Source organism: Prionailurus viverrinus, chromosome D1 (assembly GCF_022837055.1).
Source record: "Prionailurus viverrinus isolate Anna chromosome D1, UM_Priviv_1.0, whole genome shotgun sequence".
Classification (NCBI taxonomy): Eukaryota; Metazoa; Chordata; class Mammalia; order Carnivora; family Felidae; genus Prionailurus; species Prionailurus viverrinus.
This window is the reverse complement of record NC_062570.1, coordinates 96,032,772-96,321,129: the sequence shown is the minus strand read 5'-3', so window position 1 is coordinate 96,321,129 and position 288,358 is coordinate 96,032,772. Positions and strand designations below refer to the sequence as shown.

Genomic DNA, 288,358 nt, shown 5'->3' with positions numbered 1-288,358 from the left:
CTTTCACCCCATTTCATTTTTCTTCCTCCCAAACCATTGCTTTTTAAGCAAAGAAATGCATCTCATTTCCTAGTTAGAACCTGCCAACCAGTAAGAACCAAGAGGGGAAAATGTGGCGGAGGGGACCAAACAGTGGGGAGAGTCTATGAAAAAGGCCACCAGAATGATTTATTTGTGGTGGCGCAAATAACATGGCTATGATTCCCATGTGATAAGGACATGATTACTACTATGGCATCGAAGTCGCTGTCATTGATGGAAATACGTAAAGCCGAAATAGTGGAGTCAGATCTGGAGGCTGGCAGTAAATCTTAAGCTTAAAACTGACCAGGCCAAGCAGCTGTCCTACAAGCAGGTGATCTGCAGCGTTCTAAAAGATGTCTGAAGGACAGGGATCAAATGATCCCCCGCTTGGTTTGAAAGCTCCTTTGGGGGTTGGGGGGGCAGTCTTCCTCACTTGTTAAGTGATTAGGAGATCCTGGGAAAATTCAAGTCAGGCCTTACTATCCTCCTAACAACTCAAAATCAAGCCCAGCAGGCAAGAAGGAAGAGATTCAAACTGCCACCCAGAGAGGAGAAATAAGGGAGAGGGGCCTAAGCCACACGGAGCTGCTTCATGCTGGAAGAATTTGTGAAAGAGACCAATACTTGAATTCTATGACACAGCAAATTTCTCGTGTTGACGACTTCCTCAGCAGACTGAGGCCAACATGGAGGCTCTGAAGTCCAGGCCATAACAGAAGAGAGAGAGGAGAGCCGTGCCTAACCGAGGGATACGTCCAGAATGCTAATCACCAGAAGAAGGAACTTTCAGTAAACTCTTCTTTGAACCCTGGCATCCTAAATGCAAGTCATTTTGGAGGGGAATCTGTTACAATGCCTTAGATTGTGTTTATTGATTATCTTATTATTTGGTAATGGTAGGAAATATTTAGTAAAAAGAAAGAACCCAGCTTAGACAATAAACAATCCGAGTTTGAGTTCCAGATGTGTGACCTTGGTAAAATCACTTAACCTCTCTGAACCTCAGTTTCTTGATTTATAAAATGAAGGTATCAGTCTATATATCCTCGACAGCTCTTTCTAACTTTGACATGCTATTTATTATATCTAAATTTGTGGTTTAACCTGTTGGCAGATTTCTTTCAAACATGATTAGAAGAGGTTAACCTTTCAGGCAAGACAATCCCTCCCCCCGTTATTTTCTTAGATTTCTCTACAATGCAACTGAAATACGAATTAAATGCCAACTAAAGGGGGGAAGAGGGAGACATTAACCTCTTGGAATGAACAACAATCCTATTGCTATAAACTTCAGATTCTTATACTAAAAACGGGAATTTAAGGAAGTTGGGTTCAGTGAATGATTTGAAGACCTTGCCCTCACTGTACAGGGTGGGATTATAGAGGAGTCCAGTCAGTCTATTTATTATTTGAGTTCCACTTTCAAAATATAAACATTTCAAAATGTTCAAATGTTAGCAGTCACTTAATTAATACAGAAAATAGGTCTGTCCTATAATGATCTGAAGGTCTTCTGTGTCATGTGCTTCTGTTCTGCCATGAGCCCCAAGTTTCCCTCTAAGATTTCTGCCAGTTTCCTACATTTTGCTCACATAACATCCAAGGATTAGCCAGGTAGCTCACTTTGTCCCTTCCTTACAAATCTAACAGCTCTGGGCTTTCAAAATTCTCTGCGGAGCTCCGAATTGAATTTCCCAATAAGAAGGCACAGTAGGACTGTGAAGGTCAGAAAGGCAGCTAAACAAAAGCTCTGTAGCAAAGGATTTTGCTGGTTAATAGAATACGTAAATGTATTTAGAGTTGAATGCCTCACCCCTCAAAAAAATCAATAACCTAAAACTTTCCCTACCTATCCTACGCTGAACTTTAGTTAAGGAGAAATAACTCAACATTTCGGTTGCCTCAGAGAAACTGAGCTCAGCAAATAACCTTTCCACTCGACACCTCCCCTGGGCCCCTGAGAGACCTTAAACAGCCCAGGAAGTGAGGGGTGGAGAGGGAACCACGTGCCCCACTGAGGAAGTCCTGCACTCCTCAGTACTGGGCGCCTCCAAATACCCAGGCCCAAGTCCAGCTAGTGGATAAAACAGGAAGGGGGCCTGTCTCAGAGGACAACGTGTCCTTCCTGACGACCTCCATGATGGGTGCCTCTCTTCGCCAAAGGCTAAGCCATTGAGGACAGTGCCCCAAGCACTGGATCCCTGATTTCGCTGTGTTGCATCACCAAGGGAAGAGCCTGTGTGGAGTCTGCTTGGTTTTACCCAGGCCAAGCGGCCATGGGCTGAGGTATCTTTGCACTCACCTGGGACTCCAGAGCTCATTGGTTCAGACTCTTCAGTTCCCGTGGCCTGTGAGATACCCTCCTTCAGTGGCCACCCCTTGTGCAGACCTCCAGTAGTCCAGACAGGTTCAACTACCTGAAAGGGTGAAAAAGATGGGTAGGGTTACTATGCTGGCTCAGGAGGAGAATGAGAGAGATTGGGGGTGGGGATATTTCATAGGAAATCAAGGAGTGGATTGGCCGAAGGACAGAAAAAGGGCAGAGGGGCACATCTGGGCTAAGAGCTACACGGCAGGGATGCTGATGTCACAGGAGAGCTCTTCAGAGATACCCACAAAGCTTCCCTCCTGCTGCGTCCCAGTATGGGAAGTCTCTGGGACAGAGAAGAGGGTCTTGGTCTGAGATTGAAGCAAGTGTGCCCAGTACCTTTGACTCAATCTCAATCCCTTCCTTTGCCTCCAAACTAAGGCAAATAAGGCAGAAGGACTCAAGACCTGAGGTCTTGAAAAGAGATAGCTGGGGCAAAGGATCCAAAGGGAGGAAGCCTGGTTCTCGCCATGGGTAAGGAAGTAGGGCAGGTGCACAGTAACCAAAAGGGGGCCTGAGGGTGACAGCTGGCAGAACCCTTTAGCCTGGCCCAGCCACTAGGGGGCAGATGGCTTGGGGGTGGGGAGGGGACTCTCCAGTGCCTTCACCCCTTCCTTAGCTCCAGAGACAACCTCTGGTCTTGATTTTCTAACACGGAGACTAAGCTACTTGTCTGGGCAGAGGAGCCAAGTTTCCCCAGGGACCTCTTGGGCACTTCCCACTCCCTAGGGAGAAACAGACTGGGGTGAGGAAGGGTCTCCAGCTGCTACCCCTTACCCCCTTCTCTATAGGTACTCCAGAGGTTGGCATCAGATGCAAGTGCCTGGAAGTGTCCATCAGGCCCCTGGCTTACTAGGTGACGTGGCATTTTTCAAGAGGGGTGTGCATTGGCAGTTTGAAGGTTGTAAGAGATTACCCCCCGCCCTTTGCCCTCCTTCCTCAGCAAAGGCAAAGTGGGGACAAAGGGGGAGATCAGCTCCAACCCGCCCCAGGCTGACGCAACTGCTTTGAGGAGGAAGGAAAGATGCACAAAGAGCCACAGATTTTCACTTATTGTGAAGGGAAAGGGGAAGGGGTCCTTTCCTCTGCTCCCGCCCGGACTGATAGCCCTCTCCGCAAGGACCGCCTCTCCCCGGCCCCATCCGAAGTGAGAGGCCCCCGGCCCCGGCCCGGGCGTGCAGCCGCCCCAGTAGCTGGGCTGCAGCAGCTTCCTCAAGGCAGCAACAGTTGTCTGGCTGAGGCGAGGCGAGGCGAGGACTCGCTCTGGCGCGCACGACGCCGGCTTCGGCTGGTGCTCCTGGGCTCTGGAGCCCCTGCCCCAAACCCAGCCTCCGGGGGAGAGGTGTGGGGACCAGGGACGCGGTAACCCTGAGCAGCCTGCGCTCTGGTCGCTCAACGTCTTCGGTGCAAGTTCACTTCTCTTAGGTCACTTTTCTCCCAATCTGGTGGAGGAGCAGGCTTTTGGGGGAGAGGAGGGCTTTCGGGCTGGGGAGATGGGGGGGATGTAGGAAGCAAAAGACAAAAGAGAAGCCCAAGGGACACAGGGGGAAGCTATTTTGAGTCTAACGTGGCTCTTACGCCTCTCCTTCCGCCGGAGCTATCGCTCCACAGACGGCCCCAGGTGAGAGGCAGGGAGGAAACCCCCCCAGGGGTTTTGCTTTTGCTCCATCTCCTTTGCAGATCTTCGAGACCCTTTTACTCTCTCAGAAAACGCCACCAGGGAGGGAAAATCTCCTTTATCTGGGGAGAGGGGCTCTCATTTAGCCCTAGAGGTTTGAGTCCTCGCCTTCCGTGCCTTCTCGGTGCCTTCTTGAAGGCTGAGCCATAAAAGACTGACTCTGTCCAGCTCTCTGGGGCTCCGTAGCCCTTTTCTTACTCGGCAGAGGGTAGAGTCTGGGTGCTCGGCTAACGGGGAGGGGAATGATGGTGGGCATTTAGTTTGCTGGAAGAACGGTGGCTGGGGTGCGGGGAGAATTCAGGCCCTCCCCGAAAACAGGAAGCTTCCTGGAGCTCGGGTCCTGGGCTTTCGTATTCCCAGACTCATCCTCTATCTGTGTCCATCGCTGTGGACGCCTGTGTATGTCTGTGTGTCCTTCTAGTCCTGTCCCTGAGGGCGTCTAGCACTGTTTCTAGCTGGCGAAGGGCACGGGGCGCCAAGCATGGTGAAGGCCTGATTTGTGCCACTTGTAACCGAAGCGGTAACGACTGCAAGGGGAGGAGGGGGACCCACAGACGATCCTCAGTCCTGCAGCTTTGCCTCCCTCCCCAGGACGGGGCGCCTGGAGAGGCCAGGACTGGGCTTCTGCTGCTACTGCTGAGCTCCTGAGTCGGGCACAACCACATCTCTCAAAAGCTCCTTCTCCGCGGGGGTTTCCCCAGCTTTCGCCTGTTTTACCCCCTTCCTTGCTACTTAGTTTTGAAAAAGATAAGATGGGGGAGACCCGAGGCTGCAAAACGCCTCAAATTAGGTTGGAAGTAGGTGCGGGGGGGAAGGTACTCCGGGGAGCGGGCGGTGCCTGCGTGTTTCCCTCTTTTTCGGAGCTCCCCAATTCACCACGTCTCGCCTCACCTCCAGGTCCCCCACGCTAGGACAGAGAATGCTGAGGGCCTCTCGCCCCTCCCTCCAGGGCTTCCCCACCCCTAGACTGCAGAGTTGGATCATTAGGGTCAAAAATGACCAGAACATGTCCTAAACTGATTCATATTCCAAGTACTGGCTTGGCCTTAAGATCGGATCCCTTTTTTTGCAGTGGGTGAATGGGGTTACTCGGGGTGTGGGGCGGGGGGGTGGGGGAGACACAACTTCTGTAAACTTTTATTGTATTTTAGCTTCTTTCCACTTGGAAAACACACGCACACCGCCTGCTTCAATTCCCCCTGTGATACAAAGTCGATTTAAAAGTTGGGGGCGGGGGAGCCGCTCGGAGGACAGGCGGGTGACCAAAGCCTCAGGGAGCGCGGGAAGGACGAGAGGGAAAGGGTTGCTTCTTCCGTGGAAAACGGGGAAAGGGTTGGGAAAGGCTCGGACCGAGCCGCTTCGGGAAGGTGCGGGCTTCGGCTATCGCTGCTGGCTGCGGTCTTCTCGACGAGCGCGCCCTCCGCGAATGCTTTTTGGGGTAAGGGCTTCCGGCTATTGAGTTATGTACAGCAAGCCCAGACCGCAAAAAGATTCGCGAAGGGCAGAGTCTGCCGGCTTCTTCAGTCCGCCGCCGCCGCCGCCTTCAGCCCAGGATGTCTCCGAACCCCGGAGCCGAGCCCGCTGGGTCTCCCCAGCGCGCTCCATCGCGGCTCAGCCTTCCCACCCCGCGCACCGCCCGCCCCTCTGCCGCCCCTCCCCGCACCCCCCGACTCATCCTTGCATTTCTCCACACCGTCCGCGATCCCCCAACTCAGCCCGCACAGACGCGAGCGAGGTGTGTGGAGGACGAGAAGAGGAGCGTGGAGGGGAACCAGAGATCCCGGCGCCCTGCCTCCACCCCTCTTCCGTAGCCCCAGCACCCTGAGCCTCCCCTCCTATCTGGCCTATCACCCCCATTCCCCTCTCAGGGTTCCGCCAGCCCTGGCTGCAAGGTCGCGGATCTCTGAACAGGTACAGTTCGGATTTCCCCTGAACCCGCTCTTGTCCCTTCTAGTCCCCCAGCCGAGGTTCCAGCCGTGACTACAGGCGCTGCGTAAAGAGAAAAACTCCCCCAGAGCACTAAATAAATACAGACGAGGCCGCCAGCTCATTGGTGCGGACTAAAATCGTCACCCACCAATCAGGAAAGAGCTCACATTTTCCTTTTTTTTTTTTTTTTTTTTTTTTTCAGAAGGGGGAGGGAGGAAAAAAAATATTTCCATTTCTAATTATTCAACAAAATCCAGACTGGAACACGTTAAAATCTTGTTGTTGCAAAAAAAGCTGCCAGGACCCCTACCTCCATTCCAGTCCAAGTGAGGGGAAGCGTGCAAGATATTGAGCAAGGGAGGGTTCAAGACAGAGACCTCTCCCAATGGGACCCAAGCCAGAAGATTCAGACAGAAAACGACAGGCAGAGATGAACATAAAATAAACCCAAACTCCACGCTAGTCAACCTATTTCTAGAAAAATGAGAATGTCTCAATCCCCCCCCCCTCCAAAGTTCTGAATGCTTAAGAGAAATGGTGAAGCTCCTCCCTCTGCACCCTCGCCCAAACCCGTCTAGATATTGGGTGTCTGATGGCCCACTCGTCTCAGGTGCCCTCTCATTGCTGCAGCCCCCCTTCCTCCCCATTCTGCAGATTGTTGAGGGTAACAACAAGGAGCGAGCCCCTCACTGATCGCCGGCTCCCACAACGACGGGAGATTCCAGCATCTTCAGGAGAAAAGAGAGGGGAGGGGAGAGGAAGGGAGGGGAGACTAGGGTGAAAGGAGGAGGGTGATCTTTCTTTCGCTCTCCCTCCTTCCCTCTCCCCTCTCTTCCTCTAGGCCCGCTCGGCCATCCCATCCATCCAAACTTTGAGGGTTGCCCTAATTCTTCCCAGTGCAGCGCCACCCTTCCCATATCCGCTCTTGCCCCCCCTCACCAACCACCCCATCAGTATCCAAGAAGGGTGTGGGCAAAAGAATGTTCTGACCACCTCCCTCTCCAACAGTAGTCCCCCAGTGGGGAAAAACTCAGTCAAGGTGGGATGCTGCAAACATTGCAAGAAAGTTGCCATATTTGTTCTCTGCCACCCTGAAATCGACGTGCGGGCGGGCGCGGGCGCACACACACTCCAGCTCAGCAAGCCAGAAGAAAACGTATCTAGACCAAGTAGTCACTGTCTCCGAGTGCCTGTCGGCCCACCCCCTCCACCCATCCATCACCCTCCGCAGAGCTGCGACCCTCCCACCCTCCCACGGCATCCCCTCGGCTAGGCTACCGACAGACGCACGCACACTCCCCCCGAGCGTCGGCGCGCCTGCCGCGCCAGAGGGGGCTCCACAGTCTGCGCCTGCCGCCGCTGCAGCGCGGGGCAACTGGGAAAAAAAAGTTCTGCTCAGCAGACCAGTGAGCCTACAGACCACCGGCCGACCAGTGTACCAACCCCCTCCTCCTTACCTCGGTCCGCAGGCCCCGAGAGCGCGCTGGTCCCGTCCGCACTGCAGCCAGCTTGAAGGAGTCCCTTTCCAACCGGCCCGCTCCCCTCCCGCCCCTCCCTGCCCCCAACGGGTGTTTGCCCAGCGGCAAAGCAGGCTGTTCCAGGTAAGTATATAAGTTACTGTACTGTGTGGGAGGGTCACGATCTTGGTAATTGCTGCTTTCCGAGCTTAACCCCTGCGTTCCTGCCTTCCTCCAACTTGTTGAGGACTCGTCGGGTAGCGGGAGAGCGAGCGAGCGCGCCGGAGAGCGCGCCGGCCGGGAGGGGGGGAGAGAGGTGCACCCGGCAGAGAGGGGAGAGCGAGACAGCGAGCGGCGGAGTTCAAATGCCCCCCTGGCAGCGGTTTTCATTGGATAGGTCTTCCCCCCACCCCACCCCCGTCTCCCCTGGCTTGGTCCCCCCCGCCTGCACCCCCCCCCCCCCGTCTCCCATGTAGGGGACGTCTCCAGGCAAAGTCACGATTCCTTCTCAGTTCGGAATGAACTGTGACTAGAGCCATGACGCAGCCAGCGCGCATTACTCACTTTTTGCAGTCACGACTTGGGAATCCGTGCTGGTTCCAACCAAAATTACACCGCTACCATTGAATTATTTAATAGGATCCAGTTCGGGGGTAAACTTATGCATTGTGCCAAGGGATGGAGGACGAGAGGTGGGGGGGGGAATGAGGACAGGGGCATCTTCCTTCCCCCTTCTCGACTCTTGGACCACCCTTCCCCACCACCACTCCACGTGCTGCAAGTGTTTTATTGCGCTACTACCCCTCCCAGCCCGGCTGCTCCCCACCCCCCCCCCACCCCGTCCCAACCATTTCCTTTGCAAATGTGGCAGAATTTGTAAACACAACCACGCAACTTTCGGGGCTGAGAGGGGCGAGGCTTGGGAAGGGAAACGAGTAGGTCTGGGTGAATGACGAGGAGGCCTAGGGGTGGGCCGAGAGGCTGCGAGCAGCTTTGGTTTGAGCTGAATTGTCAAGACAAAGTGTGGGATGCAGCGTTATTTGTGTTATTCTCCACAACATCAGTAACAGCCCTTGTTACTATTATGAGTTGACGAATACTCAGTCTCAGCCAGGGAATCTTTCCAGAGAGGGACTGCTTCTGAACTAAAAATAACTCGACCCACCCTCTTCCCCCCTCCCCAACCAGGGCTGCGCGTTGGGTGCCCTGCGTGGGGGTCAGGTCACTAAAGCCAGAGGCTCCTGCTGGATTAGAACGGGGTAGAGGGAGCAGAGAATACCTGGGCTCTCTTTATCTCTGTCCTGAAGACTGTCCCCCTCAGATACTTACCTCACCATCCTGAGTTTGTTTTTTTTAATTATATAGAAAATATCTCTGTATGCACACAAGCTTATTGCAGATCTGCAAGATTCATTTCTCCTGCCGTCCACAGCCCACCTTTGTGGGCCAGTTTGAGGATCCATTTTTATTATTCCTCGCGGAGGAGTTAATCAGTATGAATGGCTTTGTGTGCGCGTGATATTCATCCCCCTTCTGGCCTCTAATAACCTTCCTCCCTCCTCACCTGTCTGGCTACAGGTTTGGCCAAAGTGTCTGGGGCTGATTGCAATGAATCTCACTCCGGTTCGAGTCCATAACCCCAGGAAGTTGACGGTCTCTCCAGTAACATTTGGCAACTTGGAGAAGAATCGCCCCCTCCCAGTTTCCCTCGGAGCCGGTTTTCAGAAACCCTTTGGCTTTTGACTTTAAAGCGCCTCGCGTTGTTCCCAAGCCTGGATTCTCTGCGTATCGCACCAGCAACTCCTGTGCTTTGGTTTCTAATTCATTCATTCCACAACTCATTTGGGGCTCCTATGACTAGGACGCGAAGGAAGGGGGAATAGTAAGAAAAATGCCATAATGCACAGACACATCCTTACACACCTCACGGGAATTGCAGAATGTGGGAGCGTGGGGGCATGAAGTGGGAGGCGATGAGGGTCTGAATAAAGCAACCTATAGCCTCTTATTTTGAGAGTCACCATCACCGGAGAGAAATCTTTCAAACCCACTGGCGGGAAGGTGCCGGAGCCTGGGAATGGAGACCCAGATAGAGACTGGCCTCTGCGGAGAAAGCCGGCGAGCCACCGGCTTTCGGTTCCTGGAGCGCTGGGCCTTGGCTCATCCTGGAATCTAACACTTTGCTCCCCCCTCCTTTAAATTTTTTTTCCCTTTCCTTCCCACTCACCCCTCCTTTTCCCCAAAGCTCTCACCGAAGTCACGACTCTCCCCTTTGAACATCCTTAACCCCCTCCTCTCCGCCTCCCTCTCTGCATCCAGGGCGGGTCTATCTGCAGCTGGCGCCAACCCCGCCCCCTGGCGCTCGGAGCTGAACTCGCGGAGGACCAAGGAATTTTCAGCACCTGCCTTCTATGGACAGCTACCGCGCCCTGAGCCAGCCCGGGCCAGGGTCTCAGTCCTCGGGCTCTAGGAGGGCTCCAGGAACCGAACGAGTAAAGTTTGTCAAAGGAAGACAGATTTTCCCCTTTCTTTACCTCCCGACCCCATCCATGCAATTTTAATCTATATCGCATTGCCTCCATTAATCTCGCAGAGAGATGGTCCATTAAGTGGTATCTGGGCACCCTTTAAGACAGAGAAAACGGGGAGGGGAGGGGGGCAGTGGAGAGAAAGGGGCTCAACAGCGCCGACCCATAAAGAGAAAGAGAGTTGCAGCAGCTATTGATTCAGAGATTCGTCAGGGTGATTCCCGGCTCTGCAAGAATTCCCCCTTTCAGTTCCTTTGCATGCAGCCCCAAATTCATTATGCACACTCACAGCTGTACCCCTCACCCTCCACTCAGTCCCACCCTCTTCTTCAGAAAGGGGTAGAAAGGCAGCCAGAAAAAGAACCCCAGAGCATGCACAAAGTAAGCCTGGGCTCATACTCACAGTCTGCGGCATGCACATGACATAATATTACTTACCCAAACGGGAACTCCTTAAGAGAAAAAGAGAAACATAGGGGGAGGGAAGAGAAAGTGGAGAGAGGGAGACAGGAGAGGAGAGGAAAAATCCAACAATTAATTTCCAGACATAGTTGGGGGGGGGGGCAATGCGGTGATGTCCAGGTTTTCTTCCACCCGCGCTGGCTTTTTATCCAGTACAGCCCTCGGTCTATTTCTGGAACACGATCAAACCCTGATGCTATTTTTAGCAAGTACTGAAAAAACCTCCACACACAAAGGCATTTTGCTGGAACCTTAAGTCCGAAACATTAAATGTGCATTAAGCGCCCCCTCCCCACTTTTTTCTGCACCACCAGGCTCATTTGCGTTAGTGCAGGTGATGTTTTGTACAGCAGAAAAATACCCAAATATTATATTTTCCCTCCTTCCCATTAACTCCCGTCTGCCTCTGCCTGTTGCAAGCTCCTCGCAGTCTCCCCGGCAGAAGGCTTTGGAGTGGTTGTATTTTTTAGAGCTGCATGTCTCCATTGACCAGCTTCCCTGCATGCTGGGGGTTGGGGTGGGGGAGAGGGGGCACTTAGGCCCCCTCCCCAGAAGACCTTCTCAAGAAAGCTCTAGAGTCTAACGCTATTCACGATGGAGATTCCCAAATGAGGGGCGAAAAATCTTCCGTACCCTTCCCACGTTTCCCACCCATGCTTTGCAAAATCGCGCTGTGTTTGCAATACAACGCCTTTGGAAATGTATATTTGTGTGTGTGTGTGTGTGTGTGTGTGTGTGTGTGTGTGTGTGTTTTGCGTTCTAGTAAATTCACTACGAGAGGGTTGGAGAAAATAGACTCATGAAGGCAGCGCGGAGCAGCCGCCTTGAGTCTCCTTTGCCAGCCTGCGTCAGTCATGAGCTACTGACGTCACGTGCAGATTCTCCTCTTTGGTGGGTCTGGTTCAGCCGAGAAGAGGCTTCTGCTCGGAGACAGCGCTTTGTGTTCGGTACAGCCACTGAGCAGACGAGGCAGCTGAGGCGGGCGCCACCCCAGGCTTGGGCTGGGCAGCTGCAGAGGACGCTGCGGCCGCCGCGTCTGCTCTAGGCGTGCGGGGCCCCGCGGGCGTGCCGTTCAGGACAGCCCCCTCCCCAAATGCCCTCCGCCGCCCAGTGCAAAGTCGGATCAGCACTGACTCGGGCGAGCGTCCTTTCCCCGCCCTTTCGCAACTGGCCACTGTAGCAAAGACAGCTATGGCTATGACTCGGATTAATTCTGTGTGTGTGTCGGGCAGATAGCCCCGGCTCCTCGAGTGACGCAAGTAACAGATTCAACGGCTCCCGCTGTCTCCCCTGCTCCCCTCTTCTCCCTCCCTCCTTTCCCCTCTTCTGTTTCCTCTGCCCACGCATCCTGCTTGGTCTCCCACGGAATCAGTCAGCTACAGCTTCCCAGAGAGCAATAATCCGAGTTACAGACAGACAGACTCCCAGAGCAGGAACAAATAAGCCTGCAGTTTAACGCGCGCACGCGCGCGCGCGCGCGCACACACACACACACACACACACACACACTCCTTTGTAATTGGCCAGCAGCGTTTAGGGGCTCCCCTGAATGGGGGGAGGGAGAAGCTGATTCACAAATCCACAGGCCGCGGAGGAGTCACTGCTGGGGGAGAGGGGATCCCGAGAGGCAAGGGACAGGGCTCACTGCTCCGGCTTTTCCCTCTCCTCACCACGCAGAAAGGAAACCCACCTCTATAAATATAATGATGGCAGGGTGTTAGCGAATAAACTACTTTTGTTGAATGGTAGAGGAAGGAGAAAGTTCAACAGACTGCAAATGCTTAGTATCTAGCGACATTACCAGAACTTTTTAAGACTAGGTGAGGGTTTACCCTTTCTCCCTCTCAAAAACCTAGAGATCTCTTATTTTTTCTTCTTGAAGTAATATCCCTGAAAAATAGGCCCAGTGAATTAGTGCTATTTTTAAACCAATTTGAATGGATCTTGCTTCATGAGGGTGACTGTGTGTGTGTGGGCACGTACATGCCTCAGTGTGTTGTATCTGAATCTGAGTGTTTCAGCAGAAGACATTCCACACCTCAGGATGACAAAGGGTTTATTGATTTGCTGGACTGATGGATGTGGGAAGAATTGCCACAAATTGGAAGATCTGAACAAGATCGCACACACAGAGACCATCCTTCCCAAATCCACACAGCATCACAGTTGCACCTCACATAACCTCTGCCCAGAAAGGGTGGGGGACTGGAAACTGAGGCCTGGCTTGACGCACGGTTCATCTCTTTTATTAACCCTCATCCTCAACATTCCCTGACAATGGTTTTCCTTGATGCCAGTAAACAGTTTTCCAGAGGTTACCACTAAGATTTGGGGTGCAAGGCCTGGGAGTGATCTTTAATCAGTGTGATCTTTAATACCCTCTCATCTCCCTCTTCAGGCCCTCCTAGGCTTCACAGCTTGCCTCAGAGATTTTGATTTAAGCTTATGTCCTTCTTGTACCTTCAATTCCTGCCTGTGGCTTAAGTTTTGCCTACTAAGAGACAGAGGACGACAGCTCAGCATGGAGGACACCCTCTGGTAGCCCATCGGTAGCTGCTTATTTTTAGGCCCGTGAATGCATGTATGGATGTGTGTGAGAATGGGACTGCAGTGGGGAGGTGTGCAGTCAGAAGAAATACCAATGGGAGATAGGCGGCCCTGGGTTTTGCACCAAAGATGGCTTATCGCAGGGTATCACCAGATGTGGCCTAATGGACAGGAAGCTTCCCCATCATGTGGCAGCAGCATTTCAATGCAGTATTCTTGGATTAATGAAAATGTCAGGCTAAGGATGTTTCTGAAGGCACAGAGTAAGTATGTTTCTAATGATATGTGACTAGGTGTGTATAAGCATAAATTCAGGTATAGGGGCACATTCACAGAAACCATATAGTTCCTATATATACTACATAAACTATATAGAGAAGAGACCATTTAGAGTAATGTGGCCTGCCTTCTGTGCTGGTTAGATGCTATTGTGTCTATGCTGAGATCAAGGCAGGTTCATTTGAGGTCACTGTGGGGGTCCCTTAACATATTCCAGCAAACCCTGTATCTAGCTCTAACAAATGAGGTAGAGCTGGAAATAGAATAAATGTGCTCTGCACTTCAAAACTCTGAGGGTCGCAGCCAAAATTACATTCATCTAACTCTAGTGGACTGATAGACTCAATGTCTCTGCTTCTCCCCCTGCCAGAAGAGGACATACTTCTGCCATGTCCCTGTTTTGCTACTGTAATCAAGCTGACTGGTCAGATTGCTGTTGCGGGGCTGGGGAGGGGGGTGGGGGGGCTGCCTAGGAAGCTCAGGAGAAACATTTGCAGAAAGTTAGTCCTTGGTAGCCAGCATCTCCATCTCTCCTACATGTCAGGTCTTTTGGTACATGATTGGCCTGGAGGTGGTGTCCTTGGCTTTCTGAGCTGTCTCACCATTCTTTGTTAAGTGCCATGGTGGCCAATTCCTGTCTGAGCATTCAAGCTAAGCACCTAGGGAATTAATAGACTGACATGGAACCTGTCCAAGATGAAAACCGCCTTCTGCACTGCCAATCCATCCCTGGGCCATCCCAAGCATGAAGAGGACTCGTTTCCCCTAATGCTCCCCCCGAGGGCCTGTGGGGGTAAGCTACTGTCACCAAGCCCTTGAGAAGAACTGAATCTCCTTTCTTTCAGGGTCACTGAAACCCAGGATGTCCGCCTGTGTCTCCTGTCTCCTCTCCAAGCACCAAGAAAAATGCCAGTAGGTAAAGTACTAGGTTTGGAGAAGGGAATAAAAAATGCAGCTCCCAGGAAGTCAACCAAAAGGGAGTGTATCAGGGAGTCCAGGAGAGAGATTCCTCTTTGCCTAAAGCCATCTCCTTTAGGGAGCAGAACTATTTTGGCTTAAATAAAGGATGGGATGGGAAAGAAACCAATAGTTTTTCAACACCTACCATGTGACAGACACTGTGCTGGGCACTTTTACATAAACAATCTCACATAATACTTAACGCAATTTTATGGGTGTCATAATAACAATGTTCCCTACCCCATTGGATTATTTGTGCAGAAATCACTCCAGGAATATTAGTTATTATGTTTCCTATTTTAAGGCTAAGGAAATGGATACCAGATAGCTTAAGTGACTTGTCCAAAAGTCTTAAAGTTTGAAGTTGGTAAAATTTGGGATCCAATCAAATTCATATCTGTGTAGCTTCAAGCCTCATGCCTATACCACTCCATCATGTTGCCTCTATTCAAATATCTGGTCTTTTATATTCCAGTTTTAGGGACCATCATGTAGAATTGCAGACATCTGGAACTTTCTCAGCAGTGGCCTGAATAATGAAACGGATTTATTCCTTCTAAGGAGCCCTTTGGCCAGTAGAACCACCCTCCTAACAGGCCATCTGCTTGCGAGAAGAACCCCCCTCCATCTTCTACCAAGGAAAGCACCAGGGGCAACTGGGTGGCTCAGTTGGTTAAGTGTCCGACCTCGGCTCAGGTCATGATCTCACAGTTTGTGAGTTCGAGCCCCGCGTCAGGCTCTGTGCTGACAGCTCAGAGCCTGGAGCCTGCTTCCGATTCTGTGTCTCCCTCTCTCTCTGCCCCTCCCCTGCTCATGCTTTCTCTGTGTCTCAAAAATAAATAAAACATTAAAAAAAAAACAAACAAAAAGAAAGCACCAGCTGACTCAGCCTCATCCCGAACTCAGGAGAACTATCCAAAGCCAGCCAGTGTGGAGTGGAGATACAGCGAACTTTACGTCCATTCAGGCTGCTATGCCTAGCCCTAGCCACGTTTACATTGGGTGGCACTAGGGAGGGGTTGAAAACCTCTTGTAAAAGTCTTCTAAAAATCTGTCTTAAGGTGGAAACAGCAGCAAATCTCCATTTGGGTTGGCTAGTCATCCAAGTCTTCTTTCACCCATTTAGAAACTGGCATCCCTGATCATATTCCAGATTCTGAAAACTTTAGAAACTAAGGCATTAGCACTATGGAGGGGATGAGCCACAACATACACAATACAAGCTATTCCATGATCCCATTCCCCTGTTAAATACATGTTTTCAACACTTACCCTGATCAAGAGGTACATTCGGTCTTGGGAAACACTTCTTAGAAGCCAACATATTTGGAGGTTTGAGGGTATATTTTTAAGGACCACTTGCATGCTGGAAGAAAGTGACTAGAATTCCACCCCATCTTTTTTTCTTGTTGTTGCCACCAGCATTCAAGTCTCAACTACCTCCAAGTATTTGCAGTGTTCAGCTTCAGAACAATTAAGACAGTATCTGCTATTCGCATACCTTCACTATCAAGGAGCAAGCTCTTTTAAATGCCCTTCTCCCTCCCTATGCCACTCTGCTTGACACCTTGGAGAACCAGATGATAGGTTTCCCCATGCCTTGTCAGATGAAAGGCACATTTGGGAGAACAGGGACTTAGAGGGTCACTCAGGAATATCTAGAGTGGGTTTCATGGTGAGGATCTAAGCAAAGACAAGGAAGCCAGAGCAAGCACATGATAGGGGGCTGAAGCTAAAGGGGTAGGGTGGGTTGGGGCTTGGGATGCCAGCATGCTTTAGTTTAGCAGAGGCTATACAGAAAAGGATCAGAGCTTGAAAAACAAGGACCACAGGGAGAAAAGAACTATCTCAGGGTGCTTCAAGATGGCTGCATGAGTGTGGTCTTAATCTCATGCTTGGTAGACAGTTGTCTACCCTACCTGAACTCAGTGGGCAAGGAGAGCTCAATCACGAGTTCATGTGGAAGGTCTGAATTGGCTAAACTTTTTATCTTTTCACCATTAAAAATGCCTTGAAACTAGCTGCTTGGATCACTATTAGGCCAACGGCAAAAAATGGGCCTCACATTCTTTAATTGGTAGTCCAATAAATATAGGCTATGGAACAGAGGAAGAATGGACTAACATATCTGCTGGATTGGCCAGTTTCTTGTACTTATTGACAAGGCTAGGAGTTGAATAACAAATTGGGTCTGGGTCTTGCCATGAGAAGAGAGATTTTCAGCTCACATGTGACAAATTTCCATTAGTTCTAGCTTACCACTCAAAAGTGGAAATAAAATGGCAGGGTAGGGGTGGGTGGGTAGAAAATACAATTTCTAGGGATAGTGGGTTTTCCAAGAACCACACTTTTTGTAGTGATTGTTTTTGAGAAGGAGAGCATTCACTGTGACTTCAACAAATTCTGATATGGTCAAACCTGGGATCTGTTTTATTTTGTAGAGGCGGAGATTAACATTGTGAGGCTGGACTAACATCTATGGCTGGACTGGGATCCCTGAAGGGCATTTGGGTCAATAGGAACTGATAGAAGATGAACCTTAGAGCCTAACAGGGTGACTCTGGCTCATGAATACTGGGCTTCTGAGATCACTACAAATCACCCTAGACAGTGCTGGTAAATGTCACTTACCTCACCATCCAGGAACCTGTGGTTCAGAACCCATGAAGAAAAGCCTTGGGTTTCAAATGAAAATGTCTAGAGTGAAGCCATCACAATGTGGTAGAATGAAATGCAAATTTAATTGGAGGAAAAAAGTCTGGATGATTCCATCCTGTATTCAGGGGCAGTCCAATTCTGAGGATCCTTCTCTTTCTCTTCTTCCTACCTCCACATTCTTAATCAGTCCAAACAGTCATGAGTAAGCGCTTTCAATATCTGACTGGGACTAAGGGATTTCTGGTCTTTCCATCTAGTTTTAATTACATCACACTCAGATACCTCGAGTATCTTCATTGAGTGTGACTGCTCTGGCAGAGTCTTGCAACTTTTCATTTTGGAAGAGGTAGGATGTACTGTGGTTTTCCTCACCTAGGGACTGAATGCTGGGCTGTTGGACATGAGGCAGGGGCTGTTGGGCATGAGGAAAGAGGGAAACCAATGTTAGCCATCTGGACATAACTCAGAGGGGAACTTGCCAAACAGAGAACAAAGCCACTGCCCATAAGACGGGCACCTTGGAGAAAGAGCTGAGTAGGTAGTGAATGGAGGAAGAATGGTGATCAGGAAGGGGTAATTATGGCAAGCGTTAATAGGAAGATGAATGTGAGCAGCAACATTGCAGAAAGCATGAGGCAAAGGATGAGGTGTGTCCTGGGTGTTTGAGGACTGCTCTGAAAACTCATCTGGTCTCCTCTTGATCGTTGGCGCTCCTACAACAAGCAAGAATGAAAGGGATATGGTGTCAGCAACCTATATTCCATCACTCACCGTTCTCTGTGAGCATGCAGTTCCAGACTCTCCCGTCCCTCCCTCAGTTATATCATTTTGGCTTCCTTGAGGGTGGTAGGGACACAATGTTGGTGGTAGGGCAGATGTTCAAGGCTACAGTTAGATAAAGGGATCCTCAGCCTTACCAGCAGACTGCCAAATATGAGTTCACTTCAAATTGGCAGGTCTGGACCAACTTATTCATCAAGAAGTCACATTTCTGGCAAAGTAGAGTCTGTGGTATTAACAGGTCGAACCAGAGAGACCTGCTTCCACTGGTAGCTGAGGGCCAGGAAGTTATGTCATGGACAAATACTTTTTTTTTTTTTAATTTTTTTTCAACGTTTATTTATTTTTGGGACAGAGAGAGACAGAGCATGAATGGGGGAGGGGCAGAGAGAGAGGGAGACACAGAATCGGAAACAGGCTCCAGGCTCCGAGCCATCAGCCCAGAGCCCGACGCGGGGCTCGAACTCACGGACCGCAAGATCGTGACCTGGCTGAAGCCGGACGCTCAACCAACTGCGCCACCCAGGCGCCCCATGGACAAATACTTTTAACCCAGCTACTCCGTTTAGGACAGTGACAGCCCAATTGCTCAGAAGGTGCTGCAGAAAGCCTTGTATCTGTTGCGTTATTATCAGCAGATACCATTCTGATCCCATTATGACATCACTTTGCCTATAGGAGAAGGGGCAGCTCACAGGAAATCTTGAGGAGGGGTGGAGGAACTAGGTGACACCTGGTGTGGCTGATGTCCCATTATGGAGATTTAGAGACACAACAGAGAAGTTGGAGATTAGCACCCAACCCAAAGAGGAATGGGAGTCCTGTGATGTACCCATGTCTCAAATCCCCACAAAGAACCCATTTGGAAATGCTTTGAAATTCTTCTGCATTAAGTGAAAAAGTTTACATCTTTGCATGGTATAGGAGAGTTGAAATAATATTTCAGATTCTCTCAGGGACCTAGATAACCTTTGAAATGTGAGTTGGTTAGAGATCAACCTTGAAAAGATACGTGGCTGTGTAATTCCTAATTCCCAAATGACTCGATATCAAGAGTACTCGATTATGAACCAACCTGAAAAAGGGGAAAGGAATGACTCAGGCCAGAGTCTATATCTAAGGACCAAGGAGGTGGTTTCACAGTCTTTATTTGCTACAGTTAAAAAGCCCAATCTAGACCTCAGTTTCAACCGATGCCAACCAGAAAGTCAGAATTTAAGCTGTGAGTGAAGATTCTGGTCTTTGCTATTTGCTCCTAACCAAAATCTGGAACACATCACTCAATATCTTGAATTCCCAACTTATAAAATGAGTGTACTGCTATGTGCCCTATCCACCTCACAAGATTTTATTTTTAAAAACGTAGGTGTGAACATGTTCCACAAATTAAAAAAGGCCTCACCTCTGTAATGGAAATTCTTCTTAGTCACTGTGGTAGTTACTCTGCGTTCTTCAGTCTGAGCATCACAGTGAGAGCACAGATTGGGCAAGCATTGTCATGTAATCAGTTGTCTCATGGGCTGAATTTTTTACAAAGCAAGGTTGAAATGCTCTAGAACCCAGGAGGTTTATGGAGCAATCCCAGAGCCAGGTATAACCTACATATGTTTGGTGGTGAGAACAAGTTCCACACCCAATTTCACATCATCCCTTGGTGTTTCTTCTCTTGAGTTCTCACTCACGAGAATCCTAAAACAATGAGGGTCACTGAGGAAGTCTGCTAGGCTTTGGTGATGCCAGGAACTTAGTTAATGTTCCAGGTCATGGCTGTCTTGTTTGTAAAATCCTGCCACATGCAGTTGTGTATTAAATGAGATCATACAAGTAGGATGCCTAGCACTGTGTTGGCATCCAATAAATGTTAGATGAAATTATTAAGGAGGCAGAAGAGGCCAACCTCTGGAGCTTCATCTTCCTTGGTGCCTCAGGATACCTTATTTTCTCCCTGGTTTAAGGCACCAAGAAGCTCAGATGCCTCAAACTGATACCCACAGGGCAGGGCAAAATGACTGCTAAGGAATTTCTACCAAAGAGCCAGTAGAGGGAGCTCCCAGGTAAAACTGCTCTTCTCTAGTCCACTTTTGCTTCATTTCTCTGTAAAACAAATCTATGCTCAGAGGCCACAAACTTTTATTCTACCAGAGACCTTTTTACTTAGAGAAAAACAGATCACTCAGAAAAAGACCTAGATCCAATCCTGCTTTCAGAGAACCCAGGTGTTCTTGAACTTTAGAGACAGGTTGAGTCCCATGGCAAGGTTCAACTCTTGGGCTCCATTTGCAACTTGTAATAGAAAGGACAGTTCCTCTATGGGGGATGATCTGAGGCGATATGGGACTAAGACTTTGAAGCTAACCCTTCTTTGACCCTTGAAATTTTGAATGTGCTCTAGCTTTCCAGTCACCCTCTCCCGACAAATATCTGGATTCATAGTCACTGAAGGACCTTTTTTACAAACTTGTTATAAGGCAGTCATGGAGCCTGGCCACTGTTAAGCAGAACAGTGAAGGAAAGAGTCCTTGCCTGCTGTTAGGAGAAACAAAATGATGGACACGGCATGTGTTTAGGATAAAAGACCTAAAATGGCTGCCAAAGGGTAGCAAGATGGATTTTAGTGAGGATCTGAGTGGAGCTTTTTCCACAGTTCCTTTTCTGTTCAGATTGCTCAGGTCAACCAGGTGGCCTGCCATCAGGGCACAGACCTTTTCCTCACGCTTATTTTCTGGCTCACAGTTAATCAATGCAATAGTAGGAGCCCCAAGAGATAGTGGGAGATATTTCCAGTCTTTCTTACAATTAACATTTGCTCACAGCCTGATTTTGATTAGCAGTGGCCTCATTTCTTTTAGGGTACCCAAGGGGCTCTGTGCTTCACCTACTTACAGGATGATACATAGCTCAGGAGGAACCCAGAATAAGGTGAACACTTGCCATCCAGGAAGGTTAAAAATATATGAGAGCTCCTCTCCCTCCTGTTGGCATCACTATCGTTAATTTTGATAGTGTATCAAATTTGTTAAATTTGACAGTGTAATTTATTGAGTATTTAGTAATCTCAAGTACTGTGCTAATAGGTATGTACCATCCCATTCAATCCTTACAGCAACTAAGTGAAAAGGTTCCTATTACAATTTCCATTTTTAAGCTGAAAAGCTGGGACTCTGAGAGGCTAAATAACCTGCCCTAAGTCAAACAGCTGTTAAGTGTAGTAGCTGGTATACTGAGATACAGAGCAGCCCCTCTTTGAGCCCTAGCTGGGTTTTCCAGAACAGACATTAGTAGAGTTCCCTTCAGCATTATAAGTTTCCACAGGTAAGGGAAGCCTAGGCACACCTTAAGTCACAGGACTGATGGAAATACCTGGTGTTCCTTCTTATTCCATTATTTCATTACTATAGGGCAAGTGTGACCTATCTCAAGAGGAAAAACTACCACCAGGGTGAAGCAGTTCACCTCCTTCTCCCTCTCTAAGATAAACCCTTAGACACTGGACCTAACCATAGAGGAAAAAAAAAGGAGCTCATTACTCCTTGGCAAATGCATTGGACTTTTATATTTGGGATGAACTAAATGACTGAAAGCTGGGGACCTAGTCCAAGGATAGAATCCTTTAGGGCTCATGTCTATAAAGAAAAGACTCTTTGGGAACTGCCATTAAGAATAATCTACGGGAGAGGGATAGGATATGGATTTTATCAGCAGCTCTCAAACCACGACTCCATCTAGATCTGTAACTTTCCTGGGCTCTGTTTACCCAATTCTGGTTAAGGCTCATTGCTGGTTCCTTTGACATGGGGTCTTGAACTAGGTAGGGAAAGTACACGCTGTAGAGCTAATATCACAGGAAGTACTTTTCCTTAATCATAGATGACAAAGACTCTGCCTTCAGTCACCCCATAAGCTTAGCTGCTACTTCTCATCCTCCTCTTGAAGTCATCAGAGGGATGCTGTCCAGTGAGAAGGTAGGCTTCTGATGACAAGGAGGAGAAAAAATGAAGGAGCTACTGCCTTGAAGAGCCTGAGAACCACTGGCCACAGGAAGAAGAGAGGGTTCAGGCCCAGTCCTGTCTTGTCTTTTCCTTTAATCCCCTCATCTTCAGGGCTGACACCAAATGTTTTGACTCATGGAATAACTTGCTGCTGTGGGCCACCAGTATTAGTGAATATAGGTTCTAATTAGTTTAAAAGGATATGTTCAGTTGCAAATCAAAACACAACTTTGGTCTGTATTGTAACTCAGTAGAATTATTAATGTTTTGATTGGATCTCAGACTCATGCATATGAAGGTCTCATTATGATTAGGGATTTATGGTCTGGTTAAGTTCCAGGCCCCTAAAGGGATGCATCAAGCCCTCAGCAAGGACCATCTGCAACCTGCTTCATGTGCATCCTGCTTAGAGCCCTCCAGAGCCAAAGTAGTTATAGAGCATTTATGTTTTACTTGAAATCCCCTTCATATGCATAGCAGTCTTCCAAGAGGGACCTGAAAGGGTGGCATATTAAGGACAGAGATGCCTTAAGAATGGGGGAAACGCTAATAACAACAGCAAGCATTTAACTGAGCACTTTTTATATACCATGCAATGTCCTAAGCACTTCTTATGTATTGATTGACTCATCATAACTCTGGGAGGGGGGTACTATTATTATTCCCATCTTATAGATGAAGAAACCTAGAGATTACTGAACTTTTCTGAGGCCTTTGAGGTATTTAAGTTGGAAAGATTTTTATCCTAATTTCTTCTCTGAGCCCCATGTTAGATTCTCACCTCTTAATGGAAAGATCTCCAAAGTGTTGGCAGGAGCTGGACATGAATGGGTCCCAGGTGAAAAGGAATCCAAAGTCAGTCTTGTGTTGTATTTGTTGTGAATAGTCTATGGAATGCCAGACACCATGGGGACTAATGGGCCCAGAGAAACCTGTTGCCTAAGGCCTGAGCAACCATTGAACCCTCCATACCAGGACCATAGAAGACTGGTAACAGTGACAACTACATTCAACTCATACATGCTCACTCTTCCAAACACCTTAGGGGCTCCTTAAGGACAAGAATTCAATTTGCTCTGAGCAACAGTCAGGATATTGCATAAAGTATGGAGCTGGTTGACTCTGACCCTTGCTTTAGAGATGAGGTCAAGAGGGGCCAAGTGAATCACCTAAGTTCACTATGTTAGGTCAGCAGAGCCTGGGCTAGAACCCACTTGACACCTGGTTCAACCCATCTATCTAATCACAGCGTCTCTGAATACTGGGGGGACAGGTAAGAGAATATAGTGGTTGCTGATGAGGGAGGCTACTAGTACTAGGAAAGAAAAGGAAGGTATTCCTTTAATCTGTGTGAGGGAAATAAAGCCTGGAGAAAGAGTCAGCCTGCCTCAGGTCACAGGCCAAGTTTGGAAATGAGCTCATCAATTTCTGTACCCAAATATTCAGCTCACCAGATTCCTTGAACATAATATAGATGGTAAAGCTTTTCAAATCTGAGAGTTTATAAATAGTAGCTTAATGTAGAGTAGGAGAAATCCTTTTGCCTTGATGGAAATGACTAACAAAGGAGTGAAAGGGAGGGATAAAAGCTATTTTGCTATTCCTTTTTTTAAACATCACCTCCCCAAATGATTTGTTTTCTAAGTCTGTGTGAATATAGAAAAGTAAGTAGAAGCAAATAACCCTTGTAGTGAATTGGGATCCTAACTCCTGCCCAAGACTGAGGCTAGGTGGAGGCCACTCCTTGGAAATCAGATCTTCCCAAGATCAGTGGTTTTTAACACCCAAGATATGGGTATTAAGGGTAAATCCTATAGGTCTGATACCCTTGAACCCTAATGTAATCATCCCACAAGCTTCCAGTAGGATGAACTGCCACAAAAGCCTGGCCTCCTCACTAAATATTACCAAGTCTTTAGAACTAAAAATCTGGACTTTAATTGATGGAACTTCTTTTCCAACTGATATATCCACACCAATTAACATGCTCACATAAACTCATGGGTGAAAGGATTCCTGATAGAATGGGACACAGGACAGATAATTTTGGAACAGGGAAAGGAAACTTGTGGTGGATTATTGGTCAAGCAAGGGCTTTATAAGTTCCTAAGAACTTAGGGTTGGCAAGGGTCTTACCAAAGGAAGAATGTGAGTTGCTAAAGGCCTCTTTCACCTTCTGAACTATGAGTGCCATGATGGCTCTCAGGATCCATCTCTTCATTATCTCTGGATCTTCAGAGCCTACTATATGGCCTGCTAATCTAGTGGACTCTCCATAAATTTTTGTTGCGTTCCCAATTTGTCATGAGGCCAGAAGGACTGGGTAAGGGATTACTTTCTTCTGTTCTCCACTAGGGAATGAAGTCATTGAAACTCTAGATCTAGATGAGGAGTAGACAGTCGTACTTGCCTCCAAGGAATCCCTGAGAGACTCTTACAATGTCCAAGGAGGACTTGGAACATTTGCCCCAGTGGAAAGGAGGAGACTCAAGCCTAGCCTCCGGGCTCCAGTGAGTCAAACACAGATTATCTTCTCACATTTATACTCATGAGATCCAGACTTGTGCAAAGTACAGACTGAGTCCATTTCTCCCTACTTGGATGCCTCTCTCTCAGGACTGGGAGCTACTGGGAAAAAAGAGTTTATGGGCCCTGAGCTGGAGTGAAAGGTCCAGGAAAGTTTCCCAGGCCTGTTCCTGGCTTGGCAGGGTCAATGGAGAACATCCTTTGGCTATCAGAGTGTAAGGTAGCGGGGAGATAGAAGAGGAGTCCCAGTGTATATGGAAAGGTCTCAGAACAGCCCTGCTATCTTCAGAAAATAAAGAATCTACCCAGGAAAGGCAGGCATATGGTAGAAATGCCACCCCACAACATACCATAAGAAGATTCTCCCACTACTTCTCTGATGTTTCCTTGGCTCCATCAGTGGTCAGAAGTATGTTAATAAAAATAATAGTATCGGGGTGCCTGGGTGGCGCAGTTGGTTAAGCGTCCGACTTCAGCCAGGTCATGATCTCGCGGTCCGCGAGTTCGAGCCCCGCGTCGGGCTCTGGGCTGATGGCTCAGAGCCTGGAGCCTGTTTCCGATTCTGTGTCTCCCTCTCTCTCTGCCCCTCCCCCGTTCATGCTCTGTCTCTCTCTGTCCCAAAAATAAATAAACGTTGAAAAAAAATTTTTAAATAATAGTATCAAATACTTGGTATATTCCAAGCACTGTGCCAAGTCCTTTACAAATAACTCAATACATCATCATCATTAGTCTTTGAGGTAGGTACTATTATTACTCTAATTTTAAGTGTCAAGAAACCAAGGCTTAGAGAGTTTAAATAACTTGTCATAACTCACATAACCAACCAAATACAGCAGCCAAGATTTGAACCCGGGTCTGTTTGGCTGCAAACCCTGAATTATCCACCATTATACTGTATTCAGGAAACTGTTTTGAGTCCAGCCAATCAGAGACCTATGTCGACCTCTATTGCTAATTGAGATGGGAAAGAGGAAAGCATGATTTAAAAATTTTTAAACATCTGCCTATGTGCACACACACACACAGGTGCAACACATGTGTCACATATGTAGAATATTCTAAAGTGCTTTTGGATAAGCCATCTAATTTCTCATTTCATTCTTAATGGGGTAGGTATTATAATGTGAATACTCCTACTGTTCAGGTGAGGAAAGCAGGTCACAAAGAAGCTAAGTAATTTGTCTAAGATCATATATCTCCTTGGCTCCTTGAATCTATGTGGTTTGAGGCCAAATCCATGGCTCTTTTTTTTTTTAATTTTTAATGTTTATTTTAGAGAGGGAGAGAATACAAAACGGAGGGGCAGAGAGAGAGGGGGATAGAGGATCTGAAGCAGGCTCTGTGCTGACAGCAGAGAGCCCCATGTGGGGCTTGAACTCATGAACTGTGAGATCATGACCTGAGCAGAAGTCAGATGCTTAACTGACTGAACCACCCAGGCGCCCCCCAAATCCATGGCTCTTTCAACTATAGCATATTGCCACAATAATAAGCCCTACCAGAGTCAGCTAGCATTTATTAAACATCCACCACAGGTCAAGCACTGTGCTAACCTCATTCACAAGCAGTAAGTAATTATTTATCAATTGGTCTTCCAGTCTACTAACTGGGCTGTTGCAGCAGCAGCCTCCAAGTCCAGTAAAGGTTATATAAAAGAATAAGAGTAATTCCTTTCCCTCTTTTCTCTTGGTACTCTTAGTAGCTTAGTCTAAGTTAAATGTTTCACAAAAGGGTGTTCTGTCACCTAAAGAATCAGGCAAGGAAGAAAAACTAGATTAAAGCTGAAAACACAATTCTCAAAGTCCCTGAACCAATGATGGAGGGTCAATAGTGTCTTAATTCTGTAGGTTGGATGCATTTTTAATGCCATCTGATTTCCACCCTAGTCCACCTCACATTTCTGAGGTCCCCTCTAGCTTTGCTCCTTAGAGGGTAAGGAGTAAGGAGGCAACGGATGAAGGAAAGGAAAATTCCCTTCCCGTTGGGGTCCATCAGAATATAGGACTGTCTTTCTCTTGACTTTTTGAGCCTTAAGTCCGACTTCTTCTATATCAACATCAATTGAACTTACTGCCAAAGTCATTTTTGAGAACCTGTCATTAATTAAATAATTAGCACAATTATTCATGAAGCAAGCTAAGTTTTATTTTATTCATTTGTAGGTGGCGAAACCTAAGTATATATGAGGCAGAAGTTCTGCTTGATGGAGCCAAGCTTGGAAGTGGTGGGTAGGGACTGGATGGATACTTCCTTTCCAGGCCTAGGCTCTAACCCAAGGCTTCAGCAGACCCAGAAGTGACCAGCAGATGACTTTTAACACCGTCATCAGGAAGTGGTGGACTTTTCACAGAGTGGGACTTGGCTAGAAGAAAACCCCAATGGATAAAAAATGGAGGCCGCTGAATTTTTGTGCTGCAGTAGGATTATTGGCTTGATGAGAGAAGATGAGCAACAGTGTTCTCAGTCTGGGATCTGGGTTACTTCTAGCCTCCTCCTGCTGTGCAACTTCATGGGTGTGCAACTTGTGTAGTCACACATAGCCCTGTGCTCAGAAGGGCCTCATGCTTGGTTTAATACTCTGATGTTACTGTCTTGAAATTCATACTAATTTTGCCTTTGGACTTGTGTAAGTAAAGTCTGTTGGACAGTGGAGAATGTGTCAGAAGAGAAGATCTGTGCCACGGATGTGCTCACCATTCCTTGCTGCCCCATGGGTTGGTACTCCCCCAAGAGTACAAAATTCCAGTGGGAGCTCAACGAGACTCAAAGCAAGTGAAAGGTAAGTCTGTGAGTAAATGGGGGATTGACAGTACCAAGAGGTAGTGCTATTTGAACCAGAACTTGCTTCAAATGCAGAAAGAAGGCAGTGGGGTTCTTTGAAATACTAATGAACAAGGAACCCTATTGTACAGTTTCTTATTCTCATTCCTTCCCTGTATTTGCCAACCATCTATGCTGAAAATGATGATATAGGAGGAAAGGGAAGCATAGGACAGCTAATAGTTCTTTTTCCTTTCAGTCCTTCCTTATCATTAAGCTGAAGCCAGAGAGAGCTGGGAGAATGTTTGCATATAAAAAGTGAAACAAAACTAGTTGAGTACATTTTGTTCCATGTTTCCCTTGCTCAGGTAAGAACAAAATACCTATGCACGTATGACCCATGAAATGTGAATTGTGTAATTTTGGTGATTCTGCAAATGAATGAAATGCTCTTCTACAGCATTGAACAATATAAAGATGGGTGGTAAAATTCATGCTAATAATTTGAAATTTTTATTTTTATTTAGCACATGAAACATCAAATAAAAAACATCATGACAAGTTGAGAGAAACACTCAAGGAAAAAAGTTTTACATTTTAGTATCTCTAACAGCACTTTTTTCCTACTTTTTGAACAAGGAGCCCCTCCATTTTTGTTTCATGCTGGGCCTTACAAATTATGTAGTTGGTCCTGTTCCTACCCTTATTTTTCTTTTGAGAAACAAAGGTGAAGCACCCAGGCTCAGATGAAGGGGAAAGGTGGACTTCCTTCTTCTCCTAAGTGGATAGACATCTGCTTGTGGTAATGCTCTCCAGCGTCGCGTGAAGGGGGAACTGACACTCCTGAATGAGTATGAGGAAACCCAAGACAAATTCAGGTTCACCACATTCACTCAGGGATGTCAGATCCACCCCTAAACCAGGTGGGACAGAAGATGAAGAAGGTCCGCTCTTTTGTGGGTTGCCTGTGAGCTCAAATGTGGAGAGAGCTCTGCATAAGTGCACATACCTATGCATCATTGTGGTCTTGGCGCGCATATGTGCATGTACTTTGCGCATATATACTTGCATGTGATGTGTGCTTGAGCACCTGGGAGAACTTGAGAGAAGTGGTCTTTACACGGATCTTGGGGGAGTGGCTGACAGACATGAAACACCGTTAAGGCTAGGGTGAAAACGGTGTCCTTCTGGAACTTGGTCCTCAGGAGATCACAGCAGAGTAGAGAGTGATACTGATGAGTCTGGGGGGGCTATGGAGGACATGTGGCTATATTCCTAGGACCAGACTTTTCTTTTTACAAAAATTTTTTAATGTTTATTTATTTTTGAGAGAGAGAGAGAGAGAGCGAGCAGGGGAGAGGCAGAAAGAGAGGGAGACACAGAATCCAAAGCAGGCTCCAGGCTCTGAGCTGTCAGCACAGAGACCAACATGGGGCTCGAACCCATGAACTGTGAGATCATGACTTGAGCTGAAGTCAGACGCTTAACTGACTGAGCCACCCAGACCAGATTTTTCTTATAACCACTCTCCTCTCCCTCTATATTGAGGGGACAAACACCTGTTGACTTAGGTATAGAACAGAAACAGTTTCCTTCTGAGAGGAGTGACAGTTTCCCTTCCAAGGCTAGGAAAGCCTACCCCTCCTCCACCCCTGGACAAAAACTGAGGGGGCAGTTCCCTGACCTGGGACTTCAAGTGATGCGGACACTGGATGTCGGGCATGCTGGCCTGGTTTTACTCCACACCAGCAAATCCATAAGGATGGACAACGCTTCACACTAAGAGCAGGCTTAGTCCGGACTGTGCCCACATCTCACTTCCAGTTCTGTTTCTATGTCTGTACTCATTGCCTTCGGGTTATTCTAGCTTGGAGAGCTAGAATATTCTCTGCCTTGCTGTGACAACAGATGTTGCTGATTCTAACTTCCAAGCACCCCCCTCAAATCTCCCAACCCCCAAACCTGCTGAAAGAGATTCACTTCTCATGTGAATTTGGTAACCCAGCACCCGCTCCCCCCCACCCCCCCGCCATCCCCTCCCAAGTCAAAAAGATACTAACTCACTGCTTCAGAATCACATCCTCATCCTGGTGGTCTTCACTACTACTAGCCCAGCCCCGTCCAGAGAACCATGGCCTGTTACCTTCCCCATATTTCCAAGTGCATTTTAACTTCACGTTCAAATGGTGCCCCCACGTCTATATTTAAAGGCCGTGTGTGGGGGGTATTCCCTCCTCTAGAGACTTGTATTCCACCTCCTGGAGTGGCTGCTCTTCAGAGTGGAGGTGATTCAGCTTTCCTAGAAGATCATTTGCAGGGAAAAAAAAATACAGTACTACTGCTGAGAGTGCTGCATGCTTCCCTAGATTGAAAAAAAACAAACCCTGCTCTCAGACACATGGACTTCCCACTGACGAGGTCCGGCCAGCACCAGGCACTGAATTTTCACATTAAACATAAAGCTCAGTATCAACGGTATGGGGGCAGCAAAAGGGGTAACCTTCTTTCCAGCCTTTTCAACTCTCTGGAGGATTTGAACTCTGGCCCCCAAGGTCAAATGGCTGATGTTCAAAAGTACCCCCTCTCTGGCGCTCCACCTCTCTTCCCCAAGCTCCTTCCTAACAAAGAATGACTCTCTTTGCTACACACAATAAAGCCCTGGTGGATTTACCCAGATTAGAGAACCCCTTGAAGTCTCTGTCAAAACTAATCTTCTCAGGAGAAACACTTGTTGATAACCACCTTGCTTTGCGTGGCAGCAGGGAAACCAGGGCCCCGCTGGAAAAGCTGGCCTCTGCCCTCGCCATCTCCACCAGGCACCAGGCACCACACAGCCCCTGACCTCACGGAACACTGCCTCCCCCCGCCGTCACATATGCCCTGCAAGCCCCTGTCCCCTTGCAGCTTTTCCACTCCAAACTGGACCCCTCTTCGGATCAGGTTCCCAAAGCAAGGAGGCCAACTCTGCAGCTTCCCAGGCTGTGAGAGACCCTGGCCGGGCGCCAGCCTTTCCCTCCTCTGCCGCCCCCGCGATATAACCCTCCACCCTGCTGAGTTCAGCCTCCCTTGTCTTCTTGCTGCAAAGTTTGCCAGGCGCCTTTTCAGGCGGTTTTCCTCTACACAACCAGCCCTAAGAAATCATGCATAAAGATTTCCCTCTACAGGTGGTTGTGAGCTGTAGCAGTTTTTGCTTTTGCAATGGAAGTGTGTGTGTGTGTGTGTGTGCGTGTGTGTGTGTGTGTCTGTGTGTTTAATTTCATTTTACCCACTAATAGGGTTTTTTAAAAATTATTTTGATTGTACCCACAAAGGGTTAGCATTTCCTCCAAATCCCAAGAAGAGAGAAGATTAAATTCTCTGTGCAAGAAATGTTACCACTACCATCACCACCACCATGCTCTGACTCTTTATCTCCCCACACTCCCCACTTTGCTCTGACTTCATGAAGCCTTTTTGCAACTAAATTTTCATGTGCAAAATAATAACAAGAATGAAGACACTTAGTGAATGAGAACCAATCCAAAATATGACAGAGTGGAGGAAGCACTTGCCCACTACAGAATCCCCCCTCCAAAAAAACATCAGGGTGGGGGGAGGCGAGGCAGCATCCTCCCCCCAGCTTAACACCACAGGATCATCTTCCAACTGGCATGACTCCTGCACAAATCACACACACACCACCACGGAAAGCCTGCTTAAGAAGTCTAGGCAATTTGTACAAATATAATTGTTCAGTGAAAAAGACAGTAATCATGGCCAGTCACACAGATCTACTCCTCCAAACATCCACCAACTGACATCATAAACTTTGCAAAAGCCAAACACAAGACAGTGCACGGTATAACCTACCTTGGCGAGCTCCTTCACTTTTTGTGCAAATGTTTCCCCTCCACACGCTTTACATAGATTTCTAGGGAAATTTGGAAGGACTGGTGAGGGGGTGGGAGAGGTGAGGGAATGAGGGTAATATAAATAAGGAAGCATTTTAAATGCACCACGCAAAAAGCTCGGGATTTCACGTTATGTGTCTGCACTCTTCCCGGAGCAAAGCAAAACAGTTCGCGTTCAGTGCCAGACTTGGAGGGAGAGGGAGAAGAGAGAGGGAGGGGGAGACAGGGAGGGGGAGAGAAGGAGAGAAGAGAGGGAGGTGGAGAGAAAGAAGGAGAGGGGGAAGGCTGAAGGAGAGAGAAGAAGAGAAAGAGGAAATGAGAGAGGGATAGAGGGAGATGCGAGGGGAGGTGAGCGAGGAGGGAGGGGGAGAGAGAAAAAGAGAAGAAAGGAGGGGGAGAGCCAGAGGAAAGGAGAGAGAGGAGGCAGCCCCCCTCCCACGTTCCCACCCCCACACATTCAGGCACCTCCTGAGTAACTGATCAGAGCAAAGAACTCATCACCCACGTTCAAAAAGCCCGTTTGAGGACTAAGTCCCCATGCATACACTCTCGGGATCTATTTATAGACAGACCCTAATAATATGCATTGCATTCTGAACGTAAATGTGTGTGCACGGATTACATACAGTTCCTTTGACAGGTATGATTTTTTTTTTTTTTTTTTTTGGCACTGCAGTGCGGTCTGATTGTATCTCTTTGGATTTTCTTCTTTCCTTTTTTGCATCAGGAAAACATGCATCAATTTTGAAGGTGTTGGGGGGGAGTGGTGGGGGTCTCAATGCTAATAAAACCCTGTCTTTTTTCCCCCTGCAAAGCTGGGATATTTGCAGAGTTGGGGCTGTTTGAAAAGGCTCCAGCTCTGGCTCGGTGTAGCACGCCCAGTTCCAGCAGTGTGTGCTATTGACCTGCATTGACGTCAGTGCGTCATTAGGTCTCCCTTAGAAACACTGACTTTCAAAAATAGTATCAAATTAATTCAGTTGGAGCCTGGTGAAGAAAGGCTACTAGCTGGAATCAGCCATAAAACTCCAGAATTTTCAGCCCTAGATCTATCTCTTCTTCTTTTTCTAGGAGCCAAACAGAAATCAGATTGTATGGAAAATGCCATTGATGGGATTTTTTTTCCCTTAAGAAAAGGGACCAAATTAGATTGCAAAACCCAGAACTGCTTTTTTTTTTCCTTTCCCTTATTTTTTCTGATCTAAAAATAACCCTTTGCTTGAGCTGACTGCGGTATCTTTTGTGTTGCAGCTCTCTGTTTTTAGCAGTGTGGTCCCAGTGAAGGGTAGAACTCAAGTACAGATATTGATCTATTGTTATTTGCAAAGCCAGGAATTAATTTTAATAAAACAGGTGTGCCTTTTGGTGGCAGTGGGTAATAGAGAAGAAGGGGCACCATGGGAGAGATTTATGCCATTCACACTTTTCCGTTTCATTTTTTCAATTCATCTTTTTAAGATATAATTCCCACCCCACGTGTCTCACGTGGCCTCTGACCAGCACATGCAACCCCCATTCATACAAACACAAAGCACCAGCGCATTCACACTTAGCAGAGACAGTACATTCATAAGCAAAGGCTGTGCGATGTTCCTTCCTCTCATGGCTGCTTGGCAGAAGAGGCATAGTAACCCACCAAAATAGGATTAGGTTTAATCTGGGGGATTTAAGTATGCAATCTGATAATTATCTTGTATTGTTAAAATCTGCATTTATTAGACTTTTATGGGGAGCCCCTTCACATAGCTAACAGTAGTTTTCATCCATCTATTTTACAAGCATACATTTTTATACATACCTATGAATTATATACATGAATATAAAGGGTGCCCTCCAATGGAAGCAAGATAGATGCTATATAGTGACTCTCAAAGCTTTGGCGGGGCGGTGGGGGGGGTGGATATTAGATTATTCTATTTCCAGAGGAGGCAGTTCTGTAGAGTTTTCATTCCCCATACTTCTTGCTCCCCGACCTTCTCTCTCTGACCCACTCTCCCCAAATGTGCTGCACTTGTGTCTCTCTGTGATAAAAGAATTTGGTTTCTCTGACCCATTCAGTCTTTGGCCTCTGCAGAGACTGTTAATGAGGGGACTAATTAGGGCCATTGTGTACAAGGGCCCTCTCAGGAGGCCACTTGGATGACAAGGGATGTGGGGGGCCTTGGGTGGAGGAGAAGGAGTGCCCAAGATATATTTAAATCATCTGACTTAAAATTAAGTGGGCCTTAAAATCTTTTTTGATACATCTACGATGTCAAGTTTCCATTTCACAATTACCCGATCATCTATGTTTATCACGATTTCCTAATAGAATGCGGACCTTCCTTTCAATCCCTGAAGTCTAGCTGAGAGAGCGAGAAGAGGGTAACATGTTTTCGACCTCAAGGTTTTCAGACAAGGACAGAATATGCATAATTCTACCATGCTGGGCTAGTAGGTCAGGGAAGTGGAGGTCAGAGAAGAATCACACCCCCAGCTATTACTCATCTGCCCCTTGCTCAGCCCCAAGGAGGAGCACTGTGGGCAAGTCAGGAGGCTGTGGGGCTAGAGTTGATCTAAGGACAATTTCTGGTGTTTGGAGGAAACTTCAACTGGTAACAGACTGACCACATGGTTTCCCTTGTCTTTCCCTGCCTTTCTTTCCTGAGGATTAAGGGAAGACAAGGCAATTGTCAATGGTTTATGCTGCCACAGCAGCAGCAGCAAAAGGGAGGTGCTCTGAGCAAATTGAGTGTTCCCCCTCTCCCCTAACCCAGCACTTACAGACTGAGGTATAGACACTGATTGGTGGATGCTTCCAGACTGCCAAGCACCTGCAAACCACTATCCCAGCTTGCAAGGGCTCCCATACACACTTCATCTCAAATGCATTCATTCACAGAAACATACAGTCATTCATGCACCTGCACACAACCATATTCATTCATATTTTAGCCACAACTGCAGCCACACATTTGCCTGCAAAGGCTGGGCAAGTGTACACAGAAAGAACATCCCTTTATAAGAGTGCATTCTACTCCTCCCCTCTTACACACACACACACACACACACACACACACACACACACACACACCAGTTTACTTGCTGGTTCCTTCTCCCAGAGATGGGATTCAACTCTGAAGTGTGCAAAATCCTGGCAGGAATAAATTTCCACCACTCAGATAGTGGCATCTCTAGCCTGTATAAAGACCTACTGACCTCGTCCATGATTAAGTCATGGATGAGATGCCCAAGTGCTGGCAGAGCTGCAAATGCCTAGGTGGATGAGGGGGGCCAGTCCTTTTCCTGGCCTGGTTTTTCTCCCTTGGCAGCCCAATGAATACAATGAGGGCCAAGGGAGGGGCTTGCAACATGTCCCAAGACTGCACAGTGCCCCAGTTGGCTGGGTCAGTTCTTGTCCTTTGGGAAGAGGTAAGCATTATGGAGAGCTGTCAAGCACTGCTGGAGCCAAGACTCGGCGTTTCGAGGCACTGGAGATTCTCGTTGGTCCAAGAACAGGGAGCTGGGGATGCTCATTTGCCTTCCCCCCAGAACCACTCTGCACTCTCTCCACTCTGTTCTGTGCCCTGCTACGAGGTTGACCTCTATGGACTACATTAACAGACTCTTGATCTCTGGCTCAGCCAATGGGGGTCCCTGGCATGGAAACTGAGGACAGGAAGGGAACACAGCAGGGTATTTAGTCCCTTATCTCCCTCTTATGGGTTCTCTGTGGCTATGTCCTACTACTAAAAGCCACAGCTCCTGTCAGCTACAGTTATACAGTTACAGCTCTAAGTTGCGTGCGTGTGTGTGTGTGTGTGTGTGTGTGTGTGTGTATGCATGGATGCATCTAGACCAGAGATTCTTAGACTAAGGGTATAGAACTCTTCAGCAGCACAAAAGTTCCAAATACATATACCTCATTGGCTCCTACTTGGTCATCTACCAGAATTCTCAGTAAGTAGTGTTTGTTGTATATGCATAAAACAAGGTGAGCTTTTTCAGTGAAATATACAAAATTAAAAGACTAGATGCTGCTGGAGATACTGCAGGGGAGTCCTTAAGGAGAGCCCTGAAAGTGGACCACCTGGTTAACTGTGTACCAGCTCTGTGATCATGGCCAAGTTACTTAATTTCTCTAAGCCTCAGTTTACCCTCTGTAAAATGGGAATCATAATAATAGCACCCCACTCTTGGAGTTGTTACAAAGAGTGTATGAAATAATCTATGTGAAAATGTGTAATATAGTACCTGGTTTAATGCACAGTAAATACAGCTATTTAACTACTAAGAGTATAATCATGCATTCTACAAGTGGCCATCAATGGGGTATCTAGAACTTACAAAGTTTTCGAATCAGGGCCAGCAATAAGATATTCATTTTATACCATGACACAAAGACATACAGACAGACACATACACACACATACACCCACACATGCACATGCACAAACTGAAAGATATTTGGCCTTACAGCTTGTAGTGCACTTTGATATTTCATTTGCTCTATTTCATCAAAAAAAAAAAAGTGCAGGTCACAACCAATTAAGGGGAAACAGTAATCTAGTGGACCTTCCAGGGATCTATGTAATGAGGACATCCTTGAAGGTGACAGAATAAATAAAGACCATTTCCTGCTATCTTCTAAACGGGTGTAGCCACATGAATGGGAAAACATCAGTTGGAGAAACTGTACAGAATGTGAAATTCACTCAAAGAGTATTTGAGTGATCTTATGTGTAAGAAACTAGGAGACAGGGAAGGGGATCCAAATGTACAAAACATGATGCTTGTACTCAAGGACCTTCTGGTTGAGTAACAATGATTAATTCATTTAACAAACTGAGCACCTACTGTGTGTGAGAAAGCTTTGTTCTGCATCAGTGAACAAGACAGAAATTCCTGACCCCCTGAAGCTTATCTTCTTATGATAGTGACAATAAACAAATAAATAACCAAATAAACATAATAAGGCTCAGATAGTGGTAATGAATCTTAAGTAAAAAGCAAGGAAATGCAAGAGTGACTGGTAGGAAAGCCTATTCTAGATAAAATGGTCAGGGAACACTTCCCTAAGGAGAAAGTATTTGACCAGAGACATGAAGCGAGGGAGTGAGCCGTGTAAATTCTAAGAGAAATACACTCCATCAAAATGGCCAACAAAAATAAAGGCTCTGAGGCAGAAATTCCAGAAACAGGAAGAAAGCCAGGGTGGCTAGACCTTAGTGAGCATGTGAGATAGATGGGGCCAGATGACACAGGGTCCTAAAATGTCAAGCTAAATCTTGACTTACATCTGAATGTGCTGGTAAACCATTGCAGGGGTTTGAGCAGGAAAGTCACACGATCTGATTTATGTTGTAAAAGGATCGCTCTTGCTGCTGTGTGGAGAACTGACTGGAAAGGCCAAAAGGGAAGCAATGGGACTAGTCAGGAGGCTAACTCAGCTGTCCAGACAAGAGCTGACAGCAGCCAGGACAAGGCCAACAGGGATGGAGGTGGTGAGAAGTGGCTGGATTAGCAGTACCCCCTTTGAAAGTTGATGCCTCTACATAACTGTAATACAACGTAGAACGTGAGGTGCCAAGATAGAGTACACGATGTTGTGGGAACTCAGATGAAAATTACATCTGGCTGTGGGATGAGCTGGCACTTGAGCTGTGTCTTCAAGGATGAGTGGGCAGAAATGGTGAGGGAGGAGAGGACATTCCAAAGAAAGGGAAAGCTTACGAGTGAAAGCACCACAGAGGGAAAACAGAAGGCAGAATTACCAGGAGTAATTCTCTGGATTATGGTGGGCACGAAAGGGTGGATAGGAGGCAGGGCTGAACAGACAGGTTTGGGAGAAATCATAAAGGGCCCAGGTTGCCATGATAGAGTTTGGCAATGGAAAGCCAATGCATATTCTTAAGGAGGGTTTTATATGATCAGGGCTGAGATTTAGAGAATACTGCACAACCAGAGGGCTTCAGGGCAACCTGGAAGCTTCTGCTTTGGGTCTTGGTAGATTCATTTATTCAGGAGATCTCTGACCTTCTCTGATCCTTTTATTCCAGCCAAATGAGCCTTCTCCATAACCAGTGGGCTGGCCACAACCAACCCTTCCCCCTTGTCTTTGTTCGTGTTGTTCTCAGCACCTAGGGTGTCTTCCCTGGCTCCTGTTCATTTATTCAAATCCTCCCCATTCTTCTCTGGCTCCTTGGCCTCTATTGCTCTCTCCCTTCTACCCAAGCACTTGTCTACACCACTCATGTGGGCTCTTAACCTCATATACCCACTTGCATTTCCTTAAGTATGTATTTCAAGAATGTAGGACTTCCCTATGAGATAGGAATTCCTTTTGGTCACAGAACTTACCTGGCACTCCCTTTGTTTTCTCCAGTGTCTGGCACTCAATAGCTATTTAAATATACTGACCACCCTCATAGCTAATAAAGTGAGTGTTGAGAGCCAAGTAGCCTCCCAAAGAGCCAAGGGTAGAAAGGCAGTTGTCCATATACATGGCTATCAAGACATACAAACCAAGGGGACCCATCCCCCAGCTCACCACACTGGAAATGACCACACTAAGAACTGGACACTTAGGGTTCGCCTTCCACAGAACAACTGTCCCGGGGGAAGTACCCTTGCTCTAGGGAATATGAGACACGTTCTAGAGAATACCCATGCCCGTGATTTCCCACAGGAAGACGGGGAAGTGGGCCTGAGTCAGGTTCAGTGTCCTCCCCTCGCCACACCCCTGCCCCTTCCACCAGCACTTAGTATTTGGTGGGCAGGTGGCTTTTCTGGCTCCTGGCTCCCAGGCTCCATGCCACACCATGCATGGCTTTTCATGGAGCCGGTTTACTTACCTTAGGGGCTTCTACTCCGGAGTGTTTTCCCCCTTGGTAGTGGCCTTCCCCACTTCACCAGCCATTGGAAATAGCAACCAGTGAGACACAAGTTTCAGGACAGCAACAGGGCCGTGTGAACTCTCTCAGCACCTGACACCTTGCAGGAACACGGGTCACTTAAGGACACACTGCAAAGGCACAGATGATGGGTTTCCTTCTCTGTTGCTGTGGACACTCAAATTGGTGTTTGGCCTGTCCTTGGCCTCCATTGCTCACTGGCTCTTCCCAGATGCTCCATCTGTCATTTCCCGGAGAGGGGTTGGGGGCCCTGGGGAATCAGCGAGGTCATCAACCACGTAAGAATGGAGAGGTCAGATTCTTTTTCATGGCTTGAACTTGGTGTTGGCCCAGGCTCCAATAAGTCCGGGAACCTGACCCAACGGGGCACAGTCTGGTGGTCTTGACCCACCCAAGCGGATTTGCCAGGTTGTTGGCGCACTACTGGACATTAAAGAGGTCTGTGGGAATCCCCCTCATTTCAAAACCTTTTCTGTCTCCCCTCCCCCCCCCCCCCCCCCCCCAGCAAGCCAAACTTAGGCTTAAGTTGAGAACCGGCTTTTCACTTGGGGAAGAGTCCCACCTGAAACTCAGGGGCAGATGACAGGGGTGGGTAGGGAAGGGGTTTCAGAGAGTTCAAGCTTCCTTCCCACACCCAGGCCACTACTGGGCTTAGCACTCCCAGCCCCCAACTCCCAGGCAGTGAGGGGGGGTTGCCAAGGTCGTGGCGGGGGTGGCTATCGCGCGCAGACTTTCCTTGCGGCCTCCCCTGGGCCGCCCGCCTCCGCCGCCGCCACCTCGGCCTCCCTCCCACGCGTGGAAGCCGAGCGGCGGCGGAGGTGGCTGCCGGGCTGGGCCTGCCGGTCACGCGGGCGGCACGCGGCCCTGCGCCGCGGGCACGTGAGGGGGCGGGGCCTGCGCCCAGGATCCCCTCTCGCGGCTGCTTGCGTAGGAGCCGGGCGCCCGCCCGCCCGCGCGCGCGCGCGCGCGCTCCCTCCCCGCGCCGCCCCGCCCGGCGTCGCCGTCGCCACCGCCCCCGCGCCGCTGCGCGCGCCGCCTCCGCCCGGAGATCTCCCGCGCGGGGGCGGGCTGCGGAGTCCGGGGAGTGGGAGCCGGCGAGGAGAAGGAAGGGGGGAGGCGCGCGGGCTGGAGGGGCGGGTGCCCGCGGCTGTGCGACGCCCTCCGCCCCAGGAAGCCCCCTCCCCCAACCCTCTGAAGACTTTCCCGGACAATCCAGGGATTTTGTAGATTTGGGGCGAGGAGAAGCCGGGCTTCTGGATAGACTTGTGGGCTGGAGGAGGCGAGGGGTGCAGTGAGATGCGAGAACCCCTCCTTTTCCCCCCTTCCACCCACGCGCCCTCCCGGCGCTGATGATGTCCTGGCCGCTCTGCTGCTCTGGCTTGGCTCGTGACTCTGCTTCGTGCTGGCAGAAGTCCACGGCGTGCACTTGGGGGTGGGGGCGGGGGCGGGAGGGGGTGTCTCCTAGCGTTCCCTTTTAAGGGCCCACCCTGCGGCCTGCCAAACATCCCACTTACCTGCCCCCGCCCCCAAAGACCGTGGCCTCACACACCAGGTCATTCCCAAGCCCAGCCCCTGTGTCCCCATCCACTCCACAGGACCGTCTTTTGTCTCTATATTGCACCTCGTTGCCCCTCCTCAAGGGCAGAGAAGGCAGCCATCTCTTCTGGGCCCTCAACCCCCCACTTCCGGTATCCACCTGGGTGCAGGCCGCGGAGGGGAGTGGGGCGACACACAAGACTCTCCATGCAGCCCCTTCGAGGTACACCCTTTTGGAACAGAGCAGTGGAAAAACAAACAGGAACTCTGCAGGGGGAGAGGGAGCCAAAACCTCCACCTTTCCCACCCTCCACGTCTTGGTTCCTGAGCACGTGTGTCCACCCCCAGGGTAAATATTGTGGTTTGGTTCCGCTCAGCACCCAGAAGATGCACTCGCTGCCCCTGGTAACTGGGCAGCAAGGCCTTGCTCAGGGCACTCTTCTGGTGCAGTGCTTCTGACGCAGGGTCCAAGATAAGGCGGTGTGTGTTGGACACAGAGAGGGAGAGTGGGAGGAAATAAATACCATGAAAAGCAAGAGGTACTCAGAAATCAGAGTTGCTGCCCTCTGGTTGGCAACATCCTGCACTGGAGAGTGTGGGCCCCTCTTCCGAGGAAGGGACTGTGTGAAAACTGTGTTGCCCTCTCCTAGTCCGAGGTTGACTCTGGATGCAGCCCTGAGAGACAGGGCTTCCAAGTGGCAGTTGCCCGGGTTGAAGTTTCACAAGAGGCAACAGGGCTGGGCTGATCTGGGCCTTGAGAATTCCAGGTTCCAGGGATAGCCACTATCTTAACAGCTTGACCTGGATAAGCTCTTTAAAAATGCCTTGCAGACAAGCTTTATCAGCCCCTAAAGAAGTCTGAGCAGATGGCTCAGTTTTCCCTGGGCCTCCTGTGCCATAGCCTACTAGATGTTTGAATATGGTTGCCTGTAACATTGGAAACTTGAGGACATCCTTCAGAAAGCCTGACACACTCCAGGCTGCATTCCTCAGATTTCCTGTTAATTCTGGTTAGTATAGCAATTTATTCTTTGATTTGAGTTCATTTTGTCACCTGATATCTATCTGCTGTAAGGTGGGGATTTATGTGCAAAGCGCCTCAGGAGAGGGCCACACTGTTTGGGGAGGAAAGTACAGCATAGGTCTTTAGGATCCTTTGGCCATTTATTTATTCATTCATATTTTTTGAGGGCTCACTGTGTTCTATGTGTAGGGGAGGAAAATTTTTTCCTTACTCTTTAAGGTTCTTCTTCCTAGTCTAAGAATCAAATTGACCTGAGACAGATGAACAGGAGAAAATCAAATTTTCTTTTGTACAGACAGGGAATCCACACATACACGAGATTCCAAAGACAGATGAAATGGGGTATATGTGTCATCTTGAGCTAAGAAGGGGGTTGGGGTCTGGAACTTCAAAGGAAGGAATGCAATTCACAAGGAGGTAAAAAAAGAGTAAATGTTTGGTAAGCAAATGATTGCTGGACCCTTCAGAAACAATGGTACATAGACAGTACTTTGGTCAAAGAGACATTGCTGGATTCTTCCCTGTCTGATACACCTAGTTCATATTATAATATAGTTATCTACGGCAATACCTGTATTCTTAGAGCAGGGTCTTTGCCTATATTCTTTTAGGCAGTTTGGGGAAGGTCAAAGTTTCTTCCTGAGTCTTTTGAGCCTTAATTATTTGCAGCTTGAAATAATCTGCATGCCAAAGTGGCACATTTTGGAGCAGCCTACCTTTCACCCCTACACATGCCTTGTGCAAAACACTGGGGAAACCTAGTTTAAATGACGGGAGCTCTGATGGTGGGGAGTTTTAGGTCCACTGGAAAGACAGTGAATGATTATGCCACAGTGAGGTCATTAATACAACTGGATTGCTCATGAGGTGCAATAAAGGAAGAAATTGCTAAAATCTGCTCTGGGGAATGTATCAGTCAGCTTGAGCTACATTATCCTGTAGTAACCAGTTACTGCAACATTTTAAGTAGCTAAAACAGTCAAGGTCCACCAGAGATCTGTTAGATCTGCTTCATGCTCTCTCCATGTGGAACCAAAGGTAAAGGTGTGGTCCCTATGTGGGACTGGTTGATCTCAATGGCAGAGGGAAAATAAATATGGCTCCTGCTCCAAAGTGTCATATCTTCACTCACGCTTCATTGGCCAGAGCAAGTCATGTGACTAAGTTGGCAATAAATGGAGCAAGAAATATAATCTTTCCACACAGGCCATTGGGGAGGGGCAGTGAATATATTGACCAATTATACAATGTACCATAGCCTCTCAGAGTTGGTGATACTTTGGCTGATTGCAAAAGCAAATTAGAACTGGAGCAGGTGGGCAGACAAGGCAGGGGACAATATTCTGCAACTTCATGGGCCACAGTCATAGAGTTATAAAACTTCCTGGTACATTCAGGACAAGCCAGTCACCTCCCCTTCAGCAACTTTTCCTCCCACATCTGCAGAATGTAGGGCAGTATTCTTCATCTATCCTCCCTTCCCATGTATGAATCTCTTTTTAGGGGCTTGCCCCCAGCTCTGTTTCAAGGATTGTCATCGGAGAAGGATGCTGATTGCTGTACACCTTCCCAGGAGAAAATAAACCCAAATTACCCCAAAAGACTCTTGTTTTCCATAAATACTGGAAAACAGACAAAATGTTCAGCACGTTGCCGTGTGGTTCCTGAGACCTTAGAGACTGGACAGTGGTGGGTCTGGACATTTATGTATGGGGGCTGGGGGCTACCAGAATGGCCACTGTAGATGTCAAGTCTTCTAAGATTTCAGTCTTTGTTTATGGAATACAGTTTCAGGAGATGTCTCTAGATGGTTCTGATGGCCACCTGGATCTCAGCAACCTAGCCTTTCTTTCCTGGTGAGCTTGGTCAATAAAGGTCTCATTCCCACCCTCTTCTATTACTTCCTATTCTGTTTTAGGTGTTAAAAGAGGACACCTTTTGGCTAAGATGCCTAGGTGTCAAACATCCCCTCAAATGCTGTTATGCAAGAGTAAATATGTGTTATTGATTCTTGAACTATTAATGAAGCCTTGTGTAGTGGTTAGACCTTGGCTTAGAACTGGCATGCTATTAGCTCCACCTATATTCCTTTGGCCACAATAGGTTTTGAGGCCAAGTCCAACATCAGTGGGGCAAAGAAATACACTGAAAAAAAATCCAGCGTTTCACAGTGTTGCAAAAAGTGAGATCAGCAATAGGATTAAGGCTACTCCAAATTTCCAAAATTCCACCTGTATGGCCCATGTTCATATGAACGTGCATGAAAAGGTTCTGCTGAGAAAATCACATACCAAGTGTTTTCCTTCTTTCTAACTTCCCTTTCCCTTGGCCCCAGCCTTCAGGCTTTCTCCAGATCTTTCTACAACTATCTGTGATTCATTTCATCTCTTTTTGAGACTGTGAGGGCTGACCCAAGAGCTATGGCTGGTGGGTATCCACATGTGCCCACATGTCTGTAATGTTGCAGAAGGCATTTTTGCTGTGTGCAGAAGATTGGATAAGAGGAGATTACTTCTTGAACCCTTTCCCATTCTAAAATACTCTGATTTTGGGTATCCTATGTTAATTTCTGACCTATGTAGTTGATTTTGGGACACAGGATTTGATCTGTGAATCTTAGGTTTCTTTGTTTCCAGTGTCCAGTAGGCTGATACACTGAGAGAACCACTGTTCTGTCTGCATTGTGGGAAACCATGAGGAATAGAAATTGGAAGAATGTAAGTTTCTCAGCATCCACAATTTGTTTATAATGTCTCCCTTTGCCTATGGACAGCTTCAGGTGGAAGAATGATTCCAGAAACATTAGTCTCCCCATCCTTTCTTTAAAAATATAGGGGTGCCTGGGTGTCAGCTGAGTGTCTGACTTCAGCTTAGGTCATGATCTTGAGGCTCATGGATTTGAGCCCTGCGTTGGGCTCCGTTCTGACAGCTCAGAGCCTGGAGCCTGCTTCGGATTCTGTGTCTCCTCTCTCTCTGCCCCTCCCCTGCTCACTCTCTCTCTCTCTCTCTTTCAAAAAAAAGAAATAAACATTAAAAATTTTTGTTTAAATAAATTTAAAATATATATTTATCTAAGAAAGAAAGCACGACTTTATATTCTCTATTCCAGGAGCTCGAAGCCCTCAACACCCAGGAAGTTCTATTTAGTATATAACTTTTTTTCTCCATGGTTAAGGCCATCCTTTCTCCTTTCTCATCTTTTGCATCTTTGCATATGGTGGAATCCATCTCTAATGTTGGTTTTATGGAGACTTGTTCATTTTGTGGTTCTGGTAGAAAGAACTGGCATTGTTTTCTCTTATTTCATATCAACAAAGTATCACTGAGTGAGTGTGATCATCCCCATAAGCACTTGTAGTATCCTGAACATTTCCTTTGGAACCAGACTGTCTGTTCCAGTTCTGGTTCTGCTACTTACTAGGTATGTGACCTAGGACAACTTATTCAGCCCCTGTTGTCCATAGTCTCCTTGTATGTAAAATGTGACTATAATACTAACTCTCTCACAGAGTACTCCAAAGGGATAAATGAGTTCATACGTGCAAGGAGCTTAAAATAGTATCTGGCACATACATGCTCAATAAGTGTTGTCTATTATTATCCTTACTTAGAGATGTAAGACTTAGCCATTGTCCTCGAAGAACCCAGACTCCACTGAGGAAAATGGCACTGACCACACTGGGGTATAGCTGTTCTCTAGGCTAAGATGGTGAGGGGATACAAACGGCTTAGGAATACAGGGAGAAAAAGTTACAAGGAGGTAGATTTTTATTTAAGACAAGGTATTCCTAACAATTAGAATTTATCAAAAAATTAGTTAAATAATGAGCTCCTCTGTCATAAGAAGCATTCAGGCAAATCCTGAATACCCATCCAGATGGATGGATAGTATATGAGATTCTCGTAGAATTTGAAGAACAGGCTTTGCAAATGGTTAATCCATGGGCTGGATCTCACCTGCAAAGGTGTTCTGTTTGGGCTGCAATGAATTATTTTAAAAGCTAAGTGAGTTGCCAACAGATTAGGAGATTTCTGTTAATCTAGATTTTTGACCTTTTTGGGTTTTTGCAGAGTTGGAAGATCTGGCAACACTGAGTCTACAATCCTGCATGTCAGTAATGGAGCTAAGCTGTGGCTGCTCCCTTAAAATAGAGCCCATTTTACAAATAGGTATGTCTTATACATTTTTCTAGGACATCTTCTCTCATTTATGGGACTCACTTGGCTCCTGTGTATTTTTTTTTTTTTTTGAGAGAGAGAGAGTACAAGTGGGAGAGGGACAGAGGGAGAGAGAAAAGTCTTAAGAGCCCAACTCAGGGCTTGATCTCATGACCATGAGATCATGAGCTGCACTGAAATCAAGAGTTGGATGAATGCTTAACCACTGAGCCACCCAGGAGCCCCAGGTCCTGTGTATGTTTGAATTTACAACATCTATGGCAGAAGGTTTACACAGTGGGTGGGAGGCTAGATCAAGTGATACCACCTTTAGGATGGCCTGATCCCACATGAACTCCTTCCTAATTCTAAGAGCTTGTACTTGTATTCTAGGACACAGATCTGACCCTTAGCACAGCACCATTCATTAAGCAGGCTCTGCACACCTACTCCTTGCTAAGCCCTGTGATTCATACTAGGAGCTCTAAAATACTAAACTATACTTCAAGGGGTCCTATATTAAATACTGAAAGGAAAACATTTGTTTCCTTTATTCACTATTCACTGAATACTTCCTACACCAAATGTGTGTGTGTGTGTGTGTGTGTGTGTGTGTGTGTGTGTGGCGGGGGTTCCCCAGCAAGCAATTCTTCAACTTTCCAGACACCAGCTGGGTATCCCACAATACACCTCGGTTCTGACACTGACTCTTGTAGTTAGCACTGATCCCACAGGTGAAGGGCTGAGTCCCATAAGACCACCCCACCCCCCATTTTCAAAGGGCAATTGCATGTCCAGGTTGTCACGTGTGTTATGATCTTCCAGCTATAAATCAGAAGTTCCCACATCCCTTTCCTTATGTTTGATAACTTGCTAGAATGGCTCACAAAGCTCAGGAAAACAGTATACTTACTAGATAATTGGTTTGTTATAGAAGGATAGATGATGTAGAAGAGCCGGGTGAAGGAGCTGCACAAGGCAAGATATGTAGCCGTGCTGCCCTTCAGCACCTCCATGTGGTCAGCAACCCGGAAGCTCCTGGACCCCATACTTTGGGGATTTTTATGGCGGCTTCATTACAGGGGCATGGTGGATTAAATCGTTGACCACAGGTGATTAACTCCAACTCCAGTCTCTCCAAACTCTCTTGAAGTCAGGTCAGGGGCTGGAAGTCCCAACCTTTGGAATATAAGGTTGGTCCCCCTGGCAACCAGTCCTCCACCAGAGGGACTTTCCCAAAGTCATCTCATTAACAAGCTCAGGTGTGGTTAAAGGGGCCTATTGTGAATAAAGACATTCCTTTTACATTTGTTCTTTTATCACTTAGGAAATTCCAGGGGTTTTAGGAGCTCTGTGCCAAAACTTCAAATCTATATCTCTTAACATAAATCACACTATCACACATATATTTGAATTTTTGTAAAATACACATAGCAAAATTTATCATTTTAACCACTTTTAAGTGTACAATTCAGTTACATTAAGAACATTTACAATGTTGTGCAACCATTACCACTATCCATTTCCAAAACTTTTTCATCCCAAACTCTTCACCCATTAATTTTTAACGTTTATTTATTTGTGTGTGTGTGTGTGTGTGTGTGTGAGAGAGAGAGAGAGAGAGAGAGAGAAAGAGAGAGAGAGAGAGAGAGAGAGAGAGAGAGATTGCAAGCTGGGGAGGGGCACAGGGAGAGGGAGACACAGAATCTGAAGCAGGCTCCAGGCTCTGAGCTGTCAGCACAGAGCCCGATGTGGGGCTCAGACCCACGAACTGCGAGATCATGACTTGAGCCGGAGTCAGAGTGAGCCACCCAGGCGGCCCAACTCTTTACTCATTAAACAATAACTCTGCATTCCTCCCTCCCCCTCAGCCCCTGATGCCCTCCGTGCTACTTTCTGTTTCTATGAATTTTTTATTCCAGGAACTTCACATAAGACAAACCATATACGCTGTCCTTTTGTGTTGGACTTGCTTCATTTAGCATAATGTCTTCAGGGTTCATCCATGTTGTGGCATTTAGCAAGATTGTATTCCTTTCTATAGCTAAATAATATGTAATTGTACCGGTATACATTTTGTTTATCCATTCATGTGTTGATGGACACTTGGGTTACTCCCAGCTTTTGGCTACCATGGATGACGCCACTATGAACATTGGTGCAGCAGTGTCTGTTGGAATCCCTGCTTTCAATTCTTTGGGGGTGTCTACGATCCTGTTATATTTTAATTCCAATTAAACAGTAAACGTCCAGCTCTTTCTTCTCATTGTTCCATAAGGCAATGAAGAAATAGGTACTTCCGTTTTACAGATGCAGAAACTGAGCAGGAGCTCAGGACTGGGAACTAGAACAGAAGCTCCCTCCCTGGTGTGTAGCCTTTCACACTAGACTAACATCCCCCAGGACAAGGGCTGTGTCTGTTAATCACTGATGTATCCCCAGGACAAGGGACTAGGATGCAGCCAATGTGTTTTGAAAGAATAAATGAATCTTTTTTGTGCTTTTCCCACTAACAAAGTCTCTAGAAGTTCCCCGTGTCTAGGACGTGTACTCTTCTCCTTTCCCTGATCTCCCTATGAAGACACTCCCCCATCCCAGGGACTTGGACAAAAAAGCTTGTCCCCATCCATGTCTCAAATGATGACAACTTCAGCTTCAGTGCAGCCGGAGAAAGGTGGCTTTCCAGAGTGCTCTGTCCACAGTTCCAGGAGTGCAACTTTGCCTCCATCCCGCCTGTGGCTTCATTTGAGCCCCACCCCTGAGTCCGCTGCAATGCTGGGCTCAACTGGGTCCTGGCTGGTGTAGGAAACCCACTGGGGGTGCCTCTGGCATGGGCGGGGTGGGGGTGGGGGTTGGACGCCTTAGAGCCCGGTTTTGTCAGAGGTTTTCCAGGCTGCTGCATGATTGCGGGTCCTCCTATCCCACAGTGCGCTCTTGGGATTCGGGACCGTCAGCCTAAATTCCCTTTTGTTTAAAAATGGAGACAAATGCCATCTTAATGGGGTGATAAGCAAGCTGCTCTCGGTAAACGGCTTGGGCGGCTTGGCATTTGCTTTATAAAATGGGGGCTCCAAAAGGATTCCCCGCTCCCTCCACCTTGGAGGAGCCTGGCCCCTGGCTCCCGAGGGGGAGGTAAGGGGTGTGGCTTACATCATCTGGGGTCCTTTGTCCACTGCTTCATGCCTACAGCACAACAAAAGCTGTCCTTAACCGCACAAAGACGGGAGGCACGGGGCGCCCCTGACTGTCTCTCGTTAAAGGAGGAGGCTGTGTAAGAAAGGAGGCAGGTGTTGGTGAGAAGCACGCGCAAGGCATCCATTTCAGGCCCCCAGAGCAGTCTGGCCTGGGGTTTAGTGTCACCAGGGATATTTCTTGGACTCTTTAGTGTAGGAGGGAGGCGCCGAGACAAAAGGTTTGGTGGGGACCGGGGTGCGGGTGGGGGATGGGGTGGAGATGAGCTTGTGCAGGTTTGGCAAAATGTAGAGAACTGAATGCATCTATGTATAGCCAGACTGGAGCGCCCCCCCTCCCCCGCCCCTCCGCCCCTCCGCCCCTCCGCCCCTCCGCCCCTCCGCCCCTCCGCCCCTCCGCCCCTCCGCCCCTCCGCCCCTCCCCTTCAGCTGGAAGGGGGCGGAGCGGCCCCCTACCCACCCCCACCCCCGCCCCGTCCCCGCGCAGCAGAGGGTTAACCCCTCCCGGCTCCCGAGGACCTCGGACCGGCTCGGGTCCGCGTTTGGGATAGAGAGCTGTTATACCCTTGTTATTTTTCCTCACGTTTTTGCTTTTCATTGTGTTTGGATTTCGGGATTTGGCTTTTTCTTTTGAACGTTTAAAATATTTAGAGGGAGAAAAAAAATTCATCGCAGTGAAAGGATGGGAAGCGCCGCAGGACGGGGTTGAGGGGGGTTAGGGATTGGGGAGGAGCCATCGGGAGTCCTGGGTCAGAGGAAGGGCACGCCACTGAGCCCCAAAGACCGACACTTGGGCAGAGGGGCTTCCAGCTTTGAAGACCCATCTTCCACTCGTCTGCTATGACAGCTGTGATTAATAGGGTCCCTCATCCCGTCCCATGGGCGCTCCTCCCACCTCCCAGACACATCCTCGGTACAGCAGTCCGAGCCTCTGCTGGGCTGGGAGGCAAGGTGATCCCTCGGTTGAGTCCGGCATCCTTATCTTTCCTCGTCTGCTGACCCAGTGGGGAAGGGCATGAGGGAGAAGGACACAATCTCCCTGAAAGGGAAGGAAAAGAAAATGGAGATCAGGTTCCAGAAGTGAGGGAAGAAGTGGCATGGGTTACTCAATGACACTTTAGAGCTTCTTAGATGACATTTATAAGATATTTATAAAAGGAAATGTTAAAACTTGGGTAGGGAGGGCATATTCAGCCTACGGCTTTTTGGACCAGAACTTTCTGAAGTCAGCAGGCTTCATGTCAGAGCTATTAGTCTGAGGCAAAAGGTGCTGAGCACTAAGGTCAGGTGAGAGGAAGATAAGGTGGCCTGGGTGTGGCACCATGGAGCCGGAAATTGAGACAGAAATGAGGAGGCAGAGCTATTAAGCTCCAGGATCCCAGGGATGAAAAGAATGCATGAAGGTATTATCTCCCCAGAGCAAGAATTGTGTTGGCCCACATGCTTGAGATGGAGGCATCCGGTCAGTTTGTACACTTCTAGAGAGATGACTAGGGAATGGAAAATAGCTACTTCCCAATGGAACCTTGTACCTTGGAAGCCCTGGAAAGCTGCAGAAATTGAAAGGGGTGAGAAGGGGGCTCAAAAGGCAGGACCAAATAACATTTGCATCTCTCTTGCTCTGGCATGTAGTAGCTCTGATAGAGAAAACAAGCCATGGGAAATGGTGAGCTAGTGTTAAAAGTCAGAACTGGATTTCCTGAACTAAGATTTACATGATAAGAATGGACTTTCTACCCAGGACAGAGTACATCTGAATGTGATCATGACAATGGTGCTTGGTGGGAAAATCTGCCACCTGGTGAACATAACTTCAAACTGAAATTTGAGGGGCACTTGATGGCTCAGTTGGTTAAGTGTCAGACTCTTGGTTTTGGCTCAGGTCATGATCTCATGGTTTGTGAGTTCCAGCCTCACCTTGGGCTCCACGCTGACAGTATGCAGTGACAGCCTGCTTGAGGTTCTCTCTCTCTCCCTCTCTCTCTACTACCCCCCGCCAAGAAATAAATAAACTTTAAAAAAAAAAACTGAAACTTTAGGGAAAGAGGGAGGTAAAATATCCATCTGTAATGAAAACTGGATATTGTGGAGAATAAGCTTGGCATCAGTGAAAAACAGAAAAGCAAAGAAGTCCTCAGTTAAGTAATGATGTTTACATGGTCTCAGAGGTAGGCTTCTATTAGGTTCAGCCAAACAAGAGTCAACCAAGGGGAGTGTGTCAACTATACTTCAGTGCTTCCATTAAAAAAAAAAAAAAAAGAGTCAACCAGCAGGAGACTGGAAAGTGGGAGGAGAGTGGAGTTGGGATATTTATTTTGTGACTCCATGCACTGGTTACATCCCTCTCTAATGATCACAGCTCTTGTTAGGTGGCAATTTTCAGATTCTGGTATCTACCCCTCCCTTTGCTCTTCTGGAGCTTGGAATGGTAACAGGTACCCACTGTTGCTAACTCCATTCTTTGCTGGTTTCCCTTAACCCTGCCCATACCATTTAACCAGCCTCTTTATCAAACTCTCAATTGCCCCATCTGAGAGTGCCAGCCACTTCCTATGGGGACCCTGGCCAGTGTAATAGTCTAATAAGTGACATAAAGTTGAAATTGTGATGTGATGTTATTATAAGCTCAAAGCCATCACCAAGATTTGGATGAGGCTTAGGATATGAATTCTATGGTGGTAGGAATGTCCTTCATCCAAATAAATTTGTCTCATTGAAATGGACCAAGGAGTAGGACTCAGTTCATTCATTTAAAGAAATTTTTGTTGAGTATCTACTCTATGCCATTGACCACATTAGGGACTGGGGAGTCAGTGGTGGGCAAAACAGACAAATGTCCAGTTCTTGTGGTGTTTTCAGTGTAGTGGAAGAGAAAGACATTAATCACATAGCCATAAATATAAACATATAGGTAGAAACTATGACAAATCCTTGGCAAGATAATTCAAGTTTCTTTGAGAGCATCTAATAGGAGGCTAATACAGGGTAACCTCCTTTGGGGAACTGACACTAAGCTTAGCCAGGCAAAGGGCAAGAAAGGGGGAGAAAAGCACTGTAAGTAGAGGAAGGAACATGTTCAAAATTCTGAGGCCAGAAAGGTTTTACAGATGTTCAGTAAATCTAGGAAAGACCTCTATAGCAAGTTGAAATTGGCTTTAAATGCAATGGGGAAGCATTAGAGAGTTTTGAGCAAGAGAGTAGCATGATTTGATGTCATAAAAGCTTGGTGGTAGTACCAAGGGGAGCACAGGTGAGAGGAAAGGATGATCAGGTGATGTTGCTGTGGGATGTCCTGACTACTGGTTTGGCTGACAGTCTTGTGATACTTTCCTTGCCTAGAGAATTCTGAGTCTAGCATGGGGGCAAGATGCAAACTGGGCTCATGGGCACAACCATTGGATGCCCTGTTCTGTCATAAACATTGCAGTGGATTACATTCTTGACCTGATTTTCTCTTTCAGAAAGATGAGAAAGCAATGAGGGGAGCTTTTACTTGGGACCTAATTCTGACCCACAAGGCAGAACTTGTTGGTAAGGTGGAAGTATCTGGAGGAAAGAGACATGTGATTTTAGTGTGTGTGTGTGTGTGTGTGTGTGTGTGTGAAAGAGAGAGAGAGATAGTAAGAGAGACAGATATGCTAGAAAAGCAAACCTTCAGAAAGAAGACTTCAGAAAGAAAACAACTTATGGCTAGAGAGTCAAAGAAATAAAGGCTTAAAAGGCATAGGAAATTCTACTGCATGAGTTTTCTGGGGTTTCCATAATGAAGTACCACAGACTGGTGGCTTAAGTGAAAGAAATTAATTATCTCACAGTTCTGAGGTCAGAAGCTCAAAATCAAGGGGTGAGCTGTGAGGGAGAATCTGACCCAGGCCTCCCTGCTTGGCTTGTGGATGGCCATCTTCTGCCTGTGTCTCTTCATGCTGTCTTCCTTCTATTCGCATCAGTCTCTGTGTCCAAATTTTCCTTTTTTTTTTTTTTTTTTTTAATAAGGACACTAGTCCTATTAGATTAGGGCCCACGCCGGTGACCTTATTTCAACCTGAATATTTCTGTAAAGACCCTCTCTCCAAATAAGGTCACATTCAGAAGTAGTGAGTGTTAGGATTCCAACATATCTATTTTTAGGGGACACAATCCAATCCACAACAATTACCCGATAAAATTCAAGCAGAAATTAAACTAATTCATCTATCAAACATGACTTGGGAGCTTATTCTGTCCCAGGCACACTGCTAAGTATGGTTTTGCTCCCAAGGGAACACTTGGGCTTGTGGTAGGATACTGGCATGTGAAAACATATCAGACAGGTTAGCAAGTCCTATGACAAATGTATTTATATCGCTGATGTATGATATATGATATATATGATACAGTTTAATGTAAAATTAGAGGTAAGCACAGCGTATACAAAGCACAGTAAAAAGGATGGTTGGGAAAAGTTTCTTGGAAGAGGTGACATGAGCTGAGTCACCAAGGATGACAAATAAGTGGCCCAGGTGAAGTGCAAGGTGGTTCCACACAGAGAGGAATGCATGGAGTGAGTGAATGCAGCATGTTCATGGGGGTGGGAGCATAGCTTCAGGGTCAGTGGAGGGAGATGAGGTTAGAGAAGTCAGATAATGAAGGGTCTTAGGTCTAGGATAAAGAATGTGAACTTTATCCTGAAAACTGTGCAAGTGTGTGGGGACACCATCTAGGGGATTTAAGGAAGGGAGTGATATGATTAGATTTGGCTTTTGTGTGGAGAATGGATTGAAGCAGCTGTGAAGGAGTTGGAAGACTAGTGAGTGAGCAGAAGCAGAAATGAGACAGTGAGAGCAAGTGAGAGAGAGGGAGGGAGGAAGGGAGAGAGAGAGAGAGAGAGAGAGAGAGAGAGAGAGAGAGAGAGATTACACAGGGCTGGACCAGGGCAGTAGTGATGGAGAGGAGAGAAACCATCACACAGAGCACTAGGGGTAGAATTCAAATCTGTTAGTGACAACTTAATTGTGAAGGACAAGGGACAATGGAATTTAGGATGATTCCTGGATGTCTGATTTGAGGGTCTGAGTGGACTGTGGTGCCCCTCGTAGGACAGGGAATTTAGGAGGAAGAATGGATGTTGGGGAAGATTAGTTCTGTTTTGGACATGTTGAGATTGAGATGTCTGTGAGACAGGTAGAAATATGGAGTAGAAAGTTACTGTGTATACAATGGAAGTCAGGAGAGAGGTCTGGGTTCAAGGTATATTCCTGGGAATTGTCAGTAGTTGAAGTCATGCACTAGGATGGAATGCACTAGAATGGAAAGAAATGTAGGGCTCAGGGACAAAAACTTTTGGAAAAGAGCATTCCACATGTCCATAAAATGAGGAGCCCCCAAAGGAGATTGTGAAAGACCAACCAGATGATCCTGGAGAAAAGTGCAATGAACGTGTCCTCACAATATCATAGAGGAGAAAGTTAAGATTGGCAGATGCCCCTGAGAGATCAGGGAGGAAAACAAATGAAAAGGATCCACTGGATTAGGCTATTTGGTGACTATTGGTTACTTCACTGAGGTTAATTTCAGTGGAATGAGGACAATAAAGGCTAAGTGGCTTGGAGAGGAGTGAACAAAAGGGGAGAAAGTGGAGATGAATAGTGTAGATAATTCTCTTAGAAAGCTTGGCAGTGAAGGGAGGGAGACCTTAGCTAGAGGGTCATGGGAGACTGGGAGTTGTTGGGGGTTCTTCTCCACGAGAAAGGCTTGGCAGTGTCTACCATGAATGAACAGAGTAACAAGAGGGACAGGTCAAAGGTACAGGAGGGAAGAAGATTTCTGGAGATGAAAAGGATGGAATTCACAGAAAAAGCAAATGGGTTATCCTTGTAGGAAAGACATCATGAAGGTATGGTGGGTCCAGGAACCATAGAAGGATAGGCAGGAAGTTGAGAAATTCCTCAATAATATTGTCTATGTTTTTCTCCCCTCAAATGTAAGAGGTGATTCACCTCTGGGAATGAAATGGGAAGTGGTTGGATAGTAGAGATGAAAACTGATGAGGGGAAGAAAAACTTGAAAAGGGGGCATATGAAAAAAGGTGGGGGGATCATATCAGTCAGAGTGCAGCTGCAGCTAACAAAATCCATTGCAGCTCACTTAAGGAGAAAGGGATTTCATAACGTGAATTTGGTGCTTACAAAATCACAGGAAGGACTGGGAGGCCAAACCCTAATTTGAGACTCCAGGAATGAACCCCAGGCTTCTCATCACTGACCTTCCAGAGAACTTGCCACCTCTACAGCAGTCAAGAACTTGAGGAGTCTGGAAGCCACTGCTACAATGTTGAATCAAGAAACACGCTCTTCAGCTGGGATAAAGGAATCAAGAAGTTGAGACTGAAACTTTGGTTACAAACTCCACATTCACTGAATGTTTCTCATTGACAGGACCCGTGTCATGCTCTAAACTAGTGAAAGCGATTCTGGGAAGTTTTTGGGTTTTCATTCTCAGCAGTCTAGGAGTGCACACCTTTATTCCCACTCTTAAATTCTAATAAAAAAAAAAAAAAAACAGCAACAGCATCATGCTCCTACCCAATATAACCATCCCTTCATATAATCCACTCATCCATCCATCTTTTTTTTTTAAATCAGACTTATGCCAAATATACAATTACAGATTTTGACAAAGCTGATTAGTAGCCACAGACTTTCATCCTTGAATAATAGATAATTGCCAAGAATCTCCCATTCAATCTTGAATATAGAAACAACCTAGTAGCTATTTACCTCGCCATGTTTTAAGGCAGGGCACTAAAATTTACAGTGCTGTTTTACACATACAACTTCATTTGATTATCACATCATTTGGTGAACTGGACATACATAGGGGCTACTGTTTTCATTTTATAGTTGAGATAAAAGTCTCACTCTATAAATGCATTCTATAAATTTTAGCTATATTTATATTAATTGCAAAATCCTTTAGTATCCAAATGTATTTATAGCCCATCAAAGAGAAAGAGGTTGTGTATTACGCTCAGTAATGCTACTTGCATGATAAACAATACAGGTTATGTGTCAATTTCGTCCCATTGGACAGTGCGCTCATCTGTTTAGAAGAGACGGTAAGCAATTACCTTAGCCTAGTTAATAATTTTCTTTTTTTCAGCTTTACTGAGGTATAGGTGAGAAATGAGAATTGTATATGGTTAACGTGTTCGACTTGATGTTTTGACATATGCATGCATTATAAAATGATCACCACAATCAAGTTAATTAACATATCCATCACCTCACATAGCTATAATTTTCTTCTTTCTTTTTTGTGAGAACACTTCAGATATGCTCTCTTAGCTGATTTCAGATACCCAATATAATATTATTAAGTACAGTCACCATGCTGTACTTTACATCTCCAAAACTTATTTATCCTGTATGATTGAAACTTTGTACCCTTTGACCATGTCAGTCTGTATCTGCCATAGGTCAGGCAGGAGATTTTGTGTATATCTGATTATATATATATATATATATATATACATACATATATGTATAAATATATATATACGTATATATGTATAAATAATATATATACTTATGTATATATACGTATAAACAAATAAATATATGTGTGTGTATATATATATATGTGTACGTGTGTATATGTATATGTATACATATATTCCAACTATACATTCAGGACCTGAAGAAACAACCACAGGGTAGATATGAATCTACTGGGCCCACTATGAACTAGTTTGGGCCCAAACTCCATTTATTTCCTGACTTCCATCAATGCTCACTCAACCCATGACCCAGGATTAAGATTAGCTCAGAGCCAGTAATAAATCCTGAAGAGTCCGGTATTTCTCTTTTCCCAGTGCACACCCACTGTACTTAATGACCACAGAAAAATTGGGAGGGAGATGGACAATATAAATTTGCAACGTCATATGGTACAGAGTACGTTTTTCTATTCTCTTGACTTAGGTTGGGAATTTAGTGAAAATCTAAGACTTGCTGATGTCCTGAGATTTTGGCTTGTCAGAACTCTAGTTTGTTTGTCTTTTAACTCTACAGATCAAGTAGGATGTGAATGCAATGCCTCATGTATTTTACCCCTTGGCACCCATGATTAATTGGCCACCACCAAAGATCCCTATGTGTCAGTCTGTTCTGACTGTCACCCTGGCCCTGCTGCCTTCTGTGTCCACTTTGCTTCTGGTCACTAAGTGTCAGTGAATTGCCAATGCTGGGATCTCACTCTTCCCATTAAAGCTCAGGGACACGTTTCAGTGGCAGTATCTTCCGTCAACATCCCCAGCATGTGGTGCCCTGCAACAGTAACACTATCTCCTTAGCAACATGTTTCTCACCGTCTTGGGAAAGGGAGGGTCCTTTGGTCCCCCCTCAGGGGATATAAAGCACGGATAACGCAGTCGCGGATGGCAAACCTGCTTCCACGTGTCTATCTCCCTAAGTCCTTGGATTTCTTCTCCACTGTACCTAGAACAACGTTGGCATGTCGGTTTCATCGAGTACGGGCTTCAGTTTACCAAGTGAAGTAACACTGGAACTTTTACCACGTTCTTGAGCTGGCACACCAGCCTCAGAATCTCTGGTAACTCAGCTGGATTTACAACTACATTCTTTTCTCCCTACTCTAGCATGGGTGGAACCCATTCTTATGAATATTCCTCAGGTTTTCATTGATATGTAAATTTGCACGTTTGGGCATTTAAGCGTCTATTAGACTCACCTTTATAATTGGCTCCTTGGGCACACGGAGATTGTCTTTCCCATGGCTCTGGGGGCAGGTGAGGCTATGGGTAAGGGATAGTCATAGAGTCTTCAAGCAAGGCAGGCCCAGTCTCCTTAGGCAAGGTAGCAGGGGCTGTTTCTACTGGTGAGAGAAGCCTGGTGGAGTCATGGGATTCAGGGGCTTCAGACTGAACTAGGTTCTCCTAAATATCACTATTCTAAATTTTTAGACTCTGGTCTTTCCTAATCATTGTCCTAAGCTCCAGGTGTGGTTTTACCTCTGTCTGGCTGACGTGCAGTGTGGATAGGGGATCAGTTTGAGCTCAGAGGGTCTGTGACTCAGTGACTTAGAACATGAGAAATGCCATTGAGGTCAGCTGGTCTTTCCCAGTGCCTGGACTCTCCTGATGGAGCTCTCATCCCACAAATTGTGATGGGCTGTTTTACCTGTCTGCCTCTCTCACCAGAGAGAGGTGTTTTTCTTATGTCCCCAGTGCCCAGCAAGGTGCCTGGCATACGGAAGTCCTCAGGACTTATTTACTGAATGAATGTACAAATGAAACAATAAAGGAGGGAATCAAGAGTTGTCTTCCAGGTTGTTGCCCTTAATACTCTGAGTAGTTACCCTGAATATGTCCCTTCATCCGTCCATCCATTCATCGCATACTTATTAAGCAGCTACTTTGTGCAAGACACCTGGCCCTTAACATCCTTGTAATGGCTTGCTTTTAGTCAATAATAAATCAGCTTACTGTGCACAGGGTAGTCAAGATACTGTCAGTGGTAGGGAGAATATAATCTGTTCTTGACTTTAAAGCAGTGATATTGGAGCCAGGCAGAACTGAGATTCAATCCTGCCTCTGACAATATTTTAGGAACCTTGGGTAATTTACCTTTTTGAGTAAGAGTTTTTCATTCTGCAAAGTAGTTTTAATAATATTTAACTTGCAGGATGGTTCTGAGTCAGCTTCAGTGAATGTTGTTGAATGAATGAGATGGAGTGAAGGAAGGAAGGAGGGAGGGAGGGAGGGATGGAAGAAAGGGAGGGAGGGAGGAAGGAAGGGAGGAAGGAAGGAAAGAAGGAAGGAAGAAAGGAAAGAAGGAAGGAAGGAAGGAAGGAGGGATTATTGTCCCACTTAGGCTGGGTGGGCCACAGCCTGGCTCCTCTCTCAGTCCATGTGCTGCCTGAAAATTCAGATGGGTAAGAGAAAGCCTAAGCCTCAAGTTTTGCTTAACCAAACAAAAATGGAACAAACTGGGTGAAAAAGCAGAGAGGTAGTGAAATCCTCTCCTAAAATGAACCCTGAGCCAGCAGCAGGGGCCCTTGGGCAGGTGACCCAAGAGTCAGACTAACTGCTCCCTCCACTGCTCAATATCCGACCACCCAACCCATCCCCTCCCTGCAGGGATGTGGGCCATGCGATGTTGGCATGGTGACCAGTCAGCCTGTCTCCCCCTCCTCTGCATCCTGACGACAAAGAGGCCCTGAGGAGTAGAATGGGGGCACTGCAGGCTCCACTGGCTCAAGAATGGTAGGGAGAGCAGGGTCCAGAAACTGAGGGGGCCTGCCTGCTAAACTCCAGCAGCAGGAACAATGGAGCCGTTGCCCTGGCAACCAGGGGAGGCCTCTCCCTGGGGCTCAAAGCTGAGTCTGGGAAGAGGTGTCCTAAGAAAGGGACGTTGGGAACAGAGGAGGGGAGTGCCTGTTCTCAGAGCTGTCTGTACCCCCAGGAAGGGGCAGGGGCCCCTCTCCAGAAAGATGATCGGATTCTCTGTGGACCATTCTCCAGAGCCCCAGAGGGAGACCGGGTGAGAGCAGTGTCCAGCGTGCAGAGTGGAGATGATGCTGAGTGGGTGGGGGACACTTCACTACAGCATCTGATGAGGACTCTCCCCTGATGCCCACCTCTCCACTTCTCAGGCCTCCTGATGGCTGCTTTCGGGGCAGGGGCCATTGAACCAGGGCCCAGGGTCAGTGGCACCAACTTGGGTCTGTCCTGAAAACTCTGGGGTGTGTGTGCATGCTGTCGGTGCAGGTGAAGAGTGTGCCCTTGCGGTGGGAGGGAAAGGACCACGTTCTCCAAGGCTGAAGGCAGACCCCTGCCCTGAGAGGTCCCAAGGATGTGTAAAGGCATTAGCTTCCGGAGCAAGACAGTTCTGGCTTCAGATCCAGCTCCATCACTCACCAGTGGCACACCCCCACCCGAGGAAATGGTTTTGTGGGAGGCCGGGTTTCCCCAACTGTAAAGCAGGAATGATACTGGCCTTGGTATGTTGGTATTGGATGGAGGAGACGGCCCCTGGGATGCATAGTGAGGGCACAGAGTGGCTCAGTGTGGGTGAGCTTCCCATCCCTTTCTGCCCTCAGCCACTCGTTTCTCCCTCCACGCACCTGTGGCTTGGAACCCTGGAGGGATCGATGGCCTCAGCTCTACACAAAGTACTGAGGTACCCCAGCAACACAAACACATCCCCATTCTCCCTGACTGGCTGCCCTGTTCTTATTAGCCTCCTGAGGAGCACAGTCTGTGAGGGTTCTGGGCAGGACGTAACCCTGTCGTGGTGAACGGAGTTGTCTTTGAGAATGGCTAGTTACAAGTGCACCTGGCCTTTCTGAATTTTCTCCTTTTCCCCTTTGAACGTGGGTTGCTTTTGCCGTAAAGAAAACGTTAAAAGGAGATGAAACATACCTTATAAAAGGCCTGAGCACTTAGAGGCACGGGAAGTGGCCTTGCCAGGCCCTGAATGTGTCCTGGGCCTAATGCCCATAGCACTTGCCTGAAGAGAAGCAGGTGGCTGGCTGAGGGGGAACATGCCTCAGCTGGTGGCCACCTGAACAAGAGACCCCAGAGCGGAGGCCTTGTAGCGCCATGCCCTATCCCCCTCCGCAGTCAGCACCCAACACGACCCGGGAGCCTGCGTGGGTGTTGGAGGATGAAGTCGGGAGTCACGATGCCAGCCTGTCCTTTCAGAACAAATGGGGCCCTCTTGTGGCCACTAGGCCTCATGGCAGCCGCTTCCCACCCCTGTGCCCTCGCTGCACTCAGGTGCCTGAAGGGAGGGGCACCAAGGATTCTGGACTTGGTCTGGCCTGGCTCTCAGGTTCCAAAGTCAAGTTCATCCTGGCCTGGCTCCCCGAGTCGAACTGGAGCAGCAAGGCTTTTCCTTACTTCTTCCCAAGCGAGAAGCTTGTGGACGCTGAAACTCACTCCGTCTGAGAGGAGCCAGAGATGGGGGGTGGGGGGTGCTGAGCGGACAAGCTGGCTGCAGCTGTCTGTCTCAGATCAAAGCAGATTGGACAAGCAGTTCACATACTGATTCTGGAGAATCTGTTATGTCATAGTCCTGGGCTGCGCTTGTGGGGTGTGTGGGCAGAAATGAAGGAACTAAGAAAAACACACTTGTAGCTCTGTAATGCCCTAACCCTAGTTAGTGTGTTCATTCCAGACAGAAGTTACCTGGGAGACTGGGAGCAGCCTCAGGAAGGTCCACGGGCCCCTCAAATTATATGTAAAATATGGGCTTATGAGCCTTTTCCTGGAGAGGGTCCAGAGCTTTCATCAGCTTCTCAAAGGATGTCCAGGAACAAGAACCACAGCTAAAGTCAATGAGACCAGAACTTTCTCATCCAATGCTGTACGGGCCCCTTCAAAATAGTCACGCTGTCGGGAGGTAGACGTGCTCAAATGATACTGTCTGCTTCCTTCTGGGGTTCCTTTAGGCTGTCCTCGGGGACAGCTTTACAACTATGAAAGAGGCTCATTCCTCCCTGACCACATCTGGCTTTTGTCCCCAGAATGACCCAGCTTGATCACCCACTTCAGTCACTGGCTCTGGATCCAAATGACTGTCAGCTCTTTCCAAAAATGCTACCTACCTTAACAAGGCAAAGATCTGTCACCCTCAAGAGTATTCAAGTGAACATGACAGAAGCACTACTGCATGAGTTCCTGAAACTTCCTTCCAAACGCAGAATGGGAAAAGAGTGTGTGAAGCTATATAGTCTACTGAGGTGACTACTTTGGAGGGTCTGCTAGGTCAGTAAAAACTTGGCAATGTGACACTGTAATGATGGATTGTAAGCATAACAGATTAATTAGCAATACCCAGAAGGTGAGACAAAGGGCCAAAGAATGTGTAGAGGCAGTCAGAGAATGGAAAAGTTGTGGTGGCCATCATTCATACAGCATTCAAGAGAAATTTACTGGGGTGCCTGGGCGGCTCAGTTGGTTAAGCGTCCGACTCTTTGTTTCAGCTCAGGTCATGATCTCACAAAGTTTGTGGGGTCGAGTCCCAAGTCAGGCTCTGTGCTGACAGTCAGGAGCCTGATTAGGATTCTCTTTCTCCTTCTCTCTCTGGCCCTCTCCCCACTAGTGCACTCTCTCTGTCTCTCTCAAAATAAATAAATAAACATTAAAAAAAGAGATATTTATCAATGTCCACTCTGGACCCTAGGTGAATAAGATAAGCGCTCCCTGTAGATAAAGGAGATAGACCCTGCTAGTGTCACATGTGCTAATATCCACTGTTCAGGGATACAAAAGCCCTTTATTAGCGATTTCAGTACCTTTTCCCTTGTATAGATATCTGGAAGGACCGGCACTGCTCATAAAGGAAATTCACTCACCGTGCAATAAATATTACTGAGCACCTACCATCTATCATGTTCAAAGTGCTACGGCAAGTAAAGTCTCTTAAAAAGCTTGATGTCTAGTAGAGGAGATGATAGAAATATAAATACAGAGAAGGGAGAATGTGATTAAAGTGTCACAGCAGAGATCAGACAAGGGGCTAGGAAGGGCGAGACTTAGAAGGCTGTGGTTGATTATGTGAATAGCCTCCATCCCTTTTTTCTCCCTGTGCCCATGCCCATTGCCATGTGACTTTGCAGCACTCTCTCACTGAATGCCGGGTTGTAATTCCCATCCCTGCACAATGGATATTAGCACACGTGACACAGCAGGTACCTGAAAGTGCTCACATGACTGGGCTTGTTCTCTAGTGCTTCTGCCATTGCCACAAGAAGAATATTCTGGGCTAGCTCACTGGTCCCAGGAAGAGTCTCTGCAAGTGGGAAAGGCAAGCAGAACCCATGTTCCAAGGACAGGGGAGTGGGTGAGGAGCCTCAGAGTGCCTGGATCCAGTTCCTGGGTCAATTGGTGGTCACCTCTTTTGGATGACATTCCCTAACACTAGGGAGTGAATTTGTAATTACATCCCATTCTACCTCATAAACGTGAATGTTGGCAGGCAGATTGGTTAGACACTACTCCCTTCACCTCCCTTCTGCCTTTTCATCCTTTATAGCCAGCCGCTGGGATCTCCCTGGATTGTGAACATCTCTGCACTTGGAATGCCATGTAGTCTGCCCCTTAGTTACCAAGTTTGGTCCTCAGAAGCTCAGCCTGGTGTCCAGCTGCCACCTGCAGGATTTGGAGAGTAATGGACAGAAGTTGGCCTGGCCCTTTTTCCCTGGGGCCCCTAGTCCTCACTAGCCTTACCTGACTATAGAGAAAATGGCTGCTGAGAATGACTCTGGACACATTCTCAAAACTCTTGGAGATGCCTTAATGGAGAAGCCCCAGGCTCCCATCCGCCATTTTAATGAAGCTAACGTGGTAAGGGTCTGGCCAGGCCTTATTTCCAAAAGGGCCTGAGCTTGTTTTCACATGGTAAGGAGTACTTCCCGAAGGAGCTGGACATTTTCGGAGTAGCTGGGCTTTCTGTAATAGGCCCCTGCAGAGATTTTGGGGTTGAAGGCCATGGCGTAACTCTGGAGAAGGTAAATTCTAGACAAAGTCAGAGTGTGCTCTGAAGCTAGTGGGTCTGAATGTCTTTTTCCATTTGAGCCCTTATGAAGAATATAATTCATGTTTATCAGTATCCCCAGGGGAATGTTCCAGATTTCTTGGGGGAAAGGTCATATGTGGTATAGAACTGGCCTTTCCAAACTTCCAGTCATGAAAGCACATGGGGCACACACTCTGGAATCCCCTACTCTCAACTTCAACACACAATTTTAAATACTGAGCTAATGTAAAGTCAAGAAAGAGAAATCACCACGTGCCAGCAATGGTGTGGGAACTCACTGCAACAAGGCCTGAGAATCACTATGGGCTGAGGAACTGTGGTCATAGGCTCCACACAGGGACAGGAATCAGGACTCATGGACAACTGAGAGATGTAAATGGGTCTGCATAAGGCCAGGAGCCAGGGATGAGACTTTTTTGTCCAGTAGGTAAAATATTGGGACCCTCAGTCTCCTGCCTTTGGGAAGGTGGGGCCCTAATTCACTCTCCATGCAGTGCAGAAACCCCACAGAAAGTAACATACAAACATGTTTGACCTTGTAGAGATCCCAGGAGAGACCACCTCAAAAACTTCCTTCATAGGGAGGCATCCAGCTCCACTAATGAATTAATTCACTCAACAGTTTTCTCTGGATGCCTACTGTGTACCAGGGACTAGAGGCACATCAGGGTACAAAACAGATAAAAACTTCGCAGTTAGAGCTTCCTTTTAGGTTGGGAGTGACAATAAATATGCTGGTAGACTCAATGATGATTCGTTATGGAGAGAAGTAAACAGGCAAGGGGGTTAGGACACTGTGATGGCGAGTGCCATAATGTAAAATCTCATGATCAGGGAAGCCCCACAGAGGTGGTGAGGAGGTAAGCCAAGTGGGTTTTGGGGAGGAGCATTTCAACGTTTTTATTTATTTTTGGGACAGAGAGAGACAGAGCATGAACGGGGGAGGGGCAGAGAGAGAGGGAGACACAGAATCGGAAGCAGGCTCCAGGCTCTGAGCCATCAGCCCAGAGCCTGACGCAGGGCTCGAACTCACGGACCGCGAGATTGTGACCTGGCTGAAGTCAGACGCTTAACCGACTGCGCCACCCAGGCGCCCCTGGGGAGGAGCATTTCAGATAAAGCCAACAGCAAATGCAGATGTCCTGAGGCAGGAGCAGGCGGGAAGTTTCAAAACACAGTCAGTAGGCTAGTTTGGCTGAAAAGGAGGAAGATACTAGCCCTTTGTCTGATATGTCATTTGCAAATATCTTTTCCCATTCTGTGGGTTGCCTTTTAGTGTTGTTGATTGTTCCCTTTACAGTGCAGAAGCTTTTTATCTTCATGAGGTCCCAATAGTTCATTTTTGCTTTTAATTCCCTTGCCTTTGGGGATGTGTCAAGTAAGAAATTGCAGTGGCTGAGGTCAGAGAGGTTTTTTCCTGCTTTCTCCTCTAGGGTTTTGATGGTTTCCTGTCTCACACTCAGGTCCTTTATTCATTTTGAGGTTTTTTTTTTTTTTTTTTTTTTTTTTTTTTTGTGAATGGTGTAAGAAAGTGGTCTAGTTTCATCCTTCTGCACGTTGCTGTCCAGTTCTCCCAGCACCATTTGTTAAAGAGACTTGTTTCCATTGGATATGCTTTCCTGCTTTGTCAAAGATTAGTTGGCCATACTTTTGTGGGTCTAATTCTGGGATTTCTATTCTATTCCATTGGTCTACGTGTCTGTTTTTGAAGGGCTAGTATCCAAAATCTATAAAGAACTCACCAAACTCCACCCCCCCCCCCAAAATAATCCGGTGAAGTAATGGGCAGAAAACATGAATAGACACTTCTCCAAAGAAGACATTCAGATGGCCAACAGGCACATGAAAAGATGCTCAACGTCGTTCCTCATCAGGGAAATACAAATCAAAACCACACTCAGATACCACCTCACGCCAGTCAGAGTGGCTAAAATGCACAAATCAGGAGACTATAGATGCTGGTGAGGATGTGGAGAAATGGGAACCCTCTTGCACTGTTGGTGGTAATGCAAACTGGTGCAGCCACTCTGGAAAACAGTGTGGAGGTTCCTCAAAAAATTAAAAATAGAACTACCCTATGACCCAGCAGTAACACTGCTAGGAATTTACCCAAGGGATACAGGAGTGCTGATGCATAGGGGCACGTGTACCCCAATGTTTATAGGAGCACTTTCAACAATAGCCAAATTATGGAAAGAGCCTAAATGTCCATCAACTGATGAATGGATAAAGAAATGTGGTTTATGTACACAATGGTATACTACATGGCAATGAGAAAGAATGAAATACGGCCTTTTGTAGCAACGTGGATGGAACTGGAGAGTGAAATAAGTGAAATAAGTCATACAAAGAAAGATACCATATGTTTTCACTTTTATGTGGATCCTGAGAAACTTAACAGAAGACCATGGGGAGGAGAAGGAACAAAAAAAGGTTAGAGAGGGAGGGAGGCAAAACATGAGAGACTCTTAAAAACTGAGAACTGAGGGTTGATGGGGGGTGGGAGGGAGTGGAGTATGGGTGGTGCGTATTGAGGAGGGCATGGGTTGGGATGTTGTATGGAAACCAATTTGATGATAAATTTCATATTAAAAATTTTTTTTCAACGTTTATTTATTTGTGGGACAGAGAGAGACAGAGCATGAACGGGGGAGGGGCAGAGAGAGAGGGAGACACAGAATCGGAAACAGGCTCCAGGCTCTGAGCCATCAGCCCACAGCCTGACGCGGGGCTCGAACTCACGGACTGCGAGATCGTGACCTGGCTGAGGTCGGACGCTTAACCGACTGCGCCACCCAGGCGCCCCTAAATTTCATATTTAAAAAAAAAGGAAGAGGGAGAATAATAGATAAAGCCCAAGAGGTGAGACAGTGTGTGTGTGTGTGTGTGTGTGTGTGTGTGTGTGTTTTTGGTAAGGCTTTATATGTCCTTTCAAGTCACTAGTTTTAAGGAGAAATGACACGATCTGACTTCTGTTTCAACAGGTGTCAGGATTACTCTAGGATTTTTGTTTGTTTGTTTGTTTTGACTTGATTAATTGGAAGCAGGAAACTCAGATGGGAAGACCAAAGTTAGACAAGACTCCTTGGGAAGGATAAGGAATTCAGTTTTGGACCACGTGAAAATATGGAGTAGACAGTTGGACAAATGAGTTTAGGGCTAATAGGCATCTATCCATGCCTGAGGTATGAATGTGGAAGTCATAAGCACAGAGACAGAATCCGAAACCATGTAACTGGATGAGATCACTAAGGATGGGAAAGAACACAGAGGGGAGCAGAGATGTAAACACTGAGGACCAGGGAATTCAAGCATTATGGGGTCAACAGTCCACATGCCCAACAAACAGAATTCATTCCTGATGAACAAGAAATCATGGTGCGATTTGAAAAGAATACTGAAAATGTTCAAGTCGTTAAAACAAAGACTAGCATCCACCAAACAAGGAGAGATCATGAAACATGAGCAAGCAGATATGATAAAAAGAGCCACCCAGAAATCCTAAGAGTGAAAAATATCATTATTGCAATAAAAATCTCAATGGGTAAACAGTAGACTAGACACAGCTGACGAGTTAGTGGATTGGAAGACAGAATCGAAGAAACCCACCGGAGTGAAAAACAGAAAGATCAAAATTTCTTCGGGTGGCATTTCTATTAAATACTCTCAAGCTCCTCACCTTCCAGCTAGGAATCGCTGTTGGAAGCAGTTTTTTTTTTTTTTTTAAAGTTTGTTTATTTCAGAAAATGAGTGAGTGGGGGAGGGGCAGAGAGAGGAGAGAATCCTAAACAGGCTCCATGCTGTCAGCACAGAGCCTGACATGGGGCTCGAACTCATGAACCGTGAGATCATGACCTGAGCCAAAACCAAGAGTCGTACACTTAACCGACTGAGGCCCCAGGCTCCCCAAGCAGCCACCAAGCTTTTGGATCAGGGTCCAGAAATGGAACAAAACTCTTTAACGTGAAGGAAAAATCATTTATTTCTAGAACTAGGAGAAGATTTGGTGGCAGGCCTGAAGACCTCTGCCAACAAGAAGAGCTAACGTCCACTGGCTGTGTAGTGTGTGCCCGCCCACGACATGACCCTCACCAAGGTTCTCCATGACACTTACATGGATGAACTTCAGGATCAGTGCTCACCCTGCGGGGATGTGACTTTGTGACTTAGATTATTCTTCCTTTCCCGGGAAGGTCAATTATATACCCAACTCTGAACACTTGCTGATTGTGCATCTTTGCCGGTCAAATGTATCACGCTGATAAGTTCATCAGCCATACAATCTAGTGATGGATTATTTCTCTCCTCACCTTGCTGTTGTGGAAAGAAAGATAAAGATGACCCAGGACTTGAGAGGATCAGATCCAGAGTTATCATTGGCTTCAGAGCTGTCCACGTTAGTCTGGTTTTGAAGAAAAAACACGCTACAGACCTATTTTGCTCATAAACAACTTTTATTTTTGTTCTCAGTATGTGCCCTTGAAGATTCCAAAATGTCTGGAGTTTCTGACTCTCCTGGGACCAGAGGGAAGAGCACTGTACGGAAATACTCAACCTTGGTGCGTCGCTTTCTCCTGAGGAGCTAAGTCTGAAGGCCTCAGAGAGAGGGAGCACACACTCACACCTTATTCCAAGGCGGGTAACACAGTGAACAAAGAATTAGTAAAACATAGACTCGGTCTGTAGAGGGCTTCAAATATACATATTCTATATATATAAACCTGTTATATAGGATTTCAACTTATTGGTTTCCTTGTGATTTGTAAGTAAAGTACAAATGATATAGATGGTGTACACGGCTGATTTCCCCTTCTCAGCCCCCCTCCCTCCCCAACATAAATAACATCACAAAGGTCAGGTGATCCTAAGAGTTTCTGTTGTTGTAAATATTTTGTTTTAAAAATCATTTCCCCTTCCTCCCCTGCAAACTACCTCTGAGAGTTTGTAACATAGCAGCATGGAACGGACGCGACCGAGGACAGCATGGATCTAATGGGGAGAGCGCACAACGTTGCTTCTCACTGGCACCAGATGGGCTTTTGCATTTCCACTGACAACAGAGGCTACGACAGGAAGCAGAGAATGTGCAACGCGGTTTCATCCTCCGCCCAAGAGAGAGGAGGAGGCTGGCTGGACCACTGAAGAAAGCCCTAAAGGCATCGAGGTTTTGGAGACAGAGCGCAGCTCCAGAAACGTCTTGGCTCAGTATTTACACGGTATCTTTCGGCTGAATTTTCCTTTTGAGAAATCTGTGTTGCGGAGGTTGGCTGGGGGAAAGAAGGAACTTAAAAACAAAACAAAACCAATTCCCACATATGTAAAAGTCCTGTTTTAAGTCTTACTCAGTTATTCTCACACACGTCATTAAAAGTAGATACTGACAATGATTGGTTTCTTTTCTTATTTTTTTTTTTAAGAGCATGAAGGGAGAGAGAGAGAGAAAGAGAGAAAGAGAGAGAGGAGGGATGCATTAGGGAGAGCGCCGTCCCTTCTTCAGCATTAAGTGACACTGGATAGTCTGAATTCGGTTCTTGGCTGGAACAAACTCAGGCTGCAGCTTCAGTGTCGATTCATACCACACCAGTGCTTTTTCAAACTCTTCCTGTGAGAGGCAAAGGGACAGACGTGAGAGGGATACCCAGCTAAATATGTGTCATCACTGGTTTCTTCTCGAGAAGCGCCTCTGTGCCAGTCGCAATCCTGCTGTATTTTCTCAATAGGTCTACATCTCTGAGGAAAACTCCGAGGTCTGGAAGGAAATAACTACCTCCACCCCCAAGGTACAATATCACAAAGAAAATGAAGGCAGAGCCCAAGAGCCAAAATGGAAGGGGAGATCACCTTTACAAAAGTCTGACCCAACACTGGGAGGCATCCTGGAGGTAACAGTGAGAGCCATCATTCCTGAGTACCTGCCCTGTGCTGGGCCCTGTGCCAGCTGCTTTACAAAATCCCTCCATTTAATCCTCACAGAAACTTCTAGAACTATGCCTGGCAAATGCTCCTTATGCATCTGCCTGAAGTTTTGTTACTACAGCTAGAGAGATGGAAGTAAAGTCAGGTATCTCAAAGTCAGGTATTGTAGATTTTCAAACAGCTTTTTTGTTCTCTCTAGTGTTTAAAAATACAAACATTGTTTGGAAATGATCACGGCCATTTTGAAGGCATTAATCTTTTACGTAGACCAACACTCTCAAAGAAGAGCCCAAACCAACTGGTTGAATGACGCCTCCTAGGCAAGTGAGAGGCAGAATTTCTCATTCACAGTAGCAAATTTCACATTTACTGGGGACAAAAATAGATTCTTTGATTTTAAGAAGCAGAGAGGGAAATCTGCACATTCAGCAATACCTACCTGGCCAAATTATACTTGCCGCCTTTCAAGTCAAGGATGACACATAAAACTTAGAGCTTTAAGCTGCTTATTCTATTAGCCTTTACTGAGAATACCTTGGGTATTGCCCCATGTGAGACACCCAGCTTTAGATGCAAGTACAAGGCATGATCCTAATGTTAAATTCAGCTATGACAGCTTCTAGAGGACCCCTGGGATTTTAAGTTCTGAAATTGGTCCTTGTTTCTGACCAGAACAAGGGTTCCGGATGATGGCTTTGGTATTTTCTCGGTAAATGGGATCCCATGTAACCAGTGGCACTCCAGCATTCATTAAACATTTGAAGAGACCTGGTATGTGCCAAACACTGTGAAGTGCTAGGAACGGAAAGATGAAGAGGAGTCTCTTCTCCAAGGAGCTCCTCGTCTAGGGGGAGAGACGGACACTTAAAAAAGATTATAAAACAAGGTGAAAATGTGGCAAGAAAAACATGCACAGGGCATCATGAGTGCAATGACAGGTACCTAGCCCAACCTGAAGGCAAGAGAATACGAGTGTTTATGTCCATGTGAGCATTAAGTTTTTCTGGCTCCAGAAAACTCTGACACTATTGTTAGTATTAAATTCATGTGGAGGAGCTACACAGTGCAAATACTTAGGTGAGTTTCATGTACTATATTTTTATCTTATTTTTAAAAATGCTTATCTATTTATTTTGAGAGAGAGAGAGAGAGAGAGAGAGAGAGAACAGGGGAGGGGCAGACAGAGAGGGAGACCTAGAATCCCAAGCAAGTTCCATGCTGTCAGTATAGAGCCTGATGAGGGGCTTGAACTCATGAACCATGAGATCCATGACCTGAGCCGAAATCAAAGAGTCAAAGGCTTAGTTGACTGAGCCACCTGGGAGCCCCTTATGTACTGTATTTTTTTTTTTAATTTTTCAAATGTTTTTATTTATTTTTGAGACAGAGAGAGACAGAGCATGAGCAGGGGAGGGGCAGAGAGAGAGGGAGACACAGAATCCGAAGCAAGCTCCAGGCTCTGAGCTGTCAGCACAGATCCCGACGTGGGGCTCGAACCCACGGACCGTGAGATCATGACCTGAGCTGAAGTCGAATGCTCAAGCGACTTAGCCACCCAGGTGCCCCTATGTACTGTCTTTTTAATGCACAAACCCTTTAGCCATAAAATATACCTTTGGTGGACCTAGCAATTTCAGACACAAAATGTACAGGAAACTGGAGGACACTGATAGTCAAGGAAGTTTTGCAATCAAAGGTGTGCCCGGGAGAGAGGGGCAGAGTTGGTGTGCTCTGCCCCCACTACCAATCTCACCATTGCCACGTAGACGTTGCCCAGAGTGAAGTGGTTCACAGCAAAGTGCGGTGCAATCTCTACTGCCATGGTGGCTACTATGACAGCGTCGTTCCAGAGCTTGGCATTGTGCAAGATATTAGCCAGGCTAATCAGGGGCACATCCTGGGAACAGAAGGAGAATGGCGAGAAGGGAAAGATACTGGTTTTTGAGCTTTCATTCTTAGTTGTTCATAAATAATGCAGTAGGTTTTTCCTGGTCAATGACTGAGTAATGCAACTGAAACTGCTGGTCTTCTATTTGCTACTGGCCTGTGATAGATAAGGCGATTGCTCGAGAATATAAACCAACGCATTACTTCTTTCATTAGGAAAGTCTAGCCTCAAAACACAAAGCAGAAATGTCAACTGAGTAAACAATCTGCTTAGTGAAGTTGGTGGTTTACGTTCTGGTATAGGCTCCCATCTTGTTGCAGATTGGTAATAAATGGCTCATGGACTGACACCTGTCCATAGACCACACACTCTGAGTCATGCTGTCACAGAGTCAAAGTGCCTTCTGCAAGGTCCACAGCATCATCTGCTTGGAGCAGGGGCTGGTGAACTTTGGCCTACAGGCCAAATCTAGCTGGCTGCCTGTTTTTGTAAGGTTTTATTGGAATGTAACCATTCCCATTCTTTTACGTATTTCTGTGGCTGTTTTATGCTACCATGGCAGAACCGAGTGGCAAGAACAGAGGCTGTCTGACCTACGTAGCCTAAATTTCTTAGCGTGTGGCCCTTTACAGAAAACATTCTCTGACCCATGACCTAGAGTGCTGGCCCTTGCTGCTGTCTAGCAGTACAGAGCACAGGATGATAGGCTGAACAAGTAGTGACATTTTTATCATCACAAATATTTATGTCCTTTAAATGTGTTACCCAAGCAATTACCACCTGAATCACACAGTCTGGAGTTCTATAGGAGATACAGAAGACACAGGAAAGGAGGACCCCTCTGTCCTTACTGGACACTCGCAGAGTGCAGGGCATTACGTGAGGCCACAGAGGTCTCATAACCTGCCCAAGGTCACAAAGCTAGCAAGGGGCCCAGCTGCATTTGGAACTCAACAGTGCCTAAAAGGAAAGGTGAGCTCCTGCCACCACTCATGAAGACATGAGCCATGTCATCAGGAAGTAGGAGATGTGGAGATTAATGCAGAACTCAGCACATGTGGACACAAATGTGCTGTTAAAAAGCTGAACATTCTCAGTCATCATAACTACAACTGGCATTTTTGAAAAGACTGATGTTACACTGAGTTAGCAGGGCTTTTTGAAGTTTTCGTTTTTGTGGAAAAGGTGAAGTCAGATGAAGACCAGGAACTGGCCGATATATAAGAAGAGATGGAAACTGCTTGTTTCTGTGTCTGGAAGCAAGCTTAAGTCAGCAGTCTAAGCAAAACAAGTGTAACAGGCTTCCAGGCCTCTGGGGATGAGCTAAACCCAGAACGACTTGCAGGGTGACAGGCTGCCTAGGCCAGTATGTTTTATGCCAGGTGGCTCTGAATAGAAAGAAACACCTTCCAGTGATCCTGAAGACCTTCCCCCAAGTCCCCATTTGCTGAGGCAGGAAGGCATGGTGGTGGGTATAACGTCCAGGCTTGTGGTAGCATAAGTGGGGTCATAGGTTCTTCCAGCCTATGCTATTTTGCCACTTTCTTACTGGCTAAGAGTGAGGACGGCTAGTTGAAACCTCAGAATAAACAATGGAAAGGACCAAGAGACAGAAATTCACACCTTCTGAGTCCTACTCACCTTCATCTGGTGTGGAGCATAGTGGAGGGCCTGGCGGAGGCAGTCAATTGCCTTCTTTCCTTGGCCTTTTACTCTCCAGTAGAGGGCTGCCATGCTGGAAAGGACCCAGGATGTCTGGTTCTACAAAGGAATGGTCAGTTGAAGCTGGTGTCTCTTAAACATACGAATTTACCACCAAGACTCAGAACAGTAACATGCATTCATGACCACTAAGTACTTACTAGGTGCTGGAGGCAGCCACACATGTGCATCCTCAGTAACCCTAACAGCAATCCTACGAGCTTGATACTGATATTACAGCCTTTTATAGATAAGAAAACTATGACTCAAAGAGATTGTCTTGTCCCAATCCGCTCAACTATTAAATAGCAGAACTATGTTTCATGCCTATGATTTTTTGGAATTAAATTTACTTAAGTTTTTGAACTTAAGTAACTCATTTACATGTTTCAAAGACCAGAAGGTATGCAAAGTTATACAGTGAAAAGTCTCCTTCCCATTCATGTCTCTATTGTATACAAGTAAACAGTATTTTTAGTTTCCTATGTAACTTTCCAGGGTTTCTTTATGCTTTATATAAGCAAATATGAATACAGGCTGATACTCCCATCTTTTCATATGAGGTCACGTATTACTTATATAAAAGGTAACATTCACTTGCACTTTGTTTTCTTCACTAAACAATACACCTTGGAGTTCTCGCCACATCAGTGTATGGAAAGCCTCCTTGTTCTTTTATTATCAGCTGCATTATTATTCATTGTATGGATGTTCCATTATTTATTTAACTAGATTCTTATGAATGAATACTCCTCTCTCCCCCAATTTTTTACTATTACAAACATCACTGAAAAAATAACCTTAGGTATAGTTTTGCATTTGTGCCCGTGAATTTGTAGGATACATTTCCAGATGTGGACAAGGGAATACACATGTCATTTTGATAGATACCATCACACTGCCCTCCATAGGACTGTAACAATTCCTCACCAGAAATACATGTGTCCCTGTTTTGTTATAGCCTCACCACAGTCTGTTATTAAACTTTTGGACTCTTTGAGAGGTAAAGAATGTGGTTTAAATCTGCATTTCCCTTCTTATGAATGGAACTGACCATCCTTTCATGTTTGACAGCCCTTTGTATTTCCTTTCTGTGAAGTAGCTGCTCTTATATTTTGTTAAGAGGTCTTTATCTTCTCTATTTGAAAAAGCTCTTTATTTATTAGAGAGATTAGTTCCCTGCCTATGATATGAATTACAGATACATTCTCTCAGTTTTCTGAAGTCCACTTTTGGACCTATGGTGCTTTTTGTGATATAGATTTTGATTTCTGCGTTGCTCAGCTTATTAATTTGGATGGTCTCTGGATTTTCAGTTGTTGCTGAGAAGGCCTCAGATTATCAATAAATTTTACCATGTTTTTTTCCCCAGAACTTTTATAGTTTTATTTTTCACATTAAAATTTTTTTTTAATGTTTATTTATTTTTGAGACAGAGACAGAGAGAGAGAGAGCGAGCAGGGGAGGGGCAGAGAGAAGGAGACAGAATCTGAAGCAGGCTCCAGGCTCTGAGCCGTCAGCAAAGAGCCTGACCTAGGGCTTATACTCACAAACCCTGAGATCATGGCCTGAGCCAAAGTCGGATGCTTAACCGACTGAGCTACCCAGGTGCCCCTTATTTTTCACATTTAAATCTTTGATCCATTTGAAATTTAACTTGGTGTTAAAGAAAAGATATGGCTCCAATTTTATTTTTTTCCAGATGGCTACTAAGTTGTCCCAATAATATTTAATGAGTAATTCATCCCTCCTCCCACACCAAGATGCTACCTCTACCATACACAAAATTTCAGTACTTAATTTAGGTCTCATTTTGGATTTTCCTTTTGATGGATGGACTCTCAGCCACTACAGATGAAGCAATCAGAAAACTTACCCTGCTTTCTACTTTCTTTCTTTCTTTCTTCCAGTCTAATTTTTTGGTAATTTTATCATTCTTCATTGTCAGGGCATATAGTATTTATATTCTGTTCTATCACTCCATTTCCCACTTTTGTTTTCCAATTGGTTCTGCAGTTAAATATATTCATTGATCATTGACATTACTTTTGTGTGGCTTCCCCAATCATCTTGTGGTTGGCTGAGGTTCAGCCCAATACTGTTGATGGGAACAATATTCTTTGCAATTTTTGTTATGGGCTGAATCGTGCTCCACCAAAATTCATGTTGAAATCTCAACCTTTCGTACCTCAAAATATAACTGTATTTGGACAGAAGGTCTTTAAGGAGGTAATTAAGTTAAAATGAGGCCGTCAGTGTGAGGCCTTAATCCAACACCACTGGGTTTCTATGAAGGATTTATAGAAGAGGAAGAGATACATCAGGGTCGTGTGCACAGGGGGATGACCCTGTGGGGGGCGGTGAGAGGCTAGCCATCTGAAGTCAAGGGGGGAGGCCTTAGAGGAAACCGACCCTGTCAGCACCTGGATCCTGGACCTGTGGCCTCCAGGAATGTGAGAAAACACATTTCAACTGTTTAAGGCACCCAGTCTGTGGTGCTTTGTTACGGTAGCCCTAGCAAGTTAATATAATCATATGTGTTCAAAACTTTCTGTCTGCAGCCTTCATACCTGAAGGACAGCTGGTTGGATACAAAACCATGGCTCCTTCTTTCCTTGAATAATGTGTTGGCATTCCTCCATTGCTACTTGGCTTGGATGACTGCTGCAGAGAAATCTGAAGCTGCCTGATTTATTCTCCCCTCAGTGATTTGATCCTGTTGACTGGCTCCTCGAAAGGATTCTTTTTTTAAAACTAAAATGATCTTTGTTTAATGCCAATATTTCACACATACAAAAGAACATATTTATATAATTACATGTATACATAGTAATCATATAAAAATATATACTTATGCTATAAAGCATAAAATAATGAATATCCCAGAAGCTACCACCCTAGTGAAGAATGAACTTGCATCTACCTGTGTGTGCCTTCCCTGTTCCATCCTCTTGCCTTTTCTTCAGAGGCACACACTATCCTAAATGCTGGGTCTGTTATTCCATTGCTGTTTTAAACACTGTCCCATCACACACACACACACACACACACGCTTCAACAATATTTAATACTTAGTGTGCTTCTTCTTGTGCATTATAACAGTGGTATAATACTGTAAGGAGTCTTCTGGGACTTGAAGTTTCTACTCAACACTATTTCTAAAATTCATCCATGTTGTGTATAGCTTGTAGCTCATTCAACAGCTTTGCTGCATGGTTAAATGTCCACTAGGTGAATATACTAGAATGTATTTATCCATTTTCTGTAGATGAGGGCTCTGAGTTACTTCCTGTTTTTACGTTTCCTGTTGCAAATAAAAGTGCAGAATTTCTCCAGTGTAGAGTAGATATCCAGGAGTAGGATTGTTGGTTCACAAGATATGCAAATGTCCAACATAACATGAGAATGTGAAAGTGTTCCCTAAAGGTGTTATACGATCTATAATCCCATCAGCAATGTTTAAGAGTGCTTCTTGCTTTATATCCTTTCTAATTCTTGGTATCATCGGTGGGGGTAAAATAGCATCTTACTGTGGTCTTAGTTTGCATTTACTGATCATTAGTGAGACTAAAAATTGTTTCTTGGTGTTTATTGGCCGTACACATCTTTTTTTCAGTGAAATGTCTGTTAATATCTTTTATATATCTTTCTATTTTATTATTTATCTTTCTCATCAATTTATTTATATGTTCTGCATATCAGTCCTTGTAGGTTGAATATGTTATACATTTTTTCTCTCTTCTAATTTAAAAAATGTCTTCAATTTACAAAAATGTAAACTTTAAAAATAGTTGAACTTATTCATATTTTCTCTTCTAGTTTGTGCTTTTATATCTTAAGAAATCATCTTATATTCCAAGGCCAGAAAGATCACCTCCTACATTTTACTCTAATTAAAAAAAATTTTTTTTAATGTTTATTTATTTTTGACAGAGCACAAGTGGGGAAGGGGCAGAGCGCGAGGGAGACAGAATCTAAAGCAGGCTCCAGGCTCCGAGCTGTCAGCACAGAGCCCAACAAGGGGATTGAACCCACAAACCGTGAGATCATGACCTGAGCCGAAGTCGGATGCCCAACCGACTGAGCCACTCAGGCGCCCCTCAGGTGCCCCATTTTACTCTAAATTTTAAAGTTCTGTCCTTGATACTCATGGGATTCCTTTGTTAAGTGATGAGGTGAGGATGGAATTAGCTCAGCACTGCGCAGCACAGCTTCCTGCAAAACCCCCTCTTTCCCTATTGATCCTCCACGGTCCCATGTATGTCAGAGTCGGCTTCTGGGCTTTCTATTTAGTTCCTCCTGGTCATTATTTCTGTTTATCCTTGAGCACATGGCATTAGGTCTTGCTTTATAATTTTTCATAAAGGTGAGGCAATTCTCACACCCTAATTTTTTTGAGTGTCATGTCTATTCCTTTACCCTTCCATATAAATATAAAGGTCTGCTTTTCAAGTGTCATAAAAAAAAAAAAAGCTTGTTGTTATTTTGATTATAACAGCACTGACTCTATAAATCAAACTGGGGAAAAGTGACATGTTTATGATGTGTGTTGTCTTATCCATGAACATTATATATCTCTCTGCTTATTTAGGTCTTTTAAAATGCCTTTCAATAAAGTTTTATCACTTTGTGCAGACAAGGCATACAAATTTTTGTTAGATTTACTACTGGGAGGTTTATATTTTTGTAACAATGGAAATACATTCTGAAAATTATGTTTTCTAATACTTTGTGCTGCTATATAGAAATGCAGTTTTTTTATCGACTTTACAGGCAGCCATCTTGACAAAAATGCTGTTATTTCTTTAAAAAAATTTTTTTAATGCTTATTTATTATTGAGAGACAGAGAGAGACAGAGCATGAGCATGGGAGGGGCAGGGAGGGGGAAGACACAGGCACAGCTGTCAGCACAGAGCTTGATGCGGGGCTTGAACTCACAAACCGCGAGATCATGACCTGAGCCGAAGTTGGAGGCTTAACCAACTGAGCCACCCAGGCACCCCAAAAATGCTGTTAGTTCTAAAAATTTGTCTGTAGCTTCTTCTGGGTTTGCTATGTAGATAATCACATCATTTCTCAATAAGATTTTGTGTTTTTTCTTCCTAATATTTATGCCACTAATTTCTTTTTCTTGATTTACTGTACTTGCTAGGACTTTTTAAATTTTTTTAATATTTATTTATTTTTGAGAGAGGGAGAGAGGGAGATATAGAATTTGAAGCAGGCTTCAGGATCTGAGCTGTCAGCACAGAGCTGGATGTAGGGCTTGAACTCACGAACCGCGGGATCAGGACCTGAGCTGAAGTCAGATGTTTAACTGACTAAGCCATCCAGGTGCCCCACTAGGACTTTTGATACAAGTTTGAAAAAACAGTGGTGATGGTGGGCATTCTCTTTTCTGATTTCAAAGAATTATTTTAAATATTTCCCCCATTAAGATTCATCTTTGCTGTAGATATTTTGTTGATTCTTCTCATCAGATTAAGGAAGTCCTGGTCTATTCTTAATTTGCATTAGCTTTACATCATGGATGGTATTGCAGAAATGCAATCTATTGAAATAATTTCATAATTCTTTAATTTGGTTGATGAAATACAAGGTTTGCCTAAAGTTAGACCAGTTTTGTATTTCTGGGGTAAACCCAACTTGATCAAGGTGCACCTTGTTAAAGAAAAACACACGCAATTGGATTTAGTCTGTTAATATTTGGCTTATGGTTTTGATACCTATGTTTATAAGTGACCTTAGTGTATTACTTTTCTTTTGCATAATGTCTTTGCCTAGTTTTGCTTTCAAGATTACAGTAGTCTCATCTCAAGGAATTGGGAAATTGTTCCCTTTTCTGCTGTCCAGAAGAGTCTGTTTATATTGAGATAGTGTAATTCTCAAAAGTTTGGTAGAATTCACATATAAAATCAACAGACCTTGCTGTGTTCTTTGTGAGAAGATTTTTTAAAGACACCGCTTTCATTTGAGTTATAATACCCAAATCAATTTGGGTAATTACATTTTTCTAGAAATTTGTCTTTACAATTGTTTTCAAATTTGTTGGCATAAAATTGGTAACTGTATCACTGTCTTATCTTTTTAGCTGTAGCTATGCTTCCCTTTTACCTCAATCTTGGTTATTTATGCTTTATTTTTTCTTGATTAATTTTGCCCGAACAGTGCTTCAAAGAAACAACTTTTGGACTGTTGATTTCTATTTCATTGATTTATGCACCTAATAATAGAACTTAAAAATGCTTACATAATCACTAAATTCTACTCCTGAAATCATTATTACCCTACATGTTAACTTGCATTTAAATAAAAACTTAAAAATACATAAATTAAAAAAAAAAGCAGCATACCATGGATACCAAATAGCCATTGATACACACACACACACACACACACACACACACACACACACACACACACAAAGCTTAAATCAAAAGAAGTCTAAGTTGGATGTTTTAGTAAAAATATAGGACGCTTATAGCTTAGTACTGAGGGTAAATCAGTATATTTCTTATATAGTAAGATATGGGTAAGACCTTACTATGGGTAAGATAGCATATTTTGAGAACTTGGTACTTTTAAAAATTTTTTAAATGTATTATTATTATTATTTTTTAATTTACGTCCTAGTTAGCATATAGCGCAATAATGATTTCAGGAGTAGAATCCAGTGATTCATCTCCTACATAGAATACCCCATGCTCATCCCAACAAGTGTTCTTCTTAATGCCCCTTGCCTGTTTAGCCCTTCCCCCGACCTGCAACCCTTCCAGCTACCCTCAGTTTGTTCTCTATATTTTAAGTCTCTTATGTTTTGTCCCCCTCCCTGTTTTTATATTATTTTTGCTTCCCTTCCCTTATGTTCATCTGTTTTGCATCTTAAATTCCACATATGAGTGAAGTCATGATATTTGTCTTTCTCTCACTAATTTTGCTTAGCATAATACACTCTAGTTCCATCCACATTGTTGCAAATGACAGGATTTCATTCTTCTTGATTGCCAAGTAATACTCTATTGTATATATATACCACATCTTCTTTATCCATTCATCCATCAATGGACATTTGGGCTCTTTCCATACTTTGGCTACTATTGATAGTGCTGCTGTAAACACTGGGGTGCATGTGCCCCTTCGAAACAGCACACCTGTGTCCCTTGGATAAATACCTAGTAGTCCAATTGCTGGGTCGTAGGGTAGTTCTATTTTTACTTTTTTGAGGAACCTCCATACTGTTTTCCAGAGTGGCTGTACCAGTTTGCATTCCCACCAGCAGTGCAAAAGAGATCCTCTTTCTTCACATCCTCACCAACATCTGTCATTGCTGCCTGAGTTGTTAGTCATTCTGATAGATGTGAGGTGGTATCTCAGTGAAGTTTTGATTTGTATTTCCCTGATGATGAGTGAAGTTGAGCACTTGTTCATGTGTCTGTTAGCCATCTGGATGTCTTCTTTGGAAAAGTATCTATTCATGTCTTTTGCCCATTTCTTCACTGGATTATTTTTTTGGGTGTTGAGTTTGAGAAGTTCTTTATAGATTTTGGATACTAACCCTTTATCTGATATGTCATTTGCAAATATATTCTCCCATTCCATAAGTTGCCTTTTAGTTCTGCTGATTGTTTCCTTTGCCGTGCAGAAGCTTTTTTTTATTTATCTTGATGAGGTCCCACTAGTTCATTTTTGCTTTTGTTTCCCTTGCCTACAGAGACATGTTGAGTAAGAAGTTGCTGCAGCTGAAGTCAAAGAGGTTTTTGCCTGCTTTCACCTCTAGGACTTTGATGGCTTCCTGTATTGTGTTTAGGTCTTTCATCTATTTTGAGTTTATTTTTGTGTGTGGTGCAAGACAGTGATCCAGGTTCATTCTTCTGCATGTCACTGTCCAGTTTTCCCAACATCATTTGCTGAAGAGACGGTCTTTTTTCCATTGTATATTCTTTCTTGCTCTGTCAAAAATTAGTTGGCCATATGTTTGTGGGTCCATTACTGGGTTCTCTATTCTGTTCCACTGATCTATGTGCCTGTTTTTGTGCCAGTACCATACTGTATTGATGATTACAGCTTAGTAATACAGCTTAAAGTCTGAAACTGTGATGCCTCCAGCTTTAGTTTGCTTTTTCAGGATTGCTTTGGCTATTCAGGGTCTTATGCTGGTTCCATACAAAGTTTAGGATTGTTTGTTCTAGCTCTGTGAAGAATGCTGGTGTTATTTTGATAGAGATTGCATTGAATATGTAGATTGCTTTGGGTAGTATCACCATTTTAAAAGCATTTGTTCTTCCAATCCATGAGCATGGAATATTTTTCCACTTTTTGTGCCTTATTCAATTTCTAATAAGCTTCCCATACTTTTTCAGTGTATAGATTTTTCACCTCTTTGGTTAGGTTTATTCATAGGTATTTTATGGTTTTTGGTGCACTTGTAAATAGGATCAATTCCTTGATTTCTCTTTCTGATGTTTCATTATTGGTTGATAGAAATGCAACTGACTTCTGTACATTGATTTTTATATCCTGCAACTTTGCTGAATTCACGGATCAGTTCTAGCAGGTTTTTTGGTGGATCTTTTGGGTTTTCCATCGAGAGTATCATGTCATTTGCAGAGTGAAAGTTTGACTTCCTCCTTGCTGATTTGGATGCCTTTTATTTCTTTGTGTTGTCTGATTACTGAGGTTAGGACTTCTACTACTATGTTGAATAACAATGAGACCTCGGTTCTACAAGGTCGATAAATCAACAGCTGATTCTGATAGCAAATAGTGAGTCATGTAAACACTCTGTGCAGTTCTGCTTTCACAATAATAAATAAATGTTAGAGTGCAACAAAAAGGATGGAGCTAGAGTATACTGTGCTAAGCAAAATAAGAAAGAGAAAGACAAATACCATATGATTTCAATCGTATGTGGAATTTCAGAAACAAAACAAAAGAGCAAAGGGAAAAGAAAAGAGGGAGAGAAGCAAATCAAGAAATAGACTCTGAACTATAGAGACAAAGTGATGGTTATCAGAGGGGAGGTGGGTGGGAAGATGGGGAAAATAGGTGTTGAGTATTAAGGAGGGCACTTGTTGCAATGAGCTCTAGGTGATGCATGCAAGTGTTGAATCACTACGTTGTACACCTGAAAATAATACTATCTTATAAGTTAACTAGCTGGAATTTAAATAAAAACTTAAAAAAAAAAGAACTTGAAAATGCAAGAATCAAAAACTGAGAGAAGACAAATTCAGAATTATAGTTGTAGATTTCAACATGCTTCTCAATAACTGATAGAAGAATTACACAAAAAGATCAGTAAAGATAAAGAAGACACAAACAATATTATCAAACAACTTGACCTAAATGACATTTCTAGCATACTCTAACAGTAGTATTCTTTTCTGATGCACATGGAACATTTACCAAGAGATCATATTCTGGGTCATACAACAAATCTGAATAAGTTAAAAAGAATTTAAGTCATACAAACTATGTTCATTTACTGCAATGGGATTAAATTAGAAATCAATTAAAGAAAGAGATCTGGAAAATGCCCAATAGTTGGAAACCCAAAGAACATACTAACTTACAGATCAGAGAAGAAATTAGGAGGAAAATTATAAACTATGTAAAACTGAATGAAAATGAAATATGACAAAATTTGTGATGTGCAGCTAAAGCAGACACCTACATTAGAAAAGCAAGGGCTCAAACCAATAACCTAAGCTTCCACATCAAGAAACTAAAAAAAAACCCAGCAAATTAAATCCTAAGCAAGCAGAAGACAGGAAATAATACAGAACAGACATCAATGAAAGAGAAAATAAAAAACAAAAGAGAAAAATCAATGGCTCCAAAACCTTGAGTTCTTGGTTCTTTGAGAAGATCAATAAAATTGATAAATTTCTAGTCAGTCTGATCAGGAAAAAAAAAAAAAAGGGAAAAGACACTAAGTACCAATATCAGAATTAAGAGAAGTATGTTACTACAGATCCCACAGATACTAAGAAAATGAGAAAAAAATATTACGAACATCTATATGCCCATAAATTCAACTTAGATGAAGTGGAAAAATTTCTTTAAGGACACAACTAATAAAACTCACTCAAGAGATAATTGAATACTTTTACTAAAGAGATTGAATTTGTTAGAAATCTCTCACAAATAATCCTGGCCGAGATGGTTTCACTGCTGAATTCTATCAAATATTTAAGGAAGAAATAATAGCACTTCTCTATAAACTGTTCTGGAAAAATGAGGTGAAGGGAGCACTTCCCAATTCATTATACAAAGTCATTATTAACCTAAGAACAAAATTAAACCAAGTATTATAAGCAAAGAAAACCACAGATTAACACACTTCATGAATATAGATTCTGACACTGATGGGCTCATCAATAGTGGAGAAAGGTATTTATGCTGGTATTTGTCAATTTCTTTCAGTAGAGCAATCTTTTTTTGCTTTATGTATTTTGAGGTTATTGGGTATGCTAAGTTTAGAATTGCTATTATCTTTCTGGTGAACTAAATCTTTTATCATTACATAGTCATTTCCTCTGCCCCTAATAATTTTTTGTTTTGAAATATGTTTTTTTCAGGTAATTAATGTATCTACTCACTTTTGATTAGTATGTATCTGGTATATATTTTCCCATTTTTTCCAACATTTATGTTTTAGGTATGGCTCTTATTAAAACATGTAGCTCCTTTAAAGATTTCCAATTTGACATTATTGTGACTTCCATTACAGATTTTAAGATTGTTTACTTCTTGGATTCTATTGGTTCTTTTCAATTTTTTTGTTGCTCTTGTTCTGATTCTTTTTTTTTTTTTTCAACGTTTATTTATTTTTGGGACAGAGAGAGACAGAGCATGAACGGGGGAGGGGCAGAGAGAGAGGGAGACACAGAATCGGAAACAGGCTCCAGGCTCTGAGCCATCAGCCCAGAGCCTGACGCGGGGCTCGAACTCATGGACCGCGAGATCGTGACCTGGCTGAAGTCGGACGCTTAACCGACTGCGCCACCCAGGCGCCCCTTGTTCTGATTCTTTATTGCGCCTTTTCTCCTCCATTTTGTCATTTCTTGCATAAGGTTTTCTTTTTTTTTTTTTTTTTGGTCCTCCCCTTTCTACCTTCATAATTGTATCCTCACAGGTTTGGGATTTGTGCATTCTTTTTAATAGTTAACCATAAATCTTCACTCTATTTAACTTAAAGTCCAAGCAATATATTAACTCACTCCTCAACATTAAGAGAGCCTTTGAACACCTTGACTCTGGTTACTCCACCTTCAAATGTATGTTCTGTTTTGTCCAGTATTTTAGTTTAGTCATTTCTCTTAAAATCCCACAAATTATCCTTTTCTACAGACAGTGTCTGTCTGGGTTTGCATGCCTACATCATTTTATTTGCTTAGCAAATCTTTTGCCTGAGACAATCCTTCTTTGGCTTTCATACAGAGAAGTTCCCTGAGGTAGGACTCTTGGTAGTAAACTATTACCAGTTTTTTATTTTGAAATACCTTTCTTATTCTATCACTGTAAGGCACACAATTCTAGGGGGGCACAGTATCCTTTCAAAACTATCATCTGGGGGCGCCTGGGTGGCTCAGTCGGTTCAGTATCTGACTCTTGATTTTGGCTCAGGTCATGATCTCACGGCTTGTGAGTTCAAGCCCTGTGTCAGGCTCTATGCTGGTGGTGTAGAGTCTACTTAGGATTCCCTCTTCCTCTCTGTCTGCCCCTCTCCCTCACACTCTTTCTCTCTCAAAATAAATACACAAACTTAAAAAAAAAACCTATCATCTGGCTTAGAATGTTGCTATGACAGGCTGTCATTTGAAACATCATTCCTCTGTATGGCAGATATCTCTGTCTAAATTGTTCTTCACTGATGTATCCCAAGCACTTAAAAAGTATTTGGCACACAGTGGGACTTTACTACATATTTTTTGAATGAATAAATTCATGCACGCATGCTGTGATACATATGAGGTGATCAGATGTAAATGCCAAATTTTATAGCCTGCTTTGTGGTACTGTGACTGGAACTCTGCAAACCATATTTCTCCTTTGCTAGAAGCTTGTTAGGTTCTGCAGATGTGCACACTGGGAAATTGGCAGGCAAGAGGGAGAAAGGACTTTTTTCTTCCTGTTTGCGTGTTGCTCCCGTCAGTGTCATTTTAGCAGCAGCAGCAGCACTTTGCACTTGAAGACCCAGCCTCACTACACCCCTTCACAGTCGGGCTGTGCTCCCTCTTCAGAAGCAGAAGCTCCACTTGCCAGAATTCCTGTGAACTCCTAGATTTTGGAAAACCTCACTGCCTCCCTGGGAGCCAGGCCCAGCAGTTGGTATCTCTGGCTTACCCCAGGAGGTGTTTCCTTTTTTCTTTTTCACCCTTCCACAAAAACGTAATCAATTCTCTAAATTAAATTGGCTCTTCTGAAATACCTAATGTCGTTTCCAGTTTCCTGACAGTACCCTGACTGAAATACATTTTTTAAAGATGATCTTTGCCTTTGCTGTTTTACTATATATAATGTAGCTGTGCATGGATGTCTTTTATTTAGCCAGCTTGGAATACAGCATTATTTCCTGAATCTGCTGATTCACTCATCTTCCTGTCTCTGTAATATTTTAGGTAATTTTTTACACAAAGCTTGCAATTCACTGGTTATTTAATGGTATCTAATTCACTCACTTGAGTATTTGACCTAAATAAGTATATTTTTAGTTTAGGGTTTTTTTTTTCCAACTTATACAAACTCATTTCTGATACAATGTTTGCTCCCATTATGAGATAACATTCTTAAAAGTTTTTTTTTTTAAGGTTTATTAATTTATTTTGAGAGAGAAAGAAGCACAAGCAGGGGAGGGACAGAGAGAGGAGAGAAGGAATACCAAGGGGACGCTGCACCGTAAGTGTGGAGCCTGACACGGGGTTCAAAACTCATGAACCCCGAGATCGTGACCTGAGCTGAAGGTGGATGCTTACTGACTAAGCCACCCAGGTGCCCCTAAATGTTTTATAATGAAAAATTTCACATAAAATACAATGTAGAACTTCCATGCACTCGCCTATCAGCCAGCTTCAACGCTTATCAACTCACGGCCACTCTTTATTTCATCTAAACCCTCATCCATATTAATTCGAAGGAAATCCCTGACTTCATATAACTTCATCAGTAAATTTTCCAGTGTGTACCTCTTAAAAACCACGTTTAAAATATAAGATTAATAAAGTTCACCTAAAATAATGAAAATTATTTTTTAAGATCATCAGCATGCAGCTTGTACTCCTATTTCCCCTGGTTGTCTTACAAAAGTGCGTTTTGCTTTTATAGTTTGAGTCATAATCTAAATAAAGTCCATATGTTGCAACTGGTTAATGTGTTCGTTAAATCTCTTTTGATCTCTAGGGTTCATCTTCGTCTAATTTTTAAAATTTTTGAAGAAGAAGTAGGGTTATTTATCCTGTAGTTTCCCACTGACTGGACTCTGCTGATTGTATCCTCAAGGACCCATTTAACATGCTCCTTTGTCTCCTGTATTTCCCAGTAGTTGGCAGTTAGAGGCTTGACTGGATTCAGATTTGAGTTACTGGGGAGGGAATGGGGGCAAAAAATTTCACAGGTGGTAACATGAACTTCCAATTCTACCCACATACCGTCTATTTGTGAACTGAGTAGCCAGTGATGTTCAATGCCATAAATTAATTAGGAGCAGCAAAACTGTAATATTCTAATTTTATCAACTCTAGTTTACTAGTTAGAATATTCCTATAAAAAGACTTTTTCTCATCAATTAATCATTTAGCCCAAAGTATAGTTCACTTAGAAGGGAAGGAAATATGCTTATTACTTTCTTTTTACTTTAAAAAAACAAGCTGTTCCCATGCATCGTCTAAGACAAAATCCTCCTGGTGAATTCAGGAGTTTAGATATAGTTTAATAAACGTGATGTGTCTCATCTACTGCAGTTGCTTTGTTGATTTTTGCTGCTCAAAGTACTGCGTTCCATCTTTGGCCAACAGGAGATACACATTCCAGCTGGTTCTGAGTTCTTCGGACACAACCTTTGTTGACTATGGGAGCTTCTTTGGTTTCCCTGACTTGGTAGAAGCCATTTCTCCAAGGAATTCTGGTTCCTTTTAGTAGAAAATGGTATCTAAAGATCAATATGTAGGTACAAAGTGTGCTTACTACTACTGGGTTACTCAATGATATTAGTCTTTTCAGCAAATAAAGTTAGGAAATGTGCAAATATACAAAAAAGTCTTGCTAGTATTTCTAATTCACGACTACAGATGTTTACTTAACATGACTACAGATGTTCACACTTTTATGTCCTTCCCCCAAACCCAAGCTCCAGTTCTCAACATCACCAACAAAACTACTCATTTATCTTGCATTGCATACACCTACAATCTCAGGACAATATCAATATTATTAACAAATGTATTACTGAAAATGGAATAAAGTTTTCTTTTGTGTTTAGGGTAAATCCCATTAGGGAGATAGTCAAATAATGGGTCTTTTAAAGTCACTTGGGATAGTTTCTCTTGATGTGGTTATACTAGCAATTGAATACATAGTGGGGCTCACTTAATTTTACTTTTAATTAGGAATTGCCTTATTAAAATCTGTTTTGTAATTATACAAAATATTTGTTTCCAAAGTCATATTGAAAAGACAAGGTAGATTCAAGGAAATCTAGCTTCATGTTCAGTCTTTCCTATCCTATTTCCACCTTCCTTCTATGGAAAACCACTGAAAAGTATTTTTAAAAGTTACTCTTCCATTTTAAAATATCTGCATACATCACCCACCTCACCATTATTTAAAAAGCAAAATAGTAATTGAAGATACGATTTTTTCCACTTTTTTTTCTTTTTCACTGCCTATATCCCGGAGATTATTTCACAGAGATTTAACAGAAATTGTCTTTGGGGCACCTGGGTGCCTCAGTCGGTTAAGCATCTGACTCTTGATTCTGGTGCAGGTCATAATCTCACAGTTGTGAGATCGAGCCCCACATTGGACTCCATGCTGAGTGTGGAGCCTACTTAAGATTCTCTCTCCCTCTGCCCCTTCCTGCTTTGCATGCATACACGTGCTCTTCCTCGAAAGAAAGAAAGAAAGAAAGAAAGAAAGAAAGAAAGAAAGAAAGAAAGGAAGGAAGAAAGAAATTGTCTTCATTATTTTTGACAGCTGTAGAAGACTCCATTGTGTGGATGTTCACACCCAATAAACATCCACAGAGGACTTTTTATTCATTAGTCTCCTTCTGCTGGGCATTTGGGTTGTTGCCAGTCTGCTATTACAAATGAGGCTATAATCAAGAGCCTTATCATAGGCATTTTTGTATACATTTTTTTTTAATTTTTTTTCAACGTTTATTTATTTTTGGGACAGAGAGAGACAGAGCATGAACGGGGGAGGGGCAGAGAGAGAGGGAGACACAGAATCGGAAACAGGCTCCAGGCTCTGAGCCATCAGCCCAGAGCCCGACGCGGGGCTCGAACTCCGGGACCGCGAGATCGTTACCTGGCTGAAGTCGGACGCTTAACCGACTGCGCCACCCAGGCGCCCCGTATACATTTTTTTTGCCAGTGTACTTTTAGAAAAGATTCCCAAAAGCTGGCTACATAGGTAAATGAATGTATAATTTTGCTAGATACAATTTGTCTCTCCATAAAGGTTATTCCATTTTGCATTTCCACCCGCAATGTATGCATGGCCATACCAATTTCCCCACAGTCTCACTGAGTCTATCAAACTTCTGGATTTCTGCCAATGTCATGGCAAGAAATATCTCACTGTAGTTTTAACTTGTTCTTTTCTTTTTTCTTTTTTTGAGACAGAAACATAGATCATTGATTTTCAGTCTTTTTTATTTTTTTAACTAATATATCCATTTAAGGGCTATAAATTTCCCTCAAGCACTGCATTAGCTGCATCCCACAAGTTTTGATATGCTTTGTTACCATTCATTTCAAAACATTTTCTAATTTTGCTTGGGCTTTCTTCACTGACCCATGGGTTATGTAAAGGTGTACTGCTTAATGTCACCAAAATAGCTGAGGATTTTCCATCTATTCTTTTATTTGTTTGTTTTTTTTAGTTTATACTGAGAGAGAGAGAGAGAGAGAGAGAGAGAGAGAGAGAGAGAAAGAGAGAGAGAGGGCAAAGAGAGATAGAATCCCAGGCGGGCTCTACACCATCAGTGCAGTGCCTGATGTGGGGCTTGACCCACAAACTATGAGATTATGACCTGAGCTGAAACCAAAGAGTTAAATGGACACTTGACCAACTGAGCCACCCAGGTGCCCCTGATCTTTATTTTTTTTAACTTAATTCAATTATGTTTAGAAAATATGCTCTAAATTATTTCATTTTAAATTTTAATTGAGGCTTAATTTATAACTCAGCTTATGACCAACATGGTAAATGATCCATATGCATTTTTTAAAAATTTATTTTAAGTAGGCTCCATCCCAATGTGGGGCTGAAACTCATGAACCTGAGATCAAGAGTCTCATTCTATACCAACTAAGCCAACCAGGTGCCTGGTCCACATGCATTTTTTAAAATGAGAATTCTGGGGTGCCTGGGTGGCTCAGTTGGTTAAGTGTCTGCCTCTTGATTTTGGCTCAGGTCATGATCTCACAGTTTGTAAGCTTAAGCCCTGCATTGGGTTCTGCGCTGACAGTGTAGAGCCTGCTTGGGATTCTCTCTCTCTCTCTCTCTCTCTCTCTCTCTCTCTCTGCCTCTCCCCTGGTCTCCTTCTCTCTCTCAAAATAAGTATTTAAAAAAATGAGAATTCTGTCACAATTTAATGTAAATTAAATATAAATATATACATATATTATATATATTATACTGCCTCAGATTTGTTTATTAAATAAATTATATAAATATAATGGGTCAAATTTGTTTATTAGCAAGATGGTCTATATTTTTAATTTTTTTGTCTGCTCAGTTCTACCACCTACTGAGAGGGAGGTTGAAGTCTGTTATGATTGTAGACTCATCTGTTTCTCCATTTAGATCTGCCAGTGTTTAATGCTTGTCTTATATAAATTGAAATTATGCTACTGGTTACACATACAGTTTTCTATATTCCTGGTGGACTGACCACTTTATCATTATGAATTGCTTTTATCTGTAGCAATGATTCTTGCCTTAAATTCCACATTGTCTGATGATAGTGTAGTTATACCAGCATTTTTTGTGTAGTGTTTGTATATCTTTTTTCCATCTTTCAATTTCAACCATTTCATATATTAAAGCATATTACTTGTTAAAAAATAAAATAAAAAATATTTAAAAAGTGTGCTACTTGTGAATAGCACATAATTGCGTTCAATATTTTAACCCAGTTTGATGTTAGTACTCTAGTTGGAATACGTAGTCCTTTTGTACTTACCATGATTACTGACACACCGGGCTTATCTTTATCACTTTACTATTTATATTTTATTTTATGCATTTTTACATTTTACATATTATAGATTTCTATTTTATATTCCTTTTGTCATCCTTTCTTGCTTCTTCATTGATCAAATGTTTTTTATTGTTCCATTTTTTCTTAACTATATATTCTTTAACTGTTCTTTTAACAATTAGCCTAAAAATTGCAATATGCATCTTGAATTACTCCAGACTAAAAATATAAATTCTTACTTTAATTTTACTACTTTCCTGATAATGCTAAAACCTAACACCCTGCCCATGTGTATTCATGGGAAACTAATCTCATGTTAACCTTTTAGCTGTGTTCCCCTGGACACCTAATAAAGGTACAATGCCAGCCATGTTACCAGGCAACATGGTTATGGCAAAGATGACCTGACTAAACTGCAGCAGAATGGGAGGACTATGACCTTTTCTGAGTGTGTTGTTTCTTGTCCCTTGTGGGAACTCTTGGACTCTAGGCGCACAAGACTATTGCAAAAGATACTGATTCCTATGTGCAACTTGAGAGTTCTAAGCCAGAGTTGTTCCCATATTCACTCATGTGGTCTTAATCCTTTATCCCTGAGCTATCACCTAGGGGAAGGGGCAGATAACTGTCCCCGAGACTGCTGCCAGAAAGCTATGGGGACTTGGAAAAACACACAAAGAGCTGCACTGCTGGCTTACTGGGTTTCCTATTCTGCCCTCCTGAGTGAAGGCAAGACCGTAAGTGCCCTATTGAGTTGTGTGGGCATAAAATATTTATCTAACTGGCTCTAAATCCCCTGGCAGTGGGTACTGCAGAATGGACTTTCATATCCTTGGTTCAATATGGCCAAGGCACTGTGACATAAAAGAATGTCCAGGGAGATGCAGATGAAACTGAGATGAAACTGAAGCCTCAGTGGGGGCCAACTTTCCCAGAGTCTGATGGCAAAAATCTGATATTGTGAGGGGTGCCTGGGTGGCTCAGTCGGTTAAGCGTCTGACTCCTGATCTCAGCTCAGGTCTTGATCTCAGTGAGTTCAAGCCCTGTGTGGAGCCCACTTAAGAAAAGAAAAAAAAAATTGACATTGTGTGATAGGGGATAAATCTTTCCTTTGTGGGACTAGATAAAAGCTGGAGACAAACTTATGCTGACAGAAACTGCCCACCCCTCCCCTTCCCACTGTCCATGAAATGGAACTGAACAGAAGCACAGCTGCAAGTGGGCTGGCTGGCAAGAATGACACTGTCTTGGGGTAGTTGATGCAGCTAGGTGAAACTAGGCATTGATACCTGGCAGGGGGTGGGAAGGAGATACGAGCTTGACTCCGTGTTTGTGACTGGGGCTGGACTAGACATGAGGGTGGAGCAGTGGGGTTGGCCCTTCTCCATAGATCTAATCAGCATGACATGGCGCCCACAGGCCCCTAGCTGGGGAAGCAGGGGACATAAGTGGGAGAACTACTCTGCACCAGGGCACAGGTCAGGAAGGGCTATGTGGCAACCTGGCACACAAACTGGCTGCATTGGCAATGGCAGCTGCGTGGTGCACATCTGGGGTGGCAGAGGCTTCTGAGTATCACAGTGGGAGCGACCTCGGCTACAACCTGGGGCAGTGTTCCGAGAGTTGTGACAGTGCATACAGATTCAATCCTAAAATGGGGACTGACCTATGTCATCTGCTAACACTCAGTGATAACTAATGGCAATGTAAACTAACTCCCTAAGGGGACGAGTATAGATGGGCTTTTGAAGAAATAACAAAGGATAATGACTATTCTAAAAGTTAAAGCAAAGAGGATATGGAGATGCTTGTTCTTCTGTGAATGATAAATAGAAAAGGGGCATTCTGCTTTGTCATCGCTGCCATTTTCTAAGGCAGTGGTTTCAAAATGTGATATTCATACCAGGAGTATCACCCAGGAGCTTTCTAGAAATGTACATCCTCAGGCGATCCTAGTCCCACTAAATCAGGAAGCTCAGCATTGAGGTGATTCTAATGTACCCTAAAGTCTGAGAGTTATTTAAGTTAGTAACTCAAGGTCATGGACATTGGTCTGTGAGCCCACAATGGAAGTGGTTACTAGATCAACCTTCTAGCTCTATTTCCCTGAAAACCTAATAAAGGGGGAATGTTAGCCATTACCAGGCAAGATAGCTTTTAGTAAAAATGACCTCAGTTGGTAAATTGTATGTGGACTAGGAGGACTGGAAATAAACTATAAACACCTCATGGAAAGCCAGTTTGGAGCTTCCGAGTGCCATGGTTCTTATAAATAGCTATGCCCTTTCCAGGACTCTGTGTTCAAAGGGCTATCACAAAAGATACTGGTTTTCATATGGAATTTGGGACATCTAAGCCAGGATAATTCCCACAATACATCATTTGACTTGTTCCCTTGCATCTGAACTGTCACCTGGCAGGAAAGGGTGGTGGGCAGAGAATGGTCCCTGGCCTAAGGGAGGGCTCACTCTGGAGGTACACGACTAACACTGTTATAGTTTCTTATCAGAAGATACTACTGTTATTATTTTGTACAGTCATACCCATTTGTATTTAATATTTACACTTTCTCTTGCTCTTTGTTCTTTCCTGTTTGCATCTGGGATAGTTTTCTTTCTGCCTGAAGAAATTCCTTTAGTGAGTTTTAGTGCAAGTCTGTTGGTAACGTACATCTCTTAGTTTCTGGTGGTCTAAAATCTTTATTTAATCTTCATTTTAAAAAAAAAATTTTTTTTTCAACATTTATTTTTTTTGGGACAGAGAGAGACAGAGCATGAATGGGGGAGGGGCAGAGAGAGAGGGAGACACAGAATCGGAAACAGGCTCCAGGCCCTGAGCCATCAGCCCAGAGCCTGACGCGGGGCTCGAACTCACGGACCGCGAGATTGTGACCTGGCTGAAGTCGGACACTTAACCGACTGCGCCACCCAGGTGCCCCTAACCTTCATTTTTAAAAATAGATTTTATTTACATAGAGAGAAATGCTCAGATCTTAAGTAAAACGTTCATTTTTGACTACTAAACACAGAGAAAATTTCCAACACTACAGAAAGTCCTTTCAAGCTGCTTCTCAGTCATCCCCTTCCCCCACAAAGCCACCACTGATCTTATTTTTATCACCATAGGTGAGTTTTGCCTGTTCTAGAATTTCATATAGTTGGGATCATACACTATGCACTTTTTTGTGTCCAATTTCTTTTATTAGCATAAAATGAATTTGAGATTCATCAATATGGATGTTGGATCTTTCTTGATGAATCCATTAGTATAATTAATATCCACTGTGTAAATACACCATTGTTCATCCATTCTATTGGTTGGCACATCATTGTTTTTTGGCTGTTATGAATAAATCTGCTGTGAATATTTTTTAACAAGCATTTTGTGGACATATACATTCATGTTTCTTTAATAAACATCTAGTGGTAAAGTTCCTGGATCATATATGTTTAACTTTTTAATAGACTACCAAATGATCTTGAAAATGACTGTACTATGTTATATTCCAATGAGCAACATAAGAGAGTTCTGGTTGCTCTATACCATCTTCAACATTTGTCATTACTGATCTTTTTCATTTTAGGCCTTTCTTTTCTAAATGTTTATTTACTTTTGAGAGAGAGAGAGAGAGAAACAGAGTGCTAGTGGAGGAGGGGCAGAGAGAGAAGGAGACACAGAATCCGAAGCAGGCTCCAGGCTGTCAGCACAGAGCCCAATGCAGGGCTCAAACTCACAAACCACGAGATCATGACCTGAGCTGAAGTCAGGTGCCTGACCAACTGAGCCACCCAGGTGTCCCTCATTTTAGGCCTTCTAATGCTAGTAGTGCTTCCTGCTTCAAACTTTTTTTCTTTTCATTTAAAACCCCCAAAATTTTTTTAAAGTTTTAGTTTTTGAGAGAGAGAGAGAGAGAGAGAGAGAGAGAGGCAGTGTGCGAGCAGGGCAGGTACAGAGAGAGAGGGAGACACAGAATCCAAAGCTCTAGGCTGTGAGCTGTGAGCACAGAGCCCAATGTGGGGCTCAAACTCACAAATGCAAGATAATGACCTGAGCTGAAGTTGGATGTTCAACCAACTGAGCCGCCAAGGCTCCCCATACTATTTTTTCTGATAGGAGGGCAGCTATATCACCTGTCTTTTAGCTTTTTTTTTTGTTTACGTGGTATATTATTTTCCATCTTTACACTTCAACACTTTTGTACCTAATATTTAAAGTGCTTCTCTTATAAGCTGTATATAGCTGGATTAAAAAAAACCATTCCATACTAAATGCTCAAATTATATAATCTTTTTTGCTTAACTACGGATATACTTGGGTCTATACTTACTATTTTACCATTTGTGTCTACTTTTATGTGCCTCTCCTTTTCTGACTTTCTATAGATTAATCAAATGTTTTCTATTATTCTATTTCCCATCTATTAAATCACATTTCCAAACCACTGTTAGTAGTTAGCCTAGAGCCTAAAACTGCATTCTTACTTATCACAGACCAATGCAAATTATTACTTTTAGTACTTGGCTGATACCAATTAAACCTTAGAACATTTAAACTCCATTTCCATCGCTCCCATAATTTGTTATTGTTACCATGGATTTTAGTTATATAGAAAAGTAAAGCGCCTCAGGGTTTTGGGGTTATTATTTTGTACAGCTACCGGTTATTATTTTGTGCAGCTACCGTCCTGGTGTTCTTCCTTCCTTCTTGCATGTCGATATTTCTAACTGGGATATTTTCCTGAGAACTTTCTTTAATTATTATTTCAGTGCAGGCCCACTGGTGCCAAATTCTCTGAGTTTTTGTCTCTTCCGTTTCTTCCTTAATATCGGAAGGATGTTTTTGCTGGTATAAAATTCAAGGCTTGCAGTTTTTTCCTTCTAGTTTTAAACATGTTGTTACACTGGCTTCTGGATTCTACCATCCCTGGGGAGATGCTGTCAGTCTCGTTGCTCCTCTGGAGGGACCCATGGTGCTTTAAAGGCAGGCTGTGCGCTCTCTGTCACTGCTAGCAGAGGGAGGACGTTCCCCTGCCTTTGATTTTGAGCAGGCCCTACAGCTGCTTGGAAAGAAGTGGTGCCACAGCAGTTCTGTTTCCCTGCACAGGCTCTAAGAGGCCTGTGTGCGTCTGCTCTCAGCCTTGTGGAGTGCTGAGCCCCCTTGCAAAAAGGCCCATCTACCCAGCTGGAGAGACTGTGCCCCAGCTATTCCAACCACTCCAGCTGATGGATCAGACACATGAGTAGAACCTTCTGGTGGCCAGCCCCAGATGAGTCTCCACATGTCTTGCAGTTGCATGAACGACTCCAAGTGAGACCAGAAGAAATACCCAGCTGAGTCCAGCTCAGACTACACAATCATGAGCAAATAAGTTTTGTTTAAAGCCAGTAGATTTTGGGGTGGTCTCTGAGGTAGAAATGGGTAACTGAAATAGTGTCTGGTATCCAGAATGGAGTGTTGCCATAACAGAAACTCAGAGCCTATGGCGTTAGCTCTGGGAATGGGTTGAGTACGTCTGCTTGGCGCAGCAGTGAGACTGGACAAGCATGGAGGCCATCGCTGTTGGAGGCTGGAGAAGGGGCAGGTTCATCTACTGGCAAAACAAATGGTGAGGCTGTTTCTTGGAATATAAATAAAATACCTCACAGAGTTGTGGATCTGGCTAGGAAGACTTCCAAGAATAATACTGAAAAGGACAAAGAGTTTTTGAAAAATCCTCTATAGTAAGATATTAAAAGAGAGAACTTAAACAAGAAACAGTACAGTTTTCAAGCAGAATTTAGAAAAAAATGCTTTCATGCTGGGACTTGCAGGGTTAGAAAATGAAACTTTCTCAATTGCCAGCTTCTCCAATCAGCATGAGGTTTTAAAGAACCTAAAAAAAATAAATAATTAAAAATCCAGAATGTTACCAGTGAAACTATGGCCTCAGGGTCAAGCTCAAATCAAAAGCATGGCAGTAGGACCCTTTGTTACTCCTGCCTCAGAAGGATGCTAAGTCTAGATGTAAGCCTCAGAGGACTCTCTCGGACAAAAGGCGTCTAGAAGTCTTAAGAGTATTTATGTCCTGGGCTCATATTCAAGGTAGACAGGAACTTCTTGAAGAGATTTGAAGTGTGGGTTCTGTGTGATGGAGTGACTTACAATGTGAAGGTCTACAAAGTTGTTTTAAAGGCGTTGCGCCAGTCTGGACTAAAAGGGAGAAAGATGGGGGGAAGCAAGCCGACAGTGCTCTTCGGCTGCAAACAGAGGCCTTTCTTATGGAAAAGGACACACTGCTCAGAGAGAAGGGTCAAGAGCTGAGAAAGAGATTAGGGAACCAAACCCAGAAAACCAAAATGGGTCATAATCAAGGAATATTCCTTGTAATGCATGTAATCAGGGGAACTGGTGACATATGGCCAGGTGGGTTTCAGAATCGAGAGGGAACAGTGACTGCAATGCCTTTCCCATTTCCTCTCTTTAAAACTGACGCGATTGCCCTATTCCTACCCTACTTCAGTGTCATGCTGGAAGTGGGGTTGATTCTCTCAATCACTGTACTACCACTTTAACATTATATGGAGAGACACCTAACCACAAAGTAATTAATTTTAATTAAAAAAAACTCCTCTTCACATAATATCACACAGAAACAGATGAATGGTCTTAGAAACTCTGTTATATATTCTGCAGGCTCTACGAAAATGTAGTTTTGCAGGTATTTTGTTTCATGATTTCAAGAGAAGAAGATATTTAAAGTTGTGTTTCCCATCCACAATCTGGAATGCCAAATATTCTTCACCACCAGAAGAACACCTGACTTCTATCATCTACCGAGATTCCATGGCTCCCAGTACCACCACCTCTATGTACCCGTGCTGGAGTAAAGGAGACAAAACGGATAAGGTAGGCTTCACCACAGAAGGTAAGCAAAGCAGCAAAAAAGAGTACCAACCAAGTGATGGAAAAAGTAATGGAAACATTCAGTGTGGGATTATTTCACGTTGTCCCTTTAGCTGGTAAGTGCTGGGTAACTAACAGAAGAGGTTAGAGCCACTTGGTGACAAATAATCTAGGAAAGTTAGAAGGTGAGCAGCAGTTTCCAGCTTCCCTACAGGGTGACTTACCTTTTCCAAAACTTTGGCAATTCGGGTGCCGATTTGTTCAAGCGATTGCTGTGGATATTGGTCTTTGCCAAGATTTTGCAATACCTGGTGTAGGGGAAAATGGCAGGTTACAGCAATGAAAAGGAGCAGGATCTAGGTGATACTGTTGATGCTGAGTTGGGCACTACAGCACGAAACCAAACTGTTGCTCTGGGGTACATGCTGCGGCCCTGCTGGTAAGGCATTTTATGGAAGACATGTGTAAACCACTGTACTGTTCCTTATTCCCCTCCCACTTAACAGAAACTACAGATATATACAGCACATTCATTACAGCAATGCTGGAAGACAGTAAATAAAGAAAAAAACTGTCTATAATTCTGTCACCCAGGGGCAACCACTGTTAGTATCTTTTTAAAAAAATTTTTTAAAAATATTTTTATTTATTTTTGAGACAGCAAGAGATAGAGCATGAGCAGGGGAGGGGCAGAGAGAGAGGGAGACACAGAATCTGAAGCAGGCTCCAGGCTCGGAGCTGTCAGCATAGAGCCCGACGCGGGGCTTGAACTCACAAGCCATGAGATCATGACCTGAGCTGAAGTCGGATGCCCAACCGACTGAGCCACCCAGGAGCCCCTTAATATCTTTATATGTATCTTTCAGATATTTTTCTGAAATAACATGTGTATGCACATATTACATCTCTCGCAGAATATAGGGTCATACTGTACATTGCCATCCACATTGTCACATAGTCTGGAGATTCCTTCATGCCAGTAAACGTATTTCTACATTTTTCTTGGCAGCTCCACTGTATACTATCTTTTTTTTTTAAAGACTTTTTTTTTCAACGTTTTTTATTTATTTTTGGGACAGAGAGAGACAGAGTATGAACGGGAGAGGGGCAGAGAGAGAGGGAGACACAGAATCAGAAGCAGGCTCCAGGCTCTGAGCCATCAGCCCAGAGCCCGACGCGGGGCTAGAACTCACGGACCGCAAGATCGTGACCTGGCTGAAGTCGGACGTTTAACCGACTGCGCCACCCAGGCGCCCCTCCACTGTATACTATCTTATATCTATAACAAATCCTCTATTCTTGGACATTTGTGCTATGTTTCTCCTATTTCTCTTCTTGGTGTACTGTTTGCTAGGTATATGATGGCTGTACTCGCCTTCCTTTCCTTCTTGAGAATGCCAGCAGGAGAATAAGCTGACCTTAACATTTCTTACAAAAGCCTCTCTCTGGTGGCAAGCAGAATGTTTCCTACCTCAAAGAATAAATCAAAATTAATGTTTCCTGGTCATTAAAAAAAAAGGTATTAGCTCAATTCCAGGGCCTGAAAGAAATCAGGCGTGGCCTAAAGCCACCCAGATGACAGCTGGCTAAAAAAAGGCAAAAAAATATGGCCTGGCCACTGAGTTTTCTGCTATCATAATTGTGGGGCCAAAAACTACAGATGGGCTGAAGAGAGCTGAGCACTCACCTCTGTTAACTGGCTCTCACCCGTGTAGTGCAGGCTGGCCCGGTTGGAGACCCCCTGCAAGTGGTCCAGGGTGTGCATGCTCGTAGGAAGATTGCCATTGCAAAGAGGCTCCATCGCTGGCTGCTGTATTGGAGTGGCAAAGTCTATGTGTTCTGTGATGCTGAAAAAGGGAGATTACCACATTAGCCAGGGAAAATCTGAGTGGGTGGGGAGCAAGAGTATTAATCAGCTGACTGTAACTTCAATGTGTTACCCGGACTTTCTGGAACCACAGAATCTCAGACTGAAGAGACCTCAGAAGTCTGATCTCTCATTTTACAGGTGCAAGGACTTCAGTGCTCGGCAATAGGAGCAGTGTTGGAATCTGAGTCCTAAACTCCGTTGATTTCCCGATCTACTCAAGCTGTGTCCTTTCTATGGACTATAGCGTCTGGTTTGGTCACCGCCATTGGCCACTTTTTCTCCTGGGGAAGTTTTAAACCAGACAGGTTTTATTCTGGGATTTCTTTTTTCAGGATATAGACAGCGACAATTGCCCGCAAGTGGTTCCTTTTATTTTCTCTTTATGCACAGAAGCATATCCCACAGAAAAAGTTACCTAAAGTTCAGATAGTAAATTTTACACAGATACAACTGTTCAATGTATAAATGCACAAGATGTACCTCCCTTTGTAGTCCCAAAGTGGTCATTTTCCTAACAGGCTAAATGTTATATGTTATCATGTATATGCTGATATGGCAAGTTGGCATTCCCAAATTTTATTTCTAGCTATTTAAAAGGTTTAATACATATTAGGCAAACACTCATTCATTATTTATTCAGGGTCTACTACATGTCACACATCAGAGCTATAATAATTGACAAGACATACCCAATCCCTGTTGTTATGGTGTTCGTGGTCTTACGAGTGACTGAATTATTACAGATGTTACAGAAGATGAAAACATGGTACAATGTCAGTATGCAACAGGGGGTTATATATTTCTTCTCTGCTGATGGAGGAAGGAGCTGGTTAGTGCAAGATTCCCTGAGGAAGATTTAAGTCAAGACCAGGAGGATGAGTGTGAACGAATCATGCAGGAAGAAGGTGGTGAGAACATCACCACATGCAAAGGGACACCATGTGTGAAGGGCCTGACAAGAGGGAGGGTGGAGTTGAGGATGGAAAGACATGTAGCAGCAGATCACCAAGGGCTTTGCAAAGAATGGTAAAGAGCAATAAGAATTTACTAGAGCATTTTAAGAATTATTTGACTTGTCTTTGAGGAAGGATTCTGTACAGATTACCGTAGAGAGAAGGGGCTGAACAGAGTCAAGAGTGAATAAAGCCCAAAGACCAGCTACTAGGCTACTGAGTGAATCCAAGTGGAGATGACAGTGATCTCGTTTAAAGGGGCAGCAATGGAGATAGAGAAAAGCTGATGGCTTTGAAAAATACTCAGAAGGTGAAAGTGGTAAGAATGGGTAATAGACTGGATCCGAGGGTGAAGGGAGAGGAATGGTTAAGGATGACTCCCAGGTTTCTGGCTTAAGCACTGCTGGAGCTATTTACTAAGAATAAGAAACAGAAAACACACAGAACAATGGTTTTTTGCAAGGAGAGTGGACAAGAAAATTATGAGTTTGGTTTTCTTAAGCTTGTGGTGTCTCAGAGGTATCTAGGCAGAGGGGACAGGTAGACAACTGGGTAAATTCCTATGGATTGAGGAATGTGAAGAAAAATCGGGTCTGGATATTCCAATTCAAGAGTGGTCAATATATTGGTGGTGACAGAAGTTCTGTGAGTACGTCAGTCTGACCAGGAGAGATTCTAAGAAAAGAAGGCTTAGAGGCAAATGTTGGGGAACTCCAACACTTAAACGGTAGGAAAACGGCCAGCAAAAGAGAATGAGCATTCAAGGAGGCAAAAGCAGTTATCAGAGAGGCAGCCTTGTTCAGCTTGTGTCTTGGTAGGTGTTTGTAAATCTGGATGTGCTCTGGCTCCCTCTTTAAGTGCATTATGTCAGTGAGAGAACACAGGGTTTTCTATAAAAGAGGGATCCAGTCTTCAACTCAACCTAAGTAAGTCATAAAAACTTCTGGGGGGCTTACAAAGTACGGATGAAGGCACTAAGAAGAGAGGGCATGTTCACTGTCTCAGCAAAATGGGCTGAGTCCATCTGTGGCCTGTGGTCAGCAACAGTGCTCCTCAGAACCACCAACCCTAAAAAGGACTACTCTTCAAATAGTTGCTGACAAAGAAGGGCACCCCTGTAGTCAACTGAGGCTCAGTGGGTTCACTGGTACACAAACGCCTTGAAGGATGAAGCAGTTTAAGATACTCACTCAATGTTTTTTGAAGAAACCGCGAGCCAGGTGCTCACGATGGCAGTCAGCTCTACCCAGCGGAGTTTGAGGCACTCGTCCGGGCTGGGCCATCCCAGACTCTGGTAGTCACGCTTTTTCCCTAGAAGGAAAGCATGGCATCACTTGACACAACTAGAATCAAACAGAACCCACAGTGTCTTCTGCCCGGTGATTACCTCAGCCCGGCTGGTGTCATTGGAGGTGCCAGTCATTCTTTTAGAGAATGAAAATCTTGTCATGCACGGCAAAGGGACTATAAAGATCAAGTGAGTTAAGTCTTGTTCTCAAAGACAGGTGACGAAGTAAAAATAAACGAGTCCTTCACTGGATTTAAGACTGATCAACATGAGATAAGAGCTAAGAATACATTTCACCAAATTTCAGTTTTACTCCTCTACATTTTTATTTTATAAAGACAACTACAACTTAGGAGAAGTATTCATCGCTAAAGCCGGGTTTCTCCATCTGGCACTACTGACACTGTAGGCTGGACAGAGCTCTGCTGGGGGCTGTCCTGTGCACTGGAGGATGTTTAGCACCACCCCTGGCTTCTACTCTATAAAGCCCAGTAGCACCCTCCCCAACATGTGACAATGAAAATGTCTCTGGGGACTGGCAAATGACCCTTGGGAAGACAAAATCACTCTTGGTAGAGAACCACAGTTGTAAAGAACAGCAGCAGATGGAGAATAATGCGATGATGAGAAGTTATCATTTATTTCCAGAGCACTTACTATGTGTTCAGGCCCTGTGCTAAGTGCTCTACATCCACAACCTGCTAAGGCAGGTTTCAGTCCTCATTTCTCAGATGAGAAAATGGAGGCACAGAGAGATCAAGTGACTTGCCCAAGGTGACCAGGCTAGTAGATGGCAGAGCTAGGATCCAGATCCAGGTCTGCTTGAGTCTAACATGTATGCTCCCAATCACCATGCTATTTATTTATTTATTTATTTATTTATTTATTTATATTATTTATTTCTTTATGAAATATAATTTATTGTCAAATTGGTTTCTATACAACACCCAGTACTCATCCCAACAGGTGCCCTCCTCAATGTCCATCACCCACTTTCCTTTCTCCCCCACCCCCCATCAACCCGCAGTTTGTTTTCAGTATTTAAGAGTCTCTTATGGTTTGCCTCCCTCCCTCTCTATAATTTTTTTTTCTCCTCATGGTCTTCTGTTAACTTTCTCCAGATGTGAGAAAGTGACTTATTTCACTTAGCATAATACCCTCCAGTCCCATCCACATTTCTGCAAATGGCATGATTTCACTCTTTCTCACTGTCAAGTAGTATTCCATTGTATATATAAACCACATCTTCTTTATCCATTCATCAAGTGATGGACATTTAGGCTCTTTCCATAATTTGGCTATTGTTGAAAGTGCTCCTATAAACATTGGGGTTCACGTGCCCCTATGCATCAGCACTCCTGTATCCCTTGGGTAAATTCCTAGCAGTGCTATTGCTGGGTCATAGGGTAGTTCTATTTTTAATTTTTTGAGGAACCTCCACACTGTTTTCCAGAGCGGCTGCACCAGTTTGCATTTCCACTAACAGTGCAAGAGAGTTCCAGTTTCTCCACATCCTCACCAGCATCTATAGTTTCCTGATTTGTTCGTTTTAGCCACTCTGACCAGTGTGATACCGGCATTCTTCTCAAAGCTAGAACAAACAATCCTAAAATTTGTATGGAACCAAAAAGACCCTGAATAGCCAAAGTAGTATTGAAGAAGAAGACCAAAGCAGGAGGCATCACAATCCCAAACTTTAGCCTCTACTACAAAGCTGTAATCATCAAGACAGTATGGTCTTGGCACAAAAACAGACACATAGACCAATGGAATGGAATAGAGACCCCAGAACTGGACCCACAAATGTATGGGTAACTAATCTTTGACAAAGCAGGAAACAGTATCCAATGGAAAAAAGACAGTCTCTTTAACAAATGGTGCTGGGAGAACTGGACAGCAACATGCAGAAGAATGAAACTAGACCACTTTGTTACACCATTCACAAAAATAAACTCAAGATGGATGAAGGGCCTGAATGTGAGACAGGAAACCATCAAAACCCTAGAGGAGAAAGCAGGAAAAAACCACTCTGACCTCAGCTGCAGCGATTTCTTACTTGACACATCTCTAAAGGCAAGGGAATTAAAAGCAAAATGAACTATTGGGACCTCATCAAGATAAAAACCTTCTGCACTACAAAGGAAACAATCAACAAAACTAAAAGGCAACCAACGGAATGGGAAGAGATATTTGCAAATGACATATCGGACAAAGGGCTAGTATCCAAAATCTACAAAGAACTCACCAAACTCCACATCCAAAAAACAAATAATCCAGTGAAGAAATGGGCAGAAGACATGAATAGACACTTTTCTAAAGAAGACATCCACATGGCCAACAGACACATGAAAAGATGCTCAACATCACTCCTCATCAGGGAAATACAAATCAAAACCACACTGAGATATCACCATGCCATTTAAAGCTATACTGAGCTTTTAAGATTTTATTTTTGTTTATTTATTTTTGAGAGAGAGAGAGAAACAGAGACAGGGAGCTTGCAAGCAGGGGAGGAGAGAGGGAGACACAGAATCTGAAGCAGGCTCCAGGCTCTGAGCTGGAGCACAGAGCCTGATGTGGGGCTTGAACCCACAAACCATGAAATCAAGACCTGAGTTAAAGTCGGACGCTTAACTGACTGAGCCACCCAGGCGCCCCTATACTGAGCTTTCAAAGCTCTGTTAATGGATACCCTTCACAGGTACTTTGTGTGTGCAGAATCTGTACTTAGACTGACCAGCCAAGAAAAGAAGAGAACTAAGTCTTGTTGGGGAAGGGGTCTTCTGGAGGAATTACAATCGAATGAATGGACAGGAAGGAGAACTTTGGTTCTATATAACTTTTTTTATAATGTAGGAATTTACCAACAACGGAATACTGTTTGAGGTGTAGGCAGGGCTTTAGATTTAAATAAAACAGAAAAGAATAGTTTGGAAGAATTTCAAATGAACCCTGTTTAAATGAATAACTGAAATAATTAAACCATAAATTTCACAATAAAGCTTATTTTTCTTTTATGGTTAAGAAATTCACTTGAAAAATACTATTGAGCATCTATCACAAGGGACTGGGAACCATGTTGAGACACCAGGGGTACAGAGGGGAATAGTACAGAAGGTGCCTGTCCTTGAGTTCACAGTCTAGCAAGGAAGGTAAACAGAAACAAATCCTTAGGGTACAACAGGTGAGAGCAACTAATTGTGCACAAGTACCAAGGAATGGATGGCATGTGAGTCTGAAGTTTATGGATGAGTGATATTTTAGTACTGCTGAGGTGGCAGAAGGGCATTCCAGGCAGAGGGAACAGCACGTGCAAAGGCAAGTGGTAAAATAAGAGCATGGTTAGTTTAGAAAAATAACAGCATGAAGGGTAGAGAGAGGCTGGCTTATACAGGGTCCTGTACACCACACTAAGAAGTTTGGACTTTATTCTGTAGGCAATGAGGAGCCTCTGAGCCCACATCTCTCCATCTGGTTCACAGAAATATCCTAAGAGGCTCTGTTAAATGTGCTGCTGAAATCTAGTTACACTGTGTTTATAGCACCTCCCTGGTCTTCCAGTCTAGTAACCCTCGCCAAAAAAAGGAAATGAAATTAGTTACGCATTATTAGTTTTACTAGTTCTTAGTAAATCTACAGTGGTCCTTATTGATCTCCACTTTTCCCCATGGGCTCACAAACTGTTTTATAATTTGCTTTAGAACTCTGTCAGGATTTATCGTGAAGCTTATCTCTTGGTAGCGAGGAGAATCCGTATTTATTTGGAAACTGGGATAATGAACCTCTCTAGATGTCTGGCATCTCTTCCAAGCTTTAGAACTTTTCACGTTAGTGACACTAAGTAGTTCCATGATGTCATTTGCAAGTACATTCAATGTACTACCTGGGCCTACACACTTGAATCCATTTAAAACTGCTTAAGTGTTTTCCCAGCATCTCAACCATATTGAACTTTAAAGTTTCATTTTTACAGGAAATTTTTAGTTTTTTGTTTGTACAAGTAACATAGGCTTATTATAAAATATTTAGAAAATGGAAAAGCGTGTAGAAGAAAATAAAAAATCACCCATATCCCTATCAGCACCCAGAGATGATCACTCACAACATTTTGGTGTATTTATTCTCTCTTATACTTATTTCTATGTACTTGCTTATTTTAGCTTCTTTCATCAAACCCATGAGGTCATAAACTGTAATGTGTACATTATTTTATATGGTTTAAGAAACAGAAACACGGGGTGCCTGGGTGGCTCAGTCAGTTAAACGTCCGACGTTGGCTCAGGTCATGATCTCGCAGTTCATGAGCCCAAGCCTCACATCGGGTTCTGTGCTGACAGCTTGCAGCCTGGAGCCTGCTTTGGATTCTGTGCCTCCCTCTCTCTCTCTGCTCCTCCCCCACTCGCACACGGTCTCTCTCTCTTTCTCAAAAATAAACATTAAAAAAAAAAGGGAGAAACACTGCCAATTATTTAAAATATCAATTGTAAGATACATCTCAATTGCAGAGATACAGAAATGTGAACAAGTGTAGTCAAAGTATAGTATATTTACTATTTTACAAAAATTAAAGTATTCTCTACGCTATTTAATAAACTGCTTTTGTTCACTTACTAAATCACAAACATCCTGGCTGCACAGTACATAGCATCGGCATGCTGTAATTTATTTAGGCAATTAACATTTAGCTTGTTTACAATTTTTTATTATGATAAGCAACTCAGGTCAATCTTTGTACTTCTGTCTTTGGCACCTGTAAGATGATTTACCTGGGATACATTACTGGAAGTAAAATTGTTGGTATATTTTTAAATTTTCTGATACCTATGGCCAAATGATCCCCAAATTCATTTCATTAAGTCTGTGTATTGCACATTTAAAGACAGTTTGATAAACAAAGATGGAATGTTGCTGTTTGTTTGCACATCTTTGATTGCTAGTGAGGATGAACATTTTCCAACATGTTCACTTGCCAACTTATGTGTGTATATTTGGTGAACAATCTATATATTTGCACATCTTATAGAAATGCTGTATTTTTCATACTGATTTGTAATTGCCCTTTAAATGATATTGATATCCTTTGCTTATCACATATTATGTAAAAGATATACAAATATTCTGCAAAAATAATTTGTTTCAGTCCTTTGCCCTTATATTTTATGGTGTTTTCTGGTGCCAGAATTATTTTTTCTTTTTCTCTCTGCCTTAGAAAGTTCTTTTACACCTGAAAGTATATATTCGCCTAAATTTTCTACTATTTTTTGTAAAAAAATTTTTTAAATGTATTTTTGTGAGACAGAGAGAGAGCGAGCGAGGAAGGGACAGGGAGAGAGTTAGACACATAATCCGACACAGGCTCCAGGCTCTGAGCTGTCAGCACAGAGTCCAACGTGGGACTTGAACTCATGAAACTATGAGATCATGATCTGAGCTGAAGTCGGATGCTTAACCGAGTGAGCCACCCAGGTGTCCCCTCCTTTTTTATTCCCTAAATTTTCTACTTTTATGATTTCATTACATTTACTATATAACTGATTGGAATTTTCACTTCCATAATGATGTTTTACATTTTGAACACCCTTTTCTTGTTACAGAGGACAGACCTAGTAGAGGAAGTGTTGCTTTCTTTCTGTAACCTGTTAACACATACTGTCATCCTTAAACAGTAAAGCTACTGCATGTTTTCAACTCCAGTCATGACAAGATGTCCTTTTTGGGCCCTTAGTATTTTTCACAAGTAACAGTTCACTCTGGAATATAGCCAACATGATCTCATTCTTTATATTTTATTATGTGCCCTCTGCTTTCAGTTGGTAAGTACACCAAATTAAATAAGACATGTTTTCATGAAGTTACCTTGGATTTTGATGTCTAAGACAGTGACAATGTCCTTAAAAAAATTTTTTTTAAAAGGACATTTGATCACCACTATTTCATTGCTGGAAAAGAAAGTCAAGTGGACCCATGGCAATGGGCCTGAACCTGGGGTTCAGAGATGCACTTCAGGACAATTATGAACCCTAAAAGTATATGACAAATTTTGATATATATGCATTTTTCCTGGGAGTGGCTCCAAAGCATTTATCCAATACTTAAAAGAGATATCAGACACACAAAAAGATTAAATGTTTAAATAAATATTCATCGAGCCTTATGTGGCCAGTTCATTTATAGCACTTTACACATATAACTCCTATAGTCCTCACAACCACTCTGTAAGATAGATGTGATCATTATCCCCATATTAAACTAGACTATCAAGAATCAATAGGATACTTAAGCTCAAGATGATAAGAATATAAGCCCAACAGGGACGCCTGGGTGGCTCAGTCAGTTAAGCGTCTGACTTTGGGTCAGGTCATGATCTTGCAGTCCGTGAGTTCAAGCCCTGCATGGGGCTCTGTGCTGACAGCTCAGAGCCTGGAGCCTGCTTCAGATTCTGTATCTCCCTCTCTCTCTGCCCTTGTCCCACTTATGCTCTGTCTCTGTCTCTCTCTCTCTCAAAAATAATAAACAAACATTAAAAAAATAAAAAACAAAAAGAATATAAGCCCAATAGCCAATGGGTAAAAAAATCAAGTAAATGTCAAAACAAACTTTTTATACCAACGTCTGGTTTCTTGTTCACTTAGCCCCATTACCTTCTCATCTGATCTCCTTCAAGTCACAAACGCATTCTCAGTGAGAACTGACACAGTGAAATCTGAAAAAAGAAACTGGCATACTGTACATTCAAATTTACCTTGTGGCCCAGGAGATGCTACCTTTGGGCCAGTGATCTCCAGGTTTGATTGGTAACAATGCACATTTTCTGCTTGATTTGGTTCTACCTTTTTGCCAGGGATTTTCTTCTGCTCTCCTTTGGGTTTCTTTACACGTTTGACCTGGAATGTGATCTGGAAAATGGAAACAAGTTGGGGACAAATTAGAGCAATTATCAAATACTGGTGGCTTTAAGAGTAACCAGTCCTGTGCTAGAGAGGATTCTCTCCTGTTTAATTCTTAAAGGTATAAATGAAAAATGTTTAGTAAAATAAACAAAATAACTTAGCCCTGAAGGGCATATAAAGGAAACTGAGAATTAAGATGCCTGAACGGGGCAGTTCCAAGTCTGCAGGCTTTGAGTGCAGCTCAACGCCCTTGCACTCCCTCTGCCTCCTGAAAGAGTTGGCAATACAGAAGTACTGCGAAATGCTTCTTGCAGCATGATGCCAGTGTGAAGGCTGACTGGAGAGTGGAATAAAGCAGTGCCACACCCCAAGAGCTTCATCACACTTTGCAAACCCCTACCAAGACCTGGGGTACAGTTTGGTCTGAATGGAGTTGGCAAACCTCACCCATTCTGTTGCTTCATCATCTTCACTTCTGCAGTCTCCATAGCAAGAGCTTCTGGCCACTCCATCCTGGGGACCCTTCTTCAGTACGCGTATCCCCTGCAAGTCTAGACGCCGCCCTTTCATCTCCAGTGCTCCCCCAAAGCCTTCCAGAGGCCATGCCTGTTGAAATTCGTCCACCAGAGCCAGTATCTCTTCAGACATTTTTGTTTCATCTGAATTCTCCATCTCATCAGAACCATTGCTCTCCTCAACCACTGTACCTGAAATTCAAGTGCCCACATGTTATTAAAAATTAGATAGTACTCACTAAAGTACTTGAATGACTCCAACCTCGCTTTTTGAGAAGTTTTGGTCCTGCCTAGAGGAACTTCTATAGCCCACCCTCATAATAAAAATACCATTCATCATCTTCAAAATTCATAATAAAACACCATCTTTGTTGTGTAGCTTTGTCAAAAGGCTGGATGAAAACAACAGCAGCAGCAAGACGCCAGAGAGGCATAGAATATGTCACTAGTGAGCATGAGGATGGCTATTTTATATACGTATTTAAAAAAAAAAAAAGACCAACTTGCTTTAGCTATAAGACACAGATGGCAAAGATGAAGTTTGTTATGATGTTATTTATTGAATAGGTGGGATTATTGAAGCTTTATTCAAATAGCATATGAAATATCATAGATGTATATCCAGGCCATACAGTCTAATTGCCTTAACTGAATGATGATTTAATGGGAAATTATCCTAATTCCACATTTCAGAGTCCCATTTTCACTAATGGCTATGTATAAGAAATAATAATAAACTAGTGTAATTTTTTTTTTTTGTAAAATGGTTATCAAGACATTATTTGTTATGTTGCTCAAGTTTCTTACGTAAAGACTTCCATGGATGCTCCCCAGTGCAATGGCCTAGAAAACTTCTCTCTCCAGAGAAGTCAGTGTGTCCACTGTTCTACATTAAAGGTTACACAACCCTATAGGTTCCCCTCTGTACCTAGATAACTAGAAAGCTCAGGGCAAAAATTCATCTGAGTTTCTTAACACAATGCTTTCCTTTTGTAATAAAATAAGTAAACCTTAGTATTTAACTTTTGTTATTTTGAATTAATGGCTGATTCTTATATTGTGTGCTCCATGAAAGCCATTTCCATTCCTTTCTGGAAAAAGATAGGGTACAAAAACAAATAAAACGGAATGCCTCCTTTTGTAAGGTCACCAGACGACCTGAGAGCTTGGGGTTGATTGCTTACAAAATGCCAGTCTATGTTATTCTGGTTAAGTTACCCCAATAACCTTAGGTGGTAATTCTGGCTTGTTCAGTGATTTAGAACATGGTATTAATAAGGCCAAGGTCAGGAATCTCATATCCATATTGACCAGACCTATACCCATAGTGAGTAACCAACATGAGAAATGTATAGTATTAGTCTCTGAGGAGGCGTGGGGTGAGAAAGATGTCTGACCATAAGGCTAAAAGCAATGTAAAGCTTTGAGCCCTACTCACATGAGGTCTGCAGTGTCAACCTTGACTCTGGTGGCATCTCTATCTTCCATCCCACTTTCTATTCCGGAAAGTAGGAAGGTCTGTTGTCAGGCTGGGAATCCCACTAGAAATCTGTTATTCTTTCTTGAAAAAGTTTACCGCTTCTCCATTTAACAAGTGACTTGGAAATATACTGCTCTCCTTTCAGGTAAGTGTCTTTTAGGTTTTCTGAACCAATCTGCTGGTTTTTATTGCTTATTATTATCATTATTATTAATGAAGTTCTGAAAAAAGCATGAAGTAAAATAGGGGTTTGTAAAAGCATTTTCTTTGGGATATTCAGATAAAAATGGTTGGTAACTTGTCTAAATTATGTAGCAAGTAGTATAAATGTAGGATTGACAAAGAGTTCTACTTTTCAGTTTCTATCTTGTTTGCTACTATATCCTGAATGTCCAACATTGTACCTGACACTTAATAGGTGCGGTTGTAGGATGAACGAATGGAATTCAGGAATAATTTGGTTTGTGAGGTTCTTGAGGATCTGCTGCTCCTACTTTTGTCTTGCCCTGCTGGCAATTAAAGACTTTTTAAAGTCTAAGGTTTACCTTGTCATGGGTTAAAAGCAGGCGCCATGTCTCTAACAGAGTCTGGCATACTATATGATTTACAAATTTCTCAGTAGCTAACTCAGAAAAGCAGTTGGACAGGGTTATTGTAGGGACCCTAAAAAGCAACTTAATTAGAAGAATGGCCTGCCGTCTGACTTGTAGCAACAGAATTCTAAGTATTCCTCACGTTATTTTAGCTTCCTCTCCTTCCTTCTCCTATGGCTATCATGGGATTCCTTGTACCTGGTCCTGAGACAGGAAAGGGTTTTTGATAGATTTGGCTGCAGCCAAGAGTATGGGCTTAAAGAAAAGTGGCTTCTGGCCAAAGGTAGACTGCAGGTAACTAATTCCCCAGTGTATAGTTAGAGCTGCATAGGGATGCTGTGTTTGGAAGCCTTATTTCCATTTCCATTATTTCCACTACTGCTATTTAGAAAGCATTCTAAATAAATGAAGTTGTTCAGTTGCAAAGAGCTCTGCAAGCCCAGGTCCAAAGGCTAATGCTCCCCTACGCCCATACCATACGGTAATATCTATCATTATTAAAAAGTTCTTAGAGAAAGGGCCTTTCATTGATGGAGATCAGTATTCCAGTCAAGAGAGACTATGGAACTTGCTGCAGGCTTTCCCTGCTGGCAGCCATTAATCCTTTTCAAAGGCTGCAGGGGTTGGGGTAGTAGCAATTCCTAAAGAACAGTGCTAAATAAAGGTGAGGAATGGGGAGATCAAAATGTGCTATGAGTTTTAAACAATAAGTCAATCTTTATTTATTTAGAGCCTACTATGTGCCTATTTCCATGCTATGAGATAGAGAATCTGACTCTGAGGTATTAAATACAGTTGAACAACATGGGGATTAGGAGTGCTGATCCCTGCACAGTCGAAAATCCACATATAACTTTTGACTCTCCAAAAACTTAACTACAAATAGTCTACTGCTGACCGGAAGGAAGCCTTACTGATAACATAAACAGTTGATTAACATGTATTTTGTATGTTTTGGGTGTCATATACTATATTCTTATAATAAAGTAAGCTAAAAATGTTATTAAGAACATAATAAGGGAAAAAATACATTTACAGTACTATATTGTATTTATTGAAAAGAAAATCTGTGTGTAAGTGGATGTATGCAGTTCAAAGCTGTGTTGTTCAAGGATCAACTGTATAATCAATTTGGAGACACAAAACTACATACATTAAACAATCAGAGAGCAATTACATTTAAATATTTTTTTTTCCAGAGGAAAAGCATAATTGAATGTGGTCACAACATGCTTCTTAGAGGAAGGCAGGCTAGTGAGGCGGGATTTAGACAGAGAGAGGCCTGGGGAGGGCACTCCCCAGAGGGAGGAGCATATGAATATATATACTCTCACACCCGTATGTACAAATACTGCAGGTGTAAGGAAGAACGTATGTGAAGGCATTACTACTTTCACAAGAATTAGAACAAAGAATGTATACAGATGATCTCAGCAAACAAGATACTTAGGGAAGGTAGGTGAATACTGAGGATATCTGGGAAAGTTGGGAGCAAGACTAAGCGTAAAGGGAGCTTCTTGTTTGTCTAGCAGAAGAATAACAAGATGAGAGCCATAGTGTTTGTGAAGGTTAGAATGGTAAATCACTTGGCACAACTGGGGGTGGAGAAGGAAGACAGAGGACAAAGAGACCAATTAGAAAGGCATTTCAACAATCTATATACAAAGTTATTTAAAGGGAAACTGGCTTAGGGTGAGGTTTGTAAAAGGGGAATTAAAACAATTTTTTTCAATGTTTATTTTTTGAGAGAGAGAGAGAGACAGACAGACAGACAGACAGAACCTGAAGCAGGCTCCAGGCTCTGACCTGTCAGCACAGAGCCCGATGCAGGACTTGAACTCATAAACCGTGAGATCATAACCTGAGCCTAAGTCAGACACTTAACAGACTAAGCCACCTAGGTACCCCTGTAAAAGGGACAAGTTAAAAAGGGAGGGGAAAGAGGTACTTCATATTTTAGTGGAGAAAAATGGAATTTGGTGGTTAAATGGATATCATAACAAAGAATAGCATAAGTTCAAAGATGATTTCAGGATTTCAAAGCCTAATGTGAAATAATGATATTTTTTTACTATGTGAAGTTTCTAAAAAAAATTATTACTTATTTATTTTGAGAGAGAGAGAGAGCATAAGCGGGGGGGGGGGGGGGGCGGTGCAAGAGAAAGGGAGAGAGAGAATCCCAAGCAGGTTCCATGTTGTTGGTGCAAAGCCCGACACAAGGCTCTATCTCACGAATCTGCAAGATCATGACCTGAGCCAAAAACCAATAGTCTGACTCTCAACTGACTAAGCCATCCAGGCGCTCCTACTATATGAAGTTTTAGAATCTGTGAAAACGTAAACAATGCTGTTTACAAAGACTATGGAATTAGGAAAGGGCAACAGGATACAACATGTTGGGATTTCAGACACTTACTAATAAATTCATTTAAGCATTTGTTGCTTGCGTCCAAAAATGTGCTGAGAGCTCGGAATATAACATCTCATGTAGCTTATGGTCTAGGTTAGAATGGATGGAGGAGCATAGCTCCAGGCATTGTCTAATAAGCAGCTGGAAATACAGAATGCAGGTCTGGAGAGAGGTCTGGACTATAGTGGGATCTCAGAACGTTTTAAATTATACTTGAAAGTAAGAATAAAAAATAAATATTAGGATTTCTGCTTATGGGACAGATGGTATGTTATAAACTGAAAACAGAGAAACTGAGATCAATATCTCTATTATTTTCTTTACCTTCTTTAACATGTACCATTTTCATATTGGAAAAAGGAGAATAAATATTATGAAGTGAGGAGACTGCAAGCACCCACAGTGAGGCTCAGATGAGTTCATGTTTTCTCACTTGAGAAATCCTATCTCAGAATATTAGGAAAATTTAGAGTTGAGTTTGAGCCATGTCAGGTAATCTGTTAAGAATCACAGGGACTAGCAGAAGTGTTGAGAGATGGAGAGAAGCATATGTAGTCCTGAATTTAAAAGGAAAAAAAAAATTTGATAAAAAGAAAAAGAACGAGAAGGGGGGGAGGAGGGGAGAGGGAGGAAAAGAGGAGGGGGAGGAAGAAGAGGAAGAGGAGAAAGAGGAAAAGGAGGTGGAAGGAGAAGAAAAAGAAGTCCAGCATAATCTTGCAATGTTCCAGATACACCTGGAGATTCAAGGTTACGTGTGAGCGCCTCAGTTTAAGAGATTTTCAAAGCAAAGCACATTCACAGAAAAGCGACTTGGTGAGAGTACCCAAAATCATATTAAATGAAAGACTAAAGAAACCAAAGGTGATCCCATCGAAGGAACAGTAGCTGATATACTGCACACAAAAAAATCAAGCTTGAAAAATATTTTGCTAGAAAGATTTTTTTTTTTAAATTTTGGAGAGATTACTTTGAGAGTGGTAAGGTACTAAAAGCCCTAACAGGGGTGCCTGGGTGGCGCAGTCGGTTAAACGTCCGACTTCAGCCAGGTCACGATCTCGCGGTCCGTGAGTTCGGGCCCCGCGTCGGGCTCTGGGCTGATGGCTCAGAGCCTGGAGCCTGTTTCCGATTCTGTGTCTCCCTCTCTCTCTGCCCCTCCCCTGTTCATGCTCTGTCTCTCTCTGTCCCAAAAATAAATAAACGTTGAAAAAAAAATTAAAAAAAAAAAAAAAAAAAAGCCCTAACAGGAGCTGTTCAAGGAAATGAGGACATTTAGCTGAAAACAAAAACATGGAGGGGCAGAGTAGGTAGGAAAAGAATCATCTTTAAATGTGATATTGATGAGACACAAGACTGACTTTGTGAGCTTCAGGACCAGAGATGAGAAGCCACATTTTAGCTCAATATTAGGAAAGACTTTCGAACAACCAGAAAATGGAATGGGCTGCCAAGGGGAGACTGAGCTCCCTTTGACTGGAGCAAAGCTGAAGCCCTACAATGAATCATTGAGAGGGAGTGGGACATCAGAAGAGGAGTAAAAGAAAGTGACTGTATTGGGTGAGAAACAGTATTAATAATCTTGGAAGGGAGATTCATTTCAAGAAGAGTTTTAGGGAGCAGAGGATGAAAAGGTAAGTTCTACATTCAAAACAGAACAGATTGACAGTACACAGAGGTAAAGATCACACATTGAAAGAGATGATCAGCAACAAAAAAGTCCCTCCTTCAAAATCTGACTCAAAACATCTCTTCTAGAAAATCTTGCATGATTAACACCAACAGGCTGGAGTACTAGACTGTGGTTTCTGAAGCCACCCAGGGCACATTCTACCTTTGAAAATGATACCAGAGGGGCGCCTGGGTGGCGCAGTCGGTTAAGCGTCCGACTTTAGCCAGGTCACGATCTCGCGGTCCGTGAGTTCGAGCCCCGCGTCAGGCTCTGGGGTGATGGCTCAGAGCCTGGAGCCTGCTTCCGATTCTGTGTCTCCCTCTCTCTGCCCCTCCCCCGTTCATGCTCTGTCTCTCTCTGTCCAAAAATAAATAAACGTTGAAAAAAAAATTTAAAAAAAATAAAAAAGAAAATGATACCAGAGAGAAATACATTCCTCTGTTTCACAAAATAAGAAGAGTATACTGTGGAATTAGACACATTTGTCTTTAAATAAGGACTCCACCACCATAAGACCTTGGGCAATTCTGTCTTGAGTTCTAGAATTTTCTTTAAAAGGCAGTGATCTGGGGGCGCCTGGGTGGCTCAGCTGGTTGAGCATCTGACTCTTGATTTCGGCTCAGGTCATGATCTCTGGGTTCATGAGATTGAGCCCTGCGTCCAGCTCTACGCCGGCAGCACAGAGCCGGCTTGGGATTCTCTCTCCCCCTCTCTCACTGCCCCTCCCCTGCTCATACTCTCTCTCTCAATCTCTCTCAAAATAAATGAATACACTTAAAAAAAAAAAGGCAGTGATCTGCTTCTGAAGTCATGGTGTAAAGCTGCAGACTACCTTAAGATTTAATGCATAAACAATGGCGTAATACTTAAAGCCAGTAATCACAAAGCACAAAAGGTTTAAATGAAATCACTCAGACTCAGTAGGTAAGAAAATGATTCACTTCTGAGAAGACGACACCAAGTCATCAGTTTTGATTTGCACCAATGATGTTCTTCCTTCTTTGAGCGGGGTCAGTATAGCAAGAGAAAACTAGGAATTTCAAGAGGATACCTCAGAAAAGCATATAATCTTTCCTGGAACAACTCTTGTGCAAATGCCAGGGCTCCCTTTAACTGCACAGATGTTTTCTGAGCAGATACTGTGTATAAGTACTTGTGAGGACTGTGGCTCACAAGCAGCCTCTAACAGATGCAATAGAGTCATACCTATGTGTACAGAAGTGAACGTTTACTGACTTCCAACTGTGTACCGGGCACTAAAATAAATGTTGCCCTGTTATTTCATTTAAATACTAATCACTTGAGGCATTTTTTTTTTTGTTTAGTTTTAAATTAAAGAGGTAAGGGAAGCTCAAAGATAAGTAACTTGCCCAAGATTTATCAACTAGTTGGTGGTGGAGAAAGGACATGGTAGCATTATTTCCAACTACAAAACCGATGTTCTTCCTTCTACAGCTAAGGTTTATGGGGAGGAATTTTGTACTAGATGATGAAGTATTAAAGCAGTGGTTTCCAAATGTTAATCAGTGACACAGTTTGTACCAATCCTTAGTAAAATGAGAAACAGAAAAAGGGTACGTACATAGAGTTATAACACACACACACACACACACACACACACACACACACACACCCATCCAGACACAAGTTTTTGTTGTAAGGTTGCCAACTGTCCATTTTTGAAAAAGACTGACCTTTATTCTGAGATCGTCTTTGTTACTTTTTGACATTAAAATTTTATTCTATAAAATAATGGTAACAGCACACGCTAGTTTTCTTTAAAAATGACCTCACCAACTGAAAAATAAGTTCTAATGCACCAACCCCCGATTTCTGAGACCCACAGGCAAATGTATGGGATCAGAAGACCTGAGGATGATCTTGGGCAAGGGACTCACCTTCTCTGAGTTTCAATTTTCTCATCTATAAGATGGGCTTGATAATAATACCTATTTCACATGGTTAATACATAATTCGTAAGTCTGCCAATTATAGATCTGTGCTGCCAAAGCGAGCACATAAATTTTGTAAATTATAAAGTATCACAGAAAGGCAGTCATTTTCATACGTTTATGGTTACTTATGTTTATAATAAATTTATTTGTACTTCTTTAAATTTTCTTCCAAAAACAGAATTTTCAAAAATTCTTTAACGTCTATGGTTGGCTTTTTATTACAACACACTACTTGCATTAAAAAATGGGAGTTTTTCTCACTCTGCTAACCACATTATAAGAAGCCTGCTGGCATGAATATACTAACATACCACGAATGAAGTCCCAGTGGACTTGTTAGTATCTAGGGAAAAGAAGAAGGTACTCCCAGAATTTAGACATATAGCAAAGAAAAGTTAGTACCTGAGAGTGAAACTAGTAAGAGTCATCATCACACTATGGATTGAATTAGCAATCTGAAAAGGAATCCACCCTAAGAGATAGTCTGCCTGATGTTGAAGGGACATGGAAAAGCTCCCATCTCAGCCAGGGCAACCATACTGCCTTTCCAGGACAGGGATGGGACAACTCCATGGGGAACATGAGACTAAAGAAACTTAGGCACTAGGTTATAATCTGTCTCAAGCAATGATGTACTACCCAGAAAGTGGGGAGACAAACAGTAAGGTTCTGGTTGGGTTTTATTCTAAATTATCCTAGGAAAAAAGACTAATTTGGTAGTCATGAGTATTCTGGTCACTAGGGAGCTATATTATATTGGAATAGGAACAGTTTGTATAAATTGAATAAAATACCCCTTAACATCACTCAGTTTCATTTCTGGTGATTCTGAGTTTATCAAGCAACTTCATGATGTCCATTTGGTTATGTGGGTACCTGATGCCAGAAGGAGACATGAGGCTGTCAGGCACCAGAGAGGAGTAGCTCCCTTGTAAATTAACAAAACAACTACCCAGTTTAAGAATCCACCTCTTTTGAATTGGTAAATAGAAATTTGGTTCCTTAAAGCCCAATGATTTCTGACAGAACTGATGCAATTAATTTTCTAAATCTGCAAAGGGGAAGGTCACGACTTCTCTTTTAAGGTCAAGCTTGCTTCTTGTATACATCCTTTATATATATACACACATATGTATATATATATATATATACACAAATATACACATATGTATATATATATGTGTGTGTGTGTGTGTGTGTGTGTATATATATATATATATATATATATATATATATATATATAAAATACCACTTATAAGGAAACACAGATTTTGTAATTGCTAAATATGTTAATCCAACCTACACAGGAAGGCAAATGCCACATCTCACTACTTGAATATATTTATTGTACACAGAAATAACAGTAATATAGGACATGACATATAAGAATTTCATAGTCTGATGGGAGATAAGACACACAGCATCGTATTGTATGAAATGTACCCTGAAAAAAAAGTGGGAACAAGACAGCACATGGAGCAGCTAAGTGCTTGGAGACCCTTGTGAATGCTTCACCGAAGAGGTGACATTTAAGCTGGATCTTGGAGATGCACAACAGTCATCCATATAAAGCAAAAAATACACAGGGGCCATTCCCAGCCTGTGCAGACATGGAGACTCAAAAGCATGGCATGTGAGGGAAATGGTAAAAGGACTGTACATCCTGCTATGTAGAATACTAGTAGATGGTAATCTTGAAGACAAAACTAAGGACCAAACTGCTTCCTATCCCTCACTATGGTACCTGGACTCTTCCTATAGGTAATAGAGAACCACTGAAAATTTTAAACACAGGCAACTTACCTGATCAGATCTTTTTTTTTTTTTAATGTTTTATTTATTTTTAAGACAGAGAGACAGAGCATGAGTGGGGAGGGGCAGAGAGAGAGGGGGACACAGAATCTAAAGCAGGCTCCAGGCTCTGAGCTGTCAGCACAGAGCCCGAAGCAGGGCTCAAACTCATGAACTGTGGGGCGCCTGGGTGGCGCAGTCGGTTAAGCATCCGACTTCAACCAGGTCATGATCTCGCGGTCCGTGAGTTTGAGCCCCGCGTCGGGCTCTGGGCTGATGGCTCAGAGCCTGGAGCCTGTTTCCGATTCTGTGTCTCCCTCTCTCTCTCTGCCCCTCCCCCGTTCATGCTCTGTCTCTCTCTGTCCCCAAAATAAATAAACGTTGAAAAGAAAAACTCACGAACTGTGAGATCATGACCTGAGCCGAAGTTGGACACTTAACCAACTGAGCCACCCAGGTGTCCCAATCAGCTCTTATTTTAGAAACAACTCTTTGGACACACAATACATTGGTAACAGGAACTGCTTCTGCTTTTTAAATACTGTACCATTTACATGAATTATCTCTCTCCTACACACACACACACACACACACACACACACTCCATACACAGACTAAAGTAAAGGACTAGATACTGGGAACTCAATTATGAAGCTATTGCAATAGCCCAAGCAGAAATGAAAAAAGTCTGAATTCAGGCAGTGGCAGGAAGAATAGATGAAGAGACAAACAGATGCAACAGGTCTTGGATACAGTGGTGACTGGTGAGTTGTGATGCCATTAACAGACAACAGGGATATAGGAATTAGATGCAGTTCAAGAAATAGGATGAAAATGAGAACAAGCTCAATTTTGGATATATGAAATTTGAAGTGCCTATTGTACATCTAGATAGAGACCACTAAAAAAGTGGAACTAAGATCTAGAGTTGTAGAGAATGTCCTAGCTGAAAATACAGAGTTGGAGTCACTGATATATTCTGAAGTATCTGAGACACCAGATACAAGAGATACAAGAGATAACACAGAGGGATAAGAAGAGGGATAAGAAAAAAAGGCCAAGGTTGAGATCCTGTGTAACCTAACAAATAAGGGGTAAAGAAATTAAGTGAAATAAGTGAAAGAAATTGCAGATGTCCTGAGGACAGGAAGAGAGCCAAGAGCAACTGATACCCCAGAAGCCAAGAGGAAAAGGAAGAGAGTTTCAAGGAGTGGGGAGCTGTGCATAGATCCAAATGCAGCAAAGTGGTTAAGCAGGATGAGTACTAAAAAGTCATTCAATTTGGCAATTATGCATTGACTGATAATGTTAAGAACTGTTCAGTATAGCATAGCTCAAAATGTGGCCACAGAATTTTAGGAGAGGCCCTGGTATGTCTATTATTCCAAATCTTTAAATGTTATTGGGTTAGTGTAAATACAAGTGATCTTGCTTTTTTTCAATGACTTACTCAGTAGACTACTGATATTAAGAAGAAAGAACTGGTATATAAATGAAGCAAGTTTGTTCTAGCAAAAGACAACACTGAGGTGGAAGGAAAAAGAAGTATGAAGAGCTTTTTTACATGATAAAAACTTCAACCTCACCACCTGTGGGTCACCTCATAATTCTACAATATAATGAGTGGCTATTAAAAGAAGGAAACTACTGAGAGTAGAGAAAAGCCTAAACTCGAAGCTTGAGAGTTGATTTTATCCCAGAAGCACAGCTCAGGTCAAATCAACTTACTTTCAAGTCTAAGGGCATCTGAGTCCCTCCCTGAATTCTCAACAGAGAGTACAGGGTCCTCCTCTGTTCCTGTCTCAGAGGGCTCTTCTTCAGCAGCATCCAGTGACTGTGAGTTGTCAAAATATTTCTGTTTGTCATGGCTGTTGTCCAGGGTTTTCTCATGACAATTACCTCAATGACAAGAGACACAAAGACAGCACATTAGAAACATCTCTCTTAGGTAGTCCCATGGCTCAAGGTCTTCAAGTATCAGGAAGAACAAAAAGATGATAGTGTCAGTTCTTCTCCAGCAGAACACACAAAAATCCGTGAGCTGGCACCCTGAGCCAGGTCATGATTGCGACTCAAGATCGTTTCACCTGCAAGGCTATTGTAAGAACCAAGTATTTGGGGGATAAAAAGTTACGACAACAAAGATCACATCCCAAAGATCTCATTCCATTTATAATGAATAACTTAGAAACATTTCTTTGCAAGTCAAAAACATCACAAAAAAGTAGTTTTCCTTCTATTTGCTTTTCAAAGGCGAGAAATGACAGATTAGTACTCGGATAAGTCTGGAAGTAGATGAACTATACCACAGAAATAATACCGTTCTTGCATTACAGCTTAAAATGAAAGATATATCAAAAGGCAACAGATTATAAATTAAAAACAAAGGACTTAAAGAGGGATGGTGGTGGCAGAGAATCCATGTTCAAGACTGTAATATCACAAAGATGCTGATTTTTCTTTTGGAAAACAAATTCTGGTCGTGTAAAGATTTACTTTAGTGTAAAATGTCACATCTTGAATGCAATCGTAGCACTCTCTGATACTGTCTGAAATGTATAGTGAGTCTGACTTCTTACTACAATTTTGCCAGTAAGTTGAAGAGCTCTGACCCTATTAGGGGCTGTGTGTTTATACGGATAAAGAGCAACCATCCTGCTCTGCCTGATGGTCATTCTCTAGGGAATCTATTACGAGGTTGTTGTGTCTGATGTGGCAGTGATCAGGCTATCTGAATAGGACTCCACTTCCTCTCTTATGTTTGATGGGCACTGTCCCTAAAGATATATGTTCAGTGGAAGCCTGCAACTTTCTTCTCACAGGACAAGTCTTCGGGTAAGAGTATCTAAGTAACTTCCCTCCTTTACCAGAACATTCAAACATACTCTAAAGGTTTGCTTTTCTTTTTCTAAAGGTTTATTTTTAATAGAACACTGTCTCAAAGAGATGTATGTATCCAATTAAGCTCTCTCTGCAGCAATGGAAGTACAGTCTCTTTCTGGATTTGAAGACTCCCTTTTAGATTCCATAATTTAGGAAAGCACCTCTCACGCCTTTTCTGTTGTGCCAAAAAAGCATAATGGACTCAAAACCTTTCCCAACCTACTGAGTTTGGAGTAAAGGGTCTGCATGCCTAAGGAGTCTCTTCCATTTTCCAACTCTACACTATCACACATTTGAGGCTACCATATTTAACAAGGTCATGTCAGAAACCAATTTTTTTGTTTCAGAGGAGCTTTAGCTTTCCAGAAACTTGCAAGCAACTTGGGAAGCCAGTAAATAGAAGACAACGAACAATAATGAGGCAGCATGGTGTGCAACATAAGTGCTTCAGAGAATAGACTTGGAGCAGGCAGAACTTGAATTTTGAAGAATAGATAGGACTTAAAGGGGGAAATACAAGGAGAGCCAATATCTGTTGAATGTTTTGTATGTTTTCTCCTAATTACCCTCAAAAATGCCTTGTGAAATATTAACTTTTATTTTGAAGATAAGGAAACTGAGTCTCAGTGAAATCAAACAACTTGTCTATGGTCAAATAGTAAGTGACTGGTAGATCTAAGATTTTAATCAGTTCTCTCTTAGTAGAAAGCTTCCTGGCTCTCTACCAGCCAATGCTACCTCTTTAGCAGAAAAGAGAAGGTGGCATTCTACGCAGTGAATAATGATGCGTTAAGCAAAGCAACAGGAACAGGAATTCTCATTTGTGTTTGGGAGGCGATGAGAAGTACAATTTGAGAGGTGGAAGGTGTTGGGTATGTGTGTGTGTGTGCCCATGTAAGGCTGATAGGAAAGATGCTATGATCAATGATAGTCACTTTTTTCCTCCAAATTCTCCTGTGAGAGGACAGAGGTAGTGGATTTGTCTCCACTTGTGTCTTCACCATCTAGTATGTGCAGATTAGATATGGGGAGGTGAAGCATAAGAGCATTAAAATAAAGAAATGACACCAAACAACTGTACACACCCAACTGACTACAATTTACTATGAAGAACGTCATGCTTCTTAGAGACAACTCTTAATTGGGATATAAATAAGCATGACTATTAAAAACAGACAGAAAACGATGACAGTGATGCTGATAATTTTAAAACATGTTATTCCTAGTGTACATTCTCTGCTTTCAGCTTCGGTGAATTTGCCTCTAAAGCATTTTTCACCTTGACACAGGTTAAGTAAAACACTGTTACAAAAACAAAGGACAAACCTTTAACACTGGAACCCAGCGAAATTCTGTGTTTTCTGCAGTTGACTTCCTCCTCTAACCTTTGCATCTCTTATTTTTCTCTCCCACTCTCTTCCCATTATAAAAATTTAATTGGTTTCATCTTTTTAAATGTCTGCAATATTTAAAAATGCCTCATAGGTAATTTATAAGATATGATGTGCATGAATCTAAAATTAGTCCTCCTGCATGACCTCAAACCCAGACAACCTCTTGAAGCGAGCCTTGTGCATTCTAAGAATGTCTTGTCCTCCAATTCAAGAAATTGGGGCCAACATCTGAGGGAGAGAGAGAGAGGGCCGAAGAGGGGATCGGGGAGAACTGGGAATAAAAAGGCAGAATAAGAAGTTTATGTTATAATATTTGTTGGAAGTAGTCAGAATCAAAATGATCAAGTAAAAAATTAATGCTTTAAGGTTAGAGCTGTTAATATTAATTTTCTTAGGCTGACAGTTAAAAGCAGGGTGGCTCAGTGTTCTGGTGCGATTTACATAATTATCTAGGCTAATAATACAAAGTCAAATTGCCTGTTTTTTAAATTGTTCCTTCCAGTTGTCTGAAGGAGAACTGAAGCATTTTGGAAAGAAGGAAAGCTTCGATTCGTTGGGCTGGTATAGGTCTGCCCTAGCTCAAAGGGGAACTGAAGAAAAAGTTGCCCACAGGGGAAAATGTCACCTGTCTTCCTAGCAGAGGTGGACATGATGTCCTCATTAAAGAAACACAAGAAAATATTGGAGAAGGAAAAATGGAAAGATACCTAAGAAGGAACACGTCATCTTCCGTGCATAGGACTATTATTTTTTGCTGAGGCAAAAATGAGGAGATTGTGTAGCTTAAACTAACCTTGAGAGGTAGGATTTCTTTTTCTTTCTTTTTCTTTTTTTTTAAGGAACTGCATGATTTAAAGAAAGTGTTTTAGATAACAAGGTCCCAGGTGAAAATGGAAATCCTTTTCTGCGCTTAATGCTCTATCCTTGCTTACAAAGTGTTTAGCATCTAATTCAAATCTTGGCAGTTTGGTTTTTCTTGGAAGTGGATGAGTACAAGGCAATACTAAGGAAGCACAAAACTCCAAGTAGGGTATTTCTGATTCTAGAACTGCTAGGCGATCTCAGACATGTCAACATTCTTTTCTGCGGTTAGAGGGTCACCTGTATAAACTGGATTATTAATATTAACCTACCCTACAAGGGTGTTCTGGACAACAAATATTTAATAGGTCTTGTCAAAGTATAAGTCTCCAAAGGCAAAGGCACAACTTATCCAGTGGTTAAAAAGGTTTTCAGAGTAAACTAAGTTCTCAGGAACTCTTATCATTAGTAAAGCTAAGGAAATCTATTTTTCTCATAATTCTATTTACAAAGGTCTCAGAAGAATATTTTCTAGAGTTAGGTAGCCACTGACTTCTTAAAAAGACTCCTTACCTTCTGAATCTCATAAGTTGTCAGGAGATTCCTGGTTGGGTACCTTAGGATCCTTCAGGATGAGTTATAATAAAGAAATGCCACAAATAATTGAAAGGCAGCAGAACTTTGGAAGAGCCACATAACTAGAGCTAGTCAAATAGAACTAACAAAGGCTCATGTAATTCTCTTAGCCTTAGACCATAGTGGGTAAGAGCACAGACTGCAGCCGGACTGAGTTCCGATCCTATTTCTACTACTTTCTACCTGTATAAAGCAGGGCATGTTACTTTTATTCTTTTTGTGTATTAGTTTCTTCATCTGCAAACTGAGTTTCATAATAGTGTCTACTTCACTAAGTTGTTGAGATTGAAATATAAGAAGTGAGACCATGGCCTAGCACATGGTAAGCTATTATTGTTGGCTCTCCAAAAAGCTGCAAAGGAATAAATTATCCCAATGTCATCTCTTTCACCACGGCCTTTTAGCTACAGCCTAACTCAGAATCTCTGGTATGAACAACTGGCCCGAGAAGTTATCAGGGTATCTGCCTAATTTCAACTGCCAACATATGTGCACGTGTGTGTGTGTGCACACGTGTGTGTAGGAGATGCTGAAGGTAGGCAGAGTTGATTTCTACTGGGCTTTTAGAAGAAGACAGCAATTAATCCAGATTACACTGCTTGGCATATCTGAATCCCAAAATATTTAGTACATTTAGACATTTGCCTCAGTCTGCTCTGTGCTCTCTGAATTCATGGCCTTACAGTATGAGAACAGACTGTAGATCCTATATTCTGTTCAATCAAAGCTTACCACCTCTCTGCTGCTCCACAGCTTGTGTCAGGTTGTGACACCTTAAAGGTTTGCTCTACTTGCCCCAAATTGTTCTTGTTCTAATGTACTTTCTTTTCCCCCGTACAAGTAAGTGTAATACTTCTATGCTTCCTATTATATACAATGAGTTTCTAAGACATAAATAAACTGATTTCTAATGGGAACTAGAATTTGACTTTGAATTTGACGTTGCTGAACACAAAGTAACAGATGTTAGAAAAATGGCCTTTGTGAATAATGGAATATTCTAAAGATATTCCTACCATCCCTGTTCTAATAGGGTTATATTATACTCTAAAGGCGCCTTTCTTGTGCCTATAGGAAAAGGTACCTTATAGGAGGCATTCTGGTGTATACCACTAAATGTAAGGTACCTGGGTGGAAAATACAGGTAACACTGTCCTCTTAACAGATACGAGTGACTTTTTATAATATTTGTCTTTCTCCTTACCTTCCTACTCAACTGCACTCAAATTATGCAGCTTTGTAGCCATTTTTTTCTGTATATATGTAATTTAGAGACACACTGTGAATGTTTTATTATAATTTTAGCTGCCTCATAATTTCATGATATTTCCCTACTAATCTTTTAGAAAAGGTAGTAAGATAAATCATGAGGTGAACAGAAGTATATCTTTAAGTTGCTCACCACTGCTATGCAAAATTACTTTAAAATATTAGCAGGAAACATTAACTGTGGGTGGTAGGTGGGGCTTGGCACCACACAGAGTTAATAGGTATATTTGATGAAGAAAGAAACCTTTCTGGGAACAGGTACCTTTATGATTTCCACCTCCAGAAGTTGTGACAGAGGTCCTGTAGACCTGGTTCAAAAAGGAACATTCCGCAGTATAAATTCAAATCCAGCCTTAGCTGCAGCCTTTCGTATGAACTTGAGGAAATTAACTTACTTCTCCGTGTCTAGATTCTTTTTTTAAATTTTTTTTTCAACGTTTATTTATTTTTGGGACAGAGAGAGACAGAGCATGAACGGGGGAGGGGCAGAGAGAGAGAGGGAGACACAGAATCGGAAACAGGCTCCAGGCTCCGAGCCATCAGCCCAGAGCCGGACGCGGGGCTCGAACTCACGGACCGCGAGATCGTGACCTGGCTGAAGTCGGACGCTTAACCGACTGCGCCACCCAGGCGCCCCTCTGTGTCTAGATTCTTTATCTGAAATGAGAGGATTCCTGGGAAACTGCCTTAGTGAAACCACTGTGAACAGGAGCACTCAGAGCTCCTGGGTCTGGGTGAGACCTAGCTTGCTGATGACCACATCTAAGAGATGGGTGAGACTGCCTCACCTCCTTTGCCCTCCGCTGCCCTCTCCTTAGAAAAACACAAGAGAAATCATTTCAACAGAAGTATCGGCTCCTTATACTTGCTCTCATTCAGTAATTACTGCCAAATGAATTCTTTGCAGGAGGTTTAAAGTAATGGTTATGTACGGACTGACCTTAAAAGTGCAATGCCAGATAGAAAACAGACCATATTAAAGACTTGAAATCAGCAATTTCAGAATTACATAGGCATTCCCTCCTGGTGAGGTGAATGAGTCAGAAGGAAGTTTAAAAAAGAAAAACTAAGAGGGGGCACCTGGGTGGCTCAGTGGGTTAAGTGTCTGACTTTGGCTCAGGTCGTGATCTCATGATTCTCGAGTCTGAGCCCTGCTTTGGGCTCTGGGTTGACAGCTCGGGAGCCTGGAGCCTGCCTCAGATTCTATGTCTCCTTCTCTCATTCTGCACCTCCCCCGCCCTTGCCTTCTCTCTCTCTCTCTCAAAAATAAAACATAAAAGAAAAAAAGACTAAGAAAGAAACCTCTGTGACCTCAAATACAGGTGTGTGTGCGTGTGTGCGTGTGTGTGTGTTTTCCTTTTACTATATATTACAGAGTTGAACTCTCACCTGGGGACCACTTGGTCTACATATGGCAGGGCAATCTGCTTTGTCTAGGGATTGAAATGCACTGGTTTCTGTAGACTTATGCTCCCTGCCTCCATTTACAGGAGAAAAAGGGAGAGCTGGGTGTAAATCTGGCCTGTCTTCCCATGTGGCCTTCTCTTAAGTGACTGTGGCATGGAGGGCAAAGTCAGGGCCAGTTGACACACAGACACCATGACCTGCAGTCTGTGGAAGAAATGACACCAGTGATGGAATCCAAACTCTCAGCAGCTACTGTTTCCTCTAGAAATGTGAAAGATCACATTTGACCTCCAGACAAGGGACTTTAAACATTCACCAGAAGTTTACTACAAAATATTTTCCCATGCAGAAAGTATACTGAAGAAGAAAGAAAATTAACTGCCAAAGCTCTAGCAGTAGTAATAGTAGTAGGAGTAGCAGCAGCAGCAGCACTCCTCTCTGGTTTACCTCAGGAGAGCAAAATTTGTTTCAAGCAAGTATGCTGGGGAAATAAGCCCAACAGATTTTCTCAGACGTAGTGATTTACCCATAAATGATAGTTTTCCAATGAGGGTCAACAAGGACACCTGTTTGCAACTTTCATTAAAAACAGTGCATGCAGGGGCTGAGAGAATGCAGGCTGTAAGATGTATCAGCTTCTCCTGGACAAGACAGACAATATAATTCCTTCCATCTTCTCCCTCCTCTGGTGTGGGGGCTGCAGACCTGAAAAGCAGATCTATATTTATATGTGTGTATTGAGTGAAGGTTTGGTGTAAAGCATTCTGGGTAAACAGTGGGTGGACACAAGTTAAATTACTCTTTATTACTAGGTATTCTCAGTAGTTCAAACTTGAAATATCACTAGCTAATTTGTCAAGTACATTCTATGAGCTAAACAGTGGGAGGAGGGTGTAGAATGCATGGTGGGCCAGAGTATGAAAATGAAAATAGGATTGGTCCCTGCTCCCAATGAGCTGAAGAAGTCTTGTAGGTGAGCACTGTCTTGTACACAACTGTGATGGCAAGACACAGGAGCTGAAGGAGAGGAACAGGGAGAATGATCGGTTACAGATTACTTATAATTAAGGAATCAGGTAAAGCATATGGTAGGATTGGGCTCTGAAGGAAGGGTAAGATTAGGATTTTTGTGGAGGGAAAGCTGCAAAAAACATGAGCAAACACATGGATCCAGGAAAGCAGGATGTGGGTAGTAAAGAAAACAGGCTATCCACAGTATCATCACCATATATTACAGTTTGTTACAATTTTCACTGCCTTTGCCAAAGGAAGAATGATATTAGTTTTTATGTGGTCAGAGAGTTTAAATTCAGCACATCTATTTGAGTTAACCATACAGTTGAGTTGGTCTTACCCAAGCCTTAATGCTTAGAATAAGCCTACAAACAGGAGATAGGGGGAAGGACTTAGATTTCCTAGCTACCCACAACTTGGGGGTTTATCATTTGCCTCTCTTTTCTCCTGCTGCAAGTGAATGGTCACCTGGTGATGTCGAGGAAAGGAATCTAGTGGGGAATATCAATAGACCTTAACTCTAGTCCTCTTCCTCGAGCTATTAATGGAGCCACAGACATATGCTTGGTGGGGAAGGGACCTACCATCAGAAGCACTTGTTGGGCATTATCAAGCTTGCCTTTTTCCTACTGCAAGTGTATTATGCTAGGTCAAAGCTAATAAGATCTCAAAGGCTACCTGGTCTTTTTTATTTCTCAGATTAAGTGAATTATCCAGATGTATTTAAATGAGAACCCAAGATCCTAGTATTTCCAGAATCGATAAGGGTTTGAACCTAGTAATAGCTCATATGGCTCAGATATGAAAAGAGTGTTAACAATTGTCCTTTTCATTGTCATGGATACTGAGTATGATATTTAAACCAAGGTTTTGTTTTATTTTTAAAGGATACTTAAGTCCCTCTACCACACAACATTTTGAGTAAGGCCTTATGGATTTCAGAAACAAAGTTCCCTAGATGACTGACTTCACTTCAAGTGATGTGATGACTGACTTCACTTCAAGGTTCACTTCCCTAGATGCAAACCTCACTTCATATGTATGGAATTAAAACAAGCAGTCTGATTTGAGCATCTATGTAAGTACATATAGCCAGTGCACTAAATCAAGTAAAAAAGCTAAGAGAAATAAATGGTGGCATTATACTGTTTCCTTTTGTTTTATGTCACCAAATGCAAGTCAGTTACCTGGAGGCATGCACTTCGGTGGCCACTTTGCTCCTGAAAACATCACTTCTAAGACCTTACTGTCTCCCAACTTTTAGCATTTATGCTTTTTAGGCAGTCAGAGAAGTGGTGAATTGTTTGTTGCTGTTGTTGTTGTTGTTGTTGTTCATGTTAGGTTTTTCCCTAGCTATATTTCACACTGTCAAGGGAAACATGACTATGTTATTATAGGTGCAGCAGGAAGCAGAACATTTGATCAACAGTGGGTACTCTATCAATTGCTACTGACTTCCAGCCCTTTTTCCTGAAATTTGATATGCTTGCTATTTTTTATAATAATCACTTTGGATATCTGTGATCTGACTGGATTATTAAGCAATGCCTGGTAGCCAAAGAGGTTTAAATTGCTTTGAGGTCAGCAAATTTAGGCTTAGTTGTTATAAAAAGCAACTAAGTGAGAAAAAACAAATCCAAAGCTGTGCTCTTTTCAGCAGCTATGAAATTTGATTTAAATTTCTCCTACATTTTCAAGATAAACCACCAAATAAACCTTGGTGGTTAAGAAAAAGTAACAGATTACTGAAATGTTCTTGGTCAAAGAGCACAGTAATTTAGTAGGAAGAACATTTGACTACTAGTAATAACAACACTGAAATAAAAAAAGGGGGAAAAAGCCCCAAGCTAGCATTCCACATTCACAGATATATGCCACGTATTCTCAGTTATGCACGTTAAAACTAATGTTCTGTTCTAGTGATTATCAGGCTCAACTGCTTTATTTCAATCAGGCCATGAAACTGAGTAGAACTCATTCAATGATCATATTTGTAAAAGGGTTTAAAGACTCAGTGCTCACTGTGTTAAACAAAAATTTCAAAACTGGGAGTTCATTTCAACTAGTTGGCTCACAGTGCACTAAAGAACTTACCTAGGCACAAATCACTTAAAAAAAAAGAGCTCGTTCTACCAATGTAGAATGGGTTTCGTGTGTGTGTGTGTGTGTGTGTGTGTGTGTATGCGTGTGTGTGTGCATGTGTGTATGCGTGTGTATGAGTTCTGCAATTAGAATAATCTTTTTGAACGGGGAAGAGTCATGCAAAGCCTTGTTAAAAAAAATGGCAAAACTTAACATAAGTCAAAATATCTCTGAAAGCATCGGCAACAATGAATAGAAGTTGAAGATTTAAAAAGGGAGAGGGGCACATGGGTGGTTCAGTCAGTTAAGCATCGAACTGTTGATTTTGGCTCAGGTCATGATCTCCCATCAGTTCATGAGATTGAGCCCTACATTGGGCTCTGCACTGACAGCACAGGGCCTGCTTGGGATTCTCTCTCTCCCTCTGCTCCACCCCCGTTCATGCTCTCTCTCTCTCAAAATAAATAAACATAAAAATAAATAAATAAATAAATAAATACATACATACATACATACATACATACATACATAAATAAATAAATAAATAAATAAATAAAATGAACTTGCCTAACTCACTACACACAAAGTCCATACAACTAGAGTTAGCCGCCTGCAGTTCCTTTCAGGAGGCTGATGTACGACTGCAGTGACAAACCATATTAAAAGTATCTTTTGAATAGTTAATGAGAGCTAGATAAAACAGACCCCATCTTTTAAAAAAATTTTTTTTTAATGTTTATTTGTGTTGGGGAGACAAAGAGAGATGGAGCATGAGCAGGGGAGAGACAGAGAGAGAGGGAGACACAGAATTCAAAGTAGGCTCCAGGCTCTGAGCTGCCAGCACAGAGTCCGACACAGGGCTCGACCCCGTGAACCGCGAGATCATGACCTGAGCCAAAGTCAGATGTTTAACTGACCAAGCCACCCAGGTGCCCCATAAACAGACCCCACCTTGTTCACCCTTCACAGTTTCTTGTTGGTGTACAATCACTTTGTCTACAGTGCTATGAGTGTAGGGAATCACAGTAGGCTCCTGATGCAGAATAGAGCCTACATACAAAGAAAGATGTCTAAACATAACTTTCCAACCCTATCTGTAGATAAGTGATCACGAAATATGATTGATGATGCCATCCAGTAGGTATCCTCATACTACCTTCAGAGCAGAAAGGAAGCAGAACTGTGATTTAAACTTAGTTTAGTGCCTAAAAACATAACTGACTTCCTTTTGGAGACTCAAGATAGTAACCCTAATACTGGTGAGGACCATTTGCACACCTTAAGTGTTAAGCTCTGTAATTCCGAGAGACTATAAATTCATTTTTAGATTAATGAAGAAAAGTATTCCATAACTGAGTAACAACAACATCCAGTGCCATCGCATCCTAGAGGACTTCAAGAAGTGCTACTGAAATGTCTATAGTGACAGTCACTTGCTACCCTTGGTCTCAGTCCATCTGGAGCATCACAGCCAAGACTATAGTGATACAGTTGCAACAGTCCATTGACAGAGAATAAAACTACTTGCTCTTGTGTACTAGATCCTGAGGCTTAGAATATCCTCCTGATAAATATCCTCTTTCTTCACTCACCAAATTTTCTATTTTATTTCAAACATAGTGACATTTTCATATTTCTAAAAGGTGAGTTAAAAAAAATCTTCCTTATTTGTATCCTATCATTAATATGTTTCTTGGTATCATTATCTATTTGCTTTAAAGATATTTTAGTCACTGAATGACAGCTGAAACATGAGCTTTAGTTTAGAAACTATGCCAATAGCTTCAAAAGTAGTTCAACTATACATACAGAGCTCATTTTAACACTTCTGTTATCCTAAGATTTATTCTTGTTGTTTTAGTGTAGGTATCTCCCCATTTTACAGAAAATACTTTTGATAAAATGAAGTCACCAATGACTTTCTACACTGTTAAAGCCAGAGCGTCCACACTGTTCATTTGCCAACTACAGTCATGATTTTCCTGTAGGTACCACTATGATTATTTACGTGACGTTCTCCTTTAAATGGCTTCGCTGGTTAATCTTACATTATGTTAAAAGGGTAAGTTAGTACCACTTTTCATAAATCACAGGTTTGATGTGCTAGTGATATATTAATGCCCATTAGAATTAACCATAAACATTAAAATTATTAAAAAATGTTAACCTAAGTACCACTTGAAAGCTTATGCACCTCTCGTGATATCTGTACCATACTTTGGGAACCAATACGGAACAGGGTACTATTGATTTCTTCTTCTCAAACCCTCTGTTCTTCTGACCTTCAGGACCTAGCTTCCCCTTGGTTTCCCAATACCATTCTATTCCTTCACTGGCTCTGCTCTTTAAATACTAGTATTTTCTAAGATTCCATTCTGGTCTTTTCTTCTCACCTTGCATATTCTCTCTGAGGGAGCCAGAGGCATCTCCAAATGAACAGGTCTATCACAACTTATTTTCCAGCCTTACATCAATGCATAAATTATGTCTTTCCCATATTCTCTCTCTTAATTAATGATACTGACATTTAGGCAGTTACCAAAGTTAGAAATCTCCCTGTCAACTCACATCCTGAGTCTGCTGTTTTCACCCTTTCCTGTCTCAACATTGTCTCCAACACCCTCTGCCTCTCTTCACTCTGATCTCACAACTAGCCTCTCGTTTCACTGAGAAGTAATCAAAAGTCCCACTTCGATACCTATATATTGTCCCTGTTCCTATCTAAAGACCATTCCTACCCTACATTTGTGCCTTGGATTCCACCCCCCTCCCTGCCATCTATTCAAGAACTTTGCTTCTACAGTTAGTTTCTCTTTTTTGCATCTTTAATTTCTCCTTTTTTACTAGATCAGTCCTATGCAAACATACTGCAAATTTTTCTATTTTTAGAACAAAATCCAAACCAAATTTATCTTTAATCCCACATCCCTCTCTAACTACCACCCCATTTTTCTGCTCCTCAGTACAGCGAAACTCTTTGGAAGAGTTGCTAGCCATCTCCACTTCCTCACCTCCTTCACAACCCATTTCATACAAACTTTTAGAAACTGCCAGCGACTTCCAGGTTCCTAAATCCAACGACTTATTTGCTGTCCTCATCCAACTCAGCCTCTTAGGATGCAACCGTGTGGTGCAGCAATAATGATACAATCTATCACTTCTCAAAACACTTTCTTCGTTTCTGGGACAAAATACTTGCCCGATATTCCTACTGTCTAGCTGGCTGTTTCCTTATTGTTCTTTCTCTTCTCAACCTCTTAATGTGTACTAGAATGCCCTAGTAATTAATTGCTGACCTACTTTCCTTTTTGTACTAAACACTGAGGTGACTTCGTCCATGCTCAAGACTTAAAAAACCACTCATAAGCCCATGGCTCACAGATTAGCATCTCTAGCCTGGGCCTCTTCCCTGACCATCATGACACTCATATATCTAATTGCCTGCCTGATACTTGCATTTAAACATTTAATAAGCAACGCAAACTTAACATTCACAAAACCAAACTTATTTTTCTCCCTAAACCTGCTCCTTCTCAGATTTTACTATCTTATTAAACAGCACCAATGGTGATTACAAATCTTATTAAAAATAGCACCAGTTGCTTAGGTGCCAAATTTAGGAGTTATCCATGACCTCTCTGTCCTTCATTTCCTACCCTGCCTCTGGTGGTGTCTTATTAGTTCTATCTTCAAAAATGTATCCCCAATACAATGATGGCTTCTCACCTTCTCCTCCCATCTCACCTGGCTGGTTCAAGCCAATATTCTCTTTCACCTGTATTTTTGCAACAGTATCCTAATGGGTCTCCCGGTTTCTGCCCTTACCTTACTACAATCTATTTCCGATAGAGCAGCCAGAGGAAAACTGTTGATATGTAAATCAGATCGTTCTTCTTTTCTGCTCAAAATCTTCCAAATGATACATCTTTTCTCTTAGAGTAAGAGCTCAAATTATTAGAATGGTCTGCAAGGCAGTAAAGATATGGCTCTTTCCTCCTCCCACTCATCTCAGCTTTCATCTCTTACAAGCGAGTGCAACCACAGAGGCCTTCTTGCTGTTCCTTGCAAAAGCTGTTAGAACAACTATTCTCTCTGCCTGACATGCTCTTATGCCGTATGCCTGCATGGCCTAAATCCTTACCTCCTTCAAGTCTTTGCTCAACTGGCACTTCCTCAGTGGGGCCTCTTTAAACACAGTTTGAATCTCACCCAACCTCTTAATCTATTTTCCCCTTAGCACTATCTTCTCACATACTAAATACTTTATTATATTTATCATCTGCTCTGTTTCTCTTCACTAAAACGAAGCTCCATAAAACAGAATTTTTCTTCTGTTTGGCTTCCAGTTCCTAGACTAATGCCTGGCACATGAGAGGTATTAGTTGAATGGATGAATAACTAAGCCACACTCCGTTTCCTTTTGTTAAAAGAAAACATTCTGATGCTTTAGAAGGCTATATCCACCATTAAATTTCATTTTTTCTTAAATATTATTTGGCCAGACTAACAATCTGTAATAACTGGAGGATAGTTGTGGAAGATCGTAAGCAGGGACCAATAGGCTCATTCCTCAAAAGAAAAGTAATGCTTTTTTGCATGTAGAAAGTTCACATCAAAAAACCAAAAAGTATTAAAATATGTATACACATATTCAATGTCTTTTGGAGGCTGAAGTGTAAAACCACTGGTTATCAGAATTTGACCTACTGTCCTAAGTTCTTATGAAAACCCAAGGTAACCATTTTGTTCATGACAGCTAAATGCTGGGAATCCCAAAAGATAAATATTACCTACTGAGATAATAATGCAAGTACAGCCACCATATCTGTGTGCAACCCAAGGCCACGTGGCAATCTAATCATGCAAAATTCGGAAAAGACAAAGGTGCTAAGCTGAAAGGGACCGTTTCAGGTGTGCTTTTAGGGTTAGGACTGCCCCATAATCTAGTTCAGATTCAGATTTTATACAGGGATGTAGGTATCTCTTTTGAGTGATGACATAAAAAGTATGGTGAATATACCATTTTCATAAAAATGTCTCAGGAATTTATAAATATGAATTATTTCAATCACAGCAGTGGGATAAATTATACTTGTTGGAGTAAGAGAACTGTGCACAGGAACTACACTGGCCTTGGAAGGCAGAGGACTCAGATTTCAGTCTTAGCTCTACCACTGAGTGACACTTGAACTGAGTAACCCATGATCTTTGCTTCTAGATTCATAAAAAGAGGACTCTTCTTATTCCCCCTCTACCACATAGATATTTGTCAAAGGATTATTTGTTAACCACATAATTAAAGCCCTTTTTAATAAAGAAATACAAAATCTAGACAGATTACATTATCAAGAGTTACATTTGGCTCTGTGGCACAATATGCTTGAAATTTTAGGATTTTGAGACCTGTAGTAAATTAACCAAAGTTTTAATTCTTCTTACAGGAATAAATGGAGGGAAGCTAACTAGTAGCATATTCAAAAAGGTATAAAAAACTGGATCTTTATGAATGTATCTTTTTTTTTTTTTTTTTTAAGCCAACATCTTCATTAACTTTTAGGAAGAATGTCATAAAACAAAAGTCCCTAACTGCAGGTAGCATATGCTGGATAGTCCACAGGAGGGCAGCAAAGTCCAAGATTTCTTTTTCTTCAAAATCTGAACTCCAGGTAAGATTGCTTTAAGCTACAAGTTATAAATCTACAGAAATTTAGGTTGAAGAACACAGATTAAAACCATAGGTAATGAAACTAATTATAAAAGGAGCTATGATTTAGGTAAATAGATAACTATAAATACAGAAACATTGTGATGATGACACAGGATAATCCTTCTGCACACTGCAATAGATATTAAGGCTCATGTACATGATTTGGAAATTATTTTATTATTTTTGTCTGTAGGTGAAGGCTTTCAAATACATATTAAAGAAAGACATGCATAAAATTCTAAGCATACCTAGACGTTAAGTCTGAGTTCTACGTATAACGTTTACCCATCATTTCTAAAGATCTGGGTCAATAATTTTAAATGGACATGTGTCTCAGTGAATTAAGACAAGACCAGAGAAATCCTGGGTTAGGTGCTTAATTTTATTCAGCAAATATCAATGCCAGTGTCAGTGGCATACCTGTAGGCATCTGATGTAAATGAAGTCTAATAAATATGATCTACAATTGGTCTTACGTTTTCTAATAAAAGTAAAATAATACTGGATGAAATATACTAAAAATAAAATAAAACCATGCATATCAGAGACATAATAATAAAACAATCTAGACTGCTTAAGTAGAAAATATCTTCACTACATGTAGCTTTTTGATTTGCAAATTAGTGAAGTTGAAGGAAATAGCATTTAGAAAATACTATGGAGTAATGAATGCTTGGAAAATCCACTACATGTATTTCTGGACTTCTCTTCAGATTTAATATTTAATTATTCTGTTTAGATGGTTATTGAAACTTATTTTCCATTTTTAGTCCTTACAGAAGATAATCATTATTACTTCATGAGGTTTCATTCTCTGTGAGACCTTTATTTTTTCCAATTAAAAAGAAAAGTCCTTTTGTTTAATGTTGAGCACTGAAAAGAACTTACTTATACTCAAAAGTACTGGAAGTTTATTTAACAGATTCCATTTTACTTTAAAAAGGGCCAAGTATGTTGTTATTTAAGAATGGGCTTGCTGAAGAGGCACACTCAGTTCTACTTACTCAGTTCTACGTTTAAATCAGATTGTAAAATAACAAACCAATAAAATATGGTAAAAGAGTATGTATTTCAAAACTGCCAAGATAAATGCTTAATCAAAACTGAAAGCACTAGCTTCTCTTGTAACAGTCAACTCGAGTGCAGACAATGTATAAAGCAATCTATTAAGTTTTCCTTCCCAGCATTCTTGAAATTGGGGTGGTAATATAAAACTACCTATAAAAGACAAGAATTTATTAAATGCTATTCAAACGAGGGAGTGAAAGAGAGAGAGGGAGAGAGAGAGAGAGAGAGAGAGAGAGAGAGAGAGATGATGTCAAGCACTTTCTATATAAGAACATACACACCTAATACACGGCAGTCAATAAAATGATTTCCAGATTAATAAAAGTTTGGAAAAATGTCAGATAAGTAATTAAGCACTGATATATCCTTCATAAGTCGAAAACTTTTGTAAGCATAGTGATTATGTATTTTTTAAACTGAACTAATTGGTACTGACAGGTACCAGAATACAATACCTGTGCAGACATACCAAGAAACATAAACTGAAAATCTGTGTGAAAAATTCCATGATTACATATTGAAAGCAATAAAATACTTACTCACGTTAACACACTGCCTACAATTTTACCATTAAGTTCATACTACCCAAGAGATTATACTATATTATAGCTGCTATAAAAATAGTTACCAATATGTATTTGTAAAGAAAATAATTTGTCAAAGAATAACAGTGGCCAGAAACAGTATTTAAGATAGGTTTTCTAAGAGTTTAACAATTTTTGGTCTTGAAAAGCTTATTTCAGAGTTTTTAAAAATGGTAGCTTTCAAACAGACCTTCCTAAGAGAATGACTTAGGCTGGGGAAGGGCAGCTTAAGTTCTTCTCTAATAAAAACCAATATGAATTCCTTGATTATTATATGGAAAAAGAATCATAAGCTTTGTTGGTATCTTGAAAACTTCATATCGTCATAATAAAAATCTCAGACAGATAACATGGCAGACAAGTAAAGAGAACTTACGAAGCTTATTTCAATATTGCAAAAAAGAAAAAGCCAAAGGTAGACAATCATGTGAAGGTACAGAAATGTTAATCGTTATTCAGAGGTTTTTCTCTATTTTTCATCAACCATTTAGTAAAGCTCAGAGATAGTTACAGGAGGAGAAAATGTTTGGGTTTTCAAATATAAGAAATTCATGGTATCTGTAAGAGATATTTGTTTCTATGAAGTTTCAGCCTTTCAAAGCTGGAACTCAGCAAAGCATTACTTGTTACTGTGGAAACAAGTAATGCAAAAACACTGTCAAAAAAAAAAAATCAATACTGAATGAAGTCAGTATTATCCATGAGGTTTTAAACTTAGAAAATGCTATAGCATACATTTAATCAGGGGTACCACTATTTACGGAGGTGTTACTAGATGGCAGATTCTCTTCTAAGATAACTAATCACAATGTAACAGGGGCTAAACTAAAAAAAAAATTGTTTTTATTAGTGAGCTCTCTCTGAAAGAACTTTTATTGTATTGGATCTAGTAACATTTGTGGGATATCTGGACTACTAAATACTATGATACTACAACTTTGTAGATTTGTTTCAGGTTATTAGTTTCCTGGGCTAGTTGAAGTTATACTCTGGGAAAAAACCTCCAGACAATGGAATTTCCTTTCTTGACATGAGTGACATAAAATAATAATAAATTTCAACAAACTAAAATCCTAAGCAAAAGCATGTAAAACTACTACTAAGGAAAAGGCTTTTTAGAAAAGGGGGCACTATATACCTACAAAATTCTTCTTTCTGATAACAAAGAAGTCAAGAGAGGCAAGGGAGATGATAGCAGGGGAAAAAAGAGAGAGAGAGAGACTATTAGTAAAAGCAGCTCACTGAAAAAAGTGAAATTCTGTTTTCAAGGCTGTTGTTAGTAATCTAAGGAATTTAAAAGTCCACGACATGTTTTCTATGATTAAGTAAGACCCGTAAGATCCATTAAGGTCTGAATATTCTGTATTTATTATGAATTTCTCATGGCTCACTTTTACCCAACACCTATTATGTGATAAGGGTCTTATTTACTCCTACCAACAAGTCTATGAGACAGATCTTGCCTTTCATTTTACACATGAGGACACAAGTTTCTTTGCTGGGATGAGAAACATGGTAATGGAAGAGTTAGGGCTCACACACGAATCTGTAGGACTCTGGCACGGGTCCCTCCGCTGCTGCACCGTCAACACTGTCTTAGGCCTTCAGCCTTCGTGCAAGAACTCCAGTTTACACCGTGCTCAGTACTGAGCCACAGCTGAGCTATGGAGTTACGGAGCTTCGGGATTTTTGGTTTCTTCACTAAAAAACTGGCTTCTAAAAAGAGAGGTTAGACTGGGAGAGAGCCAAAGCATGAGAGACTCTTAAAAAATGAGAACAAGCTGAGGGCTGATGGGGGGTGGGAGGGAGAGGAGGGTGGGTGATGGGTATTGAGGAGGGCACCTGTTGGGATGAGCACTGGGTGTTGTATGGAAACCAATCTGACAATAAATTTCATATATTTAAAAAATAAATAAATAAATAAAATAAAAAAGCAACCAGATTAAAAATAAATAAATAAAAATAAAAAACTGGCTTCTGATACTTAAAAATGTAAATACAACTTACTGCCTGTCATTTCATTAAAATCCTAAGGCAGTCTTGTACAGGTGAATCTGGAAAACCAGTTTGAAGTGCTAAATCTACCGGTAAATTGTTGATGTCTTTTAGATAAATCACTTAACCAAGTGAGCATTAGGGATTTTTTTTTTCCTTAGGTGAAGGTGATGGACTGATAGCCCTCTGCTTGAATATTATGATCTAATTTCCACATTGACAAAGCACCTACTGTGTGTTCTACAACAGTGAGGTTCTGAGGATCCATATGTATATAAACCTCACCCCTCATAATTCAAGTCAAACTCTTTTTTCTTGAAGTCAAAGTTAAATAAGTAAGTAAACATAATCGAACTCCTAGGGAGTTCTAACTAATGAATTTACAGTAGTTCAGATATTAACTCAAACCATTACCCAGGTGGACACACTTATGCACATGCATATATTTTGGTGGCTGTGTGAGAAAGGGGAAGAATGCAAGAAGATACCAATTAATGTCACGTGACTGCTTTAGAGGTGCAGTCAAGATCTGGATCACTTTCACTGGAAGGCAAGGGGGTGTATTTCAGTGAAAGAAGACAGAAAAACCACTTAAATTGTATTGCAGATTGTCTTTATGGACAGAAAATGTACCCTTTACCATTAATATCGATCATTAAAAAAATCATAGATTTTGTGGAGAGAAGTCTATCAATTTTAATCAAATATACTTTAGCTGGCCTTTCTCATCTAGGGTTCTGGGAATTACCCCAAGGCTCTATATAGTAAGGAATGAATTAACTTCTTTCCTATGTATACAGAATATACTAGTTACATAAAATCCTTGGGAAAAACTGAGAAAATCATTTTGTGTTCTGCTGATCAGAATAGGAACCCTGGTTGTGTTCATCATTTTGTCGGCCCTTAATATAAGCTGCTTACCACTGCAAACAGAAGAGGTGATGTTGTACAGAAAAGGATAAAACTGCATACAGCGAATCAGCTTCAGGCTGTTTTCACATTCTGGGCATTTGGTAGTTAATTTCAAAGCCTGTCTAAAGGCCTCAAGTGCCCCACTGATATTCTTCAGAGCAAGGTAAGCATTTCCCAGGCTCAAAAAGGTCAGGGGCTGAAAAGACAAAAAAAAAAAAATTTTTTTTAAATGTTAGTGAATTAATATTTTCTGAGAGTTATAAAACTTTCACAGTATATGTCTTTTAGCTTCTTTTAGGTTATCCCATAAAAGTTAATGGCTAACTACCTATTTTAATTACACCAGTCAAATCTACACTGTAACAAATATAAATTTATTTTTTTACCTTTTTACTACGATAAAAAATACATAGTGTAATATATACTAGTCTTAAGTGTACAGTTCAATGAATTTTTATATGCATATATATCCCTGTAACCAGCATTCATCTCAAGATATAAAACATTTAGAATGTTTCTAATACCTCAAAAGATTCCCTTGGGAAGGGGCACCTGGGTGGCTCAGTCGATTAAGCATCCATCTCGATTTCAGCTCAGGTCATGATCTCGCAGTTTGTGAGTTCAAGCCCTGTGTGATAGTGCTGACAGTGTGGAGCCTTGTTTGGGATTCTTTCTCCCTCCTTCTCTCTCTGCCCCTCCCCCCCTCAAAATAAATAAATACACTTAAGATAAAAAAGATTCCCTTAGGCAACCCAACCCTAATCCTAGAGGTAACTACTGTCCCTAATCCTAGAGGTAACTACTGTGGTGATGTTCTATCACCATAGATTAGCTCTGCCTGTTCTTAAACTTCATATAAATGGAATCAAACAGCATATTCCCCTTTTATGTGTATATAATCTTGTACCCTTTTGTAGATTCTTTCAGTCACTACAATATCTAAGGCTTAAGAAACGGAGTGTTTTTTGGGTTATCAGTTTATTTTTTTAAAAAATTGATATGCAATATTTACCATGTGAATATACATAGTTTGCTTATCCCTTCTCCTTCTGATAAGATTTGGATTGTTTCCAATTTGGGGCCATTATGAATAAAGCTACTATGAACATTCTTGCAACTATCTTTTGACAGACGTATGTACTAATTTTCCTTGGCTATATACTTTGCAGTGGGTCTTAAGGTAGGCATATATTTAGTTTTATGGGCTACAAACAAACAGTTTTCTAAAGCAGACGTACAAATTTACATTCCTACCGGCAAGTAGGAGAATTTACTGACTTGGTATTGTCCCAGTCTTTTAAATTTAGCTGGTTTAGTGAGATGATAAAGTATCCTCTCAATGTGGTTTTTAACTTGTATCAGTAATGATGTTGAATATTTTTTCATGTGCTTATTGGTCATTTGAATTTCCTCATTTCTGAAGTGCCTGTTGTTTTCCCCATTAAAAAAAAGTAGGCTGTGTTTTTCTTCGTAATTTGAAAGAGTTCTTTATATGTGCACTAGATATGAGTCCTTCATTGGAAATATTTATTGCAAGTATCTTCTCCCAATTTGGGGTTTACCTTTTTATTCTCTTACTGGTATCTCTGATAAACAGGACTTCTTAATTTTAATGAAGTTCAATTTTCGCATATATATAAAATATTTACATATTTATAAAAATATGTATTTTACAGTTTGTGCTTCTTTTTTCAGTTAGTGCTTTTAAAAATCTTTGCCTACTGTAACATCATGAAGACCTTCTTTTATGTTTTCATTAAGAAGCTTTATTGTTTCATCTTTCACATTTTGGTGCATGATCCACTTCAATTTAATTCTGTGTACAAAGTGAGAGAGGAGTCAAGGTTCATTCCTTTTTCCATAGGGATATCCAAGTAAGTATTCCAGCACTACTTACTGGAAAACCAAAAGGTGCCCCCATCCCCCTAAACTACTAGTGTGCCTTTGTCATATGTCAGGTGACCATATATGTAGGGGCCTATTTCAAATTTTTTAATGTGTTCCATTGATATATTTGAGTATCCTTGGGCCAATACCATACTGACTTAATTACGGCAAGTCTTGAAATCTAGTCATAGAAGTCTTCCAACTCTGTTTTTTCTCCCCCTCACTCACAAATATTTTGGCTATTCTAGATCCATTTCTGCATAGATTTTAGAATCAACTTATCCATTTATGCATACATATGCATTAAGTGCCAGGAGCTTGGGATTGAATTTATAAATCAATCTGGAGAGATTTTACATCTTAACAATACTGAATCTTCCCATCCATGAACATAGTGTCTCTTTCCACTTATTTAGGGCTTCTTTTTCTTAGTAATGTTTTACAATCCGGTATAGAAACCTTATACATCTTCCCTTTGAATTTATTTCTAGATATATGATATTTTGATGCTATTATAAATAGTTTTTGTATTCTATTTTTCAAATGTTTGTTGTTACTGTTTTCATAAGCAACCCAAAGTATTCGGTTTAGGTCATTTCAGTTGAAATACACCTAATGCCAGGTAATTTGTATTTGCTTGTGTACAAACCATTTATTCTACACTTATTTTATCATTAAAAATATTTTAAAGGATCTAAGAATGTTTTGTTCTCAAGTTGTGCAATATACCCCTATGAAAAACAATACCTATGATTTATACAACTACTTGCTTTTGATTCAGGCTGTTAAGGTCATCCAAAATGTCTCACTATAACCAAGCCAAGATGTATAAAATATTCCAGATTACAGAGGTATAATCAAAGTAGCTCTCAGATTACGTTTAAAATCTTACTTAATGGTTCATACCCAGATACAAACTCAAATTTAGACTTAGATTTCAAAGTGTCTTCATATTTTTACATAGGGAAACAAATGTCTATTCCTATGACCAGAATGATGATGGTTGTGCAAATATCTTACACTGAGATAAACTAATTACCATTTTGTAAAAAAAAAAAAAAAAAAAAAAAAAAAAAAGAATTTTCATCATTTCATCTAGAAAATAATTACTGAGTGTTTACTAATGTTTTAGACATTGTTTTGGACACTGGGGATACAGCAGAAAATAAGAAACATAAGTCACTGCCTTAGAAGACCTAATAGTCAAGTGTCACGAAACCATGAGGGTATCACGCAAGTATGAGAAAAATGTGATGGAGAAGAGCACAGCAGGGAAGAGACATTAAGTAGACCACAGTGGGGTGTGGAGTGCCATTTTTAATAGAGTAGTAAGGGAAAGACTTACTGAGAAGTTAGTATTTTAAAGGATTTTAAGGAGATGAAGCAAGCTCTCAAGAATCTTGGTGGAGTATTCCAGAGAGAATATAAAGTATAAAGGCACTGAGGTGGGAGCATGCCTAGTATGCTCAAGGAACTGCAGACAGGCCAAGTAGTTAAAACAGAATGAGCAAAGGAATGATTTCATGGGGATGAGGTCAGAAAAGTAATAAGGTCATGTAGGATCTTCTACACTATTATAAATTCTCGTCTTTTACTATGAGTTATATGGAGTGCCACTGCAGAGATCTGAACAGACAAAATGACAACATCTGACTTTTTATAAGGATTCACTGGTTGCTGTATTGTGAAGAGACTGTAAGGGGACAAAGGCCAAAAGCAAAGACACTGTTAGGAGGCTAATGAAATAATCCAGATAAAAGATAATGGTGGTTTGGATCAGACAGCCTGGCAATGGAGATGATGATAAATAGTGAAATATTTTGAAAATATTAGCAAGGTTAATTACCCTGAGAGAGAAAAAGGTATGAAGGACGGCTCCAAGCTTTTGTCCTGAGCTACAGGCTTTACTGTTTCCTGAAATGGTAAAGACTGAGCAGTAAAGATTGGAACGATGTTAAGGAACTTAGTTTTGGCCTTTAGTTTTAAAGTGTGTTTTAGACATACACATGGAGATGTCAAGTAAGCTGTCGGATAAAGAATTCTGCAGTTCGGAGCAAAGGTGATAGGTGATTCAACGGGAAATGATAGAGTTATCAAGATATGGTGCTAGAACAACTGGATATCTATGTGATATGAACTCTGATGAATGAACTTTGATCTCTACCTCCCAGTACAAAAAAAAATTTAACTTGAAATGGATTACAAACCTAAATGTAAAACCTAAAGCTACAAATCGTCTTGAAGACAACATAGGGAAATATTTTAGCATATTGTAGAGTTAACTATTTATTTATTTACAATTTTTTTTTTTAGCATTTATTCAGTTTTGAAAGATGAAGAGACAAAGCATGAGCAGAAGTGGGGCAGAGAGAGAGGGAGACATAGGATCCGAAGCAGGCTCCAGACTCTGAGCTGTCAGCACAGAGCCTGACATGGGGCTCGAACTCATAGACCAAGAGATCATGACCTGAGCTGAAGTCGGACACTTAACCAACTGAGCCACCCAGGTGCCCCGAGAGTCAACTACTTGAAGACAAGTAATAGCAAAACTAAAATAGAACTACTTGTTTTCACACATCTTGTGAAAACACCTTAAATCTAATAATAAAAATCAAAAGAAAATGAGCAAAATGCATACACAACTTTTACTTTAAAAATATAATTGGGCCACCTGCGTGGCATCTCTTTTTTATTTTTTTATTTTTATTATTTTTGAGAGAGAGACAGAGCGTGAACAGAAGAGGGGCAGAGAGAGAGGGAGACAGAATTCGAAGCAGGCTCCAGGCTCTGAGCTGTCAGCACAGAGCCCGATGACGTGGGGTTTGAACTCATGAACCTTGTGAACGTGACCTGAACCAAAGTGGGATGCTTAACCAACTGAGCCACTCATGTGCCCCAAGTGTCTGACTTTTGATTTCTGCTAGGGTCATGATCTCACAGTTTGTGGGTCCAGGCCCTACATGGGGTTCTACACTGACAATGCAGAGCCTGCTTGGGATTCTCTCTCTCTCTGTCGCTACCCTGCTCATGCTGTCTCTCTTTCTCTCTCAAAATCAATAAATAAACTTAAAAAAAACTAAAAAAAAAAAAAAAAAGGAAGAAGAAAAGTATCTAAAAAAAAATACAATTAAAGGGGTGCCTGGCTGACTCAGTGGAGCATGCGACTCTTGATCTCAGGGTTGTAGGTTAGAGCCCCACACTGACTGTAGAGATTACTTAAAAAACATAAAATCTTTAGGAAACAACAAAAACAAAAATACAATTAAAGGATAAAGAAATTTATGTTACAAAATAGAAGTGAAATTGTTTAAAGTAAACTTGTTTTACAAATGTTTACTCAGAGGCAATACATGCGAAAGAGCATGAGTTCTGTGGCTAATCTCCCTGAGTTCAAATCCAAGCTCTGTGACTTCTGGTAAATCCTTTTGAGTTTATCTATCAAATGGGTAAATCGTACATACAGGGTTGTTGTTGAGGATTAAATGAGTTATCACATGTCAATTGATCGTTATGGTGCCTGGCTCTAATAAGCAATCAATTAAAAGTTACCAGTTAATTCATGTGCCCAATTCGGTGAAGATACACTGGAAATGAATATTTTCTGACCTTGATTATGGCAATATATATTGGCCCAAATCTTTTGGTAGATGTTTGGCATTTTGTATCAAAGCCATCATAACATTCATTCTCTCATTGACTTAGTAATTCCACTGCTAGCAATCTTTCCTAAGAAAATTATCTGGAATACAGAAAAGGCCTTATGCAGAAAATTATTATTGATAACAGCTACGCACTGTGGAACCTAAATATCCAACAAGTGAGGAGTAAGCTGTGATATATAAATTCATATAGAGTCATTATTGATGGCTAATAAAAACTGTCTGGTACTAAAACTTTTTTATATAATATTCTTTAACGATCACCAGTACAATAGTGTTGCAACACTATGAAATATTTGGTTAGAAGAAATACAGGAATTATTTCCAAATGTTGACATTTGGGGGTGGGGTGCTGATTAAGGTATATTTCTGTGATATCTACTCTGATCCACTGATTTATCTTTTTATTATTACTGTAGTACCACAACTAATTTCTAAGGGAGCTCTTTTTTCTTTAGAAGAATACTGATTGCCTTAGCTGGTGGCAGTAGAAAGCGAAACAAGTATTGGGGGAATACAACTGTGTTAGCCTTCCTTTGGGTGCCCAATCATCACATCCCTTTTATATAGCATCTGTTCTCACTGTACCTGCACCTGGCACACAGCAAACATTTGATAAATATTTGCTATACTTTTTTGGCACTTGGCCTGTTGTATACTATAGCAATTGTAAACCTTCACTTAAAATCCACTTGTGAATTTGTATATTTAAAAGGAAATTCTTAACAGGCAATACTTTCTTCTCATACTCAAAAAAAAATTAGTTCTAATAATACCACAGATAAACTTAAACCACTCAGGCACATTTCTTCTAAAAGTTTCTTTGGATATAAAATTTACAAAGAGTTAAACACTGGGTATAAAAGCAGTTTAACTATGTATTTATTATAACTGTATTTTATCAAACGAAGATGTCATCAATTGTAACATGCATCCTTATTTCAGAGATGTTAAAATATGGAAAAAGAAGTGGTATCTTAGAAACTATGAACAAAAGTAACTAACTGCACAGGAGTGATTAACTCCATGGCCTGCATGTGGAAAGTTCAGGGCATGAATATCATCCATTTACCTATTCTTATCAATACAACCTTTAAACTGTGGTCTGGCTTAGTTGGTAAAAAGACATCTATAAATTAAAGTTGTAAAACAGTATAATATTAAGCAGCATGCATGCTGTGATGAGAAGGATAAAAAAAGAACCAGATGTTTCAGACTGACAAAAAAGTAGCAGTATATCTTTAGTAGCTATATCATTCTTTAAAAAAATTTTTTTTTTTGGGGCGCCTGGGTGGCGCAGTCGGTTAAGCGTCCGACTTCAGCCAGGTCACGATCTCCCGGTCCGGGAGTTCGCCCCGCGTCAGGCTCTGGGCTGATGGCTCAGAGCCTGGAGCCTGTTTCCGATCCTGTGTCTCCCTCTCTCTCTGCCCCTCCCCCGTTCATGCTCTGTCTCTCTCTGTCCCAAAAATAAATAAACGTTGAAAAAAATAAAAAAATAAAAAAAAATTTTTTTTAATGTTTATTTATTTTTGAAGGCAAGAAAGACAGAGCATGAGTGGGGGAGGGACAGAGAGAGAGAGGGAGACACAGAATCCTAAGCAGGCTTTAGGCTCTGAGCTGTCAGCACAGAGCTCCACGTTGGGCTTGAACTCATGAACGGTGAGATCATGACCTAAGCAGAAGTTGGATGCTTAGCTGAGTCACCAGGCGCCCCAGTAGCTAGATCATTCTTATTTAAACATCAGTTCTTACAAGTAAATTAACCACGTAATTATAAATTTCAGTCATTTAAAATAAATCACACACACACACACACACACACACACACACAAGACAACTATAGGCCAAGATCTCTGACGAACATAGATACAAAAAATACCAACAAACTCAATCCAACAATACATTAAAAAAGTCACTCACCACAATCAAGTGAGATTTATTTCTGGGATGCAAGGGTGGTTCAGTATTTGCAAGTCAATCAATATGATACATCACATCAGTGAGAAAGAATAAAAACCATACGATCAATAAACATAGAAAAAGCATTTGACAAGGTATAATATCCATTGACAATCAGAGCCCTCAACAAAGTAGGTTTAGAGGGAACATACCTCAACATAATAAAGGCCATATATGAAAAACCCACAGGAAACATAATACTCAATGGGAAAAATCAGAGCTTCCTCTCTAATGTTAGGAACAAGATGAGGATGTCCACTCTCACCACTTTTATTCAACATAGTACTAGCTGCTCTAGCCATAGCAGCCAGACAACAAAAAGAAATAAAAGGCATCCAAACTAGTATGGAAGAAGTAAAACTTTCACTATCTGCAGATGATGTGATACCATATATAGAAAAGTCTAGCTAACTAATTTGGATGTAAATTAAAAAATAAAATAAAATAAAAAGTCTAAAGTCTCCACCAAGAAACAACTAGAACTGATAAATGAATTCAGTAAAGTTGTAGTATACAAAATCAATGTGCAGAAATCTGTTGCACTTCTATACACTATAATGAACCAGCAGAAAGAGAAATTAAGCAAGCAACCCCATTTACAGTTGCATCGAAAATAATAAGATACTTAGGAATAAACCTAACTGAAGAGGTGAAAGACCTGTACTCTGAAAACTATAAAACACTGAAGGGAGAAACTGAAGATGACAAAAAGAAATGGAAAGACATTCCATAGTTATGAATTGGTACAACAAATATTATTAAGATGTCTATGCTACTCAAAGCAATCTACCCATTTAATGCAATCCTTATCAAAACACCAACAGCATTTTTCGCAGAATTAGAAAAATCCTAAGATTAATATGTAACCACAAAAGACCCCAAATGGCCAGAGCAATTTTGAAAAAGCAAAGCAAAGCTAGAGGAATCACAATTCTGGACTTCAAATTATATTATGAAGCTGTACTAATCCAAACAGTATGGTATTGGCACAAAAAGAGATACACAACGGAACAGGATAGAAAACCCAGGAATAAACCCACAATTGTATGGTCAATTAATATTTGACAAAGCAGGGAAGAATATCCAATATTTCTTCAACAAATGGTATTGGGAAAACTGGTCAGGTATATGCAAAATAATAAAATTGGACCACCTTCTAAATCATACAGAAAAATAAACTCAAAATGGATTAAAGACCTAAATGTGAGACCTGAAACCATAAAACTCCTAGAAGAGAGCACAGGCAGCAATTTCTCTGACACCTGCCATAGCAACATTTTTCTAGATATGTCTCTGAGGCAAGGGAAATAAAAGCAAAGATAAACTATTGGGACTACTTCAAAATAAAAAGTTTCTGCACAGTGAAGGAAACAATTAACAAAACAATTAACAAACAATTAACATATTTGCAAATGACATATCTGGTAAAGGGTTAGTATTCAAAATATATAAAGAACTGATACAACTCAACACCCAAAAAACAAATAATCCAGTTAAAAAATGGGCAGAAGACATCAACAGACATTTCTCCAAAGAAGACATCCAGATGGGCAACAGACACATGAAAAGATATTCAACCTCACTCATCATCAGGGAAATGCAAATCAAAACCACAATGAGGTATCACCTCACACTTATCAGAATGGCTAAAATGAAGAACACAAGAAACATCAAGTGTTGGCAAGGATGTGGAGAAAAGGAACCCTTGTACACTGTTGGTGGGAATGCAAACTGGTGCAACCACTGTGGAAAATAGTAAGTTCCTTAAAACATTAAAAAAACAAAAACCAAAAAAAACCCCTTACCCTATGATCCAGTAATCACACTACTGGATATTTATCCAAAGAATAAAAAAAACACTAATTCAAAGGGATTCAAAGGGGTATATGAACCCCTATGTTGATGTTTACAATAGCCAAGATATGGAAGCAGCCCAAATATCCATTGATTGATGAATGGACAAAGAAAATGAGGTGTATATACACAATGAAATATTAACCAGTCATAAGAAAGGGTGAAATCTTGCCATTTGCAATGAGATGGATGAAGACAGAGAATATAATGCTAAGTGAAATAAGACAGAGAAAGACAAATACCATATGATTTAACTCAAATGTAAAATTTAAGGAACAGGCAAAAGAAAAAAAAAGAGAGAGAGAGAGAGACAAACCGAGAAACAGACTCTTAACTATAGAGAAAAACCTGATGGTTACCAGAAGGGAGGTGGGCAGGGGGATGATGGGTGAAATAGATGATGGGGATTAAGGAGCATACTTGAGGGGCGTCTGGGTGACTCGGTTGAGCACCTGACTCTGGATTTTGGCTCAGGTCATGATCTCACAGTTAGGGAGATGGAACCCTGCATGGGGCTCTGCACTGACAGCATGGAGCCTGAGATTCTCTCCCTCTCTCTGCCCCTCCCTTGTGCTCTCACAAGTATGCATGTGCTCTTCCCCACTCCCCAATCTCTCTGCCCCGTGCTCGCCTGTGCTCGCTCATGCTCTCACACTCTCTCTCAAAATAAGTAAACATTAAAAAAAAAAAAGGAATGCACTTGTGATGAACACTGGTGATGTATGGAATTGTTGAATCACTACATTGTACAGCTAATATAACACTGCATGTTAACTTCATTGGAATTAAAATTAAGAAAAAAGAAATTAAATACATCTAAAATATATCAGGGATATATTGCTGTAATGGCAAGATACAGAAAAATATAATTAGCATGATTCTACATTTGTACAAAATAAAACAAATCAATACAAAAAAATAAATGAATACATCAGAAATAAAATGAAACAAAATCTGTTTTATGTCATCTCAAAATATGCAAATTCTGCTCTGAAAAATATGCGAGATTTTTTTTTTATGCCCTCCCCAGAAAAATACAAATTGTGCTCTGAATTTGAGCTACCACGACACAGTACATGGAGCTACAAACATAAAACCTCACCTCAGAGCTATTGATGGCCAAAGCTTGAAGTAGCAGCTTAGTGGCATCAAGATGGAGGCCATAGTGAATCAAAAGGTTGGCCAAGTTCACAAGAGGAATGTCCTGGTACTGAAGTGGAGCCAAATTCAAAGCCCTCTGAAGACAAGCAATAGCAAAAGTGCTGTTTCCTACTGCTCTCCAGTAGAGTCCAGCTTCATTGAGTATCAGCCAGACAGGAGCATTTGGCTGAAAAAACCCAAAATACCTCAGTTAATGCAAGAATATAGTACTTGTTCTGACAGATTTTTAGTGCATGCAGTTTAACTTTTAATTACAATTACTAAGCATTTAAATTTCAGATGTCTAAAGTAGGTGACTTACCTTATTAATAGCATGAAATAAGAAAGACCCAATTTCTTCTTCTGGGATAGTATAGTTATTAATACGGGAAAGCAAAATCTGAAAACATCAAAAGGAAGACTGACTCAATTGAAAATAACAGGGAAGACATTTGAAAGAATTCTACAGATAGCAGTCTTGACTTGAGCTCCTCAGGAACAGCTAATTTGAATAGATATTTATAAACATATATATAGATACACACACACACACACACACACACATATATATATACACACATACATATATAAAAACATGAGGTCATCAGCATACCAACAGGTGTTGACCTGCTTATATGAATACCCTAGTTTCCTTTAACTAAAACATGTTAAAAGATGTATACCACATACATTATTAGGGTGATATACCATACCCCATTAAAGTCAACATAAGTGTCCAAAATCAAAAATTTTTCAAAAGACAATAGCATCTAATACTTGATACAATAAAAAATCTTCTATCTTTTCTAGTGGGAAAAGCACTGGATCTCAATTGCTCTATGGTCCTGTAACATCTGTGCAACTGTGAGCAACTCCACGGTAGGGATCATGGTCTATTTACATTTCCTAGTATTCCAAACAGTGCCTGGCACATAATGTTTTCTGCCTCAGTAAATGTTTGTTGACTGTAAGTAGTAACTGTTCAGTTTTAAAATTGACTTTTTAAAAAGGTTATTGTGATGGTGTGTTTTCTCTGCCAAAAAAGTAATTTTTTCATTTGTATCTATGGAATGGTATGGTATCGAATGTAGAATTTATATTCAGTAATAAAACATTCCTAGTTATACATTAACTAGTAGGAATTAAAGAACAAAGCTTAACAGAACTTCTCTATAATGTCTTTAAGGTAGCTGTAATTCATACAAACTTCTAAGGACCTCATATAAGGCCAGAGCAGGTTGATAAGGCCAGAAAGAGAATCTTCAAGCTTTCAATTTATATAAATTCCTGGAGGCTTGACCACTAAATTTAAGTGGTCAGAATGGCCTCCAGTAGATGAGCTTCATTTAACTAAACAGAGTTCTGTGTTGCTCATCTTTGTAGCACTCTTAGAGAGAGTGCTTATGTGGTCTGTGTAAACAGCAGCCCTGAAGCACCTTCAATGGCATGATTGTCTTCTTAATGATTTCACCAATTCCGTAACTCTATCTCTAGTTTTAAAAACTTTTAAGTTCAACAACTACCAATTTTTTGTTCTGCCTAAGAGGCTTGTGAAGTCACCCAGTATGGACGGCAATAAACACCAGCCTAAGTGAGCCTTACTTTTCGTGCATGGTCATCTGGCATTTTGGCTTTCAGATCCATGCGGACCTCTAATTCTTTGACTAAGTAGGACAGAGTCTGGCTTTTTCTGAAGTCAGTTATGGAACAGTCAGGGGTTTGGGCCTCTTCTTCAGAAGAATAATCATCACTGTTGAGTTCGTGGATCCTGGCACAAGAAAAAGGAACAAGATTCATATTTTCAAAGTTTGGGTGATTTCAAGATAAAGACTTAACCTTTCAAGTCCAAGGGTGGTGCTCTCAAAGAACTGCCAGATGACAATCATGCAGAATCAAGTGCTTTGCCAAATCCATCAGCACTTGCCTGAGTCCTTTGTTTTCCGGAGGCAGAAAATACGTTGGCAATTCCCCACCAATAGGGACTCTCGGATAACTTTCTACACAATCTGCTCTTTTAGGCCACAGAATATGCTGTTTGTCCTAATGAAGAGAGAAAGTTCTCATAAATTTCTTTGGATTCAGTATTTCAACAGGCTAAATAAACTTTCAAAAGAACATAAATATACTAGGATAGTTTGAACAATTTAGTATTTTTTTTTTTTAATTTTTTTTTCAACGTTTTTTATTTATTTTTGGGACAGAGAGAAACAGAGCATGAACGGGGGAAGGGCAGAGAGAGAGGGAGACACAGAATCGGAAACAGGCTCCAGGCTCCGAGCCATCAGCCCAGAGCCTGATGCGGGGCTCAAACTCACGGACCGCGAGATCGTGACCTGGCTGAAGTCGGATGCTTAACCGACTGCGCCACCCAGGCGCCCCACAATTTAGTATTTTAAGATAATCGTAGACACAGTGGTAGACTGTAAAATTCTTTATATTGAAGAGTGTTGGTCTTAAGACTGGTTCAGGGTTGGGCTAAGTCAGCTGAGCCCGATGAGATACAAGGAGAGGCTTGCTTGGGGCTTCTGGGAAAGAAAAGCCAGTCTAAGTCTCTTAGCCACATAGGAGCAAAGAACATGTTACTCCAGTTGCTGCTGGCTGTCACCTCATGACCATGAGGAAGACAAGCTTTAGGATGAAACCAATACTATGGATGGTAAATTGAAAGGGAAAGAAATGGGTAATTGATGATATCACTGGGCTGAACCAACCAAAGTTTGCTCTAATCCATGGACGTCCTATAATATGAGGCATATTTTCTTTTAAGCCAATTTGAAGTAGAGTTTATGATTTGTAACTGAAAGCATATACAAGCTTATAAAACTGGCACAGAAAACTACTTCCCCTGAACTAAGACCTTTTCTTTGCCAATGCCAAAGTTTAACAATTTTTTGATTTGTAAAATGTTCATTTTTCTAAATATAAATAACATACATCAGAGGCTTACTAAACTTATATCTGTTTTTTTTAATGTTTATTTATTTTTCAGAGAGAGTGAGCGCACAAGTGGGGGAGGGGGCAGAGAGAGAGGGGGACAGAGGATCTGCAGGCTCTGTGCTCAAACTCATGAACCTTGAGATCATGACCTGAGCTGAAGTCCAATGCTTAACTGAGTCACCAGGCATCCCACTAAACTTAAATCTTGAAGCTATGAAACTCTGGAGAATTTGTATTACATATAACTAAATTTAAGTGGTCATATTAATTGTTAGAACAAAAACCTGATTAAATTTGGAAAATTTAATAGTGAATAAAAAATATATGGTATCTGTCCTCAGATTATTTATTTCTTAGCTAGCTTAGAAAGACACTTATTGACTTATTACCTATATCATCTGGCAGAATGTAAGCTCCAGCAAAGAGCTTGTGTACTGTATTCATAGTCCCAACCTGACACACAGTTGGGAGCTTGATACAAGAATGCTGATTAAAAACTGAAATACAGGGGCACCAGGGTGGCTCAGTCAGTTGAGCATCCCACTCTTGATTTCGGCTCAGGTCATAATCCCAGGGTCATGGGATTGAGTCCTGCATTGGCCTCTGCACTGAGCACGGAGCTTGCTTAAGATTCTCTCTCTCTCTCTCTCTCTCTCTCTCTCTCTCTCTCTCTCTCTCTCCCCCTCCCTCCCTCCCTCCCTCCCTCCCTCCCTCTGTCTCTCTCCCTTTCTACCCCTCTCCCATGCTCATGCTGTCTCTCTCTCCCTAAAAAATAAAAAAAAATTTTTTTAAAGTGAAATACAGTTGACTCTTGAATAACAGGTTTGAACTATGTAGGTCTATTTACACGTGGATTTTTTTTGATAAATGCAGCGCAAGTATTAAAACTGTATTTTCTCTTCCTCATGACTTTCTTAATAATCTTTTTTCTCTCACTTACTTTATTGTAAGAATATAGTATATAATACTTACAACAAAAAATACATGTTAATCTACTGTTTATGTTGTCAGTACGGCTTCAGTCAACAGTAGACTGTCAGTACTTAAGTTGTGGGGGAATCAAAAGTTATACACAGATTTTTGACTGCATGGGGGTTTGGCCCCTTTAGCCCCCATGTTGTTTGAGGGTCAACTGTATATGTGAGCATATACTTAGGTCAAATTTAGAAACTTTCTAGGGTTGGTAATTATACTCAGAGCCCAAAGTTTTAAACTAAAATCAGGGTGTCTATATGCCCCATTTGATTGGAAGAAGACCTCAAGACATACCCTGTGTCTTGCTAAACTGCTACCTAGCAGAATGGCTTCTGTTTAATAGAAGTTTAATAAGTGTTTGTGGAACTAAGCCGAACAGTGATAGGGACCATATTAATCAATGAAGGTGAGGGTCACAGCTTTAAAAAAATCTTGTCTGAGAAAACTCCTTTATCATTCTCTTACCCTATATGCATCAGAATCCCTGCCCCAGATCCAGAGAATGGAATGGGCTACAGGAGAAGACTTGACCAAATCACTGATATCACTCTGATTTGCCTGAACATCAAAATTCACAGACATCATACTGGAGGTTGATGAATCCTCGCCAAACTAGAAAATGAAAAGAACAGTTCAATCAAATTGGAAGCAGGAAAGAAGTTGTGACGAAGATTTAACCTAACCCAAAATATTAGTGAATATTCAAACTCAGTAGGAAATCTGAAAGTAGGTTAGTATCAAAGCAATCAGATGTTTATATTTTCAGAACTAGGTCCCAACACCATTCTCTTAGAAAATGCATAGTTAGCGATTCTCAATCAACTATGCCCTTGGGATATGAGGAAAATGGCATGGATTCTTTACTTCCCTTCTTTATTGTCCCATTACTTCCTTTTCATGATTTAGTCTCTTTTAGGTTTAATGATGAGCTTATTATCTAGAGGTTTGGCTCATTATTCCCCTCCCCTACCTAGACTAAAATGATTGCTACTCTATAAAATTCGTGTGCTGTGGTAGAAACAACGGAACTTAAAAAAGGGCTCAAGAGTTTAATATAGCCATGATTTAGGCATTATAACTATTACACAATCAACTCCAAATATAAATACAGTCTTCCTCCAAACCAAGGTAAATCAATGTTTGATATTCTTACAGGATACCACAGCTTCTGTTTATTTCTAAAACCTTGTTAGATAAGAAAATGGGACCAGTATGGGAGGGAGTAGAAAAGAATGGATTCTTTCACTATATAGTGGAGATGTAACCTATGGATATATAAGACTGAACGCTACACTGATACAGGGGAGTCTTCCAATGGTATGTCCCCAAAGTTACCTGGGTTTTAGTCTATTTCATTTATAAATATTCCCTTTTTTCCCCTTAAAATAATGCTTGGATTCAAGGCTGGGAGCTATAATCTCAGAGGTGTAAGTCTTATCGTCCTTTGAGAATAAAACCTGGGATACTGCTAGCACCTACTTGACAAATCACAGGAAGCTTGTGGTCCCTATACTACTTCTCCCCTAAATGGCCTCTTAATTTTTGCTTCTTTTTTTCAATGAGGTCTGGAGTTTTTCAGATTAAAGTGTATTAATTCTTCACAGTTTGTCTTCCCCTAGAAGCTGTTTTAATCTTTTAATTATTTAACTGCTTCTCTCTGGAAATTCCTAGATCTATGATTAAAGACATGATAAGATTTTGATAGGATAAAATAACGTGTTACTTTATTCCCAACATCCTTGTGGATGATACTTGGAACTCTGGTTGTGTTTGCTATCTATAACAGCACCAATTAGATGCTATTTGGAATCATTATAATTATGTATTATTTTTTCCCAATTAGATAGGCTAGGATTGTATGTGTGTGTATGACTACACATATATGTATGCATATAAGTACACGTATACGTATGGATATACATAGAAACAGAAACAGAAAGAGAAAACACACATGCATGTAGAAATACGGCTTAATAAAAATTTTCTATTGATAATGGTCATTTTGTTAAAGTTTTTAGTTGAAGCAACATAACTGGACTGATGACTTCAGGAAAGACCACAGCTACTCTTTCCCAAATTTTAAATTACTAGTATTACTCCAATAAGTTAAACGGGGGAGATGAAGGCTTTGAGTTAAATACTAATAACAATCCAATGAAGCTCTCATGGTAAAGGAGAAAAGAAATAAAGACACACGAATAGACATTACAGCTAGTACTTGGGGGATCTGGAAATGTCATGCATGAAGCAAATGAGTATTATCTATAAAATCTGACTTCATAAACATACTCAAACCTTAAATTATTCACAAATTTTCAGGATCGAATATACAAGGAATCAAGCGTCAGGGGAAGCAATATTACTCTTAGATATGCAAAGTTATAAGAACTAGAAGAGACCAAGAAAAAGACCTGAACATAGTCCACATTTTCAAAAATGTCTCCACGATGGTAGCGCACAGGTTGGTCCCACTGGCAGTGTAAACTATGCTGCTGGTTGACCAGCCGGCATATCTGATGATTTCCTGGAATAAGAAAGGAAATTACCATTGTGGAGAAAGATCAGCAATGCCAACATGGTTTCCTCAGTCTAAGCCATTTGGTGTCAGTGCCTGGTAGAGTACCTACACAGGGTGTGCTTACACAGGGAAACTAATGGTTAACTAAATTAAATCATTCTAAAGAAGGGTGTTTCTCCACCTGTAAAAACAAAGGGGCTAAATCACCAAAGTATCTTGTGGCAATTACATTCTATGGCTGTAAAATCATTAATTACACTGTTTTAAGGGACTTTTGCCATCTCTCTGGAGACAGTCTGCTTTATCTACTTCATATTTTTGTTTTAAATTTATATGTTTAAGAGCTCTGGTTGTATTGCAGTACAGAGCAAGCAGTAAATAACCCCAAGGACTGAACATACTCCTTACACGCAAAAAAGCAAAGAAAACTTGTTAGATGGACTGTATAATGGACTTTAAATGGTCACAGCTAAGGTTTAAAGATTAAGAGGCCTCCCAGATCAATATATTTATCAAGGGAGAAGTATATAATGTAAGGGATTCTATTAATTTATTCTTTGGTGTCTAGCTGTTAGATCTACTCCCAATGGGTTTTATCAAAAATGAGACATTCTGGATATAACCAAGTCACTGATATCCTGTCAACCCAAGTGCCCTTAAGACAGTGGATCTATTGGGTCATGGGCTTTAAGAAGTTTTTGTTTTGTGTTTCAAATAACTCATTTTTTTAAGTTTGTTTGTTTATTTATTTATTTATTTATTTATTTATTTATTTAGAGAGACACCATGCATGCGGACACACGCAGGCATGAGCATTCATGGGGGAGGGGCAGGGCAGAGAGAGATAGGGGGAGAGAGAATCCCAAGCAGGTTCCACACAGTTAGTACAGAGCCTGATGAGGGACTCAAAATCACAAACCCTGAGATCATGACCTGAGCCGAAATCAAGAGTTGGATGCTCAACCGACTGAACCACCTAGGTGCCCCTGGACTCTAAGAAGTTTTAATAAAATCTATATGCCCTCTTCCCAGGAAAAAAAAAAAAAATTGTGCACACACACATTACTGCATATAATTTTGGGGAGGATTTAGAACCTCCTGAAACTAACCAGGTTAAGAATTCATGCTTGAGACAAATACCAGTCTAAAATCTTTTAAAATAAAATACTTGTTTTTAAGGGAGCAAGAAAATAAGAGTTAGTTTGTGTTGGCTGGAGTGTGTGGATGCTTTGTTTCTAGGGTGTGTCTGGCTTGTGTTTACTTGATATATGGCCCGGGCCACATTACTCACAGTGTTTTCAGACCAGCAGCAACAGGCATCCAATAGGAGGAGCTTGTTAGAAATACAGAATCTTCAGTCCTACCTCAGACCTACTGATCAGAACCTGCATTTCAAAAAGATCTCCAAGAGACTGGCATGCACTTGGCCAAACAACTGTTGTTAAGACTTCTAGGATCTAAAAAATTTTTTACAATAAAACGTGCATTTTAAAAAAGCTAGAGACCAGCTTTTTTGGAAACCAGCTCCCCAGGTCTGTTGGTATACCCACTATGAGGACTCACTTTTAAGACTGAGGGGAGTTGTAAACCACAACTTTATACTACTTTAAGGCTACACAAAAGTTATGAACGTAGAACATGCTAGAAGTGAACTTCCTAACCTGTCTTCAATGATTTGGAATCAATACTTACCTAATTGTGCCTCTTTTGCCATCTGTGTCTCATGGATGATATTTCTTAAGATTTGCTCCTCCTGAATCAGCTTATGTTTCTCTAGGATCTCCTGCTGTCTCAAGTAGTGGTCATGCTGTTTTTGGTATTCTTTCAACTCATTCAGTGTTCGCTGGAGGGATCTTAACATTTTCAACACCAGGAAAAAGTTATAGAGCTTTAAAATTGAATTTTTAAACACACTTACTGCATAGATTTTGTGGTCATCAGCAATGATTACTATTTTCTTTAAAAAAATTTTTTTTTCCTTTTAACCTACAACCACTGTACCACAAGTTCAAAATAATGGGGTAAAATAAACCTGTCGTTTGTTAACTTGGGGGTAAAAAAGATGGATGCAAAATTCTTCCCCTTAAGTACAACTATCCTGACTTTAAATGGTGTGTTGGGATGGTTCAGGTACCCAAAAGATATAAAACAATATACTGTAACATTTTACATCTCAACAACTATTTGCCTCCACAAAGTGTGTGTTAGTTCCACTGACATTCAAAGCCTCCTTACCATCTTTTCTTTTGATTCTGCGTAAAGACAAGGTTAACAGAAAAGGCCAACAGTACCTAGCCCTTGAACTCTAGCTCCCTGGGTTTGTGATTTTGGGAAAAACCATAGAAGTCTGGCTTAGAAAGGAATATTTTCTACCACCTGGTATCAATAGATCAGCTGCCTGATTATTTTTAGCCATAAAATCCTTTCTACCCATTACATTGTAACATACGGAGATTTAGGAGCTGTACAGACTGTGCTTACACAGAGAACCAATTCACTCAGCCAGGACAAGTTCTGATCAGGTGTAACAGAAGTCAGGTATAAACAAGTAAGTGGTCATTCCTTCCTTTTCACCACATTATGCTTTAAATTGACTGGGAAATAACCAAATACAGTAATCTAAGGAGTTCCAAATGTCCATTTAGTTCTCTGATAATCAAAGTAGCCTCAATGTTCTCTTTCATAAGAGAAGAACAATTCACTTTGAGTTATGTGAAGTTTCCTAACTGGCCCTACTATTTATGGAATCAAATACATTTTTTAAATTAAGCATACTGCAAGGGCCAACTACAACAGAATTTCATTACTGTACAATTTATAGAAATCTGATTAAAATATGCACCAAATAATGTTTCTCAACATCACTTAACTAACTTAACAATAACCCAACAAGGCAGCTAAAGGGGAGAAAGATCAAATATAGCACATGCAAGTGATTTTACTGACAATGCATTCTATGGAAATGAAAACATAATAGAGTTAGTGTTCAAGAGCACCCCAATCCATCTGACTTCATAAAAGCAATCGATGGTCAGAAGTGTAAAGATCTAAAATGACAGAATTTACGGCAAAGATTCTCTAGTTCCTGGAATCCATGCTATTAAAGACTCCTCTGAATTGTGCTGAGCTTCCTACACCTAGAGAAAAGGGACAGGACTAGCAGTAATGAAGAGGTTTTTCTTAATTCTAATGAACAAATTAACACTGACATCACCCTACACAGGTCTAACTTAGGGCTTCAGGGAAATTGTCTTTTCCAATTACCTATGTTGAGCTTCCAATTTCTGCTCGAGTTTTTGCTGACACAGGACAGCATGCTTCCTCTTTATAGCTTGCTCAAACCCAGGTTTGGCTTGCAAAGCATGGTCATAACAGAGCACTGAGTGGTTATACTCCCCCAGCATCTGAAGAGACAAAAACAAACACACACACACACACACACACAAGGAAAAACGTCAGCCACGGCCTGGCTGGATCTGTCCAAATCTCCTAATGATTTATGAGCTCACACTTACATCTTACTCTACAGTGAACGTTATTTTTGATCAGTGACTAAATCTACAACATAAGATATGGTATAAGATAACTAGAAAGTATAACTAGCTTAAGAGGTGCACTCTGCAGGAATTTAATATTACTATCAATTTAATTATTTTTCTTTTTTGTCAAGAGGCTAAGACAATTATGATACATTATTGTGTTGAGGTTTTTCATCCTAATTTCTTCATTTCCATTCCCTTTTTCTTGTTCAGACCAAAAGAGGAAGGAAAAAAGGTAATTTTTAACTGGAAATAAATTATTTAAAAAAGAAAGGAAAAGAGCAACTGGTTTGGCTCATGAAAACAAAAACGTTGTATTTACTGCGTATATGTTTCCCAAAGTATAATAGCTGGTGAAGAAGTCACTGTCATCCAGAGCTGCATGGACCACAACAGCAGCATCTGCAGAGAAGTGAGCTCTGTGCAGAACATTTGCCAAGTTGACCAGGGCAATGTCTTTATTGTGCCTAAAAGAGAAGAAGAGGCGTAATTAGACGTTAGGAAAGAAGCATGTGCTCTATATGATTACATAACTACTTGACAAGGGAAAATTACATCTGAAGTTATTGAACTTAACTTTGAGTATACCAATAGATGGAGAAAATAACTTAAGAAAATCATATTGTTTCATTTTTACATAACTGATGGTGCTTATTCAATCTGATAGCTACAAATTTTGCCACAAAAATAAGGTCTTGCAGACATTTTATGATTTTAAAATATATTTAGGGCTTATTATTTGTTTTGAGAAAAATTTAATTTATGCTAATTCCTCCAGGCAAGTTTCTTATATTCAAGTCTCAAGTGAATCAGAGCGTGTCTATATTATATATTTTTTCCTTAATGGAAATTAGAAGAACATTATTAAACTTTGCATTTTGAACTCTGAACAAATAATGTATTTGAACCTTGAGCTTTTTGACACTGGTCTTTTTTTTTTTTTTTTTTTTTTTTTTGTGATGGGACTAAATTCTTTGAACAGGGATAGAGGAGAGTGTTAAGTACAAAAGAATGCTTCTTCATACTGTTTTCTTATGCATTGTTTCTTTTTTTTTTTTTTTTTTTTTTTTTTTTTTTTTTTAAATGATCCCTCCCTTCTCTGAAGGAGGATTCCCATTTTATTTTTTTTTTTTTTTTAATTTTTTTTTTTTTAACGTTTATTTATTTTTGGGACAGAGAGAGACAGAGCATGAACGGGGGAGGGGCAGAGAGAGAGGGAGACACAGAATTGGAAACAGGCTCCAGGCTCTGAGCCATCAGCCCAGAGCCCGACGCGGGGCTCGAACTCACAGACCGCGAGATCGTGACCTGGCTGAAGCCGGACGCTTAACCGACTGCGCCACCCAGGCGCCCCTTATGCATTGTTTCTTTAACAGTCCTGAGTTATGTGGAGACTCAGGCAGTCCAGAAAGGGAGAAACCTTACCTGGAAGAGAAGTGAAGTGCTCGCATGGCACATTCCACTACCTGATATGGCTCATTCTTTATTCTCCAGTAAAATGACGCCATGTTATACAGTACCCATGAGGAAGAATTCTAGAGATGAAACAAATAAAATGACAATCAAACACAACTCGACACACTTTCTTCGACTTAGAATGTTCAAAGTGAGCACCTTTACTATTCTGTCTCTTCTGAAACTTCATATGAAGAAGAACATGACATTACAGCAGTGATAAAGCAGGGGACAAAGGACAAATAAACTACACCTGCCAAAAAAGCCTCCTGATCATCATCAGGAGCAAAGTGCATTAAGGTGTCATCTCCACAGAGAGACTATTCAACTCCAAATTATCACTCCAAAGGGTGAATTATGCTGAAAGCCCGCCAACCGGCCCCAACTTGTTGGTTCCTATTTCAGGATTTCAGAAGTTAGGACCTAACCTACTTAGAAATGCCAGTTGTTCTAATGTGAAATTCCTGAAGTTAACAAATTTAATATCTGAATGAAGGTACATATGTAAGCAAATGACAAGCTTATGCTTTTGTAAAAGATGAATTTTTTTTTAAAGATTTTTTATTTTCAAGTAATGTCTACACCCAATGCGGGGCTTGAACCCACAGTCACAAGATCAAGAGTCACATGCTTTACCAAATGAGCCAGCCAGGTGCCCCTTTTATTTCGTTCTTTAGTCATGTGTGTTCACAATGTAATGCAAACCAATACTGCTAAAAAATTATGTCTTCAGTACAGAGTAATAAGTGGATCAGTTACTGAAGTTAAACAGAAATTCCGATTCCTTCTGTGGCTTGGATTTTCGTCTCATAACATATCCTAAATTTTAACCACACAGAGGTCAAAATACTATACTGGACCACTACAAACAATTCAGTGTAAATAAGTTTAAGCCCATGTAAAGAAAATTCAAACTCAGCAGTGCAAAACTGTCAAATTAAGTTTTTTAAAACAGTCATAAAGTTTAAGATAAACAGAAACATACATATGACACCCATTGTTTAATATCTTTAATATATAAAGAGGTCCTAAGAAATCTAAAAAGAAAGACAAAAATGCATGAGAAAATGGGCCAAAAACATGAACAGACAATTCAGAAATAGGAAACAATGGCTAATAATCAAAGAATAGAAATAAAAGAGACAGAAATTTTCCTTTTACAAATTGGCACAGATTAAATAGAATGCCAACATTCACGGTTGGCTACACTGTATAATAACTTCAGATATTAACTGTAGAAAAGTTAGGTACGTACAGCATTTCTGAGGGACAGTATGACAACATTTATATAAAGGGCCTTAAAAATATGATTACACTTTGATGCCCAAAATTCCACTATTAAAAATTTATTTTATGAAAATAAGTGTTTTAACTATAAAGGTGCATAAAAATAAAGATCCAGAAGATTTTATTATAAAACACTAATTAACTGAGGTTTTTTTCATTCTCTTTTATAGACTTTTATAAACTCTGAATTTTTTTATAATGACAAATTGTTTTCTCTTAAAAATAGTTATTTAAAAAGTAGTTGTTTTGGGGCGCCTGGGTGGCGCAGTCGGTTAAGCGTCCGACTTCAGCCAGGTCACGATCTCGCGGTCCGTGAGTTCGAGCCCCGCGTCGGGCTCTGGGCTGATGGCTCGGAGCCTGGAGCCTGTTTCCGATTCTGTGTCTCCCTCTCTCTCTGCCCCTCCCCCGTTCATGCTCTGTCTCGCTCTGTCCCAAAAATAAATTAAAAACGTTGAAAGAAAAAAATTAAAAAAAAAAAAAAAAAGTAGTTGTTTTTGCGGTGCCTGTGTGGCTCAGTCAGTTAAGCACCTTAAGTCATGATATCCCATCTCATGAGTTCGAGCCCTGCATCTGGCTCTGTGCTGACAGCTCAGAGCCAAGAGCCTGCTTCAGATTCTGTGTCTCCATCTCTTTGCCCCTCCCCAGCTCACGCGCTCTCTAAAATAAATACACATTAAAAAAAATTTTTTTAAAGTAGTTATTTTGGGGGTGCTTAGTCTCTCTTCCCCTTGCCCGCTTGCATGCACTCTCTCTCTCTAAGTAAATAAAAAACATTAAAAAAAAAATCTTTAAAATAAAAAAAAAATCACTCTCTAGACAAAAACAATCTAGGCAGGTTATTTTCTGAGAACAAAAGACCTTCTGTGAGCACAGTCTCTGGCTTTTTCTTTTTTTCTTTTTTAATTTTTTTAAACATTTTTATTTATTTTTGAGCGGGGGAAGGGCAGAGAGAGACGGAGACACAAAATCCGAAGCAGGCTCCAGGCTTCGAGCTGTCAGCACAGAAACTGACGCGGGGCTCGAACCCACAAACTATGAGATCATGACCTGAGCCGAAGTCAGACGCTCAACTGACTGAGCCACCCAGGCACCCCTGACTCTTTCAATCACTGATGACTTACCTTCTGTAGGCCTTCATGAATGAGGTGGCCTATGTCATCTATACTTCTTCCTAGTCGTTTAGATAAATATGTGAAGATTGGATCTTCTTTAGGTAATAGAGGTGCAGAAAGATTAACTCTCTCTTGTACACCCTGAAGAAAAGAAGAAAAAAAGTGAAAAAAAACTAAAACAAAACAGAAAAAGGAGATCATAAGACAAAAGCTCACAAGTAACTCAGTATCTTAATGCATTTATTTTAAAGGCATATTAAGAAATAGGAGATATTTGTAAAATTATAAAGCTGTTTGAAAGAGGAGGAGAAGAAATATAAAGACTATTTACAAGCAAGAGAGTAAATTACAGAAAAAAATGTAGAAAACAAGATCCTAAATCTCTCTACTTACTCGCAGGTGCTGAAAAGCATGTATACTATATGGAAGTTCTAGAATTTTGGTACAATCAGGTTGCTCAGGGTCTGGAGGGACAGGAGATTCTGTGTCGATATAATCTTCAGGGCTAAAATTAAGAAGCCGGCAGCAATGAATGAATGAAAGGTGAAAAAATGTCTAATTTTCCCCTAATGGAACCATATTTTCATAGCATCTCTACTTTACAACCAATATTAGTCAACATTCAACCTTATTCACATTGCTACTGCTGGAGTCAATATTTTGAGAGTTCAACTTAAAGGAGATAATTCGAGAGTTAGAAAATAGTAGGTGTATCAAAGAATGTTAAGATCATGGGACTGTTTTAAAAGCTTTTTACAATTCTTTCTAGAAATATTAAACCACTTTACACTTCTATTGACAGCCTCTCTACATTTTTACCAGTTACTGATTTTTAAATATTTTTTTCCAGTTTGATAGGTGAAAACAATTTAAATGGTTTAATTTGTACTTATTTGATCCTTACTGAGAAATATGTTTTCCACATGTTTATGGACCATTTGTATTTCTTTTGCTATAAACTGTTCAATCTTCTACTGTAGTATTCAACATTTTAAGTCAATCTTTAAGAATTCTATATGTGAGTTATTTTGAAATTTCCAATTTCAATAAACTCATTCGTGATTGAAGCTTATTCTCATTAGATACTTTACTGATTTGAGAAAGTTCTGTTCGGGAACACGTTAATTTTATTTTTGGAGAGAGATTTTCTTTTACCTGATGTCTTTGCTTTCCAAAGTTATGTATGTGCCATCATAGAGATCCAGGTCTCCTAAGGGCACCTTGGCTTTGATGCAGTCTGGATCTTCTTTATTATGTCTCTGTTCCAGTCCTGTATCTCTGTCCTCATTCTCTTCTATGTGAATTTTTTGAGCAACTAATTGCTTCTGTTGAGAAGACAATAAGAACATAATGAATTTTTCTGTTATTTCAGTCTAGATACCACATAAGAGGAGAATTTAATGTGTTGAAGTTAGAATCCTCTATACAGACAAGGATTCTGAGCACACTAGTGCCCCCTTATCTGCAGAAGTATGTTCTAAGATTCCCAGTGGATACCCCAAACTGTGAACAGTACCAACCTTATATATGTTATGTTTTTTCCCATACATATATACCTATAATAAAGTTTAATGTATAAATTAAGCACAGTAACAGATAACAATAACTAATAATAAAATGCAAGTTATAACAACATACTGTAATAAAAGTTATGTGAACGTAGTCTCTCAAAGTATCTTCTTGTAGTGTATTCATCCTCATGATAATGTGAGATAATAAAATGCCTACATGGTAAGATGAAGTGAGGTGAACAACGTACGCACTGTGACACAGTGTTAGACTATTAGTGACCTTCTGACGATAGGTCAGGAGGAGGATCATCTGCTTCTGGACCACAGTTAATTCATGGGTAACTGAAACCACAGAAAGTAAAACTGTGGATAAAGGGGGATTAATTAGTTGACAACTAAATAAGCATCTCTAAACAGGTATTCATGGACAGAAAGTAACAGAAAATGACATTCACACTAATGGCACCTGAATACCTCCATAATATATCTGACCACCTATGAAACTGCATCTATTGGAGTGCTGGCTGGCTCAGTTGGTAGAGTGTACAGCTCTTGATCTCAGGGATGGGAGTTCAAGCCCCACACTGGGTGTGGAGCCTACTTTAAAATAAAAACTCGGGGCACCTGGATGGCTCAGTCCGTTAAGCATCTGACTTCGGCTCAGGTCACGATCTTAGAGTTCATGAATTCCAGCCCTGCGTCGGGCGCTCTGCTGACAGCGTAGAGCCTGGAGCCTGCTTCGGATTCTGTGTCTCCTCTCTCTCTGCCCCTCCCCCACTCATACTCTGTCTCTCTCAAAAATAAGTAAAAAAAATAATGGGTATGAAATGTTTTAATTATTGGAGTAGACTGTATTACTATTAATGAACTTGTGGCCTTACAAAGGACTCCTTACAAAGGACTCCTTACAAAGGACTCTACACCATTGTTCTGCTGGACTCATATGTGGCCAGTATGACTATTTTGACAAATGTAACATGAGAGGTGCCATTAAATCCTCTGGAGGGAAGCATTTTTACAGCCAGTGTATGTTCTTTTCCCTCAGGTACTGAGAACAGCAATATTCCAGACAGTAGCTGTTCTGCCATCTTGAGTTCTGGCTTTTGGACCAGAGTGACATTTAAAATGATCTTATTGTTTTAAACCATTAAGATTACTGGGATGTTACTAAATGATGTTTCCACTTACTCCCTCCCCACTCTCCTCCTGTAGGTAAACTATACTATACTGCCCTATGACTTCAAGCTTGGCCATGTGACTTGATCTGGACAATGGAACGTGAGTAGAATTTTTTTTTTTTTTTACTTTTTTTATTTTAAGAGAGAGAGACAGCATGAGTGAGGGCAGAGAGAGAGGGAGAGAATCTCAACTAGGTTCTGCACTGTTAGAGCAGAGCCCAACATGGGGCTCAGATCATGAAATGAGCTGAAATCAAGAGTTAGATACTCAACCGACTAAGCCATCCAGGTGCCCCAAAATGATGTCACTTCTAAGTAGAAAGTTTAAACAGGCTTGTATATTTGGTTAGTCTTCCTTGAGCCTCCACCTTCCTCTGTGAAACAGCACTGAGATTTTTGGGAATGTTTGTTGCCAATGCAAAAGTTGACACACATTGCAAAATTTAGACTATCTTAACTAATGCAATCCTTAATGTGATTAAACATATTTTCAAATATTTATGAGATATTTTGTAGCTTGATTAAGTCTGCCTATTTTTCCCTAGTGATTCTTCACTGATTTGTAGACATTTGTGAAGAGTGATTCTGTAAACTCATTCTTCAGTTATTCTCCCAGCTTATAACTTATGTTTTAATTTTGTTCATGGTGTCACTTGCGAGACAATTTTAAGATGGACAAAACTATCAATTAATTTTCTTAATTGTGATTTGTGTTATTTAAGGAGCCCTTCTTTATCCCAATGTCATAAACATATTAATATATTCTTAAGTTTTAAAGCTTTACTTTTTCACATTTAGTGCTATTGTCTGAACATTTGTGTCCCTTCCACCCTTAAAAATTTATATGTTGAAATCATAACCCCTGAAAATGGTATTAGGATGTGGAGCTTTTCAGAGGTGCTTAGGTCATGAGGTTGCTGTCCATGGAAAATAGAATTTTGCACTAATATTCATGTGGTAGCAAAACCTGATGAAAAGCCATTTTATACTTTTTATCCTCTTGGTGTGAATATTCACACATTTCTCTAAAGAAATATTAATGTCTTTGAATATGGAGTTTGGGACCAGAACCTGCTGGCAGTACAATGTAATACTAGATATCTGTACCTATAACAGTTCTAAAAGAAAAAAAAAAAAAAGTAAAAAGCTGTATTCTAAGCATATATAGCCCTGGTGATTTCAGATGAGGGACGGTGAATTTGTATAAATACTGCCATCACAGCTTTTTTCTGCTTAGTATTTACATAGTGAAAACTTTTTCCATCCATTTATCACCACACTGGCTTTGTGTTAGGTGTATTTCTTACACGTCCCATACAGCTGGACTAAGTAAGAAATCCAATCTGATAGTCTGAGTTTCAATCAGCAAGTTTAATCTGATATATTTACTGTGATTGCTGATCTATCTGAATTTATTTTAAACATGTTATTTTGGATTTTCTGTTAAATTTTTTTTTTTTTAAGATTATTGAAGTGTAGCTGACACAAAATGTTGTATTAGTTTCAGGTATGTTTATCATTCTTTTTCTTTGCTGCTGTTTTCTCTTTTCCTGCCTGTCATGTGCTTGTCAACACTTTCTATGTTCCCTCCTCTCCTCCTGTATTTTCTCTTAACTGTAGGTTTGGAAACTACAGATTGCAGTTCCATTATTTTAGTCCTTGCCTCTACTTTATTTTTGGTTAAGTTTTTCATCAGTAAATATTTTAATGTATTTCTGAAAGATACTCCTTAAATACAGTTTGTTTGGGTGCCCGGGTGGCTCAGTTGGTTGAGTGTCTGACTCCTGATTTCGGTTCAGGTCATGATCCCAATGCTGTGGGATTAAGCCCCACATCATGCTCCATGCTGGGCACGGAGCCTGCTTAAGATTTTCTCTCCCTCTCCCGCTGCCGTTCCTTTGCTCCTGCTCTCTCTCTCTGGAACACACACACACACACACACACACACACACACACACTCACGCACACACACAAAACACACAAAAAAATCTCTTTAAAAAAAAAAGGGAGGGTGCCTGGATGGCTCAGTGGGTTATATCCAAGTCTTGGTTTCCGCTCAGGTCATGATCCTGGGGTGGTGGGATTAAGCCCTCCTTTGAGCTCTGCGCTGGGTGTGGAGGCTGGTTAAGATTCTCTCTCCCCACCCCCTCCACTCTGCTCCTTCCCCTGCTCGTGCTCTCTCTCTCAAATAAAAAATAAATAAAACAAAGAACTTAAAATAAATAAATAAATAAATAAATAAATAAATAAATAAATAAAAATACAGTTTGTTTGAATCAAAATCCAATGAGACCCACACACTGCAATGGCTGATTTGTCTATAAATCTGTTAATCTACTGGTAATTCCTCCAGTTCCCCTCCCCACCTTTTTTAATCTTTATAATTTGTTTAAAAAGATGGGTCATTTGTCCTGCAAAGCTTGCCACTCTATACGATTTTGTTGACTGCATCTCCTAGGTTCATTTCACGTGTCCCTTTCTTTATCTTGTACGTTTCCTAAATATTGACAGCAGGATCCAGGGGTTCTTAACTTTTTTGTGTCATAGACTTCTTTGGCAGGCTGATGAAATCTGCAGACTCCCTTCTCAGAATGATCTTTTAAATACATAAAAAATATAGAATGGCAAAGGAAATGTCATTGATAACAAATGACACTGGAAAATACAGTGGTTTGATTGAATTCCTATTTCTTTTGGCAAGACTACTTGAAAGGTAGCAAGACTCTTAATTTTTAGTATGTATGCCCGTAAGTTTTCCAACAGGATTTTGTTACTTTCACCTTCTCATAAACAGGACAGAAGAGTCTAACAAGCCTTAACTAATCACTGAACATACCTCAACACAACTACATATTAATTTAATCTAGTTTTACCTTTCAAAGCACAAAAAAATAATTAAATAAGGTTAGCCACTTCTTCATTAGTATTTTTACTCATCATTGTATATCCTACGCGTGTCTACTGGGTGTACTTTTCTTTTTTTTTTTTTTTTTTTTTTTTTTTTTTTTTTTAAATTTTTTTTTCAACGTTTATTTATTTTTGGGACAGAGAGAGACAGAGCATGAACGGGGGAGGGGCAGAGAGAGAGGGAGACACAGAATCAGAAACAGGCTCCAGGCTCCGAGCCATCAGCCCAGAGCCTGACGCGGGGCTCGAACTCACGGACCGCGAGATCGTGACCTGGCTGAAGTCGGACGCTTAACCGACTGCGCCACCCAGGCGCCCCGGGTGTACTTTTCTTTGTGCTGAAGTACATCTTTAATTTTCTTTAAAGTGAGAGTCTGGTAAATAAACTCTGTATGTCAGAAAACATCTTTGCTTTACCCTCACTCTTGATGATGGTTTAAAAGAACATCAAATTCTAGTTTGACTGGTTTTCCCCTTAGCACTTTGAGGTTATTCCTCCACTGTCCTCTGGCACCTTAAGAAGTTCATTTAGTTGTCACTACTTTGTAGAAAAATGATATTGTTTAGTGTCATGGCTTTAAGTCTACATTTCAGTGAATAACAAATTTTCATCTCCAGCCTGTACCTTAATCAAAAACTGATGGAGTCAACATTTTTCATTTTTGTTTTCATTGACATGATGAATGGCATTTTCCCCCTTCACATACTCTAAGTCTCCTCTTTATATCATACTGCCTCTTAAAAAAAAGAATGGAAATAAACATATACAATGTGTATATGCATTTGAAAATAAGAACTATTTTCTGCACCGATGCACTTCAAATTTGAACACTGTGTTTTAAAAAAAAAAACATATAAAGCTTCCAAGCACGAAGCTGTATAAATATACCTACTGTCTTATTCCCAGTTTTCCAAATAATTAATATTGTGTGTAATTAAGCAAAATCAGTTTATGGAAATCAAATGATAGAAACAAAAAGGTCAGATTTTATTAGCACCAATAGGTTTCAAGTTTTCAAGGTGCAAAGTGATTAACGCTTTCATCTCATCGTAAGAACACATAATAACAAGACCTTAGTTTTCCCTACTTGGAAATTAATAAAAATTACATTTTTATAGAGTATTGAAACCATTCTTCCTTTTTGTATATCACCCAAACTCTCCTTCTAAGCATATGTATAGAGACTGTTCCTTTTCATACTTGATGGAAAAACTTATACATGGAAACCCTGAATAAGGACAGGAGTCAAGAATCAAGCAAAACCCAAGTTAGTCTGTTTCTCTTACTATTGTTCAAATGTCCTCTAATTAGATGTTATTTTTAAAATCAGGATTTAAAGGTACTATATTCCGGGTGCCAAGGTGGCTCAGGCAGTTAAGCATCGGACTGGACTTCGGCTCAGGTCATGATCTCATGGTTTGTGGGTTTGAGCCCCACATCAGGCTAGGTGCTGACAGCTCAGAGCCTGGAGACTGCTTCGAATTCTGTCTCTTTCTCTGCCCCTCCCCAGCTCATGGTCTGTCTCTGTCTCTCAAAAATAAATAAAATGTTTTTTAAAAAGTTAAAAATGAAAGTAATATATTCCTATAAAACTGAGAAGAATTGAGCTTAAGAAATAATTCGCTCTCATTTTTCTTTGAATACAATAGCTCCCCATGAAATACAACAAGTTTCAGCTGCATATCACATGCCCATTGCCTCACCTCCAATTCTTTGAGGTAGTTAACGGTTGTTTCTTGTCTCATTAATATGACTAAGTCATGGGGATGCTTCAAGTTCATCGGCGAATCCACCTGCAAGCAAGTAAGTGATAAATAAAGCTCAGATTTCATTAACATTTGTTTGGATTCATATAAAGTTCCCTTTAATATGCTTTAAATTACTGTTCAACTACCACTATAATCAGTGTTAGGTGCTTACTAAAACCCAAGGACTATTTCAAAAGTGATCGCACATAAATTTCAGCAAAGAGAATATCATGTTCAATAGCTGTCCCTTGAATTCCAACTTGAAAGACTAAGCTTTTGAAGTGAGTATTCTAACTTGGTCAGTCATAGAAGAAATATGCGAGAAGAGAAGTATTTGGCAATGAGTGATAAAGTAAATTGCTTAAAAGATAATTCATGCTTGTAACAATAAAAAAGGAATTGTCTTGACAGAATATTCCATATCTGAACAGGTTTGGAGTAATAAAAGGAAAACACTAAAAGCACCTATTTTTGAAGGCTATTTGTAGAATCCATAAATAAAAGTTAATATAAAACAATCTTGAGATCTCTTATTTACAGCTCATGTTCTCTGGATCATAAACAAGTGACCATGTGGTTGAAGATGTAGGAAAAATGAGCCCTCCTATGCTAAAAGGAGGCTTATAAATTTGTTCTGGTTGAATGGAGGGTCATTTGACAACATGTATCAAAATGTTAAAAGTGCCTATCTTTTGATCTGGCAATATTAACTCTAGGAAAACTATCCTACAGACGTTATTAAGCAAATAGGCAAAAATATACACAAGGATAAAAAAATATATATATACACACACAACGAAGCTCACTACAACACTTTAAGCTGCCAAAAAAATTAGACACAACCTAAGCCCACCAATAAGAGAATGGGGAAATCCACAGTCGAAAATAGGATACAAAAAGACTAGACATACTGTCATGGGAGCATGTTCACAATGTATAATTAACTAAAAATAAAGAATATGTATACTATGATATTTTTAAGAAATTACGTGCATATATTTTTATAAATGTATACATGTTTCTACATGCACAAAACCAAGTAAGTTTACAGTGGTTTCTTTTGGGAAGTGGGATTAAGAAGAGAGGCACACTCTCTTTATTTATATTTGTACATTTTAAAACTGTTTATCATGTACACATATTACATTTATAATAAAGAAAAAAAACCACACACACACACACACACACACACACACACACACACACACACGGTTTTTGAATTCCAGAAAAATCTGACAGCGTTCTTGGTGCCTAAGGGATAAGATAAAGTTCCTGCTATCACATGGTGCTAGACTGGAGTTATCAAATTATATACAAGCTCTTCAGGAAGTTCCACTTTGAGAAAAAACTATCTTTTTGTAATCTTTAAGAAACTGGTATCAGCTCAACTAATTGAATTTAGAGCTAGCTTTTTAAGTGCAGAAGGTAGACTTACATAGATCTTGATGAATACAACGGCCTATTAAAAAAGATTTTAGGGGTGCCTGGGTGGCTCAGTTGGTTAAGTGTCCAACTCTTGATCTCAGCTCAGCTCATGATCTAACAGCTCATGAGATCGAGCCCCACATCGGATTCTACACCAACATTGGACAACGTGGAGCCTGCTTGGGATTTTCTCTCTCTCCCTTTCTGCCTCCACCCAACTCTCTCTCTCTCTCAAAATAAATAAATAAATAAACAAACAATCTAAAAAATATTTTAAAAGAAGAAATAAGAACAACATGAAATAGGGGTGCCTGGGTGGCTCAGTTGGTTAAGGGTCTGACTCTTGATTTTGGCTCAGGTCATGATCTCACTGTTTTGTGGGTTCAAGCCCTACATCGAGCTCTGCGCTGATCCTGCAGAGCCTGCTTGGGATTCTCAACCTCTCTCTTTCTCTCTGGCCTTCCCCTGCTAGTGATCTCTCTACTCTCTCAAAATAAATAAGTAAATTTTTAAAAATTAAAAAAAAAACAACATGAAATAAAGTTGGATGCTTGCTTTAATAATATGCATTAAATTGGACAATGTTAAGTGACTACAGATAAAACTCATCTGCCCTTGCTCATTCTATCATTTCAGAGGTGCCAGAGGAAAAACAGACGCTAGTCCAGAATAACTTCCCTTGTAATTATCTGGATGTATAATTATTATTGTATCATTATGGATAATCATTGCCCATGGTCTTGCTTTTAAGATGAGATTCATTCACTGCTTCCCCTGGCCTTTCCACTATATTGGAGTTTATATCAAAACTGCACTCTGTACTTAAAAGGCACTAAAAATATAATAGCAAGTCCTATAGTACTTGACCACCTGAGACGTAAATCTCCTCTATCAATCAAAGCTAACAAAAGCCTGCAAGCAAAACGTTAGGTTTATCTCAATAAGACATAGAAAATTTTGCTTCTCTTTAGAAGTATTTGAACATATTCCCAACAGTCAAATGCATATAGGGCAGGGAAAGCTACTATATAATGGATTGAATATGGACTGATTTAACTCCCAAGGCCCATCAACCTTTTTTAATGACATTGTGATATATTATTTGTGATACATTATAGGACACCAAAATTTTTACAGAAGAAAATGTAAAAGCTATAGCCAGTGGTCAGAGTGCAAAAGAGCTTTACATAAGGAGGCCAGAGAAAATCTGCTTACTTTGCTACTTCATCCAGACTTCAAGAGGTAGCTATTTAGTACATGACTGTATTGGTATTTTTAAAGAGGTTTTTAGAAAAAGACAAGAAAACAAAACCAAAAACAGGGCAAGGGGGAGGAATGCGGGAGTAAGATGTTCCCATTCCAAAATACCTAAACGTTCTGGTCACCTGGAGAACTGCATGAGGAACAAAAGAATGAAGACTTACACTGAAGAAAGACTGAAAGCACAATCTTAGTTTCAGATTAAAAAGATACTAGCTAATCAGGGCTTTATCATATTTGTATAGCAAGGGTTTGGTCAACGTTCCTTTGTAAGGAAGTACTTTTCATTTCCTGAAGTTTCATTAAGTTCAATACAGATACAACAGCTAGAGGAGACACAAAGATAAAATTATCACAGAAGGAAGGGAGTGCACTGACAGCTGTGCTTCCCCTCTGGACACGGCAGCAAATGGCATGGCTCTTTGCCAGATAAGGGCTGGTTGCAGATTTATGCCTGGCGTATATTTTTATTGAGGTAACTTCAAGTTCTTAAAATTTAAGGCTTTATAATATCTTTGACAAATGCTAATCAGCTTGAATTTCTCTCCTTTCAAACGCCTCTCCTCCTCAGGTTACAAGAGTATGTTTGTAAAGGTACAACATCCACTCAGCCAATAAACGTTTCTTAAGCCTCCGTAAACCAGGCCCACCATGTCAATATGGGAAACCTACGTACTCCAATTTTATTCACAATCCGAACGCCTTCAAAATCTTTAGCATTTAGAAGAGGCTGCTATCAGCCCAGGAGCAAAAGGTGACAGGAATTAGAGAGGTAGGTTAAAAAGGACATGACTCATATGTAAGATCTCAAAGCACCTTGTGGCTTTTTCACAAGGGACAAGCAACCCTACAAAATTCCATTACTTCACAGCATAATAAATGATGCTTGTAATGACTTGAATCATAAAGAAAAGGGAATTATTTTCAAGTTTGTTCTACTTAAGATGGTTAAAAAAGTGTGAAATATCTTTTACAGCAAAGTTTATACTGCAAGGAAAAACTGACCAAATATTTGGAAATTAGCTAAACGGACTTCTATTATACAGAATGATTCATTCTCTAAGAGTTCTCAATTCAATTTTATTTTCCTTTGAATACAATATATTATATAAGTACATGTGTCCAATTATATAGAACAGCAGTAAATATCTGACTCATATCAAGTTCATTTTCATATATTTCATTTGCTGCTGGTCTCTCTAACCGAGATATTGTTAATAACTACCTCTCTAATCTGGAACCCTACCTCAGTAAATTCACAGGGTCACGGAGGGAAATGTCACTATATAAGGATAATTACTTCACTGCCAAATCTATAAAAGGTGACTATTTTAAACTTAAAATAACCATTTGAAGGGTATAAACATTTTTGAGTTCTACAAAAGCAAGAGAGAGGCAATCACTTTCCACTGGTCCTTTATGACAGGAAATTGAATACTTCTATATTATAATATTAATTCCAGCCCTCATATGCAACTTATTCTTCACATATGCTAAACATTCTTACCTATTATTTTTAATGGTATTCAAATGAGTACATGAGAGCAGCATTACTGAAATCTTTTTTTTTAAATTTTTTTTAATCTTTATTTTTGAGAGAGAGAGAGAGAGAGACACACACACACAGAGTGAGAGTGGGGGAGAGGCAGTAACAGAGGGAAACAAAGAATCCGAAACAGGCTCCAGGCTCTGAGCTGTCAGCACAAAGCCCGACACAGGGCTGGAACTCACGAACTGAGAGATCATGGCCTTAGCAGAAGTAAGACACTTAACCGACTGAGCCACCCAGGTGCCCATACTGAAATCTTTTATTATGCCATATCCACTTTTATCTTTTTAACATATTTTTTAATGTTTATTTTTGAGAGAGAAAGAGAGAAACAGAGGCGTGACTGGGGAAGGGGCAGAGACAGAGACACAGAATCCGAAGCAGGCTCCAGGCTCTGAGCTGTCAGCACAGAGCCCGATATGGGGCTTGAACCCATGAACTGTGAGATCATGACCTGAGCCAAAGTTGGACACTTAACCAACTGAGCCACCCAGATGCTCCATGCTATACCCATTTTAAAAAATTTCCCCTTGTGCTTGCTTTGGCAGCACATATACTAAAATTAAAAAATTTCCCCTTAATTAGAAACTAGGGATGGAATATTTTAAATTTTTTATTCAAAATTTTAGATTATTTATTGAGACAATATGATGGAAAACATAAATAAAGATCTTCAAAGCAATGAAGATTTTACCGCTACCTGAAGTGATCCCATTTTGTGGGTATTTACAATGTTTGCTATCTAGTATCTGGAATCCCCTTCTTATGGCTAAAGCACCTGCCCTGCTTAGCTGGAAGCATCCTTCCCCTATGTGGGAAGTCCTGATCAGTAGATCCCTTTCCCTTGGTCATGGTAATCTTTGAGAAGGGACATTAACCAACTGGTCAGCTGGTACTAAAGAGACTCTAATCCAGAACTTTTTGTTTGAGCTACGGGGACCAGCCGTCTTGTATTCACAGGGAGCCTGAGAATGGGGTTAAGGAAGCAAAGAAATGAAGACAGAGAGCAACCTATTGTGGTTATACTGTTTTATCAGCCCTGGATCAAACTGTATCTGCAGCACTTAGACTCTGTCCAAATATTCCAATAAAAATTTTCTACAGAAGTCTTGATGCTATTTCCAAACATCTGCCAAAATTTCTTCTAAACCCTCTGCCTAGGGCCTCTTCTTACCCTAGTGGCTCTTTTCAGATCTTCTGTCCCTTTGCACATGCTAATTCTCCTACTTGGAACACACTTCTATCCTGATGCTTTTGCTGAAGGCCAAATGACTGGGCTCAAATGACATTTCTTTTGTGAAGCCATTCCTCTCTTGAGCTCCCATAGTACTTTTTACACACTCCTTTAATAGTGCTTATTACATTGTTTAATTATTGTATCTCTGTCTCTCCAGAAAAAAAATTTTTGTATTCCTTGTTCTACCTCCAGTAGTTCATATGCTTTCAGGAACATGTCAAGCACTTAATATGCTGCTGGTTGTTTGATGAAGTTGTCTGACGTCACATTTGGTAGAATATCCATCTCCACCAAGACTATCATTCATTGATGACTACCTGTACAGGAGGTAAAGTGGCTAGGCCTCAAAGGATCGTGAAAAGTTAAGTCCTTCACAGGTCTAGGCCTCAAGGGATCGTGAAAAGTAAGTCCTTCACAGGTCTATGACTAGCTGTGCAACCTTAAGCAAATCACCTTCTCTGCAGGGGCTTCCATTTTCTCATCTATAAGCTGAGGGGACCCAGCCTGATGACTTTTAAAGTTCCATATGTTCTTCATATCCAACCCCCATAAAAGATTTAACACTATCGTGAAAATGTCACATTTTTATCAGTCTCAGGTGCCACGGAAGGAATCTAATAGTCAAATGAATGAAATGATCATTCTTTCAATTTGCCAGTATAAATTTGTACTTGCTCTAGGTAGGGACTCTTTCCAAAGCTGCAGCTGAAAGCATTTTTTAAACTGTCAATTTGTCAAATTAAACCAAGGTTCCAATTAGCAGTGGCTATTTATTTCTGAGCAGTTAAGTTGTTCACTGTGTCACAGGCAAAATTAGCTCTCCCTGTCCTTATGCCACTTAATTCTAACAAAGTTCAACTGGAAAAGAAATTTTTCTTTGATCATAAGCTAAATAAACAAACACATTATGGACAATATTAAAAAAATTAAAATTACTTGAAAAGTCTGCTGTCAGACCTAGTTAATTATGTCAGAATAACTTCTCTGCATATGTATACACACACACTGCTATGTAGATAAAACATTTTTACAAAAACGGGATCATATTTACTATACTGCATCCTTCCCTTCCCCACTGTTTCCTAAATTTTATCAGCTTGTTTTCTCAGGAATTACAGATCTATGCCATCATATTTAGTGGGTAATATTACATTAAAGTTATTTATCCAGGTTACTGCTAATTAAAATTTGGGCTTTTAGTTCTTCTCCCTTTTTAATGGTATTGAGATGAATATCCTTACACTTAAATTTTTTTTATTGCTGCTTACTTATTTTTTTCCTAGAAAAGAATTGCTAGGTTAAAGGGACTACACTTTTAAATTTATATTTTTTGCTGGCTTTTTTCCAGAATAGCTGAATCAACTTTAATTCCTACCAACAGTCACTGAGTTTTTCCACACTCTTAAGAACAAAGTGAAAAGAGTGAACACATTTTAATCTCTTTGTTGGCCACATGTGTTTCTTCTTTTGTGTGCTTATAAAAAATCTTCCTCATTGCGTCCCTTTAAACCCACCGATACTTTACAACACAATGTTATGAATGGTGGTTTCCAGTTGGTGAGACTCAACATGATTATCTTCTTGGTTTTGTTTTCTGACTTTTTCTACAGCAAACATATATTACTTATGTTTATAAAATATATCTCTCTTTTTAAGTACTACCTACAGGTCTTGTTAAAGTGAAACCTCAGAATGTTATGTGATGTGTATTTTTAAACAAAAAATGAGTTGTGATGACAACTTAGGTCTGAGGAACAACCCTGTCGCTTTTCCTTATATATTCATAGAGAAAAAAGTTCCTCTCCCAGATGTGGGGCCAGTCAAAACACTTCTAAAAGGTAACATCTTTTGTATTTTTTGTTTGTTACCTTAGTCTCCTCAGATTTTTATCCTTATCTCAAATCTAATTCACTACCATTTTCAAATGACTGACCAAAGAACCCTCACCTTTGTGACCCCTGGCAGGTGAATACAGGGGCAAGCAAGATGAGTGGATAGGGATGGAATGAGGGAGGCAGAAGTCTGTTGCCTGACTTTGCATGTAATTCTTTCTTTAGGATTCAAGTCTGACCATCATGGACCTGGACTTTCCTCCAGGTCGAGAGAAGTGCAAATTCACAAACAAAGTACCAGTCCAGCCTCAGCTCTGGAAAGGGACTTTCATGGGCTCCTGACTATAATAATTTTCAAAACTTTAATAGAGAAGCAGATCTTTCACTGGAAACATTTAATTGTTTCAGATCAATAAAACACTATTATTATGAACTGTCAGGACCCGGAAATATTTTTGTTAAAGAAGACTTTTTTTTTTTTTGCCATTAGTGTACTTGTACAATATGGTATTTTAATGTTTTAAAACATGGACTTCAATTTTGTAGGATATCAGGTTATTGAAACTAAATATAAACTACTGAAGCTAAATATAAACCCTAAATAAACAAAAATACTGAATCTTGACCATCGCATGAATTTTTGTGGCTTCATATCTCTATTTCCTAAAGTTTTACTCTCAATTAGATTTACATTCCCATGTTCACAGTTCTTGGAAGACAAAGTCGTAAATGCTTAAACACACAGAAAACAATCTAGGTATCTGAAGTATATTATATAGCTATAGTCTAGATTTGACCATGTGCAGTGTTGCAGCCAATTTTATGAGAGCAATCATATCAAACAAGCACCATTTTCCAAAGTGATAAATAAGCAAGTTAATAACCATTTTCAACATAAACAACAAATGAACAACTTCTTATACACGCGTGCTACCAGGCTACACGTTCTGATTTGTATCACCAGGAAATATACAAATAACATAATGAATAAAGTAGACAATTTACAACTTTACAAGGAAAGAAAATGAAATGCTGGATCGGGACACGAGAGTCACGGATATTTCTCATTTGCATATTTATGATATTTTTGTAAACATATACAGAACAATGTCGCTGTGCAATTAGAGCTATTTTATATGTAACTCAGAAGTGACTCTCATCCCAGCAGCTAATATTTATTGAGCATGGAATAATGGCCCCCAAAGATGGTCATGTCCTAATCCCCAGAACCTGTGACTAGTTAGGTTATGTGGCAAAGGGAAATTAAAGTAGCTGATGGAGTTAAGGTTGCTATTCAGATCACTTTAATTAAGACAGAATATAGCCTGGTTTATCCACGTGGGCCTAATGTAATCACAAGGGTCCTTAAAAGTGGAATAGGGAGGTCAAAGAGAGAGATGCTGCTAAGAAAGGTCAGAGAAATGCAATGTTGCTAGCTTTCTGATACAATGAAAGGGGGCCAAGAAGCAAGGAATGTGGGTGGCCTCTGGAAACTAGAAAGAGGTAAGGAAATGGACTCTCTCCTAATATCTCCAGGAAGATGTGCAGCATTACTGTCCCCTTGATTTTAGCCCCAGCGCAACATGGGTTGAATTGCTAACCTACACAACTGTAAGGTGATAAATCTCTGTTGTTTTAAGACATAAACTGTGGTAATTTTTTACAGCAGCAAACAGAAAACGAATATAAGCACCCGCTAAGTTCCAGACACAATGCCAGGCTTAAAGGTGATAAATACAATATATGTAAGCATAAAAATTCTTAGTTGGGTGCTACAGACTGAACTGTCTCCCCAAAAATTTTACGTTGAAGCTGTAACCTCCAATGTCATGGTAATTGGAGAGTAGCCCTTTGGAGGGTAATTTGGTTTAGATGAGGTCATGAGGTTGGGGCCTTATGACGGGATTGGTGCCCTTATAAGAGGAGACACTGAAAGCTTTCTTTCTCTTTCTCTCTGCCACCTGAGGACACAGCAAGAATGCAGCGGGTCTGCAAGCCAGAAACAGAGCTTTCACCAGAACCTGATCACTCTGGCACTCTGACCTTAGACTTCTGGCCTCCAAAACTGTGAGAAAAACTTCGGTGCTTAAGTCACTCAGTTTATAGGATTTTGTTATTGAGGTTTGTTAATCAAATATTGGAAAAGGGACACGGAAATGAGTGCCAGAAATTGAACCTTAATTTTTATCATTACTCAGGTGACGGCAACTCAACAGCCAGGAAATAACTTCGCTATTTCACGCTAGAAATCACTGCTGTACTACACCATTGAATAAAGTTCAACTTTATTACTCATCAAACAGTAGTAGTATTAACTCTGGGTGGGGGGGTCAGCTTGACTAATTTCTTTTACTGCAATCCCAACAAGTGTGAAGTAAGCGTTAATGACAAAGGTTTAATTTTTCTATGAAGATAACCAAACCAAACTGAAAGTTCCTTTTTGTTCATACTTCCACTGACAGCCGTAACACTGTTTCGCTAAGGGCAATGGATGGGATAAGGGCTGTCTGACTAGAAGCGGATTATATAAACAAAGATTTGACATATATCCCAAACACTGTTGGGCATTTTAAACACTCCTGATGCAATCCTTTAAAAGGACGACTCAGCAATAAGAAAATTAAATATGCATTCTTCAAACAGGTAAGTTCCACTTCAAAGAATTCTTACAGATCTACTCAATATGCTCACAGGAGCATGTGAAGACACATGAATGGGCACACACACTCACAGCAGTAAAAGCCTGGAAACAATCTAAATGCCTGTCATTAGGGAACTGGTTAAATAAATTACAGAATAGCCATACAATCAAATACTATGCAATTTTAAGGGCAAAGAGAGTAGCTTTTCATTTCTGACAGATGTCTAACTCTATTAATAAAAAGTAGTGGTGAGACAAAATGTTTCCAGTTGTGTTTTTTTTTTAATTTTTTTTTTATCATTTATTTATTTTTGAGACAGAGAGAGACAGAGCATGAACGGGGGAGAGGCAGAGAGAGAGGGAGACACAGAATCGGAAGCAGGCTCCAGGCTCTGAGCCATCAGCCCAGAGCCCGACGCGGGGCTCGAACTCACAGACCGTGAGATCATGACCTGAGCCGAAGTCGGATGCTCAACCGACTGAGCCACCCAGGCACCCCCAGTTGTGTTTTTTAAAAATCCACATGAGGGTTTGCAAATGCATGGGAACTGTTTGGAAGAATACACAAATAATTCTGTGATTACTTCCAGGAAGAACTATGAGTGGTTATGAAACTTTCACTTTTCATTTTATGTCCTACTAAGTAGCTTGAAAATATTTTTTTGAACAATGATCACGTATTTTATACTTTCAAATTCAATTATAGCATGCCTGGGTGGCTCAGTCAGTAGAGTATCTGACTCTTGATCTCAGGGTCCTGAGTTCAGCTCCCACATTGGGCATGGAACCCACTTAAAAAAAATCAAATTCAATTTAAAAATAGAGAAAATATTGATGTTTTATATACAAAACAACAGAAATATTTTTCTTTATATTGGTAGTAATGTTTAGCAGTACAGAGAACAGTTTAGAATGGGATCTAAGCTGGAACTTATACACAGCCACTCCCTACCTGCATGGCCTTGGGCAAGGAGTTTAACCACACTCGGCCTAAATTTCTTTATTTAATTGAGATATCAATACCCACATCTTACTGGGTCTATATGACCATAAAATGAGAAATGAATATTGAAAACACTTGGTAAAGTGCTCAGTGGAATTGACATTAAATTTTTATTGCTATAAAAGCTACCTGCTGACATTATCCTAAATTAGAGTCCCTTCCATGTATGACTATAAAATGCAAACTCTGTGAAGGCAGGGACAATCTCAATCACAGCTGTATTCCACGTACCTAACACAGAAAGGATTCCAATATGTGTTTAACGAGCAAACTAAGCCTGTCAAATGTAATGGCACACAAAAAGCTCTCAGCAAATATTTGCTCAAATAAAACGTTCCCAACTCCATTTGACCATTTTGGGCATGTACCACTCTCTAAAGCTTTACTAAAGATTAACTATCCATCTCATCTCCTGACCAAGCAATTAGACTAAAAGAGGAAAGGGCAGATCATGAGGGCACAAGGTGAGGAGGGTTCTCCTGCTGGTCACCTGATTTTAATTTAAATAGCTAAGTGCCTCAGAGGGTAAGTGAAGAATGAGGTGAGATGTTAGTAATAAAAATACATAAATGAATTCTTTTCAAAAGTTAGACTCATGAAGTAGTTACTGCTGACTAAATAAATATGGGAGACACAATCTGATCTGGCTAGTGTGAATTCCTGGTAGTAGGCCTCGAAAGCAAACATATACTTTAGCTTATTTAAAAGTGTCATGACGGTATAGATTTTTAACAAATGTTTCTTTTGTGTATGTTAAATGTCTGAACGTTAAGGGCTTACCTAAATTTGTATAGTAATCAATTTCAGTAATGTCTCAATTTCAAAGTTCTTTGAGCATATCATTTAAGGTATGTTGAAGAGATAGTATTTCCAAACTGCCAATCGGAATGTAGGTTATCTGAGACACCATTTTACAACTCTGGTTCAGAGATACTCATTCTTAGAGAAGTCTTGGTTTATCTAGAGCTTTTATTGTTAGTAGGGAGAACGCATAAATTGGCTTGCCCCCTTTAAAGTAAATGCACTGCGCTTTCTCCAGACTACTAAAACGATGGTGGCCCTTCACTGTGCTAATATGCAAGAGCTTTTACAAGTGTAAGCAACTGCCTGAACACATACATGCAGGTACCCTCCCTTTCTCTTTCGTATGCAATACTTCCGAGTGTGTACGATGTGTCAGGGACCATTTTTGGCATGGGGGTTACCTCACTGAATATAACAAAGGTCAACGAAAAAGTTAATGTTCTTGTAGGAAGACCAGTAATACATTACAATAGAGTAATAGGTGCTATGAAGAAAACTAAAGCAAAGTAAGAAGACAGAATGATGGAAGGAGATGCTGTTTTAGATAGTGTGGTCAGAAGACAGGTGACATGTGAACAGATTTGAAAGAGAGCCATGAGAATGTCTGCAGAAATTTTTCAAGCAACAGAAGGACCAAGAACAAAGTTGGTTCTCTCAAGACCCACCCCAAAGGCCAGTATGGCCGAATCACAGAATACAAGAAGGAAAGTGGTATTTGCGGTAGAGAGGTGGCCAGGGGCCAGGTCCCAGATCTTACAAGGGCCTGCCTTATAGGCCATGGTACAAAGTCCAAAATTTTTTTCTTAAAAGTATGATGGGAAACCACTGAAGGTTTTCTGATGCTCTTTGGATCTCTTCCCCCTACAACCCTTAAAAGAGTGACACGACCAGACTTATGATCTTTAAAAGTGTAGAGAATACCCAAAAAACAAATAATCCAGTGAAGAAATGGGCTGAAGACATGAATAGACACTTTTCTAAAGAAGACATCCAGATGGCCAACAGGCACATAAAAAGATGCTCAACGTCACTCCTCATCAGGGAAATACAAATCAAAACCACACTGAGATACCACCTCACGCCAGTCAGAGTGGCTAAAATGAACAAATCAGGAGACTATAGATGCTGGAGAGGATGTGGAGAAACGGGAACCCTCTTGCACTGTTGATGGGAATGCAAACTGGTGCAGCCGCTCTAGAAAACAGTGTGGAGGTTCCTCAAAAAATTAAAAATAGATCTACCCCATGACCCAGCAATAGCACTGCTAGGAATTTACCCAAGGGATATAGGAGTGCTGATGCATAGGGGCACTTGTACCCCAATGTTTATAGCAGCACTTTGAGCAATAGCCAAATTATGGAAAGAACCTAAATGTCCATTAACTGATGAATGGATAAAGAAGATGTGGTTTATATATACAATGGAATACTACTTGGCAATGAGAAAAGAATGAAATCTGGCCATTTGCAGCACTGTGGATGGAACTGGAGAGTGTTATGCTAAGTGAAATAAGTCAGGTAGAGAAAGACAGATACCATATGTTTTCACTCATATGCGGACCCTGAGAAACTCAACAGAAGACCATGGGGGAGGAGAAGGGGGAAGAAAAAAGTTACAGAGAGGGAGGAGGCAAATCATAAGAGACTCTTAAATACTGAGAATAAACTGAGGGTTGGTGGGGGGGGGCAGGGGAAAGTGGGTGATGGGCATTGAGGAGGGTACCTGTTGGGATGAACACTGGGTGTTGTATGGAAACCAATTTGACAATAAATTTCACGTAAAAAAAAAAAGTATGGCGAATAGACTCTATGGGGCAAAAGTAGAAGCAAGGACACTGGTCAGGAGGCTACTGTGCATAGGTTTAAAAGGGAGATGAAGACCACTGGACTAGGGCTGTAGAAGTAGAGGTGGAAAGACATGGCTTGATGCAAGAGACATTTTGGAAGTAAAGCTGACAGGTTATTGATAGATTAGGTATGCGACACAAGAGTCGAGGAAGATTCTGGACCTGAGAAATCTGGTTAACCAGTGTGGTGGGGTGGGAAATAAAGAGTTCAGTTTAGGACATGATGTAATTGTGATGTCTGTAAGACAGCTTAGTGGAGATGTTGAGTGGGCAATTGGATACAAGAGTCTGGAATTGAGGGAGAGACTGCAGATATGATTTAAGAGAATCCTCAGAATAGATGTCCTATTTTATGCCATGACAGGGCATAAGACCATCTGATGAGCACATCAGTATTTAAGACTCATTAAGAAAAGAGGAATTCAGCAGAAGAGAATGAGAAGTCATGGTGAGGGATTTAGAGGGAAAGCCAGGAGTGAATGTCCTGGAAGCCATGGAGGAAAACAGTTCGATAAGGTCAGAGGACAAGTGCTGGCTGGGGAGCAAAGAGGGTGAGAGAGACAACTTCAAGCTGAGCACCAAATTTGGCAATAAGGCAGGCTCTGGTATATTTTGACAAGACTCGTGGGGATGAAGGACTGACTGGAGTGGCTTGAAGAGACCTATACAAAGAGAGGGAAGAGAGGGACACCTGGGTGGCTCAGTCAGTTAAGCGTCCAACTCTTGCTTTCCAACTCTTGGTTTCAGCTCAAGTCATCTCACAGTTCGTGAGTTTGAGCCCCACACTGGGCTCTGTGCTGGCAGCATGGAGCCTGCTTGGGATTCTCTGTCACTCTCTCTCTCTCTGCCTTTTCCCCTCTCACGCTGTGTCTGTCTCTCTCAAACAAATTAACAAACTTAAAAAAAAAGGGGGGGGGAGCCCATGAGCACAATTTTCAAGAAGTGCCTGGCTGTACAACATGCAGAAGAATGAAACTAGACCACTTTATTACACCATACACAAAAATAAACTCAAAATGGATGAAGGACCTGAATGTGAGACAGGAAACCATCAAAACCCTAGAGGAGAAAGCAGGAAAAAAACCTCTCTGACCTCAGCTGCAGCAATTTCTTACTTGACACATCTCCAAAGGCAAGGGAATTATTGGCAAAAATGAACTATGGGACCTCATCAAGATAAAAAGCTTCTGCACTGCAAAGGAAACAATCAACAAAACAATCAACTGGAATGGGAAAAGATATTTGCAAATGACATATCAAATAAAGGGCTAGCATCTAAAATCTATAAAGAACTCACCAAACTCCACACCTGAAAAACAAATAATGCAGTGAAGAAATGGGCAGAAGACATGAATAGACACTTTTCTAAAGAAGATATCCAGATGGCCAACAAGCACATGAAAAGATGCTCAACGTCACTCCTCATCATGGAAATACAAATCAAAACCACACTGAGATACAGAGAGGGAGGGAGGCAAACCCTAGGAGACACTTAAGGACTGAGAACACACTAAGGGTAGATGGGGGGTGGGGGAGAGGGGAAAGTGGGTGATGGGCAGGGAGGAGGGCGCTTCTTGGGATGAGCACTGGGTGTTGTATGGAAACCAACTTGACAATAAATTATATTATGTTAAAAAATAAAACAAAGAAAAAAAACCAAATGAAGTGCCTGGCTGTAAAGAGCCACCCTACAGAATTCCCCTTGCTTTTGCCATCACAGAGTCTCACGGAGATGCAGGTAGGGCTCACACATGCCCCTACACACTGGAGCGCAAAGCTGTTCTCATTTTTGACCTGACCTGCTGGCAAGCCCTCCTATTCCTCACTGTCAGAGTCCCTTCTGTCCATTTCCACCCAAGCTGCTTCTAAACTGCAACAACTGCCAAACCCCACAGCTGACCCTAATCCCCCCTCAACAATGCAGCTGCCATTTCTCATCCATCTTGCCTCTGCCCTTCCTGATGATTTTTCTTGTTTTTTCTTCCTTGTCTCTTGTCACTTCTCCATACTTCTCAGTGCCTGAAAAATAAATCTGACCTTTTAGATGTAACATCAGTGACAAAGAGGATGATTTCCTTTGCATACACAACCTGACCAGAGAAGACAGGCCAACAGTGATCTCTGAGTAAGGCTCTTCTCATGTGCATATAGCACCTTATCTGAAGGCCCAATGGCTGACTCACTGATGGGTTATTCGGAGCTTTAAAGATCTTCCAGGAGGGGCACCTGGGTGGCTCAGTCGGTTGAGCGTCCGACTTTGGCTCAGGTCATGATCTCACAGTTTGTGAGTTCAAGCCCTGCGTCGGGCTCAGGCTCTGTGCTGACAACTCAGAGCCTGGAGCCTGCTTCAGATTCTATGTCTCCCTCTCTCTGCCCCTTCCCTGCTCATGCTCTCTCTCTGTCTCTCAAATATGAATAAGTGTTAATAAATAAAGATCTTCCAGGAGTCTGAGGCCTCCTGTAGGTTAGCTTCCAAAATGACTATCACATTAGTAAGCAGTGTGAGGCTTCATTCGGACAGTGGTAAATTCCTGAGAGGCAGGAACCAGTTTTCATACTTCCTTATGTCATCCATTCAATAGATACTATTGCAGCCTATGGGATTTAGCATGAGAGATGCAGGAGGTGCAGAGAAAATGGGTATGGCTTCTCCCTTCATGGGGCATGTAGGAGTCTAGTAGGGTATTTACATTAGTAAATGGACACAATATGGCATGGTAAATGCCTTCATAAGGGAATACCAGACACTATAAAAGCACATAGAAAGAACAGCTTGTTTAAATTTGGGCATTAGAAGCTTCCCTGTGTAAGTGATGTTTAAGTTGTGAAGAGTACTGAGTTAGCCAGATTAGGACAGTCAGCATTTCAGGGAAAGAACATGTGCAAAGGCCCAGAAGCAAGTGAGAACAGAGCACATCTGAGGGCACTGACCAAAGTTAAATATGGCCAAGTGTTATGTGTGTGTATTCTGGGGGTGAAAGTGGGGCACTGAAGAATGAACAAAGATAAGCTAGAGAGAAGGAGGGGCCAGACCACAAGACACATTAAAGAAAGACCATGTCCTGGGATATGCACCAAACGATTTAAAGGCAATTTTCCTTGAGAAGTGAGAATGGGGAGAGGTGGGAAGACTTCACTTTATTCTTTTAAATACCCCCATAATGTTAGACATTTACTTTTTAGAATGCCATGCATTCCTTCTGTAATTCAGATTTTTAATTAAACAAAACAAAAGTTTTATTTATTTTTACTTTAGAGCGATTGAGAGCATACACACAAAGGAGAGGGGGCAGAGAGGAAGAGAGAGGGAAGGACAGACAGAGAATCAAGCAGGCTCTATGCTCAGCACAAAGCTGGATGCAGGGCTCGATCCCACGACTCTAGGATCATGACCTGAGCTGAGATCAAGAGTTAGATGCTCAACCAACTGAGCCCCAGGTGCCCCAAAACACCCAGGTGCCCCAAAACAAAGTTTTAAAAGCTGAGTCTAACTGCGCTGGGGAGAATGGGTTGGAAGCAGGACAAGACCAGAGAAAGGAGAGCAGTTAGAAAGCTGTGGCAAGAATCAGGTGGCCTGAATTGGAGTCACAGCAGTGACTATGGGAAGAATATATAATTAGGAAGTAAAATGGAAAGATTTTGGTAAAGAATATAGGAAACAACTAGATTTCTGACATGGGCAAATGGGTGGATGGTGAATGGTGGGGTCTTTCGTTCAGTTTGGGAAAACAGGGCATGACACAGGTTTAGGTAGGGTAAAAATGAGTTTAGATTTGATCATATTAAGCTTGAAGTACCTAGAGGACATTCACATGGAATTCAAAGCTTATTAGAGGTCCTGAATCTATAACCCTGGAGGAAAAAATCTGACTTACAAAAAGAAATGCGGCTATTCTCAGCACATATGTGGTAACTTAAGTCCTGAGAAAAGATAGGATTGCCCAGGTATATGTAAAGAGCAAAAAGAGAAGGCTGAAACAGAAGCTGGAGGTAAAGCAATATATAAAGTTGAACTTCTCAGAATGATCTGTGATCCATCTGTATCATGATCTCCTGAGGGGTTTGGTAAAAATGTGGAATTCTTGGCTTTACTGGTTCAGATACTTTAGTGGCCTAGGAACCTGTATTTTAAGCAAGTACCCCAGATTATTTTTGTGTAAGGTAAAGTTTGAGAACCACTGATCTAGAAGATGAGTGGAGGAAGAAGAGCTGGAGAAAAGAAAAGAAAAAAAAAAAAAGGTTAAGAAGGAGCTGTACTCTGCTCACCCCCAATGAAAAATGAGAATTTTGTGTCACGGTAGCCATTGGAAAACAGCATATCCATCAAAGCACAGTGGGCTGGTGAAAAATAAGCTGTCAGTAAATACTTGTTTAATAAGTAATTGGGAAAAGTATTTAAAGTTATAATTTACCTCTGTATACTTATAAGCTATTACCTACTCTATAGTATAAACAAAGTTAACCCCTGGGAATTTATAAGATAATAGAATAGTAGGAAGTGGAAAAAAAAAGGATTGAGTGAGAATCACTTTGATGTCAACATCTAGGACAAATTACAAAGGTTTAGCAGGTACCTAGCAAGTTAGTGCAGAAACAACCATGACCTCTCAGATCCAAGTAAATTCCTGAAGTATATAAACACAGAAGCAAAGCTCTATGATCAAAAGATGGGCTCAGTGTTGAAAAGCACTGAAATAAACCTGTCAGCTTCATAGTATCATCCAGATGCCCTCTCCCAGATTAACCAATTACTTAATACCCAAATCAAGCCACTCCTTCACTTATAAGCTATTAAAGACCAATAGATAAAGATTTAGTCTGTTTGTCCAACTAAACCTGACAGCTCTTGCTCAGGTCATAGTTGCTGAAATATTACTGCTTATCAAACACTTCTTATGCCAAAGTTGCTAGGTTTCAGATCGTCAGCTTTGTCAGAAACTTCATTTGTTCTAAGCAGTTAAAAGGATCTGTACTTTAAAGACATTTGCTTGATAGAAGGCAAAATGATGAAATAACCCCCAAATTAAATCACACCTATTTTTGACGCTTCTCCACCCACCCCCAATTTAAAGTCATCACAAAACATTCTGCAGAGGTAAAGCAAACTGGAAAAGAGAAGACTTTTACTTCATTATTCCCATTTTTTACTTTTCTTTCTATTTCTTCATTGGTAGGTATTATGAAAGGGGGGGGAAGCACTACAAACTTACTGAGTACAAAGTGCTCACTTGCATGTTACTGTAGATTTTTACTCACTGCTATCACTAAATGCCACTCATCAGTTATGTGACTGTGGGTGACTTTCTCTCCTATGAGTTGTACCATATACACTTTAAGAATGTTTTCCTAGTCTAAAGTACTATTGTTCTAAGATTTGGGAAGGAAACAGTCGGTAGCTAAGAAATATTATAATGTTATGAGAGTTGATAACAATTATACTCTTCATTTACTTAAAGTTTTAGACCTCCACTTATGAAGACAGAATATCCAGGGGCCATGAACCCCAGTGCTAGAAGTACAACTTCTTTTTTTGTTTGTTTGTTAAGTAGGCTTCATACATGGAGACCAATGTGGGGCTTGAAGTCATGACCCTGAGATCAAGACCTAAGCTGAAGTCAAGAGTTGACTGAGACACCTGGGTGCCCCTTTCCCCTCCCCCACCTATTTTTAGAAGTACAACTTCTTGATTTAATAAGTCTAAGACAAACTGGTAACATTTCAGGAGTTCATTTGTTAGCTGGTAATTCAGAACATGGAATATTGGTTTTTCCACAGTAATGATGTGATACATTATGGTTAGGCTCTTAGGCTAATTCACAAAATTGAATTTAATCTTCAAGTGACTCTCCAGACAATTTTGACAAAAACAGAAAAATAAATATTGCCATACTAGGAAAAAAAAAAAAAAAAAGAGAGGCACCTGGGTGGCTCAGTCAGTTAAACACCCAACTTCGGCTCAGGTCATGATCTTGCAGTTTGTGAGTTTGAGCCCCATGTCAGGCTCTGTGGTGACAGCTCAGAGCCTGGAGCCTGCTTTGGATTCTGTGTCTCCCTCTCTCTCTGCCCCTTCCATGCTCTCGCGTGCACGCACTCTCTCTCTCAAAAATAAATGTTAAAAAAATTTTTTTAAAAAAAGGAAATGAAAAAAACCACAAATTTATCTCAAAGCCTATTCTTCACAGTGAAGTCAACCAAAGGATCCATTGACCTGATTACTCTGTAGATGCTCCAAGTAATGAGATTTTAACAGCCCACTCCTTAAGTCCATGGACCCCAAGCACTCTTGCTTAAATAAAGAAAAATTTTCAGGTACAGGGGACACAAGGGGATCAGAGGTATGCCAAAGCCCAAAGCTGAGAGAAAAGCATAAAGGTGAAGAGAAGAGGAGCACCTCTTCTTAACTATCCCAACTGCAGTGGGAAAGGAACTCAGACTCTAGAACATTCTCTTCACATCCCAGCTAAGGATTCCCTGAGCAATGCTCCTGGAATTTAGTGGCAGCTCAGTAAACATGGAACCTAAAAACATATAAGGTATGCTTCCCAGCTGAGACAGGGATTGTGGAAAGGAATGATTCCCTAACATGCCATGCTGAGAGCTCACCACTTGCTCCTGCCAGAAGTGACCACAGTTCTGACTGGGAGGACCCTGCCTGGAAGAATGGCTGCCTCCTTGCTGTGACTGAAGCCCCATTTCAACCCCTTTTCAGGGCTAGGTCTTCCAATGTATTTGTGTGTTCACAAGTTTGTAGTTGTAACTTGTGGGTGTCTATCTTTATCATTTGCTAAGGCTTGAAATAGAAAAACCAAACAACTGTTCTCTTCTCCTGGGAAGAACTGCTTACTGTACTTACAATTTTACAGTGATGGAAAATATCCCTATGTAAGTCTGTATTTGGGGCAATTCAGATTTTTAATTCATAAGTACTTCTCCACGTTCACTATGGAAAACAATGACCTATCTAATTTGGACAAGTTTAAATATCAGGCAGAGTTTCAAAAGGTATTTGCCACGCTAATATTCTAAAGTTGCCATTTCAGTTTACCCTTAGCCCTCTCCCTGATATTAGACCACTTTAAAACTAAAATCACACTTCTGCTCTCATTTAGATATTATAACCAAAAACAAGTAGCAAGGAATATGGTATGTCAGTTAGGACACAATATATATGTATTAAGCTTTTAATTAATTGTTGCTGAACATATGAATAGATCTGCAGTACACCCAAATCCATATACTAAAGGGATCTTTCAGTTCTTTAATAAGCATATGCAAATGTGATAATTCATCACAATCTAAATTGAGTTTTGGATTCTGCCCGCATTTGAAATATTGCCAGGAAGGAAAGCATAGGTAATATACCCAGCTATCCGAGTGGCACTGAGAAGATGATCATGTATTCAACTCTCTTACTTTACTTATAAATGTTGCTTTTCCTTCAGATTAAATCCAACTTTCCTTCCCTAGCCTCTTCTTGTTACGCTGAAGACACCAGCTTTATGTCTTCTGGTATAAAATTTTGTGGTTGTATGAACTTAACATTGTAAATGTTATGTAGCAAAGTATTGGACAAATTCACTGAAAAAGACAACCGTTAAAAGCTGATAGTAAAGAAATCTTGCTTTCCTAACCTTAAGCCTAACTACTTACTGCAGGAGTGACTTGGCAAATTTCCAAAAGACTGTTCAAATTTCTCCCTTTCTGAGGCAAGTTACAGAAACCTCTACCTTTCCCCCACTGAAACATAAGTATCCAATGTGCAAAAAAGAAAGAATTTGGGGTTTTTTTGTTGTTAAAAAAACAAATCAGGTTCTACTTTCACATTGCAATGTTCAGCAAATAATGCATTTCTACCAGCTTTCACTTTTCAGATGGGCTACTTCCTAGGCTGAGAGGCAGGACACCAAAATGGGAAGGAGAAGTCAATGTCATAGTGTATAAATAGCTGTGGCCAAAAACAATATTGCAGAAGAGCCAATAGGAGATGGGCTCCCCAAATTGCGGCAGGAGTGACTTAATTCCATGTATCCCTTCATGAGGGCCTCAAGGAAAATTATCATCAGGAAATAAAAGGGGGTGGGGGTAGCAGCCAGGACTCCCATAAGATTTCTGATCTTTTGTGAAAGAAATAAACTTGCAGTGCTTTCTAGAGTTTCTGAAATGCACACCTATCTTTTAAATCTCAAATGGTATGGCCATGAAAAGGAAATCTTTTCCAATGTAAGTTGGTATAGAGAAAAAGAGTGCCCAATAAGAAGTTAGTCTTTTTTCAGACATACTTAAAAACCAATGAACAATACCAACGCCGATTTTACATTGTTTTACTCACTCGTTACACGAGGTAAACTTTGCCATCACAAGGCAAATCTAAACGAGAACCCCACTTCATACAAAAATAAACCTAAACCTTGCACTGTGTTCCTATCATCATTCATGACACACAATCGAAAGGTCCGTAATTTCACACGATGACGGTTAATACACTTGAGATCAAGGGGCCAGACTGCATGGGGCACACAATCCACTTCCTAAATGTTTGCTGGACTTTTCAGGATTGCTCTCAAGTGTTGGAAGTCATTAAGTTTACCAAGATTCTGCAGCCGAGCACACGCACGTACTGTTTAGGGATCAGCGGCATTCACAAAATGTAGGCAATCATAAAGTTATGTAAGAAAAGCAGTCCCTCCTCCGAGGAATTAGTTCGGACGGACACACAAGAATCCAGGAAATCGCATATCCTCCTTGCGGGGCCGGGTTACAGGAACTAGGTAAAGAAACAATGCAAAGTACACTGGGAAACGAGGGCAGTCACAGCCGAAAAGATGCAGGCAACGCCACCAGAGGCATCTTCAAGCATTCCTTCGGAAGGAAGGTGTATGTTGTCCCTAAAGAGCCCCTGTTGACCTGGGTAACGGTACAAGCTGAAACCACCTCGTCCCGACACGAATTCCAGCACTGGAAGAGGAGACTGGGGTAGGAAGCATTAGATGACCCACTGCCTAGGGGTGCCGAAGCTGTCACCGCCCTGGGACTCGCGCACAGCCGGGCGCTGCCACCTGCTTTCTACTTCTTCAGTGAGGGCTGGTGACGCGTGGTGGGCCCGAGAGAAACCAGAGGCAAGGATAATGAATCTGCGGTTTCTAAAGCCCAAGCACAACAAGATGTCCCCAGAGTCCGACCCCCACAGCCGGGCGACTCTTCCCACGCGGCACGCTGCCCCAGGGGTGGAAGGCTGAGAACTTGCAGGCGTCTGAGGCGAGGGCCAGAGAACAAATGGGGAGGGGGGCGACGCCGGGTCTCAGCGTCGGGGTCGCTCGGGCCCTAGCGCCCGGACCGTGGGAAGGTAGGCTGGGGGCGGGGCCGCGTGGAGCCAAATAGCCAGGGGCCGGACCTGGGAATCCCCCGGGGCGAGGGCGGGCGCGGGCGGAGAGGGACGCCTATGGCCGCTACCTGCTGCTGGATCTTCCCGTCCTCCGTGACGACCCAGTGCGTGGTGGCGAAGGCCCCTCGAGCCGCCACACTCAGCAAGGCGGAAAGACTGAGGAGCCAGCCTGGGCCGGAGCAAGGCGGCAGCTCGCACCGGCCGCGGACCCCTACTGCCGCCGCCATCTTGCCCCCCCGGCCCGGCTGCTCACACCGGAAGCGGAAGCGGGCCCCCGCCGCCCGCCATCTTGGGGAGGTCGGCGCTGGAGGAGGTGGAGCCCAGGGGGCGCTGCCCGCTGACGACCGGCTTTTTCAGCCTCGGTTTGGGCTACCGGGGCAGCCGGGTTTGGCTTTAGGTCGGAGACCGCGTTTTTGTTATTGTTTTCCTGTACGCGATACGATCTCGTGGGGTGGGAACCAGAGGGAGATAAAAGTAGTGTTCTAGGTGGAGCCTAAATTGAAATAACAGGATTCAGAGAATGCGTACAGAGTGTGTATGTCTGTGTGTATATATTGATCTATATTCTTAATAAAATCTTGGTTTTCGCTTTATTTCATTTTAATTCCTGGTTGTGCAATATAGTTGGGAAATAAAAGGTATGCTTTGAAAACGCCTAAGGGAAGAGATGGATTCTCTTTTATTCTTCAAGTCTCTTAACAGTAGAAGCTTCAGAGTTGGACTGGTTGTCAGTCAAGGGCAGCGCTGTTCAGTATAAGTATGTAAGCCTCGAGCCACATACAAATTTTTAAACAAAGACAGTGAAATAACACATATTATTTAACCCATTATATTTAATATAGTATTAGTTCAATATGAAATCTGTACAAGTTACTGAGATATTTTTTGTACTTAGTCGTGGGAATAGGTGTGTATTTTAGATTTAGAGCTCAGGTAATTTCAGGCTAGCGAGATTTCGGGGCTTAAGAGCCATTATGTGGGTAGTGGCTACCTCAGGTCTAGGCTGGAAGTCTAGATCTGGAGACCCAAACAGCATTGACATCACCTGGCAGTTTATTAGAAATGCACATTCTTGGCTCTTCCACCCCTCCCTATCAGATTCTACCTTTCAGCAAGAGTCCCAGGGCACTGGTATGTACCTTAAGAAGCACTTCCCTCTAGTGAACCAACGTGGGGGCCAAGCGACTAGCCTGCCTTCTCGCTTCTAGTTAGATATGTTGTTTTAGGTATTTCAGGGCTGCCTTCTAGCTTTGTAGGTTCATTAAGCTTTTGGTTTTCTCTTTGGGAAAAGGAGGGTGAGAATTTTGCTTGACCACTTCCCTACTTTGGCATATTGCTGGAAAACAAAAATAATTGCCAAGTGTTTAAATATAACTTCATACTATGGAAGCAATGACCACAGCATTGGTTTTTAGTTCCTTCTGAAAGTAGGTTTTCTTAGAGGATTGCAGTAATGAACATGCATCTCCCTAAAAATCTGTGGCTTATCTGCTTTTTTGTCTAGTACTCTGCTAGACAGTGGGTATGGAGATCTGACCACTGAGCAATGTGCAAGCTAGTGGAATATTGGCAGGTTAACAATTGAAATACAGGATGTATTATTCCTGAGTATTCCTGTGTGTGTGTGTGTGTGTGTGTGTGTGTGTGTGTCTACTACATATTCTTTATCTCTTTATCTGTTCATCTATCCATGGACATTCGGGTTGCTTTTGTATCTTGGCTGTTGTAAATAATACAGCAATAGAACATAAGGGTACATATATCTTTTCAAATTTGTGTTTTTGTTTTCTTTGGATAATTTCCCAGTAGTGAAATTACTGGATTGTATGCTATTTCTATTTTTAATTTTTTGAGGAACTTCCATGTGTGGATGCACCAATTTACATTCCCAACAACAGTGCACAAGTGTTCCTTTTGCTCCACATCCTTGCCAACACTTGTTATCTTTTTGATTCTAGTCATCCTGACAGGTGTAATGTAATATCTCATTGTAGTTTTGATTTACATTTCCCTGATGATAATTAGTAATGTTGAGCATCTTTTTATGTGTCTGTTGGTCATCTGTATGTCTTTTTGGAAGAAAAATGTCTATTCAAGTCCTCTGCTCATTTTATTTTATTTTATTTTAATTTTTTTTTTCAACGTTAATTTATTTTTGGGACAGAGAGAGACAGAGCATGAACGGGGGAGGGGCAGAGAGAGAGGGAGACACAGAATCGGAAACTGGCTCCAGGCTCTGAGCCATCAGCCCAGAGCCTGACGCGGGGCTCGAACTCCCGGACCTCGAGATCGTGACCTGGCTGAAGTCGGACGCTTAACCGACTGCGCCACCCAGGCGCCCCCCTCTGCTCATTTTAAAATCAGATTATTTATTTTGGGGTTTTCTGGTGTTGAGTTGTGTAAGTTATTTGTATATTTTGGCTATTCATGCCTTATCAGATATATCACTTGCAAATATCTTCTCTCATTCAGGCTGCCTTTTCATTTTGTTGATGGTTCCTTTACTGTGCACAATTTTTTTTTTGTTTTTGTTTTTTGGGTTTTTTTTTTTTTTTTGGTGCAATCCCAGTACTTTATTTTTGCTTTATTTCCCTTGCCTTAGGAGACGTATCTCAAAAAATATTGATAAGACCAATGTCCAAGAAATTACTGCCTATATTTTCTTCTAGGAGTTTTATAGTTTTAGGTCTTATATTTAGGTTTTTAATCCATTCTGAGTTTGTTTCTATGTAGGAAGGTGGTCCAGGGGCACCTGGGTGGCTCAGTTGGTTAAGCGTCTGCCTTCAGCTCAGGTTATGATCTCATGGTTTGTGAGTTCGAGCCCCATGCACTGACAGTGCAGATCCTGCTTGGAATTTTCTCTCTCTCTCTCTCCCCCACTAGCACTTGCTCTTGCTGTGTCTAACTAACTAACTAACTAACTAACTAACTAACGCTCCAGTTTCATTCTTTTGCATGTAGCTGTCCAGTTTTCCCAGCACCATTTATTGAAGAGACTGTACTTTCCCCATTGTATATTCTTGCTTTGTTGTAGATTACTTGACCAGATAAGCATGGGTTTGTTTCTGGGCTCTCTGTTCTATTCTGTTGATCTATATGTCTATTTTTGTGCTAGTGTCATATGGTTTTAATTACTGCAGCTTTGTAGTATATCTTGAAATTTGGGGTTGTGATACCTCCAGTTTTGTTCTTCTTTCTCAAGATTTCTTTGGCTACTTGAGGTCTTTTGTGGTTCCACATAAATTTTAGTATTAATTGTTTTAGTTCTGTGAAAAAGATTGTTGGTGTTTTGATAGGGATTGCATTGAATCTGTAGATTGCTTTGGGTAGTATGGACATTTTAACAATATTTGTTCTTCCAGTCCCTAAGCATGGAATATCTTGCCATTTGTTTGTGTCATTTTCAATTTCTTTCATCAGTGTTTTATAGTTTTTAGAGTAAGGTCTTTCACTTCCTTGATTAAGTTTATTCCTTGGTATTTTATTCTTTTTGGAGCAATTGTAAAATGGAATTGTTTTCTTAATATCTCTTCCTGCTATTTAATTATTAGCAATTTTACAATTGATTTTTTATGTATCCTGCAACTTTACTGACTTCATTTTTTACTTCTAATAGTTTTTTGGTGGAGTCCTTAGGGTTTCCTATGTATAGTATCATGTCATCTGCAAATAGTGACAGTTTAACTTCTTCCTTAACAATTTGGATGCATTTATTTTTTTTTTGTCTGAGTGCTGTGGCTAGGACTTCCAGTACTATGTTGAATAAAAGTGGTGAGAGCGGATATCCTTGTTCTTGTTCCTGATCATAGAGGAAAAGCTCTCAGTTTTTCACCATTGAATATGATGTTAGCTGTGGATTTTTCATATATGGCTGTTACTATGTTGAGGTATGTTCCCTCTAAATCCACCTTGTTGAGAGTTATCATGAATAGATGTTAAATTTTGTCAAATGCTTTTTCTGTATTTATTGAGGTGTCATATGATTTTTATCCTTTCTTTTGTCATTGTGGTGTATCACATTGATTGATGTGCAAATATCGAACCATCCTTGCATCCCTGGAATAAATGCCACTTGACCAAGGTGAATGATTCTTTTAATGTATTTTTGAATGCAGCTTGCATTTTGTTGAGGATTTTTGCATCTATGTTCCCCAGAGATAACTTGCCTGTATGTTTGTTTTGGTAGTACTCTGTAAATTTTGAACAGCTAAACTTGTAATTCTTTGTTCAATTAATTATACATTCTTAGCATACGATAGCAGGAAGCATTTCCTGTACAAATATATTTTTATCTTCCAAAAACCTTGGTTAGTTTGACTTTTATTTATTATCTCTATAGAATTTTTGAAGCCAGGAATTGGACAGTGATAAAATGAACTTTCTGGATCATTTCCTCCTTTGGGTCATTTCAACTGAAAGTTGCAGAGAATCTCCATACTGTTTATTCCTTAGAGAAAATATAAGATATAAATATACCTGAGAGAATTAACATTCTGGTTTAAATTCTGTTAATTGATTATCTTTTGCTTCATGGAAAACCAACTTAAATTGTAGTGGCTTAAATGTTTAACTTTAAAACATGATTTATTATATTTCATAGTTTGTTGGCTAGACTCATCTGGGTGTTTCTTCTCCTGCTTGGCTGGGGTCACTCATAAGGCTGCACTCAGCTGGGACCTCAGCTGGGGCTGTCCCAGAATGACTCCACATACATATCTAGTGCTTTAGCTGGAGTGGCTGAAATGGCTAGGAGTGGCTGGGTTGTCTCTCAGGATAGTTACAGAGGCTTCTGACATGGTGGCCAGGCTCCTTGAGGGCCAGACCCAGAACTGGGAAGTGTCTCTTCTGCATTCTACTGGTCAGAGAAGGGAATAAGGGTAGCTCAGATTCGAAGGGAAAAGGAAATAGACTCATCTTGATAAGTGAAGCATTATGTTCAAGCAGATATGGAAGGAATTATTGGCAGCTTACTCTGCATACAGTTAATTCCTTTAGAGGGATTTTGAATTGATAGAAGTTGAAAAGGTGGATAGGGAGGGAGGCTAGTTATGGCAGGGAGGGCTGTGGAGGTATATCTTTCCAACAGCTATATGCAAAGTGAACACAGTTTACAAAGGGAAGGCAGAGAGTACCTAAATATAGTAATTTCATTTAGAAATAGTTTGCCAAATAGATCAAGCAGTCTGAAGCATGAGGACTACTATGGATGAGACCAAATGTCTAGTCAGCCAAGGATTCTAATTCACAGAGACACCAGGGCTGCTCTGAGGATAGCATAATGGTCAGCCCCAAAAGAATTTTCCAGATACAGACCTCCCAGACATTAATTTATCAAAAGCCTTACAGCTGTTAACATATTTGGGGAGGACAGTTTCTGTGGAGTAACTGTATTGTCTATTCACTGTGAGTAGCTAAAGGTCATACCTGTCCCCACCCCCAGTTTTTACTACCACATACACTCAAATTTCAATATCCTCATTTTTTAAAATTTATTTTTATTTTAATTTACATCCAAGTTAGTTACCATATAGTGCAAAAATGATTCCAGGAGTAGAATCCAGTGACTCATCCCCTATATATAATACCCAGTGCTCATCCCAACAAGTGTCCTCCTTAATGCCCCTTGCCCATTTAGTCCATCCCCCCACCCCAAACCCCTCCAGCACCCTCAGCTTATTTTCTGTATTTGTCTCTTATGTTTTGTCCCCCTCCCTGTTTTTATATTATTTTTGCTACCTTTCCTTTATGTTCATCTGTCTTGTATCTTAAATTCCACATATGAGTGAAGTCATGATATTTGTCTTTCTCTAATTTCGCTTAGCATATAATACACTCTGGTTCCATCCATGTTGTTGCAGATGGCAAGATTTCATTCTTTTTGATCACTGATTAGTATGTGTGTGTGTGTACACACACACACACATACACACACATACATCATCCCTGATGATGAGCGATGTTGAGCATTTTTTCATGTGTCTGTTAGTGTCTATTCGTGTCTTTTGCCCATTTCTTCACTGGATTATTTGTTTTTTGGGGAGTTGAGCTTGATAAATTCTTTATACATTTTGGATACTAACCCTTTATCTGATATGTCATTTGCAAATATCTTCTCCCATTTCATAGGTTGCCTTTTAGTTTTGCTGATTGTTTCCTTTGCTGTGCAGAAGCTTTTTATCTTGATGAAGTCACAATAGTTCACTTTTGCTTTTGTTTCCCTGGCCTCCAGAAACATGTTGAGTAAGACACTTACTGCAGTCGAGGTCAAAGAGGTTTTTGCCTGCTTTCTCCTCGAGGATTTTGATGGCTTCCTGTCTTACGTCTAGGTCTTTCATCCATTTTGAGTTTATTTTTGTGTATGGTGTAAGAAAGTGGGCCAGGTTCATTCTTCTGCATGTCGTGGTCTAGTTTTCCCACCATTTGCTGAAGAGACTGTCTTTATTCCACTGGATATTCTTTCCTGCTTTGTCAAAGATTAGTTGGTCATACGTTTATGGGGCCATTTCTCGGTTTTCTATTCTGTTCCATTGATCTGAGTGTCTGTTTTTGTGCCAGTACCATACTGTCTTGATTACAGCTTTGTAATACAGCTTGAGGTCCAGAATTGTGATGCTTGCAGCTTTGGTTTTCTTTTTCAGGATTGCTTTTGGCTATTTGAGGTTTTTCTGGTTCCATACAATTAATACCCTCATTTTATGATGAAACTCAAGTTCATTCTATTAAAACCTTTTGTGAGTTTGGGCTTTTTGATCTTATCACTTTATAGAAAGTTAAATTTTAGTTTTTCCTCATTGGAATACCATTTCCTCATTTTTTATTTGTTCTCTGTTCCTTTTCTGATAAATTTCTTGAGGAATACTAACTGGAGCTGCATCTAGTATTCTGTGTATCTAGGCCTTATCTCAGATTTTTTTAAATGTTTATTTATTTTTAGAGAGAGAGACAGAGCACAAACAGGGGAGGGGCAGAGTGAGGGAGACACAGAATCTGAAGCAGGCTCCAGGCTCTGAGTTGTTGGCACAGAGCCCGACACGGGGCTCAAACCCATGAACTGTGAGATCGTGACCTTGGCCAAAGTTGGATGGCTCAGCCGACTGAGCCACTCAGGCGCCCCTGAAATCTTGTTTCTATTATCAACTCTCTATGACCAGAATTTTACTGGATTTTTTTACTTCTGATTGCATTAGTTTTACCTAATAAATGTACAACTTTTAGGAATCAATCTACAATTTCTTAGGTTTTTTGATAAATTAGATTTCATTGGTCTAAGTTTTAGTTTCCATCACACTTGCTAGAATTGAATCTCATTTTTTCCCACCTGACCAGAACTGCTTTGAGTTCCTCCTATAGTTTCTAACACGGGAGAAGATAGTGTGCTTAGGGAGCACACAGGTGCATGGTCCTGTACACACCTTGGGAGGAAAGGCTTCCGAAGCAGAATGGAATCTAGTGGGGTCTGAAGGATGAATCCATTAGCTGGATGAATAGGGGTGGAGTGGGGGTGGGTAACAATGATTTTCTTGACCGGGGAAACATGCCTCAGTATCAGAAAGAGCACGGTGCCCTCTGAGTCACTGAAAGCAGTTCATTATCATAGATGAGGAATTTAGGAGCCCAGGGATTGAAACTAGGAACCTAAAAGCTTTGGGATAGCACCCCAACCCACTTTTTTGTTTTTAGCACAGCCTGGCGTTCTTAAAGCCAAGTGTTCTGCGGTTTTTGTTGCCTCCATCTCAAATGCTTTTCCTTGAGATCTTCACTAGCCTGGCTCCAAATCATCATCCAGGTGTTGGCTCAAATTAATTCTTTACAGACTTTTCCTAACCATTCTTTCCATGTTAGCTCTTACACATTGTCACATTAGAATGCTTCAGCATTTTCATACTACTCCTCTCTGAAATCAGCCTATTTATCAGGCTCTGTGTACTAGAATGTGAACTCCCAGCAGTTTGCCTCTCTTGTTCATCACTATGTTCCAGAGCCTGAAACACTGCCTTTGACTTTTTATCGAAAGCTTACCATGTGCCAAGCACTGTTTTAGGTAGTTGTGATTATCAGTGAGCAAAATGCAAAAATCTTTCCCTTTGTGGCATTTCAGCCACATTCCATTCTATCAGGAGAAGACAGAGTAAACAACATGCAAGTAAACTATACAGTATGGTAGAAGTTGGCAAATGCTCTAAAGAACATGCAGCAGGGTTAAGAGGGATTTCGAGTCTTGGCAGGATAGAAAAGGGGCATTGCAATATATCATGTTCCTTGAGAAGGTGATCTTTTGAGGATTTGAAGGAGATGGAATTAGACAAGCAGATAGAAGGGAAAGAGTAGCTAGTGCAAAAATCCTAAGGCAGGTGTGTCTGCCTAGGCTGCAGGAAGCCAGGTGACTGGGGCAGAGTGATGGAGAGGAAGGACAGCAGCTGAGGTCAGGGATGAAAAGCCATGGCATTTTTAAAATTTGTATTCTGAAATGAGCCACTGAACAGCTTCAAGTAGGAGTGGATCTCTGCTGTCATGTTTAGAACAGGCTGTCAAGAATCCAGTGTAAGAGCAGGGAGATCAGTTAGAAGGCTACCATGAAACTCCAGGCAAGAAATGATGGACAAAGAAATTTGGCAGTCCTCAGCATGTAGGGTGGTACTAAAGCTACAGGACTGGCTGTGATCATCAAGGGAATTTAGATATCTCGTTCTGATCCATTTAAATTTTGGCTTTAAAACACTCCTAACAGGGGCGTCTGGGTGGCTCAGGCGGTTAAGTGGCCGACTTCGGCTCAGGTCATGATCTCATGGTTTGTGAGTTAAAGCCCCGTGTCAGGCTCTGTGCTGATTGCTTGGAGCATGGAGACTGCTTCTGTTTCTGTGTCTCCCTCTCTCTCTGCCCCTCCCCCATTTGCGCTCTGTCTCTCTCTGCCTTTCAAAAATGAATAAATGTTAAAAAATAAATAAATAAATAAAAATAAAACACTCCTAACCATTTTACTTCAGGAAGACTTTTACTAAAGGCTGGCCGTCAAATGAAGACATTCCGACTTACTTTACATATTAACTTGAAGATGGTAATTAGTTATTTCACAATGTTTTGGCAAGTATGTATTTGCTGTTTTGCTTCAATAAAAATAACCAAATCCTTTTTTTTTAGAAGTATATGAGTTCTTAAACATAAACCTCAAAGGATGAAAATTAAAGATACCTTGCAAGACTGAACTCCTTGAAGGCAGAGCCAACTTGTCCATCTTTGTATTTTCAGTCTAACACACTGCTTGGCAGTATTGATTGCTTGGCAAAATAAAAGCAATCAATAATGGATATCCAGGAATCTTAAGTTACATAATCATAACACATCAAGACACAAAACAAAATTACAAAAGGAAATTTATTTCAAAAGCATAAGGGAACATTTACATTTGAACAGGGTGATAACAGGTGTCTTGCAAAAGAAAAAAATTCATGGCATGAAGTTTTTCATTCAATTTCTGAAGCAAAAATAACCTAAGTTGTGCACTATTGCCTTAGGAAAGGTAAGGGAACAATGAGGTGGCAAAGGAAGGAACATAATCAACTCGGTGTCAAACTTGAGAAAGTAAAGTTATTTCTGCTGAGCTTTGAGTTTACAAATATGCTTTAAAAAAGAAAAAGAGGAAAAGTTACACTTAATGTTCAAATTTATATAGCTGTAGTCCCAATAGTTTCTGTACTTGAAATGGCTTTAGGCCACTGGCTGATGCCTCTGAGGTCCAGACTATCTGGTCACAGTTTTCAAATGCAATTCCTTGTTCCTATGTCTGTTCAGATTCCAAGGGAGCTTAGGTTCAGCTCAGAGTCTTTTGGAATGTTTTAGAGATTATTGCCACCACTCCATAGTCAAGCTGACCAACTTCTTTTGCTCACTTGTATCATTCTAGTCTTTAAAAAAAATATTTTTCCCATAAACACGTGCAGTAATTCTAACAAAGGGGCTTTGCTTTTTCCCCAATGTAGAGGTAACAATAATGAAGACACCTGCACTGGAATCACAAACTATTCCTCAAAAAATATGTCAAACTACTAGAAAATGTCATTCAGGAATTGAATCTGAATAGCAAACTTGGGGGAGGGAAGATTAACTGTGGAACAAAAATATATGAAACATTCAAATGCAGAGCAAAGGGCCTATGCTACTAAAAATGCCCATGACATTAAACACTCCACAAACCCCCCGTCTGTTGTTTTAACCTAAAGATTCTATTAGCTAACTTATACAATAATTTTGATTAATAACCTGAGAAGTTAAAATCTTGAAAGTGGCAAAAGCAAACCGAGAGAGCATCCCTTACTTATTGGTACACCATGTTTTCAAGTCACTTTTCCTGGGTTGCCCTGGTTATTAAATCCCCCAATTCTAAATTATTCTATCTCATCCTGTAGAAACCTATATGTACATCTGATTCAATATTTTGGCTGTATTTCTCCAGCAGGGATCTCCAAATTTATCTTTGAAAATGCAGCCTTTGTTTATTTTTAGTTTTAAATAACAATAATCATGTAAGTGCAACTGACTCAAAATCCCTCACTACTGGGAGGAAAACCTAGGTAACAAGTTAATAATGGATTCATTCTTAAAAGGATCATCACCGTGTCAAAGACTACCCGTTCCAGGAATTTTAAAAAATGATTTATGTTGCGTAGTCAAGTTTCACAGCACGTGTGTATATATATATATATACACACACACACACATATATGCTTATGTATGTATGTATATTATACATACACATTTCTATTCAAATAGTAAGATCCCATAGTCAAAAGTTAGTATCGCAACATATGGAGAAGAGTTAAGTAAGCAGTGCAAAGTAACTTACTTCCTCCTAAAAATGTAATGTCATTTTTACATTTTAAGAAAGCTGTTAAGTATTTTGCTTTTGTAACACTAGGTAGGAAATGCCTAGCAGCTTTATTTAAAAAACAATGAAAATAAAATGTTAAGATTGACCATTATTCTTCTCCATATATTGGGCAAAAGAAAAAAAAAAGACAGAGGGTAGAGGAAATCCGTAAACTTTCAACTGATCATCTTTACCAGTTACCAGAAATGGACTGAATTTCATTACATTTTAGACTCGAATAGCTTTCAGTAACAAATTACCAAGATGTTAAAAGTAAAAGATTCACAATATGAATTTTGAGTAATAATGATATTGCAAAAACAAGTCAAGATTGTGAACAAAGCATCCAAAAATATCACTGTGGTTTTTACCTTGGACACAACCATGGTCTGTTACAAAAGTAGATCATACATACAAAGGTATAAAGAACATTAAGTTTTTAGCTGAAGGCAGCAGTCCTTTTAAAGGGACATCCCCGGCAATCCAATGAGTAGTAGAATTTAGGTATATTAAGCTCATGACAATGCTGAAGAATGTGATGTCTTATTCAGTAGAGTCTTCCCCGACTACGATTTCCTCGTGCTCCCCAACCTCGGCCACCTCTACTTCCCCTGAAGGCTCCTCTCTGCTCTACGAAAAAGCGAACAAGGGTTTAGGTCTTGCTCAGGACTTCATGGTACAGCAAATGCAGAAGAAATGTAGCTCGTAGCTCTGCGTGTAGCAGCAGAGTCTATAAAAGCAGCGCTGGCATTCTGCTCGTCTACAAATTCAATGTGTACATAAGCCAGAGCAACATACATACTAATGCACGATGGCAAGGTGCCAAATCTATCCAAAGTAGGTACTCAGTTAAATGTACCCAAAAACTAGATATTTCAAAGTGATAACGTTGTAACTACATTTCTTAGTTATTGGTGTGCCTATCACTACTGAAGATAATTAAACTATTAAAAATTCTATACTTAATATGGAATTAACAAAAATGCCACTGGCCTTCAAAAGCTAGTGCCATGAGTGCAAACAAAATAGCTTAAATTATCAATGATCAATTTTGACAAATTAACCTAGACTGAAAAATGTACCTTTGAAATGCAGTGAACAGGCAATTTGTTTTGGTTGCGGTATTTCAAGCACCTGGACTCACAAAAATGCTGATATAAATGCCAACAGCTTTTCTCACTACTTTATCAGCTAACATGAGCTGCCCAAAAGGTGATCTGTATACAGTATTCAGATTATTAATGTAAATTAAGCTTATCTTTTGCTAAAAAATCAAGTCACTGTGTCATATAGTAGAATGAGTCTTTGATTCATTGGTTAGTCTCTTTTATAGTTCCAGAGAAATATTCCTTAAAGGAATCCTCTAGTGAAGAAAACTGATTGAAGTTATCAGCAAGGTTGGACTTTAGATTATACATAAATGAGTCATGAGTCTCAAACTTCTAATTCCAGAAATCAAATCTCTTCACTGAACCTTCAAACTTCCTCACTGCAGCAGTCTTGTTAGGAGCAATGAAGACCACCAGGTGTTGCCATTTTGGATCCATAATGTTGGATGGATGCTTGAAAAATTCCTATTAAGTCTATACTGCAATCTTTTTTTTTTTTTTTTTTTTTTTTTTGCTATTAAGGCTAGAAATATAGATACCTTATTTGGGTAATGTTTTGATTTTGATGTCTTTTTTTTCCTCCAGCAACTCTCTGAGTTAGAAAACTAACTGGATCATTCCCCAGCTTAGCCAACATTTACATGTGTAATAGCATGGAATCTGTTTCAAAGTCATCTTTCCTGCCCCAACACATTTTTCTGAGCTGATCAGTTTGAAAGCCATTTAAATGAAACCACCATGTTGGTTATTTCCTGAACATACTGAGAAAATCAGAGGTGGTCTGGGGGTAAGACTCTCCCAGAAATGCAACGAGTGCATCAGGTTGTATAGCAACCCTTATGTATGCTGTAACTCCAGCATTTCTAAGACTTGGCCTCATCTATGCAGATGTAGGCACATTTTCCCCCTATCGTGCTCATTATAAAACCTTCATTTCTCAGTTAATTTAACAACACACTTAAGAAATTATCTTCATAGGTATCATTATTCCGTGTAAACTGACTACTAAAACTCACCCTTTCAACTGTTTTTCAATCAATTTTAATGTGCAGAACTAGGTTACTTGCCCTCTATTATTCAGCCGTATCTAATGAGGATATTACATACATTGTATGAAGATATTGTTTGACGTGGTTATCTTGTCTATACTATTTCTTTTTGACCTGCAATGGATGTAGCCATTTCTACACAGTTCAGAGTCTCCAAAAAAAAAAAATTTTTTTTTTTTTGAAGAGCTTTATCCTGAGGCACCATTCTGCATTTGCATGATTTCTTAAGTGGTTTCAAGCTTACATTACTAACTTAAAAAAACCACTGCTCCCAGCTACAATTATGATTTAAAAGTTATTTTTACATTCTAAAAATGTAAAATATGCAGGACACAAGTCACAAAATATATCATGCTTAGTACTTCTAGGTTACGGAGCAAATATGTGCAGGAGGGAAAACCAAACATGGGCAGGTGTTTATAAATAATTTGATTAAAAAATGCACCAAGAAGTTGAATTGAGTTAATGTTTATAAAGCAAATAAGAGACCTTGGTTAGTAAAGAGATAAACTTGGATAAGGAAAAAAATGGCTACATATTCCTGCCTGGACTCAAAGAACAATTGCAATTCTGGTTCCTCTTCTATGATGAGCAAGTTCAGGCCTATCACAGCCTATTTCTTTCAATGTAATAAGGTAATAAGTATTAATACTACTTGGTTCTCTAATAACCAAAAGGAGTCAATTTTCTAACCCCTCAGCATACATGGCTTAAAAAAAAAAAAAAAAGCCATCTAACCAGCCTTTCGAAAAATAAAACAAGAGTGTGGCTGACACAGGAAAGTGGAATTATGGTGGTTAACAAACTATGTATCAAAAGGCATTAAGAAAATAAAACATGTTCTCCCCTCCAATTCTGAGGCAACAGTGACATCCCAGAAAAAAAAAAAAATACAACATGCTTCTTTTTTCAGTTCCCTAAGGGAAGGACATAAAAAAGGTGGGAAAAAACTTGAGGTAGATAGGCCCACCAAATCTCATCTGTAGTATCAAGAACTGTTTTCAATGGAATGGGTGAAAGAAAGCCAGGAAAACTCTTGAAATTGCTACTATGAGAATACCTATAACCTGTTAACATTCAACTCTTGAAATCTAAAATGCTAGCAGAACTTTGGCTACTACTTTCCAAAAAAAGATGAGAGTTTAGTTTCTTTGTGGTTCTGTTTATGACCAGCCCCCAACGACAAGGTTGACCCCTTTAGGAACATTCAGGGGCTGTAATAGCAGACACAAAACACAATTAACAGGAATGCTTGTTTTGCCCATATTACTCTGAGGACTATGGTACAACTGAGGTTGTAAGTGACTCAGAGATATTTTTCACACTGATAGTGAAAAAAAAAAATCATAATCTAAGGCTTTGCATTTTTCACATCTCTTTTCCACATGCATTATGTCATCTGATTCTCCCCATCAAACAGGCAGTGAGTTTCACAGGGCAGAATCCTCAAAGCAACTCAAGAGTAACTCACTTGCCCAAGTGAAAAGGAATACAATTCTCTATGTATTGCCGTAGCTCTTGATTACTTTAAGTCAAATGAAGATAGTATCTGAGTTAACAGTGGATTTTAAGAATAATTCTGAAAGACACCACAAATCATACAAACAATAGAAGACGATCTTTGTTGCAATGAAGTAACAGAATCCTTTCCGTTTACAAAATGTCTGCACAAATATTCTTGAGGGTATTTTCCCCCTCTTATTTGAAGTTTTTAAGAGCTCTGTTATCCCTATTTTTCAAGTAAGAGAAGAGGCTAAGAGATGCACATTTACATAGTAAGAGTTCAGTGATCTTTCCTACGCTAAATTTGCCGGAGTCTGACAAATAGAAGGGTTCATTTCACAGTCTAAAAAAAATCACCTTTCCGTAAGCTGTTTGCTCAGGTATTAAAGGAATTTAGCTACTGTGGGAAGACTTTAGTGTCAGAATTATCTCACCTTGGAAACAATTATAGAGTTACATGTTTCAGAATGTACTTTTTAAAAAAGATAATTACTGCAGAATTAATTCTGACTGGTAAATAAGACCAATCTTAACTACATTTGGTTGCCAGTATTACTAAGATTTGTCTTCTTAAACAAGATTAAGGAGGTGACTCAGTGATGTTTTCATCCATTCTTCTTTGAAAGGATCTATGAGGATACAAGTCAATATGGAACAAACTGCTCTTCTTCCACAGCATTGGGAGAGAACGGACTAGAGGGAAGCTCTCCTGGCACCAGTGGCTAAAGTTAACAGGGAGACTGCACCCTGGGCAGTGGGGAGAGACCGCAATGGGACACATCTTCCTTGCCGGTGATACATTAACATCTGACTCCACTACTAGGACTTCTTCCATAGTAGTTAAGAAGATGGGAAGGACAAGCAGTAGGCACATAAGGTCCAAGAAGGATCATTAATATCATCATATCTGCTAGAAGCTGTATCTACCCTTGAGGGAGAATGCACAGAATGTCTTGCCCTGAAGTTACAATAGGGAAAACGAGGAACGGATGGTTCATGTCAACTTCCTTTTTTTTGGTTCCCTCCTCTGAATACAAGAGGAATATTTTTCTTTTCCAAGTTCTTAGTGTTGTATGCTTAATTCAGTAAGTCTACAAGAGAGAGTTATAAAGGAATGGGGTAGCTCGTTTCCCCAGTAGCTCTAGTTCCCCAAGCTAACTCAGAAAAGTCACTGGAAAGAGCCATTATATGTATTACTACATACAATTAATAAGTAAAACCAAGTACAACACAATTTCTGCCTAACTTCTCATATTACTTGTACCCAAACGGAAACGCTCACCATAATTAAAGTTGCTCAAATTGCTGCTATATTTCCCACTAGGAGGATTATAAATCTGCCTGGCATCCCTTTTTGGTCCTGCTGGAGATTTCTTCGGTGGTGAACCAGAAGTTGTATCTTCATTGGCTCTCTTCTGCCTGTAACAGTAAGAAGGGCAATAAAAAAAATTCTATTACCAGAGACCATTAATACACATGTAATTTAGCATATTGGTCAAAAGACATCCTAAAGATGATAGTCACATCAGAAAAAGGGATATAATGTTCTGATGTCATCAAATTAACCGTGCCTTAATTATGCAACAATGGCAAAAGGCATTTACAAGGCTTTAAAATAATCTGGAATATGTAGCTTCAAGAACTATAGAGGCAAGGGACTCAGTTTATAAAACTTGTCAGAAGTCTCGTTATGCCACAGGAGTACAGAGAAGCCTGAACATTCCAACAATGTATTCCACCAGTTTATACTGCAATCAGACTTTATATTTTAAGTCATGCTTCTAATTGTCATATTTTAACATCTTACTAAGATTGTTTAATAAGGTACCATTTTGTACAATAAATATAATATCCAAAGTCAGAGATTTTCATATTTATAAATCATAAATATTAGAACACTCAAATCTCTTTTAAATATATCTTACCCAATTTCCACCTTCTGTACAGGTTTCCAGGATAATGTTACTGTGCTTTTATAAGAAGGAGGAATGTGGAAGAGATCCTGAAAAGACAAAATGAGACAAGATTTGTAACATATTTGGTGGTGAGGGTAAGTAACGTGGAGACATCTTAAAGACACAACTGAGGAGAGGAAACTTTAATCTATCCTTCTTGCTCACCTAAAAAAAGCTGCAACAGAAAAAGTAAACAATTTTTTAAAATTCCATCTATTACACTTCATTAATGTTATTTTGTGTACATCACTTCAGAAACTGTAGCTAAGTCTTTTCTAAATGATTATTTTGAGTTCTAGAATAAAATGTATCAACTCTAATAAACAAAGTAAATAAATAAGCACTTCTTTTGCACAGAGGCAGTCACCAAGGTGCTTTCACGGAAAAAAATGGTACAGCCTGCATTTGCTTTTGCAGACTTTTAAACAGTTCAAAATTAGAACAAAACTAAAGGCCTGGCTAATCATGTTTTTCTTCTTAAATATCTCCAAATTACCAATGAAGGAAAAACCCCCAAGATTTAAATACGAAATTATCAATATGTAATAATGCAAATGTTTGCTGAATTTAAATGTTAAAGCAATCCAGAACTGAAATAATCTAACCTCATGATACCCTCATGTAACTTGGATACATTTCTAAATATATTTATTCTTAGTATTTTACCTAACATTTCTTATCAGCTTTACTCTGATTTTTACGTGTCAAAATCATTTTTTAATTTATTTTTTACCTACCTATTTTATATGTAGGTAAAATATGGTAAAAGTAAACTGACTTACTTCCATAGTTAAATATACTACAAAAGACCACATCTTACTATATAAACCTTAAATCCACCATGCCAGGTAAATGTAAGGAATTAGTCAATGTAAAGTCCTTTGAATCAAAAATGCCTGAGACTTCTAGCTGGACTGATTTAGCATAAGAAAGGGATTTTGCTGTAATCCATAAGAGAAAATGGATGTTGGCTGAATCTATCCGTGGTCATCATTTCACCATACAGGTCTACCAACCATACTGTATACCTTAAACTTACACAGAGATGTATATAAATTATTTCTCAAAAGCCTCACATTTAACATATGAATTCACTATTTGAAATTATTATTTGTATTTAAGGTTCGAAATAAGTGGTGGCTGTTATAAAAATTTCCTTAGGAGATGAGAGTGTTGACACCATGATACTCATCCTTCAATGTCTCCCTGTTGCTTTCTCTGAAAAGTTTCCCTCTCCTCTGATAAAAAAGTATTTATTCCATGAGACCTTTACCAGATTGGTGTTAAGGTATACCACTAGTCTTAATTTGTTACTGTCAGGTTTGTGCTCTGTTAACGAATATTTCTTTTTCCCAGCTGGCTAACAAGAAAGTTAACTTGTAGGAACAAATGATGGTTACTTTGCTGTGATTCTTTTTTTTTCTCAGGTTGTCTTTTGTTTAGGTTTATGGATGCTTGGGGAGGGTAAATAGGACTGAAGGGTATTTATGGCTTAATGGTAAGGTACACCTTAGTCTACAGTACAGACAGCTCTCAATTTATTACATAGATAAGTTAACAGAAAAGAACCATAGGGAAACATCTCAGGTGCCACACAGACTTGTCCATGCTTAGAATAAGCAAAGCAGAATTTTACTGGCCATGTGAAAGGACACAATATTAAGACCACCAGAACTTAAGTCAGTGAAGTTTCTAAATCTAAATGTATTTGCTCTAATGCTTTGGGCCAGAGAAAATGTGCACGTCTCCCTCTGCAGTATTTTCCGCAGTAGCTTTTAAATAAAACGATGTATGACTTCATAATAGTTATAGAAATGTCACTTGGTATTGTAAAAAGCGTAAAGTTTTAAAAGGCCAGATATCGGGGCGCCTGGGTGGCGCAGTCGGTTAAGCGTCCGACTTCAGCCAGGTCACGATCTCGCGGTCCGTGAGTTCGAGCCCCGCATCAGGCTCTGGGCTGATGGCTCAGAGCCTGGAGCCTGTTTCCGATTCTGTGTCTCCCTCTCTCTCTGCCCCTCCCCCGTTCATGCTCTGTCTCTCTCTGTCCCCCCAAAAATAAAAAATGTTGAAAAAAAAATAAATAAATAAAAGGCCAAATATCTAGAATACAATGGCATTTCCCTTTAACAGTACCATAATAGATCTAAAGACACATGGATAAAACCTCTTGCACTAGCTTTCTAGTGGAGGACTGGGTAAGAAAGGAAGACTTACCTTGATTAAAACATTGATATTATTGGTTATTTTCAATGCAACAACTTTAATCTTGTTCTGCAAAAGGAAAACAAAATTAAAGTGCCAATAACTTTCATGATGCATATTCCATTCCCATATAGAACTAGAGCAATTCTCTTTCAGAATCATTTCTTCTCATTCCTTTTTTTTTTTAATCTAAACCAGCGCAGAGATGGCAAAGAAAGCAAATAATCTTTATATTCCCTTTATAGGTTAGAACATTGAAGTGTTTTCTACCATTTATCCGAAAAAAATGAGTGAGGGACAGGTCATATGTGCATAGGAGTTGTTTTAAAAATCATCAGTTTAAGTTAGATGAAGACATAATGAAAACTTAAAATATTTCATTAGGATTGGGGTGAAGATTTATCAAAATAGGTGAAATCAGAGAAATCCAAAAATCCCCGCCACATACACATACAGTCTGGGGTAGAACTGGCAATTTAATCTTTTTTTCAATGTTAATTGATATTTGGTTATCAAAAAGGTAAAATTTTAAATATCACAAATGTCAATCAAATATTTGAACAAAATGTGCTAATGAGACCCTAGCAAAAGACTGGTATGTATCTAAGTTTGGTAGCACTGTTCACAAACTTGGAAACGTTCAACAAAACATTTCAACAAGGATAAAAATATGAAAATATAACTTAGTAAATAACTGAATCTGCAGACAATCTTCTAACATGGGATCTTCAACATAGACTTGTATTACCTGTTACATTTCAACATATGAATTGAGTCTGAATTTTTTTTTTAGAGAGCGTGTGTGCCTGTGTGTGTGTGTGCGCGCGCGCGCGCGCGCGCGCGCGCGCGCGCATGCAGGGCAGAGGGGAGAGAGACAGGATCTTAGGCAGAGCCTAACGCGAGGCTCAATCTCACGACCCTGGGATCATGACCGGAGCCAAAATAGAGTCAGATGCTCAACCGACTAGGCCACCCAGGTGCCCCTGAGCCTGAATTTGTAATACACTCTGGCTATTATAAAAAAATTTCCTTATAAGATGTGATCCACTCTTCTTACCTCTTCTGTTTTTAAGGCTTCGCCTGTTTTACCCTGCAGAGCCAAGCGAAGTTGTCTGATATAAACCTGCAGACCCCGGGCAAAGTACTGCAGCCTAAATAAAGAAGTACTGGTTAATTAGCAAATCACAATTTCAACTTTGTTTTTAAACTCATAGAATCTTACACTATAGCTAATTTTTAAGTTATCAATACATGATCCCAAGAGATACATAAATAAGTGAAATAAAAGCAGTCCTCCTTTATCAAAAATGGTAATAAATCCACACTCAACCTGGCAAGAGTAAGATTTGTAGCACTGTGCTCTTTATGTTACCTGCAAGGCATGGTCAGTGAACCATTCAGGAGCATGGATTAGGATCAGGTGGCCTGGGTTCTACTCTTTCACTGGCCAACTGAAGGTCAAGTGACCTTAGACAAATCACTTAATCTCTATGTTTTTATCTGCCAACAAGGGACAGTGTTTGACCTGTTTACACCTCAAGGTCCAGTTAAAAGTATAACAAAACTGCAGATCTGAGAATTTATTACAAACTCATGTAAATCTCAAAGGGTCCTAAGTAACTCCCTTTTCAAGTTTGTTCCCAAATACGTGGAGAGAGGCAGTACGTAGCCCCACCTGCTGACTTCTAGGAACTCCACTTAACAACTTGGCATTATTTAATTTTTGGAGTAATTTCTTAACATGCTGCTGCTTCTCAAATGCTTCACCAAGTACTAAACCTCTGCCTTACCCAAGAGTAGAGGACAGTAACAGATGATACAGTGGACAAGCATTTCAAATTTTAAGATGTGAAGCTGTTAATAAAATGATTCAATACAAAGTGTCTTCATGATAATCACTTATGATTTCTCCGGTGGTGCTCCTCCAGAACACTCTAAGACATCAACAATAGCAGCTCCAGGTTATGGGGTACCCGCATGTGCCAAGGTTTCCATTCACTGTCTAATATTCCCACAACTCCACAAGGCAGGTGCTTTATCATTTAATGTAACTGCTGAGGAAAATGTGGGCAGTTAGAGACTGGGAATCTGCTGGGGATCATAAAGCAAGTAAGGAGACCTAGAGTCCGTTTTAGAAAAAGTTCTTTCCTCCTACGTGGATATGTTATGCCACCGGTTTGTATACATTCCTGTTTTGTGGATCTTCCATTTTGTTCTACTGGGGTAAAGCAGGGTGGAGAGAGAACTCTTGTAAAACAAAAACAAAACCAAGGGAGTGTCAAGATAGCTATCATTTTTGCCAGGGATTGGACCACTTCAATCATACATCACCTAATTTTGAAATCTTTGAGCTTTTCTGCATTCAATTTGGCTGTTAAGAAATCTGGAAGTTTTCGGCCCAACTGGTGGAAGCTGTACAACAAACACTCCACATAACTGAACTGTAGCTTGGGTTCTTCATTACCAGCATTCTCCCCGTTTTCTGCTTCTTCTGGAGGGAGAGGCATGTATTCCTAAGAGATGGAAATACAAAGATGTTTGCAATCTACTGGAAATGCTCTAATTATTAACATATAATGAGGTAAATGAAGGGCATGCTTTTAGGCATGAAGCATTAAAAACTGCCAAGATCAAAAATTTAGGTTAAGATGTCCCTTTTACTGTTTAGATCAATGATCCAGCTTGTCAACTCTCCATGTTAACCTGTCATAGCTGCACCCTTTTAAGGCATGAAGTGTTAAAAACTGCCAACATCAGAAATTTAGGTAATATATCCCTTTTACCTATTAGATCAATGATCCAGCCTGTCAACTCTCCATGTTAACCTGTCATAGCTGCTGCTGTTACTGCTGACAATGAAGTAGCTAACATTTATTAGGCACTTATGCTAATGAAGGAATTGAAATTCTGAGAGCTTAGATAATTTTTCTATGATGAAATAGTCAGCTGAAGAGTCAGGATTCAATCTAAGTTTGCCACTGAAAATTGATATATTTTTTAAAAGTTATTTATTTATTTTGAGACAGAGAGAGCACAGACAGGGGAGGGGCAAAGAGAGAGGAAGAATCCCAAGCAGGCTCCACAATGTCAGCACAGAGCCTGATGCAGGGCTCGAACTTAGGAATCGTGAGATCATGACCTGAGCTGAAATCGAGTTGGACACTCAACCGAGCCACCCAGGCACCTCACAAAATTGATGTTTTTAATCACTTTACTATGCTAATTCCAAAAATCTTTTCTGAACATTATCCCACACTGTTTGACTCTCACATTCCAAGTACTGCCAAAGACATTCAATATGAGTGCTATAACACCCCAGCAGGTGTTACAGGTCTGGAAGAGAGAGCACGGGATGTGGGATGAGTCCATTCATACTACAGGTCTGATGTTTATCACTCACTGTGTCAGTTACACAATTGCTCACATCCAACAAGAAAATCACTTGGTGATGCTGATAATGATTTTATCAGGTGGCCTATTTTCTCCACAATTATGACTTAAATGACCTTACTTCCTGGCTGCTAAAGCTACTTGGCCTTGGGCAGCAACCTGGATGGTGACCTGGAGCAAATGTGAAAAAATTTTGATAAAGGAATAACAGAAAGACCTACTATATAAATCCTGTATTATCTTTTATGCAAAATATCAGCAACAGAAGAGATGTCAAAGATTTTCTTTTAAAAGTAGATTACATGTGGCCTGAGCAACCAAAAAACACTTGCTAGAATTATTCTACCTAATCTGAATTTCAAAAGCTGATTCTCTAGAAATTACACCACACTATATACGGACTACACCATAAAGAAAGAAAAAAGTTCTTACCAATAACTTGTCAAACAGTTTCCTTAAATTTGTTTCTAGTTTTTCCATGTCACCACAAAATGAACTCATCTCTGCCAATAGTTTCAATACCTAAAACACACAATTCACTGCTATGAGTATTATTTTTTTTGAATGGGCAAGGGCTGTAAAGTAAGAATGATTCTAGATAACTTTTAAGGCTGCTTTCTGTTACAGCTTAATATTGTACTATGAAGAAACACCTAGGAAGAACTCTTAACAGCAAAGAATTACTTATGAATATTTAGAGTGGGCTCTGTTTGCTATGAAATTTAGTCTCTGGACACTAACTCAAAGCACTGGTAGTTGCCACTATTCTTGGGGTCCACCTCTCTTGTACTCCATCTCAGTCTAATAAGCCAAACCCAGGACATCTGAAGCAAATGATAGTGTCAGTACACAGTAGGACTGTTCTCTAGCCTAAAAACCTAAGAGGAGAATGGCATATACATTTCCATTATTTCAGCTTAATTCAACAACTATCAAGTACCTTTCAGAATCAGACTCCACAACAGATTCTGGGGATATAGAGATGCATCAGTTAAATGTGGAGAGATAAATAAATGTAAATGTTATATGTGTTATGGGGAAAAAAATATGAATGTACATTACAGTTGAGATACAAAGGAGAGAGCTGTCAATTATATTGGAGAAGGGATAAAAGATATTTTGTGTTAGTCTGTTTAAATCTGGCTCTATCGATTATAGATACAGAGAGGAGCAATCATGAATTAAATACCTTATTTAAAAGTATTAAGGCTACAAAGATAGAGAGTATCATGAACATTATAGGCAATGCTTTCCCAATGCAGCCAACTTTCATTAAATCCATAAAGCATTCCTAAGTGATTAATCCTGGTATAGATTACTAGCTAGCCATCACAACTTTACTCTCTTAGAAATCAGATCTCGAAGTTAGTGGTTTATATTTATGTTAGAATATGAGAATGTCTTTTCAGTACTAACAGCAGACATTTTCTCCTACCTCCAACTGTATATCCAGGCCCTCCACTGGGGTAGTCAAGGAACTGAGGTTAGGGAGAACCTGCTCACAGAAATAAGTCACAAACCTTGTGGAATGCACATTTTTCTGCAAAAATACAAAGAACATGGAGTTGTCAAAGAAAGGGGGGAATATTCCTTCAAATGTAATAACAGAATGTCATTCAACAAATGCTGAGCACCACAGCATCAAGCAGTGTAGTTACAACATAGCGCATACCCCAGAACACTCCAGGAATAACTTTGTGACAATACACACCTCGTTACCAAGTCATCTGGAGCACTGGGACATCTGCAGACTTTCAAACTCTTCCTTAATGCTCAGATCAAATTTTAGGGGATATTTTACTGTTGAATTTCAGACTGTACATTTTGCAAAAAAGGAAGAGTCCTTTAAATTGTGTTTTTCAAACTACTCTATGCACATCCTAGAAGACTCATGCGCAGAGAAGCACAAAGCCAGAGATAAAGAGATATTTACCTATAACAACAATCTGTTACAAAATTTAAGAAAAAAAAAAAAAAGCTAAATTACTAAACCAAATGGTTTAGAAACTCAGCCAAACCATAAACTATGATGCAAAATGCTCTCGACCTTTAAAAAGTCTCTAAGCAAGACTTTAAAGAAATTTCTGGCTGTTCGGGGCTCTCATCAACCCCACCCAGTAAATATTCACTCCACTGTTACTACTTATATGCAAAGGTTTGAGGAGAACCCTCAAGTGAGAATCCATACAAATATACGCTAATAGAGTAATCAAAATACCAACTATGTAAAACAAAGAGCTCACAGAGAAGAGGGGTACTGCCTGCCGAGTGCACTGTAAGAGCCTGTCCACACAGTCAGGATCGGAGGGATTGAAGGTTTGTTCCAGGTCAGCCTGTTCAGCCACCAACTCTACGAGTTGCTGCCTTCCACTCACTGTCTGTAAGCTTTTTAAGCCAGATAGTATCTTCATAAACAGGACAAATTCTTCACCAGTAACATCTTCTAAGACCTGCAAAGAGACAATTCAGAATAACAGTATTGTTATCACTTGAATGGGAAAGAAAGATCAATACTGAAACTGTAGCAAATTTATTTCAGTTACTAAAGTTGGATTGCTAATATTTCTGAAATACTGATGAGAGGACAGCTTCTAGCTTCAGTCAAATTTAGCTTTAGAATACATCATGCATTCTCAACAGGGCACAACACTGTCTCCAGAGGGGCAAAATGTGGTTCTCGGAAAATTTTTCTTCTTTATGTATGAAGCACAGATATACAAACAGTGCATAAATAGATATAATATATCTGTGGCATTAATATTTCATAGGAGAATAGCTAAGAAAAGAATATCTAAAAAGGCTCTTCACCAGGGCAGGGGGTGGGGTGGTAAGAGGGAAAAAAACCCTGAAAATTCTATAGTCAGCTGTCAAATCAGATTCAGTTTCCTGAATTTAAAAGCAGCCTGGCGCACCTGGCTGGCTCAGCCAGTAGAGCATGCGACTCTTGATCTTGGGGTTGTAAGTTTGAGCCCCATTCTGGCTGTAGAGATTACTTAAAAAAATAAAATCTTTAAAAATAAATAAATAAAAGCAGCTCGCTCACATTAATATGGCAACTGTATACAAAATCTGAGACCATGCAAGTCTCGAGTGCTCCATATGAGTGGGTCTAAGTCTTTATGTTCACTGACTGAAGAAACAAGCAATCCTTACATACTCCACCAGATTACTAGCTGGAACAGATACTGATATTCCCAGCTGGAGAGCTGCTCCTTTCGCTCTCACTCAAGAAATCTCATCAGTAAGCAAGGGAGTGGTGGTGTTAGAGAAAAATTTGAATTTTCCTCAACATATATATAAAAATAATGATCTCCAAACTTTGGCACTTTATGAGTGCAAAGTTAGCTGTGACACATCTTGTGAATCTTAGCATCTCTAACTATGCTAGACGCTGGGAGCACAAATAAACATGGTCTCCTGAGCTTACAGTGTCATGGGGTAAGATGAGAAAACAGGCACTTCAATGTGTTTCACTTTCATTTTGAAATGATCCAGAACACTAGAGGAGAATATCCTAAAATTGGGGAGGGGGTAAAAATCAGGTAAAATTTCCTGAAAGAAATTACTTGTACAGAGTCCTGAAGAATGCATAAATTTTGAGGATACCTCATGAAAGATTTAAATGTGATCACATCCCTTTAAATCAATATGCCAATTCATCATTACTGGTGACCAAAGTGCAAAATACAATATAAGAAAAGCTTGACATTCTTTAGTGGTTCTAATGGGATGTATCATTTTATACAAAAGCTACAGACATTAATGAATACTACAATTTGAAGTATATTCTTTTGCTTTACAGGAGTCCTGTTAAATGATGACTGAAGCTTACCTTTTTGGATTCAGTTAGTATAAGTTCCTCTACTTCCTTTGTTAAAACCTCATCTGGTAAAGTCTTAAGTTTTGTAGAAAGGAATTTGATTGCTCGTTCTCTAACAATGTCCTCTCCCTGAAGTATTTGGCTAAATAAGCCACCTAAAGTTCCTGCAAAACAAAATAGTTGTGTGTAGCAAATCAATTCTATATTGTAATGAAGTTTCTCTGTTTAACTCATTTAACAGTATTTATTTTCCAGTGAGTTAATAAGCATCCTGAATATGACTGTTTCTGGCTAAATTAGTTTGAAATTTCTATAGCCCCAACCGTAACAGTAATCAGATGCTTTGTTCATGGACTCAGAATCCGTTTAAGAATGACTTTCTTTTCTGGGGGCTCTTGAGTGGCTCAGTTGGTTGAGCATCCGACTTTGGCTCAGGTCATATACTCATGGTTCGTGGGTTCGAGCCTGGTGTCAGGCTCTGTGCTGACAGTTCAGAGCCTGAAGCCTGCTTCAGATCCTGTGTCTCCCTCTTTCTCTGGCCCTACTCGACTTGTGTGTACACTCTCTCTCTCTCTCTCTCAAAAATAAACATTAAAAAAAAAAAAGTGACTTTTTAATCATTAATAATAAACCCAGGCATTTTGGAGAATTTCTTTAATGTGGCAAAGGGAATTTTCAACAAGTTTTTAAATTTTATGTATTAATTTATTTTTGAGAGAGAAAGAGAGGGAGAAAGAGAGAGAGAGAATCCCAAGCAGGCTCTGCACTGTCAACGAAGAGCCCGACATGAGGCTTGAACCCACAAACCATGAGATCAAGACCTGAGTTGAAGTCGGACAACTTAACTGCCTAAGACACCAAGCGCCCCTCCAACAGATTTCTAATGGAAAAGTCTGATGTGTTTTTGCAATTACTTCTGCTAGGTTTTTCACGTCACAAATATCTTGTGCTAAGCAGCTTTTTTAAAGAACACTCAGAACTTTTATGAAATAGATCTCTGGATGAATCTGATTTTATCCTTAATAAGGAATGCCACGCTCCCCAACTTTTTTTTTTTTTTAACACATCAAGCACAATTCAGAACAAGTGGTGGGCTTACCTTTTGCATCCATCTTAAATATACTTAACAGGGCATTGTTCACTAAGTTAAATTCCGCAGAATCATCTGGATGGAGAAAAAATAGTACAATGTATAAAAGGAATGAAAAATATTTGCTGCATTTTCAAACCTAAGATTCAACGTAGTTTCTCACAGATTACATTGAGAGGAGGCATATAACTAAGCATTCTTCTCAACTACCAAGAAAATACATCTTCCCTATAAAGGTAGAAAAACCTGATCTCACACCAGGAAAGCTTTTACATTAAGATAGTACAATTAAAAAGCTATAGGACACTGGGGCAAAAAACCACAATGCATCAAAATTCCCAAAAGAATCCAGTCACTATGTCTTTATGAACAGAATTAAAAACAAAACAACACCAGGAATTAGATAATCACAATAAGCTTCAAACTACTGAATAAAAAGAATTTTAATTTCTATCAAAAGTAGTACCTTCAGCCAAAAAGGAAAACAAAAAAGCTAAATTTCAAAGGGAAGTTACATTTATTTTTTTTTTTTTCTGAAATTTATTGACAAATTGGTTTCCATACATCACCCAGTGCTCATCCCAAAAGGTGCCCTCCTCAATACCCATCACCCACCCTCTCCTCCCTCCCACCCCCCATCAACCCTCAGTTTGTTCTCAGTTTTTAACAGTCTCTTATGCTTTGGCTCTCTCCCATTCTAACCTCTTTTTTTTTTTTTTTCCTTCCCCTCCCCCATGGGTTCCTGTTAAGTTTCTCAGGATCCACATAAGAGTGAAACCATATGGTATCTGTCTTTCTCTGTATGGCTTATTTCACTTAGCATCACACTCTCCAGTTCCATCCACGTTGCTACAAAAGGCCATATTTCATTTTTTCTCATTGCCACGTAATATTCCATTGTGTATATAAACCACAATTTCTTTATCCATTCATCAGTTGATGGACATTTAGGCTCTTTCCATAATTTGGCTATTGTTGACAGTGCTGCTATGAACATTGGGGTACAAGTGGCCCTATGCATCAGTGCTCCTGTATCCCTTGGATAAATTCCTAGCAGTGCTATTGCTGGGTCATAGGGTAGGTCTATTTTTAATTTTCTGAGGAACCTCCACACTGCTTTCCAGAGCGGCTGCACCAATTTGCATTCTCAAAGGGAAGTTACATTTAGATAAGAGGGTAATAATAAAATTTCTTACCTGTCTGCAGAAGTTGGGTTAGTATATCTGCCACTCTGGGAAGATTTTCTCCGGTGGCAAACTGAGGCAGCTCTTTAATTGCTTGCCGTCGAATCTGAATATGATTTCAAACAAAAAAATTAACCAAATACTATCATCAATAAAAACAACAACCCCAATCTTTAAAGAAAACTAAAACTGGAGAGAAACCATAATTAGGGGCATGAGTCACCAAAATATAAAACATGAGGCTTCTCGCAGTTTTAGAAATAATTTGCTCCAATTTAATATTCGAGCTTCACAGAATCACTAAAACAAAATGTGGTGAAAAGGGATGCTAAGTACAATTAACTGACTGAAGCAGACAGATCTGAGATCATAAACAACACTTTACACACTGATTACATGTTAACTGTTGCGTTTTTACTACCTTTGGGCATATACTGCAGTACCCTGGAGAGGCAAAGTCATATCCAGTACCTCTATTTACTTTAAAATTTCCCTATTGACTACTTAACACAACATTTGTGAATATATACTACGTACTTAATTCCAAATATGTGGTCTTGGCTTATTTATTACTTTAAGTTTTATTTGTATTTTTGGGGGGGGCATAGTTTAAAAAAAATGGAGGAGTTATATGTAGCAAATTGTGCATGGAATGTTGGCGATTCACTAACTGCATCTGAAAAGCCAGGAGGTAATAGTTGAAAGTTCTTAGGAATCTGTATCAGCAGCCAGATATGCTAATATAATTCCGTTCCAAGGAAAAACTATTTCTTCTTATTCTAGTAATCATATGTAATTATTACACAGACCAATTATTTTTCTGCTTTGCACCAGATATGGGGGTGTTGAAACTATACGATCTAATACTTAATATTTTAAATATCTAAGCAAGTATAAATTGATTAAAAACTAACATTAGTCTAATTTCATGTGCACAATGTATAACAATCTATGAAAAAATGTGAGCCACAACCCATTTTTACAGTGGATAACGATAAGCAAAACAAAATATTTCGTGATTCTACGCATTTTTCACAGTTGAAAGTTGGTAAAAGAGAGAAAACATTTTCTCACATGTAGGTTTAAGCCTCAGCATGGCATCACACCAAAACACACTGCAGGACTTCCTGGGCACTGATACCACCGCTATGTCGGTTCCATTAGCTACACATAGAAAGTGTCTGAGAACGGCAAGTGAGACATCTGAAAGCTCGCTGAAAAGCATCAATCATACACTTACTGATACGTCTTCATCCTCACAGAGGTCCAACTGTGCATTGATAGCAGAATCAGCCAATTCTGGAAAATGCTTAAAGAATTTCGGAATAAACTGAGCTGCTAATCTTTTTTCCTTTGTACCACCTTTCACACCATCTAGTATCACTTGATAGGCATCTTTATGCTGAAAGAAAGAATAAAACAGAACATTTTTTAAAGATGGGAAGCTAAACAAACTTGTTCAAGTCTGCTTTATATTACTAAAATTTTACTCAGGCTAAAAAATTGGACTTATTTTTGCAGTTTTACTGCTTAAATTGGACACCTCCTTTTCTAACATCTTCTTCCCTGCCCCCCCCCCCCCACGCATTATTCATCAGTTGGGGAAGAGAGACGGACAACTTGAATTTTAAATAGAAAAAGCAAGTAAGTCTGTAGATGCATCAACTTCACTCTAGTGATTACTGACCCCAATCTTGTGACTGTATCATGGCTAAAAACTATAATGAATATTGTAGAATTCTCAAAGAATTGTGTTACATTTACATAATCATACTTATGTTTTCAATTAGCACCTTGGTGAATAGGGAGAGAATACAATCTTGAAAATTAAGCAGTAACAGAAAGGGTAGGAAGTTTTTTTTCCCCTAGTCTCATATTTTTATGATATGAAAACAGTAATTCATTCTAGATAGTCAATTTTGGATTAAGACAGATTCTAATGTCACATGTTTAACTTTTTACTACAACAATACACTCAAAGCTCATTTGTTTCCTTATTAAAAACAAAAAACCAAAAAGCTTCAGAAGCGCTCTCCCTCAGATACTCATCATTGAAGAGTCAACAAGTTCCCAATCCCCCTAACACACTTGCCTTCAAACCAGTTCTTTTATTAAATGACAGTGAACAAACTGGCAAATGAGAGTAATCAACACTGAGACTCTAGATACATCTTCTGTTTGGACATATGGGTAAAACTTCTAATTACTGCACAACAGTAAACATTATAGTAATGACACCTAATGTTTATATGGCATAGTGTTTACTCTGTTCACAGCAATGCTCGAAGTGCTTTAGATACCTCATGTCTTCAAAAGTAGAATAGCCAATAAACATCCAATAAACTTTAGTTTTATAGTAACTCTTTTTTATGGACAATACTACGTTAAAATAAATAAAGCAAAATACAAAGTTATTAAGGTACAGTAGAATCCCAAGGACTTTTAAAAGTGTTCTCATGTCAAAAGGCTATGGTCATGATTAAATCTTTTAAAGGTACAGGTTTTAATATATTCTACAAAAAATACTAGGTAACTTTAAAAGTTCATTAATTGCCACCTATCTAAAAAACATAAATTCTAAAAATTAGTTCTAAAAAACATAAAATTCCATCAAGTGATTGACAAATTTTAGTATCTTAAACATAACACCAACTCCTAAATAAGAAAAATTTCTCTGAATTAGGTTCGTTTCCTCATAAAATGCAGGAACAAAATCAGTCTTCAGGAGTTACTACTTCAAAAGTATATTACATACTTTTTATTGCAAAGGTTTGAAAAATTATGGCTAACTTCTCTACCATTCACATTCCTGTGGTTTGCCTGTCTTCTAGACAGACTTCATAAAATCAAAGTTTTAAACAGTTCTGACATCCTTACTTTTTACAGGGTATCACAGTCCAATTTCCTTTAACTCAGACAAAGCTTTACTTCTAAAGCCTTTTGAGGAAACTCCTTACATTGTCTGAAATTAAATGAAGAAACCTTACTTCAAACCATCCTTTTGTCAAGGAAAAAAACCATCTGGAATAGAATAAAAAGGAATCATTAGCGACATTTACTGAAAGCCTACCAGGTACTGAGAAATGCCTTGTGTGCATGCCTCACAGTAAACCCATGAGTGGGGTACTGTGGGTTACCACTATGCCTATTTTTCAGATGAGGAAACCAAGGCTCAGAAAGTGAAATAATTTGCCCAGAGCTTCATAGCTAGACAAGTAGCAGATCCAGACTTGAACACAGTTCTGACAGGCTCCAAAGTCAAGATCTGTGCCTAATATGAAGCTTCTTTAAGTTCTGAGATCTTAGTCAAGAAAGCAAGAGAGAAAGAAAGTTTGCCAGATTTAGGACCATCAAAGGCAAAATTTGAGTCCTAAATATAGGCTCCATACAGGCATGTTAACGGAGATGCAGCATCCCAAACAGAGAAAGTTCTTTGGAAAGTTAAAATATTTTTACAAATTCAAATTAGAAATCAAATTTACCGGGGCGCCTGGTGGCTCAGTTGGTTAAGCAACTGACTTCGGCTCAGGGGCAGAGAGAGAGGGAAACACAGAATCCAAAGCAGGCTCCAGGCTCTGAGCGGTCAGCACAGAGCCCGACGCGGGGCTCGAACTCATGGACTGTGAGATCACGACCTGAACTGAAGGCGGTCGCTTAACCGACTGAGCCACCCAGGCACCCCATATCAAATAATTTCTATAAACGTTACTAATAGACTTCAAACTCATTACCCTTTATGTAATACAAAATAAAATGTTCTACTGCCAGCTCTTTGTCTTTTAACTGTAGCATAGGGACAAGACTTTTTACAGAATCTCCCTAAAGTAGTTATTACTTCTGGTTTTCAAAGTAGGAAACACAACAGAAGTGATGTTCTCAGTGATCGCAGTGATTTAGTGACAGGTGGACTGTAACCATAATAAAGTATTCCAAGTACTACACTCCACGGCTTATTTTTTCTCTTCCACTACAACTGCATAGTTCTGCTAGATAATTGTGATACTAACAAGTTTTAATTGTAAATATTTGAATACATTCCTAAAACCATTTGTGGTTGCCTTTAATATATAATTTAAAAAAAGCAAACTACAATATTTTCAAGTAAAAATAAAAGGCTACAGTTAGACCCACATTCAGCATATACCTTCTAAAATAAAAAGTCTGTGATAGTGATTGTCAAAACGCAACCAATATATATAAGTGATCAGTTACATGCCAGGTAAAGCCATGTTTGTTTGGGACCAGGATGCAGCTTCTAAGCAAGAAAGAATTATTTTAGAGAAGTTTATAGTTTCAACAAACATATTTCTCAAGTATGACATAAAAATAAAATGGATATGCAAAGCTATATTATTACTTCTTCCTCAATGAATAAATCTAGTCTGTTAACACAAAATTAACACTTTCTTATTGAAGTATAGTTGACATATAGATGTACAACACAGTGATTTGACAATTCTACGTATCACTCAATGCTCATGACAATAGGTGTAGTCACCATCTGTCATCACCCAACTTTTTACAGATTTTTGAAGGAGTATGAACTTGGTCTGTGTTTTTTAGCTTAATCATAGGAAAAAAAGGCACCAAAAGAGTGGTATTTCATGAAACAGAAGTCAATCAAGCTTATGCTTTTCCACTCTGAAGAGCCAGTGTACTCCCGTTTAAGAGAACAAAGGAGAAATCAGGGTTCAGGCATTATATGGATCTTATTAGCTTAGCCTAATCGCCCCAGTCCCTTCACAGATATTTGGTATTTTTTTTGACTTAAAAAAGTTTTTGACTACATAATACAAAACTAAATATCTACATTTAAAAATTAAGTAAATTCGGAAAAATTAGAAACAAATGTAAAATACTAATGGACAACACCTTACTTTATTATGGCCAGAGCACAGTGGAAAGGGGGTTAGGGAGGTAGAGGAACACTCAGCAGAGCAAGGAGACCTGAAGGAGTGGCAGAGTGGGGGGAAGGGAAGCTGAATAGCAGGTACAAAAAAGGAGGGAAATGTTTTCAGGTGTTAAATAATACATCACTTAGAATTTCTCACTTGAAGTTTGCTTATTAGAAAACACATGCTCATGGTTCACATATATGATGTGTGAGTGTATAAAGTTCTCACCTTCATTCCCAAGAGATAATCCTTGTAAACAGGTTTTTGTTTCATGTATATATACACACATAACAATAATTACATTTATATGTGATTGTAGGACATATATTAGTTGTATAATTATTAACTTTATTAATATAATTATATAGTTATATACAATTAGTTAGATCTGTTCTCTCTTTTAATGTATTTCTTCAACTTTAAAGAAAAAATGTCTACTGAAGTAGAAGGTACAGTGCAAGGAGAAAAAAAAAATAAAGACAACTTAACCCTTAACCTCAAGACTTTATAATTTAATAAGGGAATAAGAAAAGCCCTCACATGAAATAAAATACAAATATGAAGTACTATAAATGAATACACAGTGCCAAGGAGGTTCATCAAGAGAATAATCTGTTTGGAGAAAATTAGCTGAAAACCTCGGAGGACCTGTGTTTTTCCAGATGTATTCAGAGAGCATTACTCTCTGACAGTAGAGAAGAGGGTACGCCCCTCAGCGGCAGCAGCAAGAGCAACTATGGTTCTCAGCTCTTTGGCAAAGGATGAAAACGAACATAAATGTTAGAAGGAAGTTCTAGACTAAAAACTCATATATGGTCTCAGAAATGTCCACATAGGTACCTGCCAGGATACCTTAACCCTTGACTGTAAACCTAAGTTAACACGAAAGTCAGGATTTGCTACACTAAGAATGTAAAGACTTTCTCTCCTTAAAGAACTGTCAGTGGTGTTCCTTCCATTAAGTTGCCTCTTGCTTTTAGTTAAAATTCACATGCAGGGTCGTGAAACCCACTATCTTTTTTGGTGAGAAGTTTTAGGAATTTTCTCTAAAGGTTGAAGTTATTATACAGTAGAGCAGACTTAGTAGCCATTATGGTTCAGTCGAGTTTCAGTCCTTCCAGAATTCACTATTTGAGGCTGAGAAAATCCCTACACCTAATTATGCACAGGGCTTTTCGTCTCAAATAGCTGCCTGACAGCTGTCACTACAGTGTCATGAAGGTACTGAGCTCCCACTGTGCTAAGGAATCCTAAAATTTTAGCACCTGGCACGGTGTTTTTGGTACATGGTAGGCACTGAAAAAATGTACTGAATAAATGAGACTGTGGGCCTTCATTAAAGTCTGCATGAAAAAAAAAAACAAACCCTCTTCTGTTTTTCACAAACTTCTGTCTCCTAAGCACTCTTCCTAAATTAAAAGCAGATTTTCACTTTGAGAAAGACATTTTTGACCTCTTGAGGGAGAACTCTCAATCTTACCTGGTATTTAAGACTACAGATGACATTAGGGGCGCCTGGGTGGCTCAGTTGGTTAAGGGTCTGACTCTTGATTTCAGTTCAGGTCATGACCTCACTGTTCCTGGGATCAAGCCACATGTCAGGTGATCAAGCCTGTGCTGTGAGCACAGAGCCTGCTTGGGATCCTATCTCTCTGCCCCTGGCCCCCACCTCCCCATGTGCTGTCTCTCAAAATAAATAAATATGTATATATATTTAAGAGATTAAAGATGGCATTAAGAGAAAAATGTGAGCAACTCTCAATCATTCATAGCGAATATATAAATTCCAGTTTGGCTTCTGTTTGCCCTAACATAGTAGATGGCAGTCAACTGTTTGCTACCAGCAAAGAATGAGCCTGGGGGAACGGGACCGGACTGTGTATATAGTTTCTAAGTTTCCCTAAAAAATTCCTGATATACCTCTTTGGGAGAGCAGCATCTACAAACTGAGAATCACTGTTGTAGGTTTTACCCCATCTCCTCTGCTGATCTGCAACAAAATCAGTTTTTGGGACAACAATTTGCTACAATCTCCCTCAACTCCGTCACAATGAATGAGAGTATCTTCACTACATCTTTCTAGGAACAACAAAATCAAAATATGACTGATCATAGTTTTCCCAATCTTGTCTTAACCAGTAGAAAATTTCTCGCTCAGTATTGACCTAACACCCACTCTATATTTGTCTACAACGCACTGTTAGTATATTTCTCACTGACTGATGATGTCAAAATTTGCTACTGAAATGGAAATATGTACCGAAGGAAAATGATCTAGTACTTCAAACTGGTAAATTTACAATTCTAGATAAAGATTAACTAAGGTCCTGACAGCACAACTTTATTGTTGTTTAGCTCTAAAAAGATTTACCTGAATTACACATGTCCAGAAAAAGGGGCTGGGAGGGGCTGCCACAGCCTTGATAACGTTAGTAGACTATATACAGGATCTTCCACTTCTTACTCCATGGGATGGGTAAGCAGATGAATAACATTAAGTTCTAAGTACTGAAAAGATACGCATAGAATTTCTAACGACAATGACCAAGATTACTTCTGGGAGAGCCTGGTTCTTTTCCTAAGAAAACACACACACAACCCCCAACTCCTTAAGTTCAATGTACTCCAGTACTTGAAAACTCACAAAGAAGCCTGCATAAAAATTCAACACTGCGGAAACTGTGTGTCTTGAGGCAAACACTGCGGAGAGCTCTTGCCAGACAACTCTATTTAAAGCTGCACTCTTCCCCGCCCCTCCCCACTGCCACTGCACGATTCTGTTATATTTTCTGTACTACACTTTTCAATGGGGGTGGGGGGTGGGGGTGGTGGCAGACCTTTCTTTCTTATTTATCGGTAGTCCCCCTCACTAAAGATACATTCCGGAAAGCACCAGTAACTTTCTGTCTTGTACCTCCAGCGCCCGGCACAGCACCTGGCGCTCAAAAATGTACTGAATAAACGAAATCGTAAGTCCTTGTTAAAATCTGGGTAAAAGGGCCCCTCTTCTGTTTTCACAAACTTCTGTCCGCTAAACACTCTTCCTAAATTAATAGCAAGTTTTTTGTTTGTTTGTTTGTTTTGCTTCGAGAAAGACATTTCTGACCTCTCGAGAACTCTCAATCTTAATCTTCTGACGGGCTGAAGTCCACCGCAAAGAAGAAAGACTTAAAGCAATATGCGGGGCAAGGCTCGGGACGACAATTAACGGGGGGCTGGCGAGGCTGAGTTAGGAAACGCCACGGTGAGAAAAGGCTGGTCAAGGGAGGCAGAGAAATAACCTGGGACCGGGACCCGCGCTCTCCCCGGCGAAGCGGGCGTCTACACTCCCAGTGGGGCCCACCGAGACGAAACAGCGGGCGCCGCTGGGAGTCCGCGGGAGGGCGAAGCAGGAGCCCCCGCCCGGCCCGGGGAGCGCCTTCGAGAGGCCGCGGAGCGCCGGGCCCTGCAGGCCTCTCGGGGACTTACCTGGCCAACTTGCTCCGTAGCGTCGGCTAGGATGCCATAGTTGCGATAAAGCTCTTCTACGGTCGGCATGGTGAGCGACAAGCCCAGGGCCCGCTCCTACTGTCGTCGTCGTCCCCGGCGCCACCGCCGCCTCTTAACTTCTCCAAGCCCGCGACCCGCACTATTACGCCTCCAGCTGCCGCCAGTGCCGCCGCCAGTCACCGCGCTCAGGGCGGCTCCGCCCCCAACGTTTACGTAAAGATCTGCGCGCCGGGAGCGGCCTTCATTGAGCGCCAATCACAGTCTGAGATTCTAGCGCCCTCTAACGCTTGGCGGTGCAAAAAGCGGCAATGATGATTAAATTAGCTCAGGCTCCTTTGAAGGATTGTGCCTGGCGAGGAGCTCTTGGTGGGGAACAGAGGAAAACACAAAGGTGCGTTTCTGTTCTTAAAAGATCTCCCATCATCCAGAAAATTGATCTTAAAGGGAGAAAAGTAGAATGAGGGATGGGAGAGCTTCAGGGTTGAAACATTAAACTATAATAGACAGTAAATTTCAAAGCCAGATCAATTTGTGCAGAATATACACAGCCAACGGTTACAAAACATTCCCTGGCTCTTTTACTCCGACTCAGATAAAGCACATCTAAAAGGAGGGGCGCCTGCGCCTGAGTGGCTCGGTCAGTTGAGCATCTGACTTCAGCTCAGGTGGTGATCTCATGGTTCATGAGTGCGAGCCCCACATCTGGCTCCGTCAGTGCAGAGCCTGCTTTTGATCCTCAGTCCCCCTCTTTCTCTCTGCCCCTCCCCTGCTCACGCTCTCTTTCTGAAAAGTGAATAGACATTAAGAAAAAAAAAAAAAAAAGGATTATGGAGTAAAGGAGAGGAATTGGTGAGGTTTTGTTTTGTTTCTGGTAGAGGTGTACTTAGCAATGTGAGTAGCTTAGGGAAGTTGTTACCTCCTTCCCTGAAGCCTGGGTCTATTCTCAGGAGCCTGAGATGTGGTGCCTGTAGTTGGGAGACGCAAAAGAGCGGTGCCTGAGCATGCCTGAAAAAGTTTGAGTTTCCTGTGGCAGCAGAATGGAGGTGTCCATGTTGGGACCTACACACATTCCCAGATTTTGCTGGATGGAGGAAGGGGGTTGGAGTGATTTCCTTGTACCAACTGTGGGCCATAACAGAGAGAGATAATAGATCCATTCAAAGTCCTGCTCCAGGGGTCTTCTGCCTGAGGGTGAGAAAGCCCCATGACAAGAGTCAGGGGCGGCAGAAAGTAGGTGGTGATTGAGAACAGCTTAGCACCTCATGGGCGTCCCACAAAGTGGCCCATGTGGAAGACCTGGTCTCTACCAGGCCAGAGAATGTCTGGAGTACTGCACAATTCAAGATGTTTCTCATGTACTAATTTCTCCCCTCTTCTCACTCCCCCTTTGCCCAGGAGGGCTCAGAAACCACCTTCCCTTTAGTCAGGGATGAGAAGCAGAAGGGCAAGATAGGAAGGAGGCCCCATGTGGGACAGAGAAGATGTGATTGCCAATTAGACTTGGAGTTTGGGTTCACGTGTTGGAATGGACATTTTAATTTCTGAACTGAGGAGTATCTCTTAACTAAGAGTGAGAAGGAAAGTCATGGGTCTGCCAGAATTTCTTTCTAGGGCCAGAGATTACTCCACCTCAAAAATAAATTTTGAAGAGAATGGAAGACAATAATAAAAGTGTATTTTGATGACGTCCTTCAAGTTAAGTATTCGCTGTAGTGTTGGGTATATGTGTAAAAGTAGAGAAAGGGGTCAGGGGCAGGAAGTGAGGCTATGCATGTTCATGTTTTGCTTTGGCTTCATGCTTTAATTCATTACAATTAGAATATGCTAATATATACATGATGTGTATTTCTATGTCTCTAGTTTTTTGCATATCTAAGATTTTAAACATAAAGCAAAAAAAAAAAAAAAAAGAAAAGAAAAGAAAAAGAGATTCAATCAGTGGTCCTCTGCTTTAAAATATAGCTAATCATATAAGTTTCTTCAAACCTAATCTTATCTAACTTTCCTGGCAGTTTTATTAAGCACGATGTCTTTCCCTTCCCAGTGCAGCCTATTCACAAGACACAGTAATCAGGCTTGTGAGCTCTTCTTGGTTTCCTTATTCTTCTCTGACTCTCACTCTTGGAGAATGCTTTAAATCATTTTGTATTTTCCCCTATTTCCAGGTAGTCCCCTGAGCTAAGGCCTGGGATTGGCCCTAATGAAGAAAATGTTGATGATAATGGTGGTGATGATACTAACAGTCATTCTAATAATAGCCAACATATACCGAGCAATTACAAGGTTCTAAGCACTTTACATGAACTGATTGACAAAAGCCCTATGAGCTAGGAAATAATATCATCTCCGTTTACAAAGGGGCAAACTGAGACACTGAGATGTGAACTAAGTCGCCCAATGTCCCTGAAGTTGGTAAAGGGCTGAGTTGAGCTTTGGGCCTTGGTGGCCGAATTCCAAAGCCCATGCTCTTTACATGGAAGTATATTGCACGGGGTGCCTGGGTGGCTCAGTCGGTTAAGTATCCATCTGACTTCGGCTCAGGTCATGATCTCGCAGTCTGTGAATTCGAGCCCCGCTTCTGGCCCTGTGCTGACAGCTCAGAGCCTGGAGCCTGTTTCAGATTCTGTGTCTCCCTCTCTCTCTGCCCCTCCCCCATTCATGCTCTGTCTCTCTCTGTCTCAAAAATAAACATTAAAAAAAAAAAAGAAAGTATATTGCCACTCATTGCCACTCATCCCCAAACACTCTCCCTCCCCCACCCCACTATATTCAACCAATCAGAAGTCTCAACTCTACACCTGAAATCTGTCACAGATTTATCTCTTTCTGACCATTTCTTTTTTTTTAATGTTAGTTTATTTATTTTGAGAGAGAGAGAGCTCGTGAGAGAGAGGCAGAGAGAGAGGGAGACTGAGAATCCCAAGGAGCCTCCATGCTGTCAGTGCAGAGCCGGACATGGGGCTTGAACTCACGCCCTGTGAGATCATGACCTGAGCCAGAACTGAGAGTCAGACACTCAACCCGCTGAGCCACCCAGGCACCCCTCTCACCATTCCTTCTGCCCAAGTTCAGGCCCCATCACCTCACATTCAAGTTTAGAAGCACAGCTTCCTAAAAGATTTCCTTGTCTCCAGTCTCAGTTGACTCTGCTTGCTGAGTATCTTTTCATAATTTTAAGTTTTGTCCTTTAAACAAGGTAATATAAGAATAGGGTACTGTCATACTACATTCAAATACTACAAAAATATTTCACATGAAAACCGGAAGTTCCTCTTCACATCTCTCTTCTCCAGAGAAAATTATGGCTCCCAGTATGGTTTATATTCTTATATACCTTTGTGTATAACACATAGCTCTAAATATATATATATATGTAAATAGTAATACATTGCAAATTTTGTTCTGTGCCTTGTTTTAGTTATTTAACATATGTTCTGTAGATCTTTCCATGAGAGTAGCACCTAGTATTGATGTACCATAGTTTATTTATCTATTTCTTTGGGGGAATCTAGGCTGTTTCCCAGTTTTCATTACTATAAACTCTCATAAATGGGTGATTTTTATTTCTTTCTTTATGCTTTTCTATCATGTCCAGCTTTTCTAAAATGAGTTTTGTAATTTTACATATACTCTCTCTTTTTGCCATGGGATCTGTAAGTGGGTTCAGAGGTCATTTTGTTGAACTCCCTCTCTTCTTACAAAGGCAAAATAAGTCCCAGAAAAGAGAATTGAATTGGCTCAGCTTAGGTGACATATCTGCTTTGGTCCAATCAGTTAAGACCAAGAATGCAACGTCATACAAAGGAAACACAGTTTCCAGGGGCCCATATGTACAGATGGGGGAGGTTGGGATTTTTCCCAGAGAAGGGAGAGGTGAGGAGGGTGCTGATTTCCTTTTGGGGGACTTGCAATGGCATCCTCTATCAATGGGAATGTTTACAGGCCATCTGGATTCCATTCTATCAAGCTGAGCGCTTGAATAGAGGTTGTGTTTTTTCGGCTTACTGTTCTGCAAGTATTTATCGAACGCCTCTTATGAACCAGTACTGTTTTAGAATGCAACCAAGTCAAGCAGGCAGGAAGCTTACATTCTGGTAGAGGGAGAGAAATGATAAACAAAACACATAAATAAAATGCATTTGGTTTACAACAAAGCAATAACATCAATGTACAGCACAACCAGCCAAGGGAAGGTTTTCATAGGCTGACACTGTGGCATGTGACTGATGACACAGTCTGAAATTAGCCTTAGAGGGACACAAAGAGATGTGGACAGTTGTCTGATTTAACACTTCGCCTGCAAATTTGCGGTGAACATCTCTTTCCTTTTATTGTTCCTCTACAACACTCAATTCTTTCCAGCCTGTATTGCAGTTGTTTGCGTACACTACCATGAGACAATAAAGCTTGGAACTATTTATTATTGGGCAGTAAATGTTAAATAACTGAAGGAATGGGCTAAGGAATAAACAAATGAATTCAAACTTTTCTGACCAGTTTATTATAGTATGGCAAGTGCGCCTACATATTTCTTGGCAGTAGGAGTTTTTTACTTTGTTTTTATTTTCATTATTTTATTTTATTTTTAGGAAAACCGTTCGCTCTTTCTGCTTACCTACCCCTTCCCTCATCTACCTACCTAACAATCAGCGCATTTGCTCTAGTGAGATGTGACATTGCCAGTGCTGTGACTATGTTTGAATCTCTTTATTCTGTAATTTTGCGGTTGGGTGTAATTCTCTATTAAATATATGTTGAAAGGCTTAAAGAACCGCCCCCCTCCCCTGCTATTACTTTATACGCCTTGTACTTTGGATCTGTCTGAGAGCCTACATTCTGAGAGCTTTTATTTTAATCCAATTTCCATCTCCAAGGAGGTCTTTTTAATTCTCGCAGAAAAAAGGATCATGGTTCCCTCGAAATATCAGAGAAAGATTAGGGTCTAGCGAGGTCTTAATTGAACTCATGATGATAATAATAGCAAATATCCATTGAGTGTTTACTGCGTGCTTAATAGCGTGTGTGCTACAGTAATAGTGAAACCTTATGGAGTGGCTGCTATCTGCCAGACTTCATTCTAAATGCTTTACATGCTTTAACTTACAACAACATTATTTAAGGCAGCTTCCAGCATTATCCTCATTTAAGAGGCGCAGAAACCAATGCGCAGAGAGGTTAAATACCTGAGCAGGGTCACATAGATGGTGAGTAGGAGTTTTGAGGTTTATATCGAGACATTCTGGCTCTGATAGCTGTACCCCTAACTACGACACCAAACTGCCTCTTGGTTAAATGTGTTTATTTCTTGGATGTGTTAAGGTATGTCTGGAGTCTTACAGTTCTTTATCAAAGCACATCCTCCTAATCCAGTTTGGGCCCTGTCAGGGAAGATTTGCATACTTATTAGTAAAATCTACTTTATAAGGTTGTTGTCAAGATTAAATGCAACGATAGAGGTCAGTGCCTAGCACAGTGCCAGGCCAACAGGATGTACCCAGTCAATGTTAGCCCCCTTCCCTTGTACCATTTTAAGATCTCTTCATTTATGTTTCAAGAGTGGATGATCCTTGGTCACTGCAAGTTGCTCTCTGGAGGTCAATTTGCTCCCTGTGATTATATTCCCAATATTAGAAACAAGTGTGTATTAGTTTCCTGTGACTGTGATAATAAATGACCATAAACTTGGTGGCTTAAAATAATACACAAGGCTTTCTGTTGTTTATCAAACCTCTCCTGTGTGTCCCTTATAAGGCACTTGTTATGGGATTTAGGGCCCACCCAGATAATCCAGGGTTATCTCATCTTGAGATCCTTAACTTCATTACATCTACGAAGACCCTCTTTTCCAAATAAAGTCACATGCACAGGTTCTGGGGATTAGGAAGTGGGCATACCATTTTGGGAACCACCATTCGACCCACTATAAGGGGTTAAGAACAGATGCCTGGGAGTCAGACAGCCCTGGTTCTGGCTGGGCTGCTTGCTCGATGAGTAAGAGATGCTTGTATTTATTTATTTTTATTTGAGAGAGAGAGAGAAAGACAGAGAGAACACACATGGGGGAGGGGGCAGAGGGAGAGAGAGAATCTCAAGCAGGCTTCATAGTCAGCATGGAGCACGACATGGAGCTTGATCCCATGACCATAGATTATGACCTGAGCTGAAATCAAGAGTCAGATGTTCAGGGCACCTGGGTGGCTCAGTAAGTTAAGCATTCAACTCTTGGTTTTGACTCATGTCATGATCTCATGGCTTTTGAGTTCAAGCCCTGTGCTGAGAGTGTGGAGCCTGTTTGGGATCCTCTCTCTTCCTCTTTCTCTGCCCCTCCCCCATTAGCTATCAAAATAAGTAAATAAACTTAAAAAAAAAAAAGAGTTGGATGCTCAACTGACTGAGCCACCCAGGTGCCCGAATGCATAAGAGATTCTTTAAAAAATTTTTTTGTTAATGTTTATTTGTTTTTGGGAGAGAGAGAGACAGAAAGAGACAGAGAGAGAGACAGAGCATGAGCACGGGAGGGGCAGAGAGACAGAGGGAGATACAATCCGAAGCAGGCTCCAGGCTCTGAGCTGTCAGCACAGAGCCGGACGAAGGACTTGAACCCATGAACTGGGGGATCATGACCTGAGCTGAAGTCAGATGCTTAACCAACTGAGCCACCCAGGCACCTCCAATATGTAGGGGATTCTTAAAATGATAGTCAATAAAGGTGTTTTTTCTTCCTGTAAGTCATGGGTCAGTGGTTCTTTTTCTCTCTGTCCTCATGTTGAGAGGATGACAACCAAAGGTGACTTCCTTTTCCTAGAACTGTGGTGAGCTTGTATTAGTCAGAATTCTCCAGAGAAACAGGAACAATAGAATATGTACACATAGAAAGAGATGTGTTATAAGGAATTGGCTCATGTGGTTACAGAGGCTGGCAAGCCCAACTCTGCAGTGTTGCCTGGCAGACGGAGGCTCGGGGGAGCTAACAGTGCAGCTCCAGTCCTGAAGCAGTTTGCTGGAGAAATTTTTTCTTACTTGAGGTAGGATTTTTTTTTTTTTTTTTTACTTCTGTTCAGGACTTTAACTGATTAGATGAGGCCCATCCATATTGTGGAGGGCAATCTACCTTATTCTGTTGATTACAATGTTAATCTCATTCAAAAACACCCTTGCAGATACACCCAGAAAAAAGTTTGACTAAATAAATATCTGGGCACCTCTTGACTCAGTCAAGTTGACATGTGAAATTAACCATCACAGGACTTACCCAGTTGATTATGCAAACATTAGTTGAGGACCCATTGTGTCACAAAGCCCAGGAACTCAGACTGGGTTCCTAAGCACTAACCAAGAGGGAGATAACAGCCAGAGGAAAACGTTGGGTTCTTTACCTGGAAAAAAGTTCTGGATGGGCAATCTGCTGAGGGTCAACTCACTTCCTTCCACTGTCTGCCATCCATTGTAGGCCCAGATGTTGCCCAATATGATCCCTGCTATAGAAGGGCAATTGAGAAGGAGACACCAAAAGGGGTTAACTGCCCTGGATAGGAAACTGGACAGAGGGGACCAATAACATTTCTACCCCTGTGAGTTTCAGCAAGTTACTAAGCTGTTCCAAAACTCAGTGTTCTCATCTTGAAATGGGAATAATAATTATTCCACATCAGAGGGTTGCTGTGAGGTTAAAATGAAAGCATATTGCCCAGAACCTGTCACATAAAGACAGCCTAATAATAATAATGCTAATAATAACTGGTACCATATTTTGAGTGTTTCTCCGTAACGTGCCCCCGGGCATTCCACTCCTAAATGAAGGTGTTGAGGCTTAAGTTAAGTAAGACCAAGAGAGGTTAATGGCAGAAGTTTTTATTATTAAATCTTCTTGGCCAATCACTCAGTTAATTGTACTGCCTCAGCCTTCTTTTTCTATCTTCAGGTAAGAGGAATTCCTACATTAATGTGTTGTGAAGACTGAAAAGACGAAAAAGTACTGTGAGGATGAACAACTTGTTTTATTTTAAGGAATTTCAGCCTATGCTTAAGTTGTTAACAGCTGGCTCTACCTATTTTGTACTTTTGAAAAAGCCTTCCATTTGAACCCTTTGTGTTGCAAAGTGCTAAAAGCTCTGGAAATTTGCTCTAGATTTCTTAAATGTGGAGTTTGTGAAAACAATTGAGAATTTTTCCCTATGCTAAAGAAAGTTCATTTTGTCTGAAGTATGGCACCTTCTTCAAAAGACTTTGTATGCACTTTATACAGTACGAAATGTTTCATAAATAGAGTCCACTCTTTTTTTTTTGAGTTAAAAATTTTTTTTCATTTGAATATAGTTGACATTAGTTACATAAGGTTCCATTAGTTTCAGGAGTATGACATAGTGATTCGACATCTTTATACCATTGTATTCTCATCACAAGTGTAGCTGTCATCTGTCTGTCATCACATGGTGCTATTACAGTATCATTGACTATATTCCCTATGCTGTGTCCTTTATTCCCGTGACTAATTTGTTCCATAACTGGAAGCCTACATCTCCTGCTCCCTTTTGCCCATTTTACTTATCCCCTTCCCCCTTCCCATTGGGAATCAACAGGTTGTTCTCTGAAGTTATAGATGTGATTCTGCTTTTTGTTTATTTGTTTTGTTTTTTAGATTGCACACATTAGTGAAATCATGTAGTATTTGCCTTGCTCAGTCTGACTTATTTCAGTAAGCATAATACCCTCTAGGTCCATCCATGTTGTCACAAATGGCAAGATCTCATCCTTTATTATGGCTGAGTAATATTCAATTTTATATATGAAATATATATAAATACCATATACTTAGGTTGCTTCCATATCTTGGCTACTGTAAACAACGCTGCAATAAACAACATGGTGCATATATGTTTTCTTCTTTAAAAAAAAAGTTTGTGTGTGTGTGTGTGTGTGTGTGTGTGAGAGAGAGAGAGAGAGAGAGAGAGAGAGAGAGGGATGGAATCCAAAGCAGGCTCCAGGCTCTGAGCTGTCAGTGCTGAATAAAATGTGGGGCTCGAACCCATGAACCTGAGCTGAAGTCAGAAGCTCAACTGACTGAGCCACCCAGGTGCCCCTATTTTTCTTTTTTTTTAAAGTTTATTTATTTATTTTGAGATAGAGTGCCAGTCGGGGAGGGGCAGAGAGAAAGGGAGAGAGAATCCCAAGCAGGCTCCATGCTGTCAGCCCAGAGCATGATGTGGGTGGGGCTTAATCTCATGAACCACAAGATTATGACCTGAGCTGAAATCAAGAGTCAGACACTTAACTAACTAAGCCACCCAGGTACCCTGCATATATCTTTTCTAATTAGTGTTTCATTTTCTCTGGGTAAATACCCAGTAGTGGAATTATTGGATCATATGGCATTTTATTCTTGATCATTAGGACATTTAACAGTTTGTGAATTAACCGTGATAAAGGTGTAGTGGAGCCTGGGGCTGATCCCACCTTCCTAGCTTGGATTGATTGTTAGCCCTGTGGGGTCTCAGAGGATGGAGAGCATGTGGAAGAGGGAAGGAGAGTAGCTGAGATGACGCAGCAAGTGCTTTTCATAATAATGGTAGTGACAATGACAAAAGTGACACCTCACATATTAAGTATTTTCTCTATGCTTTATGCTGAGTGCTTTCCACGTGGGATCTCCCTTTTTCCCTCCTGGTTTGTGAAGTATAGGCTTAATTCTGTGCCACATCAGAGAAATCAGGAGGTTACATGAATTTCCAAGTTTACTCACCTGGATTGGTGACAGAAGTGAGATTCAAGCTCAGATCCATGTGACTTCAGAACCTAAGTTCTTAGATTCTGCAGTCTTGTGTCTTCCCCACCTTTTGCCATTGCAGCAACCGACTGAAGCTGATGAGAAAAACTCTTCCCTCCATTTGCTTTCCCTTCATGGAGAATGAGCAGATTCTGTGCTTCTCTATTTCCTCCATGTTCTCCATTCATTAATCAAAACAGGCCTACTATGTGCAAAGAGATGAAGGGAGGAAAACAATACATAAATTAAAAACACAAATAAAAATTGCCACAGATCATGACAGGTGCTGTGATATAGAATGACATAGGCAGATATCGTGCTTGGGGATAGTCCCGATGAAGACAAAACATTTGTCTTAAGATTTACAGGAGAAGGGGCCAGTCGTTTGGAGAGTGGTCCAGAAGGGGGAGCTATTTGCATGCCGACTTTAACTTTTCAGTGTCTCAGTTTCTTTGTAAAATGAGGATAACAATAGTTCTGAACTTAAAGGTAATATTATGAGGATTTAAACAGCTCAGTGTAAAATGCTTACATCCTTGCCTGACATGTGGTGAGCACTTCGTGTTAGCTATTGTTGCTGAAGTGCTGGGAGTTCTTTGGATTCCCGGAGGCTTGTATTTTTACTGTATGGCCCTCTCTGCCTCTAGTCTGTGTGTAGTGATGGGCCGGGCTGTCTATCCTTCCCTGTGTCAGCCTGTGTCTTGAAACTCAGCCCTTCACTGGCTTTCACAAAAACAGACAAACAAAAACCCACAAGCAAACAAATGAACAATAAACAAAAGCATACTAATAAGTGATAAGAACCATTCCATTCTTATGAAGCATTCATAGAGATTTAAAGTCCACCTTATTGAAGACTTGGAGATCACAAGGAGGGGTGACATTAGCACTCAGAGTTCCATCATCTTATAAGTTGCTGCTTTCCTTCCTTTCCTGTATCTCACTCTCTAGAGCAAAAGAGTTTCTTTCCCCATCTCATGCATAGATGTTTAGCTTATCTTTTGTTGCTTGAGCGTCTAATAAATTCTCCTCCTGTGCACCAACAGCACATTAGGAATATGTTTCCCAAAGAGAAAGAGAGGCGGTGCTATTATTAAGAAGCCTGGTTTTGTTAGGGGAGGTCTTATTATGTTGTAACAACAAACATCTCTGGGATCTCCCTGGCTTAAAACAGGAAAGACGGATTGGTTGCCCGTACAATGTCTTTTGTGGGTTTGGGTAACTTTTTATTTGAGTGTAGATGACACCCAGTGTTATGTTAGTTTCAGGTGTACAACATCGTGATTCAAGATCTCTGTGTGTTACGCTCACCACACGTGTAGCTACCATCTGTCACCATGCAACACTATTCCAGTATCATTGCCTATATCGCCTATGATGTAGGTTTGGATGACTTTTTAGGGTGTTCAGCCTGCATATGATGGTTCAGTGTTTCACTCTTTCTATCTATATGTGCTGTCAAAAGTCGCCGCAGCAGGATAAGAGTGTGGTGGAATTGAGCCCTGGCAATTTAATACTTCCACCCAGAAGGGACAGTCACTTCCTCTCATATTTCATTGGCTAGAGCAAGTTACATGGCTATATCTAACCACAAGGAGCAGAGAAGTACAAACTTTGCTTGTGCCCCAAAGCAGATATTGGCAAACCGCGTTCGTGTTTGGTGAAAAATTGATCTTGACTTCATTACCTTAAGACCAAGTGAGGGGGAGGTAGAACAGGATGAGAATCTAGAACTCTGGCCATCCAGTCTGGGATCCTTCCCTCTGGAGATGGCACTACCATAAGGGAAACTAAACCCCTATCAAGAGCTTGTGTTCTGAGATCAATACGACCCAGGCTATACCTCATGGAAGCAAGCGGAGAAACTCACACTTCACTTGCCTTACCTGTGGTTTCATTTCACAAACCGGACACAGTAAAGGTATAATTATTTTGAGTTCCTTTTGAGGGGGGGGCATTTTATCTACACTGAACTGAATATTCATAGGGTACATTAAATTGCTTCCATGCTGTATAAAACATAAAAGCTCAATATATCTTCACTCCATGAGAATCAACACAAGTTTGGCTTTTGTGAAAAATATATCAGCAACTGACTCCGAGACAAATTGTCAGGCACATGCAATCACTCAGATCAGGCTTGGCAAATGGTAGGGGCCTATTAAATCTTTGTTGAATGAGTGGGTGAATAAACTCTATCCTCCAGCCAGCCCTACTGCACTTATTTCTTTGACAAAAAATATTGAATGCCAATGTGATACATGATTACCTTGGTGGCTCCCAAGGAACATGCCTTCCAGTATTTACACCCTGGGTAATGACCTTCCACATTAACCCTGGGCTTGCTCACGTGACTTGCTGTGTCTGAAGGAACACCAACGGGCACGAGGCGAGCAGAACAGAGGTTTGATAAGCACTTATGCACCAGGGCTAGTTCCACCAGCACATGGGGGGACGTAGTCCAGCCTTCTTCAGGCTGAAGGACCACAGTCAGAGAAAAGCTCAGTTATCATGGCTGTGGCAGCTGAGCCCAACCCCCAGCTCACCCTGGAGCTGAATGATGTTGCCTGAGTGAGCCCAGGACAGCAGCAGCAGAATGACACAAAGCATAGAATTGTGAGATGTAGAAAATTATTATGGTAGGTTAGTAGTCAGCAAACCTTTCCTGGAAAGGGCCAGATAGTAAGTAGTTTAGGATTTCATACAATTTCTGGCACAATGGCTCAACTCTGCCTTTACAGTGCGAAAGCAGCCACAGAAAATATATAATCAAAGAGATGTGGCTGTCTTCCACGAAAACTTTATTTTCAAAAACATGTGGCAAGCTGAATTTGGCTGTGGACTATGGTTTACTGGCCCTGTTTTTGGCCACTCAGTTTGGGACAGTTTGTTTTGCTGCAGTAAATAACGGAAACAACCCCCCCTCCCCCCCATACTCTTCTCCTTCTTCCAGGTGTCCTTGTTCCTGGGAACATTCCACTGCTATGACTTCATTCCTGATGGCTCCGTGGGGTGGAATGCCCTCATTTCTCAGGCCTGGACCTTGGAAAATTAGAAAGTCAGCAAGCTGTGTTTTTAGCTTCCCTGTTGAAAGGTTTCTAAGAGGGTAAAAAGAAATGGTTGTGGAAGGTGCCGGCTCCTAAGTTCCAAATGAGTGGAGCAGACTCTCTCCCTGCCCCGGGCCCCCAAGGCCCCATCAAGTCTGAGCAAAACGACTTCAAGCTGAATCAGAGGCAGCTGAAGATAATATAATAGAAGTGTCCTAGCCTCATAGTCTCCTCTTGTCATTAGAAAGACTCAGCTGTCCCCTTAAAATGGTGGCTTCTGACCCACAATCCACACATTGCTCAGAAGCCCTTAGATTTCCTGGAATTTCTGCTAGAATTCCTAGAACTCTAAGTAATGGTTTTCAAAAATCAGAATTATTGCATAACGAAGGGTTAACCATCAAGGAAATAGAAAAGCTGTCCTGTTATTATTTCAGTTCTAGTTGGCAGTGTATCTGGCATTTAAGAGTGCTGATTCTGGAGTCAAGCTGCCCAGAAGCAAATCCTGCCTCCCATCCATTTAATAACTACATGACCTTGGGCAAATCATTTAATACTCTAAGCCCAAGTTAACTCGGTTATAAAATGGTGATAATAATAGCATTTACCTTTATGATTTTTGTGATGATTAAATGACATAATCCATGTAAAATATCACAGTGCCTGGTACGTACTAAATATTCAGTAAATTGTAGCTATTATAATTATTAACTCACTGTCAGTCAATTCAACAGCGTTTCTGCATTCTGTAAATTTTTGTGGAATATTTATATTATTTTCTGAAGAGTTCTCACCTCTCTAACTCAGTTATTTGCCTAAAAATTTGGGGACTATGTAACTCAGTAATAATTAATTTCAATTTAAGGGGGAAGTGAGTTTGAGGTATTAGGTATTCTTTTAATGTCCCAGTTTTCTTCATTCTTGCCCAATGAAGTGGTGAGAGACAAGTACCCTTGTCTCCATCCTTGTTCCATATCCTCAGTTTACATGTCTGGAAGGAAGAGGCAGGGGCATGAGGAGTATAAGAAATAACTAACATTTAAGTGTTGCAGGCAAATCCCCAAGAAGCGTACTGAGAAGATTTACATGACACAAGTTCACTGGAAAGTGTTCCCTGGATCCACAGCTGTGGGGACAGGAGGAAACAAGAGCACACAGAGGGAGAAGTTGGGGTGTGGTTCAGCTGCAACAAAGGTCTGGGGCATCCGACCAATTGACTGTCACTGGGTGGGGGCCACCCCCAGTAAGGGGTGTGACTTTGGGCAAGGCTGCCATCTTTGGTTGAGAACATATTTCAGGGGCTATTCGGCTGTCGCCACTCTGTGCTGAAGGTTTTGGGGGTGATTTGGGTCTACAACACATCAATGTCTACAACATACAGCTTCTATTGTGTGCCAGGCATACTGCTACAGACTGTCATGTACATCACTTCATTCAAACCTCACAACAAATCTATAGAATAACAAATGAAGACCGCTGTGATACGTGTATGTCAAGCTTTTAGTTCATGTAATGTTCTTAGCAGCTCATCAGGGCTGGAATTATTTGTTGCATCTGGTAGAAGAGAAAGTTCAGAAGAGAAAATTGGAAGTTCAGAAAAGCCACGTTGGTGCTCAGTACACGAACCCAGCTCTGTTTCCTATCAGAGCCGATGCCCATCCCACTGGGAAGTACCGATCCATTTTCCAGAGTAGGAACTTGATGTGTAGTGAGATTAAGTGACTTTCCTGAAGTTCAGAGCTAGTTGAGGGCAGAGTTGGGGCTTGAACTCAGGTCTGTGGGGTGCTCTTTCCCAGGCAGGATGCTGCTTTGCAGGAATGAGGAAGTTGTACATTGGGAAAAAGGAGCAAGACCACGACATTGTGGGACAAAGAAGGCAGTTGAGATGCAGCTTAACTTCTGAACTCTGTTAACTTCATCCCTGATTCTGCAAGTGCTTTCAGAAGCTTCCTGACAGCCACAGTTCATGGGCTTTGAGCATTTCACTATGGGGGCCCAGAAGGCTTTAGCAAACTCTCTGTTTTGCTTTGCTTTCCCCCCACCCCCTCCACTCCTGTATCAGTCCCTAGGACATGGCCACGACTTTCAGAAGGTGGTGGGGAGAGGCTAGAAGATCTTACCTGGGAATAGGAAGTTAGAAATGAAGTCTAGTGCCTTTGGCTTGACTGTTTGCTGTGCTGGCTTTTAGTTGGAGACCACTAGATGGCGCTCACCCTCTATTCTTGAGGCTCCTGCTGCTAGGGGGGCTGATGGCCTCTTTCCCTTCTTTCCTCTGTCCTGTATTAACAGTATTAATACCTACCAGTTATTGAGAAGTTACTGTGTGCCCAGGAAGTTACTATGCCAAGTTCTTTACATAAATTATCTCATTATCCTTACCACAACCCTTTAAAAAAGGTATTGTTATCCCTAATTTACAAATGAGGATAAGCAATTTCCCCAGTTACAAGCTAGTGCTGGCTGGGCAAACCAGCTATTTAGATCAGGTTGTCTGGCTTAGAGCTTTGACCTCCACATTCTACTGGCTCCCCGATCATTATGTAATAATGACAACTGAGTGCTTACTGTGTGCCAGATAGTGTGCTAAGTGATTTGTAAAGTTTGCTTCATTTAAAACCCATAATGTTCTCTCTCTCTCTCTCTCTCTCACACACACACACATACACACACACATACACACACAAGTAAATATGTGAGGTGATGGATGTGTTAATTACCTTTATAGGGACAATCCTTTCACAATACATATGTACACAAATGATCACATTGTACACTTTCAATGTCTTGTCAATTATAACTCAGTTTAAAAGAACTCATAAGACCCGGTAACATAAGCAGTACTATTCTCCTTCATTTGAAAAATGAGATGGTGAAAGACAAATATCATATGATCTGACTTATATGTGAAATCTAAGAAATAAAGTTCATACCTACAGATAACAGATTGGTGACTGTCAGAGGCAGGGGTTAGAGGGTGAGGCAAAATAGGTGAAGCGTTGTTTTCAAAAGGTACAAACTTCCAGTTATAAAATAAATAAGTCCTGGAGACATATAACACGTACAACGTGGTGACTGTAGTTAATAATACTGTATTGCATATTTGAAAGTTGCTAAGAGAGTGGATCTTAAATGTTCTCATCACGAGAAAAAAATGTGTCACCATGTATGGTGACAGATGTTAAGTAGAATTATTGTGGTGATCATTTCTCAATGTATACAGATATATATATTTTTATTGAAGTAGAGTTGACACCCAATGTTACATTAGTTTCAGGTGTACAACATTGTGATTTGACAGGTCCACACATCATGCTCTGCAGCTACCATCTGTCACTATACAATGCTGTTGCAATGCCATTGACTATTAAGTATTGATTTATTATGTTGTACAGCTGAAACAAATGCAATGTTGTATATCAATTATACCTCGCTAAAAACAATAAAATAAAACCGAGAAGACTGAGGGATAGGGATAGAAAGGCTAAAGAGTTGCCAAGTTACAGTTACTAGAATTCAGATTTCCTAGGCTGTGAATCCCGAGAAGGTTTGCCCTCTGATGGATCACAAAAAATGAGAATATTGGACGACTGGATTCCAGAGTCACCCCAGGATTCTCTGTGTATGTACCTTCTGCCTCTTCTTGGTGGCCTTACCCTTCTGGAGGCAGCCCAAGGTCTGAGTCGAATTCGTGTTCAAATCTTGGCTCCAGTGTTTACTAGCTCTGTTTGACTTCTCTCCAGTATGACTTCTCTCAGTTTTTGCTGCCTTGGTTGTAAGCATGCAGACATTATTGTCATAGTACTGTCACATTTCTGTCGGTTCACAGTCCAGGCAGGGAAGAGGCATGCAAGAAATGGCGCCCCCTTCTACTCCCTCTCAGAATCCCCATGGCTTAAGAAGGCCCAGGAGGAGCATTGGGCACAACTTAAGTATTAAGTCAGAGGCCATTTAAGATTTATGTCCTCTTTTCTGGAGATGCTGAGAGAAGCAATTATTTAATTCATTTATTTGTACATTAGTTCAGTGTCTCTCTCCTCTTCTAGACCAGCATCTGCCAATAGAACTTTTTGCAATGATGGAAATGTACTATATCCATACTGTCCAGTATGGTAGCCAAGAGTCACTTGTAGTTTTTGAGTACTTGAAATGTGACTAGTGAAACTGAGGAATTAAATTTTAAATTTTATTTGATTTTAATTACTTTAAATTGAAACAGCCACATTTAGTTATTGGCTGTCTTATTAGGCAACAGAGCTCTAGATGGTTCAGTGTTCACTGCTGCATCCTCAGAGCCTGGCATAGCATGTGCCCTTGGAAAGGGCTGGATAAATATGTTTCAAATGAATGAATGCACCAGTGGGCCTATGCATATAGGAAGTCTTGGGGTCTGGGCTAGCCAGAGGTTTGGTGAGTGCCATCTTCAGGAAAGAGAGGAAAAGAGACAATTAGATTTGCAGGCATCGTCTAAGAGAGGGAGTCAGAATCTGAAACAAAAGACATTGGACTGTGTCTGGAGTAATGTAGAAAAATAAGGAACACTTGTCACTATCCTAACTTGTTGCATTTTACTTTTTTTCCCCAGTGGTTAGGAATCAGCTCTCAAATTGGGAAGGAAACTGGGCTTTATGGCAAGGACCCCAAAGAATGGAGGAGCTGGAGAGATTGTATCACTCATTACACAAAGGAGAGAGAACCCAGGAGGTAGACCAGGAGGCAGGAACATGGCAGGGCTCTTGGGCTTATATTGGAGGGAAGGGAACAGAGATGTCACCCTAGGAAGTTAACAGTCTGTAGACTCAATTAGGCCACCAGGCATAAACTCAGTTACATTCATAATCCTTACCTTTGAGTTAAAATCAGAGAACTGAGATCTTTCCATTTTCCCATGGAGTCTCTCTGCCCTAAGGCTCCAGCTCTCTCTCTCTCTCTTTCCTATGGACCTGGTGTAAATAATTCTTCTCCTCCTCCTTCCTACCATCATCATCATCATCATCATCATCATGATTCATTGAGCATATACTGAAACCCAGGGTCTAAATGAATTACATAATTTAATCCTTCAACAGAACTCTGAGGGAGATGATCCTAGCTAGGTAACATTTACTGAGCATTTATTATATGCCAAGTATTCTAACTCTTTAAGTATTCGTAACCTCTCCACTCTACATGGGTAGGTACAATTATCATTACCATCAGCATCACTCAATTTACAAATGAGGATGCTGTGAATAGAGGGGCTGAAAAACTTGCCCAAGACTTATACAGCTAGTAAGCAGCAAAGCCAAAGTTTAAATCCCGGGCAACTGGGCTCTAGAAATTATATCACGCTGTCAGGTTCTGAGAGTTACCATGTATGTATTAACTCTCAATCTTCATAATAACTCTATGAGATGGAGATAATTATCATGCCCATTTTATAGGTGAGGAAACTGAGGTTTAACAAGGTTAGGTAGCTTGTCCCCAATCACACAAGTAGTTAGGGCTGGAGCCAGGATTTGAATTCAGGAGGTTGGACTTCAGTGGTCATACTCAAAAACCACTAGGGTTGAAATACTGGGTTGAATCGTGTCCCCCCCATCTCCCATTCATGTCCTTCTCAGAACCTCAAAATGTGATCTTATTTGGAAATAAGTTGTGGCAGATGTAATTGGTTAAGATGAAGTTATACTAGAGTAGTATGGGCCCTCAATCTGGTGTGACTGCTGTCCTTATAAGTAAGAAAAGGAGAAGAGACACACAGATGCACAGGGAAGATGGTCATGCGAAGGTGGAGGCACACATTGGAGTGACAGATCTGTGAGCAAAGGTATGCCAACAGTTGCCTGCAAAACCAGGAGCTAGCAAAGAGTGGAGAAGGATTCTCCCCTACAGTTTCAGAGGGAGCGTGGTCCTGCTGGTGCCTTGATTTCAGACCTCTAGGCTCCAGAACTTGGAGAAAACAAATTTCTGTTGTTTAAGCCATCCAGATTATGGTACTTTGTTATGACTACCCTAGGAAACTAATACAGTGGAGTATGCATTCTAGGATAGAGAAAGAATGGATGATTCGTTGGCTAGCTAATCAGCACAAAGGAGCCTAAACTTTGAAGTCTTTCTAAGAACAAAGGTTGAGGATGTGTTTTGTGGATGATGGGGGAACAGGCAGGAGAATAGAAGAGGCAGCCTGTCTCTTTAATGACTGAGTGTTTCTCACACAATCAGGAAGGCTGAGTGCCAGTTGGCCCTGTGCCTGACTTTAGCTTACCTGTTAAGGTTTTCAGCCTCTTTAGGCAAATAGACCTGGTTTACGTCCAGTCTCCTATTAATACTGGTGATTTTAAATAAATTCAACTTCCCCAAGCCTCAGTTTCTGCCTCTGCATAAGTGGTGGTAACAATACTCTTTAACTTGAAGGCTATTGTGAGGATTGAGATAATATAAATAATGCCCCTGGATGCACATATTAAGCCCTCCCTGAATTATGGCTGTTATTCTTCTGGGACCTGGCAAAGAGACTGAGGAAACAGTCCTCAGTCCTACATGGTTTATGCTGCAGGGTTGAACTCAGGGATCAGAGGGTTGAACCTACAGTCTCCAAGGACAATACACCCCTCTTTTTGGCCCTTTTCAGATCAGATGTGAGAACTGGAATCAATGAAATATTTTGCTATACTCTTTTCTTTCTTAATCCAGTAGGTGGCAATAAACCTCCATCATTGTTCTTTATCCAGCATTTACTCCTCATCCCTAGTACAGGCTGCATTGTGGAAGGGGCCATTGGGAGTGGTTGAAACAATCCAGACTTCGGGGCCTCCCTTGGGAAGCATTAAGCACCCCTCAGGGCACAAATAGGCCTTCATCTTCACCCCAGAGGGACTTCTCTAGAGCTTTTCTGGTGATTTTTATCCCCAATACAGCAAGTACACATACAAAATTTATATTTGTAACAAAAGACCTATCTTGTTAACAGAAAGAGGGTAAATTATCTTCCAGCAGACTGGAAGTCCTAATGGTTAAGCGGTGAACCCCACCTGACTGGCAAATCTCATGGTATTTTGCAAGGCATCTTCCTATCTCCATGAATTTTGGATGCACACCATGGGCACCCCCTGGAAGCTTCTTAGAAATGCAGAATGTCAGGCCTCATCCCAGACCTGGTGAATCAGAATCTGCATTAAAAAAATTTTTTTTTAAAGTTCATTTATTTTTGAGAGAGAGACAGAGTGTGAACAGGGGAGGGGTGGAAAGAGAAGGAGGCACAGAATCCGAAGCAGACTCCAGGCTCTGAGCTGTCAGCACAGAGCCCGATGCTGGGCTCAAACTGAGGAACAGTAAGATCATGACCTGAGCCACTCAGGCACCCCCAGAATCTGCATTTTAACAAGCAATGCAGGTAACTCTACACTCATTCAAGTTTGAGAAGAAAAGGATTCCTCTTGCCAGCCCATAATTCGTTCTCTTTAATTCGGGGGAGAATAATTAGCTAGCATTGTCATCATGTGTCATATTTACAAAGAGGGTTATTACTCCCAAAGGACATTTATATGTATCGTCCTATTTGATTGCTTTACTTTTCCAACAGTACTTCAGCTGAACCCCACGTACAGCTGAGGGAAGGAGTCCGGGCGGTGCCCGTGTATCCACGAGTAGAACCGAGATAAGACGGGAGCTCAGGTGTCCCGAGCCCACGGTGATTGGATTTCAAGGCACCACCCGTTCCGCCTTATCTGCGGTTTCGCTTTCTGCAGATTCCATTCCCTGGGGTCAAAGGGCAGTCCAGAAGCACGTGGTCCTCCTTCTGACCAATCATCAGAAGGTTAATAGCAGCCTAACACCGCGTCACAGGCCACATCCTTCCCCTCACTTCTCATCACGTAGACCTTTTTTCATCTTACAGCATCCCAAGAAGGGTGAGTATGTGAGATAAAATATTGGGAGGGGCGCCTGGGTGGCTCGGTCGGTTAAGCGGGCCGACTTCAGCTCAGGCCATGATCTTGCGGTTCACGGGTTCGAGTACCGCTGTGCTGACAGCTCAGAGCTTGGAGCTTCTGATTCTGTCTCCGTCTCTCTGCCCCTCCCCCACTCACGCTCTGTCTCTCTCTCTCTCTCTCTCTCTCTCTCTCTCAAAAATAAATAAAACACATTGAGGAAGGCACCTGTTGGGATGAGCACTGGGTGTTGTATGGAAAACAATTTGACAACAAATTGTATGTTAAAAAAATACAAATAAATAAAACATTAAAAAAAGATATTGGGAGAGAGAGAGACCACACTCATATATATAAGTTTTATTACAGTATAGTTGACCCTTGAACAACACGAATTTGAACTGCCTGGGTCCACATGCAGGCAATTTTATTTTATTTTTTTATAAGTACAGTACCGTAAATGTATGTTCTCTTCCTTATAATTTTCTTAACATTTTCTTTTCTGTAGCTTGCTTTATTATAAGAATATAGTATATAATACAGAAAACATGCAGAATATGTGCTAAGTGACTGTGTTACCAGTAAGGCTTCTGGTCAACAGTAGGCTATTTATTACTAGTTAGGTTTTGGAGTGTTCAAAAGTTATACGTGGATTTTCCACTGTGCAGGGATTGGCACCCCTAACCCCCATGTTTTTCAAGAATCAACTGTATATTGTCATAGTTGTCCTATTTTTGTATTAGTCATTGTTTTTCATCCCTTACTGTGACTAATTTATAAGTTAAAAGTTATCATAGGTATGTACATATAGGAAAAAACATGGTCTACATACGGTTGGATACATCTGCGGTTTTAGGCATCTGCTGGGGGTCTTGGAATGTATCTTCCACGGATAAGGAAAGGATTACTGTAATAGAAATAAGAGCTAATGTTCGGTCCTCACCATGTATCAGATCATGTGCTTTATTAAATGTATTATCTCATGAAATCCTCCTGGTGATTCTAGGAGAAGGTACTATCATTGTCACCATTCACAAATGAATAACCGAAGAGCAGAGAGGTCAGTGCACTGGCCCACGGTCGTGCCCCTGCTAAATGCATGACTGATCTGGAATTGTAACACAAACCAGTATGACTCCAAGCTGGAGAGCTTAAATACTATAGCTTAATTTCTCGAGGGTTGTGTAAATTCCTTGTATATACATCATTTAAAAACAGTTGCTTGTACTTATAATGTACTCTTGAGTAAATCATTTTTTGAGCTAAAATTAGTAATTATATCAGGACAGTTTCTTCCCCAATGTTTGCTTTCTTTTCTTTGTATCTGTATTAGTTTCCGGGGTGGCCACAGGGTCCACAAAGCAGAAGGCTTAAAACAACAGGAATGCATTCTTTCCTAGTTCTGGAGGCTCAAAGTATAAAATCAAGGCATCCTCAGGGCCATACTCCCTCTGAAACCTGCCAGGGAGAATTCATCACGTTTTCCCCACTTCTGGTGGTTTGCCGGTAATCCTTGGCATTCCTTGGCTGCACATTTCCAATGTCTGCCTCTGTCTTCACTTAGCATTCTTTCCACATGTGTCTGTATTTTCTCTTCTTACAAGGGCATCAGTCATTTTGGATAAAGGGCCCACCCTACTCTAGTATGATCTCATCTTAACTAATTTCATCTGCAATGCTCCCTTATCCATTCTAAGGTTACATTCTAAGGCACTGGGGGGTTAGGACTTCAACATCTTTTTCTTGCGGGGTGGGGGGGGATGTAATTCATTCTATAACAGCATCTCGTAAGATAGAATAGTGGCTAGGCATGTGGGTTCCAGAATTAAAGTGCCAGCGTTCAAATCCTGGCTCTGTCATATAAGCTGGGTGACTTAAAGCAAGTTACTTAGAGTAACTGAGCCTCCCCTTTCTCCTCTGTAAGTCAGAAGACTCTCCTAGGAGATTGTCATGAATCAATACACCTAAAGCACCCACCTAGAATGATATTATAGTAGAAACTATTGTTCTTCCTGGATCCCTTTGCCAGCTGGTGCACCCATTCTCATCCATTGTTAACAGCTTACACCAGTGGTCTTCTATGGAGAATTCTCCTTGGCTTTAGGAACCGCCTTGTTGGAGATGCCTGGGACGTTGATCTCTCCTCCCTGGGTTGCTGACCAAGGCTAGACTTTATCTGAGACTTTATCTCAGCTTTTTCCTAATGTTTACTCCCTTACCGGTCCTTCCGGAGAGCATGGCCTTAATGTGTCCTATGCATCTGAAGTCCTGCCTCAGGTTTTGCTTCTAGGGGACCCTATTTGACATGAGTGCCCATGTATTGGATTGATGTTGTTATCATTTTCAAGGAGCCAGGAATTAATCTCCCAGTCCTCCTGCCTTTTCCTTGATTTGGTACTGCAATTAGGTCTTATTTTTCCTGCCATTAATCTTGTCAAGAATGTCCAAGTTTTTCCCATACACATTGACTGTTCCTGGACTGGGACCGTCTTGGCCACACCCAGGGGAAACTGCTCCTTCATTGCTACTGGACATCTCTCAGAGTGTATGCAGACCTGGAATGCTTCACTCTGCCTCCACTCTGGGCTGCTACAGGCTCTTTTTGCTTTCATGGTGACAGCCCATGTCTCCGTGCTTGTTACTCAGTCATTTGTATAGACAGCAAAGTCTGCTCTCTCACAGGATCAGGGATTAGTAACTGTTGTTCCATTAGCCTAACACAGTTCCACCTGCCTGTCTTCAGGTTGGTTGGGTACACCTTGGCCCCATCCCTGTTATTATCATCATAACTAGCTACACGTAGTGAAAGACCAAGGTATGATTGTGTGTGTGTGTGTGTGTGTGTGTGTGTGTGTATGTGTATAAAATAACATGAAAATTAATTGTAGCCCTCAAAAACTCTTTGAAATGCAGAGTGACACCCTCATTTTGTTACCAAGGTGCAGAAGGTCAGACAATTGGATCACTTATTTGTGGCCATGGCAATGGTTAAGTCAGTCTCTGAACCACAATGATCTGGTGGGGAAGCAAGTGTAACTCTCAAGTTCCTTATTGAAAGTACATTCTCTAAAGCACTCAGACCACAAACCACTGATTTTCTCCCTGTGATAGCACTTTTAATAGCTGGGGTCCTAGTCCCTGCCTGGCAAGGTGAATTGATATCTTAACTCCTTGAATCTTTCTTTTCCTTTTTTTCTCCAATCTGGGCTTATAATTTCCTCTTCTCTTTTTACTTTTATTTCATGCTTCTTTGAGCTACTGCATCGAACATCCCTGATCCACCCCCAAATTACTCAAGCCCCAGGCTTGCAAATTCATGCATGTTATTCTCTCATTTCCTTGTGTCCCTAAGATTCCATCTTCTCCTGCATTCCATTTTGTCACTCAAGTCCCAATTAATCACAACATTTACATTTCAGACCTACATTTAAATCAAGGCATATGTGATTTTTACTTGCCCCACACTTTGAGAAAGGGGTATAAAGATTATGTCATTTAACATAGTTTACCTATAATGATGCTTTGGGAAGATTTCATTAATTAAGCTCCCAAACAAAGCCTCCTTCCTTCTTCCTTGTAGCCCAATCATTCATTAGAATCATTATTTTCAAATCATTGCTTAGTAGAAATCCATGGCAGATATCTGACTTTCTTAGGAAATCATGGGTGTCCTGTCCTATGAAATTGCATGGAAAAGGCTTTGTGAGTGAAAATATCCACGAATGAACTCACCTCTGAAAGCAGTTCCCAGGCAGGCATCCTTCCCTATTAGCCCTAGCCTCTATCCCCTTATATCACCCGGTGTCCTTGTGGGTGGTTGTCAGGCTCTTGATGATTTACGAAGGGTAAACATCTGATAACTGCAATTCAATGTAAATCAATTGCAAAGTGAAACTGGAAATACTGCAAAAGATGTAGGATTTCGTGAAGTCAATGGAATCGATGTTGGAAGGCTGTCTGAATCTCATGCATGCTGTTTGGCAAAACAGGACTGGGAAGAACCATGGAAAAACTGCAGTGGTTGGGGTACCTGGGTGACTCGTCTGAGCGTCGGACTTCAGCTCAGGTCATGATCTCACGGTTTGTGGGTTAGGGGCCCGCGTTGGGCTCTGTGCTGATAGCTCGGAGCCTGGAGCCTGCTCTGATTCTGTGTCTTCCTCTCTGCCCCTCCCCTGTTTGCACTCTCTCTCTCTCTCTCTCTCAAAAATGTTAAAAAAAAAAAAAAAATTGAAGCCGGAGACAAAGGTAAGAATGCCTGAGGTTCTTCAAGAGAGAGTGCTTAGCATATCAAATGCTTAAGAGAGTCCCTTGGAAAACTGAGGACCACTTTGTGTTTTCCAAAAATGACTCTCTTTGCTCTTGTTGTGAAAGTTAAACATGAAATCAAGAATACCCTATTGTGCAAGCATACGATTATGTGGGGAAAATCATGCAACAGGAATCAATACATGATTTATTATTTGCTATGGAATAATAAGGACCTCAATTTTGTTAGATATAAGCAAAAAATAAATCAAGTTTTATAACTTCAATTTTTTACAGAACGCCGCTGACAAACCTGTTTTTCACTATTTACTATGACAATTTGCTCTCCTTTTATAAACGTAGGTTCATTCCGTTCCTCCGTGGAGATCAAGGTCAATGGCCCTTGGAATTTGGAGAACTTGCCCTCAGGGAGCTTCTGGTCTTATTGGGAGGCTTTCCTAACACACTGGGGACAGGACAGTGGTTAGTGGGAAGGTCCCCTTTGCCAGGTTGCAAGTACAGTTTAACTGTAGGAAGAAGGAGAGGGGAAAGGCAGGGGAAAGTGTCTTTCACTTGGCAGAATCTTTAGCCTGGCCCTGGCCTGGCTTTCTTTAGCTTCCAAGATGACTCCTTGTATACAAACCTTCCCACCGGCCGCTGTCAGTAACGTGTTTGACAAGACTCCTTTGTCAGCTTCCTGAAGGAACTCATGAAAAGCACACTGGGAATTGAGCAAAACACCGGGGCTCTAACTGCTCCTGAATGAGACAGAATTAGAAAATGGCTTCAAATTGAAAACTTAATTTTCAATTAGTGTACATTCAGGCAGGAGTGGGAGGGATTAAGGGATGGCAGCTTGTTTGGTTAACACGCTTTTTAGAAGGCATTCTTGCAAGCTATTAGTTAGCTTCCTCCTTCCTCCCCCTCCCACCACCCGAGTGCTCCTTGCTCTGTAATTTGGCAGCCGTTCTGCTCCGGGGACCCGCTGCGCACTGGGTCCCTGACTAACTCAGATGCAGATGGCAGCAGCGGCAGCCACAGGAAGTGGGATGCAGCCTGTCACCTCCGAGACTGGCTTGTGTGTGTCATCCTCGCTGTGAACCCTGCGAGGCTGCAGGTGAGCTTGTCACCTCTAAAGATGCCTGCCCTGTGATGGCTTTAAAAAGCACATTCAGAAAAAAGATTATTTTTTTTCCTCTCTCTCCAACATATTTTATCATAATATGAGTCTCTCCCCTGGGCAACCGGTATAACTTTAACATTTGGGATTTGTGATGAAGAGTGGAGCTGAGAGGCACCTGGGTGGATCAGTCAGTTAGGTGTCTGACTCTTGATTTCAGCTTGGGTCATGATCTTACGGCTCATGAGTTCAAGCCCGCACCTGGCCCTGCACTGCCAGTGCAGAACCTGCTAGGGATTCTCTCTTCCTCTCTTTCTCTCTCTCAAAATAAACAAACATTTTTAAAAAAGAGTGGAGCTGAAGGTGGCCGAAGGGATGACATTGGGTGTAGGAGCTGGAAGGGGCTGCCCACTGGGGACGTGGATGGCTTTATTTGCCCCTATTACCTTCCTTCCTGTCTTTAAATGTAGTTCTCATCCTCTTCTCTCCCTTCTCTCTTTCCCAGTCAGAAATAATTTCACTGGGCTTAGAGTGTTCCAGCAACCGTAGCCGGTTCCCCTTGGTTAGCCCTGTTTTCTCCCAGCACTTTGCTACCTGTGAAGAGTTCACTGTGGACTCAGTGTCTCCAAAGTGCTGCCTCAGTTCACGTGTGAGCGCTTTGAATACGGTGTGTTTACAAGCACGGGAACTGGAAATCATTAATTCAGTCAGCAGAGCAATAACTTCATTAGGAACTTCCTTCTGTTATTAGCAGGCTCGAGAAAATACGCCACAGTGACTGAGCATGCCATCTCAGACACGGCAGGCAAGGCTGCTATCAGCTTGGTAGGCACTTTTTATCTGATCATCTAGCTTCCAGTTCTTCTCCGATACAGCAAAGCTGGCAGCAGTGGATGGAAGGAAGCGCTCCATGCTTACAACAGACATGGCCACTGGCTCTGCAGATCTGTTGCTAGGTAGGGTTTTCCTGACTTCTTCCCTGACCTTGGCTCACATCCCAGCCCTGAGCTCCTGGTGACATCTGCTCCCCACAGATTGGCTTGAACAAATTCCAAGTGCCTTTACTTAAGGGTCTCTCTGTCAGTGAGTGTAACCCTAGGCTAATTCCTGCAACCCTTTCTCAAATGGACCAGTGTCTTCAGCCACCATTGGTGCAATCCTCCCCAAGGTTAAACTGCTCTTCAGAGAAATGATCACCACACACTGTTTCTTCATTAGTCTTACCACACCAACGAGCAACTGTTGTTAATCCTCTTTCTCAGCTTTCCTAGCTGTAACCTTCCAGTCAGCTTCTAAGAAGTGTTGGACTTCACTGAAGAAAGGTTGAGAGCGGGGAAATTTAGTGGCTCAAATGATAACATAAGCTTCCAGACTACCAAAAGGAGAATGGGAAGAAGTTTTGAAAAACAACTTCTGCTAGACAAACACTAGTAAATCCTGACAGTTTAGATGCAATTAATTTAGAGAAACAAAACTGAAAACTAGGATTTAGGGGTTTGGATGGGTCTTAGAAATCTTGTAATCCAACCCTCTTATTTTGTAAATGGGAAGTTCTCACTTAAAAAGGCTAACAGGTCTATACCTAGGTAATGGTAGAGAAAGGTCTCCAAAGCCTGCGACTCTTCCTGTTTCTTGCTTTATTCACTACACCACACAACCCGTCTCTTCTTTCCCTTTGTGAAGGAAATTGCAAAGGTTTTTGGTGAGGGTGTCAAAGCTCAGCTACTTGCAATTTTTAAAGATGCCAATATGCTTTTTCCCAGGATTTAGGGGCATATCAGAGCTCTTTTGGATGCAAGAGACAGAATTACAACTTGTCAGGAAGGAAAGTTCATTAGCCCATGGAATCTAAGGGAGATTGGCTCACCAGGTCTTAGAAATCTGGGATATGGGGAGGACTAGAAGAAGGACCAGAACATCACTAGCTCTTTCACTGCTTTTCATGGTGTCTCCTGCATTTTTTCCCACTGGAGACTGCTTCTTTTTCCTCTTTTTTTTTTTTTTCCTCCACATGGAAGGGAACCTTTGTTACCAATAGCTCTGTTTTGTGTCTTATAGCTCTTACTTTCGGACAGGACATAATCACACAATCTCTGACCTCAGTCATTAGAAGGGTGCCTGATTGGGGTGATGGGAGAGTCAGATGGCCTCTCTTGAGCCAATCAGCTGTAGCCAGTGGATAAGGTACTATTATTGACCCTGCTTAGGTCAGGGCCTGATCCAGGACCAAATATTAGTGGTTGTGGGGTTGGGATCTGGAAGAATGTGGCTATTCTTATATAAACCTCATGGTTAGAGCTTTTATGTGGGGAGGATGGGCAGGGAATAACATTCCCACCAGGAAGCCAGTGCTATGTAGGTGAAATGATAGCAATCTCACTATCAGGGATCACCCAGTCTCCTCTTATGTAATGAATTCTATTTCATGTGGATCTTCCCCTCAATGTTCATTCTGAGATGACATGAAACAAATTTCTGTTTTTTTCAGTATTTCCAACCTCCTTTCAAAATACAAGGCAATAGAAGTTGACAAAAATATAAGGCAAAAAGAAAAATTCCAGTTGAAAGCATCTCATTGGACTGGTCAAATTTCAAAGGGAGAAGCATAAATATATATACCCTACGACAGCCTGATTAATCCAATCCTTGAATTTAAAAAAATAATAATATACTCTTGTGATGCCTGCGCAGCTCAGTCGGTTAAGCGTCTGACTTCAGCTCAGGTTGTGATCTTGTGGTTTGTGGGTTCAAGCCCTGCATCAGGCTCTGTGCTGACAGCTCAGAGCCTGGAGCCCGCTTCGGAGTCTGTGTCTCCTTCTCTCTCTGCCCCTCCCCTGCCTGTACTCTGTCTCTCTGTCTCTCAAAAATAAACACTTACAAAATTAAAAAAATATATTCTTTACTGCTGAGTTTGTTCATCATTTGTGCGTATTACCACCCAGTTATGGCTATAAGCCCCCTATGCAAGGGGATGTTCTGGTTCCAGTGATTATTTTATCCCATTCATCGAAGAATGCACAATTTGATCAGCAGTCAATAGAATAATAATCATAGTAACATCAACACTTGGTGCTTACAAGGTGCCAGCGACTGTTAGTTTTATATGTTTTAATATACATGATCCTCATAACAACCCTAGGAGTTCAGTACAGTTAGTATTTCTCTTTGGCAGATGGAGATGTATAGTAACACAGATGAGTTAAGTCGCTTACCCAATGTCACACGGCTAGAAATTGGCAGAGTTGAGATTTATGGGTTTGTGGTATGTGCATTAATGTGTCATGCTGTCCCACCTCTTATGTGGCCAGAAACTATTATGGGATTTATGAGGTTTTGGAAAAATTGTTGTACTTCCTCAAATACTTTACCTGCTTGTTGAATAATGACTGACTGATTTAATTCAAGGTATCTGTTTTACCACAAAAAAGTGGAAATAATCCTGGACCAATATCCTATTAGTTTTGATTGGTAAATCACCCTCAAGTTCAATGAACATTTCATAAGTGCATGCTATGTGCTCTAACTCATTTACTCGCTACATGAGTACCAGGAGGTAGGTGGCATAATCTCTATTTTACAGGTGAGGAAACTAAAACTTAGTTAGGTCACATGATTGCCAAAGGCACACGGAGATAAGGTGGGCAAGCTGGGACTGAACTAGGCCTGCCTCCCAATGAGTTAGGTGCTTGCTGTAATCCTTGTCAGTGAAATGACTCTATCAGATGTTTGCCAGTTGGCAGAGCTGATTTTAATACAGAAGGAAGGTAGAAGGTTGCATCACTTTGTGTCCTTGCAGGAAGAGAAGGAGCATCCCTGGAAGGGTCTGAGGGGACTGGTGTAGGAAGAAACAAAAGGGCAGATGTGATAGGCTATCCTAGGAAGTACCAGTTCTCTCATTTCGCTGCCCAGAGAGAAGGGAAACATTTACTTAGCTAACAATTTTTGGAAGGCTCTGGCAATTAGGGTGTTAATATTCTGTGTAGTCACAATTATGCCGTAACTACCAATTATGGGAAAACTCATCATTTTACTGTAATGTAATTACATTAAATAGCACCAGTCATGTCAGTGCAAAGACTGGGGCAGCCCCTAATTATCCAGTGCACCCAGACACCTCAGCCTGGATCAGGAATAATTGGTGTAATGCAGTTTTGCCTTTCAGGGCTGGCCCCAGTTTTCCTCGGAAAAGCTTTCCTTGTTTTCTGATCCTCTCTTGTGCGTGTCTGATTTCGCTGTGTTTGTGAGCTGGAAGCAGATGAGATGTTAACGTCCCCAATCTAGGTGATCTAGGTGTGACTTACTATTTCCCTATCCCAGAAAGGACCGGGGAGGAAGTTTCTCTTATAAGTGGTGAGACCTCTGAGGGCCAGGACTATTTTCATTCTTTTCTTCTCTTGCCATTGCATAGGACAGAGAATGAGAATAGTTAGCACATCCTGAGTGTCTCCCTTATGCCAGGGACTGTGCTAAGCACTTTGCATATGTTTTATTTCATTTTTCCCCCCAAATTTTTATTTAAATTCTAGTTAGTTAACATATAGCGTAATATTGGTTTCAGGAGTAGAATTTAGCCATTCGTCACTTACATGTAATAGTGCTCATCTCAACAAGTGTCCTCCTTGGTACCCGTTATGTATGTTTTATTAATTCTCAAGACAGCTCTGTAAAGGAGATATTAAAATCCCCATTTAATGAAAGAGAAATCTAAAGATGGGAGATGAAGCACTTGCCCCAAACCAAAGAACTAGCAAGTAGTAGAACCAGCTTCATTCTTTTGCCAAAGCCTGTGCTCTTTCCACTCTTTCCTGTAGGTGGCTAATATCAGTTGGAGTTGGAGCTAGGCTACATGTATTTGCATGTGAGGGTGGTCTTTCCTAGTCTGTTTCGTCAACTTTTTCAGAACTAGATCTCTAGTTTGGGTAATTTCTAAAACCTCTTTTTTCTTTCCTACATGATAATCTAAACCCAATTCTTTTCAGTATTTGGAGAGGGCCTTCCAGTGTGTGTGTGTGTGTGTGTGTGTGTGTGTGTGTGTGTGTGTAATGTATACATTTAAAAAAGGTCAATCAATTATGAAGTTGATCTGAATGAATATCCTCAGGGAAGACTGAGGTCTTTGAAGGAAAAACTTAACTACTATGAGGTAAAGAGACCCCAAGGTATGATAAAGCTAAAAATGGTCTTATTTTATTTTTAAGACATTTTTATGTTTATTTGTGTGTGTGTGTGTGGTGAGAGAGAGAGAGAGAGAGAGACAGAGAGAGAGACAGAGAGAGAGAGACAGAGCATGAGCAGGGGAGGGGCAGAGAGAGAGGGAGACACAGAATCTGAAACAGGCTCCAGGCTCTGAGGTGTCAGCACAGAGCCCGACGCAGGGCTTGAACTCACGGAGTGTGAGATCATGACCTGAGCTGAAGTCGGATGCTCAACCAACTGAGCCACCCAGGTGCCCCCAAAATGGTCTTATTTAAAAAAAATATCTTTGCTGTTTGGATTTGACAGTGATCTGATTTAAAAATTAGGGGAGTGTGACAGATGTTGTGATTTGTATTCACATATAAAATAGTTTTCTCAAGTGATGTGGAGGCCCTGCTGAGTTTTCAAGTTATAATAGCTGGGATTACTTTGTTGTATTATATTGGTTTTGGTCATCCTTGATCGATTTTTTTCTCACCCTAGAGGCAGCAGAGGCAAAAATAGGCACCCCCATTTCGGAGATGGAGACACTGGAATAGAGGGGATGATGAAAAAACAGATTCACCTTGAGAGGCATCAGCACAGGTCACTGACGTGAACTGAGGCCCTGAGAGCCCAGCCTGATGGATTTTAGTTCACCTTTAACAGAAACAGATAGTATTACTGTGGAGGTCAGCAACTGACATGTACCAGCTGTGGGATTTGGAGCTTCCTGCTGACTGATGGGCTTCACCTTTCCAAATGAATTTTCTTTGCTTATGTTAAGTCTCCTCAGAGACGCTTTTATTGGTGTCTGTGGAGTCAAAGAAGCTCGACTTTTCTGTTTGGACATTATAATAGTGAAACCGCAGCAGGGCTTCTTAATTAATATCTAGGAGAGAGAGCTGTTATTTGGAAAAACCCTCAAGTGATTTCACAGACAGGGTAAATCTGGATGCCCCTTTCACCAGGCAAAGCTGAGGAGGATGGGCAAGGCTGGAACATAGAGGGGAGAGCACCGAGGAAAATCCCAAGTGTAAAAGGGACCCCAATGGGAATGCTCCCAGCATTGCTGTGGACCCTGAAATAACCACATATCTAGAGAATGGCCTGGAATTTTGAGGATTAACAGAATTTCCTCTATATTTTGAGCTGAATTCAAATTTTTTAAATCTCCTTTTCATCCTAAAAGTAAGCAATGCTTCTGATAAAATTCAAACAGTTGCAGGGGATATAAAATAAAAGTAAAAGACTTCCTCCTGGGGTGCCTGGGTGGCTCAGTCAGTTAAGCATCCAACCATTGATCTTGGCTGGGGTCATCACCTCATGGTTCATGAGATCGAGCCCTGCATCGGGCCCTGCACGGACAGTGCAGAGCCTGCTTGGGATTCTCTGTCTCTGTCTTTGTCTCTCTCTCTCTGTGCCATCCACACATACACTCTCTCAAAATAGATAAATAAACTTTAAAAGAAAAAGCGTGTCTGATGTAAAGGTAGCTTATTAAGAAAAAAGCAAGACTTCCTTCTTACCCCTTAACTGTCCATCATACCCTTTAGGACTAACAACTGTGAACAATTTCTTGTGTTACCGATCCAAGATCACTTTAAATAAAAGCAAGCATATATTTATGTGTGCATAAGTCATGCTTGTCCTCTATTTCCACAGCTTGTTTTTTATTCTTCATTCAACACTACATGTTGGTCATTGTTCTATATCATGAACTATAGATTTACCTTGATTTTCCCAAACTGGACAACATTCTCAAAATTTCCCCAAAGCACCTCATAGGCTAGCAGAGGTCCTCATTTCTGAGACAAATACATTTGACTCTAGAACAGTAATGCAACTTATTGTATCTTATGCAAGGATGCAATACCATTTACTTTAGGAGAAATAGAGTTCCAGTGTTGTGCACACTTTCTCATCCAGTCTTCCTTATGACTGATGGTTTCATTTGATACTTAATTGTGTAGGATTAGGGCTACAACATGTGATCCTGGGTAGGTCAAATGAAATAGTTGAGTGTGGCTGACAGAGAGGTCTCTTGGGGCAGGGGTATTCTTTATTTTTTTGTGGTTTGGTAATCAACTTTCTGGAGCTAATGATGTTCCTGCCTTTGTGAAGCAATTTGTCTTAGTTGGGATGAGCCTACTTTTCAGGTAAGTTGGAGCTTGACCTGCATATCTGTCACCGCCCATTTCTCCTCGTATCCCCCACTCTGCTTCAGAGCTACTAGCCCTTAGGCTCATGTCACAAGAAAGCTGTTCAGCTGGAGATTGTTTACTATAACAGCTCTTGAAATGTTACTCTACTTTTTGAACACTGATTCTTGTTTTTGGTATAATGACTCTTTTTTTTAAATCTTAAAACACACTAACAAATGCTATATGGAGTGATATTCCAGCATTACAGGCAAAGATGTACCATTTTATTGTTTCAACTGATATATTATTCTTTTTTAAAGGTTTATTTATTTATTTTGAGAAAGAGAGAGTGAATTAACACAAGACAGAGAGAGAGAGAGAGAGAGAGAGAGAGAGGGAGAGAGAGAGAGAGAGAGAGAGAGAGGGAGAGAGAGAGAGAGAGAGAGAGAGAGAGAGAGAGAATTCCAAGCAGGCCCTGCCTGCAACGTCAGCACAGAACCCAGTGCAGGGTTCAAATCCACAAACCGTGAGACCATGACCTGAGCCAAAACCAAGAGTCAGATGCTTAACTGACTGAGCTTCCCAGGCATCCCTCAAATGATTTATTATTCTGTGTAAATTGTTTGGATATCATTGGTCAGAATGAAATATTTTCAATTTTTTTCCATTGAAATGAATAAAGGTATTGTTTTATTTAGTGATTCTTCATGTAGTGCAGGATTTTCAGGAGTGAATTGGAATCATTAAATAAGGGGTGGGTGTGATGGATCATGGCCTGTTGAGGTCAGGGAGCCTGGTTTTTTATTTTTATGTCAAAGGTACTGTGTACAAGTATGTAGCTGTAGTCTTCAGTAAAAGTCTGTAGGATGAATGAATACATCCTTTTTACAAAAGTGCAAAGGAGATGTTTTCAAATAGGCACTGCAGGGATTGTGCAGCGTAATCTCTCCTTTACAAAATGGGTATGGCTTTTGGCGGTTCCTTATCTGAATTGGCCAAGAGCAATGGAGCAATCTTACTAAAAATGGAGGTTAGATATGCACATATTTACCTTGCACTGGAATGATTTCGTGTTGCTCCATGTTTTGCTCAGTCTTCTTGAGAAAGGCTGAGCACTGGGCACCTGGGTGAGTTACTCCATGAAGTAGGTAAAGAAGGGAATGTTGGAGAGGTTGTGCGGGAAGATTAGCAGAGGAAGCGCGAGCCGCTGGGCAGTAGCCATCAGGAGGGACCAATAAAGGTCATAGGGAGCAACCATTATGAAAAGCTAGAAATTTGTGGAGCAGGGGTGGAGTGGGCCCAGGGAAGATGGGAGCTGGTTCTGGGAGATTTCTAGGGAGAAGGGGGAGGTGGGGCCAGCAAGGATTAACTTGTGGAGATGTCAGGGGCTGGGGAAAGGCAGCTCCGCAGGAACTGGCAAGAAGGTCTGGGCTTTGGTTTTCCACTGGTTGAGAGAAGTGTAAGAGAGGCAAGTGTAAGAGAGGCAAGTAGAGACACAGATGGAGACGGGAAGAGAGATGGGAGATTCACAGAGACAGAGAGAGTGGGGACAGGGAGATGGGGAGGAAAAATGAGAATAAGCAAGAAATTTAAAACAGAAAACAACCAAGACTGAGAGAGACACAGTTGCTCTGCTGAGACAGAAACATGGGATGGAACCAGGAAGTACAGCATATTAAACACTTGTCTAATGAGTGGAAGCCCCACAAAATGCCACGTCCTAATGAGGAGCTTGCCCTTGTCCTCTAGCTGCCCATGGGTCCTTGGGTCTCCACACACTGTGGTCACACACTCTCATTCTCTAACTGACTGAATGCATTCTCCTCGGGCCGAAGAGACACAAGCCAAATAGAGGCACTCATAAGAGGTAAAGAGGTGAGAAGTCAGGGAATAATCGAGGGCCTTGGTTATAACAGAGAAACACAACAGCAAAACATTTGCTCCTTGGATGGAGGTGACAGGAAGGCCACCATCTTGAAAATACCCCCAGAGTCTTGTGTGGTGATGCCTTTGTTCTTTTCTTCTTCTTCTTCTTCTTTTTTTTTTTTTTTAAATCAAAATCCATCATTGAGACAGAGAAGTTCGTTCTTTCTGGATATAGGCCAAGATGAGGACATTTCTGTCAAATTTTGAGAGTTCAGGTTCTTTCTTCTGCTTCAGGCTACTAACTGGCAGCCTTCTTTGCTACTCAATAAAATGACAAATCAGAAACAAGGTAAGCAGAGAAAATCTAGTGCTTTACTTCATTCAAATGTGGCAGGACCAAATGGGACACAGGAGACCCTGCTACTCCCAGGTTTGGTGAAGTATCCTGTCTCAGCTCTCCTGCTGGGGACCCCATGGGACTAGCCAAGAGCTTCTTCCATCCTAGCTGAGGATAGAGCAGCCCTGAGTCTGGGATCAGTGGCTCCAACCCACTCTCCAAGTGGTTATAAAGAAATGTGTCCACCATTGCCTCACCTCTTATATCAGAGGAAGAATGGTAGATGTTTGTAGGGATAAGCCATTTGTGGTTTTGTGAAAATGAGTACCTCAGATTTGAAAGCTATACCATTTACTTGTATTCCTAAATGTGGGTACAAACTGTTAGGTCTAATCTTTCAAGGTCAGCAGACCCTAAAAGACCACCAAACATGGGTAAACTGAAAATAAATATTTGCATTTTTGGCCTGAGAGTGGAAAAGGCTATTTTGTTTTCCATGGGCCAGAAATTAGCTAAAGAAAGAGGCCTTGTAGCCATTCACATTTTTGTATCTTCAATTTCCATTATCAATTAAAAGACAGTAAACTCTTACCCTGAATAGAAGTGCAATTAGATCCAATAATGAAATCATCAAGTACTATTGAGGTGGAACTTGGCAGTAATTAGTTTTTTGATACATAAATACAATTTCCAAATGCAATTTGTCCCTAAGCCCAGGCTGCTGATTCAATTCACTGTGTTTGCTATTACAAGGGAATGTGCGGTGAGGTATATTCCAATTCATCAAGGCTGTGTCTCTCCACAGAGAATGAATTGAGTTGCCTGACATCTGAAATTACTAGTTGGACATGGAGAGGAGGTGTTATGACTGTTCTGGGAACTGGGAGAGGAGGGTGTACCCCCCCCCATTCTCATTGATATGAGAATCACTCATACAGGCTGATCCTCTCTGCCTATCCCCCTTTCCATATCTGTCTATTTCTCTTCTCTTTCCTTCTCTTCCTGACACCCCCCCCATTCATTTATTTATGTCTTCACCCATTCAATATTTATTGAGGGTCTGCAGTACTATGTTACATGCTGGGATAGCATGTAAAGAAAGCGGATGCATTTCCTGCCCGCTAGGGACCGTTAATCCAGTATTCAACATTAAAGAGATACCTGTTTAGCTATAATTGTGGTAGCGCTATGAAGGGTCCCATGAGAGTATAAAATGAGGTCTCTATTCTAGTCTCAGGTTCAAGGAACACTTCCCTGAGGAATGGACACTGCAGCTTTGATCTGAAGTATGAACAGGACCATCCAGGCAGAGAGAAGTCTGGAAGAAAATCTAGTGCAGTAGAGAGATAGGGAAAATGCCGGTGAGGCAGGAACAAAGGCAGGAAGCAAGTAAGGGGGCAGGTGGATGAGATGAGACTGTGACAGCAAAGAGCTAGATCACTCAGGACCTGGTAGCCCTTGTTCAAGATTTTAGATTAGGAGTTATTTGAAAATTTTAAAAATATAGGAACAACGTGATCCTACTCTTTAGTTGCCAGGCTCCCCTCAAGCTCAATAATGATGTACCTCTTAATTTGGAAGCTCTATTTGATCACTCTTGAAGTCAGTTTCCGAGATTCCAGCTGGGAGGAAAGTATAGCGAACGGCAGACCCTGCACCAGTGATTTATGATGTCAGAATTTCAATGCTGTAGTGCTATGAAGCCCCAGCAATCATAATCAAAAATACTTCAGGCAAAGGTTAAAGATCCACGCTATGGATTCATCAGATGAGAAAAATAGCAGCTTCTATATAAATGGATATATTTATAAAGTTTTGACAGAGGTATTTACTCCTTGATGCCTTCCTAACCCAAATCAACCTAAAAAATATTCAGATCGTTTTTATTTTCTTCCCTTAAGCCTTGGGCCATGGAGGGTCTTAGGACTGACTTTGGGTCCTTTCTACAAAATACCAGAGTGAAGTGTCTTTTGACCCAGTTTTCTAAATGAATGGAGACCATAACTTCAGTTGCCCCAGTGTGTTGGCTAGGAGAGGGTAGTCTGCTATAACCAAGAGATCTGACAGAGCAGTTAAAAGAACAAAAAAAGTCTATTCCTCCTTCATACAACATTCCTGATGTGAATAATTCAGGTCAGGGAGAAAGTTCTGCTTATCTTGGTCATTTGAAATCCCAAGCTTCTTGCAAGTCATTACTCCTTTACCCCCTGAGACATTGTCATCAGCTGCATAAATGATGCTAGGTTGTTGCTACATTGAGATTGCAGCTGATGAGAAGGTGGAAAAGGCCTCCCAGCACACATTCCCAGATACCTTAAGTGGCATACATCACTTCTGTTCACATTACATTGGTGAAAACTCAGTCCATGGCAAGAATTTAGTCACCCGTGCTACATATATCTGTAAGAAGAGACTGAGAAATAGAATCTACGTGGCTGGCTGCAGTTCTATTACTATGGAAGAATGGAGAGTAGATGGATAGTTAAGATTCTCCACCATACACATTGGAAAGGGCTCCAATTCTTTACATATCCCTACATCTATACCCTTTGCAATGAGACCTGGAAACTCCTCTCATCAAGAGATGGAGTCTGTTTTCCCATCCCTTGAATTTGGGCTGGTCTTGTGCTTTGCTTTAGTCAATAGAACAGAGAAGATGTGACAGTGTGCTGATCCAAGCCTGGGCCTCAAGAGAGCTTGTGTGCCCTCCTGGACCCCTGCCTCCACAACCAAGGCTGTCCTTGACAAGTTCTGATATTTGGTTGATTCCCCAAATGTGTGAGAAACCAAAGCCAGGATCCACAGAGCTGCATACCCAGCCCATAGCTATCCATGGATACATTAGTGTGTCCAACTGGGGCCAAAAGGGCTACTCAGCTGACCAATAGACCCATGAGCAATAATAAATGCTTACCGTTTTTAGCCATTGGCTTTGGGTGGTTTGTTAGTTCAGCAAGAGATAACTAATACAGATTTAGGTATTTTCTTACCATCATTATGCAGCCTCTGGGATTGATTAGAAAAGAAAGATGGAAGACATGATACCAATACAAAAGGATGTTAAACTGGGAGTTCTGATTGGAGTAATGAGATAAGATAGCCTTCTGTCACCAAAATAGGTTGTGATATAGAGCAAACAGTAGAAAGTTCAAAGTAGAGGTCCTAGAAGATAATTTAGATATCACCAGATTGAGGGCATACAAGGATATTGAATAAAGATGGGAAAATAGTTTCTAAGGATTGTTTTATTAGAGCATGTTCTCCAAAGTAGAGACTATAGTGGAGTGCCTGCTTCTAGGGCAGGAGACTTCAATGGGACCATTTGGAGAGCTAGATACGTGTTTTCCATGGTTGGAGGGCACACTGGATTAAAGTCTGCCTCAATCTTACCCAGCAAATTCAGAGTATGAGAGGTTAAGCAGTGAGTGCTTTGATAATGTAGTCTGGAAACTTGTTGTACTTTGTGACTGGCATATAATCTGGAAGTTTTAAAAGGAAAACCATGTAGGAGTGTCCACCCCATGGACTGAATGTGGACTTTGCATGCAAGAGAGCAGGTACAAGAGTCACCTTAGATCTAGCCAAAAAAAAAGGGCCCCCTCAAGGGCAACTGTGCTTTGATGGAAAGGAAGCTGAAGTGGTTGCTGGATTCATGGGATAGCACAGGGAGCATTTCAGAATGCTTGGATAGAGTATATTTGCCTAGATCAGTGGTTCTCAACCAGGGGTGATTTTGCTTTCCAGCAGACATTTAGCAATGTCTGGAGACATCCTTGTTTACAGCTGGGGGGAGATGCTACTGGCATTTAGGGTCCAGAGGGCAAGGAGGTTGCTAAACATAGTCTGATGCATAGAGAAGCTTTCCACAATGACTTATTCAGACCCAAATGTCAATAGTGCTAAGGTTGAGAGCTCTGGCTTAGATCAAGGTGATATTGGGGGTCTCTAAAGAATGAGTAAAAAGCACCTACAAGAGAAAGCCAGGTTTAAAGGCTCCAAGAGAACAGAACCATCTGAAGTACACATGACAGTCACGTGGAGGCATGCCTACCCTCCACTAACATCTCCCAGCTTCCCTGCTTCTACCCTCCACCTCCCAACCCTCCAGCACCACTGTGGGGAAGCCAGAAACCTTAATGATCAAGAAGAAATAGGTTGGAAGTGCAGTGTGGAGAAGGTGATAAGAAAGACCACAACCCAGGGGCGCCTGGGTGGTTCAGTCGGTTAAGCGTCCGACCTCGGCTCAGGTCATGATCTCGCGGTCTGTGAGTTCGAGCCCTGCGTCAGGCTCTGTGCTGACAGCTCAGAGCCTGGAGCCTGTTTCAGATTCTGTGTCTCCCTCTCTCTCTGACCCTCCCTGTTCATGCTCTGTCTGTCTCTGTCTCAAAAATAAATAAACGTTAAAAAAAAAAAAAAGACCACAACCCCTTTTCACTGAAAGTGGGTAGTTTGCATTCAGCCCAGCTGAGGAAGGGAGATTCATCATTAAATTGGGTTTGGAGTTTAGAATATTCCACTTTAGAATTATTGAGTTGAGACTGTGTTTACAGCTTAATATAACCCTAGGACTCCCTGGAGTAAGCAGAAGTGTCATGGGATCTACTTGAAATTTTATCCAGAGCTTTCTAAAAGGATATTGGGATGAACAATAAAATAAAGTTGCTGATTATATTCCCTGGGTCCTGCCTATTTTATATACCCATTACCTTTGCAGTTACTGAGCAAGCATTATAAAAGCTGTGAGCTGTCATATATATTCTCTTATTTAACCATCAGAATTAAGGCGAGCATATATTTTTCTCTTAGAGTTTGAAGTGGCATGATTATTCTCACTTTACAGGAGGAAGCTGAGGCTTGGAGATTGGAAGTAACCTGACCAGATCACACATCTAGGAAGGGTTGGATGGTAGGCTGGTGGCAGGGAAGTGCAGGATGTGGTTTCAGTGATATCCTTCTTGTTGAAATGCATTCACCTTCAGAATCCTGGAATCCCACAAAATTAGATTCAGGTGTGTAGTGATATATTCCACTTTCATGCCAGTGTGTGGTCAGCCAAGAGGAAAAGAGAAGGGTTTAATGAACTGTACACCAACTGTCTCCAAGAAATCAGTTAGAGCTGATATTTCCAGGTATGGGCATGTAGAGAGGAGTCCAGAGCTGAGTCCTGATCCAAATAAGTCTCTTTGTAGGTGGTCAAATTAGACAGAGGTATGTCCTTTCTTGCTGTAGGTAGACCAAAAGCCTTCTTCATGGCACTTTATGGAAACCTACATTACTGCCCATGTGACATTGTTTTATAGTAATTATTTTCATGCTTTTTTTTTTTTTGGCAAGTTAGGCAAACTCCTTCAATTTGAGACATTTTGCTTTATTCATTTTTCCATATGGTAGCCCCTAAATATAGTAGATGTTTAATAAGTGTGGAATAAATAATTTACTAATCTCTGCCTTCAAGGAGTTTCCAATGTATGTATCGTGGGGAAACATGAAAAAAGAAAGTTATAATATAGTATCAATTTTATTATTTCTGCTTAAAAATGCATATATTTCACTACGTGGACCAAAAATAATATTGGAAAAACTCTGTACCAAGTGGTTAACAGTGGTTACCATTGTGAGGTCAAACTATGGGGGACTTTTCTTTCTGTGTAATATATTTCTTGAAGATTTTATAGTAAGCAGAAGCATCTTAGTCATGTGGTATTTTAGTATGCAGTCAGGGAATATAATAAGATATAAATAAGAGAAATGAAATGCTATATATAATGCAACGTTGTATGTGATTAGTTTTAAAATGAGTCAGCATGTGGCAAGTGTAATAGAGGTTCAGAAGGAATTTCAGACTGGACTGAGGGCAGTCAGGGAAGCCTCCAGGAGAAGGACTTTGAATCTTACTCATTATTCAGAACTTTGAAATAGATTTCCAAAAGGCATCCCAGTCCTGATCTTCCTATTTGATCTCAGGATCTTGTTGCTTTTAGAAAAGCCATTGCCATCTGTTTTTGGAAGCTGGCACTCACCCTCAGCTGCTAATTTGGACTTCTAAACCACTTTAAAAATTAATGGCTTTATAAAAGGTCTGAAACTCCCTCTTAAGAGTTTAATATCATATTTATAAACTCAGTCTGTGTTGAGTTCCAGCATATTGCAAATAATTTACAGTGTTGTCCTGCTCAGAGCATAACTAATGTGGATCCACAGCTGTGCAGATAACTTTTCCTATCAGCGGATGATAAACTATAAGTGGCCCCATTTGGATGTGGGGAAATAGTCCAGATTTTAAAAGCTGCATCGGTGCAACCAGGAGGGAAATTCTATAGCAATGTATCCTCTTACCTGGAAATCATCTCAATAGTAGTAAATTTAGCCAGCCTCATTGCTACTAGTTATTATACCTAGGAAGAGTGGGCTGATCATGAAGTTTATGGCCCTTTGGTCTGCTTGCATGAACACTTTCCTGAGCAGTTGCTAAGTAGTTTAGAAAGTGGGTCAGCCAGCCCAGGAGCCCTGAGGTCAAAAGGCAATATCTGGAATGGTGGAAGGGTTGGATTAAGATTTCGGATCTGGGTTAGTTGCTTCATAAGGATGAAATGTATAATGGGTATGTTTATGTCTTTCACTTGTGCCTCAGCATCTTTTTAGCAATTTCTCAGTGCATTTCAGGATCCTGGAAACCAGCTCTGCTCTTGCCAGACAAACTAGGTATGAGGTTCTTGGCTTCCAAGTCATGGTTCCTGTGTAAGATTCAATCCACCTGTATCTTGAGAGTCCTACTTACATTGACTCCATTGACAGCCTTTGGGATGAAGTACCAAGGGTGTTTGATGATAAATTTAAGTTGAAACCCAGCTGAATATTTTACATACCATTCTGTTCAGCTAGGCTGAGTCTGTGTCTTCACTATGATTTTTATTCATTTTTGTCAAACATTAATTAATAAGCACCTACCATGGACTAAGGATGGTAATTGGTATTAGGGACAAATGCTAAAAATAAAACCCACACACTAGAAACCGTCTTTTGCTTATTCTCTTGTCTCATTCTAGAATTTCCTTCCCACTTATGAACCTGATACTTTGGTATCATTTCTAGGACAAATGTAAGCACTTGCTTTTATTTTAAGGTTGTGTCTTGTAGAGTCCATTAAAATTTTTTTTAACATTTATTTATTTTTGAGAGAGAGAGTGAGGATGAGAGGGGGAGGGACAGAAAGAAGGAGACAGAGGATCCAAAGTTGGCTTCACACTGATAGAGAGCCCAATGTGAGGCTCCAACTCACGGACCGTGAGATCATGACCTGAGCTGAAGTTGGATGCTTAACCGACTGAGCCACCCAGGCACCCCCTGTGGAGTCTTGATTCCTGATGAATTACCCCCGAAACCACCATGGAAGGCAGGAGAGAGAAACCAAGGTTTCCAGAGAAGATCTGGCCTGGCTTGTCCCGACCACCAACTAGGGCAGCCATAATTGCTCCTATTTTATATTTGGAGTCTCTGATAGCTTAGATGATTTGGTGGGAGGTAAGCATTCCTTTCCTTTCTTTTTCTGCCCCCAGTGGAGAAGACTTACCCACACACTGATGTTGAGCTTGGTTGTATAATTTACTCTGACTAATCAGATATGAGCACAAGTAACGAGGTGCCATGTCTGAGCAGAGGTGAGGCATTGCTTTTTCTGCTCACCCAACTGGGAGCTTTCAAAGTCAGCCACAGGAAGGATATGCGCCAGGAAGCTGCTGCTCCTCAAGCTTCCACTCTCCACTCTCCAGAGTGAGACACATGAGGCATAGCCAGACACATGTGAACAATAAATGTTTAATTGTATGACACTGATATGTTTGCAGTTGCTTATAATGCAGTAGTAACTGATAGGAATGTCTACCTAAGATCTCACTCAGAGTAAATGTCCATTTGTTAATTCATTCATTCATTCATTCATTCATTCAAAAAATATTGAGTGCCCTATATATATCAGGCAGAACACCACTGGAATAGATGGTTTTTAAAACCTATTGGCTTTGCTCATCATCTTGGCTTCTGTTTACATTTGATATAAAGGGGTTTATATGAGAAATCAAGACACACTCTCAAAAGAAAAATAGTACTAAAACATCAATTTGAGAAATGACATAGAACTGACAGCAAATTAATGTCAACTATGGGCAAAAAAAGAAATAAGCCATATGAAAATACACATAACTTCAAAGTCATCTTTGGAAAAGAAATGCACCATGATGAGAGGGCTGGCTACCAGGATTTACAGTTCCACTCCTTGCTCTGGGAATTGTATGCCAAAGAAACCCAACTGGGGTCCCTGACAGTCTTAGAGGCAAAGTGGGGCTGATATGACATAGCTGGCTTTCCTCTGCCCTGTGTGACTATAGCCTATCTTTCAGTCCTGGGGAAGGTGCCAGAGCTGATCTGAATGTATTTAGAATGAATCTTCTTAATGATCTGTCAAGTTCAGTGGAATTGCCAGACCTAGGCTTTAATAACTTCCTGGTTTTTAGTACCTGAGCCTATAAAGATGATATACAGGCCACAGAGGATATGAGAGTGGCCAGGGTGCGGTGGAAAGGCGGGTGCGGGGGAGTTGGAGATGCCAGTAGAATAGGTGGCACATGTAAACCCATCCATCTGGGTCTCTGGTTGCACCTGTTTTTGCAGCTAGAGACAGGGAATGGATACGGGAGAGGTGAAGCAGCTGGGACGAAATCAGGAAATAGACAAAGCTTGACTGTGGAGGCCTCTGGCTTCCCTTTTCACAAAGCCTTCCTGAATCCTGCCTTCTCTTGTCCCATACTCCCTGCACTGCCCCCTCTTTTTCACCTATCCTGTTTTCTTCTCTCAAAGGCATTGCTCTTCAGTTGTCTTGTGAGTCACAGTGTTTTAGAACTCAGTGGTGTTTAGAATTATAAGGAGCAGTAATCCTTGCCCTTCATTTTATAGATAGGGAATCTGAGACCCCAAAAATGGACTGACATCAGGTATATTGTCCTGCTGGTCAGTTACAGACCCACAACGGGGTCTCTTGACCTCAGACAATGCCCTGTCTAGTACTACAGCGGGGTTTACTCTTTCCTAAAGGCTTGAGACATTATCATTACCCTAAGATTCTTGAAGGAAAAAAATATAATAGAGACACAAAAGGATGAAAGTATAATCAAGAAATTTCAGGGTCTAAATATAGTGAGTGGGAGGATATTTCTGGACTGAGGACACTTCCAGTGTCTCTGAAATTAAGCTCTGTCTGCTATCTCTTGGTGAGGGAGGAATCTTTTAAAATGAGAGAGCCTCTAAGTTTGCCTGGTATGAAAGAGGGGACCATCTTTTCAGAAGTTCAATACGTATGGACACTTTGAGGGCTCTAAGCCATTGTAAAAGTCCCATACTGGCAAATTCTATCATTGCAAATGTGATTTGGCACTATTTTGAAATATTAAGGGAGATTTTCCCTTTCATCTTTCATTTCTTATATCCCTAGATGTCCCTCCCTGTCACTCATCCCCCCCCCCCCTTGCATTCAGATAATGTACTTGATGCTTATTACCTTAGTGAAGGACTGATCCAACAGAATGCAGTTAAAACAGAATCTAGGTCTTGAGGGAACTAAATAATGAGTGAGGGCAAAACTTGTGGCCACAGCCTAGACAAGACCTCTGGAAATAGAGAAAGAAGGTTGGAGAGAAGCGGATAGAAAATGGCATTTTGGGGGACACTGCACCTTGTGCACCCTTTGCTGAGTTCTGGGGCAAAAAAATCCTGTAGGTAAGATAAGAGTTGTCCAGTGAGAGGAAATCTAGTATTATATTTGTTAACTAATGTTGTGACAAAGTACCCCAAATAATGAGAATTTACTTACCTCATGCATCTGTGGGTTGGCTGGGAAGTGGGTGATATGGGTTTGTTTTGGTTAGGTGGTTGTGTTGATTTCAGCTGGGGCTTGTTTACTCAGTGTTTGGGTGTTGGCTGGGATCAGATGATCTAGCCTGGGCTCACTGGAGAAGCGTGACTCTGCTCCTCATGTTTCTCTTCCTCCTCAGGCCAGTGGTCTAGTCTGGGTATATACTTAGAGCTATAGTAGAGGTGTAAGAGAATGAATGGAAACATGCAAAGCCTCTTAAAGCCTATGCTTGGAATGGGCACAATGTCCCTTTTATCTCATTCAATTATTTAAGAAAAGTCATGTGACCAAATCATAATCAAAGGGCAGAGAAATATAGTTTACTGGAGGAACTGCAAAAGGCATGACTACAGGGGGATATGAAGAACCAAGCCAATCGTACAATTGACCATACTCCTCTCTTCTGAGTAGAACCCAAAGAGAGGGAAAGACCTCAGCATGTCATGGGGCTTGAACTCATGAACTGTGAGATCGTTACCTGAGCCAAACTCAGACACTTAACCAACTGAGCCACCCAGGTGCTCCAGAAATTAAGTTTTAAAATCACATTTCTAGAATACCTGAATCTCTGGTTTGCAGTTGATACCAGCTTCACTTACTTTTAAATTTGTTCACAGGTTCTACTTTCTGACTCATTCATTGCTTTCTCAGGTTTCTCTTTCCAACATCAACACTAGTAGTTGGCTTTCTTGTCACCAAGCAATATTTTTCTTTTATAGCTCCATCAGAGTCACTGAATACAGAAAAAAAAAAAAAGTGGTGGCCTTGAGATGCAGAGACTAGATGATCAATTAAGCTCACCCACTGAATGACTTGGTCCAGAACACCAGCTTTGTGACCCATGATTCACATTCCTGCTGAATGGCCATAAGAGTTATTACACGTTCAGGACCTTCTGTATTATCCTCAAATATTAAATCCAGAGTCTTACTGTGTGTTTTTTCTCATTTGAGCCATCCCCTAAACTCCTACACTTCTCCCATCCCTTTGTAATGAAGAAAGTCAAGAGTAGTTTGGGAAGATTTCAATGAATATTTAAACATGCTCCATTTTTTCCTCCTGGAGGATGCTCTCTGTCCTAACACCAACACAGTTTGAAGTGTTGCTATTATATTCTAATGAATCAAAAAATGGAAAAACATTTCTTGGACATACTTTACTTTCACCTTTGTAAACAAACTATGCTAGAGTTTCACTCCTGAGATTACTAGGGTTGGCTTTCCTCCAACTAAAGAGAAAAAGGTATTGGTCATCTGAAATCACTTACTATTGGGGAGATAGATGTGTTGAATTTAATAGTTTCCTTGGCCATGGAAAAACTCAGAATAGAAAACGGGCAGATAAAAAGGAAGAAGAACCATCAAACAGATCTTGTATGCTTTGTCTAATTAACTTAAACTTTAGCATTATCCACATGTTGCAGTAATAATGTTTACTAACGATTCTCATAAAACTAAGGTGAGTTTCCTTTCTAATAAACTTGGCACTATTAAAACTTTGTGAAGAGCCATCTACCTGCAGAGGATATGTGGACACCTGCAGAATAAATTCATGTGGAAATGGTCATCCGTCATTCCTATTGGGTGGTCACCAGGCAAGGGGCTGCTACAGATGGAACAAAATTCCTCCTCCTTAGAGGCTGGCTTTGGTGTGCACATAATGAGAAGCTCTCTGTTGAGTAAAAGTGAGGGGGTTGCCTGGCAAATACTGAATCCAATATGGCTCCTGGGCTTTCAGACCATACCCCTTGTTTGTGTATTGGGATGGGTAGTGGGAATGCAGGAGAAGCTTTTTGGAAAACTCTTCAGTATCAGATCCAGACACAGCAAACTACCCATATCCAGTGTGTTCCCTCTCTCATCTCCCTCCAAGTTCTCACCATTCCCCAATGGGAAAAACACACATTCTCTCTCTTCCAATTTCATGCACAATTGTGAGCATCCCAAATCATTAATACCTGGGGGGGCGGGGGAAAACCCTTCAATCTTAAAAAAAAAGCAAAACAACCTAGACTCTTTGTCATCTCCCCTAGATGAAAGATATTATTTTTTTCTGGAGAAGACAGGATTTAGAGAGGGAGTGGGTTGTCTGTCCTTTCTTCTCTTTTTTTTGGCTTTTAGTTTTTTCAAAATTTTGATTCCAGTGTAGTTAGCATACAGAGTTGTATTAGTTTCAGCCATACATTACTCAGTGTTCATCATGACAAGTGTATTCTTAATACCCTTCACCTATTTCACACATCTCCCCACCTTCTCCCACCCCCTTTGGTAACCATCTGTTCTCTATATTTAAGAGTCTGTTTTTTGGCTTGTCTTTTTTTTCTTTTGTTCGTTTGTTTCTTAAATTCCACATGTGAGTGAAATCATATGGTATTTTTCCTTCTTTGACTGGCTTATTTCACTTAGCATTATACTCTGTAGATCCATCCATATTGTTGCAAATGGCAAGATTTCATTTTTTTTTATGACTGAGTAATATTCCATTGCATTTATATACCACATCTTCTTTATCTGTTCATCTATTTATGGACTCTTGGGCTGCTTCCATAATGTGGCTATAATAATGTTGCAGTAAACATATGGGAGCATATATCCTTCTGAATTCATGTTTTTGTATTTGTTGAGTAAATAGGCAGTAGTGTGATTATTGGATTGTAGGGTAGTTCTACTTTTGATTTTTTGAAAAACCTCCATACCGTCTTCCACAGTGGCTGCGCCAGTTTGCATTCCCACCAAGAGTGCAAGAGGGTTCCTTTTTCTCCTCGCCAACATTTGTTGTTTCTTGTGTTTTTGATTTTAGTCATTCTGACAGGTGTGAGTGGTATCTTGTTGTAGTTTTGATTTGCATTTCCCTGATGATGAGTGATGCTGAACATCTTTTCATGTGTCTATTGACCACGATTATCCTCATCTCTTGATTGGGCTGTGCCACTATTAACGAAACGAAATAAAGGAGGAGAAATTCCCAGACTTAGGTTTTCACATTGAAACATGTTGGGTGATTAAATCGTGCTGTGCTCCTTTTATGCAGGTAAAATCGAAGTTCGCTTAGGTTCATTGTTTACTGAAGATCTCACAAGGAGTAAGTGGCAAAATGTGAATTAAAATTTTGGGTTTTTTTTTCCTGAATTCTAACAATCATGATATTTCCACTGTACTAGAACATGCAGTTTTTAGATCTGGCCCTAACTAATAAACATACATTGTGAGCAAAAGGAAAAAAAAAACCCACCATTTAATTTTAACACTGAGACTGACAGTATACATGACATGGAATGTGTTGTGCAGGAAGTAATGAATCTGTATCCCTACACCCGCCCCCACCCCCTCCTCTCCTGTGTGAATGCTCAGCCCACAGCTCAGGCAATGGTTGGATTTGAGAGAGTTCAGTAAGGGGTAGTAACTAAAATGACCAAAGCAGAGATGGGTTCCAGTTCCATTAGAGCTCAGCCTGAAAGCACTTTCCTTCCTTTGAGGGAAGCAAAGATCAAGTGAAAGGCAGTTGCCAGACTCTTCAACGTTTCTTGGAATCTAATGGGCCATGAGGGGAGGGATGTTCTTGCAACTCTAGATGCAGCCAAAAAAGGCACTCTTAAACTACTGCCTGGGGATTACAAATGGCTCTTTCCTTTCAAACACAGTTTGTCCATGTGACCACATCAGGAATTTCAGAAGCCAGTTCTATTCTTTTCTTGCAGCTTGCTCTGGATGCAGGCATGGGATCGATTGATTGATTCGTTTAATGAACAAAATAATTAGCGCAGGAAGGAATTTCAGAAGCCAGGCCGAGACCCTCCATCTCCTGGCTAGGTTCTTACTAGAGTCAAACTCAGAGGTGATAGATTGATGTATTCATTCATCTATTCACCTGGTTTCCAGTTGGCAAATCTGTCTGCTTGGCAACATACTAGGTTCATGTTTCCAAATATGTGGTTTTTATAATGCTCTCTTTTTAACATAGCACAAAGCTGAGCACTACTTATTAATAGGGTAAACTGTGTTATAAAAATGTGTAACTGTTGTATCAAATTTATAATTTCATGATTACCATTTCTTAGAATGTAGCTAAAATAGAAAAACTAAGAGGGTAAATTGAAAGGAAAAATTAAGTAAACAATAATAGAGATAAGACTGGGTGTCTGCTCATGAAATGTGAACCTTAGCCATATCTGTATTTTCCACAGCACTTAGCACAGTGTGTAGCCCAGAGTAGTTGCTCAATAAATGTGTCTTGAATGGACTGAATTCTGTGCCTGGCAAATACACCACTGAGCTGGAGGGTCTCTTTGGTGGATAGATATGACTTTTCCCTCTGGCTTGCCAATGCTCTCAAATTTGGAGCTGGAAGCATTTTCTGTAAGAAGCATCAGAAATGTAAAGATTAATAACAATAAATGGTATTGATAATAATAATGGCTATGTATTGAATGTTTCCTATTTTCTAGGCATAGTTTTAGTTGAGAATATACATCATCTTTAATTTCTAATCTTTGCTATGACTCTGTGGCATAAATTTCAATACTCCGTTCTTACAGATGAGAAAATATAGGCTTAGTGAGATTAAGATCTCTTAGCTATATGTGCCAGAGCAAGAAAAGGAACCCTTGCATACCTGACAACAAGGGTATTTGGTACTCTTTTCCTTTCTGTGACACTGTCCATTGAGAATGTTTTTCAAATGTGGCGAGCAAAGCCATCTAAATACCAATTTGTGTATCATTTATCTGACTGTAGATCAAGATTGACTACATCAGAATGGCAGTTCAAAATGGCTGAATTATCTGCCCATCATAGTTGGGAAGATAAGAAATTGTGCCCATGCAGCCATCAAACCTTCCAATTATCTTTTTCATTTCATTATGCATACACAAGCCATCCAGCTTTGAGCCCCTTTGTAAAAATCTTTGAACTATGGATTACACATTAAGTTTTTATCTTGTAGCTTTAGGTTGGGGCACCGGGAAGAGGAAGAAGTGAGGGAGGTCAGCAGAGATTTGGTAAAATGGGATCAGGTGAACATCTGTCTGACTGCAAGACAAGAAACAAAAGTAATTTAGAACTCTGCCCTCCAAACTGCAGAGTGACTATGCTTGCTTTTCTTTGTTATCCCAAGAGAGGGGTAATAAGGGCTACCATCTTTCCTTAGGGCTCTGCAGCACATCCTTTGTGTACACACCACTTCAAATTATCCCAAGCCTTTTTTAAAAATTTTTTTTTTCAACATTTATTTATTTTTGGGACAGAGAGAGACAGAGCATGAACGGGGGAGGGGCAGAGAGAGAGGGAGACACAGAATCGGAAACTGGCTCCAGGCTCTGAGCCATCAGCCCAGAGCCTGACGCGGGGCTCGAACTCCTGGACCGCGAGATCGTGACCTGGCTGAAGTCGGACGCTTAACCGACTGCACCACCCAGGCGCCCCTATCCCAAGCCTTTTATTCCAACCATTGTGTGCCAACCAGTTCTGTGCAGACATAGACCAGGTTAGGTAGAGCCAACTCAAGTACTCCCCACCCCTCACTTCTTGCCATGGACCTCTTTGACATCATGATGGTGGTCCCCAATCAGAACAGATGCAACTATCAAATTGAAGTACTCAATGCCCCGTGGCACCTCCCATGAGCAATGGGAAACAGAAGCTGATAAATAAAATCCTCTTTATTTTCCTGGTGGATGGTCCTGAGATGCACTTTGGTAGGTATCCAGGAAGGTCCTGGTGGATCCAGTTGGTGGCCAACTCGATAACACACCCTTAATCTTTCTTTTAATTTTACTTCATTTCCTCTATCCGTGATTTCTTCCTCTTCCTGGGGATAATATTTCCAAGTAAACTGTGCACACAAATAAACCTTAGCTCTAGGTTTTTTAAGGGGGAAACCCAGGCAAAGAAAGATTCTAAGAGTAATAGTAATGAATAACTCAAATTTGCATAGCATTTTGCAATGTATTAAACTTTTACACACAGTATCTCTTTTACCTGTACAACAACAAAGTTATACATACATGTACATAGATATGCAGTATGTAATACTTGGATTATTATTATTATTCTCATATCCTAGATGAGGCAGCTGAGATTCCAAGAGTTAAAACAGTTTATTCAAGGATATACAGAAGGTAATGGTAGATCTAGAACAAGAATATTGTTTTTTGAGCTCTTAGTCCGGTATTCTTTTTACTTTGACCACATTTAGAATCCCAGAACTCCTTGCTTAGAATTTTTCAAACTGGAGCTGTATTCTAGAATTTTGCTTTTTCTAGACTTCAATAGCAGTATTTTAAAGTACATAGTAAGTATCAATGAAGTGATTCAAATGCCTACTTACATGTAGTTTATATTTCCTGAAACTTTAAAAAAATTTTATTTACTTATTTTGAGAGAGAGAGTGTGAGCAGGGGAGGGACAGAGAGAGAGAGAGAGAGAGAGAGAGAGAGAGAGAGAGACAGAGAGACAGAGAGAGAAGCAGACTCCACACTGCCAACATGGAACCTGATGTAGGGCTTGAACTCATGAGCTGTGAGATCATGACCTGAGCTGAAGCCAAGAGTTGGATGCTTAGCCACCTGAACCACCTAGGTGCCCCTTTCCTGAAACTTTTCTTAAGCATTCAGTTCTTTTACTTTTGTGGGTTCTTATTTGAGGCCAGTTTGCTTCATAATTCATAAGCAGTTCACCTCCTCAGAAAAATATCAGGAAGAAGGTATGGATAGTAAAAATAGCTACCATTAATTGCTAGTGAGCCACTGCCCTAAGTGCTTTTCATGGTTAGCCTGATTACTTCTTTTTTTTTTTTTAATTTTTTTTTCAACGTTTTTTATTTATTTTTGGGACAGAGAGAGACAGAGCATGAACGGGGGAGGGGCAGAGAGAGAGGGAGACACAGAATCAGAAACAGGCTCCAGGCTCTGAGCCATCAGCCCAGAGCCTGACGCGGGGCTCGAACTCCCGGACCGCGAGATCGTGACCTGGCTGAAGTCGGATGCTTAACCGACTGCGCCACCCAGGCGCCCCTAGCCTGATTACTTCTTAAAGATCCTATGAGGTTGGTACCATTAATACCTTCATTTTGAGATACTGAAGCACAGGAGTGTAATTTACCCCATGTTCACAGAGCTAGTAATGGATGTAGTCAGCATTTGAACTCAGGCTGTCTTGCCCCAGAGCTCACACTCTTAAACATTATGCTATACTGTGTGGATGAGAAAGTATTTAATGTTGCTCATTTTGGCATTTTATATTAAATGATAACTCTGCTGCTTAGTTCCCTGGAGCCTGGGAGAGGGAGCTTAAAGACTTTCTTCTGCTAGAATTCACTTTTACTGGCTCTGTTTCACAAAACGTAGCAAGTCATGACTATATTGAAGTTATCACTCTGCCTATACCACTGACATTCAACAAGGACCCAAAGGAGGGTTATTTGAGAACTTGATCAGCTGTCTACAGTCTCTTACGGGCAATGGCATACAATTTTGTGAGAGAATGTAGGCATTGTATTGAGAAATTAATTCATCTATTTGAATCTTTGCTAATATGTATTAGAAGTTATTTCCAAAAGGTTAGTCATTCTTAGATTTAAAAATTAAACACCAAACTTCTAAGGAACTAAGATTTAAAAGTTCAGTGTAATTTTAGATTACACTTGTAATCCAGTGTTGGATTAAATCTGACGATCATCCATCGTGTTACAAATTACCATCCAGTGAATTATAATGGATAAAAATTGTGTGATAGAATGAATAGTAGAACTTTTGTATATACATTTATAGAATAACTCCAGGTACATTCTAAGTGTTGAAGATGAGTGATTCTCAAACAGATTCAAGAAGAGTTGGGTTGGAATGACATGGGGGAGGGTTACTCTTCATGGTTATTTTACCAATTTATACTTTTTTCAGCCATGAAAGGGGGTTTCCATTTTCCCACATCTTCCATAATGCTTGTGGTACCCATAATGCTGAAAGTTTGCCAGTCTGACAAAAATGAAATCGATCTCATTTCTTTAAAAAATTTTTTTAATGGTATTTTATTTTTGAGAAAGAGAGAAACAGAAACAGAGTGTGAGTGAGGAAGGGCAGAGAGAGAGGGAGACACCGAATCTGAAGCAGGCTCCAGGCTCTGAGCTGTCGGCACAGAGCCTGACATGGGGCCCGAGCTCTTGGACTGTGAGATCATGACCTGAGCTGGAGTTGGACATTTAACCAACTGAGCCACCCAGCCACCCCAAAATGGATCTCGTTCTATATTTCTATTTCCATACTTTAACAGAGATTAAAAAGGAGAAAACGGAGATGACAGTAACTCCTGCACTATTATCTCCTCAGTCATGAATGGTGTGGGGTCAGATGAGGGTACTTAATATCCAGTAAAGGAAAGTGAACTAATGTCTTTTTTCTGCACATCTGATTTGCTGTATGTAAAAATATTGCCCCCTAACCCCAGTACAAAAGTACCTGAGTTCCATTTACTAAACCTTAGTGTCAGGTGCTATCTCAACTAAACACCTCATCTGTATTGTTTCCTTTAATCACCTTAAACTGTCCTTGCAGGAAGTGGGGCAATGTAATTGTCCCCTTTCCATATAAAGAAACAGAGCAAAAGAGCCTGCCCAAAGCCACATTAGTAAATGGTGGGATTGCTATTTTAATCCTGACCACTGAATGATCCAGACCCCAACTGGTATACCTATTAGTAGGTGCTACTCTCATAGGAGAGTAGTGGACATTAGGAAGAGAGGACACATTTGATTTCTGTTCCTGGACATCATGTCAGAGTAGCTTAGAAGACTTTGAACAAGAGGTAATACCTTTTAGCAAGTGCTGCCATCATGATTTCCTGGGATGACAATAGCCAGTCTTGACAGAGGCAGGCAGTGGGCTCTGGAAGTCTTCAGGGATAGGGTAGATTCATTTAGCAGGTGAAAGAATTAAAGAATTATAGAGCACAGTCATTAAGCATTTGGCTCAGGATCCAGTTTTGAGTCCTGACCTCCATTCTTTCTTACTCTATGACCTCAGGCAAGCCACTCATCCTCTCTGAGCTCTTTTGTGAAAAGTGGATAATTTCGTGTGCTATAAAGATTTGTGGATTAAATGCGATAACTATAAATAAAGCCTTAGTGCACTAGGAGGTATACAGTAGGTGTTGCATAGGGAGCTGTTAGATGGATGGAGAGAACATCAGGGAGGTCTGGCCAAATGCAACAAACAGGGACTAGTACTTAGAAAATCGTGGCTGACTTTTGCAATATATATAAAATCACAGAGGGAAAAGTTAAGACAAGTAGCCAATGGATATAGAAATGTGGGTTTTAAAAAAGAGCTTTGGGGCACTAGGGTGGCTCAGTCGGTCAAGCAGTTGACTTCGGCACATGTCATGATCTTGTGGTTTGTGAGTTTGAGCCCCACATCTGGCTCCATGCACTGACAGTGCGGAGCCTGCTTGGGATTCTCTCTCTCCTTCTTTATCTGCCCCTCCCCTGCTCATGTGCGCGCTCTCTCTCTCTCTCTCTCTCTCTCTCTCTCAAAATAAATAAGAAAAAAAAAAAAAAAAAGAAGAGCTTTAAGCACACAGCCACACCCACATCTGGGCACTTAGTGCTGTTGCCATACCCACGTGGCTTGCATTGGAAGGAAATTATCTGAGAGCTTCTTCAACTTCCTTTCTGAGAGAATATCCCTATTTCTGTGGGATTCTCACGTTGGATTTGCAGGCAAGACCAGTATTGCTGTTTTGAAAGTATGCTGTTTGTAGTGACACATTTTCAAGGCTTCTAAGGGGAATTTTTCAGAAAATAATAGGTAGAAGTAAATCAGGTCTCCAATTGGGTAAAGTCTCACAACTTTCTCATGGGTAGAGAAGGGTATGATTTCTGAATGGGGAAAAGAAATATGATACCTTGTAACAGCAAGCTGTTCTTCAGGTGGATGGCACACCGGGCTTGCTGTCCCTGCGACATGTTGGTTGATTCACTTTCTCACCATTAGGTTGGATGAGCACTGGGTCTCCTACACTAACACCCCCAAGGTAAGTGCTGGGGTGATAGTATGTGCCAGCCTGTCTGGGGGACTACCCTCTGTTCCTTGGTGTTCATTATCCCTGGGATCTAACCACAAAACTCAGCTAATCAACTGAGTTAACTGGTCATGGTATGTATTGTGTTGCCCTCGGGTTCTGTGTAGGTATTCCCATAAAATGGGAATTTCTCTCTTCAGCCCCCCAAATTAAACTCTTGTGCCTCAGAGGGAGCAGCAGGAGAGAGAACACCGACAGAGGAGTGCAAGATAGAAAGAATACTGTTGAGAGGAGTTGACTGTTTTTATTGTCTCTCCTGAGCAGAGAGCTCTTATGATGTATTAACTGGGAGGCAGCAGGTGAGACCTAGTGCTCAGATAAGGGAGGAGCTGGGACAACCACCCAAAGGTCAAGTGTGCATTGTCTTTATGTCTCCAAAGGCCTGATATTGACCACAGAGCCCCCTTGTTGTTTCCTCCTTTTCATCAAACTGCTTTTATCCAAGAACTATTAGCTTTAAGCTCTTTCTCTCCTGGCAGGTCCAGGACCAGAGTGGGCTGGGGGTTGCAGGTAGCCTTGGGAATGGTGGCTTTTGTGTCCATTGTCTCTGGAGCATGAGGACTGGAGAGAGGGGAGCAAAGCCCTAACCACTGTCATGGGTGAGGGGAAAGGAATATGGTGTATTCCTTTTTTTTTTTTTTTAAATTTTTTTTTTTCAACGTTTATTTATTTTTTGGGACAGAGAGAGACAGAGCATGAATGGGGGAGGGGCAGAGAGAGAGGGAGACACAGAATTGGAAACAGGCTCCAGGCTCCGAGCCATCAGCCCAGAGCCCGACGCGGGGCTCGAACTCACGGACCGCGAGATCGTGACCTGGCTGAAGTCGGACGCTTAACCGACTGCGCCACCCAGGCGCCCCTGTATTCCTTTTTTTAAGGACTAAAAGAGTAAGAGTCTTACTTCTTCCTTCAGCTGTCCATTTTTTCTTCCTCTGCTTGTGAAACTAGACTAGAAATGACCAACCCAGAACTTTTGGTTGAACTGACTTTTGTTCTAACAATTGTGCCTCATCCTACATGTTCCCGTGTTAAGTCTCCTCTAAGCTTATCTTTTTGGTCATTTGCTCCATTCAGTACTTTCCCCCAAACTTCTGTGCCCCACCCCTCCAAGGATCACTTCTAAACCAAAGTGAATTCTCTTTCCTCTCAGGATACTGCTTCCTGGTATCCCTTTGCGAGCATCAGCTCATTTTTGCCTAGGTCCTCTGATACTGAATATTAAGTCCAGCAGTTCTCAATGGATCCAGAGTATTTATTTATAAAATGTTTATTTTTGAGAGAGCACAGTAAGGGAGGGGCAGAGAGAGACAGGGAGGGAGACAGAATCGGAAGCAGTCTCCAGGCTCTGAGCTGCCAGCACAGAGCTCAATGCAGGGCTCAGACCCACAAACTGAGACCATCACCTGAGCCAAAGTTGGATGCTTAACCAACTGAGCCACCCAGGAGTCCCAATTTTCTTTTTAAAGAAACAGAAACAATGTCTCGTACTTTTGTGTGGTCTGCTGCCTATAAGAGGTGGCAAAGGCTTTTGTTGGCCTCTGATGGTTCTTTTTTTTTTTTTTTTAATTTTTTTTTTCAACGTTTATTTATTTTTGGGACAGAGAGAGACAGAGCATGAACGGGGGAGGGGCAGAGAGAGAGGGAGACACAGAATTGGAAACAGGCTCCAGGCTCTGAGCCATCAGCCCAGAGCCTGACGCGGGGCTCGAACTCACGGACCTGGCTGAAGTCGGACGCTTAACCGACTGCGCCACCCAGGCGCCCCTGATGGTTCTTTTTTAATTGTAACTTAAAAGACAAATATGTTGCTGTAAGAAATGGTTTTGTGAAGTGTCACTACTGTCATATTAAATTTCAGTCTCTTGATGGAATCTACAGATGAAGGTTTAAGTAAAGATGAAAACAATTTGGTCATTAAAAAAGTTTTTTTAAAATATCCATTTATTTATTTATTTATTTATTTATTTTTGAGAGAGAGTATGAGTGGGGGAGGGGCAGAGAGAGAGAGGGAGACACAGAATCCAGAATCTGGAGCAGGCTCTAGGCTCAGACACAGAGCCCAACATGGGGCTCGAACCCATGGACCATGAGTTCATGACCTGAACTAAAGTTGGATGCTTAACCGACTGGGCCACCCAGGCACCCCCAAAATTTGGTCATTTTAGATCAATTCCCAGAGGTAATTCTGGGTCCTGACATATTTCCTGGTACTTGTTGCCCTCAAATCTAAAGAGTAAGGAAATTAGTCTCAATGTGAGAGAGACTGATGTGTGGGAGACCCAGAGGTCTTCAGTCTTTTTAAAAAATATTATTACATTTTTATTTTAATTCTAGTATAATTAACATACAGTGTTATATTAGTTTCAAGTGTATAATATAGTGATTCAACAATTCTATACATTGCTGAGTGCTCATCATGATAAGT

At 41.1% G+C, this 288,358-nt stretch overlaps 2 protein-coding genes and 3 long non-coding RNA genes across 7 annotated transcripts; 2 read left to right on the top strand and 3 right to left on the bottom strand.

Annotated features, from left to right (window-relative positions):
- Positions 1–16,954: 16,954 nt before the first annotated feature.
- On the bottom strand, positions 16,955–17,975 carry LOC125147033 (uncharacterized). Its single transcript, XR_007144969.1, has 2 exons — positions 17,808–17,975; positions 16,955–17,603 (listed from the first exon to the last, which is right to left on the bottom strand). It is a non-coding gene; the product is annotated as an uncharacterized LOC125147033 (long non-coding RNA).
- A 29,775-nt stretch (positions 17,976–47,750) lies between these two features.
- Positions 47,751–54,007, top strand: LOC125147035 (uncharacterized). Its single transcript, XR_007144970.1, has 3 exons — positions 47,751–47,861; positions 51,102–51,171; positions 53,815–54,007. It is a non-coding gene; the product is annotated as an uncharacterized LOC125147035 (long non-coding RNA).
- A 12,606-nt stretch (positions 54,008–66,613) lies between these two features.
- Positions 66,614–194,123, bottom strand: TTC17 (tetratricopeptide repeat domain 17). Of its 2 annotated transcripts, XM_047877448.1 has the most exons (25): positions 193,874–194,122; positions 170,782–170,871; positions 164,637–164,806; positions 163,875–163,986; positions 163,491–163,622; positions 161,053–161,162; positions 159,950–160,094; positions 159,353–159,492; positions 157,781–157,941; positions 155,982–156,094; positions 154,036–154,182; positions 151,583–151,698; positions 151,261–151,426; positions 149,981–150,058; positions 149,621–149,845; positions 139,169–139,355; positions 119,136–119,306; positions 107,445–107,704; positions 106,850–107,003; positions 100,010–100,130; positions 97,684–97,843; positions 96,221–96,304; positions 71,626–71,745; positions 69,850–69,993; positions 66,614–67,782 (listed from the first exon to the last, which is right to left on the bottom strand). In XM_047877448.1, the coding sequence occupies exons 1-25, from the start codon at positions 194,030–194,032 to the stop codon at positions 67,651–67,653; spliced, it is 3,597 nt and encodes a 1,198-aa protein (XP_047733404.1). In that variant the 5' UTR covers positions 194,033–194,122; the 3' UTR covers positions 66,614–67,650. The 2 variants fall into 2 exon arrangements, with proteins under 2 accessions (XP_047733404.1, XP_047733405.1); XM_047877449.1 differs by lacking the exons at positions 66,614–67,782; positions 69,850–69,993; positions 71,626–71,745 and adding an exon at positions 95,723–95,971 and having other exon boundaries at positions 193,874–194,123.
- On the top strand, positions 163,958–170,817 carry LOC125176271 (uncharacterized). The gene is made up of 3 exons (XR_007156197.1): positions 163,958–164,024; positions 166,205–166,270; positions 170,728–170,817. It is a non-coding gene; the product is annotated as an uncharacterized LOC125176271 (long non-coding RNA).
- Positions 194,124–203,159: 9,036 nt separating the features above from the next.
- On the bottom strand, positions 203,160–230,554 carry API5 (apoptosis inhibitor 5). 2 transcript variants are annotated; one of them, XM_047878987.1, is made up of 14 exons: positions 230,335–230,554; positions 223,212–223,373; positions 221,984–222,077; positions 220,797–220,862; positions 219,710–219,861; positions 218,121–218,327; positions 217,313–217,417; positions 216,310–216,399; positions 214,819–215,000; positions 213,545–213,638; positions 212,500–212,556; positions 210,256–210,332; positions 209,613–209,749; positions 203,160–205,299 (listed from the first exon to the last, which is right to left on the bottom strand). In XM_047878987.1, the coding sequence occupies exons 1-14, from the start codon at positions 230,401–230,403 to the stop codon at positions 205,217–205,219; spliced, it is 1,575 nt and encodes a 524-aa protein (XP_047734943.1). In that variant the 5' UTR covers positions 230,404–230,554; the 3' UTR covers positions 203,160–205,216. The 2 variants fall into 2 exon arrangements, with proteins under 2 accessions (XP_047734943.1, XP_047734944.1); XM_047878988.1 differs by having other exon boundaries at positions 203,160–205,294.
- Positions 230,555–288,358: the final 57,804 nt, after the last annotated feature.

What these genes read in the sequence shown, in the direction of transcription:
- API5 (XM_047878987.1), bottom strand. Translation starts at nt 230,403, where the DNA reads ATGCCGACCGTAGAAGAGCTTTATCGCAACTATGGCATCCTAGCCGAC. An exon ending in TACTAACTGAATCCAAAAAG is followed by an intron (nt 218,328 to 219,709) that starts GTAAGCTTCAGT and finishes GTCTCTTTGCAG; the next exon opens with GTCTTAGAAGATGTTACTGG. An exon ending in CTCAAAGATTTCAAAATTAG is followed by an intron (nt 213,639 to 214,818) that starts GTGATGTATGAT and finishes TTCTTTATTTAG; the next exon opens with GCTGCAGTACTTTGCCCGGG.
- TTC17 (XM_047877448.1), bottom strand. Translation starts at nt 194,032, where the DNA reads ATGGCGGCGGCAGTAGGGGTCCGCGGCCGGTGCGAGCTGCCGCCTTGC. An exon ending in CCGGAAAACAAAGGACTCAG is followed by an intron (nt 151,427 to 151,582) that starts GCAAGTGCTGAT and finishes TTCTTGTGCCAG; the next exon opens with GATCCACGAACTCAACAGTG. An exon ending in CAGATGACCATGCACGAAAA is followed by an intron (nt 150,059 to 151,260) that starts GTAAGGCTCACT and finishes TGATGTTTTCAG; the next exon opens with ATTTTGCTTTCCCGTATTAA.